The following is a 288358-nucleotide window of genomic DNA, read 5'->3' as shown; positions in this document are numbered from 1 at the left end:
CATGTTAAATTTCCTCCCCATCTAAATAATAGCCTGCCCGTTTGTTTCTTCCAACAATGTGCGTGGCCATGCATTTTCAACATCGGATTTCATTTGTCACTGTTTTGCCATTCCCCTAAACTATCTAAGTCTCTCTGCAAGCTGTCTCTTTCCTCAATACTACACGCTCCTCCACCTATCTTTGTATCTTCGACATATTTAGCCACAAATCCATTAAAACCATAATCCAAATCATTGACATTCATTGTAAAAAGCAGCGGTCTCCACTGCTAACCGGCATAATAGTCATAATAGTACCCCGTTATTACCATTCTCTTCTCAGCCGATCAGCCAATGCTCCACCCATGTTAGTACCTCCCCTATAATTCCATGGCCTATTAACCAGCTGAGCAGCTTTATGTGCGGCAGTTGTCAAAGGCCTTCTGAAGATCCAGGTACACCTCACCCATTTCATCTCCTTTGTCCACCCTGATTGTAATTTTCTCAAACATTTGCAGTAGGTTAGTCAGGCAGGATTTTCCTTTCAGGAAAACATGTTGGCTTTGGCCTGTCTTGTCATGTGCCTCCAGGTACTCCGTAATCTCATCCTTAACAATCGTTTCCAGCAGCTTCTGAAACACTGATATCAGGTTAACAGGTCTATAGTTTCCTTTCTGCTGCCACCCACCCTTCTTAAATAGCGGGGTAATATTTGCAATTTTCCAGTCATCCGGTACAATGCCAGAATCTATCGATTGTTGAAAGACCATTGTTGATGTCGCCGCCAATCCTCCAGCTACTTCCTTCAGAACCTAACGGTGGATTCCATCGTGTCCAGGAGAGTTATTCACCCTCAGACCATTAAGCTTCCTGCGGAACTACTCTGTCGTAATTCGCACTGCACATACTTAATTCCTCAATGTCTGGTACACTGCAGATGTCTTCCAGTGTAAAAGCTGATGCAAAATACATTCAGTTCCCCGGTCATCTCTGCGTCCGTCATTACAATATCTCCAGGGCCACTTTCTATTGTTCCTTTGTCTACCCTGAACCCTCTATTTCCCTTTGTATACTTAAAAAACATTTCGCATCTTCTTTGATATTTGTCGCCAGTGTCCTTTCATAATTTATCTTTTCCTTCCTCATGACTTTATTATTTTTGTTCTGCAAGCTTTTAAATGTTTCCCAGTCCTCTGGCTTTCCACTAGAAAGATTCCAGATTTCGATGCCAGGTATGTCCTCTCTTTTGTTTTTACTTCGGCTCTGACCTCACTTGTCAGCCACTATAGTGCCCTTATTCCATTTAAAATAATAAGAACAAATTCTGCTGGATATACCGATAAATGGTTGAAACGTTTTTTTTTACCGTTATCTGTAATTCAGGCGCAAAAAACAGCTACACCAACATTTCCATTTAAAGTCTTTTACGATTCGTCTGAATTAATTGTTGACATATAATAATTTCCCTTAATATACTGATGAAAAAAACAGACTGTCAGGCATTAGTGAATCCTTAGACTTTATTAAACTGTGGGACCTAAAATGAAACAGTGACAGACAGAACAAGATGGGGACTTAGAGACTGTGACGGTCGGGTATATTGCATAATCCAGAAACCCAGTCTTCCCAGCGTGAAAAGATCCCTGCCACCCAAACATAAAAGCACTTGGTGTCGAACATAACAGGATCATCATTTCTTTGCCCGCTCATATTAATCCAATATGTTTACAGCAACTGCATTCCCTGCAATTGTAATGGCATTTGTCACACTTCAACCAGTAAAGACGAACGTCCTTGTTGCACCACAAAATAGTCTCAAAACCTATGCTTCTATTACACCCAAACTCTTTAAAATTGAAGATGTAGCTGATCAATAAGTCGCACAACTATAATCATGAACAGATCTAATTCAAAAGCTAAAAATGGTCAACAAAGGTTTTGGTGTAGCACCCCAGAATACCCTCAGAGACACGTGGGAATATTTAATGCTCCTTTATATTTATCAATATTTTACTGATTTCGTGCTTTCAGGTCAGTTTATTATACATTCATGTGTATGGAAATCCTACCACTGGCACGTTTTCATGAGTTTGAACATATAATTTCAAATCATCTGCAGGTTTATTAATCCTCTTTGTAACGCACATAACTTGTGCAGTAGCCACTAAATCTTCACATTCGTGCCTACTGTTCAAACATTGTTTGATAATTGCATCCAATATACAGCATAATTGAAATGTCTGCCTCTCATCCACAAAGCTCCAACTTCTGAACATATTGATTCATACGTCCCAGTGCCTATCTCAGAGAAAATATAATTAATCATAATATTAAATTAAAAAGGGCTACGAATACTACTTTATGGTTCCCTAAAGTCTGTCTCATGGAAATCTGAATTTAACTTAACCACCCGCACCAACACAGGTCGTCCAAATATAAAACTTTGAACAAATTATGCAATCCCCCCCCCCCCCCAAACCTCATTTTCATAATTCAATCGAAAGTCCTTCCTTGCAGTAACATCAATGCCTTTTCAAGATCAAAAGATACTGCTATTACAACATTTTTATTTAACTGTGCTTTCCTAATATCATCTTCCAGACCTAAAACTAAATCCAATGTCAGGCTACCTTTCCGAAACCTGCTCTGATAAAACGATATCTCACATATTTTATCCGAATAAAAATCAAGGAGGAGAAGATGGCGGCGCGACGCGGCCTCTTGGAGAATGGAGATCTGTTCCGTGTTAAGTAGGGATCCGTGCACAATCTCGATTTGATGGAGGCAGACGTGAAAGCGTGGAGGAACACCTGGAGAATCTTCTGAAATTCCCACTTCGCTGCCGCTGCTACTGTGCGGTCCGGAATCTCCGGAGGAGAAGGCCTCCGAGACCTCGGCTTTGCTTGTTTCGGCGGCCGGGACGAGGTCGAAGGCGCTCGTCAGAGGATTGCTCTCGGGAGGCTGTGTCGGAGGGGCTGGTCAGAGGATCGAAGATTTCGGACGGTCTCAGAGTCTGCTGTCGTCGGGTGCTTCCGAGGCATTAATTGTCAGTGCCTGGAGGTTTACGGCAGAGAGGGATTCTCCCTTTTGCTGCCTGATGATTGGACTAGTGGAGTATATCGGGACTTTGAGACATTTTAACCGCGTCCATGGTCTGCGTTTATCGAATTACGGTGTTGCTTTGCACTGCTGTAACTATCTGCTATAAGGATGTGGTTTATGTTAGTGTGGCTCTTGGTTTCTCCGTTTTCTATTTTGTGACAGCGCTCCGAAGGAACATTGTATCATTTCTTAATGCACGCAGATTATTAACTGTAATGTTAATTGTTAACTGCTTAAATAAAATGGCTTCTCTGTCACATTATAATGAAATTACTTCTTTGTGGGTAACGGATTTGGTAATGCTCTGTTTAGTTGTAATATTTGGGTTATAATTATTGATAACGGAGGAACTAACCACTGGAAGCAATGTTGTTCCCTCTGTATGTGTGGGAGCCTGGAATCAGTGCGCGGGTTTTTCGGGAGGAGAACCGAAGGGGAAGGACGTGCTGGACCCTTTGGTCCCAGGTTGGTCCCAGGCAGCGGGTCGAGGAGGTCGGAGAAGATCGAATGGTGAACAGAAGGCTTCGATAACTGAGCTCCAACGGTTTTGTAGAAACTCATTGAACTCTAAAAACGTTTTAGCCCCTTTTCTTTCTTTTTATATTGTATCTTTGTGAATTACCTAGTTCCAGTAAGATTTATAAAGTGAACTCTGTAAACGTGCATTGTGTGCTGTCTGATATTGTGTGTGCGGGTTTGTACCAGTGTGCATTACACAGCATCTACACACACGGGAGACGCGGTTTGGCGGGAGGAGGGATTTTCCCCTGGACAAATACAATCCGATAGCCCTAAGCGTTGCACTAACCATTTCAATTTTTTAACATTTTTACAGATGGAACGAAAGATAATTTAACTGGGAATGTTGCAGTAGCCCATTTTTGTGCCTGAAGTATAGACAATGACAGAGAAATTACTTTGCAACCATTTATCAGTATATACAGTTGAATTGGTTGCCATCATTTTAAAATGAAGGTTGGTGGAGAAATTTCTTCACACATAACATTATAATTGTTTAGATTACTTTTATGTTTTGATGACCCTTAAAAACGTTATTACAGCAGTCGGTCAGTTTTACTGTTGGAAACTCACCAATAATTAATTCATATTCAAGTACTTGTTTATATATTTCCTTCTTATAGGTCCCTGAAGGAGGTATTGAAGGGAATGAGTGGGTTGACTGTAAGTTACAAAAATTGAACTGTGGATAAAGACCGTTCACTTAACAAATCAGAAGTTCAGAGTTATGTTTGTTGAGAATTAGGAGCTGATGGAAAGAATGATGGGAAAATGAGTACACCTTTACAGAATACATAAACGTGTTGGGTGTATGGGCAGAAAGGGGTAAAACAAGAACGGATGGAATTATATTGACATGAACTGGAATGGGAACATGAAAGTGCTGGGTTTATGGGAGAAACAAGGAGAGAAGGAATTATATCCCCATGACTTACTATGGTTAATTATTCCTCATGCCATATTGAACGTCATGCTTCTGAATCGTGTAGGTTTCTTTCATTGCTATTTCAGGGTGAAGCATATCAGGAAAGAAATCATGCAGGCTTCACTGAAAATTTCGGGGCTTAAATGATTACATTTAACCGCTTTCTTAAGTCATGGCGTGACTTTAATGTAATTTGCAGTACTGTGTTTCATTACGTAAATTCGATAGGATTTGTTGGGGGTAATATACTTTTCATTAGAATACAGAAACAGCGAGGATTTTATTTCCATTCTCTGCACCATTGTCCGGTCCAGTTGATAACGGGAATGCGCCTTTAAGAAGGAATGTCTTAATTTTGCCAATCATTAAACGAGATGGCGGAGACTGGTGTGATTCACACTGGGTTAGTAAATGAGCATCTGACTCGACCCCCGTCTTCTTGTGGGAATGTCTGACAGTGAATTTGGTGAGCGGAATGGGAACAGATGGACAGATCCACAGACGGATGTGCGGAGTAGTTCTTTGTCTGGCATCTGGCGGGAAGAATGAGGTTCTGATTCTTGGACGGTGCTTTGCCCCTCCCGACACGCAGACTATCTTAACATCCCGGTCTGCCGGTCAATGGGACAATCCGCCCGGGAATAACAACTGGGAGATCAGGCGGTGACTCTGAGGATCCGGAGCTCGGACAGGAGACTCTGCCACCGCCTTTGGCGACTACTCAGGATGCGGCGCCATTAATCAACTGAAGCATCGAAGTGACGGGATATTTCACCGCGCTGATCGCCTGCTCCCTGAATTTCGACTGAGTCACCGCGTAAATAAATGTGTTCGTGCAGCAGCTGCAATTCATCAGGAAATACCCGACGTACTGAAAGATCAATTCAGAATCATTGAATTCGAATCCTTTTCCTGATACCTGATAATATATGAAATTTACAACCGCCGTCATCCACAGGAAGATGAAGCTGCCGGAGATGGTGAAGAGTAAAACCACAGACCTCCTCCTGCTCTCCATCTCCGGGTCACTGCGGTTCTCCCCCTTGCTCTGACCCTTCAGCCCCTTACGGACCCGACTGGTCACTAAAATGTGCCGGACTGTCAGAGCGTTGAGCAGCAGGATCCCAGCGAAAGGGAGGAACGGAGTTAGTACCGTATCGAGCCAGTCATATCCAACCCACCAGGGGTTAGTGAAATACTGGTTCTTGGGAATACAGAACCATGGTACATTGTCGATGATCATCTGGGGTTCCCATATGAAGAATCGGGGAACGTTTCTCAGACACGACATTACACCGGTTGTTGTCAGAACCACAGCCGCAGTTTTCCCGGTGCAATATTTTGTTTTCAGTTTCTGGCAGCAAATGGCGATAAATCGGTCAAAGGTGAAAGTGACGGTGAACCAAACGGAACAGTGCGTGGCCGTGAACATCAGAACACCGATAACCGTGCACATAGGCGTGATGTCCAGAAAACTCCGAGGGAAGTAATACACTCTGATTCGATTCAAAATGACCCAGGTGACAATGGTCAGTAGATCCGCCGCTGCCATGGCCACCAGGTAGCGAGTGGTGCAGGTAGAGAGGCCGCACTTTCCCCGGGACAGGATCACAATCGCCACTAAATTCACTGGAGAGAGGGAACAGACACTAGGCATTACTGAAAACATTCTCCGGGAATTAACATGTTAGCTAAAACTCGGGAGTGTTGGAGTCTGTAAACGGCAGCTAATCTAACACCAGAAATGGGTCGCACTGTCTCTGACCTGTCTTCTTCAGTGTAGAGGTAATACGATGTGTGGGGAATCGTTGACGATGAAAGCGAGCAGCATGAACAACAACGATCGGTGCTGCTCCCGATTCCAGTCGCTGATGGGGCCGGTTACACTGAATTAACTGTGACTGACCAGGTCTCTGGAAAATCAGCATTTGATGGAAACGCGAACGGACACAGAGAGGAGCAACACACACAAAACTGCAGGAACTCAGCAGGTCAAGCAGCATCCATGGAATTGAATAATCTTTCATTTCATGTCGAGATCCTCCTTCAGGACGAAGCTCTGCCCCGATTTATGACGGGTTTCAGAGGGAAAGAAGGAACAACTTAGTGACCTGTGGCTGAGTTGTCCCGTTAATGGAATAATTCTGCAGCGCAGTTCAATTCGATAACACACGGCAGCAGATCCGTGAACACTGTTTCAGGTGATCAGACACAATTAGTGCCCAACAGACACAGGGATCCGACTGTGACAGATTCTAGAGGGAGACATGAAGCGCAGGTCTAGGGTTTCCCTCTGATTAATAACTTAGGAGAAGTGTGCTTCAGAATGCAAACATCTCCCAGTCATAACTTCCAGGAGAGATCCCTGGCCCCAGAACTGGGACTTCGCTGGACAAGGTGTCATTCAAGGCAGGAACAGCGTTCTATTCGATCCCGTGAGTTAGTGGAGAAAAATAGGCTTAGTTCCAATTGTTGTTAAATGTGAAAATTCGGAATGTGAAATTGACAAGATCGATACCTCTGATGGATATTTGTGCAATGGCGATCAGTTTGTAAGCTTGTAACATTATCTTAAACAGGTTCACACCGGTTAAAACACAGAAATAACGAAAATGAAATGCTCTGCTCACTCACCAGGAACTCCAGTGACGGCAATGGACATGTACAATATTTTGTCCACAGCGATATACCTATCGAACATTGCAGACATTTTCTCTGACCAATGATTTGTCTCGTTGTGCGACAGGCGATCTCTCGGAATTAAATGTTATAGCAGCAGATGCCATGGGGTTTTAACGTCATTTAGCAAATCCAGAGGGAAAGATTTCAACAGATTTCAAAAATAAAGTATTTAAAATTATTTATAAACCAATTACGTCAGACAGGTGAGATGACAGATTGTGATTAAATTAATAAATAATATTTCGATCATTTTTGGTAGTTAGTTTATTGCAACAAAGGCGACTGGACCGTTGCAGGTGTCTGATCAATTAAATGTGGTTCCACTGTAAATATCTACTTCAAAGGAACCAGTTGGCTGGTACAGAATATTGAAGTAAATTATGTCATTGTATTTTGTGAAATTGTACTGAATCACCATTCTCCTCAAGAGTTTAAACTTTTGATGTAGTCTGCGCTTGTGGGACTCTACTGAGAGGGCGTCGAAGAAAATGTCTGTTTGCGTTGATGAATAAACACAATTTCATATCCACCAAATCCTCCAATTGCTTGAGTGACGTAGTCACACAGATCATTTGGGGGCTCATCCAGGACACATCCTTAACCCGAACATATACCATGAAATTGAGCAGTCTAGTGGTAGGGGCGGGGGGGGGCTATGTTTTAATCATGTCACTCCGTATGTGTCAAAGATCTGTGGAGGCGTATAAGAAAGTACAGTTTTGAGTGTGTGTGTGTGTGTGTGTGTGTGTGTGTGTGTGTGTGTGTGTGTGTGTGCGCGCGCGCGCGTGTATCTTTCTGTCTGTCTATGAGTGTTGGTGTACGTCAGTGTGTTTCTGCGTCTGTGTCTCTGCTTGTCCCTGCCTGACGATACATGTGCCCGTACACCTCCAATTCAGTTTATCCCCCTTGGTTCAGTCCCTTCCCATCTGTCTCCGCAATGCAGATGTTCTCGAATTCTCATTTCAAACGCTTCACAAAACGGCTGCTCAACCATAATAAAGCTAGAACAAATTTCACATTTGTTATTAATGTCTGTAGAAATAAAACAACCTTGAGACTCGTCACAGCTCCATTTCAGCAGCCACTCCCACATGCACATTAGATTATCGCGGAGCAAGAATCAGTTGAAACAGTTCACGAAATAGCTGTCTCCATTTAAAAAACACACCACCGGGAACAGAGGTAAAAGTTCATATTGAACTGATTATTATTGCATGAAAAATGGAACAACCCTGAGTTTTGACACACCTCCAAATGCACCGGCTCCCCCAAGCCAATGCTCACCCCAGAATCCGCCAGCATCCCCAACTCTGTGCAAATCTGTGTGAAGCCACACATCTGTGCTCACTGGCAAAACTTCATTCAATCAGCGTTCACCCCAAAAGCAACCGACACCCGCAAAATCCAGTGCAATTACACATTTTGTGACAGACCCCTAAATCTGTGCACATCCCGAAAGCAACATTCGCCGCCAAATCCGTATGCACTCCCAGATTCACCGACATGTCCTGAAATATACGCACATCCACAAATCCGTGCGGATCCCAAATCCGTGAGCACACTAACACATTACACACTCACAGAGCAGGATTCACTTCAACTACTTTGCAAAATAGCTGATTCAATAACAAAGCAATAATAGCAATAACAAAGTTTAAATTCAAACACATGCCCACTTGCATATTCTTCGTATAATCATTGACATCCCCCTAAATCTTCGCACCTCACCAAACCCATCTTTATCCCCTCATCAGTGGGTGTCCCAAATCCACCGACCCCCATATTCGCTAACTAAACCCTATGTCTGCTCACAATCACAAATCCACGTGCACCCCCATATTCACCAATACATCCCTCTCAGAGCAATCCTAAATCTGTGTGCACCCCCAAATCCGTGCCCACGCCGAACCCGCAAATCCACCGACATGCGCAGAACTGTGCGCACCCCAAACTTGCTGACTCCGCCACATATAAGTTACATCTGTGTGTTCTCCCAAAACTGTGCGCACCCGCAAAGCCGCATGGAAACCACAAACTGTGTTCGCTCCCAATCTGTGTGAATCCTCAAATCCGCCGACACACCCAATTCTGTGCGGTGCCTCAGATTTGCACTCCCAAAACCCTGTGAACCCTTGCACGTTCAAAGCTGCGTGCACCCCGAAATTCACTGACACTCCGAAATCGGTGTGCACACCAGTATTCGCCAACATACCCTGAAACGTCTGTACATCAGCAAATCAATGTACAGCCCCACTTCCATGTGTACCCCCAAACCCGCTGGCATCGCCACAGACACATTGCAGTTTCAGAGAGCAAAACTCATTTCAGTACTGAACTAATTGCCACTTTCTTAAAAAGTTTAAAGTTCATAATGTGTACATTATTAAAGTATCTTTGTGTGTCTGCATCTCTGAGTGTCTATATGAGTTCCCGTGTGTGTCTTTGTGTCAGGGAGTAGCTAACAGACAAAGCTGGCGCACTGTCGTGTCGGCTTGGCTACTGAGAACACTTGGCTGGGACAACAGAGGGATCTGTGTACACTGGTTCGGGGAACTATAACGCATTGAATTGTTTGTAAGGGATACAGCAATATAATGGACTTAAATCTGAGGAGGTTGAACAGGGAATGAAAGAGCGTTTGATGGTTCTGGGCGAAAAATGAGGGGGAAATCAGTTTGAAAGCTGTCGAATATTGAATGCACACGGAACGGGACACAGTGGAGACCTGGGGAGGCAGGAGTAATTCGGCGGCTGGTCTGTCTTTACGGATGTAGGGGTAAGAAGTGAATTGGTGGGTGCACAGGGATTTTGAGGTGTCCGTTGCTTTCGGAGTGCACTATGATTTAAGGGTTGAATGCACGTTCACCAGTGAGCACAGATTTGTGGGCTCACACTGATTTACACAGAGTTGGGTGTGTTGGCGGATTCGGGGGTGCACACTGACTTGTTGGAGCCGTTGGATTTCGAGGAGTGTCGAATCTCAAGGTTGTCCCGTTTATACAGACTTCAATAATAAATGCAATATGAACTTTGACCTCTGTTCTTGCTTTTGTTAAATGGAGACAGCCGATTTGTGAACTATTTGTAATTATTCTTGCTCTGTCCATGTGGGGGTGTCTGCTGATCCGGACAGGTGACGAGTCTCAAGGCTGCTTCATTTGTACATAAAATAATAATAACTGAAATTTGAATTTTGCCCTCTATTCTTGATTATTGGGCCGAATGGCCTACTTCTGCTGCTAAATCTTTTGGTTTTATGGTCTTATAACAGATTCCTGAGGCACAGCACTGGTCACCGGCGTCCATGCAGACTATGATCCGCCCACAACCACTCTTTGCCTACTGTGGGCAAGCCAGTTCTGGATCCACAAAGCAATGCCCCTTGGATCCCATGCCTCCTTAATTTCTCAGTAAGCCTTGCAAGGGATACCTTATCAAATGCTTAGGGAGATGAAATTAGGCGCATAATCCAATGGGGATAAACCGAATTGGAGACGGAGAAGTGTGGAATCATCCAAGGTCAGTTAGAGACAATCTGTCTACACACTCGCGCACACACACACACACACACACACACACACACACACACACACACACACACACTCAAAACTGCACATCCTTATCCGCCATTGCAGCTCTCAGCCGAATTCCTTGACACATACGGAGTGACATAATTAAACCCACACTAGACTGGTGAGTTTGATGGCAATATGTCAGCGTTAGGGGTGGGTCCTGGACGAGCCCCCAAATGTTCTGTGTATGACTGAGTCACTGAAGTCGTTGGAGCGTTTCATGGATAGGAAAGTGTTTACTCATCACCACTGACAGTCATTATTTTGGAAACCCCCTCGGTAGAGACCCCTAAACATAAACTTCATCAAGAGTTTATGCTCTTGGGGAGATTGGGAAGTTTCAGTGTTTCAATACAGTTTCACAAGCTGCTATGCCATAATTTACTTCCATATACTGTGTCTGACAAATGGTGCATATGTACACTGGAAACACCTTTAGCTGTTAAGACACATCGGAAGTTTCAGCCACCATTATTGGGATAAAATCTCCCACAAGTGGTCTAAATATAAATTCATCAGTTTATTCAGAATCTGTCACAGCGAAAATTGCACCTGCTTGATGTTAATGGTTTGTAAGTAAATTAAAAATCTTTACATTTAAATCTGTTGAAATCTGTCTCCGTGGAGTCGCTAACTGATATTGAAAACCTCAGGCATGTGTAATCTCAACATCTCATTCCGAGAAATCGTCTGTGGCACAGGAGTACAAACCACTGAATAGAGGAAATGTCTGCAATGTTGGATTAGTACTTGAGTGTGGGAAAAATATTGTTCGTGTTCATTGCGGTCACAGGAGTTCCTGGTGAGTGAACAGAGCAATTCATGTTTGCTAATTCTGTGAAGGCCCTGAAGCAGTGATCCAATCACAGACCCAGTACAATGCACACAGTGATATATACTGGGTCACAAATCCCGAGGTACAAACAAAGTCAGCGTCAAAGTTCAGGTAGAGATCAAAACATCCAGAGAAATCCAAACACCAGAATCGGGAAACAGGCAGAGTCGATATTCAGACGGACAGGGTACAGATACGAATGCTGGAAACGCTCAGGAAAATTCACTGGCACGATCTGGCAACAAACCGGTGAAAGCACCGGACTGAAATACACTGAGCAGTAAACAGAGTAGCAGGTGATAGGTGGAGCACAATGAGACACAGCTGGCAGCAATACAGGTAATAATGAGAAACAGATCAGAGAGAGGAGGTAATACAGGGGCCGGAGTCGAGCAGGAGCGGGGACAAGAGCACATGGCAATGGAAACCACAGACTGACAGCTGGAGGAAACACACAAAAATACAGAGTTCAACTGGAGGTGTTGACAGTACCCCCGCCCCCGCCACACACACACTACGGACGCCCCCGGGCGTCACGGCCGGTGGAGCTGGGTGCTGGCGATGAAAGTCTTTGGGATGCAGACCATCAGGCCCTGGGGATTTATCAGCCGTCAGTCCCATCGGTCTACCCAACACCATATGAATGTGAATTTCCTTTAGTTTCTCCGTTACCCTCGGCCCTCTGGACACTATTACAGCTGGGAGATTGTCTGTGTCTTCTCTAGTGAAGACAGATCCAAAGTACCTGTTCGAGTCGTCTGCCATTTCCTTGTTCCCCAGCATAAATTCACCCGTTTCTGCCTTCATAGGCCCAGCTTCGGTCTTAACTATGTTTTCCCTCTTCACACACCTAAAGAAGTGTTTACTATCCTCCTTTATATTCTTCGTACCTCATCCTTTCTCCCCGTATTGCCTTTTTAGTAATGTTTTGTTGCTCTTTAAAAGTTTCCCAATCCTCTGGCTTCCCGCTCATCTTTGCTATGGTATTCTTCTTCTCTTTTATTTTAATACTGTCCCTGACCTCTCTTGTCATCCACGGTCGCCCCCTACTCCCATTAGAATATTTCTTCCTCTTTGGAATGATCCTGATCCTGCACCTTCTGAATTATTCCCAGAAATTCCTGCCGTCGTTGTCATCCTGCGAGGGTATCATTCCAGTCAACTTTGGCCAACTCCTCCCTCATGGCACAATAGTGCCCTTTGTTCAAGTGTAATACTGACACGTCCGATTTCCCTTCTCCCTCTCAAATTGTAGGTTAAAACTTGGCATATTATGGTCACTACCTCCAAATGGCTGCTTTAATTTGAGTTCTCTTATCACATCCGGTTCATTACACAGCACTAAATCCAGAATCGCCTTCTCCCTGGTCGGCTCCAGTACAAGCTGCTCTAAGAATCCATCTCGGAGGCATTCCACAGACGCCCTTTCTTGAGGTCCAGTACCAACCTAATTTTCCCAGTCTACCTGCATGTTGAAATTCCCTGATTTCAACCGTCGTAATACCTTTGTGACGTGCTAATTTTAGCTCTTGATTCAACTTGCACCCTATATCCAGGCTACTAATTGGGGGCCTGTAGATAACTCCCATTAGGGCCTTTTTGCCCTTACAACCTCAGTTCTATCCATACTGACTCTACATCTACTGATTCTACGTCTCCCCTCTTATAGGACTGAATTTTATTCCTCAGCAGCAGGGCCACCTCACCCCCTCTGCCCACCTGTCTGTCCTTTCGATAGGATGTATATGGTTGAATGTTCATTTCCCAGCCCTGGTCCTCTTGCAGCCATGTCTCTGTTATTCCTACAACATCATACTTACCAACTTCCAACTGAGTTTCAAACTCATCTTCTTTATTACTTCAACTTCGTGCATTCAAATATAATACTTTTAATCCATTACTCCTCTCGCTTCTCAAATCGGTCCGTCATGCACTTGGCCATACTCTCCGATCCCTTCCTGAGCTTTCGGCCCCGTCAATTCTGTTGTCTTTCTTAACATTTCTTATTCTCTGTTTCTCTTTACTTCCATCCTTATATTTCCATTTATTTCCTTTAAAATGTGACAACCTTGAGATTCGTTAACCGCCTCCCACCCACCCCCACTCATCCACCGACAGACTGAAATCCGGCTGCATCTGGAAATCTGTGAACGACCCCAAAACCTCATGCGCCCCAAATCTTTGAGCAATCCCAAATCCGTGTGCATCCTGAAATCTGTGCGCAGCCTGAAACCGGCTGACAATCCCACATGCACATTAGAATGTCATTGAGCAAAAATAATTTCAAACATTCCAGCAAATAGCAGCCTCCACCTTATGAAAGTCAGTAAGAGAAAGGTAGAAAAATTAAAGTTCATTTATTAATAAAGTTTTCATTAAAGAAACAATCTTTGAGAATTGTAACGACCCCACATCCACCGACAGCCCCAAATGCGTGTACATCACTTCTGCCTGTGCACACTCACACCCCCTGAATCTGCGCGCATCTCCAAACCTCTGTACATCTGCACACCTCCATGTTCACAATTCGTTACCGCAAAGGAAAACTCTTTACAATCAGTTTCAAAAATACCTTTAAAAATAGCCGGAACAAAGTTCATTTTAAAGTTCATTTATAGATTTATTAGTAAAATATCTGTAAATGAAACAACCTCGTCAATCCTCCAAATGCACACTGCAGGCACATATTAGGAGCCACACACGTAAATCTGCACACACTCTCAGATAAGAGTGTACCCCAATTTCCATGTGTACCCCCAAACCGCTGACAACACCTCATTAGATTATCTCAAATAATCCAGCAGTTCTCAAAATAGCCGTCTGGTCATTAAAACACGCGAAATTCGTGTGCAATTCCAAATTCGCTGATACATCCAGAAGGTGTGTGTAATCCCAAATCCTTTTGCATCGTATTCGGACAGACCAACAAATCTGCGCACACCCCATAATAAGGAACATACCGCTAAATCTGCGCGCATCCCTAAAACAGTGCACACCCCATCTCGCTGACATCCCCGCATACACATGAGATTATCCCTGATCAGGAATCATTTCAAACAGATCGGAAAATGCCGGCATCGACATTAAAAATCAGTATGCAGCCCAAAATTCGTCTACCAGTTTTATACGCCGAGGCACACAAATCTGCGCATCCCAAATCCGTGTGCACCCCATGTTTGACAACTCACCCATTAATCTGCACACATCACCATATTCGTGTCCACCCCCATATTTGACAACCCACCTTGCGCATCCCCGCATGTGCACTCCCAAATATGGGCCAATCGTCAAATAAGAGCGCACCCTAAAAGCCGTGTGCACACCAAACCCACTGACACCCCCAAATGCACAACAGATTATCCCAGAGTAAGAAACATATCAAACAGTTCACAAACTGAACCATTAAAAACACGAGCTGAGGTCGTTCACTTTTTTTAAATTAACATATCTATAAAAGAAACAAATTTGAGATCGTCACACGTCCACTAAAATTCATCTGTACTCCTAAATCTGTGAGCAACACCTTATTAACCAACCCACTGCAAATCCACTTGTACCCCCAGATCTGTGAGCATCTCCTTATTGACCAACCCACCGCAAATTCATTTGTATGTCCAAATCCGTGTACAACCCTTTATTAAAGTCCCTCCACCACAAAAACTATTTATACCCACAGATCCGTGCTCAACTCCTTATTGACCAACCCACCGCAAATTCATTTGTATGTCCAAATCGGTGTACAACCCTTTATTAAAGTCCCTCCACCACAAAAACTATTTATACCCCCAGATCCGTGCTCAACTCCTTATTGACCAACCCACCGCAAATTCATTTGTATGTCCAAATCCGTGTGGTATCCTCCGCAAATCAATTTGTACCCTCAAATTCTTGTCTATATCGTTAGTTTTTGACTCTCTGTCTGTAGGTTCTCGCTGATTTTATTGCATTTCTCTGTCCGACTGGGAATGTCTGCAAGACCATGAATCTGAGAGTAGTATATGGTGGCGTGTACACCCTTTAATAATATAGTTAATTTCATATTTCATTGAAACACAAACACAGACACAATCAGTCATGCATAGGGAGTCGTTCTCTCTCTCTCTCTCTCTCTCTCTCTCTCTCTCTCTCTCTCTCTCTCTCTCTCTCTCTCACACACACACACACACACACACACACACACACACACACACACACACACACACACACACACACACCCACACACACACACACACAGACGGAGGCTCACTATCACATATGAACACCGACTTTGGAATCGGAGACCGGGGCACAGACAATCACTGAGGCGCGCAAACACGGACTCTTACACATAGGCAGAGGCGCATACACATGCACACAGACACAGACATAAACAGCCAAATTGAGATGCACGCAGAGATACGCACACACACACATATACACATCAGAGAGACGCATGCACTGTGATTAACACACAAAGAGTAACGCACACTGAAACCCACTCACAAACAGTCACAGAAAACAGAGAGAAATGGAGACACAGAAACCAAAAAGACAGACAGACAGGATCAGATACGCAGCAAGAACAGATACAGATATACGCAACACACGCACACAGACGCCGACACAAACGCACGAACAAACACAGACACGCATGCGCACAGAGACACACAGCGACATGAGCTACACACCGCTGACGCTCGTTCACAGACAAGTACTCATAGACTTTCAGACACCGACACTGACATATAGTCACACAGTCTCAGACACCAACAGTCATATTCAAACACTCCAAGGCAGACACATACAACGTCACACACATATTCACAGACACAACGGGCAGAAGCATATACACCGACAGGCACAGTAACACACAAACATACCCACACCGACACACACCACACACAGACACTCACACATGCACACATACAAACTCACAGGCACATACAGGTTGATACCCACACTGACAGACAAAGACTGACAAAGGCTCGTACACGGCCAACACAAGAAACACAAAAACAGATACAGCCACACACAGGCAGACACACATACAGACAGATATAACAAACACACACGCATGCACACTGTAGTAAACACACACATTATCACACGTATAAAAAGCAGACGCACATACACATACATCCACAACTAAAGATATACGCACACATAGATTCAAAGGCATGAAAACACAGGCATTCACCAACGGATGTACACACATTGACAACTAAACTTTTTTTTCCGAATCTCCCCATCTCCGTCGTGTTCTATAGCACTTACGGGGTGTTATTATTAATAAGTAATCATCCCCAGTTTAGGCTGTTGAGTATGCACGCTATTGAGTCGGATTCGGGGAGGGTCCTGGTGAGTTTGAAGCCATTGAGCAGGGCTCGGGGAGGGGGTGCCCTGGTGAGGTTGCAGAGGGTTATGATTAATACATACTCACCCTCCAGCTTAGACAGCCGAGTTTATAAGCTCTGGAGTCGGGTTCGGGGTGGGTCCCGGTGAGGCTGACGGTAAAAGTATTCATTCATCACCACAAACAGATATTTTCTTGGGGACCCTCTCTGTAGAGGCCTCCAGACACAAACTACATGAAGCGTTTATAATTAGAAGGACATTGGTAACAGTAGGTGACTCAATACAATTTCACAAGCTACAAAGACAAAATTGACTTCAATATTTCCGGTCTTACAATTGACTCCTTTGACGTATATAGTTACAGTGGGATCACAGATAATTGATCCGACAGATCCGACTGGTCAGACACCTATTTTGGGGCAACTAATTAACACAAATGTTGAACTACTTCTGAGAAGAGAGAAACTCAATGTCCACGGTTACTGTTGTGAGGTCTGACACACGGACAGGCAGGGAATGTAGGGAGACCGATCGTGTAGATGTAGTTAGTATCCTTTTGATAAGGCGTCATGGTTGGCCCAGACACTGTGGGCCGAAGGGACGGTTCCTGTGCTTTACCTTTCGCTGCTCCATGAAGACGTAACCCATATGGAAGGCAACAACGTTCGCCTTCTCTGTGCAAGCGTATTTTTGACCCAGGACAAAGTTTGGTCAACCTCTGCTACGCAGGGGATGGTTAGGAATGAGGGATGAGGTTACATTCAAAGCAACACGCACAAAATACCGGAGGAACTCAGCAGACCAGGGAACTTTTAAGGAAGGGTATTGCCGACGTTTCGAGTCGAAATCTTTAATCAAGACTTGAGAAGAGAATACAGAGCAAGAAGGCGGGGGAGGGGTTGAGTGGGTGGAGAATGCAGAAGGTGTACAATGTGGTAGGAGAGAGGTGAAATCGGGAGTGGGGCGGGGGTTAAAAACCGGGAAGTTAATTCTCAAAAGGGATAAATGGTTGGAGAAAGAATATTACTGATAGAAGAGAGAGTAAGATGATCACAGCAGAAAGGGAAGGTGGAGGAGAACCAGAGGGAGTTGTTGGCAGGAAAGGAAACAAGGCTAGAGAGGGACACAGGAATGGGGGAATGGTGAAGGGGCCGGGGGCGCATTAACGGAGGTTCGAGTGATCAATGTTCACGGCATCAGGTACGTCCCGCCCAGTAGGAACATAAGGTGTTACCCCTCCAGCCTGAGTGTGCCTCAGCGGGCAGCAGAGGAGGCCGTGGACTGACGTGTCGGAAAAAGGAATGGGAAGTAGAAATGAAATGCATGTTTTGATTTGATTCCCAGCATCTTCAGACTTGTTACAATTTGTTGGTGATTAAGGTCGGATTCAGCTGACGTGCGATCGGAACTGATGGAGCATCAAAGTGAGCGTTCGTTTTACTCTCAGTCGGTCTGCTTCACCAGTTCCTCAATGGCTGGACGAAAGTCACAGCGACACAAACAAGAGGTGATAATCTGGGCCGGATAGTATTTGAAAGAGTCTGTACTTTACTGAATGAATTTCACTCCCAATTTACAGCCCTTATTACCATCGCATTATAAACTGTTTGCCGTTTCACAATCAATTCACTAAATTAATCGCTATCTGTCACCGTGGGGATTGCGCGTGACTGACGTAATCAGTTTGGAAATAATTACAAAATCTTTATTTCTAAACATGTTGAAGTCTGTCCCAGTGGGATCGCTAAATGGTATTAAAACCCTAGGCTTACGCTGCCTTAACATTTCATTCCGAGAGATCGGCTGCAGCACAGGAGGACAGATCACTGAACAGAGAAAATGCCTGCAATGTTGGCCAGGTACGAGAGTGTGGAGAAAATATTGTACATGTTCATCGCCGTCATTGGAGTTCCTGGTGAGTGAGCAGAGTAATTCACGTTTGGCATTTCTGTGTGTGTGCTTGACAAGCTCCCAACTTGGTGATCATGTGCAGACCTCCGTCAGAGATATCAATCTGTCAATTCGATATGCTGATGTTTCATATTCAATGGCAATCGGAACCAAACGCCTGTCTCTCCTCTGCCACGGGGGATCGACCCTGGTTCGTGCTTTTAAGGACACCTTTTCCAGAGTACCTTCAATTCATTTCTCCGGGAAGGTGTGACTGGAAGGGTTTTAATTGGAATTAGTCCAGATTTATACCCGTGCTGAAGGAAGGCACTTAGCCCCGAAGGTGTGACTGGGAGGGTTTACATTGTGAATTTCGCTGTTTCTGAGGTATTCATCAGTCCTGTGTTTTCCGTCACCCTCTGGATTCTGTCACAGTCGGATCCCACTGCCTGTTGGTCAATAATTGGGTCTGATCACCCGAACCGGTGTCCTCGGACATGTTGAATTGCGTTACCGACTTGCCCTGTGCTGTAGAATTAATCCAGTAAAGGCGACATCCAACTTTTGTTTAGTAAATTGGCCCGGCTTTCCCTCTGATATCCGTGGGGAAATGGGACATCGTTTCATACAAAAGAAGGATGTGATCCCGCAACCTTCAGAGTTTATTCAATTCTGTAACTGCTCTCTGAGCTGATGAAGCTCTCCAGTGCTTTGTGTGCCTTGATCCCTCCTCAGCCGCACCAGATGCCGAGTTCCTCGTGGCCTGCTCAGTCACGGCCCCTATCAGAGATGGAATCAGGATTAGCATCGATCGTTGTCGGTTCATGCAGCCCATTCTAAGTACCGACGATTACCCACACATCACCTTATCCCTCATCCCGTCACTGAAGAGGGCAGGTCAGAGACAGTGTGAACCGTGTCTTATGTTAGATCAGTTGCCGTTCACAGATCTACCAAACCTGATCTTTAACCGAAACCCGATCCCGCGTTAATTCCCGGAGAATATGTTAATATGTTCAGTAATATCTCTCTCTCTCTCTCTGTCTGTCTCTCTCTCTCTCTCTCTCTCTCTCTCTCTCTCTCTCTCTCCTCCTCCCTCCCTCTCTCTCCTCTCTCTCTCTGTCTGTCTCTCTCTCTCTCTCTCTCTCTCTCTCTCTCTCTCTCTCTCTCTCTCTCTCTCTCTCTCTCTCTCTCTCTCTCTCTCTCTTTCTCTCTCCCTCACTCTCTCTCTCTCTCTCTCTCTCTCTCTCTCTCTCTCTCTCTCTCTCTCTCTCTCTCTCTCTCTCTCTCTCTCTCTCTCTCTCTCTCTCTCTCTCTCTCTCTCTCTCTCTCTCTATCTATCTATCTCTCTCTCTCTTCCAGTGAACCTCGTGGCGATTGTGATCCTGTCTCGGGGAAAGTGCGGCCTCTCTACCTGCACCACTCGCTACCTAGTGGCCATGGCAGCGGCGGATCTATTGACTATTGTTTTCGAGGTCATTCTGCATCAAATGAAAGAATATTACCCCCTGTCGAGTTTTATGAGCATAACTCCGGTGTGCTGTCGTCACAGTGTACATCGTCACATACTGGTCTGTCTGGTTCACCGTCACTTTCACCTTTGACCGGTTTGTCGCCATTTGCTGCCAGAAACTGAAAACAAAATATTGCAGCGGGAAAATTGCGGCTGTGGTTCTGACTACAACTGGCGTACTGTCCTGTCTGATTAACGTTCCTCGTTACTTCCTCTGGGAACCTGAAGTGATCATCGACGATGTACCGTGGTTCTGTAAACTCATGGACAAAGTTACCACTGAGCCCGGGTGGGTAGCACGTGCTTGGCTGGATACTGTTTTAAATCCATTCCTCGCTTTCGCTGGGATCCTGCTGTTCAACGCTCTGACAGTCAGGCACATTTTAGTGGCAAGTCGGGTCCGTAAGGGGCTGAAGGGTCAGAGTAAGGGGGAGAACCGCAGTGACCCGGAGATGGAGAGCAGGAGGAGGTCTGTGGTTTTACTCTTCACCCTCTCCAGCATCTTCATCCTCCTGTGGATAACAAACGCGGTAAATTTCATATATTATCAGGTCTCAGGAAAGGGTTTCAATTTCAATGATTCTGAGTGGATATTCCTCCTCGTCGGGTTTTTGCTGAGCAATTTCAGCTGTTGCACAAACACTTTCATTTACGCGGTGACTCAGTCGAAATTCAGGGAGCAGGTGATCAGCGCGGTGAAATACCCGATCACCTGGGTGGTTCAATTCATTAATAAAGTCGCGCCCTGAGCGCAACTCAGATGCAGCTTCAACGTATCCAGTCCGGGCTCTAGATCTTCTCCTTCACTCATCTGGTCTCCAAGCTATTATTCCCGGGAGTTTGTCCTATTGACCGGGACTTTGGGAGCAACGATGATGTGGACCACGGAAGGATGGAGGGAGATAGGGAAATCCTTGCGAGGAAGTGACGTGTGAAATTGGGTGAGTGACCTGGATGATTGGGAGCTGGGCAAGGGGAGATTGAGAACGAGAAAGATTGTGTGTGTGTGTGCCTGTGTGTTGTGTATGAGAGAGTGTGCAGAAAAGATTTACGGGGATATTGTCAGCACAAGGTACCCTGTGTTATAGGGAGAGTTTGGGCCGGCATCGAATTTAGGAGAATGAGAGGATAACAAACCGAAATGAGTAACTAATGAAAGAGTCGGATATGCGGCTTCCAAAATGCTGGAGGAACTCAACAGTTCAGTCTTCATCTATGGAAAATGGTAAAACGTCGCCATTTCGACAAAACACATTTTCAGTCCCCAGACTCTAATCTGACATCGAACTCTCCATATCACTGTCACGAAAGCCCAATCTGACCACCCACCCGGTATCCGTCACTATCAATCATAACGTGAACTTTAGGGCCCAAACCCAATTCTGACTTTCAACACCCCAACGGAACCGAACCACATTCTGACTTCTCACTGCACACAACCCGATCCCATTACCCTAATCCGATCTCTAACTCACCCACATGCCCGTCTCTTAACCCAATCTGATCTCGAATCCATCCAATGCCTGTCCCTTAACTCAAACTGATCTCTATCTCACCCACATGCTTACTTCTAAGCCCGAATTGATTTCTTTTTTTTTTCTTGATTTAATTTCATTTTTCATTTTTTATTGATTTTCCATAAAGAATATACAAATCAGAGAAGTTTAGCATGCAGATAATATAAAAGTCATATCAACAGCAATAAAAAACTGAAAATATATAATGTCAAAATCAGATTGGTAAAATGTTACGCTGTTATATATAGAATATAATAAAAGAAAACTACAACTCCTCATAACAATCATAAAAAAAGATTGGAAATTTTATTAGATAAAGGGAAAAAACACTAACTAAAATAAAGAATAAAAAAGTCAGAAAAATAAAAGAAAGAATGGACAGTCCATTTGAGGATAAAGTCAGAAATAAAGAGAAAGCGAGAAAAAAAAAACATCCTTCCAGTCATCTCCGGACCTTCACGGATAAGGATTTTCCCTAAAGAGAATAAAGAAAATTAAATAAATATAAATTAAATCCTGTGAAAAATATTGAATAAAGGGTCGCCAGACTTGTTCAAAATTAAAAAGATGTATCAAATGTCCGGCTTCTAATTTTCTCCAAGCTTAGACATGACATAATGGAGGGGAGCCAATAAAAAATAATAGGTGGTTTAGAGTTTTTCCAGTAAAGCAAGATAGCTCTCCTAGCCAGTAAAGTTGAAAAGGCTATCACATGTTGAGCGGAAGCACACACTGTGCTTGCATCGTCTGGAATAATCCAAAAATTGCTGTAAGTGAATTGGGTTGAACATCCACTTCTAAAACTTTAGATAATATTCCACACACATCCCTCTAAAAACTGTTGAAGCTAACACATGACCAAAACATTTGAGTCAGAGTAGCCACTTCTGCGTTACATCTGTCACAAATAGGGCTTAAATTAGGAAATATATGCGTCAATTTATCTTTGGACATTTAGGCCCTGTGTACGATCTTAAGCTGAATTAAGATCACAGATATTAACAAATAAATGAATTCTTGACTAGATAATAAATTTTACTCCATTGATTATTTGAAAGTGAATATTGAAGTTCTATTTCCCAGATGTCTAAGTTTATTCATTTTACAGCTTTTATTATTCCAAACATAAAACAAAATCAGAGAATCTATTTTATCAAAAAATGTTTTTGGAACAAAAGAGGGAACTGCGTGAAATATATATAATTTCGGTAAAATAACCATTTGTATAGCATTTATTCGACCTATCAATGACATTAACATAGGGGACCATTTAGAAAGCGCCTGCTGAGTATATTCAAATAAAGGGCAGAAATTATACCTATTCAGGTCTTTAAATTTTTTAGTAATTTTGATACCAAGGTAAGTGAAATAGTTGTTGGCAATATTAAAAGGTAGTTGATCATAATAATCAGAATAATCATTAATAGGAAATAAATCAATTTTATGTAAATTAAGTTTATATCCAGAAAAAATACCAAATTCCGTAAATATAGATAACATAATAGGAATAGATATCCTAGGATTTGAAATGTAAACTAATAAATCATCTGCGTATATGGAAACCTTATGTAATTTATCCCCTCTCTTAATACCCCGCACAGAATAGGAATCCCTAAGAGCAATAGCTAGTGTTTCTAAAGCCAAATTAAATAATAAAGGACTAAGTGGACAACCTTGACGGGTACCTCTAGATAATCTAAAATAAGGAGACTTTTGATTATTAGTTATAACCGCAGCTACAGGGTCCTGATAAATCAATTTAATCCAGGAAATAAATCCCGGACCAAAATTAAACCCCTTCAAAACCTGAAATAGATAAGGCCACTCCACACTATCAAAGGCTTTATCTGCATCCAGAGATACAATGCATTCAGATTCTTTGGCTGAGGGGGAATAAATGATATTTAACAATCTTCGAATATTATATTGTGAGAATTTATTTTTGATAAATCCAGATTGATTATTTGAGATAACATGAGGCAAGATATTCTCAAGCCTATTTGCTATAATCTTAGAGTGGATTTTAAAATCTATATTCAATAAAGAAATACGTCTATAGAATACACAATCCAGTGGGTTGTTTCCTTTTCTTGGAATTAATGAAATTAGTACCTCATAAAAACTTTTAGGAAGGTTCCCAGAGGATGTAGAATCGGTAAACGTTTGATGAAGATGTGGTATAAGCATTTCATGAAAGGTCTTGTAAAATTCTACTGTATAAATATCAGGTCCCGGGGCTTTACCTAATTGGCTATCTCCTCTTATTTAATAAGTGCACCTAACATATCAACATCTTGAATCGAAATTTGAGGTATGTTTAACCTTTGAAAAAATCTATTCATATTAATAGTGCTATCAGAGAATTCAGATTTATAAAGATTAGAATAGAAGTCCATAAATATCTTATTAATTTCATAAGGTTATTAAGTTTCTGTTCTATCTGGTCGACGAATTTTTAAAATCTGACTTCAGACCATCCTAGCCTTTAACTGGCCCACCAAAAGCTTAGCAGATTTTCCCCATGTATATAAAATAAACTTTTTGATTTTAAAATTTGCTGTTCAATGGGAAAGTTCAGAAGCAAATGATACTGTGATTAAAGTTCAACCCTTTCTTTATATAGGTCTTCAGTAGGATTGACTCTATAGGCTTTAGCTAACTGTTTAATTGTATTAATAAGCACTGACAATTCCGCTTTAGTTTTCTTTCCCAAAGCTGCTGAATGTGAGATTATCTGCCCCCTAAGAAAAGATTTCAACTTGTCCCATATAACCAGATTTGACATTCCCTCAGCTGTGTTAAATGTTCCTTAATAAAATTAACAAAAACTAGATCCTGTAACAATACGGGATTCAGTGTCCACTGTGACATATTCAAAAATCTATCCGAAAGCTTAAGAGTTAACATTGCGCCTGATCTGAAAGTGCAACGATGTCATACGCATTCAACTATGTAGTTTAACAGAAGTGTATCTAAAAAAAAGTAGTCAATTCGAGATTACTTATGATGAACGTGTTAGAAAAAAAAGAAATATTTACCATTGGGGTATTTATATCTCCAAATATCGACTGGACCATATTCTAACAAAAAAAGACGTATTACAATCTGCCGATTTATTAGGAAGCGACGGATTGGTTGATGACCTGTGAATCGCCGGATTTAAACAACAATTAAAATCACCACCTATGGTCAACTTCTATTCGTTCAGATTTGGTAACTCAGATAAAAGTTTCTTAAAAAAAATCAGAATTATCTACATTAGGTGTGTATACAAACACCAGAGCTACCTTTTGCTCGCATAATGAACCAGTAACAATTAAATATCTTCCAATCGAATCAGTAGTAGTATTAATGTGTACAAAAGAGATTTTGGGACGAAGAAATATAGAAACGCCTCTGATCTCACAATTAGACAGCAAGTGGAACAGAGGCCTCTCCAAAATCGGAAAAACCTGTCCTCATCCTGCTTTCGTATATGATTTTCTTGCGCAAAAATAATATCTGCATTTGTATAATTTCTTTAAAATCTTTTTTTGCTTAATGGGGTGATTGACACCAGTTCCAATCCGTTACGCAAGTGCAGATTAAACCAAAAGATGCGGGTACAACCAGAAGGGATGACGCATTTACGAGAAAGAAATCCATCGAAAGAACTGCCCAATCAAGAAAAAAAACTGCTCTAATAGACCCCTCCCTCCTCCCACCTCCCAAAAGATAAGAATTAAGCGACCAATAGTCTGGTCTCAATTTAACCCTAAATTAATCACACTGTTCTCCATCTTGCAGTTCCACATATTAAAATAATGCAAAGATCCCACGGAAAATAGCCATACTAAAAGGCACAAGCTGAATTAAGCTACTATAATGTTATGTCTAACAGTAATAAAAACATAATCAACAACGGCCATCTTAGAATCAGCTGAAGTATCTTAAACACATGTTCAAAAAAAGAGAGTAAATCCGAGCAAATAATATTACAAACAATATTCGTTCTCTCGAAAAAGAAAAGTAAATGAGTATATATATATACAACCGACCTAAAACTGTTAGTATTGAAAGAAATAAAATAAATAAAAAGATTAATAACCGACAGGCCAACACGTACCATTGGAGTACAATACTATAAAGGTTCCCGACAAAACAGTTATATATGTACTAATTATTAATAAGGTAAAGAAAAATAAATAAATCATCCACGTCCCATGCGAAAGACTGAAAAGGTACAGGATATGTTTAACTCAGAAGATTTATAAACAACTCGTACAACAAATACTTCAAAATTACCTATTGAGTAATCCGGTTAACTTTAGTATTTTATTCAGTAGGCTTAACTTTAAGATTTTTAATGTACTCGATTAGATTCTCTGTGACTGAGATTTTTCAGGAAAAATTATCAGCTTTGCTGGAAAGCGAAGGGTAGGGTATAAATATAACTTATACATTTTACTCATAACCTCGGTATTTCCTTCTTTCAGCAAAGATTTCAAGGATTGTCTTCGAATATACAAATCTGTGCTGAGTTAAAAATTAACTCCTGCTTCTGTCTGGTTTCTCGAAGAATAGCTTCTTCAGTCGTATAATAATGCATAGAAAGTACAATTGGTCGAGGACGTAATTCGGATGAACGCTGAGAAAATGGAATTCTGTGGGCTCTGTTAATTAAGGGGCTAGCTTCGAGGGTCTTATTGAAAAGTGAGTACAACATATCTGAGAAGAATTTTAACAGATCGCCAGCTTCGGTATTTTCAGGCAGTCCCAGAATACGCAGATTCCTCCGACGCCCTCTACTATCTAAATCAACCATTCTTTTCTTCGTTTTAAATAGTTCCGAGGTGATTTCATTGATTTTCTTTTCCATCGAAGATATATTCATTCCTTGATCTTTGATAGTTTGCTTGAATAGATCATACTCATTCCCAATTCCGGTTGTAGTCTGCTGAAGTGTTTGAAGCTGAGAGTCCAAATTTTTCAGGGAGTCTTGAACCGTAGAAATAGCTTTTTCAAGCTTCCCGTTTGAACCGGCCAGCTTATCAAATTTAATATAAAGCAATCCGAATTCCGATTTCATGTCTTGTATTGAAGAGAATATTCCTGCTAATGTAACATAATCCTCCGTTTTCTTGGCTTATTCCATTTGGTCAGTTTCAGGAAAAGTCTTGCCGCTTCTCAGTTCAATTCCATATCGACTTTTTTTCGGCCATTGTAATTAAGTCGTAAATCCTTCAGTAGACGTAATAAATCATCAAAGCTAAAAGGAATCTGTCAGTGGGATATGAAATATATTTAAACAGAGAGCCGCTAGGAATGTGACTTACACCATCTGCTACAAAATGGCGACTGGAGGTCTGCGAAGACACAAGCAGACACATCACGGGACACTGAAAGAGCGTTGTGCACCCACGTGAAGATGGGGGTTTGGAGGATCGATACAGGGGAACCGGTCAGAGGCTCACAGTGTGAGAAGGTATGGCCGGAGGGAGCTTGTTTGAGTGTCCATCCTTGCCTGGGTGACAAGGCTACTACTGAAGAACGGTCGTGCTAGGGTGGGGTCACAGTCGGTGACCGTAACAGGACAGGAAGATAACCGAAGGTTCGACGGCAACGGCATCACCTCTCGCGCTCTCTCTCTTCCCAACGGTTCACCAGCAACTACCTCGACCTCAACTAAAGTGAACTGAACTGAGCTCTGCGCCATCGTAAGAGTATAAATTTACCCGGAGACTTTGAAAGAGCTTGGTTTTGTTTCCTATTTCCACGTTTCTTTATATATTATTGCTAAGCAGTTTCATATATTTGCATTTTACAGTACTGTATTACTTAGTTTACTAATAAACGCTATTAGTTACAGTAATACCAGACTTCAACGTGTATTCCATTTCTGCTGGTTTGTTAACCCGGTCACGGGGTACCCGGTACACGGCGCTCTTCCGGGATTTTGAATGTATAATTGGGGTTGCTGAATTGCTTGGGGTAAATTCTTATGTCTGATTTGTCTGTGTGGAAAACAGAAGGAAAACAGAAGCAATGGATGTTGAGGGTTTTCTGTCAAGACCATGCCCTGCGGGATTAAAGAAATCTAAAAAGGGTGAGTTGTGGGAAGTGGTGGATACCTTGAAACTCACGGAGATCAATAAAGAGTTAGCAAAGGTAGAAATACAATGGAAGAAAGCTGAATATTATGTCATGATGAGGGCATTTGAGGTCGAGGTGTTAGAGCACTTTCCTGTGGGGAAAGGGGAGGTCCAGGTGCGGTTGGAACAGATGATGCTTGAAAGACTAAAGTTAGAGGCGGAAGAAGCAGAGAGACAGAGAGAGGAAGCAGAAAGACAGCGGAAGTTCGAGAAGGAGAAATGGCAACGTGACGATAGCGTGGCAGACCGTGCGGAGAAGTTTAATGTTAGTCAGGAGATTAGGTTGGTACCTCCATTTGAGGAGACGAACATTGATCGGTACTTCCTACATTTTGAAAAAGTGGCTGTGAATCAAAAGTGACCGTGTGATAAGTGGGCTGTGTTCTTACAAAGTGTACTTAAAGGAAAGGCTCAACGAGCGTCTGTGGCGTTGTCTGCGGGGGCTGCAGATGGTTATGAGGAAGCAAAACAGGCTCTACTTAGGGCTTACAAGTTGGTGCCCGATGCGTTTGGACAAAAGTTCAGAGACTGAAGGAAGCAGTACGGATGTGTACGGAGTTTGCGGATGAGAAGCGTGTGCACTTTGATTGTTGGTGCGCTGCAGAAAGTGCGGATGAGGATTTTGACCACCTGAGTGAGTTGATCCTAATCGACGAATTTAAATTTGTGTTGTAATATCCCTTCATACCTGAATGAGCAGAAGATTAAGACCCTATCAGAATCTGCCACGTTAGCAGATGAATACGCCTTAACCTACAAGGTAAAGTTATCTCCAAGTAAGAGCTACCAGAGGGGTAGTAGGGATGGGAGAGAACGCCCACCGGCTAAGTGAGAGAATAAGCCGGGGACTAGTGGAAAGGGTGAAGAGGAGGAAACACAGACTGGAGGGAAGTTCCCCAGTTTTACGTGTCATAATTGTGGGAATGCTGGTCACATAGCATCTAAGCGCCTAGCTCCAAAGAAAGAGACAGGAAGGGGAATGACGCCAACCCCAGAAGCCTGTATTAAGCCGGCTGAAACGCTGCGAGAGTAACAGGAGCCGAGCAGAGTTCAGGAGGGATGTGAGAAATTTCTTTCGACCGGGTTGGTATCTGTGAAGGAGGGGTCAACCCCACTGCCAGGGAGAATCTGAAGAGACACTGGGGCTTTTCAGTCCTTAATCCTAAGCAATGTGATGGAATTCAGTGCTGAGACAGAGACTGGTGACGTGGTCGTAGAAGGGGTTGGAAAAGGGATAGAGGTGGTACCGTTGCATGAAATATGTTTGAAACGTGACAGTGTCCAGACCAGTCACGATCGGAGTGCGGTCTGCACTCCGGATACGTGAAGTGGATGCCTTACTCGGGAATGGTCTTGATATCCAAACCAGTCACGATCGGGGTGCGGTCTGCACTCCGGATACGTGATGTGGATGTCTTACTCGGGAATGGTCTTGGTAATCAGACCAGTCACGATCGGAGTGTGGTCTGCACTCCGGATATGTAATGTGGATGTCTTACTCGGGAATGGTCTTGATATCCAGACCAGTCACGATCGGGGTTCAGTCTCGATACGTGATGTGGATGTCTTACTCGGGAATGGTCTTGATATCCAGACCAGTCACGATCGGGGTGTGGTCTGCACTCCGGATACGTGATGTGGATGCCTTAGTCGGGAATAACCTGGCGGCGTGGGGGTGGGATGCGTTCCCAACAGTTCAGCTCACGGGTAAGCCTGGAAGTGCTGAGGACCCGCCCACAGATTCTGAAGTTTATCCCGCCTGTGCAGTAACCAGAAGCATGGCGGGAAAAGCTGCTGAAACAAACACTCACGTAGCTGAGGCGGACGTTGATTTAGCTGAGACGTTTTCACATTCCCTGTATCACAAGGGTTTAGAGGACTGTGAAGAAGGGGTGGATTTACCATTATCGAGGAAAGAATTTGTGAGAGAATAGAGGAAAGATGAGGAACTTGTGGCTTTGAAGGAGACAACTCTCTCTGAGAAGGGAACTAATAAGCAACCAGTGGGATTTCTACATTAAAGATGGAGTATTAATGAGAAAGTGGAGACCGGCTACAGTGCCTGCAAATGAGGACTGGGCGATTGTACACCAGGTGGTAGTTCCGAAGGTTTATCGGGACGAAATTTTTGAACCTGGCCCACAAGATACCCCTCGGTGTGGAGTAAGGAAAACTGTAGATAGGGTTATGAGAGAATTCTAATAGCTAAATATGAGGAAGAACATTTTTGATTATTGTAGAAGGTGTTGTAGGAGACCAGAATCAGGCCATTCCTAAGGCATTCCTTCGGCCGATTCACGCCCTCGGGGAACATTTCTCCCGAGTCATTGTAGATTGAGTGAGTCCCTTGCCTAATACCGCGGCTGGGCGTCAGTATTATGTGTGCTGCCTCTAGATTCCCAGAGGCTGTGCTTCTGGGGAGTATAAAAGCTCACGCGGTGGTAAAGGCACTTGTCAAGTTTTTCACTATGGTATAGTTGCCAAAGGAATTGCAGTCCGATCAGGGGAGTACCTTCACGTCCCACACATTCCAACGTATGATGTCTGAGCTGGGAGTTAAACACATTTTGTCCTCGGCATACCACTCTGAGTCCCAAGGGGCCTTGGAGCGGTCCTGCTCGATTCGGAAAACCATGATCAAAACCTACTGCCAGGAGAATATCAGAGACTGGGATGATGGATTGCCTCTCTTGCTGTTCGCAGTGAGGGACACGGTTCAGGGTTCGCTGCGGTTCAGCCCATTCGGTCTGGCTTTCGGTCATAGGCCCAAGTGAACTCTGACCTTTGTTAAAGAGAAATAGTCTAACCGGACAGTGCATGTCAATGTGATTGACTCTGTTTTAAAATTCCGTGAGAGGCTTAGTAAGATATGTGACCTTGCAAAGAAAATTTTCCAAGACTCCCAAGTCAGAATGCTGTATAAACGAGCACGATAACAGCTGTTTCAGATTGGTGATAAGGTCCTGGTTTTATCTCCCTTGATGACCAACCCTCTGCAGGCGAGATTCCAAGGTCTGTACAAGGTAATTAAGAAGATGGACTATTTGAACTATGTCATTGAAACCCCTGATCGGCGCAAGCCAACTGAGTTAGTCCATATCAATATGTTAAAAGCTTATCATGGCCCTGAGGCAGCACCAGGCAGTGCTGTCAAGAAAAAAAATATGAGGCAGTGGAAACTGCTAATGAGGGGCAAGAGCATTTTGAAAAAAATAAATATAGTGGCCACCAGACTGGAGAATTCCGTTGTTTTGACCAGCATTGCTGAAAAGGTCTGTCAGAGAGTACAGCTGACAAAACTAATTAACCGGCATGCAGACTTATGTCCAGATGTTGCTCGGAGATGTCCGGTCTCAGTACATGATGTTATTGTTAATGCAGCCCAGCCTATTAAGCAACACCCCTGTAGGATGAATTTAGAAAAGAGCAAATTGGTGGAAAGTGAAATTGAACACATGTTTGCTACAGCTATTATTAGGCGATCTACCTCGGACTGGGCATCTGCGTGTGTGGTTGTGTATGATGGTAGTGTAAGATTCTGTACAGATTACAGGAAAGTAAACGCCATCACAAAGACTGATGCTTGTCCTATCCCAAGGGTAAATGATTGCATTGATAGAGTGGGGAAGGCTAGATACATCACCAAGATTGACTTGCTAAAAGGGTGCTGGTGTGTTCCTTTAACTGACAAAGCTAGAGAAATTTTAGCATTTGTCACACCATCAGGGTTATATGAGTACAATGTCTTGCCTTTTGGAATGAAAAACACTCCAGGGACATTTCAAGGGATGATTGACTGAGCGATTAGAGGTTTAAAGAACATAGGATCTTATATTGACGACTTAGTGGTCTGGAGTGATACGTGGGACGAGCACATTGTGGCTATGGAGGAACTGTTAAAACGGCTGTCTGAAGCCAATCTCAGAGTTCGGCCACTCTACGGTCACATATCTGGGGTATGTGGTAGGTCAGGAGCAGCGGGCTCTGATGCAGGCTAAGGTACAGGGCATTTTTGAAGTTCCCGTCCCGACTAATAAGAGAGCTCTGAGAAGGTATCTGGGAATGGTGGGGTACTGTCGAAAGTTTTGTAAAAGCTTTGCCGATATCGCCCTCCATTTTACCAAGCTCTTGCAAAAGAATGAAAAATTTGTGTGGAGTGGCCCTTGCCAAGAAGCCTTCGAGAGGCTGAAAAATATATATTGTGTTACCATTGTGTTAAAAGCGTCTGATATTTCGAAACCCTTCTCACTAGCAACGGATGCTAGTGACGAGGCTGCAGGGCAGTATTGTTGTAGAAAGACGAGGACGAAATTGAACACCCAGTGGCTTATTTCTCTAGAAAGTTTAATGTGTGCCAGAGAAAGTAACTGAGTTTTTTTTGAAGAGGTAACAAAAGAAATCGATGAGAGTAGGGCGGTAGATGTGGTCTACATGGAATGTAGCAACGTATTTGATAAGATCCCCCAGCAGAGACTCATCCAGAGAGTCATGAGGCATGGGATCAGTGGAACCTTGGTTGTTTGGGAAAAAAATTGGCTTACATGAAGAAAGCAGAGGGTAGTAGTGGAAGGAAAGTATTCTGCCTGGAGGTCGGTAACTAGTGGAGTGCGACAAGGATCTGTCCTGGGACCCCTGCTCTTCGTGATTTTTATAAATGACCTAGATGAAGAGGCGGAAGGATTGGTGTGTAACTTTGCGGGTGTCACGAAGATTGCAGGAGTGGTGGATGGAGCTGTTGTTTGTCGAAGGTTATAAGAGGATATAGAAAGGATTCAGACTTTGGCAGAGAAGTAGCCGATGGAGTACGATCCGGATAAGTGTGAGGTGATGCATTTTAGAAGGACAAACCAGAAGACTGAGCACAGGGTTAATGGTCGGTTACTTAAGAGTGTGGATGAACAGAGGGACCTTGGGTTACAAATCCATATAAGAATTTGAAACATATAAGATTATTATTGAAACATATAAGATTATTAAGAGATTGGACAAGATAGAGGCAGGAAATATGTTCCAGATGCTGGGAGAGTCCAGTACCAGAGGGCATGGTTTGAGAATAAAGGGTAGGTCATTTCAGACAGAGTTAAGGAAAAACTTCTTCTCCCAGAGAGTTGTGGGGGTCTGGAATGCACTGCCTCGGAAGATAGTGGAGGCCAGTTCTCTGGATGTTTTCAAGAAGGATCTAGATAGGTATCTTATGGATAGGGGAATCAAGGGATATGGGGACAAGGAAGGAACAGGGTCTTGATAGTAATTGATCAGCCATGATCTCAAAATGGCGGTGCAGGCTCCAAGAGCCGAATGGTCTACTTCTGCACCTATTGTCTATCGTCTATTGTCATACATCCCTGATGGTCGCTGCACAGGTTGATAGGATAGCTAAGAAGGCCTATGGGATACAAGGCTTCATTAATAGCGGGATTGAGGTAAAAACTAGAGAGGTCATGTTGCAAATCTACAAATCTCTAATGAGACCACATTTAGATTATTGTGTTCATTTCTGGTCATCTCATTATAGGAAGGATGTGGAAGCTCTGAAGAGGTTGCAGAGGAGATTTACCAGGATGTTGCCTGGATTGGAAAACATGTCTTCTGAGGTAAGGTTAGCAGAGCTGGTACTTTTCTCTTTGGAATGTAGAAGGATGAGGGGACTTGATAGAGGTCTACAAGATTATGAGACGCATAGATAGGGTGGATAGCCAGTACCTGTTTCCCAGAGAACGAATAGCAAACACCAGAAGGCATATGTACGGAGGGAAGTTTAGGGGAGACTTCAGGGGTAAGTCTTTTACACAGAGGTTTGTGAGTGCCTGGAATGATTTGCCAGCGATGGTGGTGGAGGTTAAAACATTAGGGGTATTTAAGACCCTCTTGGGCAGGCACATGGATGAAAGGAAAATAGAAGGTTACGGGGCAGTGTGGGTTTAGTATATTTAAAGGAATATATGAGTCGGCACAGCATCGAGGGCTGAAGGGCCTGGACCGTGCCGTTATATTCCACTGTTCTAGTGACAGTACCCTGCATACGATTAAAGTAAGTGTATCTAGGAATCTGAATTAACTAAAAGGTTAGTAAAGCAAAACAAAAAGTAATATGCACAAGTTGGAGCTCAAAGTTTCACCACATTCATTGGTTCTCAATCGATCTTGGCCCCTGGCTTCATCGAATCCCGGTCCCTCACTGGGTTGAATCCTGCGACCTGCTCTTTCCAGTGTCTTCTCCCTCCATCTCCCCCCGAACAAGTCCCCAGTCCCAACCTCAGTGTCCCCTGCCCGGGAGGAAAACCTCCCCAAAGTTCCGCCATCCTAATTGGACAGCACACATTCCTCATCATCCGTTAAATTCAACAATAACGCAAACAGGCGGAAAGCAGAACAGACTGCTCTTACCGAACTGCTAAATGAAATACCTACAGCAGAAATATATAAACCAGTCCATTCCACTGGTTTCGTTAGGTCTGTTCTTTATTATGGCTGTACGGCTTATGGATTAGCTACATTTTGAAATTCAAAATACTTGGAAGTGATACAAGCACAGGCTTTAAGATTGCATGGTGGTGCAGTAAGGTCGTCTCCTGTTTCGGATTAACTGTCTGAAATCGGACAACTACCCTTTGAATTGCGGATATTCCAGTTATGCTAACATGCTGGATTAATCTGAGGGGACAGAAAAAAATCTTCCTGTTAAAGTTGTGTTACAGGACTGTTTGGAACATCATACGAAAGTGCTTTTAGGTTTAGGTTTAGGTGGCTGGGATCTATCAGGCTGGGAAGATGGGAATGTTGGATTATCCAAAATGGCGCACTGTCACATTCTCGAATCCCCACTTTGTTCTGCCTGTGACTAGTTGATTTTAGGTCTCACAATTTAATGAAGTCCAAGGACTTCGTTATGCTTCAGGACCTATTGGTTCATTAATATCTTAAAGAAAATTATTATGAAATGTTAACAATTTGCTGCAGAGGAATCAAAAGGCAATTTATCTGGGAATGATGGTGTGGCTGTTTTTTGAGCCCAAATTAAAAGTAACAACAAAGAAAGAACTTACCAACCATTTATCGGTATAAACAGCAGAATGTGTGGCCATCATTTTTAGGCTTAGACTGAGTGGGGAACATTAGTCCATGTAAAGTTGTAATTTGTTCAGAGGCCTTTTTCGGTTTTGATGAATTTTAAAAAGTTTGGTCAGTCTGGAACTAGCTGGACAGTAGCAGTTGGTCAGCTTTACTGTTGGAAGCTCATCAAACATACGCGAAGTATTGCTTTGTACGTTTTCTTCTGCTGGGCCCCTGCACGTGGAGGTACTGAGGGAATGAGCGGCTTGACTGTTTAGTTAAAAAATATATTAAAAGTTCAACGGTGGATAAAGACCTTCCACTTTGCAAATCAGAACCTGTTTTAGTGTTTGCAGGGTTAAGAATTAGCGGCTTATGTTAAATCTCGTGGGATACTGGGCATAAGGTGAGAGAGCTTTTAAATACCTAACAGTGTTGGGTTCATGGGAGAAGTGGTTAAAAACAAGATGGGAGGAATTATATGGATACGACCTGAATTGGCCACTATAATGAATTATTCCTTACGTCGTGCTGGAAAACTTCATAGTCCAATACAGTTAGTGGCGGGAACGCGCATTGAGTTAGAGTGTCAACCGCCATGTATCCAAAGCCCGCTCTATTTATTCACGGTAGACAATCATTCAAAAGGAAGGAGGAAACTGGTTTTTTTGACACTGGGTTTTCCAACCAGCATCAGACCAGAACTGCCGCTGTCTGGTGGGAAAGTCCGTTTGTGAGACTGGTGGGCAGGAATGGGCATAGATGGACATATTCACAGACCAATGGGTGGCTGGTATTCCAGAGACGTTCGTTGACTGACATCTGGAGAGTCCAGGACGGTGGTTTGCCCCTCCCCAGAAGCACACTATCCTAATGTCCCAGACCTGTCGGTCGATGGGACAATCAGCCCCGGAATAACAACTGCGAGATCAGGCGGTGAATGTGAGTAGCTGGGGTCCCGATTGGAGATACTGCGACCGCCTGCGGCTTGTGATCAGGACGCGACTTTAATCATAAACTGAAACACCGAGGTGATCGGATATTTCACCACCCTAATGATCTGCTCCCTGAATTTTGACTGAGTCACTGCGTAAATAAATGTGTTTGTGTAGCAGCTGAAATTGCTCAGCAAAAACCCGACGTAGATAAAGATCCATTCCGAATCATTGAATTCGAATCCTTCCCCTGAGACCTGATAATAAATGAAATTTACAAACTGTGTCATCCACAGGAGGATGAAGCTGCCTGAGATGGTGAAGAGTAAAACCACAGACCTCCTCCTGCTCTCCATCTCCGCGTCACTGCAGTTCTCCCCCTTGCTCTGACCCTTCAGCCCCTTACGGACCCGACTGGCCACTAAAATGTGCCTGACGGTCAGAGCGTTAAGCAGCAGGATCCCTGCGAAAGGGAGGAACGGAGTTAAAACCGTATCGAACCAGTCATATGCTACCCAGCCGGGGTCAGTGAAGACATTGTCCCTGGGATCACAGAGCCACGGTACAATGTCGATGATCACTCTTGGTTCCCACATGAAGTACCGGGGAATGTTTTTCAGACAGGACAGTACACCGGTTGCTGTTAGAACCACAGCTGCAGTTTTCCCGGTGCAATATTTTGTTTTCAGCTTCTGGCAGCATATAGCAACAAACCGGTCAAAGGTGAAAGTGACGGTGAACCAGACAGAACAGTGTGTGGCTGCGTAGCTCAGTACATCGATAACACTGCACACAGGGGTGATGCTCAGAAAACTCCACCGGAAGTAATACCCTTTGATTCGAATGAAAATGACCTCGGTGACAACGGTCAGTAGATCCGCCGCTGCCATGGCCACCAGGTAGCGAGTGGTGCAGGTAGAGAGGCCGCACTTTCCCCGGGACAGGATCACAATCGCCAATAAATTCACTGGAGAAAGACAGACGGGGAGGGGGGGGGGGGCGGAAGAGAAGAGAGAGAGAGAGAGAGAGAGAGAGAGAGAGAGAGAGAGAGAGAGAGAGAGAGAGAGAACAGACACTGGGTATTACTCACCCCATTCCTCAAGGGATCGGGTTTGAGCTAAAGGTCTGCAGCGCTGCAGTCTATGAACGGCTGCTAATCAAATGGGTCACACTTTCTCTGACCTGCCTTGTTCAGTGTGGAGATAAGACAATGTGTGGACAATCGCCGGCGATAAAAACGATCAGCATGAACAACAAAAATCGGTGCTGATCCCGATTCCAGTCACTAACGTGGCCGGTTTCACTGATTTAACCGTGACAGACCAGGCCCCTGGAAACTCAACATCTGATGAGGCAGGGAAGGGATACACACACACAAAATACTGGAGGGACTCAGCAGCTCCGGCAGCATCCATGGAATTGAACAAACTTCGGTTTTGGACCGAGACATTTCTACAGGACGAAGCGGTGCAATTTACGACGCGTCTCCAAGGGAAAGCAGGAACAACTCAGTAACCTGAGGCTGAGCGGCTCCGTTAATGGATTAATTCCACAGCGCAGTTCAATTCGATAACTCTCGTTAGCAGATCCGCGGACACTGGTTCAGGTGATCAGACCCGATTATTAACCGACAGCCGGTGAGATCCGACTGTGACAGACTCCACGGGCAGACGTGAAACACAGGACCAGGGTTTCTCTCTGATCAATAACTCAGAAAGAGTGACCTTTGCAATGTAAACCCATCCCAGTCACAGCTTGCGAGGGAGCTGCCTGTCACAGATTCACATGGTTAACACACAGAAATACCAAACATGAATTGCTCTGCTCACTCACCAGGAACTCCAATGACGGCAATGAACAAGTACAATATTTTATCCACATTAATGTACCTATCGAACAATGCAGGCATTTTCTCTGTCCAGTGACCTGTCCTCACTGTGCTACAGGCGATCTCTCGGAATGAAATGTTAAGGCAGCAAATGCCTGCGGTTTAAATACATTTAGCGGCTCCACAGGGACACATTTCAACAGATTTAAATAACTGTTTTAAAATTATTTACAAAACAATTATGTCAGGCAGGTGCAATGTCCGTGGTGACAGATTGCGGTTAAATAATTAACTAGTGTAATGTTTGGACTGTTTGTGTGAATTAGTTTGTCCCAACAAAGGTGACTGAACCTTCAGTGGTTTCTTATCAATTCAATATTCTCCCACTCTAAATATGTACTTCAATGGAGCCATTTGAGAAACATAATACTGAAGTAACTTATGTCATTGTAGCTTGTCAAATTGTATTGTATCACCTACTGTTACCATTCTCCTCGAGAGTATAAACACCTGGATTAGTTTGTGTTCGGGGGACTCGAACGACGGGGTCGCCAAGAAAAGATCTGCTTGTGATGGTGAATAAACACTTTCATATCCAGAAAACCCGACAACATCTTCACTGACTTAGTCACAGTCAGAACATTTCGGTGCTCGTCCAGGACCACCCTTAACCCGAATACATGATCATAAAGTCTAGTAGGGGGTTGAGTATGTTTTAATCATATCACCAAGTATGTGTTAAAGAACACGGCGGAGTACTGGAGAGGCGGATAAGGAAGTGCAGTTCTGTGTAGCGTATTTCTGTGTCTCTGTGTGGATCGACCCATTGTTTCTGCCTGACTATACACGTATCCACAGACATCGAGTTCAATTTATCCCTTCGGTTCAGTCCCGTATCTTCTCTTTCCCAGAGTGTTGCACTGAACGTGGCCATGTTTAGGGTGGTTCAAGAGCCTCCGGAATTCCAAATAAAGTTTACGGGGCTGATTCCTACTTTAGTTTCTACAAGCGGTCCAGCTGCACCATCCAACCATGTGGTGATCGCACATCAACTTGGGCTCCCCATAGGTAACTCTGGATACAAGTCGTGGCTTTTCATCCGCACCATGGGCAATGCATTGTCGGTAACACAATTGTCCTTCCAGGGGCAATGGGCCATTGTTACATCCTCACAAATCCCAACCCATCTGGGCTGTGGGCAATCAACGGCAAAATAAACTTTGTGTCTAGAATTGCGTCATTTCTTTGGGGATCCAGTAATCATAACAGTTCCAATCATAAGAGTTCCAACCACGTGTTTGACTACCCAGCCATTAGGCGGCGCTGTTGAGCCCGGTGGCAGCTCATCCTGATCAGCACCCCGTCTCCCTTCATTCTGCCACTGCACACCTTGTTCTGTGATAGGGTCGATTCAGAACCCTGTTTCCCCTTACCTTCCTCCCTTACTTCCTTTTCACTCATTCGCATCATCCTTCTGATAGCCCATGCTTCAGCATGTGTGGGATTTGAATGAATCAATCATTTCACACACCCTTCTGCTCTCCTCGGTACTGTGCGATACCAAATTCCTCGGCCAGTTCCTACTCTGTCACGGAGTCAAATTCTGCGTATCCAAAGTAGGACCCAAAACACTCGAGAAAACCGGCCACAACCTCGTCACAAATATAGAAGGTTCCTCCCTTTCCACTGTCTGCAGTTATGCAAAACCTCACTGTCACCTCTATTAGTCCAGCAGCTTCTAATGGTGCCTTCTGAACATCACCCCGTGTCCCCTGGGCGGGTGCCTGTTCCTCCGGCAGGGCTGAAGGGAAAGCTGAAGTTAGACAGAGACGGGTTAGCTTCCCTTCCTCTGTTTCAGCTGAACCGTGAGTTATCCTGTCTGCTGAATGCACTGGGAAAGAATCATCTCTCATTCACCACTCCAGCACTCAATTGGGCCATGTCAAAGGGACAGAATACCGTGTCGCACACATCCCACACCCCCGGTTCTGGTGTGTCCTGCAGTCCCTCCATTACTACAGGCGCCATTGGGGCACTGAGTGTTGAAGGTTCCACCCACTCTGGGAAAAACCTGCTGGGAGGCGGGCCAATTCCCCAATAATCCTGGCTTTTATACTGTCAGTCCCGGAGTGCAGGGACAAAGGATGGCAAACGTGGCTGTTCCTCATGGAGATCGACTGTAGTGGGTTCCCGGCACGGTCAGCATGGAAGTTGCAAGTAGTTGGCAGGATGGGAGAGGAAGCAGAAAGAGCCCCTTACTGGGTATGGAGCTGGAGAAAGGGGTTGAGCTCGAGGTCAGGAAGAGATGGGCAGTGACTTGGCCCTCACTTCTGATCCACCAACTGGATAGTGTAGTTGTTAAGGGTTGAAACACTCTGTGAAGGTTGGGCACTACCCGAACATATCTGCCCCTGGCCAAAGGCTACGATTACCTCATCAGATGACTGAAGAGAGCAACCCGGTGTGTGAAATAAGCATCTCTTCATACGCTAAATCACCCCAATCTGCATCACCATCATCGTCCGTCCTCGCACATATCACTCCTCTCCGAGCTGAGAGTTCACTTTGCAGATTTTCCATCTGTTTTAAACACTTGCGATCAGCGCAGCCTTTCTTCTCAGCTGCCGATTTCTTCATGACATTCGTAACAGCCGTAAATCCCGACCCTGACTTTTCCTTTCTCTAATTCCGTATCCGCCTGTTTATACTCCTCTTCAGTTTTCTCATTTTCTCTTGTTAAGGCTTTCACACTGAGCCTGAAACTGACTCATGTGGATCAAATTCCCCTGAACCTGCTCCGTCAGAATTTCTAACTCTTCCCTACACTTACACAATTCCTCTGCCAGTTTCAGTATTTTCTCTCTTCACTTCCGTTACATCATCCAACAAACATTCCATCATAACAATTTTAATCCCTTGTAATTTCTTTAATTTATTTTTACTAACTGTTTTCCACAATTGTTCCTCCAGAGTCCCGGAACCTTGGCTTTCAAACTTTTCTAACCACGCCTCATATTCTGACCATTTCCTTAATAATTAACGATGAAAGTAACCTCTGAAATCCTCTAAATCCCTGGGTTATTCCTGTCCTTCCCCTTTCACAGTTTAATATCCTAACCTACTGTGTCGTTTAACTCGTCACCAGGGTCCCAGACCACTTTTCTTTCTTTTTGAGTGCACCCGGGGCGCGAAAATATGTTCACCGTTCATCAACTGAGATCAGTTTGGAAACTCACCAGGCAACTCGTAATTAATCACAGCTCGCATTTTATTTTTCCTGCACAAACAACAAAGTAACTGTGTTGACCCCAGGCTAACAACTTAAAACATGAATTCCACTGCTCCCTCTGTACTAATACACACCCTGACCACTTCTCAAATTCACAACACTGAAATAGGGGATTCCACTGTATCCAAATGATCCATCATTTCTTCTCCAGTCCCTTCCTTGGGGGTTCTTACTTGTGATAGTTAGTCTCCGGAGTTATCACACCTTTGCATTTGAAACTCTTTACTTGTTTTGAAACAAGTCTTATTTGAAACATCTGAAACAACTCTTATCAGTTCAGAGGACGCATCTCATTCTTGATTGGCTGAAGTCCATCAGGGTGATGACTAACAGATTTCCATTGGATGTAGTCCAAGGGCTACACAACATCATGCCAAAGGTAATTTCTTTTGTTCTCCTCCACTATGGTTTCAAACAGACAAACTGTGTCGCTCAGACGCTCAGCAGAAATATCGAGATTCCTTCTGCAGAACTGCCACTGTACGTAATACACACCTTATCTCAGAGTGACTTCAGGTTCAGAGATAACGAAATTGCTTCTGCAAACCTGACAGTGTACATAATACACAGATTATGTGAGAGTGATTTCAGGCTTACAATGGGAATACCAGTAACTTCTTGTGTAAAGTTGATCTGATCAGGTTATCCCATAGCAATCAGTTCACAGAATGGGGGTCACAGAGCAGCTTCACAAAATGGCAGCCTCTATTCCTTCGACCTCATGACAAAAACACAGACAATTGATCACTCTACTTCCACTGTCATTGACCCATTCGCGTTCGATGTTTTCTTGCATATGTTAATTCATTCAGACAGTGGTGTATTTTGGTGCAGAGCAGTCACGATGGGATGCTCCTCCAGTCAGATGTGGGAACTCTGGACATCTGACAGTTTTCCGATGACTATTTGCAGTAAGTGCACCCAATCACAGCGCCGGACTGACTGGTTCAGAGAGTTGGATGTACTCAGGATCATTCGGGAGCCTGAAGATACTATCAATGAAACATCTGAAGAGGTGGCCACACCCAGAGTACAAGCCTCGGACAGGAGAAGCGTGACCACCAGCAGAGGTAAGGGTCATTAGGAAGGCAGTGCAGGGCTGTCCTGTGGGCGGTCTCCTCAGCAGAACACCTTGTTGGATACTGCGGGGTGGGTGGGGAGTTGATCCATTGGTGCATGGAAGCAACAGAAAGGCCGGCAGCACTGTCCACTCTGAAGCTTAATAGGGACGTGTACATTTTGGCCTTGTGGCAGTTATAAGAGATGATATTCTGGGGAGAGAAAGGAGATTCTGTAGGTGTGGACAGGATTTAAATTAGAACTGATTTCTGCGTCACAGATCCAAACCATTAAACTCCAGTCCCATTAAACGGGAACATTAGCCGAGGAATACCTCCCACGCCCAGTGAACAAAGTGCAGAACTGGGTTTGATAAACAGCAGCAGTAATTGCCGAGTTCGGCACCAACATTCACTTTTGAACTTTATTCAGCAACTGTGATGGTGAAATATCCAGCCTGTAGCCTGTCGCCTGTTTAAACAGTTTCCCCAGTGTGAACTCGGTAGTGCGTCACAAGGTGGGATGACTGAGAGAATCTCTTCCCACATTGGGAGCAGGAGAATGGCCTCTCTCCAGTGTGGACTCGTCAGTGTGTCTGTAAGTCGGATGACTGACTGAATCTCTTTCCACAATTAGAACAGGCGTATGGTCTCTCCCCAGTGTGAATACGCTGATGTATCATCAGTTGAGATGACTGAATAAATCCCCTTCCACAGTCTGAGCAGGTGAACGGTCTCTTCCCAGTGTGGTCTCGTTGATGCACCTTCAGTTGATATGACCGAATAAACCCTTTCTCACAGTCTGAGCAGATGAACAGCCTCTCCCCAGTGTGAATTCGCTGATGTGTCTTCAGGTCAACTGACCGAGTAAATGCCTTCCCACAGTCTGAGCAGGTGAACGGCCTCTCTCCAGTGTGGACTCGCTGGTGCACCTGCAGCTTACATGCTTGCTGACTGGTAAGTCAGACTTGTGGAGGATGGTGCGAAGTTGCTCCTAATGGATGACTGCACCCTCAGGGTGGCGGAGCAGCAACTTATAAGTGGTATTGCCGTGGTACCTTCAGACAAGATGAACGAGTGCACCAGTCTTGTCTGTTTGAATCCAGAGCCCAAGAAAAGCTCCCTTTCGTGTCTCAGTGGTCTTTGACCCCCTGAAGATCTGTTTCTGAGTGACAGCTAAGATCCACCTGCAATTCCTCGGCCAACTTTCCCAACTGGTCTCGATCCCACTGGAACCTTAGACAACCCTCACTTTCTCCACACACCGGTTTTGATGACATCCACAACCTCACTAATTGTCTGATCTGCATTCTCCAAATAATTAACACACATCATTGCCCAGTTGTAAGCGGGTGAATTTACTATCCCTTTCATCTCCAGGGGTGACGAGACTGCCTGGATCCGGGGGGGGGGGGCGGTTCAGGGAAACACGGGCTTTCAGTGTCTGAGCCGGTGAGGAAGCCGTGAGTGGCCAGTCCACAAGACAAGACAGCAGATCCCCTCGGCAATCAAACCGACCCTCATCAGGCCATCAGACCTTTCCCCCGTGTCCAATCCCCCTCTCAGTGCGAACTCAATCGCCACTGCCACTCCTTCAATGGGGCGACTGAGTCGTGCAGACGGTGTGAAACCACCTCCGTTGCCTCAGGAGTATTTCCATTCCACCCATCCCCAGGCAAAGGAGCTGGTTTTAAATTTGTTTTTACATTGGTTTATTTCTGATTTTAAAAGTTGTCATTTCTGTGTACTGATGTCTGTTTGTCATCCTGACCAGTTCTGCCTGAAGTTGTTTGGCCAGATTGTTTTTGGTGAAATTTGACAATGGCGTCTCCCCGGGTTTGGACCTTCATGTCCGTATCTCAACAGGAACCGTCCCTGCTCCCACTCCAGGCTCAGCTGAGAGTGACCGTAGTGGCACTGGAGACGGCCCAGTCCCTGACCTCCCAGACGGCACCGTTACGACTGGTACCAAGACCTCCCAGACCAGCCCCAGTCTAGCATCTGCTTGCTCTGAGATCTCTCTACCCACCCGTACAAGTACAACACTGACACCCCCCCCTCAGCGCCGACACCTACCGTCAGTGTGTCCATCACCAGGGACAACCCCCTGTCAAGTATCTCTCTGCTGAGACTCACAGAACACAATCCCAACACTGAGCGTTTCTTCATCAAGCAGCTTTATTCTTTATTACCTGCAGGGGGTAAGTTCACCTCCATTCTCACCAGGGATGGGAGGGGACCTCAAACACAACGTTTATAAAATATTCCTTCTGTACATAAGAACGAGACGAGGTTACTGTTCCCAGCGAGCTCCGTGTTCCCGATACATTTGTTGTTGCTGCCATCTCCGGTTGAGTCGTCTCTGTTACTTCCTCATTCCTGCACAGCGTTCAGTGTTTGCAGTCACGAGTTCCTTTAGTAAGCACAAGTCCTGTTGTTTCCTCCGGCTACTTTAGTCACCTACGTATATTGCATATACTAGCTCAGCACTCCGGGGTTTGTAGAACTTTATTTTGTCTCATGAGATACTTACATTAAAATTCAAAGTTCAGTACATATTTCCCCATTCCCTCCTCTTTGTTGTCCCATGACAACAGACATCCAATATTATCCGGACTTAAGGAGTGAATGATGTCTTTATGGCGAAAATACTTCAGATCTCAGGGCTTTCCTTTCCCTTATATCCCACCCATTACCTATGAGTACCCAGAACCCTGATGTCCCCTCGTTTCGGTCACATGGAAGCGTAAAAGAATCATAATCTGATTATTATTACTCTAATGGTTATTCCATAATGTAACACGGTATTCTCTCATCCAGATTCCCAAAATGGCTTCCTGAGGGGTTATCATTGTGGAACTGTACAATGTAAACCAGTATCCCACCATCCTCCCAGAGTCCCAAATGGACACCAGCTTCCTGAGGGTTTATCATTGTGGAAATGTACAATGTAAACCAATATCCCACCATCCTCCCAGAGTCCCAAATGGCCACCGGCTTCCTGAGGGGTGATCATTGTGGAACTGTACAATGTAAACCAGTATCCCACCACCCTCCCAGAGTCCCAAATGGCCACCGGCTTCCTGAGGGGTTATCATTGTGGAACTGCTCTCCCACTTCTCTCATTCTAGCTGCTGCCTCTCAAATATAATCCATCAGGTGAGTTATATTTTCAGATTTGTCTGGTGTGTCGGTGCAACATTCTTGTCCAATTAAAGCACACGTAACCCACTTTTTATCTAATAAAACGTCTAGGGCGGCTGGACAACGATGCTGGAGAGGCAGTGACGGGAGACAAAGAAATGGTAGACAGACTGAATAAATATGTTGTGTCTGTCTTCACAGAGGAAGACACCAGCATAATGGTGGAACTTCCGGGTGTCAGGAGTCAGAAGTGTGCAAAGTTACCAGAACCAGAGTGAAGGTTCTTGAGGAACTGGAAGGCCAAGTTAGATAAGTCACGTGACCCAGATGGTGTACACCCCGGCTTTCTGAAAGAGGTGGCTAAAAAGATTGTGGCCCCATTAGTAATGAACATTCAGGAATCACAATGTTCCGGAATGGTTCCTCAAGAATGGAATATTGCCAATGTCACACCACTTTTCAAGAAGGGAGAGAGGCAGAAGAAAGGAAACTATAGGCCAGTTAGTCTGTCCGCAGTGATTGGGAAGATGCTGGAGTTGATTATTAATGATGAGGTCTGAGAGGCCACAGTCAGTATGGTTTCCTGAAGGGAAAATCTGGCCTGACACACCTGTTGAAATTATTTTGTAAGCTCTGGTACTGTGAGTAGTTTTGGACTCCTTATCTTAGAAAAGATGTGCTGAAACTGGAGAGTATCCAAAAGAGTTTCAGATAAATGATTCCCAAATTAAACATGTTGTCATATGAATAGTATTTGATGGCTCTGGGCCTGTATTGAGTGGAATTCAAAAGAATGAGAGGAGACCTTATTGAAATATATCAAATAGTCAAAGGATTAATAAAATGGATATGGAGAGGATGTTTCCTATTTTGGGAGAGTCTAAGACCAAAGGACACAGCCTCAGAACAGAGCGTTGTCTTTAGAATGGAGATGAGGAGGAATTTCTTTAGCCAGAGAGTAATGATCTATGGGCTTAATGGACAGTGAATCATTCGCAGCTGTAGAAGCCAAATCTTCATGTACATTTAAGGCAGAGGTTGATAGTTTCTTGATTGGTCAGGGCATGATGGGCTACCAGGAGAATGCAGGAGATTGGGGCCAAGAGGGAAATTGGATCAGCTAAAATGAAATGGCGGAGCAGACTCGATGGGCCAAATGGCCTAATTCTGCTCCTATATCGTATGGTCTTATAACAACCTCTCATTTAACGTCAGCAAAAGCCAGGAGCTGATTATTGACTTCAGGAGGAGGAAACAGGAGAACCGTGAGCCTGTGCTCATCAGAGAACAAAGGCGGAGAGGGTCAGCAATCTTAAATTCCTTGAATGTCATCACTTTCCAGGATCTGTCTTGAGCCCAGCATGGAAGTGCAATTACGAAGAAAGCACAGCAACATCTCCATTTCCTTACAAGCCTGCAAAGATTCAGCATGACCTCTAAAACCTTGACTAACTTCTACAGGTGTATGTGGAGAATATGTTCAGTGGTTACATCATGGCCTTGTATGGAAACACCAAAGCCCGTGAAAGGAAAATCCTACAGAAAGTAGTGGATACGGCCCAGTACATCACGGGTAAAACCTTCCCCCCACTCTGGTGAGCTGTCATAGGAAAGCTACATCTATCATCAAGGAACCCACCATGTGAAACATGATCTCTTCTCACTGATGCCATCAGGAATAAAGAGCAGGAATCTCAGGACCCACACCACCAGGTTCAGGAACTGTTATCACCCTTCAAACGTCAAGTTCTTCAAACAGAGGAGATAATCTTACTCAAATTCAATTGCCCCATCACTGAGCTGTTCCTATAACCCATGGACACATTCACTGATTCTTCATCACCTGTTCATGGTAATTATTTATTACTTTTATTTTCTTTTGTATTTGCACAGTTTGTTGTCTTTTGCACATTGTATTTTGTCTACAATATTGTGTTCGGGCTTTCATTGATTCAATCATGATTCTTTGATTTACTGAGTTTGGCCGAAAAAAAAACAATCTCAGGATTGAACATGGTGACAAGCGTAAACTTCGATAATAAACTTACTTTGTAAATTTTGAATTCTACATTTAAATTACTCTCTCAAACACACATGTGCTTTGTAATTTCTAAAGGTTCAGCATCGACTGACTAAATGATTTGGCTCTGATCAGAATGATGGTCCCATCACAGTGACCCCTCTTCTGAGGTACCCCAGCTACAGGAAAGATTCCTGAATCAAACTGGGTTCTCTGTTTCAAGCGTGCACGCACACACACAGACACACAGCTGTAATGAAGAGCTTTGAGGGGGTTGGTCCTGACTAGAATCAACTCCTGTCTGTCCATGGACCTGGACCCACTGCAATTTGCCGATCGCTGCAATATGTCTACAGCAAATGCAATCTCACTGACTCTCCACTCAGCCTTCGATCACCTGGACAATAGCAATACACAAGTCAGGCTGCTGATTACAGCTCAGCGTTCAACACAATCAGACCCTCAATTGTAATCAACAAGCTCCAAAACCTGGGCCTCTGTACCTCCTTCTGCAACTGGATCCACACCAGGAGACCCCAGTCTGTGTGGATCAGAAATAACATCTCCTCCTTGCTGACAATCAACACGGGCACACCTAAACGATACGGGCTCAGCCCACTGCTCCACTCTCTCTACACCACGTCTGTGTGTCTCGGCACATGTATAAACTTGCTGACAACAGAAATATTGTTGGTGTAATTTCAGACGGTGACGAGGAGGAGTACAGGAGTGAGATAGATCAGCAAGTTGAGTCGTGTTGCAGCAACAACCTTGCACTCAGCATCATGAAGACAAAGGAATTGATTGTGGATTCAGGAAGGGGAAGTCTAGGGAACACACACCAGTCCTCATCGTGGGATCAGAAGTGAAAAGGGTGAGCAGTTTCCATTTCCTGGTTGTCAACATCTCTGAGGAACTATCCTGGGCCCAACATATTGATGTAGTTACAATGAAGGCACAACATGGGCTATATTTCATTCGGAGATTGAGGGGAATCGGTCTGTCACTAAAGACACTTGCAAATTTCTACAGATGTACTGTGGAGAGCATTCTAACTGGTTGCATCACTGCCTGGTGTGCAGAGGCCACTGCACAGGATCGGAAAATACTGCCGAACGTTGTAAACTCAGCCAGCTCCTTCATGGGCACTGGACTCCACTGCATCCAGGACACATTCAAAAGATGAGGCCACAAAAAGGTGGCATCCATCATTACGGACCCCCATCACCCAGGACATGCCTTCGGCTCATTGCTACCTTCAAGGAGAATGTTCAGGACCCTGAAGAGACACTCAATGTTTCAGGAACAGCTTTTTCCCTCCACCGTCAGATTGCTAAATGGACAATGAACTCTAGAATACTTCCTCGGTATTTCCCCTCACGTTTGACACTACATTTCAAATTTAATTTTATAAATACTTGTTTTAATTTTGTTTTTATTACTATGTATTGCAATGTACTGCAGACACAAAGGAACAAATTTCACCACATATGCAGATGATATTAAACCTGATTCTGATACACAAACACACACAGCTGGGCTCAGACATACAACACTCCCACATTCCTCCCTTTGTGACACCCTGCTTGCTCCGTGGCCCCCGGTATGAAGCTCAAACTGTTGCAACACCTGCCCTTTAAATTCATGGCTGAGGCTGTGTTGTGTCTGTTCGCTGTTTGAGTTCGATATGAAATGAAGAGCATTGAATGGGAAGGAATGTTTGAATGGAAGAATAAAGATCTCCTCTGAAGGTATATGGGGTCCTGGTGAGAGCGTACATGGAACACTGTGCACAGGTCTGGACTCCCTCCCGGAGTCAGCCTGTGGGATGAAGGGAATGAAGAGATTTCCCAGATTGATTTAGGAGGTGAGGTAGTGTCCTCGAAGAGATTATACTGACCGGGCCTGTCTCAAAATTAGAGAAACAAAAGGCCGTCTGACTGAGACAGTCACAGCCTCACAGGGTATTGACAGGGTAGAGGCAGGAATGATGCTTCCTTTGGCTGTGGTGAGGAACCGGGATCACTGAATCCGAGCTCACCTCAGCAGGACTGAGATGAGGAGAAATTTCCTCACACAGAGGGCAGCGAACCTTTGGTATTTTCTCCACAAGGTTTCTAAATTCGAAGGACAAATTTTAAGACTCTGCGATGCTGGGAACGTTGCGCAGAAGTGGCGCTGAGGTAAAAGATCAGGCATGTTCTGAGTGAAAGGCAGAACAGACGCAATGGGCCGAATGGCCTGCTCCTGTTCCCTTTTTCTAAAGTCCGAGCTTACCTTTGCGCCTGGTTCTCCCTTGAACTTCAGCCTGTCCTTTTGCACAGGGGAGCGCTCACACACCGGAGTTCCATCGGCAGCCGCTGCGGGCCAGCTCCCGTATCCCAGCAGCAGGAGAGAGGACCGGGAGGAAACTCCGGACAACAGGCCCCGATCCAGGGCGGGGAAAGACCGGGCACCCTCTGTGTGGCTGAAACATCTCACGGAATCTCCGCCCGAATCTTCACCTCCGCCATCGGAAGGATTCAAAACTCCGGCCGCTGTTGCAGCCTTTACCCGGGGAGCTGCTCCCAATCTCGGGTCTCTCACCGGGTCCACTCGTTCCCGGTTCCAAACTTCGGTCCGCCCAGCGTCCCGCCCACTGACACTCCTCAGCCAATGGATGCAAGAGTCTTCCAGTGGTGTTCTCTGATTGGCGGTGAAGGTGTCCGAGGGCGGGCTGCTGCCGAGAGCTGGAGATGTCAGTCAGAGTTCGTTCTCGGAGACAAAGCAAGTTCCCCGAGGCTCAAAGTTCAAGGTAAATTTTATTATCAGAGTACAGAGAAGTCGCCACATACAACACCTACAAACATACAGAGCAAAGCTACAGAACGGTAACTATATCTGGATCACTGAAAGATCAACCAGAGTGCAGAAGACAACAAACTTCGCCATTGCAAATAAACAACGAGAATATGAAATAACCGTAGCGGCTGCTTATAGATGTCCGGTGCTCTCAGCGCTCCCCTGTTCAATCTGACAGGACAAGAAACAGTGAGGCGCAAAGGTAAACTTGTGTTTCAGAAAATAAGAAATAGAGAAGGTGAGGCCATTCGGCCCCTTGCGCCTCTTCTGCCCTTCACTCAGAACATGCTTGACTTTTGAACTTAGCACCACTTCCCTGCAACTTCCCATCACCGCTGAGCCCCAGGATATGTCTATTCAATTTAGAAACCGTGTGGAGATAATTGCAATGATTCACTGCACTCTGGGTGAGGAAATTTCTCCTCATCTCAGTCCTGCTGAGTTGTCGACGGATTATGAGTCTGTGAGCGTTGTTTCCGCACCTTATGGGAAACATCATTCCAGCCCTTCCGCTGTAAATATCCTGTGAGATTGTATTTCTCTAATTCTGAGACAGGAATGCGATCTGTCTCAGTCAAACCACCTCTTATTTCACGCATTTTGAGACAGTACCAGTACGACGATTTGTTGTGGGAGCATCTCTATGGACAGCAGGTTAGTGCAGTTATCCTGTGTTGTTCCACAGCCTGATGGCTGAGGGGTAGTAACTGTTCCTGACCCTGGTGGGGCGAGTTCACAGGCAGGGTCTGGAAGGAGGAACCCACTCCATATATAACCCTGAGGAGTGGCACAAGTCCCTGGGCAGGGTTTGGAGAGTTTGGCAAGTCTGTGTGAGCCTATTAGTGAACACAGGACCTGCACAACACGGACACTTTACACCTGAACTCGGTGGGTGGTGGTGGGGGGGGGAAGTGGTCAGTGTCTGCTGATGTCCATGCGGGTAGGATTGCTAGAGTTGTCTAAGAGGTTTTAAACTAATTTGGCAGCAGATCTGAACTGGAGTGATAGGGCTGAGGCGAATGTTGTTAGTTTTCAAACAGCGGCAGTATGTAGTTAGACTGCCACCATTGAGAGGCTGACGATAGGGCAAAATTTCAGTGGGCGGGATGAGTTGCAATGCAAAAGGGTGACAAAATGAAAAAGGTGATGAATACGGAACTGAAGTTTTTATATTTGAGTGTGTGCAATACATTGAGTAAGGAAGATGAACTTGTGTCACAGTAACAGATTGGCATTGTGGGCATCACTGAATGGTGGCTGAAGGAAGATTATAGCTGGGAGCTTCAAGTGCAAGGATACAGATTGTACTGAATGGACAGGCAGGTAGGTAGAGGGGTGGGGAGTGTCTTTATGTCAAAATGAAATCAAATCTTCTACCTGGTGAAATGGGATTGCAAGGTTTAGAATACTGACGTAGAAGTGGTGAGGACTGATGCGCATGAAGATTTTCTATTTTGTATTTGTAATTACTTTTTTTCCAGGTTTTGGTGATCTATTTTCACATTGACACAAAAGAGTTTTTATTTCTGTTGATCAGTGTGAATAAAACAAATCTGAATCCAATCTGTCTCAATGTTGTAAAACAATAAAAGATGAAAACTTCCAAGGCGGCCGCATACTTTTTATAAGCACTGCAAGTGCAATTACGAAGAAAGCACGGCAGTGCCTCTCCTTCCTTTGAAGTCTGCAAAGCTGCAGCATGACATCGAAAACTTTGACAATTATCTACAGATGTGCGGTGGAGAGTAGCTGCATCGTGGCCTGGTATGGAAACAGCAAAGCCCTTTAAAGGAAAATCCTACACAAAGTAGTGGATATGTCCCGTTACGTCACGGGTAAAACCCTCCCCTCCACTGAGTACATCTCCATGGAGTGATGTCACAGGAAAGCAGCATCCATTATGAAGGTGCCCCACCAACAAGGACATGCTCTCTTCTCACTGCTGCCATCTGGAAGAGGGTGCGGGATCCTCAGGCCCACACCAACAGGTCAGAGACAGTGACTACCCCTGAAACATTAGGCTCTCGAACCAGAGGGCATAACTTCACCGAAATTCAGTAACCCCTTCACTGAACCGTTCCCACAACCTCTGGACTCACTTTCTAGGACTCTTCATCTCATGTACTTAATCTTTATTTCTCATTTATTTATTATTATTATTTCCTTTACTTTCACAGTTTATTGTCTTTTACATTTAGTTTCTTGTCCGTCCTGTTGGGGTCGGTCTGACAGTGATTCTATTATGGCTCCTGGATTGCCTGAATTTTCCCCCAAAAAATGAAACGAGGATTGAGCAGGATGACATGCTTAAACTTTGATAATAAATTTACTTTGTAGATTTTAAATTGTTCAGTTAAATTTGTAAACATCTCTCTCAAACTCAAGAGTGGGATATGCGCTCTAAATGTTCACCATCTGCTGGGTAAATTGTTTTGTTCTGATCTGAATGGTCATCCCATCACTGTGACCCCAGTTACTAGAAACATTCCTAAATCGAACTGGGAAGCCTCGGATTCTCTGATTCAAACATTTGGACAAACGGAAACACACAGACACACACACGTGACAATCATACGTCAGCACAAAAAGAACAGGGTGAACTGCCTCCATGACTATCACCCAGTGGTGCTCACATCTACTCTGATGAAGTGCTTTGAGTGGTTGGTCATGTCTAGAATCAACTCCTGTCTGTGCATGGACCTGGACACATTGCAATTTGCCGATCCCCACAATATATCTACAGCAGATGCCATCTCACTGACTCTCCACTCGGCCTCAGATCACCAGGATAAAAGAAATACACAAGACGAGGGATCACACACCAGTCCTCATCGTGGGATCAGAAGTGAAAAAGCTGAGCAGTTTCCATTTCCTGCCTGTCAACATCTCTTGAGGAACTATCCTGAGACCAACATATTGATGCAGCTACAATAAAGGCACAACATCGGCTATATTTCATTCGGAGATTGAGGGGAATCGGTCTGTCACTAAAGACACTTGCAAATTTCTACAGATGTACTGTGGAGAGCATTCCAACTGGTTGCATCACTGCCTGGTGTGGAGAGGCCACTGCACAGGATCGGAAAATGCTGCAGAAAGTTGTAAACTCAGCCAGCTCCTTCATGGGCACTGGACTCCACAGCATCCAGGACACATTCAAAAGATGAGGCCACAAAAAGGTGGCATCCATCATTAAGGACCCCCATCACCCAGGACATGACCTCTTCTCATTTCTACCATCAAGGAGGATGTACAGGACCCTGAATTCACACTCACCAGTTCAGGAACAGCTTCTTCCCCAGCATCAGATTACTGAATGGACAATGAACTCAAGAATATTTCCTCCGGATTTTCCCTCCGGTTTTGCACTACGTTTTGAATTTACTTTTATAAATACTTATTGTGATTTATAGTTTTTATTACTATGTATTGCAATTTACTGTTGTCACAAAACAACAAATTTCACCACATATGCCGGTGATGTTAAACCTGATTCTGATACACAAACACACACAGCTGGGCTCAGACATACAACACTCTCACATTCCTCCCTTTGTGACCCCCTGCTTGCTCCGTGGCCCCCGGTATGAAGCTCAAACTGTTGCAACACCTGCCCTTTAAATTCATGGCTGAGGCTGCGTTGTGTCTGTTCACTGTTTGAGTTCGATATTAAATGAAGAGCATTGAATGGGAAGGAAGGTTTGAATAGAAAAATAAAGATCTCCTCTGAAGGCATATGGGGTCCTGGTGAGAGCGTACATGGAACACTGTGCACAGGTCTGGTCTCCCTCCCGGAGTCAGCCTGTGGGATGAAGGGATGAAGGGATTTCCCAGATTGATTTAGGAGGTGAGGTAGTGTCCTCGGAGAGATTATACTGACCGGGCCTGTCTCAAAATTAGAGAAATAAAGGGCCGTCTGCCTGAGACAGACACAGTCTCACAGGGTATTGACAGGATAGAGGCAGGAATGACGTCTCCTTTGGCTGTGGTGAGGAACCGGGGTCACAGAATCCGAGTTCACCTCAGCAGGACTGAAATGAGGAGGAATTTCCTCACCCAGTGGGCAGCGAATCTTTGGAATTTTCTCCACAAGGTTTCTAAATTCGAAGGACAAATTTTGGGGCTCTGCGATGCTGGGAACGATGCGCGAAAGTGGCGCTGAGGTCAAAGATCAGACATGTTCTGTGTGAAAGGCAGAACAGACGCAAGCGGCCGAATTTACCTTTGCGCCTGGTTCTCCCTTGACCTTCAGCCTGTCCTTTTGCACAGGGGAGCGCTCACACACCGGAGCTCCACCGGCAGCCGCTGCGGGCCAGCTCCCGTATTCCAGCAGCAGGAGACAGGACTGGGAGGAAACTCCGGACAATAGGCCCCGATCCACGGCTAGGAAAGACTGCCCCCCCCCCCCCCGTGTGTTTGAAACATCTCACGGAATCTCCGCCCGAATCTTCACCTCCGCCATCGGAAGGATTCAAAACTCCGGCCGCTGTTGCAGCCTTTACCCGGGGAGCTGCTCCCAATCTCGGGTCTCTCACCGGGTCCACTCGTTCCCGATTCCAAACTTGGGTCCGATCCGAGCGCTCAGCATCCCGCCCACTAGCACCCCTCAGCCAATGGAGGCAAGGTACTCCCAGCGGCGGTCGCTGATTGGCTTTGAGTGTGTCTGAGGACGGGCTGCTGCCGGGAGCTGGAGCTGTCAGTCATTGTTTGTTCTCAGTATCCAAGCAAGTTACTCGAGGCTCAAAGGACAAAGTAAATTTTATTATCAGAGTGCATATAAGTCGCCACATACAACTCCTACAAACACACAGAGCAAAGCTACAGAATGGTAACTATATCTGGATCACTGAAAGATCAGCCAGAGTGCAGAAGATAACAAACTTCGCCAATGCAAATAAACAACGAGAACATGAAATAACCGCAGCGGCTGCCGATAGATGTCCGGTGCTCTCAGCGCTCCCTGTTCAATCCGACAGGACAAGAAACAGTGAGGCGCAAAGGTAAACTTGTGTTTCAGAAAATAGGAAATAGAGGTGTGGCCATTCGGCCCCTTGCGCCTCTTCAGTCCTTCACTCAGAACATGCTTGACTTTTGACCTCAGCACCTCTTTCCTGCAATTTCCCATCACCGCTGAGCCCCAGGATATGTCTATTCAATTTCGAAACCTTGTGGAGATAATTGCCATGATTCACTGCACACTGGGTGAGGAATTTTCTCCTCATCTCAGTCCTGCTGAGTTGACCTCGGATTTTGAGTCCGTGACCGCTGGTTCCACACCTAATGGGAAACATCATTCCAGCCCTTCCGCTGTAAATATCCTGTGAGATTGTATTTCTCTAATTCTGAGACAGGAATGTGATATGTCTCAGTCTAACCACTTCTGATTTCATTCATTTTGAGACAGTCCCAGTACGATGATTTGTTGTGGGACCATCTCTATGGACAAGTGACTGAGTTATCCTGTGTTGTTCCACAGCCTGTTGTTTGGGGGGTAGTAACGGTTCCTGACCCTGGAGGGGCGAGTCCTGAGGCTCTTGTACCTTCTACCTGATTGCAGCAGTGAGAAAAGAGCCTGCCTGTGTGGTGAGCCTGATCACAGCCGCCCGTATCACCGTCCCCTCTGGCCTGCCCTATCCGGGACCAAAGGGATTGTGGAGAGTAAATGTGGTACTCTGTTGAGTATCGCAAGGGATTCTCCTTTTTTCTGTCGTAATCGGTAAATTCACCAAAATCCGCATGCAGTCGGGCTGTCATTCAAATGGGCTCCCTTACCTCAGCGACCCAGAGTGTCGTGGCTTGTATTACGTCAACCCCTCTGGTGGCTCCCGGTCACCTTCGGGCATCTGCCTGGGAAAGGGGAACCCACTCCCTATCCCTGCCCGAGAGGTTCCATATATAACCCTGAGGAGTGGCACAAGTCCCCGGGCAGGGTCTGGAAAGGGGAACCCACTCCCTTTTTCAATGAATTCAGGGAAAGCCCCTGGTCCGGATGGTTATACTGCTGAATCTTTTTCATCCTTTTCTTCTAGTCTCGCTCCTTGGCTTTGTAAAATTTTAAAGATGTGTTAACTGTTGGTAAATAACCACAATCTTTTTATGATGCCTCCATTTCTCCAATTCTTGAAAAAGATAAAGACCCCACTGAATGGGCATCCTATAGGCCAATATCCTTACTGAATACGGATTCTAAGATTTTTACCAAAATTTTGCCCACTAAATTAGAAAATGTATTACCTCATATTATCTCTGAACATCAGACCGGATTTATTAAAAACAGTTATTCATTAACATTAACATTATAAAATTAATTAATATAATTTAATATTATTCATCTAAAATAACAGAATGCTGAAAAATCGTTTGATAGAGTTGAATGGCTATATTTAATAATACGTTGCAGAATTTTAATTTTAGCTTGAAATTTATATCACGGATTAAATCAATGTATTATAAACCTTTGGCTTTGGTTCTTACCAATAATCAAAGATCTCCTTTTTTTCAGTTGTCCCGTGGTACGAGGCAAGGCTGCCCTTTAAGTCCTCTATTATTTGACATAGCTTTGGAACCTTTAGCCGTTGTCATTCGTGAATCACCTAATATTTTTGGTAAGGGACTTATAAGTTATCTTTATATGCTGATAATTTGTTACTATACATATCTGACCCTGAGAGATCTATTCCTGCTATTTCATCCTTGCTTGCTCAGTTTAGTAGCTTTTCTGGCTACAAACTGAATTTGAATAAGAGTGAATTATTTCCATTAAATATGCAAGTTCCAATTTATAAACACTTACCATTTAAAGTTGTCACAGATCATTTTACTTATTTGGGTATTCAAATTACCAAGAAACATAAGGGTGTATTTAAAGTTAATTTTTTAACTTTAATTGAACAAATCAAGCAACTTGTTATGAGGTAGTCCCCATTATCTCTGTCATTGGTTGGTCGAATTAATACTATCAAGATGATAGTATTACCCAAATATTTATATTTATTCCAAGCATTACCAACTTTTATTCCTAATTTTTTTTTTGATATTATTGACTCCAAAATATCCTCGTATGTGTGGCAGAATAAAAATTCCGGATTAAGTAAAAAATATTTACAGAACCCCAAGAAGGAATGTGGTTTTGCTTTGCCAAACCTGAGATTATACTATTGGGCAGTTAATATTCAATATTTAATATTTTGGCCACAAGATTCGGTCATAGGACCTTGCCCACAATGGGTAAGTTTGGAGTGTAAATCAGTACAAGACTTCTCATTGTTTTCTATTTTAGGATTGTCGCTTCCTTTTGCTTTATCTAAACCGAATAAACAAATAACTAATCCTATAGTTAAACATACATTAAGAATATGGTTTCATTTCGTAAATTCTTTGGCTTGAATAATCAAGCCCTATTATATCTAACTTCTTTTTCCAGCCCTCTTTTATGGACCAAGCCTTTGTGTTTTGGAAAACAAAAGGTATAACATGTTTTCGTGATCTATTTTTAGATAACAGTTTTATGTCCTTAGACAGCTATCAAACTAAAACATTACAGAAAAAACTCTAGCTCTGAATCCTTGACATAAGGGTTAAGTAGCCAGCATTTATCATATGATCATCAAAATACAGCCAGGAGTATCAGAAATATTTAAGAAGGAATGGGAAAAAAGAACTTCACTGTCTTATACCCACAGAGCAGTGGGAGAAATTAATCAATTCTTCTTCTATTTGTTCTAAACGTGCCTAATACAATTTAAGGTTGTTCATAGGGCTCACATGTCCAAGGATAAACTCGCTCGATTTTATTCTCATGTTAATCCAACCTGTGACAGATGTCATTCTGAAGTTGCTTCATTGACCCACATGTTCTGGGCTTGACCCTGTTTGCAAAATTATTGGGAAGATATTTTTGGTATTATTTCAACATTTCTGAATATCAAATTGCAACCGCATCCTATTACTGCAATTTTCGGTTTACCAATGGTGGATAATAGTCGTTTCCCACCCCCCCCCAGCCCGGCGGATGATTGCATTTGTTACATTAATGGCTAGAAGATCTATCCTATTGAATTGGAAAGAAATTAATCCTCTAACTATATTTCAGTGGTTTTCTCAAACTATTTCTTGTTCGAGTTTCCAAAAAATTACAAGTTAACTTTGACCAGTTAAATATGAAGAAACTTGGAGACCATTTATTCAACATTTTGACTAAACTGACTTTTCCTAAACCTTACTTTTAATATCCTTAATTATTTGGATGGAGGTGCGGAGTTATTGATACTACTGTGTATAGTTGATATAATGCAATGGCCCATGTCGGTTAGGATTTTTTCTTTTTTTTTGTGGGGGGAGGGTTTCTTATTTTCTCCATTTTTTGTAACCACTATGAGTTTGGGAGGTTATTATCATCTATTTGTATTTATACCTTAACCTATTAATTATGTACTCTCAAGCTCTTTGTATTCATGTTTCATTTATGTTTGTTTAAAATCAATAAGAAGATTTAAAAAGGGCGATTCTGAGGAAAGAGTGGAATAGGCGCAACGGGCCGAATGGCCAGTCATGCTCCTGTTACTTATTTTCCGAAGCACGAGTTTACCTTTCTGCCTGGTTCTCCCTTGGTTTTCAGCCGTTCGGATTGCACAGGGGAGCGGTGAGAGCTCCGGAGATCCATCGGCAGCCGCTGCGGAGCAGCTCCCGTCTCCCAGCAGGAAGGGACGGGTCTGGGAGACAACTCCAGACAACAGGCCCCGAACCTCGGCGGGGAAAGGCCGGGCGCCTCCGTGTAGCTGAAACATCTCACGGAATCTCCGACAGACTCTTCAGCTCTGCCTTCGAAAGGATTCACGACCCGCCGGTGGTGCAGCCGAAACCCGAGGCGCAACTCCCGGTCTCCGGCCTCACTCGATCCCGGTTCCAAACCCGGGGCTCAGCGTCACCATTCAGTATGATCATGGCTGATCATCCAACTCAGAACCCTGTACCTGCTTTCTCTCCATACCCCCGATCCTTTCTAACTTCCATATCTAACTTCCTCTTAAATATAGCCAATGAACCGGCCTCAACTGTTTCCTGTGGCAGAGAATTCCACAGATTCACCACTGTCTGTATGAAGAAGTTTTTCTTCATCTCTGTCCCAAAAGGCTTCCCCTTTATCCTTAAACTGTGACCCCTCGTTCTGGACCTCCCCAACATTGGAAACAATCTTCCTGCATCTGGCCTGTCCAATCCCTTTAGAATATTAGATGTTTCAATAAGATCCCCCTTCAATCTGCTCAATTCCACTGAGTATAAGCCTGGTTGATCCAGTCTTTCTTCATATGAAAGTCCTGTCATCCCAGGAATCAATCTGGTGTCTATGTACTCCCTCTATGGCAAGAATGTGTTAGCATTAGGATCGATACAGACATACTGATCAAAGACCTTGTTTCTCTACTTTATCATAGAGGCATTCAGCATGGATTCACCATTTGGCCCAACTGGTCCATGCTGACCAAGATGTCCATCTAATTCCATTTGCCTGTGTTTTTTTGGCAAATTGCAAAATAAATTTTATTATCAGAGTCCAGATAAGTCACCACATACAACCCCGAGAAGCATTTTCCTGTGGACATACTTAGAAAAAGTATAGAATAGTAACTATAACAGAAGCAGGCAGTGAAAGATCAGCCAGAGTGCTGAAGGTAACAAACTGTGCAAAAACAGAGAAACAGCGATAAAATAACGAGAGCATGAAATAACCGCAGCGGCTGCTGATGGATCTCCGGAGCTCTCACCGCTCCCCTGTGCAATCAGACAGGATGAAGGCCAAGGGAGAACAAGGCACAAATGTCAACTCGTGATATAGAAAATAAGAAAGAGGAGCAGGCGCTGCCATTCGGCCCATTGCGCTGTACTGCCCCTCACTCAGAACATGGCTGATCTTTGACCTCAGCGCCACTTTCCTGCAAAGTTCCGAACATCGCCGAGCCCCTAAATATGTCCGTTTAATTTAGGAAACGTGGAGAAAACTCCAAATATTCACTGCACTGTGTTGGGTAAATTTCTCCTCAACTCAGTCCTGCTGAGGTGACCTCGGATTTGGAGACTGTGATCCCTGGTTCCACTGCCCAGCCAGGGGAATCATGATTCCTGCCCCTACCCTGTAAATACCCTGTGAGACTGTGTCTGTCTCAGTCAGGAAGCTTCTCCATGTGAACCTTGTGTTAATGAAATTGGTGACAGTTCTTTCAGACGAGCAGCTTTGACCACAAGAACACCAGACAGTGGTCAGCACGGAATGTCCTGCAGTTACTGCAGGAGAAGGACTGGATGGACACAGTGGAGTGGTTCCCTGAGCAGACAGTCCAGACCATCTGGCAGAATGCCTCATCACCAGGTCTCACCAACAGGCAGCAAGACCTCACCTGTCTGATGGCGAGGGGGTCCCTCCCAGTCTGATCCTTGCTGCATGCCGGAGATAACTCCCACAGCGCGTTGCCCCGATATTACTGCAGTGGAGACGAGAGGGCCCCTTCCAGTCTGATCCTTGCTGCATGCCCGGAGATCACTCCCACAGCGCGTTGCCCCAATATTACTGCAGTGGAGACGAGAGGGCCCCTCCCAGTCTGATCCTTGCTGTCTGCCCGGAGATCACTCCCACAGCGCGCTGCCCCGATATTACTGCAGTGGAAACGAGAGGGCCCCTCCCAGTCTGATCCTTGCTGCATGCCCGGAGATCATTCCCACAGCGCGCTGCACCGAGATTACTACAGTGGAGACGAGAGGGCCCCTCCCAGTCTGATCCTTGCTGCATGCCCGGAGATCACTCCCACAGCGCGCTGCCCCGAGATTACTGCAATGGAGACGAGACGGTCACTCACCTCTTTGCGGACTGTGGGCTGGCCAAGATCTGTGGAGAAAGATGCAAGGGCCTGTGCCACAGCAGCTGCGTGACAGAAGGCTCACTGATCCTCGGGCTGTTCCCAGGATGCGCAGAGAAACGGACAGCGAGTGCTGCTGAAAGATCATCAACTCGGGGAAAGACGTTCGAAACTTGTTGGCCTGCATCACACCGAGATGTCCGGAGAGCAGGGGTTCCCAACCTGGGGTCCACGATTAATGGTATCGGTCTTTGGCACAAAATGTTGGGAACCCCTGTGATGCACCATCAATAACACTCGGAGACATGAGTCAAGGCAGGCTGTTATTGGCTGGAAGAGAGCACCGTCAGCAGCAAGCGACCAGCACACAACATCCTGGAGACTGAGGGTGGAGCAGTGCCTCCAAACGCCTTTATACAGGGGTCTGTGGGAGGAGCCACAGGAACAGTCAGCGCGCAGGGGGGGGGGTGTCCAGACAGGTATATGTAGTTCACCACACCCTGTCATACAGGAATGCTGCCGACTGGCACAGTCCAGACTACAGGGACACCTTTGGAACTATTGGGTCCCTCTACTGCTCGACTGGGAGAGGCCGGGTTGGCTGAGGAAGCCTCTCAATTATTGTTCCCCACCCCAGGGGGCACATTAGCGACAACAGACAACAGAATACCCCACAGAGAACGAATGTAAATTCATTGGGTAAAGGTATTGGCACGTTTTCTCACGGAGGGCTGTTGAAATCAGGACCTCACCGAAAAATTAACATTTTCCACCCTGTGACGTAGAATGTCCAGTCCTATGCTTTTCCTGCAGCCACGGGTCGGTCATCACCACTGCATCTCTCTCCTCACAGCACAATATTCTCCGCATCCCCAGTTTAATGGCATGTTTTCACTGTTTACTTATTCACCGTTTTACACTCCACTCTGACTCTCTTAGACCTGGAGAAAGATAAAAAAACGAGCTGCTGGAGGAACTCAGCGGGTCGGGCAGCATCTGTGGAGGGAAATGGACAATCGACATTTCGGGTTCAGACAGTTCAGATGAAGGAGCTCGATCCGGAAAGGTCCTTCCGATCGGAGCGATGGGGCCTTTGGACAGTCAGGTAACGTTTTTTGTTGCTCTACGTGTTTACGAGATGGGGTTGCTGGGCATATGGCCAACTCACCCACGCTAGTCGCCGGGCTTAGACAGCCCATTGGGCGTTTTCTTATCTTTTCTCTGTTTAATTTGTTTTTGATCCCACACTAAATTGGAAATAGCCAGAATTCCCACTGAACACATCCAACAACATAATGTTCATTCCCTGAGACTGCAGCGCGCGTAGTGGACAGTCGCGGTACTGCAGGGGATCGGCAGCTCCCCGAAAGTGAAAGCATTCTGAATCAGGAAGTGCTGGAGTTAACATGGCTTCGAAAGGACAGACCGAGAGTTGGACCGAGGAGGCAATTTGTCCCGTCTGCCTGGTTTTCTTCATCGATTCGGTTATACTGGAGTGTGGACACAACTTTTGTCGCTCTTGTATCACACAGTATTGGGAAAGGGAGCAGAGAAACTCCTGCCCGGAATGTAGAGAGGTGATTGCTGACCGCACCCTCAGGGTGAATCGGGCCTTAGCAAATCTGGCTGAAAAAGCTCGAAATCTTGACCTGAATCGGAAAGGGAAGGAAAGTAAACGTCACTGCGAGGAACATGAGGAAGAACTGAAGCTGTTTTGTGAAACGGACAAGACACTAATCTGTGTGGTCTGTGCAGTGGCGGAGGAACACAGAGAGCACCGCTTCCTGCCGATTAAAGAAGCTGTTAAAATCTACAAGGTAAAAACTAACGTTAGTTCAATACTTAAAATATTTCCTTTGTCCTACATATCATCACACGAGCCTCTATAACTACCACATCACTCTCTGCAACTTCCGCCGTCTCCAACGGGATTCCAGCATCTCTACGTCCCACAGCCCACCTCCTCACCCCGCAGCTCTCCGCTCTCCATACGGATCGCGCTCTACGTACTGTATCGCCCTGATCCACTCGCTGCTCCCCACTTATCTCCCTCCTGGCACTGATACCTGAATATAGGACAAGTGGGACCTGACTCCTAACCTCCTCCCTCCTCACCATTCAGGGCCGCAAACAGCCCAGTTCCTCCTGTTTCTTCCATGGTCGATTGTCGGCTCGTATTAGATTCCTTCTTCTCCAGCCCTTTACCTCTTCTACCTGCCCCCTCTTAGCTTCTCACTTCATCACCCTCCACAACATTTCCCTTCACGTTGTCTCACCCGTCACCTGTCAGCTGGTTCTCATCCCCAACCTTTTTATTCTGGCTTCTGTCCATTCCTTCCCAGTCCCGATGAAGGGTCTCATCCCGAAACACCGACTGTTTATTTCCCCTGAATAGATGCTGCCTGACTCACTGAGTTCCTCAGGCATTTTGTGCGGTAATCGGGTTTGATCACCTGTTTCTTTTGATGCATCTTTGTTTCTATTTCCTTCACTCTCTGACTTCCAGGATCAGCTAAAATCTTCCTTAGACTCTCTCACAAAAAAGAAATCAGACTTCCAGGAAAAGGAGCAGCAACAGAAACAGAAGATTTCCGGAGTTCGGGTGAGACTTCCTGAGCGGTATTTCTGATATTACTGTCGAGTTCTGCTCCATTTAATGCAGAATAACCGAGTATCGCAGCTCCAGTGACCTGGGTTCGATCCTGACCTCTGGTGCTGTCTATGTGGAGTTTGCATGCTCTCCCTGTGACCACGAGAGACTCCAACACATCCCAAGGACATGCTGGATGAATGGTTATTACAATTAACCCTGTGAAGTTGGGGAGGGTATGCGGGATTCAGATGGGGGTTTATGGGTCAATGAGGGAGAATATGTTTCAGGAAAACGTGAGGGAATGGTGTTGACGGGAATGCACTCAGAAGTAGCATGGACTCCAATAGACCAAACTGAACGACAAAAGGAAACAGAGCACAGCAATGCAGTATATTAATCTTCACCTTTCATTCAACAGGAACAGTCACACAGCATTCAGTCCCACGTCACATCCCAGTTTGCTGAACTGCGCCAGATTATCACTGAGAAAGAGCAGAGCTTACTCAGGGATCTCAGGGAAGAAGAGAAGCGGATTCTCAACCCAATGGAGAAAAATCTTCGGGAGATTCAAGAGAATATAAGTTTTATTCAGGAGGAAATCTCAAAGATAAAGGAACAGATGGATCAAAAAGACAGTGTGATATTTCTCAAGGTGAGGGATTCTATTTCACTTTGTTTCTGTCAAAGGGCACTAAATGAACAGTGGTATATTTGAAATAAACACAGCACAGCGGCCAATTCTAACAAAACAATTGCCGCTGCTGGAGACCTCACACAAGTTGTTATACCTGCATGACGCACCCACCAATCACTCCAATAATGACATTTCAAAATGTCCAAGATACGCTTTCAGTCGTTCATTAGTAAAATACAATCTTGAAGCGATGAAGCTTCAGGGTAATTCATTGTGAAGTAAGCTGCAACACAGCAGTCAAATACAGAATGACATCCGCCCGTCCTCCCCTCAAAACTGTGCAGAACAAAGTATGAATACGTAACTTATTCCCTTCACTTTTACCACGGCCCCACTCACCAGACTGGTTATCGTCATAAACACGTAACGCAGAATACAATGCAGACAGAAAACAGATGCATTGCTCATACACACAGTATTTACAAATGGCAGTAAACTGTTTCTCACCAGAGAGTTGATGCATCTATTCAGGGTTGTTGTTGTCCCAAAACTGGACTTCCACAACTTCTGTACATCCCAGGACAGAATGCAAATTCCTCTGAAATTATTTACTCTGATCGTAACACAGAGCTGCTGACTGTGTCCTTAATTCTGTATTAAATATCCTCTAAAACTCTCATTAACTCCCGGTTCCAGTCACAGACTGTGAGTGTGTCTGGTGCGGTGGGTGTGAGGGTCTCTCTGTCAATCCGTGAGTAAAAAGAATTTGACACACATCAGACTTATCTTCTATATCCAGATTAGGGAAACTATTACTATTACTGTCTTTTTACTTTTACAGATAACAATCAAATGAACGTTCAATTGTTCAAAACATAACCAGGCCATTTGGCCCATTTCCTCCTCTCAATTTCCCTGCTTCACAATCCTCCTGCCACCTACTCAGCACAACCAGCAATCGTGCCCTGAAATCTCTGGTCCCTCACGTGATTATCCACATTCAATCTTTGCTGTTCCATTTCCACCATTCCTGTGGCACTGAATTCCACATCCTCCTCAATAAATTCCTTGTGGAATTTGTTAAAATCCATCTGGAGTTACATCACCTCACAAGTCTCCCCATAAATTGAGGTACTTCCTCCACCCGCACACAATCACATACATCACTGATCTTAAATTCCTCCAACCTATCACACTCACGTCATATCCGGATGAAAATGCATAGCCTGTCCTGTCTTCCCTATAAGTTTCATGCTCTCAGTACTGGTCTGACATTCAGAAACTTTCCTTGTAAGTTACCCCATGGTTCTGTATTGTCCGTGTGTGTGAGTGATCGCGGGAGTGGGAATTTTCATCACCTGGTAATGATTTGGATCAAATTCTGGATGTCAAAGTCTAATCCGATTTGTGTTTTATTTATTTCAGGAGGAAGCTCGTCGGAACAGGAGGTAGGACATACTCTTTACTGAACCCCAGAATGGATTTGTAAAATAGTTCAGAATAGTAATTTATAACCAGCAGTTTAATATTTACAGGATTAATGACGATGTCCATGAATTGGCAGTGACAGATGAGACACTACCGGTTGAAAAACTCGATCACCCCTATTTGTTGAACACAGTGCTGAGAGAAACGCTTGATGCTATTTATCGAGGTAAAACTTACAAAGATTCATTTCCCCTTGTTTATGAAGCTCAATTTAGTTTCAATTTGAGGCAAAGATTGTCTGTAATACTGGGCTGAAGGGGAACTGAAGTTTATTCCACATCAACCCCACCGACTGGGAGGCATCACTGTCACATGGTCAGCTGGAGATGTCAGACCCCTGGACACACCAGCACAGGGTCACAATACAACCAATACACTGGACTGGCAGATGAACCACTGTGTCCTGATCCCAGGCACATTGCACTAACACACCAGGACATGAGTTTGGATCTACCAGAGGAACTGGGAATTTAATACTGACGATAATATTGTAGGGAATAAAAATGAGTATCAGTGTGGTGACAGGGATTGTCAGGAAAATACACAAGTCCTTCATGTGCCCTGTAAGTGCAGACTCTGACTGACACAGGTCTTCCCCCTTCCGGATCAGCATCTCTCACTGTTGTTAGAGGCAGAAGAGGGGAGTGGTCGTGATCGGGGACTGAATCGCCAGGGGAACAGACGGGAGAATCTACTGATGTGAACGGGACACCCGAATGCCTCCTGGTTGCCAGGGTCAGGAACGTCTTGGATCGTGTCCACAGCATTTTAGAGAGGGAGGGAAAAGAGCCAGATATCTTTGTAAATTTGTGACAATGACATTGGAAGTAAAAGCAAAGAGGTCCTGAAAATAGAATTTGGAGAGCTTGGTAGAAAGTTCAGAAGCAGTACCCCCAGGGTTGTAATTTCTGGATTGCTGCATCTGCCACGTGCTGGTGAGGGTAGAAACAGGATAATTTGACAGATAAATATGGCTGAGAAAATGGTGCTGGGGACAGGGCTTCAGGTTCTTGCATCATCGGGATCTGTTCTGGTGGAGGAATGACCTGCTCAAAAGGGATGGGTCGCACCTCCACCCGAGGGAGAACAATATTCTCACAGAGAGGTTTGATAGAGCTGTCGGGGAGGGTTTAAACTAATTTGGTGGGGTGAGGGGTTGGAAGTGGAGTGAAGCGATAGAACTGATGGTAAAATGCAAAGATTGCATGCAGTCAGACTGTCAGATAGGGCGGACGGATGAGAGGAGAAAATTGCAGCCAGCAACGTGAGTATCAGTGTATTAGCGATGCAGAATTAAAAAGGGTAGCAGATACAGTACACAAAGTGTTATGTCTCAATGCATGGAGTATGAGAAATAAGGTGGATGATCTTGTTGCACTATTACCGATTGTCAGTTGTGATATTGTGGCCATCACAGAATCGTGGCTGAAGGATGGTTGTAGTTGGGAGCTGAATGTCCAAGATTACACAATGTATCGGAGGAAGGAAGGAAGGCTGATGGGGTGGTGTGGCTCTGCTGGTAAATCAGTAGCAAGATGTGACGTAGGATTGGAAGATGTTGAATCCTTGTGGGTTGAGGTAAGGAACGGCAAAAGTAAAAATGACACTGACAGCAGTCATATACAGGCTCCCAACAGTCAGTGGGTTGTGTCCCACAAATTACAACTGGAAATAGAAAAGGCTGATGAAAAGGACAATGTTCTGATAATCACGGGAGAGTTCAACATGCAGGTCAATTGGGAAAATCAGGTTGGTAAAGGATCTCAAGAGAGTGACTTTGTTGAATGCAATGTGTTGGCTTTCTAGAGCAGTTTGTCATTGAGCCTACTCGGGGAACAGCTCTACTGGATTGGGTGTTATGTATCGAACCAGAGGTGAGTAGTTAAAAGAAACCTTAAGAAGCAGAGCTCACAACATGACCGAGTTCAACTTGAAATCTGAGAAGGAGGCAGTAACGCCTGACATTGTAGTATTTCAGAGAAATGAAAGAAATTACAGTGGTCTGAGAGAGGAGTTGGCCAAAGCAAATTGGAAAGAAATGCTGGCAGGGATGAGAGCAGAGCAGAAATGGTGTCAGATTCTGGGGAAATGAGGATAGATGTATTCCAAAAATAAATAAATACTCAAAATGCAAAATAGTAAACCGTGGCTGACAAGTTAATGTAAAGGCAAAAGAGAGGGCATACAACTAAACAAAAATTAGTCGGAAGAGAGAGGATTGGGAAGCTTTTAAATATCTACAGAGAGGAACTAAAAGGATGATTGGGTGGGAAAAAATAAAAAAGAAATTGATTTGAATTGAATTGACTTTATTACTTACATCATTCATATACATGAGGATTAAAAATCTTTACGTTATTTCTCCATCTAAATATGCAATGATCTCCAATCATCCTTCAGGCCCTTTTTACACACCTATCTTTGTAAATCAAGCTAGCAAACAATAGCAAATTGTTTTTCAAGTATTGTAAAAAAATAAAACAGAGATAAGACTGGATATAGGACCGCCAGAAAATGAGGCCGGATATATAATAACAGAGGATAAAGAGATGGCAGAATAACCAAATATTTTGCACCAGTATTCACCGTGGAAGACAACAGCACTGTGCCCAGTGTTGAAGAGTGCGAGGGAAGAGAAGTGAGTGCAGTTACTGTTACAAGGGAGAAGCTGCTCAAAAAGCTGAAAGCTCTGAAGTTACATGTCACCCAGACCAGATAAACTGCACCTTAGTGTTCTGAAAGAGGTCGCAGTAGAACTTAAGGAGGCATTTCAAATGATCTTCCAAAAATCACTGGACACTGGCATGGTGCCAGAGGACTGGAAAATGGCAAATGTCACTTGACTCTTTAAGTAAGGAGGAAGGCAGCAGAAAGGAAATTATTGATCAGTTTGCCTCACCACTGTGGTTGGGAAGAAATTGGAGTCAATTGTTAAGTGTGAGGCTATGGAATACTTGGTGACACTGGACAAGATAGGACAAGTCAGCATGACTTCGTTAAGGGAATATCCTGCCTGACAAACCTGTTGGGATTCTTTGAGGAGATTACAAGCAGGATCGATAAAGGGGATGCAGTGGATGTTGTATATTTGGAATCTCGGAAGGCCTTTGACAAAGTGCCACACATGAAGGTGGTAACCAGGTTAAGAGGCCATGGTATTACGGAAAATTTACAGGCATGGTTAGAACATTGGCTGATTGGTAGGAAACAGCGAATGAAAGTAAAGGGATCCTTTTCTGGTTGGCTGCCAGTGAGTCGTGTTCCACAGGGGTCAGTGTTAGGACACCTTTATTTTATGCTGTATATCAAGATTTAGCTGATGGAATAGACAATAAGATGTAGGAGCAGAAATAGGCCATTCGGCCCATTGAGTCTGCTCCAACATTCAGTCATGCGCAGACCCAATTCTTCCAGACATCCACACTCCCCTGCTTTCACCCCATACCATTTGATGCCCTGGCTAAATGAGAACCGGTACATCTCTGTCTTAAATATGCCTTGGCCTCCATAGCCACATGTCGCAACAAATTCCACAGATCTTCCACACACATTTCTCCGCATCTCAGTTCTAAAAGGACGTCCTTCAATCATGAAGTCATACCCTCTTGTATTAGAATACAAGGCTTTGTTTCCAGGTTTTGAGATGATACGAAGATTGGTGGAGTGTTGAGGAAACAGTTAGGCTGGACAAGGACTTGGATGAGGAGAATGGGAAAGAAAGTGGCAAATGATATACAATGTTGGAAAATACATGGTCCTGCACTTTGGTCGTAGAAATAATGTGCAGATTGTTTTTTTTTTTTCAAATGGGGAGAAAATCAAAAAATCTGAGACGAAATTGGACTTAGCAGTCATTCTGCAGAACTCCCTAAATGTTAACTTGCAGGTAGAGTCAGTGGTGAGAAAGGCAAATCCAATGTTAGCATTCAGTCCAAGGGGTTTAGATAGCATTCAATTCATGAGCAGGGATGTGATGCTGAGGATTTATAAGGCACTTGTGAGGCCTCACCTTGAGTATTGTGAACAGTTTTGGGCTCCTCATCTAAGAAAAGATGTGCTGGCATTGCAGAAGGTTCATTTCAGAAGGATGACTCCAGGAATGAAAGGGTTATCATACGAGGAAAGTTTGATAGCTCTGTGTCTGTACTCGCTGGAATTTAGAAAGATGAGGGGGAATCTCATTGAAACCTTTCGAATGTTGAAAGTCCTAGACAGAGTAGATGTGGAAAGGATATTTCCCATGGTGGTGGAGTTCAGGACAAGAGGGCACAGCCTCAAGACAGAGGGGGATCTATTTAAAACATGCGGAGTAATTTGTGCCAGCAGCTGGTGAATTTGTGGAACTTGTTTTGTGTGTATTAAGGCAGAGCATGATAGGTTTTAGATTGGACACAGCATAAAAGGTTATGGGGAGAAGACCAGGTAGTGGGGCTGAGGAGGGAAAATAAGGATCAGCCATGATTGAATGGCGGAGCAGACTCGATGGGCAAATGGCCTAATTCTGCTCCTATGTCTCATGGTGATCAGACCACTACATTGAAGCATTGTGAGAATGAGCTCGGACACACCAACAAGCATTGACATGGGTCACGATTTCATCTCGGGAGAAGCAAACACAGCATAACCGGCCTGGCAAAGCTCCCTCACACACATACACAGGAAGGACTGGCAGATTGTAGTCAGAGCCTCAGCAATGTACGTTGTTATTTCCCTCAGTAACCTGGAAACCAGTCTCTTCAGAGACAGTCATTTATTCATTTAAACAACTCAATCACGTGTGACACATTGTCAACACACACCAGACATGTGATGACACACTGAAACATACAAATTCTTCAATGTGCACACTCCTTCAATGTGTATACACTCCACACGGATATTTACCACAATCAACACACACACACACACACACACACACACACATACTATCAGAGTGTGACACACGGCCACAGAAATAGGCACAAATTCCCATTTAGGATTGAAATCTGCCGTTCTTACCCAGTCTGTCTGTTCTGTGGCACTGAGCTGCCCTCTGACGTGACGTCACATCAACACTTCACAGACAGACTCCGGGGTGAGATTCCTCAGGAGGATGATCTGGGAGGGTTTGATGGATGTTGAACTCATGGCCCACTTCATCAATCTGCAAAACTAAGATGTCTTCTTGAGCATGGCACATTTGTGTGTGTTTGCACCCCCCCCCCCCATCCCTCTAACCATTTCCCATCTGTGTACCTGCCCAAATTTATTTTAAAATATTTTTATTTTTACCTGTTTCTACAGCTTTGGAGGGCAACTTCTGTTTACCAACCTCCCTCTCTGTGAGAATGTTACCCGATAGACCACTCAGAAAAATTTCCCGTCTCACTTTCAATCCGAGGCCTCTGGTTCTGTCCTCCCATTTCTTGGAAATGGAAATGTTATTTAAGCTCCTCATGAATTATTTCCCTCCATAAGGGGTCATACCTGAACATCCTACACTACAGCTGAATAGCCCAAGCTTACCCACTCTTTGCTTTTAACTCAAGCCCCCAGTCCTGGTAACATCCTCCTGAAGCCTCCTGTCCAGTGTAATGACATCCTCCCCATATTCGGGAACCGGAAATGCAGACAATACTCCAAGTGTGGTCTATCATCGACATCAAAGGCCTTGCTGAATTTCATGTGGACTGTGTGGAATAGGCTGATGAATACAGGACTGAAGGTGTTTTTTAGATTGGGACAAGAAGGGCGGCGTGGGAACTAAATTCTGAAGGATGACAGTGTAAAAAAAAACTTTGCGTCCAAGAACGGCGAGACTGCGCAGGACAGCGCGGAGAGTTTAAAAAGATGACCACCCTATACAGCGGGCAGCGGAGTGGGTGGCAGCAGAGTGTAGGGATTTGGCTCAACGGGCTTAGGCGGTAACGGGAAGAGGCGAGAGCGAGGCACCGGCTCTTTTTCTCCCCTTGGCAAATCGGCCCGACGGACGGGGAACAGCAGGGCACATTAGCGAACGGTTTAAAAAGTTCATCTGCTTAGCGAAGTAAGTGGGTGAGTAGACCTATCTTTCTTTGTTTCATTCCTGAAGAATTAGGTAGCATGTCTGCAGGGTTAGTGCTTTATTCAGGGTGTCAGATGTGGGAATCCTGGGAGACCTCCAGCCTCCCTGATAGCCACATCTGCACCAGGTGAACCGAAATTCAGCTCCTCGGAGACCGTGTTAGGGATCTGGAGCTGCAGCTTGATGACCTACTGCTTATTAGAGAAAATGAAGAGGTGATAGACAGGAGCTACAGGGAGGTAGTCATCCCTAGGCTACAGGGGTCAGAAAACTGGGTGACTGTCAGGAGAGGAAGGGAAATGCCCGGATAGTGGAGAGCACCCCTGTGGCTGACCCCTCAGCAACAAGTATATCGTTTCGGATGCTGTTGAGGTGGATGACCTGACAGGGGACGGCCACAGTGACCGGGTCTCTGGCACTGAGCCTGGCGCTGTTGTGCAGGAGGGAAGGAGGGAGAAGAGGAATGCAGTAGTCATAGGGGATTCCATAGTCAGGGGTACAGACAGGAGATTCTGTGAGCCTGGTAGAGATACCCGCATGGTGTGCTGCCTCCCAGGTGCCAGGGTACGGGATGTCTCGGATCGGGTCCAGAATATTCTGAAGGGAGAGGGCGAGCAGCCAGCTGTCTTGGTATATGTTGGTACCAATGACATAGAGAGGAAAAGGGAGGAGGTCCTGAAGAGAGATTTCCGGGAGTTCGGAATGAAGCTGAGAAGCAGGACCTCCAGGGTAGTAATCTCAGGATTACCTGTGCCACGTGCTAGCGAGGGCAAGAATAGTAGGATCAGGCTGATAAATGCGTGGCTGAGAGACTGGTGCAGGAGGCAGGGCTTCAGATTCTTGGATCATTGGGATCTCTTCTGGGGGAAGTATTAACTGTTCAAAAAGGATGGGTTACACCTGAACCCGAAGGGGATCAATATCATAGCAGAAATGTTTAATAGAGCTGTTAGGGAGGGTTTAAACTAATTTGGCAGGGGGATGGGAAAGAGGTGAGATAGGATCGGAAGGTGCAGAATCTTTATGGGTTGAGCTAAGAAATCGCAGGGGTAAAAGGACCCTGATGGCAGTTATCTACCGGCCTCCTAACAGCTGTAGTGAGGTGGACTACAAATTACAACAGGAAACAGAAAAGGCCTGCCAGAAGGGCAGTGTTATGATAATTGTGGGGATTTTAACATGGGAGTGGATTGGGAAAATCAGGTCAGCACTGGATCTCAAGACAGAGAATTTGTAGAATGTCTAACAGATGGCTTTTCAGAACAGCTTGTTGTTGAGCCCACTACGGGATCAGAGATACTGGATTGGATATTGTGTAATGAACGAGAGGTGATTAGAGAGATTGAGGTGAAGGAACTGTTAGGTGGCAGTGATCGTAACATGATTGAGTTCACTGTGAAATTTGAGAAAGAGAAGCCGAAATCCGATGTGTCGGTATTGCAGTGGAGTAAAGGAAAATACAGTTGCATGAGAGAGGAACCGGCCAAATTTGACTGGGAAGGGACACTAGCGGAAGGACAGCAGAGCAGCAGTGGCTGGAGTTTATGCGAGAAGTGAGGAAGGTGCAAGACAGATATATTCCAAAAAAGAAGAAATTTTCGAATGGAAAAAGATGCAACCGTGGCTGACAAGAGAAGTGAAAGCCAAAGTAAAAGCAAAGGAGAGGGCATTCAAGGAAACAAAAATTACTGGGAAGACAGAGTATTGGAAAGTTTTTAAAAGCTTACAAAAGGAAACTAAGAAGGCCATTAAGAGGGAAAAGATGAACTATGAAAGAAAGCTAGCAAATAATATCAAAGAAGATACCAAAAGCTTTTTCAAGTATATAAAGAGTAAAAAACCGGTGAGAGTGGATACAGGACTGATAGAAAATGATGCTGGAGAAATTGTAATGGGGGATAAGGAGATGGCTGAGGAACTGAACGAGTATTTTCATCTGTCCTCACTGAGGAAGATATCAGCAGTATACCGGACACTCAAGGGTGTCAGGGAAGAGAAGTGTGCGCAGTCACAATTACGACAGAGAAAGTACTCAGGAAGCTGAATAGTCTCAGGGTAGATAAATCTCCAGGACCAGATGGAATTCACCCTTGTGTTTTGAAGGAAGTAGCTGTGGAGATCGCGGAGGCATTAGCAATGATCTTTCAAAAGTCAATAGATTCTGACATGGTTCCGGAGGAGTGGAAGATTGTAAATGCCACTCTGGTATTTAAGAAAGGGGCAAGGAAGCAAAAAGTAAATTATAGACCTGTTAGCTTGACATCGGTGGGAGTCAATTGTCAAGAATGAGGTTACGGAGTACCTGGAGGCATATGACAAGATAGGCCAAACTCAGCATGGTTGCCTTAAAGGAAAATCCTGCCATTGAAATCTTTTGAGGAGATTACAAGTAGGCTGGACAAGGGAGATGCAGTGGATGTTGTGTATTTGGATTTTCAGAAGGCCTTTAACAAGGTGCCACGCATGAGGTTGCTAAACAAGATAAGAGCCCATGGAATTACGGGAAAGTTACATCTGTCGATAGAGCGTTGGCTGATTGGCAGGAAACAGAGAGTGGGAATAAAGGATCCCATTCTGGTTGTCTGCCAGTTAAAAGTGGTGTTCCAGAGGGGTCCGTGTTGGGGCCACTTCTTTTTACGTTGTATATCAACGATTTGGATTAAGGAAAAGATGGCTTTGTGGCTAAGTTTGCTGATGATACAAAGGTAGGTGGAAACTCCCCCACCTGAGGAAACAGAGAGTCTGCAGAGAGACTTGGATAGATTTGGAGAATGGTCAAAGAAGTGGCAAATGAAATACAATGTTGAAAAGTGTATGGTCATGCATGTTGGCAGAAGAAATAAACGGGCAGATTATTATTTAAGTGGAGAGAGAATTCAAAGTTCTGAGATGCAACGGGACTTGAGGGTGCTCGTGCAGGATACCCTTAAGGTTAACCTCCAGGTTGAGTCGGTGGTGAAGAAGGTGAATACAATGTTGACGTTCATTTCTAGAGGAATAAAATATAAGAGCAGAGATGTGATGTTGAGGCTCTATAAGGCAGTGGTAAGACCTCACTTGGAGTACTGTGTGCAGTTTTGGGCTTCTTATTTAAGAAAGGATGTTCTGACATTGGAGAGGGTTCAGAGCAGATTCACTAGAATGATTCCGGGAATGAGAGGGTTAACATGTGAGGAACATTTGATCACTCTTGGACTGAACTCCGTGCAATTTAGAAGAATGAGGAGGAACCTCACGGAAACATGTCGAATTTTAAAAGGCATGGACAGAGTGGATGTGGCAAAGTTGTTTCCCATGGTGGGGGAGTCTAGTACGAGAGAGCATGATTTAAGGATTGAAGGACGCCCACACAGAACGGAGATGCAAAGAAATTTTTTTAGCCAGAGGGTGGTGAATCTGTGAATTTGTTGCGGCAGTGGAGGCCAGGTCATTGGGTGTATTTAAGGCAGAGATTGATCAGTATCTGAGTAGCCAGGGCATCAAAGGTCATGGTGAGAAGGTGGGGGAGTGGCACTAAATGGGAGAATGGATCAGCTTATGATAAAATGGCGGAGCAGATTCGAAGGGCCGAATGACCGGCTTCTGCTGCGTTGTCTTCTGGTCTTATTTGAATGCACCAGTATACGTCTTAAGGATCTTGTAGCACAGGTAGAGTTTGGCAGGTATGAACTTAGGCAGGTACGACTTTGATCGAAGGAATAAAGGCATAGACAATTCTGTAAACAGGGCGAAATTCAAAAATCAGAGGTGCAAACGGACATGGGTGTCCTTGTGCAGGATTCCCTGAAGGTTAACTTGCTGTTTGTGTCAGTGGTAAGATTGGCAAACTCAATGTTTGCTTTCATTTCGAGAGGATTAGAGTACAAGAGCAAGGATGTAATTCTGAGGTTTTATAAGGCATTGGTCAGACCACACTGGGAGTATTGTGAGCAGTTTTGGGTCCCTTCTATCGGAAATCATGTGCTGGCATTGCAGGGGGTGCAGATGATTCACAAGAATAATTCCAGGAATGAATGAGTTAACATTTGAGGAGTGTTTGATGGTTCTGGGCCTGTACTCACCGGAGTTCAGAAGAATGGCTGATTTATCATCCCTCTCAACCCTATTCTCCAGTCTCCTCCCCTTAAGTTTTGAGACTCCGACCAATCAAGAAGTTTACTTATTAACTCCTGCATTAAAAATCAAACAGGAGAAAATCTGCAGATGCTGGTAATTCAGGCTACACAGGTCCTGATGAAGGGTCTCGCCAGATCTCTCTGACACCTGTCGGGAGAGAGTTGATGTTGGGAGGATGTGGGTGGGTCGAGAACGGTAAGCACAGCCTCTGACTATAGGGATGTCCATTTAGGACAGAGATGAGAAGGAATTCCTTTATCCACAGGATAGTGAATCTGCCACAGGCAGCTGTGGAGGCCAAATAATTGAGTATACTTAAAGCAGAGTAACACAAACAAATTGTTGGGGGAACAGCAGGCCGGGAAGTTTCTATGGAAAAGAGTAAACAGTCGACGGTTCAGACTGAAACACTTCATCAGGACCTGTGTTGCTTAAGGGTTCCTGCAAATTCATCCCCTGTCCTAATGAGGGGCTGCGGGGGACGGGGCTCTGGGAAAGCGGACAAAGTCATCCTCATCTGCCATCTTTGCCCCCTCCAACTTCTCATTACGTCTACACACACAGTTCACCCACAGGTTTTCAACCCCTCCCCCTCCTGTTTCAGTCTGCCATTCATCTCTCCCCTGCTGGTTGCCAATATCACCTCCTTTACTGTCTCAAACCATCACACTGCCCCACTTCACACTCACAAATGAAAGTGAACATTGTATGACGGGCCTGTTCCTGTGCTGTACTGCTCTATGTTCTCTGTTCCCTGTTTCGAAGAATGAGAGGAGATCTCATGGAAACACAAAATTCTTTCAGGGGTCAACAGGCAGGAGTGAGGGAGGATGTTTCCCCTGTCCAGCGGAAAACCCTTGTGGAGACATCTGCTTTTGTCTAATCAAAGGTTCGTGTCGGCCACCCGACCGCGCCTGAGATCTCCACCACCCCCGGTCCACGGGGCCGCACTGACCGAGTCTCCCCCCGATCCCCGGGGCCGCGCTGTCCGAGTCTCCCCCCGATCCCCGGGGCCGCGCTGTCCGAGTCTCCCCCCGATCCCCGGGGCCGCGCTGTCCGAGTCTCCCCCCGATCCCCGGGGCCGCGCTGTCCGAGTCTCCCCCCCGATCCCCGGGACTCTCTAATTCTCTGCTTCTCCCCCCAGTCTCTGTCACCCTGGATGTGGAAACGGCGAATCCGTATCTCGAGGTGTCTGAGGATCGGAAGAGTGTGAGATGGACCGAGACCTGGAGGGATCTCCCTAACACCGGGAAGAGATTCACAAACTGGGAATGTGTGCTGGGATCGGAGGGATTCACATCGGGGAGACATTACTGGGAGGTGGAGGTGACGGGGATTCGGGTCTGGGGTCTGGGAGTCGCCGCAGAGTCTGTGGAGAGGAAGGAACCGGTCAGACCGAGTCCGAAGACCGGATTCTGGGTCATCAGGCGGGTTGGTGACGCGTTACATCGGGATTGTGACGTGTCCGGTCTCATCTCCCCCGAGTCCCGTCTCGCTGCCGGTCCCATCCCCGGGAGGGTGGGAGTTTATCTCAGTTACGAGTCCGGGACAGTTTCATTTTACAACGCGGAGACCAAGTCCCATCTCCACACCTTCACTGGGAATAAATTCACGGGGAAACTTTATCCTTTCTTCCGGACTGGGGATGGAAACCAGTGGCTGAGAATCTGCTCCGGTTCCGCTCCGGGTCTGTAAACGGGTCGGGTCCCGGGACCGGCGTCAGGAGTAAAGTCCCTGTAAATATAAATGTGCGGAGAGTGCAGCTAAATACGTGGCTAAGGGGATGGTGCAGGAGGGAGGGCTTCATGTTTCTGGACAATTGGGCTTTGTTCCCGGGAAGGTGGGGCCTGTTCCGACGGGACGGTTTGCCCCTAAACTGGGCGGGGGGGGGGGAAATAACATTCTTGCGGGTAGATTTGCCAGTGCTGCTCCGGGGAATTTAATCTGGATTTGCAGAGGGAGGGGAACCAGAGTGTTAGAACAGATAGTGAGGTGCAGGAGGATAAGGAACACGAGAGGACTGCATGTATAAACGGAAATGAAAAAAAAAAGCAGATGATATACATATTCTCAGGTACATCTATTTCAATGCACGGAGTATTGTCGGTAAAACAGATGAGTTTAGGGCTTGGGTTGACACGTGGGATAACGTCATTACTGCTATTAGTGAGGGGCAGAACTGGCAGCTCAATGTTCTGGTAAAATTGGAGAACGGCCAATTTTGTGGAAATGAAAAAGGATCTAGGAAGAGTGGATTGGGATAATTTTTTTTTCTGGCAAGGATGTGTTCAGTAAGTTCACAGGCATAAGAAATTAAAGAGAGATTGGGTTGGAAATGTTATAGCAACTTCTTTTAATTCAAAATCGAGAGGAGTTGCAATTTTGGTTAATAAATCTTTACCAATTAAAATACAAAATGTAATAATTGATTCTGTGGGGAGATATGTGATTATACATTGACAATTTTTTTCAGAATTATGGACTTTTATGAACATTTATGCACCAAATGAAAATGATGCAAAATTCATACAAGAAGATTTTTTGAACTTGGCTGACGCAAATGATAAAATATTAACAGGCGGAGATTTTAATTTTTGTTTAGATCCAGTTTTGGATAGGTCAACTAAAGTTGTTACAAAATTAAAAGTAATAAAACTAACTTTATCATTAATGAAAGATTTAAACCTGATTGATATATGGAGAAAAATTAATCCAAGAGAAAGAGATTATTCATTTTATTCAAATAGACATAAAGCTTAGATGGAGATTTAGTACAATTTTATTAAAACGTCAAGATTGTTGTGATTTTATGAAAAAACAGATTCTTTTTTTTTTGGATACAAATTTACATTCAGTTGAGGATAATATTGTATTATAGGAAGCGATGAAAGCATATTTAAGGGGTCAGATTATAAGCTATACATCTAAAATTAAGAAAGAAAATTGGGAAAAGATATCATAAAGTTAGAAAAAGAATCTCAAAGATATATGACAGAAGAAAAACAAAGACAACTTGTTAATAAAAAACAATATAATACACTCCAGACATATCGTACAGAAAAAGTAATTATGAGAACTAAACAGAAATATTACGAATTAGGTGAAAGATCACATAAAATTCTTGCTTGGCAGTTGAAAACAGAACAGGCTTTTAAAACAATAAATGCAATTAGAACAAGTGTAAATAAGATTGCTGATGAACCTTTAGAAATTAATGAAACTTTAATTTTTTTTATATACTGAACTATATCAATCAGAATCACAAAATAAGATTACTGAGATAGATAAATTTTTATCACAAATAACCCTTCCAAAATTTAATTTGGAAGAACAGAAAGGATTAGATATGCCCTTTACATTAAAAGAGGTTGAAGAAGCTTTAGGATCACTTCAGAGTAACAAATCCCCAGAAGAAGATGGTTTTCCTCCAGAATTTTATCAAGAAATTTAAAGATATATTAATTCCTCCCTTTATGGAATTAATATACCAAGTGGAAAGAATGCATAAACTCCCACAATCTTTTTTAACAGCGATCATAACTGTATTGCCAAAAAAAGAGATCCTCTAAAACCAACATCATATAGGCCTATTTCTTTGTTGAATACAGATTATAAGATAATAGCAAAAATTTTATCTAATAGAATATCTAAATATTTACCAAAATTAATGCATATGGATCAAACAGATTTTATTACAATCAATGGATAATCTAACCTGGTTACTTAGTATAATTCATCTGGCACAAAAAAGAGAGGAAATGAGTGTGGCATTTGCTTTGGATGCAGAAAAAGCATTTGATAGATTGGAATGGGATTTTTTGTTTAAGGTATTGGAAAAATATGAGCTCGGAAAACCTTTTATACAATGGATTAAAACCTTAAATACTAATCCTCAAGCTAAAGTAGTTACTAATGCTCAGATTTCAACACCATTTTGCTTAACGAGGTCAACTAGGCAACGCTGCCCGTTATCACCTGATTTATTTGTATTGGCAAAAGAACCATTAGCTGAATTAATTAGAACAGATTCAGATATTGGCGGTTTTAGAGTTAATCAAGAAAAATATAAGATTAATTTATTTGCTGATGATGTTTTGATTTATTTAACAAACCCATTACAATCTTTGCAAAGATTATCTTTTAAATTGGAAGAATACGGGAAAGTATCAGGGTATAAAATAAATTGGGATAAAAGTGAAATTTTACCCCTTACCAAAGGAAATTATAATCAATGTCGATTAGTAACTCAATTTCGATGGTCAATAAATGGGATAAAATATTTAGGTATCAGAGTTGACAATGATGTAAAAAAATTATATGAACAAAATTATTTTCCATTATTAAAAAAAATAAAAGAGGATCTTGATAAATGGATGATGTTACCAATAACATTAATAGGTAGAGTTAATGCTGTAAAAATGAATATATTCCATAAATTGCAACATTTATTCCAAACTTTACCAATACAATTACCGCAGAAGTTTTTTCAAGAACTAAATAAATATGTAAGGAAATTTCTTTGGAAAGGAAAAATGTCAAAAATATGATTGGAAAAATTGAGATGTAAATTTGATTTAGGAGGGTTACAACTTCCAAATTTTAAGAATTATGATAAAGCAAATCAACTTAGATTTATTGCATCTTTTTTTGATGAAAAAAACCCCGGCATGGATTAGAATAAAATTAGATAAGATAGGAGAAAACATACCAGAAGATTTTACATATAAATGGGAATCCAAATTGATACGGGAAAAAAAAGAATCTCCTATATTAAGACACTTGATTGATTTATGGAATAAGGTAAATATGGACGATAAGATAAAGAAATCTTTATTCGCAAAAACAAACTTTAATTCAAAATAGGCTTATTCCTTTTACAATAGATAATAAACTTTTACATAATTGGTTCCAAAAGGCGATTAAATATAAACGTAATTGTTTTGAAGGAGGTATATTGATGTCGTTTGATCAATGAAAAAATAAATATAAAATATCAAACAACACTCTTTTCTCTTATTTTCAATTAAAGGACAATTTACGAGAAAAGCTGGGTCAAACAATGTTGATGCCAAAACTTAGTGAAATAGAAATATTAATTCAAAAAGGAAAAATTTAAAAAATTACATCTTGTATGTACAATTTGATTCAAAAACAGACTGAATCTAGAATTCATAAATCAAGACAAAAATGGGAAACTGATTTGAATGTTAAAATTGTTGGAAAAAGTTGGTCAAGATTATGTTCTGATAGTATGATAAATACAATAAATGTTCAAATTAGATTAATAAATTATTTTCACATCAATTATATATAACACCACAGAAAATAAATAGATTAAATTCAAATATGTCTGACCAATGCTTTCGATGTAATCAAGAAATTGGTACTTTTTTACATTCTACTTGGTCTTGTTTTAAAATTCAACCATTTTCGATATATCTGACTTTTATTGGAACAAAGTACTGGAGTTCAACTCCCAAATAGTCCAATATTATTTTTATTAGGAGATATTGAAGGGACAATACCGAAAATTAAATTGAATAAGTATCAGAAAAAAATTATAAATATTCCATTGGCAGTAGCTAAAAAAGTTATCGCAATTACTTGGAAATCTGAGTTATATTTAACTATGGATCATTGGAATAATGAAATATATAGTTGTATTCAACTTGAAAAAATTACATATAATCTAAGAAATGAATATGATATATTTTTCAAAATTTGGCTCCCATACCTACAAAAAATAGGATTAAATATATGGGTAATTTGAAGATAAAATTATAATGTAATTGGGGAAAGTAAGAATAAATATTAAAATTATTTTGAACTCCATGGAGCATAAGGGTTAAGGTGGGGAGGGGGAGGACTAATATTATTTTTCTTTTTCTTACTAATTTTTCATTACATTTATTCTTTGTAATTTTCTAAAAAATTAATAAATAAATAAAAAGAGCATCCCAGTAATCCAACAGCCCACTCACCTTTGCTACCCTTTATGTCATTTCCTTACGTTTAACACAATTATTACGTGCCTTTTCCAGCTCAAACTGTGAATTGATTTAAAGTCAGTCCCATAATTTAATAGCTTTTATTTGAAAACTATCTACCCTCGCAAAGATTGTACTGAAGACTGCATTTGATTTTTCTTCAGCCTTGTACGCTTCACATTGAAATAGTATGTGTTTCGACGGTTTCATAATGACAAAATGTACACGACACAGAATGAAGTTTTCCAATTAGTTACAAGGCATAATTAAGCATAGTGTGGATATTTCTGTCATGTGAATATCATTCCTTCACTTGTTTTAAGCCCTTCTTCTGTAAACCCAACAGGTTTATGTATTCTGTAAAGGCGTCTGTCTTTACGTCCATTATCCTACGTCTTGCCATAAGCCCCTAATTCTTAACACTACCAACCTTTTAGCTTCTAATTTGCTAAGTGGCAAGTCTATATCCACAGCTTAATATTTAACAGCTTATGGTTCTAAACAGTCAACATCATCATTTCCCTCAACAGTCTGATGTGCAGGGCCCATAATGTGCAGACATATAAATCAAACTTTATATATGAAATACCGTTTGACAAGTTTCCAACAGTCAATCTGACCGACTGCCAGAATGACCTGTTTAAGACTCATCAAAACCGAAATATATTCTGAGCAAATTATAAGGACCAATTTCCTCCCCCCCACTGTCAGCCTAAACTGTTGGGAAAGAATTCTGCTTCCTATGCTGATAAATGGCTATAAGTCATTTCTTTATCATTACCTGCAATTCAGTCACACAAAAACAGCCACACCAACATCCCCAGTTAACTTATCTTTTGATTCATCTGTAAAAGTAGTTACTGTATATACTGATGAACCAACAGACTCTCGGGCAGAACTGAAACCGATCGTGTAACCTAAAATCAACTGAAGTCAGTGGAAAAAACAAGGTGGGGTTACAGAGAAAGCTCCAATGGGACATATTGTATCATCAAATACACCCAGATTCGCAGCGTGGTAAGAACCCAGCCACCCGAAACAAAAACACACTCTTCTTGTGATGTACCCAACCGTCCTCCAGCACCTTTAACAGGATGATCATTTCCTTGCCCCCGCAAATTAATCCAGTATGTTGACATCAACTTGAACCTCTGCTACTTTGAGGGCAATTGTCCCATTGCAATCAGCAAAGCCAAAACAGGAGACAACATTACTGCACTAGAAAACAATCTGAAAGTCTGTAATTGTATCACATACAAACATTTTTTTTTAATTTTAGGATGAAGCTGATCCATTAGCCACACAGACATAATCAAGAACAGATCAAATTAAACAAATATAATTGGTCAACAAAGATTTTCATGTTGCACCCAAGAATACCCACATAGATGCCTGAGGAGATTTAAAGCTCCTTTACATTTATCAATTACTTTACTGATCGGTGCTTCCACGTCAGCTTATTATCCATCCACATACTGAGAAATCTTACCACTGACACTTCCTCAAGACATTAATCATATAATTTAAAGTCAAGTGCAAGTCTGTTAATGCTGTTTGTAAACCACGTAATGTGTTTTAATGACTGAAAGCTTAAAATCCTCATCAATCTGCCCACTGTTTGACCTATTAATTGTAAATTGCAATCAATACCTCTAATCTATAAAGCTACATCATCTGTATATTGTGATTTACCCAGGGAATCCCATTTTCCCATCTCAGAGAAGATATCGTTAATCATAATATTAAATAATGAAGGGCTACAAATACTGCTTTGTGGGATCTCATTCTCTGTCTCATAGAAACACAAACATAACATGCCGACCCGTCCTTGCACAGTCCGTCCAAATAAAAAAAACTCTGAAAAACTATACAATTACCCCTCACTCCCAATTTCCATAATTGAATCAAAACTCCTTCCTTCCATATCATTTACCCTTTCAGTATCAAGAAATACTGCTATTACAACATCTTTATTTAATTCTGTTTTCCGAATATCATCTTCCAAACTTAAAACTGAATCTAATGTCATTTCACCCTTCCAAAATCCACTCCAATAAAACACTTTATCACTACTCTTTCCAAGATATAACTCAAGTGCTTGATTACCATACATTTCATCAGTTTACATAAATGAGACATTCACGATATGGGCCCCTAAACTAGAAGGATCAAATGGGGATCTGCCAGGTTTTAGAATAGGCACTACTATTTCCATTTTCCATGAGGAAAGTAGATGCACAATTCAAACATTTCAAATATCACTCTTTCCTGGGGACACCTGACCTGCATTATTAATAGACTTCACAAATTCATACAAAGAAATCTCTCCAACAGTGATACTATCATTACTGCAGCTGACTTCCAGCACATCAGAGTATTCACTGAAAAACATTTCCCTCCATTGTTTAACCTCTTCACTTAAATTATCCTGATTATATATCTCAGCAAATGACCCAGCCAGTAACACAACCTTCCCAGTTTCAGTACCAATCATTTTGCCCTCATTAATCAACACTGGAATATTATGACCCCACAAATCCACCCATTTTCTAAATCATATCCCAAACATCTCCAAGTTTGATATCCCTTCCAATATTATCTCCATATAACCTCCAGTAAATCACCTACTTCCTCACCACGGCCTTTGCCCTTTTATTGTTGATAATGTAACTCGGAGACTGATGCACCATCACATAAAAACTCACATTTCTCCCAATTTGCTTCCTGTCCCGTTATAAATCCAAATCCAAACTCATGAAGACAGGAAGGCTGACTGACGTTCACATAAACTAATCACCCTCCGAGTTCCCATTTGAGCGACGGGCACTACAGCCAATGACAGCAGGGGTCAGTGTTACGTCTGAGCTACGATAGGCTGGAGGAAATCGGCCCATGACCAGCCCCTCCTCTTCCGCTCCATCGCCATGGCGGAGATCAGCGAGTCGCTTCTGTCAGTGTCGCCGGCCTCGGCGCCCACAAGGACGGGTGTGATTCCCCTTCGCGCCTCGGTGGCTCTGTTTCGGTGACGTCGGTGGTGGCTGACGAAACATGCCTTGACAGGGAGCGAGCGAGGAACAACGACTACAACTCCCAGAAGGCCCCACTGATGACGTTGTGGTGTTGTTAAGGGGTAAGGTATAAAAGCAAAATGGAGGAAAAAGTAATGCATTACGTTTTCTGTACTGTGTCGTGCCTTCAATAAACAATTAAACTAAAAGAGAGATTCCAGCGAGAAATAGATAGAACATAGAACAATACCGCACAGTACAGGCCCTTCGGCCCACAATGTTGTGCCGACCCTTAAACTCTGCCTCCCTATCTTCAATTCCTCCATATATCTGTCTAGTAGTCTCTTAAACTTCACCGGTGTATCTGCCTCCACCACTGACTCGGGCAGTGCATTCCACGCACCAACCACTCTCTGAGTATACAATCATCCTCTAATATCCCCCTCGAACTTCCCTCCCCTTACCTTAAAGTCATGTCCTCTTGTATTGAGCAGTGGTGCCCTGGGGAAGAGGCGCTGGCTGTCCACTCTATCTATTCCCCTTAATATCAACTATACTGCTATCATTTCTCCTCTCATCCTCCTTCTCTCCAGAGAGTAAAGCCCTAGGTCCCTTAATCTCTGATCATAATCCATACTCTCTAAACCAGGCAGCATTCTGGTAAGTCTCCTCTGTACCCTTTCCAATGCTTCCACATCCTTCTTATAGTGAGGTGACCAGAAATGGATAGAGTACTCCAAGTGTGGCCCAACCAGAGTTTTATAGAGCTGCATCATTACATCGCCACTCTTAAACTCTATCCCTCGAGTTATGAAAGCTTAACTACTCTGTCTACCTGTGAGGCAACTTTCAGGGATCTGTGGACGTAGCCCCAGATCCCTCTGGTCCTCCACACTTCCAAGTATCCTATCATTTACTTTGTGCTCTGCCTTGGAGTTTGTCTTTCCAAAGTGTACCACCTCACACTTGTCAAGGTTGAACTCTATCTGCCAATTCTCAGCCCACTCCTGCATCCTATCAATGTCTCTCTGCAATCTTTGACAATCCTCTGCACTATCCACAACACCACCAACATTTGTGTCTTCTGCAAAATTGCCAACCCATCCTTCTACCCCCACATCCAGGTCGTTAATAAAAATCACGAAAAGTAGGGGTCCCAGAATTGATCCTTGTGGGACTCCACTAGTCGCAACCCTCCAATTCAAATGTACTCCCTCCACTACAACTCCCTGCTTTCTGCAGGCAACCCAATTCTGTATCCACCTGGTCAAACATCCCTGGATCCAATGCCTTCAATCCAATGCTTTCTGAATAAGCCTACCGTGTAGAACCTTATCAAATCCATGTAGATCACATCCGCTGCACTACCCTCAGCTATATGCCTGGTCACCTCCTAGAAAAACTCCATCAGGCTTGTTAGACACAATCTGCCCTTCAGAAAGCCATGCTGACTGTCACTGATCAGACCATGATTCTCTAAATGCCAATAGATCCTATCTTTGTGAATCTTTTCCAACAGCCTTCCCACCACAGATGTAAGGCTCAATGGTCTATAATTATCCGGACTATCCCTACTACCCTTTTTGAGCAAGGAGACAACATTCACCTCCCTCCAATCCTCCGGTACTATTCCCATGGACAATGAGGACATAATGATCCTAGCCTGGGGCTCAGCAATCTATTTCCTCGCCTCGGATGCTGAACTGGGAAGTGGCAGATGGCGTTCAACACCGATGTTCATTTCTGCAAGTCAAATTTGAACACAGAATATTATATTAATGGTAAGACTCTTGGCAGTGTGGAGGGTCGGAGATATCTTGGGGTCCATGTCCATACGACACTCAAAGCTGCTGTGGAGGTTGGCAGTGTTGTTAGGAAGACGTCTGGTGTGATGGCCTTCATCAACCGTGGGATTGAGTTCAAGAGCTGTGAGGTGATGTTGAAGCTATATTTCTCCTAACCTGTACATAAGTAATTGTAACAAGATGATGAGAGGCTTTGACCATGTGGATAACCAGAGGCATTTTCCCAGGCTTGAAGTGACTAACACGAGGGGACGTAGTTTTAAGCTGCTTGGAAGTCGGTACCGAGGGAACGTCAGGGGTAAGTTTCTTACTCAGAGAGTGGTGGGTGTGTGGAATGCACTGCCGGCAGCGATGGTGGATACAAGAGGATATTTTAAGAGACTCTTAGATAGGTTCATGGAGCTTAGAAACATAGAGGGATATACGTTCCGGAAATCCGAGGCAGTCTGTAGAGTAGGTTACATGGTCGGTACAACATTGTGGGCTGAAGAGCCTGTAATGTGCTGTAGATTTCTGTGTTCTGTGCCAAAGACAGGCAGAGGGATTAGTTTGAATGGACAAGAGGACAGCATGGAAAGGTTGGGCCGAAGGGCCTGTGTTAGTGCGGTAAGGGAGGGGTTCTGTCCCAACCATCGACTCTATTCCCCTGAACAGATGCTGCCTGACTTGACAACGTTCTGTAAAAGTTGCGTTCAGTTCCGCTTAACATTCTGTACAAAGGATGTTTTATTCTGGGAGACTGCAGAGGAGATTCATCATGATGGAGGGGGCTTGTGTTCTTAAGTCCATAAGGTATAGGAACAGAATTAGACCATTCAGCCCATTGAGTCAGCCATCTTTCCATCATGGCTGATCCCAGATCGCACTCAATTCCGGATATCTGACCTCCCGCCATATCTTCTGATGCCCTGACCGATCAGGAAACGATCAACTTCCGCCTTGAATATACCCACACACTCGGCCTCCACCGCAGTCTGTGGCAGAGCATTCCACAGATCCAATACACCTTGGCTAATAAAAAAATAAGCTGCTTACCTCTGTTTGAAAAGGTGGCCCCTCAATTTTGTGGCTGTGCCCCACCACAGGAAATACCTTCTCCACATCCACCTTATCCAGGCCTTTCAACATTCGGTAGGTTTCAATGAGATGCCCCACATTTTTCTGAGTTGCTGTGAGCACAGGGTCAAAGCTGCCAAGTGCTCCTCATATTTTAACCCCTTCATTCCCGAAATCATCTTTCTGAACCTCCTCTGGACTCTCTCCAATGACAACACATCCTGTCTGAGATGTGGGGCCCAACACTGTTGACAATACTCCAAGTGTGGCCTGACTCATGTCTTATAAATCCTCAGCATTATCTCTTTGCTGTTATATTCATGGGGCGAGATTGGACTGTGTTGATCTGCAGGGGGATCTTGGAATCCGAGTTCATAACTCCGAGATAGTGGTTCCATTGTCAGGCAGTTATGTTGCAGTTGTATAAATCTTTAGTTTAATGACATCTGGAGAATTGTATTCGAAGACAGGAATAAGGCGGAGGTGTTGGATGGTGAGTGGAAGAGAATTAACAGGATGCTGCCTGGATAAAGTGAGACCGGACAATCTCGGGGAATTTTCTCCGGAGTGGCAGAGGCTAAGGGAGGTCTGACAGACGTTTACAGGAATGTGAGAGACACAGACAGAGTGGAGAGCCGGGATTTTTTCTCTAAGGAGGAAATGTCCAAGGCCAGTGGGCATGAACTTCAGGAAAAAGGGGGTACACATCCTCATTGGACCCTTTTGCACTACTTAAGTATTTTTTAGTTTAGTGTAATTTTGTATCTTTTCTCTGCATAGCTGCTGTTGAAAAAAAAACACAATTGAAAAAGACAAAGATTTCAAAAACCTGACTCAGGATGTTTAAAGGAGATTTGCGTTTCAAGTTTTGTTTTTCATTCCCATAGTGGTGGGTGTCTGGAGTGAATATCGGGTGGTGGTGGAGGCAGATGTGATAGAGACTATTAGATACCACGTGAATGTGAGGGGAATGGAGGGACGTGTTCCTTGTGCAGGCAGAAGGGTTTGGTTTAGTAAGGCATGAAGTGACCAGTTCAATTGGTTCAGAACAACCCAGTGAGCAGAAGGGCCTGTTCAAGGACAAGTACAGCAAGCAGAGCAGGTAAACTGGATAAAGTGATCTCACTCAGAGAACAGACTGTGACGTCAGTGGATATATGCCGGCATCACAGTTCTCTCACCAAAGATACTTCACTGCTGGATAAAATGAAATTTGTGATGTTTATAACCAATGTGGTGAATTGTACTGATCAGACATCTCATCCTGCTGAGGAAATTAAAATTACTGTGAAAGGTTTCTTGGTGTAACTGGTGTTTTGTGGGAAGCTTTAAATGACGTTTTGTTGGGTGGGTTATCTGTATCCCAGTCTACTTGTCAACTTACAGAATATGATTAAAATATTGCAATGAAATGCGAGAACTCTGATTTATAATGGTCAAGACTTAAAGAAGTTCATTTCTGATTTTCTGTTTCTTCGGATGTTATATCTGTTCAGGAAACCTGCACATTTTAAGTTTTTATTCCTGTGCAGGATTATATTGTCGTTCGGCTTGACAGGCTAGTTGGTAGAGGGGTGGTGTTGCCAGTTTTATAAGGAAAGGGGGAGGGTTGATGAACCGACACAAGGTATTGGATTCGGCCCAGTACATTCCGGGTGGATCCCTCCCAAACATCGAACACATCGACATGAAACGCTGTCGGAGTAGAGCAGCGTCCATCATCAGAGATGCTCACCACCCAGGCCAGGCTCTGCAACCAGATAGAAAGAACAACAGCCTCAGGACTCGCACCAGGTTCAGGAACAGTTACTAAACCTCAGCCACCAGGCTTTTGAACAATACAAGAGAAAAACACTCGCTTGCCCATCCATTGAGATGCTTCCGCACCAATTATTGCATTGGGCCTGTCTCAGAATTAGAGAAATAAGAGGTGGTCTGACTGGGAAAGACTCATTCTCATAGGGTATTTACAGGGTAGGGGCAGGAACGATCTCTCCCCTGGCTGGACTTATCTGTACTCTGATAATAAATTTTGAGTCTCGGGAAACTCTTTGCTTCTGATAACAAACTGTGACTGACATCTGCAGCTCCCCTGATTACTGCAGATTTTCTCTTGTTTGCGACAGTCACTGTCCAGTCTACTACTGACTCGAGTCCTGCAGTACGGGCCCTTCTGCTCACTGTGTTGTTCTGAACCAACTGAACGTCATTCAATGCCTTACTATACCAAACCCTCCAGCCTGCACAAGGTCCACATCCCTCCATTCTCCTCACACTCACGTATCTAGTAGCATCTATCGCGTCTGGTGCCTCCATCACCTCCCCAGGCATTCATTCCAGGCACCCACCACTATGAGTATGAAAAATAACTTGCATCGCACATCTCCTTTAAACATTCCGAATCAGGTTAAATATTATCGTATTACTCGGTGGTTTGTAGTCGATTATTAAGTAGGTGGTTTCGGGGTTCCTGGAGGCACATGATAGAATAGGCCGTCGTCAGCGTGGTTTAGTCAGTGGAAATGTTGGAATTCTTAGAAGAAATAACAATCAGGGTAGACGAAAGAGCAACAGAGGATGTTGTCTGCGTGGATTTTCAAAAGGCCTTTGACAAGGTACCACACATGACGCTACAAAACAAATGAAGAGCCCATGGTATTACAAAGAAGCTGCTGGTATGTAGAAAACATTGGCTGTTTGGCGGGTTGCGAAGCGTAGGAATAAAGGGAACCTTTTCTGGTTGGCTGCCGGTAACTAGTGGTGTTCCACAGCGGGCTGTGCTGGGGCCTCTTCTTTTTACATTATATGTCAATGGCTTGGATGGCAGAAGTGAGTGATTTGTGGCCACGTTTGCGGATGATACAAAGATAGGTGAAGGCGCAGATAGATTTGGGGAAGTAGAAAGGCTACAGAAGGTCTTAGGCAGATTAGGAGAAAGGGCAGAATGTAACAGATGGAATATATTGTCAAGAAGTGTATGGTCATGTACTTCGGTAGAATAAAAAAAAAGTAGACTATTTATTAGTTGATAGTTTTTTTATATAAATGAGGCGCAAAGGGTTTTGGGAGACTTTGTGCAGGATTGCATGAAGGCTAATTTGCAGGTTGAGTAGGTGATGAGGAAGGCAACTGCGGTGTTGGCATTCGAGAAGACGAGAATATAAAAGCGAGGAGGGAATGTTGAGACTTTATAAACAACTGGTGAGGCCTCACTTGGAGTATTGTGAGCAGTTTTGTGCCCCTTATCTTAGAAAGGATAGGCTGACGTTGGAGAGGGCTCACAGGATGTTCACATGAATGGTTCCTGGATCGATCCCCTTGTCGTATTAAGAGCCAATGTGGATCTTCATTTGGTTTTATCACGTGTAGAATCATCTGCTCTTATGTTGGTCAGTGACAAAGCTCAATTTATGACCCAATCTATTAACTGCCTAGGAATTATGGACCTGTATTCCCAGTTTCCTCCATTCTCCCGTACTCCTCAATTGCCTACCATACACTGTGCATGTCCCAAAGTTCAACACCTCACACTAATCTGCATTAAATTCCATCTGTTATTTTTAGAAATTCTTTCCAGCTGCTTAATTCAGGCTGAAAGTTTTGATCACCTACTTCGCTGCCCACTCACGCTCTGAATTTAGGTGTCATCTGTAAAACCAGTTTACCAGAACTCTATTGAAATTCGATATCCCGACCCATAAAACGTCTTCCAATAAGTTACCCACGACTGATGTCAGGCTCTCCTGTCTCTAATTTCCAGGCTTATTCTTCGAACTTTCCTTGATCAAGGGAAGCTAATCTCCAGCACCTCACCCGTGGCTGAGGACATTTGAAATCCCTCTGCCAAGGTTCCTGCAATTTCCGCATTAGCCACCGACACGAGCCGGGGAGGACACTCTATCTGGACCTGGGCAGTCATCCAGCATAATTTGTCGCAAGTCGGCAAACACCCCTTTCCCCATAATCCATGACCTCAGTGCTGTTCTGCCCCATTTCCTTTGTCCATGTGCCTGTTTCTGAAGCACATACAGATACAAAAAGCCTTTAAAATATCTTCCCCGTTTCTTGGAAGACTATTCCGATCGCCAATGGACACCATGTTTGTCCCTTGCAATCCTTGTGCTCTGCGTACATCTCCAGAGACCCTTGGAATTCTCCTTCAGCTAGTCTGCTTGAGAAAACCCATGCCATCTTTGATTTCTGCTGAATTCTTTGTGAAATATTTCATGTTTTCTTATACCTCACGAGTGACTCATTTCATCCGAGCTGTCTATGTCTCTCCCGTCGTCTGAATCAGACTCTCAGTATGTCTCTAAAATCAAGATCGCTGAAGCCTTGGCCTTCATTCCAACAGGAGCAGATAAACTCTGCACTGCTGAATGTTTTCAACTTAGGAAGCCTTGTAACCCAATCTACACCGGCCTGAACTCTGCTGATGACATCGAAATTGTAGTCTTTCCAAACTACAGTCAGATTCGGAGGACCAGTTTTAACAATCTGCACAATTATCTTGAAACTGATAGAATTATGATCACTAGATACAGAGATTTCCCGGGCACACATTTCTGTCACTTGTAAACTACGACCTCCAGCATCTCATGCACTCACTGAGGAACACTACTTCCTCGATCCGAGGTGTTTCTCACCCTGGCATGTAAGATTCAACATACCTTTCCGGAGTCTCATTCTCGCCAGCAGAACCCACAGTCTGTCCCTCTAACTGGTGAATCCCCGATTAATACTGCTGAAAGGATGTGTAACCATTTGTAATGATTTGGAAACATATGCCCTAATTAGGGACAAAAAGTAGAATTAGAATCACAGAGAAGTACAACAAAGAATCAGGCCATTTGCAACGTGCAGACCACGCTGAACCATTAAATAGTCCTCTCTACCCCTACCATTTTTGTCCCTGTCCACACTTCGCTTAAACCTTGTAATCGAGCTCACAATGACCCGCTGCTGGCAACTATTTCAACTATTGAGCGAAGAGGCTCCCTGCCATGTTCAGCTTAAGCTTTTCACCTTTCAGAAAAATCTTGCCAATTTATATCTCCATAATTCTGTACACCTCTATCAAATTTACACTCGATCTTGCATTTTGCAAGGATAAAATTTTAAGTTATTCTGTCTTTAACTCAGATAATCCAGACCTGGCAGCATCCTTGTAAATTTCCCCTGTACCCCGTCAACCTTATTTACAGCTTTCCTGTAGCTCGGTGACGATAACTGAACACAGATCTTGTAGCAAGGCCTCATCACTATCTCTCACGTTACATCCCATCTCCTATAATCGATACATTGATTTAGGAAGGCCAATGTTCCGAACAATCTGTATCCTTTTGAAGCCACTTTGAATGAATTGTGGACCTGTATTGCCAGATCCGTTTGATCTTCTACACTCCTCAGTGCCCTTCCGTTCACTTGGTCAGACCGACCCTGTTTGGTTCAATGGAAGAGCAACACCTCTCTCTTGTCTGCACTGAATTCGATCTGTTATTTTTCAGCCCATTCTTCCAGCTGGATCAGATCATGCTGGAAAAAAAAACATGAAAACCCCCTTCATTGTCAACTACACCCCAAGTCTTGGTGGCATTCAGAAATTTTCTGATGTAATTTATCATATTATCATCCAGATCGTTGATATAGATGGCAAACGGCAACGGACCCAGCACCGATCGCTGCGGCACTCCACTGGTCACAGGCCTTTATTCAGAGAGGAGACCATCTAATACCACACTCTGGCTTCTCTCACAAAGCAAATGTGGCTGAGTCGGCGGATCAGTGGGCGTGATGTATCTCAGGTTGTTTCATTTATAGATACCTTAACAATGAATACTCTTCGAAGTCACAGGCCAGACTCTGGCTTCTCACACAAAGCAAATTTGGCTGAGTCGGCGGATCTGAGGGTATAACGAATCTCGAAACGTAAAATGTTAGTTTAAGTTGAAGGCATTCTTGCTGTGGGATAATCTAATGTGTATGTGGGGTGTTAGTGGGTTTAGGAGTGCGCGCAGGTTTGGGGAAGTCTACAGACTTAGGGGTGTGGCAGCGAATGTGGGGGATTAGGGGTTCCAGGTCGATTTGAGGTGTGACGAATCTCAGCGTTGTTTCATTCACAGATACTTTACTGATAAATAAATTTTGAACTTTGAACTTTGAACTTGCTACTTTTGTCAGGTGGAGCCAACTATTTTGTGAACTGTTTGATACTGTTCTTGCTCTGGATAATCTAATTTTCAAGTGGGGGTGTCAGCGGGGTTGGGCTGCACACGGATTTCAGGGAGCAGATAGATTTGTTTTTGCACACAGATATAAGGATGTTGGTGGATTTGACGGTGCGCACTGATTTGTGGGATGCATTGGGATTTGGAGCTGCATTTGTGATTTAGTGATGGGCACGGATCTAGGGATGTTTTGGCTAATATGGGGATATACACTGATATGGGGATGTGTGTAAATTTATGGGTGTATTATCGAATAAGCCCGAATCAAATATGTTTGTCCAGACAGATATGGTGTGTGGGTAGATTTGGGAGTGTGCCTGTAGATTTGGGTGTGTGGGCAGATCTGGGGGTGTGTCAGTAGATTTGAGTGTGTGGGTAGATTTGGGGTGTGTCTGTAGATTTGGGTGTGTGGGTAGATTTGGGGGTGTGCCTGTAGATTTGGGTGTGTGGGTAGATCTGGGGGTGTGTCAGTAGATTTGAGTGTGTGGGTAGATTTGGGGTGTGTCTGTAGATTAGGGTGTGTGTGTAGATTTGGGGGTGTGCCTGTAGATTTGGTTGAGTGGGTAGATTTGGGGTGTGTCTGTAGATTTGGGGTACACACGGATTGGAGTGTGATAAATCTCATGGTACTTTTCTAATAAATACAGTTTGAACTTTGAACTTTGCTTTTGCTATTCTGGAAGGTGGAGGCAGCTAATTTGTGAACTGTTTGAAATGGGTTTTGCTCTGTGAAAATCTCATGTGTATTTAGGGGTGTCACACCTCGCTATCAGGTGAGGTGCACCTGACGAGGGTCACCAGTTGAAAATGAAACCGACATCAGTCCGCACCACCACGTTAGTGCAAGGGGTTTTATTTAATGCAAGATGGAAAAAGTACAAAAGCTGCCAAGAGGTTGTATTGAAGAAAAGTATTTCCAAAGAACGGAATGAAAACATTCTTATGTGGGAAAAATTACAAATATACAGTGGCTTGCACCATAACAAAAACATTGTTTTTAACTTTTCTATATAACTTTCTCTCGGCTGCAAAGGTGGTCACAGCCGAAGGGTGGTAGTGGGGACGAGTTCCCCCGACTAAACAAATGCTCTTCATGGCGCGCGTTTCAAACAGCTTCTGACAACCAGATCCGACTCCTGGCCTTCGCGTGGCGGAGCTGTTCTCACTGACAGGAGAAGAGGCAAAGGAGGGCCACTGGCGCCTTGAAACCAGTTGCTCCGGGCAGATGGGGCTCGTTAACCACCGATGGTTGCTCATCTGGGAGAGGGATAACTCCGATTTCAAACCTCCGCTTCCACTAGCGGTGTTACCTGTTCAAGGTGTGGGTCAACTGACCCCATTAACCCAGGTATTATTTCAGGACACCCCAGACGGTCCCTCGTGTCTTTGGAGCCATTCTGCTCTCTACAAACCGCTGTAACAGTGTGAGTGACAATAAATGAAACCATTAGAAATGTCCGTGACTAGAACAGGCATGGGCAAAGTACGGCCATATGCGGCCCGTTAAGCTTTTTAATCCGGCCCGCAGAACTTGATGAAATTATTTTAATAAACCTTGTTAACGTTTTTTTTCCCGCAATTCTGGCGTTTTCCCAATAGATTACGCACTCTATATACATTGACCTTTGTTGAGGTGCAGCGTATTACTCCACATTTGCGCTTTACTCTTTGTTCGGCTCGACCTATTTGTGTGAACAGGCGTTCAGCGTCATGAACATCAACAAAGCCAGGCACAGATCCAAGTTAACTGACCAACACCTCAGATCCATCCTGAGAATCGCCACAACAAAACTAAATCCGGACTTTGATGCGCTGGCTAGAAAGGGAGATCAACAACACTGTTCCTACTGAAATTAAAAATAAATTTCGTCGTTGTGTTATGTAAAAGATGCATTTGAAAATATTTTTTTTCAATAAGCCTTACATGTTACATGTCATTTCTGTTAAGTGATGGACATGAGTAGTGTGCAGGTGCACGTACGTTCTCAAAATAAAAAATGTGCTCCAGATCAAATAACACGCTCCGCAGACTGGCGCGCTGTCACTGTCCTGTCTTTGTGCTGGTCGTTGTTGAGTTTTGGCACAGGGGACAATTGAATAAGAAGGAGCAGGACAAGTAGACCTGCATCTCCTACCGTTTTTGTAATAAAGACAGTCAGGAGGAGAGTGATGATGATATCTTGAAGGATAACAGAATTTTCAGTGCTTTAAAATAATAACTTACTATTAAAATAGCTGTATTTTATTCATTTAATTTTCAGTGTTTTAAAAGTCATTTCAATAAATAGCTAAATACCATGGGACTTCAAGACAGATATTTTATTGTAATGCATTTGTTCATTTTCAATTGAAATTAAAGCACATGTTTTCTACATATCCCATGATATTTTATTTTCTCTTATGAGGTGTATTACCAAAACGCACCGTCCATCTGCTCCTGGTCAAATTTTAGAACCCTTTGTGGCCCACAAGTCAAATAGCTTGCCCACCCCTGGACTAGAATCATAGTTTTATCATTTATAGACCGGTAGAGCGGATTAACTGAAGGCCTGTGTCTCTTTTGTCTCTGCTGCGGTGTTCATACCGGGTCATGTCGCCTTCGGACCAGCCTCGGCGTTCTCAGCCGATTTAGCCTGAAGTATCGGAGGACAGTGTTGAAGTCACTTCCTGATGACTCTGACAATTTGGGGTTTGAAAAGGCCGATCGATTGCTCAGAGATTGGTTCTACTGGCCGCTAATGAAGATGTAGGTCGAAGAATACAGCAAGTCGTGCACTCGATGCATACGGCGGAAGAGACTTGCAAATTTGCAGTGCCAGCGGATCTGAGGGTATGACGAACCTCGAGGATGTTACATTTATAGATACTTAATAATGAATACACTTCGAAGTTTGAACTTTGTTCTTGCTATCTTTTAGGGTGGGGTAGCTATTTGTGAACTATTTGAAATCATTCTTGCTCTGGGATGATCTAATGTGCATGTGGAGAGTTTGGGTCAGCGGGTTTGGGGTGCGCACGGATTCGGCAGTGCACATAGATTTGGAGGTGCACACTGATATGTGGGTGCACACGGATTTGGCGTGACTGCGGAATTGGTACTTTGACAAAACACAAGATTGTTCCATTTTTGAATATTTTAATGATAAATGCACCTTGAACTTTCTTCTTGCTGTTAGTTTAAGGTGGAGGCCGCTATTAACTGAAGAGTTTGACGTGATTATTGCTCTGAGATAATATTCCATGTATGAGAGGTGTAACTGGGCTGAGGAGTGCGATCAGATTTGGGGATAAGCGCAGATTCAGGGGTGTGTCAGCAAACATGGGGAATTAGGGGGTGTAGGTCGGTTCGGGGTGTGACGAATATCAAGGTTGTTTCATTCAAAGTTACTTTACTGATAAAAACAGTTTGATTTCTAAACTTTGTTCTTGCTGTTTTTGTAAGGTGGAGGCAGGTATTTTGTAAACAGTTTGAAATTGTTCTTGCTCTGGGGTAATCTAATGTGCAGGTGGGGTGTCAGCGTGTTTGGGCTGCACACTGATTTAGGGGTACAGACCGATTTTGTGCACACAGGTTTCGGGGTGGCCTTAAACAGGGCCTGCACACTGTTTTGGTGTCGTCAGTGGATTTCACTCTGCACAGTGATGTGTGGTGTGCATTGGGATTTAGGGGTGCATATGGATTTTGGGATGCACACTGATCCAGATGAATTTAAAGTAATAATGCTTTCCCCACCAGTGGTGTTACCTGCGGGGCACCTGACACCACTAACCCAGGGCGCTTCAAACAGTCCTTCTGGTCTTTTGGAGTCTTTCTGCTGTCTACAAACCCCTATAACGGTGTGAGTGAAAACAAATACAACTGTTTGGAATGACTGTGTCTAAAATCCTTATTTTTATGAGTTTATAGACCAGCAGTGCAAGTTAAATGAAATGATTGTTTTGATTAGCCAAACTAGCCATTGTTTCACTGTGCGGTGTGTAAACGGTGAACTCCCAAGAGTTGCGGAACGGGAAGGAAAAGGGCGTGAAACTCTGGGGAAAACAGACCACGGACAGAACGAGGGGAAGATACTAACCGGGCAAAGGGTCAGGGTTAGCGGAGAATTCGCATTACCGACCTGTTCAGTCACAGTCTGTTTTGTTGCTGTACTGTGTCTGTGACTGAACAGGTCGTTTGCTTCGATGCCATAGTGTCCGTGACTGACTCGAATGTGGGAGATGCGGCAGGAGAATGGGCCGAAATGCCTCTTCCTGTGCTATAGTTTCTACTAATAATCGGATAGAATGGGTGTCTTGATGGGCTGAAGCGTCTCTGCCAGTGTTACAGTGTCTGTGGACAATGGGATAAAACGAATAGGGAGGAGCTGAAAGAGTGTTTCTGCGCTGTCGTGTCTGTGATTCACTGTAATGGGACAGAATCTGCAGGATGATGGGCCGAGTGGCCTTTCCTCTCCTCTCTCTCTCTCTCTCTCTCTCTCTCTCTCACACACACACACACACACATGTTTGTGCCTGACTCTAATGTGACATGAACAACAGGATAATGGGCCTAACGGTCTATGTGGTGTTGTGTCTGTAATTGACTCTCACAGGCAGGATGATGTACGAAGAGTCTGTTTCTGAGTACAGAGTCCGCAGCTGTTAAAAATATTCCTTATCACATACACACTCTGATAAGGGACACTGTGCAGCTTCTCATGTAACAAACACTTCTTTGTTCATACTTTATTCTCACAGCACGACTTGTCAGGCTGCCAATAACTCAGTTAGGCTTTAACTCTTTTAGTTGTGCATATAATTTCCCAACGTTAGAGTCAGTCACAAACACGACAGCACATAGATTACCCTTCGGCCCGTCACACTGTTGTTCCTCTCACGCGAGAGACAGTCAAAGAAAACGCAGTGCAGAAACAAACGCTTTGACCCATCAGCGTGTCGTTCCTGCCCCGTGAGAGTGAGCAAGGTTGTTACATTTATGGATACTTTATCAAAAAATACACTTCGAAGTTTGAACTTTGTTCTTGATACTTTTTTATGGTGGGGTAGGTATTTGGGAAATGTTTGAAATGATTCTTGCTCTGGTATAATCTAACGTGCATTTGGAAGGTGTCGGTGGGTTTGGGGTGCGCACGGATTTGGGAATGTACACAGATTTGGGGGATGCGCATAGTTAAGTGGGTGCACACCGATTTGGGCTCGTGATGAAAAAGAACGCTTTTCATTTTTCATTCCTTAATAACAAATGCACTTTGAACTTTGTTCTTGATGTTAGTTTCACGCGGAGGCAGCTAATTACTGAACAGTTTGGAATGATTCTTGCTGTGGGATAATCTAATGTGTATATGGGGTGTCAGTGGGTTTAGGAGTGCGCACAGGTTTGGAGAAGTCTACAGGGGTGTGGCAGCGAATGTGGGGGATTGGGGGTGCAGGTCGATTTGAGGTGTGATGAATCTCAGCTTTGTTTCATTCACTGATATTTCACTGATAAATAAATTTTGAACGTTGAACTTTGTTCTTGCTACTTTTGTAAGGTGGAGCCAGCTATTTTGTGAACTGTTTGATACTGTTCTTGCTCTGGATAATCTGATTTTTACGTGGGAGTGTCAGCGGGGTTGGGCTGCACACGGATTTGAGGGTGCAGATAGATTTGTGTTTGCATACAGCTATAGGGATGTCGGTGGATTTGACTGACGGTGCACACTGATTTGTGGGATGTATTGGGATTCGGAGCTGCATTTGTGATTTAGTGATCTGCACAGATCTAGGGATGTGTTGGCTAATATGGGGATATACACTGATATGGGGATGCGTGTAAATTTATGGGTGTATTATCGAATAGGCGCGTACACTCGAATTTGATTGTCCGGACAGATATGGTGTGTGGGTAGATTTGGGGTTCACGCGGATTGAAGTGTGATAAATCTCATGGTACTTTTCTAATAAATACAGTTCGAAACTTTGCTTTTGATATTCTGTAAGGTGGAGGCAGCTAATTTGTGAACTGTCTGAAATGGGTTTTGCTCTGGGAAAATCTAATGTGTATTTAGGGGTGTCACACCTCGCTATCAGGTGTGGAGAAGTGTACACGATGACGGTCACCAGTTGAAAATCAAACCGATGGCAGTTAGTGCAAGGGGTTTTATTTAATGCAACATGGAAAAGTAAAAAAAGCTGCCAAATGGTTGTATTTACAAAGAAACGAATGAAAATATATTATTATGTAGAGAAAAATACAAAAATGTGGCTTTCATCACAACAAAAACTTTGTTTTTAACTTTCCGATATAAATTTCTCTAGGCTGCAAACGTGGTCACAGCCGAAGGGTGGTAGTGGGGACGAGTTCCCACTGCTAAACAAATGCTCTTCATGGCGCGCGTTTCAAACAGCTTCTGACAACCAGATCCAACTCCTGGCCTTCACGGGGCGGAGCTGTTCTCACCGACAGGAGAAGAGGCAAAGGAGGGCCACTGGCCCCTTGAAACCCGTTGCCCCGGGCAGATGGGGCTCGTTAACCACCGATGGTTGCTCATCTGGAAGAGGGAAAACTCCGATTTCGAACCTTCGCTTGAACTAGCGGTGTTACCTGTGCAAGGTGTGGGTCACCTGACCCCACTAACCCAGGTATTATTTCAGGACACCCCAGATGGTCCCTCGTGTCTTTGGAGCCATTCTGCTGTCTACAAACCGCTGTAACAGTGTTAGTGAAAATAAATGAAACCTTTTGAAATGACTGTGTCTGGAATCATATTTTTATCATTTATAGAGCAGTAGAGAGGATTAACTGAAGGTCTGTATCTCTCATGTCCCTGCTGCGGTGTTTATACCGGGTCATGTCGCCTTCGGACCAGCCTCGGCCTTCTCAGCCGATTCAGCCTGAGAAGTATCAGAAGACAGTCTTGAAGTCACTTCCTGATGACTCTGGCCATTTGGTGGCTGAAAAGACCAATCGATTGCTGAAAGATTGTCTCTACTGGCCGCTAATGAAGTTGGAAGTCGAAGAATACAGCAAGTCGTGCATTCGATGCATCCGGCGGACGAGACTGTCTACGCGGGAGGCTGCTTTGTCACATTTGTAGAGTGCAGGATCTCTGCACCTGGTGCGAATGGATTTCCTGTCAATAGAACCGATGCAGCGACACAGCGAATGTCTTATTCATCATGGACCACTGCACCAGATATGCGCAGGCTTTCCCTACCAAGGATCCACGGTGCCCAATGTTTTATCGGAGCGGTATTCATTTATTACGGACTCCTCAGTCTGATACATAGTGATCTGGTTGTGATTTCGAGAGTAGGCTTATCAGCATACTTGGAGAAGCCGAGTTCTACTCCTTATCACCAGCAGGATGATCCCCAGCATGAGAGGTTTAATTGGATTTGACAGACATGCAAAGGAACCTTGGAAATCAGCAAAAAGAGCACGTGGAGTCAACATATTTGGCATCTGGTCCACTGCTACAACTGTACAAGTAAAGAAGCTACCGGGGACTCGCCATATTATCAGTTGTTGGGCGTGAGGCGAGGCTGCCCGTCGACCTGTGTTTTGGCACTGGCCAGGAAGACCTACTACCGAAGGCTTATCTGAAGTACGTGTCTAATGTGAGAAGGGAGCTGAAACAAGTTTGATTACTTAGCTGAGGTCGTAGCTGCCAAGCAGAATCAAGGACAGAAGCGGACGTATCATCCAAAGGTTTGGTTCTCCCAGCTCAGGCCGAGAGACCGAGTCCTCAGGAGGAATTTGGGGCTACCTGGGAGGCATAAGTTGGCTGACCACTGGGCGGCTGCGCCCGATGTAGTGGATAGTCTTCCAGGTGAAACAAGAGGATGGGAACGGGCCTACCAAGATTCTCCATCGGAACCACCTTATCAGGGACAAGAGCTGCGTATTGACTCAGCGCCCGACATGGAGCCGAGACCTTTTAAGAGGACTTTGCAGAGAATCGGAGGAGCAACAACAGGAAAGATTAGACCGTACTCCGCCCCGGAATGGGATATGGACTCGGCGGATAAGGAAATGGCGGTGTGCTATAAGCTGTCTTTTGTTATCTCCGCACTAATTGAGGGAGAGATTCCCAATCGTTCTGAGCCAGGTGAAATCGGGGGAACTATCTGTGGAGAGGCTGGGTTTCCTGAAGGGGGTGATGCGGGGCTCATTCACGTGGTAGAGGGATCCGAGTTGTGGGGGGGGGGGGGCTCGACTGATAGACGGGGGTGTCCTCTCCAGATAGGCCAGCGGTATCCCACGGAGTGCCCAAACCTGAAGGAGTAGATGACGGGGTAAGGAGTTCTCAAAGTATCAGGGATCCCAGATGGGCTGGCCTATGTAGCTCTGGGGAACGGGGAGCTACGTCTTTCCCTCTTGTGAGATAAGTCAGTACCCTGTAGAAAATGGACTGGAGTTTCTGACATCATGAAATTCTGTTGAACAGATTGTGAATAATGCCGGATAAAAAATTACTTCAAAGTCACGGGGACATGATCATTGTGGAGGGTGGAGGGTGTAATGCCCTGGTTCAGATGGTTCATATTTATTTCTCTGGGATGCTGGTCTGATCTGTCTGCGCTGCTTGTTTGGGTGACTGTGGAAGATACGAGATAGGAGAGCTGTATCCCAACCGGTTAGGATGGTTAGGTGTAGGGGGGATTTCTCCGGTGAGGAATACTGAGGTTGGGCTTGGGACTTGGTTGACGAAGAAGAGTGAAGACGCCGGAGAGAGGAGGCTGTAGGAGTCGACCCGGAGTGGGGCCGTGATTCGACGAAGCCCAGAGGGATCGAAGGAGGATCCCGAAGGGGAAACTGTGAGCTCCAGTTTGTGCGCATGAGACCGCTTCAATAAACCAGACATATTTTTTGTTCTTTTCGTTACTAACCCTTCAATCAAATTAAGAATTATAAAGCCAAATCTTATTATTTCTATGAGGTGTACTGTCCGTTGTTTTGTGGCACTTATCGTGGCATGCAAAAGTTTGGGCACACGGTGAAGACCTCTGTTACTGTGAATAGCTAAGCGAGTAAATGAGGACCTGATTTCTAAAACGTATAAAGTGAAATATGACACATTTCTTTAATATTTTAAGCAAGATTATTTTTTTATTTCCATTCTTTACATTTTCAAAATAACAAAACAGGAAAAGATCCCGAAACAAAAATTTGGGCAGTCTGCATGTTCAGTACTTAGCAACACCCCCTTTGGCAAGTGTGATGTTTGCTTCCAGAATTTGCTGGCATTTCATTGAATTCTAACTTCCCTCTGCCAGTGAAATGTTTCCTGTGCCACTGGCTGCAACCCAAGCCCAGGCATGATCAATCCACCCCCGTGCTTGACAGTTCTTTTCATGAAATTCTGCGCCCTTTTATTTCTCCAAACACAACTTCGCTCATTGCGGCCAAAAAGTTCTACTTTAATTTCATCAGTCCAGAGGACTTAGTTTCAAAATGCATCAGGGTTGTTTCGATGTTCCTTTACAAGCGTCTGACGCTGAAGTTTGTGGTGAGGACACAGGAAAAGTTTTCTTCTGATGACTCTTCCATGAAGGTCATATTTGTGCAGGTGTCACTGCACAGTAGAACAGTGAACCACCACTCCAGAGTCTGCTAAGTCTTCCTGAAGATCTTTTGCAGTCAAATGGGGGTTCTGATTTTCCTTACTAACAATCCTATGAGCAGCTCTTTCGGAAAGTTTTCTTGGTCTTCCTGACCTCAACTTGACCTCCACCGTTCCCGTCAACTGCCATTTCTTAATTATATTAGCAACCTAGGACACGGCCACGTGAAAACGCATTGCTATCTTCTTATAGCCTTCTCTTGCTTTGTGGGCATCATTTATTTTATTTTTTAGAGTGATGGGCAGCTGCGTAGAGGAGCCCAAGGCTGCTGATTGTTGGGACAAGGTTTGAGGAGTAATGTTATTTATAAATCTTTGAAATTTGCATCACCCGGCCTGTCCTAAAGATGACTGTGAACATGCCATAGCTATAACAAGCTAATTAAGGTCTGAGAACTTGGTGAAAGTTATCTGAGAGTTCAAGTCTCTTGGGGTGGCTAAACTTTCCTTTTCTTCACTCTAAAACTGTACAAAACAAAAATAAAACACTAATAGCAATTTGTGTGAAGCGGTTCATTTCGGTAGGTCAAATATGATGGCAGAATATAATATTAATGGTAAGACTCTTGACCGTATGGATGATCAGAGGGATCTTGGGTTCCGAGTCCAAGTGACACTCAAAGCAGCTGCCCAGGTTGACTGTGGTTAATAAAGCATGTAGTGTATTGGGCCCCATCAATCGGGGAATTGAATTTACGAGCCCAGACGTAACGTAGCAGCTATATATGTCCCTGGTCAGACCCCACTGGGAGTACTGTGCTCAGTTCTGGTCGCCTCACTACAGGAAGGATGTGGAAGCCATAGAAAGGGTGCGGAGGAGATTTACAAGAATGTTTCCTGGATTGGGGAGCATGTCTTACGAGAATATATTGAGTGAAATCGGCCTTTTCCCTTTGGTAAAGGAGGATGAGAGGTGACCTGATGGAGGTGTATAAAATGATGAGAGGCAGTGATCGTGTGGATATTCAGAAGCTGTTTCCCAGGGCTGAAATGGTTGCCACAAGAGGACACAGTTTTAAGGTGCTGGAGAGTAGGTACAGAGGAGAAGTCAGGGGTAAGTTCTTTATTCAGAGAGTGGTGAGTAAGTGGAATGGGCTGCCGGCAACGGTGGTGGAGACGTAGTAAAATAGAGGGCTGTAGGTAAACCTAGTAATTTCTAAGGTAGCAATATGTTCGGCACAAATTTGTGGGCCGAAGGGCCTATATTGTGCTGTAGGTTTTCTATGTTTCTAATCTAGCTTCAGATGCAGAGTTCTCCCTGGCACACACTCCCGTCACCCCTAAACTATGACCCCTAACTTCTCACTCTCTCCCTGAAGAATACTACTTCCGCAATTGGAGATGTCTCTGACCCTGGCTCGTGAGATTCAACAGACTTTTCCGAAGTCTCATTCTCATCAACAGAACCCACAGTCTGTGGCCCTAACCAGTGAATCCCCGGTCAGTCCTGTTAAAAGGATTCGTAACGATCTGGTAAAGTATGGCCTAATTTTGGACAATAAATAGAACTATAGATTCATAGAAAAGTAAAGCAAAGGAACTGTCATGTTCCCCTTCAGCTCTCGGCCTTTCACCATTAACCCATGGCTTCGGGTCACAGTCCCACCCAACCTCAGCGGAGGAATCTTGCTTGCATTTACCCTGTCTATACACCCCACAATTCTGTGCACCTCTATCAAGTTTGCTCTCACTCTTCCACGTTGCAAGCATGAAAGTCCTGTGCTCTTCAGTCTTCGCGTATAACTCAGGTAATGCAGACCTGGGAACATTCTTGTAATTTCTCCCTGCACCCGTTCAATCTTATTTACAAATTTCCTGTAGGTAGGTGACCATAACTGCATACAATACTCCTACCAAGGCCTCACCAATATCTTAAACATTACATCCTATGTCCTGCACTCGATAGTTTCATTTATCAGGCCAATTTCCTGAATACCTGCGAAGCTTTTCAATGAATTATAGGCCTGTATTCCCAGATCCGTTTGCTCTTCCACATTGTTCAGTGTCCTTCCTCTCACGTTGTGAGACCTATCCTGCTTGGATCTGTGAAAGCGCAACACCTCTCTGTTGTCTGCATTAAATTCCATCTGCTATTCTTCATCCCATTTTTCCAGCTGCTTCAGATCCTGCTGAAAGCAATGAAATCTCATTTCACCGTTTACTACACCCCCAATCTCGGTGATTCGGTTTATCACGTGATCGTTGACATAGATGACAAACAACAACGGACCCAGCACCGATCGCGGCACATCACCGGTCACAGGTCTTCCGTCAGGGAGGCAACAATCTACAACCGCCATCTGGCTTCCTACACAAAGCCGATTTGGGAGTGTCAGGTCTTCCGTCAGGGAGGCGACAATCTACAACCACCATCTGGCTTCCGACACAAAGCCGATTTGGGAGTGTCAGGTCTTCCGTCAGGGAGGCGACAATCTACAACCACCATCTGGCTTCCGACACAAAGCCGATTTGGGAGTGTCAGGTCTTCCGTCAGGGAGGCGACAATCTACAACCACCATCTGGCTTCCGACACAAAGCCGATTTGGGAGTGTCAGGTCTTCCGTCAGGGAGGCGACAATCTACAACCACCATCTGGCTTCCGACACAAAGCCGATTTGTGAGTGTCAGTGGATTTATGATTGTCACTAAGCTCAAATTTGTTTCATTTACAGATACTTTGACAACACATAAAGCTTCCAATAAAACTTAGAAAACTTTGAAGTTTGAGCTTTGTTCTTGATATTTTTAAGGTGGGGCAGCTACTTGTGAACTGTTTGAAACGAGTCTTGTTTGGGATAATCTAATGTTGAGGGTGTCAAGCGGGCTTTGGGTGCGACAGATTTTGGAGTGCACCCAGAGCTGCGGGTACACACTGATATGTGGCTGCACACAGATTTGGTGTGGAGGTAGCACTCTGACGAAACCCAAGATATTTTAATAATAAATGCACTTTGAACTTTGTTCTTGCTATTTGTTTAAGGTGGAGGCAGCTACTTACTGAACAGTTTGAAATGACTCTCGCTCTGGGATAATCCTCTGTGGGTTCAGGACTGCGCACGGGTTTAGGGATGAGCGCAGATTTAGGGGCGTGTCGGCTAATGTGGGGTTTCAGGGGTCGCAGGTCAATTGGAGGCATGATGAATCTCAACGTTGTTTTATTCACAGGTACTTTACTAACGAATACAGTTTAAATTCTTAACTTTCATCGTGCTACTTTTGTAAGGTGGAGGTAGCTATTTTATGAACTGTTTGAAACTGTTATTTCTTGGGGTGAATCTAATGTGCGCGTGTTGGTGTCACCGGGTTTAGACTGAACACGGTTTTGGGGATGTCAGTGGATTTGACAGTGTACCAATTTTTATGGAGTGCATTGGGATTTGGGGGTGCAGATTTAGGAATGCGTCGGTCAGTATTGGGGAGGACAATGATATGGGGCTTGCTTAAATTTAAGGGCGTGTTGTCCATACGCGGGTACACGCATTACTGTGATTGAAACGTAGAAAACATACAGCACAATACAGGTCCTTCGGCCCACAACCTTGTCCCGAACATGTCCCTACCTTAGAAATTACTGGGCTTAACTATAGCCCTCTATTTTACTAAGCTCCATGTACCTATCCAAAAGCCTCTTAAAAGAATTTATCCTGTCCGCCTCCACCACCGTTGCCGGCAGCCCATTCCACGCACTCAGCACTCTCTGAGTAAAAAACTGACCGAAAGTTCGAAAGAGTGACACCCGCAAATACACATTACATTGTCCCAGAGCAAAGATCATTTCAAGCAGTTCACCAAGTAGTTGCCTCCTCCTTGCAAAATAGCAAAATTAAAGTTCAAAGTTCAAACTGTATTTATTAGTAAATTCCCTTGAGATTTATCACACCTCAATCCGTGTGTACCCTAAATCTCCGGACACACCCGCAAATCTAGCCACACACCCAAATCTGTCCGCACAATCAAATTTGAGTACATTATTCGACAACACACCTATAAATTTACGCACATCCCCATATCAGTGTATATCCCCATATTGGCCAACACATCCCCAGATCTGTGCCCTTCACAAAATCAATGTGCAGCTCCAAATCAGTTTGCACCGTCAAATTCAGTGACATTCCTAAATCTATGTGCAAACAAAAATCTATGCTCACCCACAAATCCCTGTGCAGCCAAATCCCGCTGACACGCCGACGTGAAAACCAGATGATCCCAGAGCAAGAACAAAGGTCAAAGTTCAAACTCTATATATTATTAAAGTATCTATGAATGAAACAACGCTGATATTCATCACACCTCAAATCGACCTGCACTCCCTAATCCCCCACATTCGCTGCCATGCCCCTAAGTATGTAGACGTCCCCAAACCTGTGCGCAATCCTAAACCCACTGACACCCCACATACACTTAAGATTATCCCATAGCAAGAATCATTCCAAACTGATAGGATATAGCTGCCTCTACCTTAAACTAATATCAAGAACGAAGTTCAAAGTACATTTATTATTAAAGTATCAAAAATGAGAAACCTTCTGTTTCATCACAACCCTAACTCTGTGAGCACCCCAATATTCGTGTCCACATACATAACTATGTGCATTCCCCAAATCTGTGTGCACTAAATCGCCGTAGGCACCCCACCCTAAACCCACTGACACCCTGTAAATGCACAATAGATTATACCAGAGCAAGAGTCATTTAAAACAGTTCCCATATAGCTACCCCACTTTAATAATCAAGAACGAAGTTCAAACTTCGAAGTGTATTTATTGTTAAAGTACTTATAAATGTAACAACCTTGAGATTCGTCACCACCCCAAATCTACCGACTCTCCCAAATGGGCTCGGTGCGAGAAGCCGGAGTGTGGCAGTAGGTAGATGCCTCTCTGACTGTGACCAGTGATGTGCTGCAGGGATCGTTGCCGGATCCTTTGTTGTTTGTCACCTTTGTCAGCGATCTGGATGATAAAGCGATAAAGTGGATCAGCACTTTTGCGAAGGCCCCCATGATTGACAGGATCTGAACCAGCTGAAATCAGGGTCAGAAAAATAGCAGACGGAATTCAATGCAAACAAAAGAGAGGAGTTGCACTTCGATGGAACCAAGCAGAGAGGTCTTACAAAGTGAAGGAAGGACACTGGGTGGTGTTGTAGATCAAACGGATCTGGGAATTCAGGTCTATAATTTATTGAAAGTAGTGTCACAGGTATTTGGTGTAGTATAGAGAGCTGTGGGAATATTGGCCTTCTTAAATAGATGTATCGAGTACAGAGGATGGGATGTAATGTAGTAGACACCGGTGAAGCCTTGTTTGGAGTACTGTCTGCAGTTATGGACAGTTACCTACAGGAAAGCTGTACACAAGGTTGAAGGGGGCACGGAAATTTACCAGGGTGTTGCCAGGTCTGGATATAGGTATGTGCTAACACTAAGCACTTAGAGATTCAATCCTTGTATGGTGGGAGAGAAAATTTGACAGAGGTGTACAAAATTATGGGTTTATAGAAAGGATAAATGCAAGCAAGAGCTTTGCACTGAGGTTGGGTGGGACGACAGTCAGAAGTTATGGGTTAATGGTGAAAGGTGAAAAGCTTAAGGCGGACATGACAGGAAGAATCTTCACTCAGAGGCTGCGATAGTGGAATAAGCTGCCGGCGCAATTGATGCATGTGAACTCGATTTCAACGCTGCAGCGAAGTTTGGATCAGTACATATATGGAAGGGGTATGGAGGGCAATGGACAGGTGCATGTCGATTGGAAATTTCAATGGTTCAGCATAGATTACATGGGCCGAAAGGCCTGTGTCCACGCTATACATTTCTATGATTCTCTAGATCTATGTGTTGTCCCGATTTAGCCCCTACATTTCCAAATCATTATAAATCCGTTCAGCAGGACTGACAGGGATTTACTGATCAGGTGTACAGACTGTGAATCCTTTCAGCTGGACTGATAGGGATTTACTGATCAGGTGTACAGACTGTGAATCCTTTCAGCTGGACTGATAGGGATTTACTGATCAGGTGTACAGACTGTGAATCCTTTCAGCTGGACTGATAGGGATTTACTGATCAGGTGTACAGACTGTGAATCCTTTCAGCTGGACTGATAGGGATTTACTGATCAGGTGTACAGACTGTGAATCCTTTCAGCTGGACTGATAGGGATTTACTGATCAGGTGTACAGACTGTGAATCCTTTCAGCAGGACTGACAGGGATTTACTGATCAGGTGTACAGACTGTGAATCCTTTCAGCAGGACTGACAGGGATTTACTGATCAGGTGTACAGACTGTGAATTCTTTCAGCAGGACTGACAGGGATTTACTGATCAGGTGTACAGACTGTGAATCCTTTCAGCAGAACTGACGGGGATTTACTGATCAGGTGTACAGACTGTGAATCCTTTCAGCAGGACTGACAGGGATTTACTGATCAGGTGTACAGACTGTGAATCCTTTCAGCAGGACTGACAGGGATTTACTGATCAGGTGAACAGACTGTGAATTCTTTCAGCAGGACTGACAGGAATTTACTGATCAGGTGTACAGACTGTGAATCCTTTCAGCAGGACTGACAGGAATTGACTGATCAAGTGTACAGTAAGAGTTCCGTGGATGAAAATAAGAATCTGAAAAAGTATGCTGAATCTCACGTGCCAGGGTCGGAGGCATCTCTAATCGAGAAAGTCAAATCCTTTAGGGAGCGGATGGGAAGCCGGATGTCATAGGTTACAGGTGACAGAAGAGTGTGCCCAGGGAAACTTTGCATCAAATGATCATAGTTCTATTAGTTTCATTTTAATTGTGGAGATTTTCATAACTGCTCCTCGTATTGTGATTCTAGATTAGAAAAAGACCAACTTTGATGTCATCAGGACAGTTCAGGCCACTGTAGATTGGGATTGAATGCTTCAGAAGCTGTAAAACTTCAGACGAAATATGTGTTCTTGTTGAAATAAAGGCCTGTATTTTAGAGGCATAATGAGGGTCTGGTTAAGAAGACGAAAGGGGCGCAGACAGTTAGGAACAAATGTGCCACTTGACAAGTATACGGTAACATGAAGTATTTCATAGAAAATTCATCAGGAATCAAAGAAGCCATGGGTTTCCCCAGTAGACAAGGTGAAGGAGAATCCTAAGGGTCTCTGGTGATATGCGAAGAACTAAAGGCTTTCAAGGAACAAAGATGGTGCACTTGACGACCAGAATAGTCATCCCAGAGAGACGCCGATGATTTTATTCTGCATTTGCATTTGCTTCAGGGACAGGCAGGTGGGCAAGGGAAATGTGTCAAAATGGTATTTGAGGTCAGCCGCCCCAGGAAGGACGTGATTAACCTAGAAAAGCGCAAGAGGCAATCGTGGCTTTTGTAGACGGGACCAGAGGAGAAAGGGGTTTCCCTCCCACAAACATCAACGATGCTCTCAACTACATCTCTTCCGTTTCAGGCACGTCTGCACTTATCCCATCCTCCCACCACTCTATCCGGGAGCGAGTTCCACTTGTCCTCACTTACCACCCCTCCAGCCTCCGCGTCCAGCTTATAAATCTCCGAAACCTCCGCTAGCTCCAAGTGGATCTTACCACCAAGCACCCTACACTCCGCCTCCCCGCCAATTTCGCCGTTCCGTAGGGATAGATCTCTACGCGACTCCTTGTTCTTTCCTCCCTCCCCAGTGATCACCCTTCCGGCACTTATCCTTACAAGCGGAACAAGTGCTACACATGCCCCTACACCTCCTCCCTCACTACCATTCAGGGCCCCAAACTGTCCTTCTAGGTGAGGCGACACATCCCTTGTCAGAGTGTTGGGGCCGTATACTCTGGTCGGTGCTCCCGCTGTGGACTCTTGTATATCTGTGAGACCCTGTGAGACTCGCCGAGCATCCGCCGGAAGAAGCGGGATCTCCAAGTGGTCAAGCATTTTAATTCCACTTCTCATTCCCATATGTCCATCCATAGCCTCCTCCATGTCACGGTGAAGCAATACTTCAGTTGGAGGAAAAAACCCTTATCTTGCGTTTGGGTAGCCTCCTACCTGATGCAATGAGATCGATTTCTCAAACTTCCAGCGATGCCCACTTCTCCACTTCCCATCCCCTTTTCCCACACTCATGTTAACTCCTTGCCCTCCCATCGCCTCCCTCTGGTGCTCTTCCCCCTTTTGTTTATTCCATGTCCTTCTGATCCTTTCACCCATCAACTTTCCAGCTCTCTGCTTCAGCCCTCCTCCTCCAAGCTTCACTATCGCCTGCTGTTTTTCTCTCTCCCCTCCCCAACTTTCAAATCTACTCCTCAGCTTTTGCTCTCCAGTCCAGCTGAAGGGTCTCGTCCCGAAAGGTCGACTGTATTTTTTTCCATAGATGGTACTTGGCCTGCTGAGTTCCTCCAGCATTTTGTGCGCGTTGGTTGGTCAGTGACTGAGCACTGATCCCAAAACTGAGGGTGATTCAACACTGATCCTGCCCTCCACCGTAAGAGTCCCCACTGGTCCTACTGTACGGTCCCGTCCAGGGTGACAAATGACACAAATTGTTCACAGTATAACTGCACACAATTCACAAAGACACGCTTTGTTTATGATCTACAACTCCAGTCGCCACCGCGCTCAGGCGGGGCAGCGAGGCCATTTGGGAGTTGTTGTCTAATATCTCGCCTTCACGCTCGCTCGCTGCAAAAGTACTTTTCCTGAGCCACCGGAACGGGCTCGCCGAGACGTCGAAGGAGAATCACGCCAATCCCTGTGTACGCCGAGGCCAGCGACCACGCAGAGCTGAAACTCGCTGAGCACCGCGATGGCAATCGTGCAGTAGGAGTGGGGAGGTGCTTGAGGATCGGGCAGATTTCCATCCTCCACGTCGTGGCTCTGTACCCACCTCAGTCCCTTGATGCTAGCAGCTGATATGCCTGTCGGTTAAATGAGACCTCACATGATGAATAGTTAACATGAACGTCATTTAAAGCGATCGTTGATAAAGTACTCCTGGTCAGAGAGCAGACTGTGACGTCAGTCGATATATGTCGTCATCACAGTTTCCTTACTAAAAATACTTTACGACTGGATAGAGTAAAGTTTGTGACGTCTATAACGAATGCAGTAAACAGTACCGACCAAACATCTCATCCTGAGAAAATTAAAATTATTATGCAAGCCGCAGAAAGGGATTTTGGTATAACTGGTGTTAAGTTGGAAACTGTAAACGAAGCTTTAATGGGTGGGGTATTTGTATCCCAACCTAATTCTGAAGTTACATAATGGGATTCAAAATATTGCAGTGGAATGCGAGAGGCATGATTTTGAATGGTGAAGCCTAAGATGTTAATGATCTGAGGCTAGATAAATCACCCAGGCCTGATGGAATGCACCCTCGGGTTCTGAGGGATGTAGCTGGAGAGATTGCAGAGGTATTGACGCTGATCTTTCAAGAATCGATATTTCAAGAATCATGGTACCGGATGACTGGAAAATTTCAAATGTTACTCCGCTATTTAAGAAGGTCGGAGGCAGCAGAAAGGCAAACTATAGACTTGTTAGCCTGACATCAGTGGTTGGGAAGTTGTTCAAATCGATTGTTGGGAATGAGATTATGGAGTACCCGGAGGTACATGTCAGGATAGGCCAAAGCCAGCATGGTTTCCCGAAAGGAAAATCCTACCTGATAGAGTTACTGCAATTCTTTGAGGAAATTACAAGCAGGGTAGACAAAGGAGACGCAGTAGGTGTGGTGTAATTGGATTTTCAGAAGGCCTTTGGGAAGGTGCCGCACATGAAGCTTCTTACCAAGATAAGAGCCCATGGACTTACAGGACACTTACTGGAGTCGGAGGAGTATTGTGTGCTCGGGAGAAAACAGAGAATGGGTTTAAAGTGATTTTATTTTGGCTGGCTGCCGGTTACCAGTTGTGTTCCACAGGGGTCAGTATTGGGACCGCTGCTTTTTACGCAGTATGTCAATGATTTGGACTACGGCATTAATGGATTTGTGGCGAAGTTTGCCGATGATACCAAAATAGGTGGAGGAGCGGGTATCGTTGAGGAAACATAGTCTGTAGAGAGTCTTAGATAATTCAGGCGAATGAAGAAAGAATTGGCAAATGAAATTCAATTTTAGAAAGTGTATGGTCATGCACTTTGGTGGAAGAAATAAGTGGACAGACTAATATTTAGAAGGGGAGAGAATTCAAAATGCAGAGATGCAAAGAAACTCGCGAGACCTTGTGCAAAAGACACTAAAGGTTAACTTCCTGGTTGAGTCGGTTGTGTAAATGAAGAATGCAATGATGGCATTCATTTCTAAAAGTAATAAATGTAAGATCAGGGGTGTGATGTTGCGGCTCTATAAGACACGTGTGAGACCACACTTAGAGTATTGTGTGCAATTTTGGGCTCCTTATTTTAGAAAGGTTATACTGACATCGGAGAAGGTTCAGTGAAGATTCAAGTGACTGAATTCAGGAATGAAAGGGTTACTGTATGAGGAACGTCTGGCAGCTCTTGGCTGTATTCCCTGGATTCACGAGAATGAGGGGGATCTCATAGAAATGCTTCGAATGTTAAAAAAGGCCTTAATAGATCAAATATGGCAAATTATTTCCAGTGGTAAGGGATTCTAGGACAAGAGGGTAGGATTTCAGGATTGAAGGACTTCATTTTAATTTGAGATACGGAGAAATTACTTCAGTGAGAGGGTGCCAAATCTGTGGAATTTGTTGCCACGAGCGACAGTGGAGACCAAGTCTCTGGGTGTATGTAAGGCAGAGATAGATACTTTCTTGATTAGCCAGGGCATCAAAGGGTATGGGTTGAAAGCAACGAGAGGGGATGACCAGAAGAATTAGATCAGTCCACGAATGTCTAGCGGAGCAGATTAATAGGTCGAATGGCCTACTTCTGCCGCTATATCTTATGATCTAATGTTTATTTGTGATTTGGTGCTATATGGGTACAGCAATCCTGCTTGGTACAACCAAAACTAACGTTCAGAATAATTAACCGCTCTAGATTTACGTTCAGTTTCGAACATACTGGCTGGAGTGCTTGTGAGATGTTATGCGTGATGAAACATTGGGAAGTGATCGTTTTCATATCTTTATAAGCTTGAGTTTGGATTTATATCGGAGCAGGAAGAAACTTGCAGGAGATAGATTTTTGGTAATGCAAATTGGGAGAAATTTAAGATTTTATGTGATGTCTTCGAGTTACATTAATAAGAATAAAAGGGCACAGGCCGTGGTGAGGAAGGAGTGTCCCCGAAACACAGTGTCGGTAGCCCTTTATTATTCAATATTATGATTAATTATATTTTCTCTGTTACAGGTACTCTTCTGGGTAGATCACTATATTCAGATACTGCAACGTTATGGATTAGAGTTAGCAATTACAATTTTACAGAGGATGTAACTTACAATAAACAAGGACGAACCTTGGGCAAATCGACGACGATTTGAGCTTTGAGTCTCGAAAACACGTTACGTGTTTTACAAACAGGATTATTAGACCTGCACTTGATTTGAAATTATATGATTAAACTTTTGAGGAAGTGTCTGCGGTAAGATTTCCAGACGGTTGGATGGATAATAAGCTGACATGCAGCAACATCTCAGTAAAATAATTAATAAATATAAAGGAACATTAAATGTCCGCAGGCATCTATGTGGGTATTCTTAAGCTGGAACATGAAAATCATTGTTGAACATTTATACTTGTTTAATTATCTGTTCTTGATTACGGCTGTGTAACTTATGAATCAGCTTCATTTTCAAATGTATGGACGTGATGCAAGCACAGGATTTAATATCGAATTGTGGTGCAGAAAGGTCGCTTCCTGTTTCGGATTTACAGGTTGCCATGGGACAATTGCCCTCACAATGACAGAGTTTGAACTTGATGTCAAAATACTGATTAATCTGAGGGGCCAAAGAAACAATCGTTGTGTGAAAGGTGTGCCAGAGAGCTGTTGGGGACATCACAAGAAGAATGGTTTAAGCTTTGGGTGGCTGGGGTCTTATCAGGCTGGAAATATGGGTGTATTTGATGATACAACATGGATCAAAAGATAACTTATCTGGAAGTGCTGGTGTGGCTGTTTACTTTTTCTGTGTGCCCTCGTTGCAGGTAATGATAAAGAGATGATTTACCAGCTACTAATCAGTATATGAAGCAGAATTGTTTTAGGGTTACAGTGAGTGGCGGAAATTTGTCTTTGCAAATTACTAATTTGTTCAGAATCCTTTTCAGTTTTGAGAAGCCTTAAAATAGGTAATTCTAGCAGTAGGTCAGATTTACTGCTAGAAAATCATCAAAGAGTATGGCATATACAAAGTTTCGTCTATATGTCTGCACCGTATGGGCCCTGCACATCGCAATGTCGAGGGAAATGATAAGTTTAACTGTTTAGCAAAAAAAATCCTGTTAAATGTTTTGCTGTAGTGTTACATACCCCAAACGGGTTAAAAGAAGCAGCAGAAGAAATGGAACACACCTGGAGTTTGGTTTTGCTACAAACTAAATACTTTATGAGTATCTACGTAATATAGTAATATAAATCAAACAGGCTAGTAGAGTGTATGCATATATGTGTGTAAATATAAGACCTCAAACTTCTTCAGGCTCAGGATGTAAATGATACAGTCTTACGATGGTATAGGAATGAAGTCGGTTCAGTTCGTGATACTGAGTTGAGTAGATTTAGGAGAGAAAGAAAGATGATTTGTTTTCCAAGTAAGCCGACGCCGTCGATTCTTCCCATGTTGTCCTCCGAAGTCCTGTTAAAGTCACCGACTCTGACCACCATAAAGGGTACCGTCTTCACGCGGCAAAGCTATCAACCCAGGCAAGGGTTAAACACACCGATAGCTTTCCTCTGGTCACCACTTTTCCGCATTGAGAGCGAAACCCTCTCTTCGTGGACACTCAAAGCTCATCCAGTGTCTATTTCTTTAGTATTTCTGTCTGTGAATTCCGTTTGTCTGTGTGTCTGTTTGAAAAGCCAGCTGAACTTGTATATATCATGCTGAACGCCAGTTGTCCATTATATAGCTCCGCCCTTCTGTAACCATGGCGACTCATGAGCTGTTCGGTGCTCTTTCTGTCTCTCTGAATCAGTGTACACACACTCTCTCTCCTTTTAAAGACAGAGTCCATATTGAATAAACCTTAGGGACTCGTCACAGTAGCTATAGAATTTCCACTCAGCAAATTAGAAGCTAAGGGGTTAGTAAGGTTGAGAATTAGGGGTTATGGCAAGACTTGTAGGATGATGGATATCAGGACAGCACCTTTGCAGAATGCATAAACCAGTTAGGTTTATAGAAGAAGGGGTTAAAATAAGAACGGGAAGAATTGTATTGACACGACTTAGATATGCCCACAAACTATTCTTAATTATACCTTGTATCAGATTAGAAATCATCATTCTGTGTCGTGCACGTGTTGTCATTATGAAACAATTACACACATACTACTTCAGTGTGAAGCATATAAGGCTGAAAAATCAATTGCAGTCTTAATATAATCCTTGGAGGTCGATTGTTCTAATATAAAAACTTTTTAAACTTATGGGAGTGACTTTAAATTAATTCACAGTATGGAGCGGGGAAAGCCATGTAATAAGGACAATGTCACAATTGTATCGGCAACATCAATATGAAAGCTGATTGGAAAAATGAGGTTGCTGTCGGATAACAAGAGACGGAATTTTTTCAATGCCTAAGAGACGGCTTTTAAGAGCAGCTTGTGTTTGGGTCGACTTGGGGAAAGGCCATCTGAAATTGAGTGTTGTGTAATTACCCTGATCTTATTCGGGAGATTGAAGTAAAGCAGCCATTAGGAGGCTTGAAGTACAGGAGAACCTGGGGGATGTAGCTCTTGAAAACAGGTTCACCCTCTTGGAAGCTGCCGCGACAGAAGACACTGCCAGTCTGAGAGGCGGACAGGTCTGCCAGTTAACAGATGGCGCTGAGGCAATGCCGAGGAGACAGAACTCAGACAGAGCCGTGTTCACAGGGGACTCCATAGTGAGAGGCACAGAAAGAGGTTTCTGCGACAACAGTTGGGATTTCAGGATGGTGTGTTGCCTCCCTGGTGCCAGGATCCAGGACGTCACGGAGCGATTGCAGGGAATCCTCCAGGGTGAAGGTGAACAGCCGGAAGTGGTAGTGCATATCGGCACAAATGACGACAAGAAGAAGAGGAAAGAAATTCTGCAGCGTGACTTCAGAGAACTCGGAAGAAGGCTGAAAAGCAGGACATCCAGGGTGGTTATCTCCGGTTTGCTTCCAGTTCCTCGTGCTGGTGAGTGCAGGAACCGGGAGATTGGGGATCTGAATGTCTGTTTAAGAGCTGGTGCGGGAAGCAGGGATTTAGATTCTTAGACCAGGGGGATCTGTTTTGGGGCAAGGATGAATTGTACAAAAGGGACGGGATGCACCTTACAAGGCGGGGTCCAGGCAGGCAGGTTTGCCACCGCTACACGGGTGTGTTTAAACTAAGTAATGGGGTGGAGGAGATGAGCTGGAAATATAAGGATGGAGTTAAAGGGAAAGAGAAAATATGAAAAGTTAAGAAAGACAACAGAATTAACGGGGAAGAAAGCTCAGGAAAAGTTCGGAGAGTATGGCCAAGTGCAGTAGGAATCGATGTGAAAGGGGGGGGGGAGTAATGGATTGAAAGTATCATATATGAATGCACGAAGTATAAGGAATAAAGTGGATGAGCTTGAAGCTCAGTTGGAAACTGGGAAGTTTGATGTTGAAGGAATAACAGAGACATGGCTGCAAGCGGACCAGGGCTGGGAAATGAATATTCTGGATTTATTGTTGTGTAATGAACCAGATTTGATCAGGAAATTCGAGGTAAAGGAGCTGACCATAATATCATAAGTTTTAATCTACGATTTGAGAGGCAGAAGGGAAAACCGGAAGTGTCAGTATTACAGTCGAACGAAGTGGGCTATTCAGCCATGAGGGAGAAGCTGGCCAAAGTTGACTGGAAAGATACCCTAGCAGGGATGACAGTGGAACATCAATAGAAACATAGAAGATAGGTGCAGGAGTAGGCCATTCGGCCCTTCGAGCCTGCACCGCCATTCAGTATGATCATGGCTGATCATCCAACTCAGAACCCTGCACCTACTTTCTCTCCATACCCCCACATCCTTTTAACCACAAGGGCCATATCTAACTTCCTCTTAAATATAGCCAATGAACTGGCCTCAACTGTTTCCTGTAGCAGAAAATTCCAGTTTCACCACTCTCTGTGTGAAGATATTTTTCCCCATCTCGGTCCTAAAAGGCTTCCCCTATATCCTTAAACTGTGACCCCACGTTCTGGACTTCCCCAACATCAGAAACAAACTTCCTGCATCTAGCCTGTCCAATCCCTTTAGAATTTTATACGTTTCAATAAGAAACGTATAAATTCCTGTGAGTATAAGCCTAGTTGATACAGTCTTTCATCATATGAAAGTCCTGCCATCCCAGCAATCAACCTGGTGAACCTTCTCTGTACTCACTCTATGGCAAGAATGTTTTCCCTCAGATTAGGGGACTAAAACTGCACACGATACTCTAGGTGCGGTTTCACCAAGGCCTTGTACAACTGCAGTAGAAGATCCCTGCTCCTGTACTCTAATCCTTTTGCTATTAATGCCAATATACCAATGGCAGGTATTTCTGGGAATAATGCAGAAGATGCAGGATCGGTTCATTCCAAAGAGGAAGAAAGATTCTAAGGGGAGTAAGGGGTAACCGTGGCTGACAAGGAAAGTCAAGGACAATATAAATATAAAAGAGAAGTATAACATAACAAAGATGAGCTGGAAGCCGGAGGATTGGGAAACTTTTAAAGAGCAACTAAAAAGGCAATACGGTGAAAAAAGATGAAGCACGAAGGTGAACTAGCCAAGAATATCAAGGAGGATAGTAAAAGCTTCTTCAGATATGTGAAGAGGCAAAAAATAGTTTAGATCAAAGTTGGGCCCTTGAAGACAGAAACGGGAGAATTTATTATGGGGAACATAGAAATGGCAGACGATTTGAACAGATACTTTGGATCTGTCTTAACTAGGGAAGACACAAACAATCTCCCAGATGTAATAGTGACCAGAGGACCTAGGGTAACGGAGGAACTGAAGGAAATTCACGTTAGTCAGAAAATGGTATTGGGTAAACTGATGGGACCGAAGACTGATAAATCCCCAGGGCCTGATGTTCTGCATCCCAGGGTACCAAGGAGGTTGCGCTAGAAATGGTGGACGCATTGGTAATCATTTTCCAATGTTCTATAGATTCAGGATCAGTTCCGGTGGATTGGGGGGTAGCTAATGTTATCCCACTTTTTAAGAAAGGAGGGAGAGAGAAAACAGGGAACTATAGACCAGTCAGCCTGACATAAGTGGCGTGGAAGATGCTGGAGTCAAGTATATAAGATGATATAGCGGTACATTTGGATAGCAGTAACAGGATCGGTACAGGTTGGGTGAGTGGGCAGATGCAGATTAATGTGGATAAATGTGAGATTATCCACTTTGGTGGCAAGAACAAGAAGGCAGATTATAATCTGAGCGGTGTCAAGTTAGGAAAAGGGGAAGCACAACGAGATCTAGGTGTCCTTGTTCATCAGTCACTGAAAGTAAGCATGCAGGTACAGTAGGCAGTGAAGAAAGCTAATGGCATGTGAGCCTTCATAACAAGGGGAGTTGAGTATAGGAGCAAAGAGGTTCTTCTGCAGTGGGACCGGGCCCTGGCGAGAGCACACCTGGAGCATTGTGTGCAGTTTTGGTCTGCAAATTTGTGGAAGGACATTCTTGCTATTTAGGGAGTGCAGTGACGGTTCACGAGGTTAATTCCTGGGATTTTTAGACTGTCGTATGTTGAAAGATGGGAATGACTGGGCTTGTATACACTGGAATTTAGAAAGATGAGAGAGGATCTGATTGAAACATGTTAGATTATTAAGGGATTGGACATGCTAATGGCTGGAAACATGTTCCTGACGTTGGCGGAGTGCAGAACCAGAGGCCGCAGTTTAAAAATAAAGGGTAGGCCATTTAGATCAGAAGACCATAAGACAAAGGAGCAGAAGTCGACCATTCGGCCCATCGAGTCTGTTCCGCCATTTTATCATGAACTGATCAATTCTCCCATTTAGTCCCACTCCTCCACCTTCTCCCCACAATCTCGACCTTAAATACACCCAGTGACTTGACCTCCACTGCCGCCCATGGCAGCAAATTCCACAGATTCACCACCCTCTGGCTAAAAAATAAAGTCTTCGCATCTCTATTCTGAATGGGTGCCCTTCAATCCTCGTCATGCCCTCTCGTACTAGACTCCCCCAACGTGAGAAATAACTTTGCCACATCCACTCCGTTCATGTCTTTCAACATTCGACGTGTTACTATGAGGTTCCCCCCTCATTCTTCTAAACTCCACGGAGTACAGTCCAAAGCGGTCAAGTGTTCCTCACATGTCGATGCACCATCAATAACTCACTCTGAGACGGAAAGACTAGATGTCGGCTTTTATTGACTGGAATAAAGAACCAGCAGTGAGTGACCATCATACTAGATCCTGGAGACTGAGGCCGAGCATCAGGCCTCAATCGCCTTTATACAGGGCCTGTGGGAGGAGCCACAGGAGCTGTCAGCAGGGGGCGCGTCCAGACAGGCACACGTAGTTCACCACACAAGTTAAACCTCTCATTCCGGCAATCATTCTAGTAAATCTTCTCTGAACTCTCTCCAACGTCAGCACATCCTTTCTTACACAAGGATCCCAAAACTGCACACAGTATTCCAACTGAGATCTTACCAGTGGCTTATAGATCTCAACATCACATCCCTGCTCCTATGCTCTATTCCTCTAGAAATGAATACCAACATTGCATTCGCCTTCTTCACCACTGACTCAACCTGGAGGTTAACCTTAAGGGTATCCTGCATGAGCACTCCCAAGTCCCATTGCATCTCAGAACTTTGAATTCTCTCTCCATTTAAATAATAGTCTGCCCGTTTATTTCTTCTACCAACGTGCATGACCGTACACTTTCCAACAGTGTATTTCACTTGCCAGTTCTTTGCCCATTCCCCTAATCTATCCAAGTCTACTTGCGGACTCTGTTTCCTCAGCACTACGGGCCCCTCCACCTATCTTTGTATCATCAGCAAACTTAGCCACAAAGCCACCTATTCCATAATCCAAATCGTTGATATACAACATAAAAAGAAGCGGTCCCAACACGAACCCCTGTGGAACAACACAGGTAGCTGCAGCCAACCAGAACGGGATCCCTTTATTCCCATTCTCTGTTTCCTGCCATTCAACCAACGCTCTATCCACATATGTAACTTTCTCGTAATCCCATGGGCTTTTATCTGGTTTAGCAGCCTCATGTGCGGCACCTTGTCAAAGGCCTTCTGGAAATCCAAATATACAACATCCACTGCATCTCCCTTGTCTAGCCTACTTGTAATTTCCTCAGAACATTGCAATGGGTTTGTCAGGCAGGATTTTCTTTTCAGGAAACCATGCTGACTTCTGCCTATCTTGTCATATGCCTCCAGGTACTCTGTAACCTCATCCTTGACAATCGACTCCAACAACTTACCAACCGCCGATGTCAAGCTAACAGGTCTATAATTTACTATTTGCTTCCTTGCCCCCTTCTTAAATACCAGAGAGGCATTTGCAATCTTCCACTCCTCCGGAACCATGTCAGAATCTATTGACTTTTGAAAGATCATTGCTAATGCCTCCACGATCTCCACAGCTACTTCCTTCAAAACACAAGGGTGAATTCCATCTGGTCCTGGAGATTTATCTACCCTTAGACTCTTTAGAATGTTGACGAAAAACTTTTTTCCCCCAGAGGGTTGTGGATCTGTAGAATAATCTGCCTCAGAAGGCAGTGGAGGCGAATTCTCTGGATGCTTTCAAGAAACAGTTAAACACAGCTCTTAAAGATAGCGGAGTCAAGGGATATGGGGAAAAGGCAGGAACGGAGTACTGATTGTGGATGATCAGCCATGATCACAATGAATGGCGGTGCTGGATCGAATGGCCGAATGACCTACTCCTGCTCCAATTGTCTATTGTCTGTTGGAATCTCCGCCAGTCTCTTCAGCTCTGCCTTCGAAAGGATACAAGTCCAGCCGGTGTTGCAGCTCAAGCCCGAGGTGCAGATCCCAATCTCAGGCCTCACTCGGTCCCGGTCCCAAACTCTGGTCCGGCCGGGCGCGCAGCGTCCCGCCCAAGGATATCCTTCAGCCAATGAGAGCATTCTTCTCCCAGCAGTGGCCGCTGATTGGTTGTGTGCGTGAGAGGACGGGCTGCTGCTGAGAGCTGGAGATGTCAGTCACAGTTTGTTCTCAGGATCAAAGGAAGATCCCCGAAACTCAAATTTCAAAGTAAGTTTTATTATCAGAGTACAGATAAGTCACCACTTACAACCCCGAGAAGCATTTTCCTGCGGACACACTCAGAAAAAGCATAGCATAGTAACCATAACAGAAGCAGGCAGTGAAAGATCAGCCAGAGTGCTGAAGGTAACAAACTGTGCAAATGCAGATACAGAAACAGCGATTAATAACGGGAGCATGAAATAACCGCAGCGGCTGCTGATGGATCTCTGGAGCTCTCACCGCTCCCCTGTGTAATCCGACAAGCTGAAGGTCAAGGAAGAACAAGGCGCAAAGGTCAACTCGTGATTTTGAATATAAGAAACAGGAGCAGGCGTTGTCATTCGGCCCGTTGCGCTATTCTGCCCCTCACATGGAACATGGCTGATCTTTGACCTCAGGGCCACTTTCCTGAAACGTTCCCAACATTGCCGAGCCCCTAAATATGTCCGTTTAATTTAGGAAACGTGGAACAAACTTCAAATATTCACCGCACTGTGTTGGGGAAATTTTCTCAGCAGGACTGAGATGACGTCGGATATTGAGTCTATGATCCCTGTTTCCACTGCCCAGCCAGGAGAAACATCATTCCTGCCCCTACCCTGTAAATACCCTGTGAGACTGTGTCTGTCTCAGTCAGGAAGTTTCTCCATATAAACCTTGTGTTAATGAAATTGGTGACATTTCTTTCAGACCAGCAGCTTTGACCACAAGAACACCAGACAGTGGTCAGCACGGAATGTCCTGCAGTTACTGCAGGAGTAGGACTGGATGGACACAGTGGAATGGTTCCCTGAGCAGACAGTCCAGACCACCTGGCAGAATGCCTCATCACCAGATCTCACCAACAGGCACCAAGACCTCACCTGTCTGGCGGCGCTTCGGACCCCTCCCAGTCTGATCCTTGCTGCATGCCCGGAGATCAATCCCACAGCGCACTGCCCCGATATTACTGCAGTGGAGACGAGAGGGTTCCTCCCAGTCTGATCCTTGCTGCATGCCCGGAGATCACCCCCACAGCGCGCTGCCCCGAGATTACTGCAGTGGAGACGAAAGGGCCCCTCCCAGTCTGATCCTTGCTGCATGCCCGGAGATCACTCCCACAGCGCGCTGCCCCGAGATTACTGCAGTGGAGACGAGAGGGCCCCTCCCAGTCTGATCCTTGCTGCATGCCCGGAGATCACTCCCACAGCGCGCTGCCCCGAGATTACTGCAGTGGAGACGAGACGGTCACTCACCTCTTTGCGGACTGTGGGCTGGCGAAGATCTGTGGAGAAGGATGCAAGGGACTGTGCCACAGCAGCTGCGTGACAGAAGGCTCACTGATCCTCGGGCTGTTCCCAGGACGCGCAGGAAAACGGACAGCGAGTGCTGCTGGAAGATCATCAGATCGTGAAAGACGCCCGAAACTTGTTGGCCTGCCATCACATCGAGATGTCCGGAGAGCAGCGTTTCCCAACCTGGGGTCTACGGTTACTGGTATTGGTCTTTGGCATTTGGCAAGTTTGGGAACCGCTGTCGTACAGGAATGCTGCCGACTAACACATTCCAGACTACAGGGACAACATTGGAACTACAGGGATCCTCTGCACTGGACAGGGAGTGGCCGGGTTGGCTGGGAAAGCCTCTCAATTGTTGTTCACCACCCCAGGGGGAACATGAGCTTTAACAGACAGCAGAATACCCCATAGACAACTAATGTAAATTCATTTGGTAAAGGTATTGGCACGTTTTATCATTCTGGATATTCATATAAAGCTTATTTTGATAAAAAAAAGTATCAATATCTGATGTGTGTCCAGAGTGAAGGAGACCAGGACGGACATGGGTCAAGTCACTAAGTTTTCTTCATGAAGGGCTGTTGACATCAGGACCTTACCGAAAAAAAAAATGTTCCACCCTGTGACGTAGAATGTCCAGTCCTGTGCAATTTTCCTGCAACCACAGGTCGGTCATCATTACTACGTCTCGCTGCTCACAGCACAATATTCTCTCCACATCCCCAGTTTAATGGCTTGTTTTCGCTGCTTACTTATCCACCGTTTTACATTCTACTCTGACTCTGTTAGACATGGAGAAAGATAAAAAAACGAGCTGCTGGAGGAACTCAACGGATCGGGCAACATCTGTGGAGATAAGTGGGGAATCGACATTTCGGGTTGTGACAGTCCAGATGAAGGATCTCGACCCGGACATTCTCCATACACATAGACATAGACAGTTGACTGAACCAGGCTTCTCTCCGTCTTTATTTCTGTTCTGCTTCGTCTTCAGCCCAACACTCCTACACAGGCCGCCAACAGCAGCTCGCCAGAGTCCCCTGTCCAGGCCGAGGATGATCACATGACTTCAATCGTCTTCCAGGGGAAGGTCCTTCCGATCGCAGCGATGGGGCCATTGGAAATTCAGCTGACGTTTTTGTCGCACTGGGTTATTACGAGGTGGTGTTGCTAGCCATATGGCCAAACACACTCCGCTCGTAGCAGGGCTTAGACAGACCATGGCGCGTTTTAGATCCAGAGAACCATAGAACACTACAACACAGTTCAGGACCTTCAACCCTCCATGTTGTGCCGACCCATATAATCCTTAAAAATACTAAACTCAATCTACCCCATAACCCTCAATTTTTTTTTATCCATGTGCCTATCCAAGAGGATCGTAAATACCCCTTACGTTTTAGCCTCCATCGCCATCCCTGGCAAGTCATTCAAGGCACTCACAAACCTCTGTATAAAAAACTTACCCCTGATGTCTCCCGCTTAAGTTTGTAGTTATGCTCTCTGGTGTTTGCAATTGGTGCCCTGGCAATTCCTGGCAAGTCCCCTGTCATTCTTCTACGCTCCAAAGTGAAAAGTCCCGGCTCTGTTTAACTTGCTTCAAATGAATTGTTCTCCAATCCAGGCAACATCCTTGTAAATCTCCTCTGCACCCTCTCCATAGCTTCCACCTCCTTCCGATAATGAGGTGACCAGAATTGAACACAATACTCTAAGTGCGGTCTGACCACAGATTTGTAGAGTCGCAACATGATCTCTCTACTTTTGAACTCAATTCCCCTGTTAATGAAGCCGAGCATCCCATAGGCCCTCTTATCTACCCTTATCTGTTGCCTGGTTATTGAGTTTTTGATCCCACACTTAGCATGGAAATGGCCAGAATTTCCACTGAACACATCCAGCAAAACCATGTTCTTTCCCCGAGTCTGCAGCGCGTGTAGTGGACAATCGCGGTACTGCAGGGCATCAGCAGCTCCCGGAACGCGAAAGCATTCTGAATCAGGAAGTGTTGCGAGTTAATATGGCTTCGAAAGGTCAGGTCGAGAGTTTGAGCGAGGAGGTAACTTGTCCCGTCTGCCTGGATCTCTTCACCGATCCGGTTACACTGGAGTGCGGACACAACTTCTGTCGCTCTTGTATCACACGGTGTTGGGAAAGGGAGGAGAGAAACTCCTGCCCGGAATGTAGAGAGGTGATTGCTGACCGCACCCTCAGGGTGAATCGGGCCTTAGCAAATCTGGCTGAAAAAGCTCGAAATATAAACTTGTATCCGAAAGGGAAGGAAAGTAAACGTCACTGCAAGGAACATAAGGAAGAACTGAAGCTGTTTTGTGAAACGGACAGAACACTGACCTGTGTGATCTGTGCAGTGGCGGAGGAACACAAGGAACACCGTTTCCTGCCGATTAAAGAAGCCGTTAAAAGCTACATGGTAAAAGCTAAACTTTAATTTAATACTTGACGCATTTCCTTTGTCCTACACACCGTCACACGAGTCTCCATAACTAACACATCATTCTCTGCAACTTCCGCCATCTCCAACGGTATTCTAGCATCTCTCCTTCACAAAGCTCACCTCCTCACCCCGCCACTCTCCGCTCTCTATTCGGATCGCGCTCTACGTTCTGTATCGCCCTGATCCACTCGCTCCTCCCCACTGATTTCCCTCCTGGCACTGGTGACTGTAAGCGGGACAAGTGCTACACCTGATTACCAAACTCCTCCCTCGTCACAACTCAAGGCCGCAAACATCCCCAGTTCCTCCCATTTCTTCCATGTTCAATTGTCCCCTTGTATCCAATTGTCCTGTTTCTCCAGCCCTTTACCTCTTCTACCTGTGCCCTCTCAGCTTCTCACTTCATCACCCTCCCCCACGTTCCCCCTCACGTTGTCTCACCCGTCACCTGTCCGCTGGTTCTCATCCCCAACCTGTTTATTCTGGCTTCTGTCCCACTCCTTCCCAGTCCTAATGGAGGGTCTCATCCCGGAACACCGACTGTTCATTTCCCCTGAACAGATGCTGCCTGACTCACTGAGTTCCTCCGGTATTTTGTGTGATAATCGGGTATGATATCCTGTTTCTTTTGATGCATCTTTTTTTCTATTTCCTTCACTCGCTGACTTCCAGGATCAGCTAAAATCTTCCTTAGACTCTCTCAGAAAAAAGAAATCAGACTTCCAGGAAAAGGAGCAGCAACAGAAAGAGAAGATTTCCGGAATTCTGGTGAGGCTTCCTGAGCGGAATTTCTGATATTACTGTCGAGTTTTGGTCCCTTTAATGCAGAATAGCCGAGTATCGCAGCTCCAGTGACCTGGGTTCGATCCTGTCCTCTGCTGCCGTCTGTGTGGAATTTGCATACTCTCCCTGTGACCACGAGAGACTCCGACACGTCCCAAAGACATGCCGAATGAATAGTTAATTATAATCAATCCTGTGAAGGTGGGGGAGGGTGTATGTGAATCAGGTGGGAGCAAATCAGTCAAGAATAGGTTTCAAGAAAACATGAGTCAATGTGGTTGATGGGAATGCTTCCGAGCTAGCATGAAAATTAATGGAATAATAGTCTCCTTAATGTTATCAGGAAATACACACAGCAATACAGTAAATTAATCTTCATCATTTATTCGACAGGAACAGTCACAGAGCCTTCAGTCCCACATCACATCTCAGTTTGCTGAACTGCGCCAGATTATCACTGAGAAAGAGCAAAGCTTACTCAGGGATCTCAGGGAAGAAGAGAAGAGGATTCTTAATCCAATGGAGAAAAATCTTCGAGAGATTCAAGCGAATATAAGGATTATTCAGGAGGAAATCACTAAGTTAAAGGAACAGATGGATCTAAAAGACAGTGTGATGTTTCTCAAGGTGAGGGATTATATTTCAATTTGTTCCTGTCAAAGGGCACTAAATGAACAGTGGTATATTTGAAATAAACACAGCACAGCGGCCAATTCTAACAAATCAATTGCCGCTGCTGGTGACCTCACACAGATTGTTAGACTTGTATGACGAGCCTCCAATCACATGGATAATGACCTTCCAAAATGTCGACGATATGTATTCGATCCTTTATCTGCAACAGACAATCATGAAGCAATGAAACTTCAGCGTAATTAATCAGCAACAAAGCTGTTAACAAATGATATGATATCCGTCCGTCCTCAGAAGAAAACTGCCCAGAGCAAAGCACGAATGCGTAACTTATTCCCTTCACTATTACCACACTCCCACACACTTGACTCATTACCATAACAATCACGCAACACAGACAGGACTATCAAAGACAAAAAACAGATATGTTGCGCCTGCACACAACATTTACAAATGGCAGTAAATTGTTTCTCACCAGACAATTGATGCAACTATTCAGGGCTGTTGTTCTCCCAGAACTGGACTTCCACAACTTTTGTACATCCCAGGACAGAATGTAATCTTTTCTGAAATGGTTTACTCTGATTATAACACAAAGCTGCTGATTGTGTCCTTAATTATCACATTAACTCCCATTAACACCCAGATCCAGTCACAGGCTGTGAGTGTGCCTGGTGCGGTGGGTGTGACGGTCTCTCTTTCAATCCGTGAGAACAAAGAATGCGACCAACACATCAGACTTATCCATATCCGGTTTCAATCAGATTACGGAAACTTTCAATGTTTCTTTAATTTCTCAGAAAAATTTCACATTAGAAACGTAGAAGTATAAACATTGAAAACCAACAGCACAATACAGGCCCTTCAGTCCACAATGCTGTGCCAAACATGTCCTTACTTTAGGAATTACCTCGGGTTACACATAGCCCTCTATCTTTCTGAGCTCCATGTATCTCTGCAGGAGTCTCTTAAAAGACCCTATTGTATCCACATCCACTGCCGTTGCCGGCAGCTATTCCACGCACTCAGCACTATCTGCGTAAAATATTACCCCAACATCTTTCCTGCTTCTAAGCACCTTAAAACTGTGTCCTCTCGTGTTCAACATTTCTGTCCTGGGAAAAAGCCTCTGACTCTGATCAATGCCTCTCCTCATCCTATGCAGCTCTATCAGATCACCTCTCACCCTCCGTCACTCCAAGAAGAAAAGACCGAGTTCACTCAAACTACTCTCGTCAGGCAGGCTCCGCAATCCAGGCAACATCCTTGTAAATCTTCTCTACACCCCTTCTCTGGTGTCCGCATCCTTCCTGTAGTGAGGCGACAAGAACTGAGCACAGTACTCCAAGTGAGGCCTGGTCAGTGTCCAATGTAGCTGTAACATTACCTCTCAGCTCCCAAACTCCATTCCATGGCTTATGAAGTCCAATGCACCGTCTGCCTTCTTAACCACCGAGTCAAATTGTGTAGCTGCTTTGAGCATCCTATGGACTCGAACCTCAAGATCCCTCTGATCCTCCACACTGCCAAGAGGCATACAATAAATACCATAGTCTGCCATCATATTTCACCTACCAAAGTGAACCACTTTACACATATTTGGGTTAAACTCCATCTGCAACTTCTCAGCCCAGTTTTGCATCCTAAATGTCCTGCGTAAATTCGGACAGCCCTCCACACTATCCACAAAACCTTCAACATTTGTGTCATCAGCAAATTTAATGACTCATCCCTCCATTTCCTCATCGAAGTCATTTATAAAAATCACAAACAGACGGGGTCCCAGAATAGATCCCTGAGGCACACCACTGGTCACCGACCTCCATGCAGAATATGACCCGTCTACAACCACACTTTGTCTTCTGTAGACAAGACAATTCAAGATGAACAAATCAGAGTCCCCTGGATCCCTTGCTGAAATCCATATGCACTACTTCTGCTGTTCTACCTTCATCAATATGCTTTGCAACATCCTCAAAAAATACAATCAGGGTCATAAGACACGACCTGCCTTTGACAAAACCATGCTGATTATTTCAAATCATATTATGCTTCTCCATGTTGTAAAGTTCATAAGTCCTGCCTGTCAGGATCTTCTCCATCAGCTTAGCAACTACTGAAGGAACAATCCTTGGTCTATAATATACTGGGCTATCTCTACTCCCTTTCTTGAATCAGGGAATGATATCTGCATCCCCCCAATCATCTGGAACCGTTCCCCTCCCTGTTTATGATGCACAGATCATCGCCAGTGGCTCAGCAATCTTCTCCCTCATCTCTCACAGTGGCCTGGGGTGCAAATTGTCCGGTCTCCATCAGGAACAGGCCATCCGGTTCATCATTTTCTATCAATTTCCCTGCTTCAGAATTATCCTCCCACCTGCTCACCACACCCAGCAACAGAGCCCCGAATTCGATGGTCCCTCAAGTATTTATCCAGCTTTCCGATTGCATTCAATCTCTCTTGTTCCGCTTCAACCACTCCTGTGGCAGCGAGTTCCACATCCTCTTCACTAAAGTTCTTGTAGGATTTATTAAGAACCAACTGGAATTTTATCTGCCACAATTCTTCCCATAAATAGAGGAACATTCTCCACCGGTCACAATTAAATCCATCACTGATCCTAAATTCTTCCATCTTATCACCCTGATGTCGTATCCAGATGAAAATGCACAGCCTGTCCTGTCTTCCCTGTAAGTTCCATCCTCTCAGTAATGGTCTGACATTCAGAAACTTTCCCTGTAATTTACCCCGTAGTTCTGTATTGTCCGTGTGTGTGAGTGGCTGCGGGATTGGGAATGTTCAACACTCTGTAATGATTTGGATGAAGTTCAGGATGTGGACAGTAAATCCAAGTCTAATCGGATTTGTGTTTTATTTATTTCAGGAGGAAGCTCGTCGGAACAGAAGGTAGGACAGGCTCTTTACTGAAACCCTGAATGGATTTGTAAAGTAGTTCAGAATAGCAATTTATAACCAGCAGTTTAATATTTACAGGATTAATGACGATGTCCAGGAATTGTCAGTGACAGATGAGGCCCTACCGGTTGAAAAATTCGATCACCCCTATTTGTTGAACACAGTGCTGAGACAAATACGTGATGCCATTAATCGAGGTAAAACTTAAAATGATTCATTTAATTTTCTTTGTTCAATTAAGTTTTGAAGCAAGTATTGGCTGTGATAATGGACTGAAGGGGAATTGAAGTTTATTCCACATCAACCCCACTGGCTGGGAGGCATCACTGTCGCATGGTCAGCTGGAGATGTCAGACCCCTGGACACACCAGCACAGGGTCACAATACAACCAATACACAGGACTGGCAGATGAACCACTGTGTCCTGATCCCAGGCACACTGCACCAACACGCCAAGACATGAATTTCAATCCTACTACAGGAGTTGGCAAATTAATACTGACTTGATGATATTGTAGGGAATAAAAGCGGGTATTAGAGTGGTTACCGGGATTGTCAGAAAAATACACAAGTCCTTCGTGCGCTGTGAGTGCAGCCTCTGACTGACACAGGTCTTCACCACACCCCCTCCTGAACCCGCAACTCTCACTGATGTTAGATGGAGAAGTGGGGAGCTGTAGTGACAGGGGACTCAATCGTCAGGGGAGCAGACAGGAAATCTGTGAAAGTGAACGGGACCCCCGAATGGTATGTTGCTTCCCAGGTGCCAAGGTCAGGGACGTCTGGGATAATGTCCGCAGAATTTCAGAGAGGAAGAGAAAACAGCCAGATATCTTGGAACATATTGGTACCAATGACACAGGAAGTAAAACCAAATTGGTCCTGAAGATAGAATTTAGAGAGCTCAGTAGAAAGCTGAGAAGCAGTACCTCCAAGGTTGTAATATCTGGAATGTTGCCTGTGCCACGTGCCGGCGTGGGGAGGAACAGGATGTTTTGGCAGATAAATGTGTGGCTGAGAAGCTTTTGCAGGGGTCAGAGCTTCAGCTTCTTGGATCATTGGGATCTCTTCTGGGGGAAGTATGACCTGTTCAATAGCGACGGGTTGCACCTGAACCCGAGGGGGAACAATATTCTTTCAGAGAGGTTCGTTACAGCTTTTGGTGAGGGGTTCAACTAATTTGGCAGTGGGGCGGGAACGAGAGTACAGGGACGCTGGATAGGATTGATGGTAAAAAAAGAGAGGGATAGCGTGCAGTTAGACTGCCAGATAGGGCGGACAGATGCGAGTACAGAATTGCAGCCAGCAGGGTGAGTATTAGTGCATTAGGGACGCAGAATCAAAATGGGCAGCAAATACAGTACTCAAAGTGTTAGATCTCAATGCATGGAGTATAAAAAATAAGGTTGCAGATTGTCTGGTGTGATGTTGTAGCCATCGCTGAATCGTGACTGAAGGAAGGTTGCAGTTGGGAGCTGAATGACCAAGGTTACACAATGTATCGGTGGTATAGGAAAGTAGGCAGAGGGGTGACATGGCTCTGCTGGTAAATCAGTAGAAAGTTGTGGCATAAGATACGAACATGGTGAATCCTTGTGGGTTGAGTTATGTATCTACAAATGTAAAAGGACCCTGATGACAGTTATATACAGTCACCCCAACAGTAGCTGGGATGTGGACCACAGGTTACAACTGGAAATAGAAAAGTCATGTCAAAAGGACAAATGTTATGTTAGTCATGGGAGATTTGAACATGCAGGTGAATTGCGAAAATCAGGTTGGTAATGGATCTCAAGAGAGTGAATTTGTTCAATGCCTAAGAGGTGGCTTTTTAGAGCAGTTTGTCCTTGAACCTACTAGGAAATCAGCTCTACTGGATTGGGTGTTATGTATTGAACCGGAGGTGATTAGCAAACTAAGGCAAAATATCCATTACGAGGCTGTGCTCACAACATGACAGAGTTCAGTTTGAAATTTGATAAGGAGAAAGTAAAGTCAGACGTTGTAGTATTTCACTAGAGTAAAGGAAATTAAAGTGGTCTGAGAGAGGAGTTTGCCAAAGTAAATTGGAAGGAGGTGCTGGCAGTGATGAAAGCAGAGCAGAAATGGTGTCAGTTACTGGGAAAATGAGGAAGGTGAACGATAGGTGTACTCCAAAAATAAATAAATACTCAAATGGCAAAACAGTGGCTGACAAGGGAAGACAAGCTAATGTAAAAGCAAAAGAGAGGGTGTACAACAAAGCAAATATTAGTAGGAAGACAGAGGATTGGGAAGCTTTCAAATATCTAAAGAGAGGAACTAAAATAATTATTGGGAGGTAAAAAATGAGACATGAAATTGAATTGAATTGACTTCATTATTTTTATCCTTCATATACACGGAGTAACAATCTTTAGGTGACATCCCTGTATAAATGAGCAATGTACAATTTATAGTAATTTATGATAAATAATATGTATAACATGCTAGTCAATATAACATAGAACCACAGTTGTCTCCGCACGAGTTAAGCAGTCTGATGGCCTGGTTGTAGAAGCTGTCCCCAGATCCTATTGCTCCTGGCTTTTATGCTGCGGTACCTTATCCCGGATGGTAGCAACTGGTACAGTTTGTGGCTGGGCTGACGTGGGTCTCCAGTCATACTTCAGCCCTTTTTACACACCTGTCTTAGAAAAACAAGCCAGCAAAGAAAATCAAATTGCGTTTCGTATTTTAAAAAATAGAGATGTAAGTGGATATAAGATCACTAGAGCATGAGGTTGGACAAAGAGATGTTCGGTGAACAAAAATGAGTACTTTGCATCAGTCTCCACCGTGGAAGACACCAGCACTATGCCCGGTGTTGAAGGGTTCGAGGGAAGAGAAGTGAGTGCAGTTACTGTTACAAGGGAGAAGATGCTCAAAAAGCTGAAAGCCCTAAAGGTACTTTAGTCACCAGGACCAGATGAACTGCACCCGAGTGCTCTGAAAGAGGTAGAGGTAGACATTGTGGAGACATTTGGAATGATCTTTCAAAAGGTATTGGTGACAGAGGACTGGAAATTGCAAATGTCACTCTAATCTTTTAGTAAGGAGGAAGGCAGCAGAAAGGAATGTATAGACCTGTTAGCCTCCCCTCTGTGGTTGGGGAGAAGTTAGTGTCAATTGTTAAGTATGAGGTTATGGAATACTTGCTGACACTGGATAAGATAGGACAAGTCAGCCTGGATCCCCTAGGGAATATCTTGCCTGACAAACCTGTTGAAATTCTTTGAGGGGATTACAAGTAGGATGGATAAAGAGGATGCAGTGGATGCTGTATATTCGGAATCGCAGAAGGGCGTTGACAGGGATGGGAAAACATGAAGCTGCTTACCAAGTTAAGAGCTCATGGTATTATAGAAAGTTATCTCTCTCTCTGTGGGAATGTAACCCCATAGTTCCCTCATTAAAATAATCTGTCTCACTTTCAGTCTGAGCTCTCTGGTTCTGTACTCCCATTTCCCTGAAAAAGACTCAACCTATCTGAGCCCCTTATTAACGTATTTACTTCGATAAGGGGTCATCACTCAATTTCCTACACTCCACCTAAATAGCCCGAGCTTATCCATTCTCTGCTTTGTACCCAAGCTCGCAGTCCTGATAACATCCTCCTTAAGCCTCCTGTCCAGGGTAATGATATCCTCCCCATATTCGGGGAACCGCAAATGCAAACAATATCCCTAGTGTGGTCTATCATAAACATCAAAGACCTTACTTCAGTTCATGTGGACGTGTGGAATAGGCTGAGTTGTGGTGGAAAGCAGATCCTGACTTGAAGCTCAACATTCCAGGATACACCTTGTATTCAAAGCACAGGCAGGTAGACAGAGAGGCTGGGGAGGATCTGTTGGTAAAATATGAAATGAAATCTTTATAGAGAGGTGAGATAGGATTGGAAGATGTAGAACCATTGTGGGTAAAGTTAAGAAACTGCAGAGGTAAAAAGACCCTGATGAGAGTTATGTAAAGGCCTCTGAATAGTAGCCATGAATAGTAATGGGATACAAATTACACCTGGAGATAGGAAAAAGGACAAGGAGGTAGATTGGGAAAATCATGAAGGTGCTGCATTTCAAGAGAGAGAATTTGTACAATGCCTCCATGATGGCTTTTTAGAACTGCTTGTGATTGAGAATTCACCCCGGAGTTTGAGAGGGAGATAACGTCAGATATACATCAGAGTGGAGTAAAGTTAGTTATGGAGGTACGAGGGAAGAGCTGACCAAAGTAGATTGGAAGGGGACACGAGTAGGGATGATTGCAGACCATCAAAGACTGGAGTTCCAGGGGCAACCCAGATAAATAAAACCCAAAGATGAAGAAGTATCATACAGAGGATGAGGTAACCGTGTTTGAAAAGGGAAGTCAAAAACAGCATAACAGCGAGAGGGCATTCAATTGAACAAAAATTAGCAGGATGTTGGAGTATCGAGAAGATGTTGATAATCAACAGAAGGGAATTACAAAGCCATAAGGAGTGAAAATGAGATATGAGGGAAAGCTCATCTACAATACTCAAGAGGACACAAAAAAGTAAAGAGTAAAAGAGAGGTGAGAGTGGAAATTGAACCCCTAGAAAATGGCACTGGAGAGAAGAATTGTTAGATAAAGACATGGCAGATGTAGTTATTTTGTATTATGTGTCACTGTGAATGATACTAGCTGTATGTCAGAAATGTGAAAGAGTCAGGGGACAGAAAGGAGTGTTGTTGCTATTACTGAGGAGAAAGTGCGTGGGACGATTACAGATTCCGGTTCTTGATCCGGTCCGCGGATTCCGGACTCCGGGTCATGTAGCCGTCCCTCGTTTCGCACTTGAGCCCAATTAGTCACCTGAGAATCATCTTGTCTAAAGGAGACGCTCCTGATGCCTATCGGCTGACGGTGTATATAAAGGGCTCTGAGCATATTTAGGGTGTTGTCCTGCTTACGCTGAGTTCGTCCTTTTTATCTTGTTCCTCCGGTTCGCCCTGTTTATCTGGTTATTCTGTTCATCCTGTTTCGTCCTGCTCTTCCTGAACTGGAGCACCCACCGTCAAGACTAGTTATGCGAGTAAACCTGGCAGCCACCCTGGACCGAGTTCCCTTCCTATTCCTTGCCTCGGTCGGGTATGCCTGGCCGGACTGCCATTGCCCGCTGCGGGATTCTGCACCGTTCTATCCTTCGCTGCCGATGGGTTGTGCCCCGCAACCTGCCCAGGTGACCCGTGACTGGGAGTGTTCCTGCTGGGAGTTCCAGGCCCTGCCCTAGAGTTATGTCGCCCGCCCAGAGAATTTCAAGACCCCGCCTGAACTTCAAGACTCTCTCGGAACTCTAGTATCACCTTGAACGTCACGTCCCTCACGCTCACAACGGTCTCCACGTCTTGTCTTTCGTTTACTTGTTCCCACCCTGCCCCTGGTACTTCAGTGCCTGCGTCCTGAAAATTGGGTCCAGTCCTCACCCCCCCCCCCCCCACAGTCCCGTGATGACAGGTGCAGAACTCCCTAAAGGTTAACTTGCAGTTCGTGTCAGTGGTAAGATTGGCAAACTCAATGTTTGCTTTCATTTCGAGAGGATCAGAGTACAAGAGCAAGGATGTAATGCAGAGGTTTTATAAGGCATTGGTCAGTCCACACTTGGATTATTGTGAGCAGTTTTAGGTCCCTTCTATCGGGAAACAGGTACTGGCATTGGAGGGGGTCCAGAACATTCGCAAGAATGATTCTGGGAATGAAAGAGTTAACATAGGAGTGTTTGATGGCTCTGGGCCTGTACTCACTGGAGTTTAGAAGAATGGCTGATTTATTATCCCCCTCAACCCTATTCTCCCGCCTGCTCGCCATAACCTTTCAGACTCTGACTAATCAAGAAGTTTACTTACCAACTTCTGCTTTAAAAATCAAACAGGAGAAAATCTGCAGATGCTGGTAATCCAAGCTACACAGGTCCTGATGAAGGGTCTCGCCAGATCTCTCTGACACCTGTCTGGAGAGAGTTGATGTTGGGAGGATGTGGGTGGGTCGAGAACGGTAAGCACAGCCTCCGACTATAGGGATGTCCATTTAGGACAGAGATGCGGAGGAATTCCTTTATCCACAGGATAGCGAATCTGCCACAGGCAGCTGTGGAGGCCAAATAATTGAGTATATTTAAAGCTGAGTAACACACACAAATTGTTGGGGGAACAGCAGGCCGGGAAGTTTCTATGGAAAAGAGTAAACAGTCGACGGTTCAGACTGAAACACTTCATCCAGACCTGTGTTGCTTAAGGGTTCCTGCAAATTCAACCCCTGTCCTAAAGAGGGGCTGCGGGGGATGGGGTTTTGGAAAAGGGGACAAAGGGATCCTCATGTCCCATTTTTGTCCCCTTCAACTTCTCATTATGTCGACACACACATGTTCACCCATGGGCTTTCCACCCATCCCTCCCCCTCCTGGTTCAATCTGCCATTCATCTCTCCCCTACTGGTTCCCATTATCACCTCCTTTACTGTCTCGAACCATCACACTGCCTCGCCTCACACTCACAAATGAATGTGAACATTGAATAAAGGGCCTGTTCCTGTGCTGTACTTTTCTATGTTCTCTTTTCCCAGTTTCGAAGAATGAGAGGGGATCTCAGGGAAACACAAAATTCTTTCAGGTGTCAACAGGCAGGAGTGAGGGAGGATGATTTCCCTGTCCAGCGGAAAATCCACAGGGAGACATTAGTAGTCCATCCGCTTTCGTCGGGTCCATTCGTGGGAAAGGTTCGTGTCGGCCACCCGACCGCGCCTGAGGCCCAGAGGCCTTTCACTCGATCCCGGGGTTGCGCAGCCCGAGTCTCCCCCGATCCCCGGGGACGCTCTAATTCTCTGATTTTCCCCACAGTCTCTGTCACCCTGGATGTGGAAACGGCGCATCCGTGTCTCGAGGTGTCTGAGGATCGGAAGAGTATGAGATGTACCGAGACCTGGAGGAATCTCCCTGACACCGGGAAGAGATTCACATTCTGGGAATGCGTGCTGGGATCGGAGGGATTCACATCGGGGAGACATTACTGGGAGGTGAACGTGACGGGGAATCGGTTCTGGGGTCTGGGAGTCGCCGCAGAGTCTGTGGAGAGGAAGGGAGGGTTCAGTCCGGAGACCGGATTATGGGTCATCGGGCGGTATTATGACGTGTTATATCGGGGTTGCGACGTGTTCGGTGATCTCAACTGTCCCGAGTCCCGTCTCCCTGCCGGTCCCATCCCCGGGAGGGTGGGATTTTATCTCAGTTACGAGTCCGGGACAGTTTCATTTTTCAACGCGGAGACCAAGTCCCATCTCCACACCTTCACTGGGAATAAATTCACGGAGAAACTTTATCCTCTCTTCGCGACCTGGGATATGAACCAGTGGCTGAGAATCTGCTCCGGTTCCGCTCCGGATGTGTAAATGGGTCCCGGGACCGGCGTCAGGAGTAAAGTCCCTGTAAATATAAATGAGCGAAGAGTGCAGCTAAATACGTGGCTAAGGAGATGGTGCAGGAGGGAGGGTATCAAGTTTCTGGACAATTGGACTTTGTTCCCGAGAAGGTGGGACCGATGGGTCGGGTTGCCCCTGAACTGGTAGGGGCTAACATCCTTGCGGGTAGCTTTACTAGTGCTGTTCCGGGGTGGGAAGGGAAGTGAGGAAGGGGGCTGGGAGAGTTTAAACTAGATTTGCACGGGGAGGGGAATCAGAGTGTTAGAGCAGATTGTGAGGTAGAGGTGGATAAAGGTCATGCGAGGACTGCATGTATAGACCGAAAACAAAGGTTTATACGTGGTAGAAACGTGCATCAATTTCAATGCACGGACTATTGTATGATGAGTTTAGGGCGTGGATTGACACGTGGAATTACCACATTATTGCTATTAGTGAGACTTGGTTGCATGAGGGGCAGGACTGGCAGCTTAATGTTCCGGGGTTCCGTTGTTTCAGACGTGATTGACGGGGAGGGATGAAAGAGGAGGAGAGGCATTACTGGTCAGGAAAAATATCACAGCTGTGTTTAGACAGGACAGCCCGGAGGGCTTGTCTACAGATGTCATATGGGTGGAGCTGAGGAACGGGAGATGTGTGACCACACTAATAGGGGTGTATTACAGACCGCCCAATAGTCAGAGAGATTTGGAGGAGCAAATCTGTAGAGAGATAATAGACCGATGTAAGAAACAGAAAGCGGGACAAGTAGGGGATTTTAACTTTCCACATATTGACTGGGACTCCCAAACTGTAAAGGGGCTAGATGGCTTGGAGTTTGTCAAATGTTTTCAGGAAAGTTTTCTAAATCAATATATAGAGGTACCTACGAGAGAGGATGCAATACTTGATCTCCTATTAGGAAACCAGACAGTCAGGTGACAGAAGAATGTGTGGGAGAACATTTTGGGTCCAGTGACCATAATGTCATTAGTTTGAAGTTAATTATGGATAAGGATAGGCCTGGTCCTCAAGCTGAGGTTCTATATTGGAGAAGGGCCAATTTTGTGGAAATGAAAAAGGATTCAGGAAGAGTTGATTGGGATAAGTTTTTTTTCTGGCAAGGATGTGTTCAGTAAGTGGAAGGCCTTCAAAGGAGAAATTTTGAGAGTGCAGAGTTTACATGTTCCTGCCAGGATTAAAGACGAATTTAACAGGCATAGGGAACCTTGGTTTTCAAGGGATATTGGCAATCTAGTTCAGAAAAAAAGAAGAGGTGTATAGCAGGTATAGGCAACAAAGAACAAATTAGGCACTTGAAGAGTATAGGAAACGTAAGAAAACACTAAAGAAGGAAATCAAGAAGGCAAAAAGAAGACATGAGGTAGCTTTGACAGATAATGTGAAGGTCAACCCGAAGGGTTTCTACAAGTATACTAAGAGTAAAAGGATAGTAAGGGACAAAATTGGTCCGCTAGAAGATCGGAGTGGCCGTCTATGTGTGGAGCCTCACGAGATGGGGGAGATCTTAAACAGTTTACTCAGGAAACTGGAATAGTGTATATGGAAGGAAGGGAAATAAGCAGTAGTGTCATGGAACTTTTAGAGATTAAACAGGAGAAGGTGCTTGCTGCCTTCCAGCGAATAAAGGTAGATAAATCCCTTGGGCCTTGATATTTCCTCGGACCTTGAGAGAGACGAGTGTAGAAATTGCAATTGCCCTGGCGGAAATATTTAAAATGTCCTCAGCCACGGGTGCAGTGCCAGAGGATTGGAGGGTAACTCATGTTATTCCGTTGTTTAAAAAAGGCTCCAATAGTAAACCAGGTAATTACAAGCCGGTGAGCCTGGCATTAGTGGTAGGTAAATTATTGGAAGGTGTTCTGAGAGATGGGATATACAAGTATTTGGACAGCCAAGGGCTGATTAAGGATAGACAGTGTTTAACGAATCTTGTAGAGTTTTTCGAGGAGGTGACCAAGAAAGTAGATGAATGAAAGGCTATGGATGTTGTTCACATGAATTTTAGTTAGGCCTTTGACAAGGTCCCACATGGGAGGTTATTTCAGAAGTTTATACACTAGGTATCTATGGAGAGGTTGTAAACGGGATTCGAAATTGGCTGTGTGGGAGAAGACAGAGAGTGGTAGTGGAAGATTGCTTCTCAGACTGGAGGCCTGGGACTCGTGTTGTTCCTCAGGGATCTGTGCTGGGACCATTGCTATTTGTTGTCTGTATCAATGATATAGATGTGGTCAGTTGGATCAGCAATTTTGCTGATGGCACCAAGATTGGAGGCGTTGTGGACAGCGAGGAAGGCTTTCAAAGCTTGCAGAGGGATCTGAACCAACTGGAAAAACGGGCCAGAAAATGGCAGATGGAATTTAATACAGAAAAGCGTGATGTGTTGCAGTTTGGAAGATCAAACCAAAGTAGGACATACACAGTAAATGGTAGGGCACTGGGGAGTGCGGAGGAACAAAGGGATCTGGGAGTACTGGTACATAATTCCATGAAAGTAGACAGGGTTGTAAAGAAGGCTTTTGCCATTCTGGCATTCATAAATCAAAATAATGACTATAGGAGTTGGGATGTTATGGTGAGGTTGAAGAAGGCATTGGTGAGGTCAAATTTGGAGTCTTATTTATGGTTCTGGTCACCTAACTATAGGAATGATAGCAGTAAGATTGAAAGAGTGCAGAGAAGATTTACTAGGATGGTGCCAGGTCTTCAGGAGTTGAGTTAAAGGGAAAGATTGAAAAGGTTACGACTTCATTCCTTGGAGCGTAGAAGAATGGGGGGGGGGGCGGATTTGATAGAGGTATATACAATTATGAGGGCAATAGACAGTAACTGCATGTAAGTTCTTTCCACTTAGGAAGATTAAATATGAGAGGACATGGCTTTCGGGTGAAAGGGGAAAGGGTTTGGGGAACATTAGGAGGAACTTCTTCTCTCAAGGGAGTGGTGGGAGTGTGGAATGAGCTGCCACCTGACGTGGAAAATGCGGGCTCACTCTTGTTTTAAAAATAAATTGGACAGACACATGGATGGGAGAGGTGTTGAGGGTTACGGACTGGGTGCAGGTCAATGGGACGAGCGGAATAAAGTTTCCGCACAGACTAGAAGCGCCGAATGGGCTGTTTTCTGTGCTGTAGTGTTCTATGGTTTTATGGAGTGAAATAAACACGAGATGAGAATTATCGATCGACTAATTTTAACTCGTTCACCGCATCCGTCAACCGAACAGAAACACCGGTGATTCAGCAGCAGCTGCGGGCGGTGGATCCTGAGCTCCCCCGGTCCGAAAGTCTACCCGTAATGAGACAGGTTAAATGGGACAAGTGCTGACCGGAAAAGACATTGAAGATTGTTCATTAAGTTCATCTGCCATTTCTTTGTCCCCCACTACTTCTTCACCAGCATCATTTTCCAGTGGTCCAGTATCAACTCTCATCTCCCTTTCACTCTTCATGTAACTGAAAACTAAACTTTTAGTATCCTGATTTATATTATTGGCCAGTTTGCCCTCATATTTCGACTTGACCATTCTTATGGCTTTTTTCGTTGCCTTTTGTTGGATTTTAAGAGCATCCCAATAATCCAACATCCCACTCACCTTTGCTACCTCATTTTGCTACTTTCTTCGGTTTAACACAATCCTTAACTTCCCTTGTCATCCACGGATTCCTAGACCTGCCATTTGAGAACTTTTTCTGTGGGACATGTCTATCCTGCACCTTGTAAACTTTCCCAGATACTTCGGCCACCTCAGTTCAGCCATAATCCCCGCAGAATTCCCCTTCAATTCACTCGGGCAAGTTCCTCTCTCATGCCATTGTAATTCCCTTTATTCCATTCCGAGACTGATACATGTGACGTAGGCTTCTCCCTCTCAAATTGCAGTATGAATTCAATTATATTATGATCACTACTTCCAACAAGTTCCTTAACTTTAAGCTCCCGAATAAGGTCACAACACCCAATCTAAGATAGCCTTTACCCGAGTAGGCCCACACACAAGATGTTCTAAAAAGCCGGTTCATAGGCATTCAACAAATGCCCTCTTGTGATCTGACAACATCCTTTTCCAGCTCAAACTGCGAGTTAATTTGAAGTCAGTCTCATAAATTAATAAAGTTTTTTCTAAAAACTATCTACCCTCCCGAAGATTGTACTGAAGACTGCATTTGATTTTTCTTCAGCATTGTACGCTTCACATTGAAATAGTATGTGTTACGACAGTTTCATAATGATAAAACGTACACGACTCAAAATGAAGTTTTCTAATTAGATACAAGGCATAATTAAGCATAGTGTGGGCATTTCTAAGTCGTGTCAATATCATTCCTTCCCTTGTTTTAAGCCCTTCTTCTATAAACCAAACACGTTTATGTATTCTGTAAAGGTGATTGTCCTTATGTCCATTATCCTACAAGTCTTGGCGTAAGCCCCTAATTCGTAACACTACCAACCCTTTCGGTTCTGATTTGCTAAGTGGAAGGTCTATATCCACAGCTTAGCATTTAACAACTTTTGTTGTTAAATAGTCAACCCCATCATTTCCCTCAACAGTGTGATGTGCAGAGCCCATAATGTGTAGACATATAAATCTAACTTTACATATGAGTTTCCAAATGTCACTCTAACCTACTGCCAGAATGACCTGTTTAAGACTCATCAAAGCCGAAATATATTCTGAACAAATTGTAAGGACCAATGTCCTCCACCCACTCTAAGCCTAAACCGTTGGCAAAGAGTTCAACTTCCTTTGCTGGTAAATGCCTGCAAGTCATTTCTTTATCATTTATCTGCCATTCAGGCACACAAAAACAGCCACACCAACATCCCCAGTTAAGTTATCTTCTGATTCATCTGTAAAACATTGTTACTGTCTGATAATAACTTTAATTTATATGCTGATGAACCAACAGGCTGAAAGCTTAAAATCCTCATCAATTTGCCCACCGTTTGACCTATTAATTGTAAATTTCAATTTCTACCTCTAATCTATAAAGCTACATCATCTGTATATTGTGATTTAACCAGAGTATCCATCTCAGCGAAAATATCAGTAATCATAATATTAAATAATGAAGGGCTACAAATACTGCCCTGTGGGATCCCAGTCTCTGTCCGTAGAAACACAAACAGAACACGCCGACACATACTTGCACAGTCCGTCCAAATAAAAAGAACTCTGAAAAATCATACTATCTCCCCTCACTCCTAATTGCCATAATTTAATCAAAAGTCCTTCTTTCTGTAATATATCACTTCCCTTTTCAGTATCAGTATTATTATTACAAAATCTTTTTCTAATTCCTATGGCCGTATTTCTTTATCATTTCCCTGAATTACAGTCACACAAAAACAGCCACACCAGCATCGCCAGTTAAATTATCTTTTGATTCATCTGTAAAAATGGTTACTGTATGATAATAACTTTCATTAATATACCGATGAACCAACAGACTCTCAGACAGAACCGAATCCGATCGTGTAACCTAAAATCAACTGAAACCATTGGAAAAACAATGTCGGGTTGCAGAGAAAGCTACAATGGGACATATTGTATCATCAAATACACCCATATAACCAGTGTGATAAGAACCCAGCCACCCAAAACAAAACACACTCTTCTTGTGATGTCCCCAACCGTCCTCTAGCACACCTTTAACAGGATGATCATTTCCTTGCCCACGCAAATTAATCCAGTATGTTGACATCAACTTGAACCTCTGTGACTTTGAGGGCAATTGTCCCATTGGAATCAGTAAAGCCAAAACAGGAGACGACATTACTGCACCAGAACGCAATCTTAAAGCCTGTAATTGTATCACATACCAATATTTTAAATTTGAAGATGAAGCTGAACCATAAGCCACAAAGACATAATCAAGAACAGATCAAATTAAACAAATATAATTGGTAAACAAAGATTTTCATGTTGCACCCAAGAATACCCACATAGATGTCTGAGGAGATTTAAAGCTCCTTTACATTTATCAATTATTTTACTGATAGGTGTTTCCACGTCAGCTTATTATCCATCCACATACTGAGAAATCTTACCACTGACACTTCTCAAGAAGTGTCATATAACTTAAAATCAATAAATCATATAATTTAAAATCAAGTGAAAGTCTATTAATCCTATTTGTAAAGCACATACCCTTCCAAAATCCTCTCTAATCTCTAATCAAACGCTATACAACCTGTTTTCCAAAATATAACTCAAGCGCTTGATTACCATACATTCCATCAGTTTATATAAATGAGACATTCACGATATAGGCCCATAGCAAAACCTCCCAGGTTTTCGAATATGCACAATTGCTGCCATTTCCCATGAGGAACGGACATAGCCTAACCTCCACGCCCGTTTCCAAAATTTCATATTTTCACAGAAGAGAATTATATACAAATTATATACAAATACAGTGACACAACCTTCCCTGTTTCAGTAACAATCATTTTGCCCTCATTAATCATCACTGGAATAGTATGATCCCCACAAATCCCCCCCTCCCCCATTTTCTAAATCATACGCCAAACCTCTCCAAGTTTAATATCCCTTCCAATATTATCTGTATATAACCTCCAGTAAATCACCACCTTTCTCAGCACGGCCTGCGCCCTTTTATTCTTAATAATGTCACTCGGAGAACGATGCATCATCACATAAAAACTTACATTTCTCGCAATTTGCTTCCTGTCCTGATATAAATCCAAACTCAAGCTCAAAAAGACTGGAAGGCTGACTGACGTTCACAACAACTAATCACCGTGTGAGTTCCCATTTGACCAGCAGGTACTGCAGGCAATGACAGCAGGGGTCAGTGTTGTATCTGAGCTGCTATAGGCTGGTGGATATCTGCCCATGATCAGCCCCTCCTCTTCCGCTCCATCGCCATGGCGGAGATCAGCGAGTCGCTTCTGTCGGTGTCGCCGGCCTCGGCGCCCACAAGGACGGGTGTGATTCCCCTTCGCGCTTCGGTGGGTCTGTTTCGGTGACGTCTGTCGTGGCGGAGAAAAAAACGTTTTTGCAGGGAGCGATAGAGAAGGCGAGGACATGACTACAAATCCCAGAATGCACAAAGCTGGGGCTATTGTTTAGGGATAAGATATAAAAGCAAAACGGAGGAAAATGTAATGCATTCCGTATTCTGTATTGCGTCATTCCGTCAATAAAAAAATAAATAAATAAGATAATAGATAGGTAGGAGAACTGCGCTGAGAAGTGGCAGATGGAGTTAAACCCAGTTACATGTGAAGTGGTACATTTCAGCAGGTCAAATTTAAACACAATATAATATTAATGGTAAGACTCTTGGTAGTGTGGAGCGTCAGAGAGATCTTGGGGTCCATACGACACTTAAAGCTGCTGCGCAGGTTGGCGGTGTTTTTAAGAAGGAGTCTGGTGTGATGGCCTTCATCAACAGTGGAATTGAATTCAAAATCTGTGAGGTATATTTCTCTTAACCAGTACATAAGTAATTGTACCCCAACACGACAGGGCTGTGGACTTAGTTGGACCCCACTTGGGAGTCCTGTGTTCAGTTCTGGTGGCCTCACTACAGGAAAGATGTGGATACTATAGAGAGTGTAGAGTAGATTTACAAGGATGTTCCTCTTGGATTGGAGAGCATGCCTTATGAGAATAGATTGAGTGAACTTGGCCTTTCCCTTTTGGAGCGACGGAGGATGAGAGGTGACCTGATATAGGTGTATAAGATGATGAGAAGCTTTGACCATGTGGATAGCCAGAGGCATTTTCCCAGGCTTGAAGTGACTAACACAAGGGAACGTAGTTTTAAGCTGCTTGGAAGTCGGTTCCAAGGGATTGTCAGGGGCAAGTTTCTTACACAGGGAGTGGTGGGTGCATGGAATGGGCTGCCGGCAGCGAAGGTGGAGGTGGATACAATAGGATATTTTAAGAGATTCTTAGATAGGTTAATGGAGCTTAGAAACATAGAGGGATATACGATCAGGAAATCCTAGGCAGTCTTTAGAGTAGGTTACATAGTCGGTACAACATTGTGGGCTGAAGAGCCTGTAATTTGCTGTAGATTTCTGTGTTCTGTGTCAAAGACAGGCAGAGGGATTAGTTTAAATTGACAGGAGGACAGCATGGGAAGGTTGGGCCAAAGGCCCTGTGTTTGTGCCGTAAGGGAGGGGTTCTGTCCCAACCATCGACTCTATTCCCCTCAACAGATGCTGCCTGACTTGACAACGTTCTTGAAAAGTTACATTCAGTTCCGCTTAGCATTCTGTAGAAAGGATGTTTTGTGCTGGAAGAGTGCAGAGGAGATTCATCATGATTGAGGGGGCTTGTGTTCATAAGTCCATAAGGCATAGGAACATAATTAGGCCGTTCAGCCCACTGAGCCAGCCAGGATGGAAAGGTGCCTCCACCACAGTCTGTGGCAGAGCATTCCACAGATCCAATACACCTCGGCTAATTAAAATAATAAGCTGCTTACCTCTGTTTGAAATTGTGGCCCCACAACTTTGTGGCTGTGCCCCACCACAGGAAATACCTTCCCACATCCACCTTATCCAGGCCTTTCAACATTCGTTAGGTTTCAATGAGAAGACTGCAGAGAAGACCCATCATGATTCAGTGCGCATGTGCCCATAAGACCATAAGTCATAGGAGCAGAATTGGGCGATCAGCCCATCGAGTCTGCTGCCTTCCTGTCATGGCATATCCCGGGTCAATTCCATACACCTGACCTCTCACTATATCCTCTGATGCGATGACTGACCAGGAAACTTTCAATTTCCTCCTTCAAAATACTGACAGACTTGGCCTTTACTGCAGTCTGTGGCAGAGCATTCCACAGATTCAATACACCCTGCCTAATAAAAAAAATCCACCTTATCTCTGTTTGAAAAGGTGGCTCCTCATTTTTGTGTATGTGCTCTCTCGATCTCGATAGTCCCACCATCGGTAAAATCCTCTCACATCCACCTTTCAACATTCAGCAGGTTTCAATGAAATACCCTCTGCATTCTTCAGAATTCCAGGGTGTACATGTTCAAAGATGCCAAATTGTCCTCATATGTTGACACCATCAATCCCAAAACCATACTTCTGAACCTCCTTTGGACTCTCTCCAATGACAACACATCGATTCTGAGATATGGGACCCCAAAACTGTTGAAAATACTTAAATTGTGGCCTGACTGGCATCTTATAAAGGCTCAGCGTTAACCCCTTGCTGTTATATACATGGAGCGAGATTGGACAGTATTGATCCACAGAGAGATCTTGGAATCCGAGTTCACAACTCCAGATACTGGTTCCAGTGTCAGGCAGTTAGGTTGCGTCTAGAAAATTGCATTCGAATACAGGAATAATGCGGAGGTTTTGGATGGTGAGAGGAAGAGGCTTAACAGTATGCTGCCTGGATAAAGTGAGACTGGACAATCTGGGGTAATTTTCTCCGAAGCCGCAGAGGCTGAGGGAGGTCTGACAGAAGTTTACAGGAATGTGAGAGACACAGACAGAGTGGACAGCCGGGATTTTTTTCTCTAAGGAGGAAATGTCCAATGCCAGAGGGAATAAAGAGGAGAAAGGGAGAACAAATCCTAACATCCTCATTGCTCCTCTTTGCACTATTTAAATATTTTGTAATTTAGAGTAATTTTGTATCTTTTCTCTGCACAGCTGCTGTTGGAAAAAAAAACTGTTAGAAAAGACAATGATGTTAAAAACCTGACTCCGAATGTTTAAAGATTTGCGTTTCAAGTTTTGTTTTTCATTCCCATAGTGGTGGGTGTCTGGAGTGAATGTCAGGGATGGTGGAGAAGGCAGATGTGATAGAGGCTATTATATACCACGTGAATGTGAGGAGAATGGAGGGATGTGTTCTTTGTGTCGGCAGAAGGGCTTGTTTAGTAAGGCATGAAGTGACCAGTTCAATTGGTTCAGAACAACACAGTGAGCAGAAGGGACAGTTCAAGGACAAGTAACAGCAAGCAGAGCAGGTAAACTGGATAAAGTGATCCCACTCAAGGAACAGACTGTGACGTCCGTGGATATATGCCGGCATCACGGTTTCCTCACCAAAGGTACTTCACTGCTGGATAAAATAAAGTTTGTGATGTTTATAACCAATGTTTATAAAAAATTGTACTGCTCAGACATCTCATCCTACTGAGGAAATTAAAATTATTGTGAAAGCTGCAGAAAGGTATCTTGGTGTAACTGGTGTGTAGTGGGCAAATGTAGTTTTGTTCCGTAGGGTATCTGTATCGCAGTGTACTTGTGAACATACACAATAGGAATGAAAATATTGGAATGAAATGCGAGATTTCAGAGTTATAATGGTCAAAACTTTAAGAAGTTTGTTCCTGATTTGTCAGATTCTTTCGATGTTATATCTGTTCAAGAAACCTGTACATTTTAAGTTTTTATTCCTATGCAGGATTATATTGTCGTTCGGCTTGACAGGTTAGTTGGTAGAGGGGTGGTGTTGCCAGTTTTATAAGGAAAGGGGCAGGGTATAGAGTTATGAATGGGAATAAATTGTTTGAGGAAATTGTAGTAGAAATTCTTGATTCAACAGGTATGTGTGTAATTTTCTTTTGCGAATATATTAACTTTCTGAATCGCATTTGGAGGTTTGGCCATCTACTCTCCTCATGGAAATTGGTTGTAGTAGCGTCCATTCTAAAACTTGGAGCTCCCCGTCTGATCCTCCTTGTTATAGGCCAATATCATTAACGTCTCATTTATGCAAACTTGTGGAATGTATGGTAATCGAGGGTTTGAAATATATTTTTGATAAAAGAGGTGATTTCATGTTTTATCAGAGGGGGATTCAGAAGGGTAAAGTAACATTGGAATCAGCTTTGGGTTTGGAAGGTCATATTAGGAAAGCACAGTTAAATAAATATGTTGTAATAGCAATATTTTTAATATTGAAAAGGGAAATTATATTTATTGAACGACGGATTTTTGATTATTTTTGGAAATGCAATTGAGGGGGCTATTGTACATTTTTTTCTGATTGTCTTTATTTGGACGTCTTGTAAAGGTATGGGAGGGCAAGTATGGCACAGAATTCATTTTTCTGTTTGGAAGGTGATATTAAGAAAGCACAGTGATATGTAGATTTTGAAACAACAGTATTTTTACTATTCAAAAAGGCAGATGGTATTTATGGAAGAAAATACTTTTTTATGAAATAATGGAAATCTAGATGAAGGGCTTGATTATCTAATCTTTTTTGAGTTTACTTTATTGGCCGTCTTGTGTCAGATACAGGTGGGCAAGTTATAGTCTGGTTGTTATGACATCGAGATTGGGATCCCACAAGGCAGTATTTATTATGTCATATTATAATTAATCCTATTTTTCTCTCAGATAGGTTTTGGAGCGTGTAAATCAGTATATGCAGATGATGGAGGTTCATGGATTAGAGGTAGAAAATTTAATTTTAATGTATATAGGATGCCATTATCAATTAATAAGGTTGAACAGTCTGCAAATAGATGGGATTTAAGCATTCAGTATCTAAAAACAAGTTATGCTTTACAAACAGTATTAGTAGACTTACATTTGATTTGAAAGTATATGATCAAACTCTTGAGGACGTGTCAGTCCTCTTGAGGAGATCCAGGCGTGTGGACGGAAGTTGACATGGAAGCACCAAATCAGTAAAATAACTGATACATATAAAGGCGCATTAAATATTCTCAGGCGTCAATGTGGATATTCTTGGGCTGCTACATGAAAATCATTTATGACCATTAACATTTCTTTAATTAGATCTGTTCTTGATTATGGTTGTGGTTTATCAATCACCTTCATATTCAATTTTATTTTGTTTGGGTGTGATACAAGCAGGCTTTAAGATTGTGTTGTGGTGCAGTCAGGTCATATAACCATATAACAATCACAGCACGAAAACAGGCCATCTCGGCCCTCCTAGTCCATGACGAATTCTTAATCTCACCTAGTCCCACCTACCCGCACTCAGCCCAAAACCCTCCACTCCTTTCCTGTCCACATACCTATCCATTTTTACCTTAAATGACACAACTGAACTGGCCTCTACTAATTCTACAGGAAGCTCATTCCACACAGCTATCACTCTCTGAGTAAAGAAATACCCCCTCGTGTTTCCCTTAAACTCTGCCCCCTTACTCTCAAATCAAGTCCTCTCGTTTGAATCTCCCCTACTCTCAATGGAAACAGCCTATTCACGTCAACTCTATCTATCCCTCTCAAAATTTTAAATACCTCGAACAAATCCCCCCTCAACCCTCTACGCTCCAATGAATAGAGACCTAACTTGGTCAACCTTTCTCTGTAACTTAACTGCCGAAACCAAGGCAACATCCTAGTAAATCGTCTCTGCACTCTCTCTAATTTACTGATATCTTTCCTATAATTCGGTGACCAGAACTGTACACAATATTCCAAATTTGGCCTTAACAATGCCTTGAACAATTTTAACATTACATCCCAACTTCTGTACTGAATGCTTTGATTTATAAAGGCCAGCGTTCCAAATGCCTTCTTCACCACCATATCGACACGAGACTCCACCTTCGGGGAACTATGCACTGTTATTCTGTTCCTCTGCATTCCTCAATGCCCTACCATTTACCCTATATGTTCTATTTGGATTATTCCTGCCAAAATGTAGAACCTCACACTTCTCAGCATTAAACTCCATCTGCCAACGTTCAGCCCATTCTTCTAACCGGCACAAATCTCCCTGGCAAGCTTTGAAAACCCATCTCATTATCCACAACTCCTCCGACCTTAGTATCATCGGCATACTTACTAATCCAATTTACCACCCCATCATCCAGATCATTGATGTATATTACAAATAACATTGCACTCAAAACAGATCCCTGAGGGACCCCGCTAGTCACCGGCCTCCATCCCGATTAACAATTATCTATCAGTACTCTCTGGCATCTCCCATCTAGCCACTGTTGAATCCATTTTATTACTCCAGAATTAATACCTAACGACTAAAACTTCTTAAATAACCTTCCATGTGGAACATTGTCAAAGGCCTTGCTGAAGTCCATATAGACTACATCCACTGCCTTACCCTCGTCAACATTCCTTGTAACGTCTTTAAAAAAATTCAATAAGGTTTGTTAAACATGACCTTCCACTGACAAATCCATGCTGGCTACTCCCAATCAGATCCTGTCTATCCAGATAATTATAAATACTATCTCTAAGTATACTTTCCATTAATTTACCCACCACTAATGTCAAACTGACAGGTCTATAATTGCTAGGCTTACTGGTAGAACCCTTTTTAAACAATGGAACCACATGAGCAATACGCCAATCCTCCGGCACAATCCCAGTTTCTAATGACATCTGAAAGATCTCTGTCAGGGCTCCTGCTATCTCTGCACAAACTTCCCTCAAGGTCCTGGAGAATATCCTGTCAGGACCCGGAGATTTATCCACTTTTAATTTTCTTAAAAGCGCCAGTACTTCCACCTCTTTAATTGTCATAGGTTCCATAACTTCCTCACTTGTTTCCCACACCTTACACAATTCAATGTCCTTCTCCTTAGTGAATACCGAAGAAAAGAAATCGTTCAAAATCTCTCCCATCTCCTACGGCTCCACACATAGCTGACCACCCTGATTCTCGAAGGGATCAATTTTATCCATCACTATCCTCTTGCTTTTTATGTAACTGTAGAAACCTTTCGGATTTACTTTCAGCTTATTTGCCAAACCAAACTCGTATCTGCTTTTCGCTTTTCTAATCTCTTTCTTAAGATTCATTTTACATTCTTTATTTTCCTCGAGCAATTCCGTTCCTCCATGCTGCCTATATCTATTGCAGACATCCCTCTTTTTCCGAACCAAGTTTCTAATATCACTTGAAAACCATGGTTCTTTCAAACCTTTAACCTTTCCTTTCAACCTAACAAGAACATAAAGATTATGTACTCTCATAATTTCACCCTTAAATGACCTCCACTTCTCTATTACATCCTTCCCATAAAAATACTTGACCCAATCCACTCTCTATAAAACCCTTTGCATCTCCTCAAAGTTAGCCTTTCTCCAATCAACAATCTCAACTCTAGGTCCAGTCCTGACCTTCTCCATAATTATACTGAAGCTAATGTTTTTGTGATCACTGGACCCGAAGTGCTCCCCAACACATACATCTGTCAGCTGACCTATCGCATTCCCTAACAGGAGATCCAACACTGCCCCATCTCTAGTCAGTACTTCTATGTATTGTTGCAAAAAACTATCTTGTTCACATTTCACAAACTCTCAACCATCCAGCCCTATTACAGAATGAGCTTCCTAGTCTACGTGTGGAAAATTAAAATCTCCCACAGTTACCACCTTGTGTTTAATACAAATTTTTGCTATCTCCTTACACATTTGCTCTTCCAACTCACACTCCCCATTAGGTTGCCTATAATACACTCCTATCAGTGTTACTACACCTTTCCCATTCCTCAATTCGACCCAAATGGCCTCCCTAGAGGAGCTCTCTAATCTATCCTTCCAAAGCACCGCAATAAGATTTTCTCGGACAAGCAATGCAACACCTCCTCCTCTGGCCCCTCCTACTCTATTACACCTGAAGCAACTAAATCCAGGAATATTTGTTTGCCAATCACAACCTTCCTGCAGCTATGTTTCACTAATAGCTACAACATCATAATTCCAGGTATCAATCCACGCTTTAAGCTCATCCACCTTTCTTACAATGTTCCCAGCATTGAAATAGATACATTTAAGATACTCTCCACCTCCTCCTCTCTTTTTATCCCTAACAGTGCATTCAAATTTATTATCCTTTTCTTTCTTCTCCCCTACATTTTCGGGGTGAGCGCATCCCTTCTCCATCACTTGCCTTTCCTCCCTCACACACTGTCTACTTACTTGCCCTGCTGGTGAACTAACCTCCTCTCCCATAGTTTCCTCAAATTGATTCCCCCCCCCCCATCTTACTGGTTTGAAGTCTGCCCTGTAGCCATAGCAAACCTCCCAGCTAGAATATTGGTCCCCCCAGAATTCAAGTGTAACCCGTCCTTCTTGAACAGGTCACGCCTGCCCCAGAAGAGGTCCCAATGATCCATAATTTTAAATCCCTGCCCCCTGCTCCAAACCCTCAGCCACGCATTAATCCTCCACCTAATTCACCTTCCCACTCTCACTGTCGCGTGGCACAGGCAGTAATCCCGGGATTACTACCTTTGCGGTCCTTCTTCTTAACTGCCTTCCAAACTCACTGTACTCTTGTTTCAGGACCTCTTCCCCTTTCCTACCTATGTCATTGGTACTACATGTACCACGAGCTCTGGCTCCTCACCCTGCCACTTCAGGATATCTTGGACGCGATCAGAAACGTCCCGAACCCTGGCACCAGGGGGGGAAACTACCATCCGGGACTCCCGATCACCTCCACAGAACAGGCTGTCTGAACCACTGACTATCGATTCCCCTATTACTATGGTCCTCTTTCTTCTCTCCCTACCCTTCTGAGCTAAAGGGCCGTCCTCTGTGCTGGAGGCCCGGCCACTGTCAATTCCTCCAGGTAGGCTGTCCCCCCCAACAGTACTCAAACATGAGTACTTATTGTCAAGGGGTACAGCCACTGGGGTACTCTCTAGTACCTGCCTCTTCCCCTTCCTGACCGTGACCCACCTATCTGCCTCCCGTGGCCCCGGAGTGACCACCTGCCTGTAACTCCTCTCTATCACCTCCTCACTCTCCCTGACCAGGCGCAGGTCATCGAGCTGCAGCTCCAGTTCCCTAACTCCGTCGCTCAGGAGCTGCAGTTCGGCGCATCTGGCGCTGATGTGGACGTCCGGGAGGCTCGGAAACTCCAGGACCTCCCACATCCGACACCGAGAACAACAAGCTGCCCTCACACTCATACTTACCGAATAACTGAAAATAACAACGAGAACTAAAAGATAAGCCTGCTGTGCCCTCTCCCGCCTAAGCCCTCTGAGCCCAAGTCCGACACACTGCTCCCGGCTCAATCCGCTGCCCGTAAACAAAGAAAATTATGCCCTCTCGTGTTAGCCTCTTCAGCCCTGGAGAAAAGCCTCTGACTATCCACACGGTCTCTGATCCTCCGCACTGGCTGCTCGCACATTCTAACTGTGCCCTCTCGTGTTAGCCTTTTCAGCCCTGGGGAAAAGCCTCTGGATATCCACACGCTCCTCTGATCCTCCGCATTGGCTGCTCGCACATTTTTTCCTGTGCCGTGTTATCTTGTTACTAGTCGTGACAGGTTAGTTGGTAGAGGGGTGGTGTTGACAGTTTTACAAGAAAGTGACAGGGTTGTGAATGTGAAAGAAAGGTGTGAAGCGCTTGTAATAGAAATATTTCATTCAATAGGCAGGGATGTGGAAGTGTTTAATTATCAGTTTGTTGTGCCGATACTAAACCCGGGTATCTCATCGTCTGATTGTTCTAGTTGAAGGCCTAAGTAGTTAATGTCCCTTTTATGTAAACTTATGGAAAGCATCTTAATGGAGAGGTTCAATTATATTTCCTGGGAAGAAATTAATATTTCGTGTTAGCAGACTGGGTTTTGGAAGGGTAGAATTACCGGATTAACTTGTACATTTGTATAAATGATATTACAAAGCACTCTTAAATAAGGGTGTTATAATTGCAGTGTTTTTATATTGAAAAAAGCATATGGTATTTCTGGAAAGAAGGATTTTGGACTGAATTATGAAAAGGATGTTTCCATTAGAATGATGGGAGAGTTTAGGATAAGAGGTCATAGCCTCAGGAGAGAGGGGCGCCGTTTCAAAACAGAGATGCGGGGAATCTTTCAGACAAAGGGTGGTGAATTTGTGGAATTTCTTGCCACATGCAGCTGCAGAGCCCACGGCGTTGGGTGTTCTTAAGGCAGACATTGATTGTTTCTTGATGGGGCATGGCATCAAAGGTTCAGGGGAGAAGGCCGGTAGCTGGGGTTGAGGAGGTCGGAAAGAAACGATCAGCCATGTGTGAATGGTGGAGCAGACTCGATGGGCCGGATGGCCTGACTCTGCTTCCAAGTCTTATGGCTTTATGGAAATGAGGATTGAGCAGGAGACTGCAAGGCTTTCTCTGAGTTTTACATTTGGACGGTCGGTGCTGGTACGGGTGGGAACCCACAACGCCGTAATTGTAACCCTTTATTATCTAATGTTATGATTAATGACATTCTCTCTGAAACAGACACTGAGGTGTGTAAATCACTATATGCAGATGATGGAGCTCTATGGCTTAGAGGCATAAATTGCAAGCATACTGTATATTGGATCCAATTAGCAGCTAATAATTTTGAACAGTCGGCAAATACATGAGAATTTAAGTTTTCAGTCGCACATGAACAAGTTCTGTGTTTTAAAAATGGGATTAATAAGCATGCAGTTGATTTGAAATGATATGGTCAGACTCTTCAAGACGTGACAGCGGGAAGATTTCCAGGCATGTGGATGGATAATCAGCTGGCATGGAAGCGCCATAAATGAAAATAATAACATTAAATATTCTCAGTTGTCTATATGGGTATTCTGGGCAGCTTCATGAATATCATTGTGGGCCATGTTCATTTGTTTAATTGGATCTGTTCTTGATTATGGCTGTGTGACTTGTAGATCAGCGTCATCTTCAATATTAAAGTGTTCGGAAGTGTTCTGGCGCAATAAGGTGGTCCCCTGTTTCAGCTTTACTGGTTGAAATGAGCCAAGTGTAATTGCGGAGTTTGCAGTTGATATTAACAAACTGGATTCATTAGACTGGACAAATAGATTAAATTCCTGTTGAATTTGTGTTCGAGGACGGTTGGCAATATCACACGAAGAGCGCTTTCAAGTTTAGGTGGCTGGGATCTTATGGCGCTGGGAAGATGGGATTGTGGGATTACGCAATGTTCCCCAATGTCACGTTCTCTGAAACCCCATCTTGTTCTGCATCTGACTAGCTGATTTTAGGTCACATAGTTTAATAACTCTAAGAATTCTGTAATCCGAGAGTCTGTTGGTTCATTAGTGTATTTTGAAAAACTCTTAAGATATATTAACTGTTGCAGAAGAATAAAAAAATAACAACTGAGATGTTCCTCTGGCTGTTTCTCTGCCTTAATTACAGGTAACGATAACGAAACAACTTCCTAACCATTATATCAGTACAAAGAGAAGAATTTGTTGCCATCATTTTAGGCTTCCACTGGGTGGAAGAAATTTGTCTGTGTAAAGTTTTAATTTATTCAGATGTCTTTTCGGATTTGATGAGTTTTAAAACAGTTTATTCTCGCGGACGGTCAGATTTACTGTTAGAAACACATTGGCCCACTTCTTATGACTTCTATGGGTCTTCTTATGGGTCTCAACCTGCACGGGGAGGTTGAGTCACAAAAGCTGATAGAATTCCAGCGGTGGATAAAGACCTTCCACCCGGAAAATCAGAAGCTATGGGCTTGGTGGGATAGAGAATTATTGAGATTAGAATTGTCCTGACGAAGGGTCTCGGCCTAAAACGTCGACAGTGCTTCTCCCTATAGTTGTTACCTGGTCTGCTGCGTTCCACCAGAATTTTGTGAGTGTTACTTATAGCAAGACTGTTTGGATAATGAGCATAAAGGAAACACCACTGAAGAATGCATAATTGTTAGCATCATGGGGGAACGGAGTAAAACAAAAAGGGAAAGAATTGTATTCAACAAAGAAACACAGATGGTTTTATTTTCTAATTCTCTGCACCACACTCCAGTCCAGTTAGTGGTGGAAATCCAAATTCAATTTGATCTGTCAAACGTCTTTTAAACAAACCCCGCCCCATTTCGAATTACATTAACAAATCATTCAAGGGGAAGGCGGAGAGTAGAGTGATTGACAGTGGATTAGACAACCAGCATTCTACAAGTTTGCCGTCGTTTTGTGGGTTGTCAGGTTGATAGGCCGCAAAAGGAACGGATGGACAATTGCACAGACCAATGGCTGGACAGCCTTTCGGTGCAGGTCTTTGACTGACATCTGGCAGGTCCAATGCGGTACTGAGTCTCCAGGACGGAGCTTTGTCCCTCACAAATCATACACGATCCTAACGTTCCAGAGCAGCCGGTCGATGCGATAACCTGCCGGGAATAACACCTGGGTGATCAGGGGGTGAATGTGAGGAGATGGAACCCTCACTACAACCGCCTCCGACTTGTACTCAGGTCGCGGCTTTATGAATGAACTGAAGCACCGAGGTGACCGGATATTTCACCGCGCTGATCACCTGCTCCCTGAATTTCGACTGAGTCACTGCGTAAATAAATGTGTTCGTGCAGCAGTTGCAGTTCATCAGTAAAACCGCGACGTAGTGAAAGATCAGTTCAAAATCATTGAATACGAATCCTTTCCCTGAGACCTGATAATATATGAAATTTACAACCGCCGTCATCCACAGGAGGATGAAGCTGCCGGAGATGGTGAAGAGTAAAACCATAGACCTCCTCCTGCTCTCCATCTCCACGTCACTGCGGTTCTCCCCCTTGCTCTGACCCTTCAGCCCCTTACGGACCCGACTGGCCACTAAAATGTGCCTGACTGTCAGAGCGTTGAGCAGCAGGATCCCAGCGAAAGGGAGGAACGGAGTTAAAACCGTATCGAACCAGTCATATACCACCCACCCGGGGTCAGTGAGATAATTGGCCCTGAGTTCACAGTACCACGGTACATTGTCGATGATCATCCAGGGTTCCCGTGTGAAGTATCGGGGAACGTTTTTAAGACAGAACAGTACACCGGTTGTTGTCAGAACCACAGTCGCAGTTTTCCCGGTGCAATATTTTGTTTTCAGCTTCCGGCAGCAAATGGCGACAAACCGGTCAAAGGTGAAAGTGACGGTGAACCAGACAGAACAGTGTGTGGCTGTGTAGCTCAGTACATCGATAACACTGCACACAGGGGTGATGCTCAGAAAACTCCACCGGAAGTAATTCCATCTTATTCGAGTCAATATGACCCCGGTGACAATGGTCAGTAGATCGGCCGCTGCCATGGCCACCAGGTAGCGAGTGGTGCAGGTCGAGAGGCCGCACTTTCCCCGGGATAGGATCACAATCGCCACTACATTCACTGGAGAGAGAAAGGGGGACAAACAGACACTTGACACAGTCTCCAAGAATTAACACCGGATCGAGTTGCTGCTAAAGATGTCTGTGAACGGCTGCTAATCCAGCACCAGACACGGGTCACACTATCTCTGAACTGCTTTCTTCAGTGTGAAGATAAAGCAATGTGTGGGGAATCGTCGGCGATATAAACGAGCTGAATGAACAACAGCGATCGCTGCTGATCCCGATTCCAGTCTCTGATGGGGCCGGTTTCACTGACTTAACCGTGACTGACCAGGACTCTGGAAAATCAGCATCTGATGTTCCCAAGATGAGATACAGAGGGGAGAAGCAGCTTGAAAACACTGGAAGCAGTATTAGCAAATGGAGACTGAGTGGCTCAGTTAACGGATTAATTCCACACCGCAGTTCAATTCGATAACACACGCGAGCAGATCCCTTGACACCGGATGGGTTGAAGACCAAATTATTGAGCAAAAGGCAGCGGGTTACGATTGTGACAGACTCCACAGGGAGACGCGAAGCACAGCACCAGAGGCTCTCTTTGATCAATAACTCAGAAACAGTGAACCTGACAATGAACCCGTCCCCCCCCCCCCAGTCACACCTTCTCGGAGAGCTACCTGTCCTCAGCACTGCGACAAATCTGGACAAGATATCATTAAAGGCAAGAACAGTGTTTGAGTCGATCCCGTGGGCTAGAGGAGAGACAGAGGTTTAGTTCCCTTTGTCATTGAATATGAAAAATCGGAAACTGGAATTGATAGGATCGATATTTCTGACGGATATTTGTACAATGATCATCAAGTTGGAAGATGGTAAAATGATCAGGAATAAGTTCACACCGGTAACAATCAGAAATTCCAAACATGAATCCCTCTGCTCACTCACCGGGAACTCCAACAACGGCAATGAACACGTACAATATTTTATCCACTCTTAAGTAAATATCGAAGAATGCAGACATTTTCTCTGTCCAGTGATCCGGCCCCCGTGTGTTACACGCGATCTCTCGGAATGAAATGCTGAGGCAGCAGATGCCTCGGGTTTTTAATACAATTCAGTGACTCCACGGGGACAGACTTCAACAGATTTAAAAATAAAGATATTAAATTATTTACAAATCGATTACATCAGACAGGTGAAATTCCCGCGGTGACGGATGGCGATTAAACTATTCAAATAATATGAAGACCATTGGGAGCTAATTTGTACCATCGCAGGTGACTGAACCGTCCGAGTTATCTTATCAATTAAATGTGCTTCCAGTGTAAATATGCACTTCAAGGTATCCATTTATCAGACACAAAATATTTAAGTGAATTATGCCATTGCAGCTTGTGAAATTGCATTGAATCGCGAACACTACGCCGGCTGATGTTGTCGTGGGATCAACGCCGGACTTCGGAGTGAAGATTCCCGAGTTCGAATCCATCTGGCGTCAAAAAAAAAAAACCTCTGTCTGTCTGTGTGTGGGTAGACCGACTGTCTCTGCCTGACCCTGCCGGACTATGCACGTGACCATCTCCAATTCACTTTATGCCCTTGGTTTAGTCCCTTCTCATCTGTCTCCCCAAACTGCACAGTTCCAACACTTCTCAAAATGGAGCCTGGACAATGAATAAAGACAAGAACAGAGGGCATAAATCAAATTACATTTATTAGGTCTGAACGTACAAATGAAATAACTTCGAGACTTGTCGCAGCTCCAAATCACGAGGCACCCCCACATGCGCATTAGATTGTGCCAGAGCAAGAATCATTTCAAGCAGTTCACAAAAGGTTGCCACCATTTAAACCACTAGGAAGAACAAATTATGGATTATTAAAGTATGGATAAACGGAAAATCCTTGAAATCCGACACATCTCCTGATGCCCCGGCTCATCCAGTTTAGTGTTCACCCCCAAATCCGCCAACACGCCCAGCTGTGTGCAAATCAGTCTGCACCCAGAAATCTGTGCTCTCCAGAAAACCCTCATTGAACCTTCAAATCAGTGACCACCCCAAAGCATCGGACACCACGAAATCCGTGTGTACTCACACATTCGCTGACATACCCCTAAAGCTGTGCACATCCGCAAAGCTGGATGCTCCGCCATACCCGTCCGCAATACTAGATTCATTGGCAAACCCCGAAATATGCCGACATCCCCATTTATCTGACCAAACAATGACATGTATCATCTTGTCCTGGTGACGTCTGACCTACCAATCCCCTGCAATATTGTCACAGTATGTCCACAGAAAATCTTTTTCGCAATCTTCACCACTTTCCTCACCCTTGTGGCTTCTGCCCTTTTATACTTAATAAGGTTACAGGGGCACTGATACTTCTTCACTTTCCTAAACGCCTTGTCCCACTCCCGAATCGCCTCTGCACACTCCACAGTCTACAGTGATACAGCCTTTCTCCTATTAATTCTGTTTGTAATGGGAATCACTTCCATCGCAGTATGCTGAATAACGTGACATAACCTATCAATGTAAAAATACACATCTTCGTCAATATTCTGCAGCAGTTCCAGAACTACTGTGAATATTAAATCTCGTACCCGTTCAGACACACAAGTTGAAAAACTGTTCTTTAATCAAACCATTACCATCATTCCACAAACAAACCCTCAGTGAACTGCGTTATAATCTCAGCAGCAGACAACTCTTCGTGAGCGAGAACAAAATATACTTTCTCACAACTCAAAAGTTTTCCACAAGCGTTGTAAACCATAATCAGTCTTATACAACTACCTGCTGAATCAAATATTTCTACAGCAAATCCCACATACGGTTCATTCAGATTCACAACTCTACACCCTCCCTCCTTCCTTATAAAACTATCAGCACTTGTTTTGGATGAAACCCTCCAGTTTCAGCATTGAGAGTGGCCCTTCCAGGCTGCACTGGTGCCCAACAGAATTGTCCCATCTGCCTGCGTATGAGCCATTTCCTCTGAGCATGAGTTAGCTTGAATAGTCGCATGGGCACAGGCGCTCCCTACTGCTGGAGTCTTTGACTAAACCTTTCCTATTCTGTACTTACTCACAATGCCTTTTAAATTTGTCTAAGTGCAGGACCACAAAGGAGGTAGTGTTTGGTCTCTTATCGGGCTGTAAGGTGGTTTATTTACTCATAGCCTGGGAGGATATACTGCGGATTATTCAGTGAGGCAGGAAATGACATTACTAGTGACTTGACCAATATATTTGTGCTCTCTGGAACACGAGTAAGATCTCAGAAAAGCGCTGATCGATCTTATTCTGTTATTTAAGAAGGCGGTGGATAATCCTGGAAAACGTAGAGTCACGTTAGGGTTAGACAAGCTTCGAGAGGATTCTTAGGGATTGGATGTAGAGTTATCAAACTCTTCACACATCAACATAACCATCGTCTCCTCCAGAGTGTGATAGTCTGTTTCCCGACGGCCCTTTCGGCCGGCACCAGGACCATCCCTGCCGTCCATGTACATGTCCAAGTGTCTCAATGGAACCTCATTTCACCACTTCCACTGGTGTCTCATTCCACACTCACACTGTCCACTCAGTAAAGAAGTTCCTTTACTTTTTACTCTTAAACCCTTTTCCTTTTACCCCGAACTGATGACTTCTTTTTCAGGCCTCACCCAACCTGAGGGGGAAAAGTCTCAGCTTAGGTGCGAAAAAAACCCTTTGAATCTTTCTCTCCAACTCAGGTCCTCACCTTCTGGAAACATCATTATAAATGTTCGCTCTGATCGTTCAAGTTTCTTGATACTTCTTATATGTAGATCGGAACCCTGGATAGACACACAGAGCTTAGAAAAATGGAGGGTTATGGGAAAGCCTAGATAGGTCTATGGCAGGGACAGATTCAGCACAGCTATGTTGGACGAAGGACCTGCATTGTGTTATAGGTTTTCTATGATACGAACTACACACAATCCTCCAGGATTGTGCTCACTTACGTCCTTCATAAATTCAACATAACATTCCAATTCGTGTACTGAGTAGTTTAATTCATGAACGCCAATATGGCAAAGGGTCTCTTCATGACCCTGCCCAGAACTATGGACCTGTATTCCCGGATCCCTCTGCCCTTCGCAGACCACAATCCCCGACCAGTCACTGCCTGAGTCCGACCCTGTTGTTCCCGGCAAATTGCAACACCTCTCATCTGTCTTCATTACATTCCAGCTGCAAAACCGTCAGCCCATTTATCCAGCTGCTAAACTCATCTCCAGGTTCCGATAATCTGCCTCACTGCCACTCATGCTTTGTATCGAGGTGTCAGCTGCAAATCCAGTTTACCATATTCCCATTCAAATCCGCAGTTACGTGGAGCTGAGGAGGACGATGGCGCCTAACGGCGACTCCTTGTTTGGGACTTCGGAAAGAGCTCTTGTTCTATTTTAATATCTCTATTTTCCCTCTCATGTTGCTTTTGAAGACCCCGACCTGGAATTACAAACTGACTTTGGTACTTTGCGAGAATGGGACCCGTTCTCGGAGTCTGACGACTGGCCGTTATTCGATATACCAAGGACGAGGGCTAAAACACCAGCGCGCCTTCAGTATCCCGGGATTTCGTGGCTCTGGAGGCGGGTGGAGTCGAGGTCGGTGCCGTTGCAGGAAATCGGTGTGTCGTGGGAGACGGAAGATCGAAAGCAGCGAGCTGGCTGCTGGCCGAGTGCCCGGAGACCCGAGTTCCTCGGGCACAGAGCTCGGAACAAACAACACAACAGACATTTAACATCTTAAATCAGCGAGCTGTTTGTTGTGTCCCCTTCTCGCTGTGAAAGCGGCACACCCATTTTTCCTGTATTAGAGAGGGAGAAAAAGAGAGAGGGGGGGTGAGGGGGGGAGAGATGGGGCAGAGAGAGAGGGGGAGAGAGAGAGAGAGCGAAGAAGAGGGAGAGAGAAAGAGATGGGGGGAGAGGCTGTGGGATGTTGAATTACCGGGTGAACGTGTACTCTTTGGGGTTCTGCAAGTCTGTGTCCCTATTGACGCTTTGCTGCACGTTTCAGTGCTCGGTGGAGGGCACCGATGCTTTCTTTAACTGGTGGGTGTGGGGAGGGAGATGGTTGCTTTACCACTGTTTCTGCGTGGGTGGGGTCAACTGGAGAGAATTTGGGGTGCTAGCATTTAACTGTAATTCATTCATTGGGAATCTCCTCTGTTTTCGTGGATGGTTGCGGAAAGAGGGTTTTCCGTTTCTGTTTCCATTTCTCTTACATTAACTACACATTTGAAACATTTGATACCTTTGAAATACTTCTATACCCTGTCCCCTAGACTGTCTGACAATAAGTTAACTGTTGGTGTCAGGCTCATCCGCCTCTACTTTCCCGGGGCATCGTCAGAGCCTTTCACCATTCGATAGGTTTCAATCGGGTCACCCCTCATTCTTCTGAATCCCAGTGATTGCAGACCGGAAGCCATCGAACCTGGAATCATGTTCGTGAACCTCGTTGAACGCTCTCCAGTTTCAGCACATTCTTCTGAAGATAAGCGGTTTAAAACTGTTCAGAATACTCCGTTTGAGGCCACACCAGCACTTTATAAAGCCGTTACATTACATCCTTGTTCCTGCATTGTAGCTACCTTAAAATAAATGCTAATGTCGCATTTTCTTTCATCATCACACACTTGAACCCTGAAATAACCTTGAGGGAATGCTGTTCAACGAGTCCCAGTTCTCTGCTTGTCCGTGTTTTGCATTTTCTCTCCACTTAGAAAGTACTCAACACTTTCATTTCCTCTACAAGTGTGAATGACCATACACTTCCAGGCACTGCGTTCCACCTGCCACTTCTTTGTCCATTTTCCTCATCTGTCAGTCTTTCTGCAGCCTCGCTCCGTCCTTAAAACTATCTGTCGCTCCACCCATCTCCGTATTGTCTGCAACCGTTGTAAGAATGCCATCAATTACATCATCGAAATCATTGACATATAACGTGAAAGAATTATCACAACACAGTCGTCTATCGAACAACACTTCTCACTGGCAGCCAGCCGGAAAAGTCCCCTCTCTTCCCATTCTTCATCGTCTGCTAGTCAGCTACTGCTGGAATTATTTTTGTTGTATTTTATTCCCTCTCTGATGCTGGCTTCGACTTCTCTTGTCAGCCACGGTTGTCAATCTGTGCTATTCTTTGCCAGAGACGTCATTCGGTATATTTAAGGCAGAGGTTGATAAATTCTTGTTTAGACAGGGCAGGAAGGGCGACGCTGAGAGGGCAGGAGATGAGGGTTGAAAGGGAAAATGGAACAGCCACGATGGAAACGCAGATTTCTTGCGTCAGATTTTCCGATTCTGCTCCAGATTCTGATGTGAAGGCTGAACAGTGAGATGCTGTGGTCCATCTAGAGACCAATGTCATGGGTAGGAAGAGGGTCAATAATCCTTAAAGTGAGTTCAGGGAGATGTGTGCAAAGTTAAATGACAGGTATTGCAGGGTTGTGTCCTTAGCATTGCTACCCATGCCACAGTACCATTGAAATCAGAAGTATGAAGATTATACAGTTTAAAGTGTGACGATGGAGCTGGAGCAGGCGGAGGAGTTTCAGACTTTTGGATCATTGGCTGTCTTTTAAAGTGCATCACCATACACGTCCCGGTACTGAACTCCATCTGCCAATCCTTTCCTCTTTTTTTCCTCAGGTGGCTGAGTCCTTTTCCAACCTCTCTTCTTCCTCAAAGCTACCTGCCCCTTAGCCGACCTTCATACCGTCTGCAAACCCTGAGACAAAGCTACCTGCCCCTTCACCGACCTTCATATCGTCCGCAAACCCTGCGACAAATCTACCTGCCCCTTCTCCTATCTTCATATCGTCCGCTATCCCTGCGACATAGCCATCATCCAATTCACTGGCATAGAATGTAGCAGTGATCGGTCCCAACACAGACGTCTGTGGAACAACACCAATCACGGCAGTCAAACAAGAAAAGCCTCCCTTACTTCAAACACTTTGCATTCTGCTAGTCAGACAATGCTAGAATCTTCTCTGTTTGTTAGGCAGCCTCATGTCCGGCAACTTGACCGCCTAGGGATCTGAACCAAGTAGCTGAGAGATTGCGGAGGCGATAATAATGATCTTTCCAGAATCGATAGGTTCTGGCGAAGTACCAGATGACTGGAAAATTGCAAATGTTACTCTGCTGTATAAGAAGGGTGGAAGGTGGGATATATGAAACTATAGACCTGTTAGCCTGACATCAGTGTTTAGAAACTTGTTGGGAACGGTCGTTAGGGATAAGATCATGGAGTACCTGGAGGCACATGACTAGATAGGCCAAAGGTAGCGTGGGTTCCTGAAAGGGAAATCCAGCCTAATAAAGAACTACTACAATTTTTGCGGTAAGTACAAGCTCACAGTCAAACGAGATGAGGCAGATATGGTGTAATTGGAAATTCCTAGCAAGATAGGATTCCATGGAAATGCAGGGAAGTTAATAGCGCAGGTGGAGCATTGGCTGATCGGCAGAAAACTGAGAGTGGAAATATGGGGTCCCATTCTGTCTGGCTGTCAGTGGAAACTCACAGGTGGCGCTTTTGGGAATGTTGCTTTTTGCGATGAACTGTACTGTACATGAACACCTGGAAGTATGATATTGTAGCCAGTAGAGAGACTTGGGTGCGGAGGGACACAACTGGCCGGTCCATATTTCGAGTTTCCATTGCTTTAGACGCGACAGATCGCGGGGGATTAAAGCAAGAGGGGTGGTGCTGCTATTCATGGAAAAATTGTACAGCTGTGCTCAGTCAGGCCAGACTGGAAAAATCGTCCCATGATGCGTTTTCCTTGGAACCGATGAATACAAAAAAAGCTATGATCTCGTTCATGGGGCTGTATTACAGAGAACTCAACACCCCGACGGATTTAGAAGAACAAATTTGCAGAGAGATCGTAGATCGCAAGAAACATATGGTTGGTGTTATAGTGGGACATTAGTTCCCTTGCAGTTCAGGTGCAAATCTTCCCTTCTGTGCAGATCCCAAAATGTTCCCTTACACACATCTGTCAGCTGCTGTCTATCACAGAGACTGGGAACAAAGTAAAACCTTTCTGGTTGACTTCCAATAACTCGTGGTTTTCCAGAAGTGACTGGGCTGGGACCATTTCATTTTAACCTCTCTCTTAGTGACATGGATGACGCATTTGATGGGTTTGTGGCCAGAATCTTCAGACTGCGAGGTCTCTGTGCGTGAATGGGAGTAGATGGACATATCCAGAGACCCATTATTCGGTGGCATTCCAAAATAGTTCTTTGACTGACATTTGGTAGGCCATTGAGGAACCGAGTTCTATTCAATTTTGTTATGAACATGGAAATAACTGCAAATGGAGAGAGTGCGATACCTGATCTGCGATTAGAGAATGAGAGAGAGCAGTGGCAAAAGTTTGTGTAGAGAACACATTACATCTCGTGACCACAAGGTGATTTGTTTCACGGTAGATACGCACCAGTTTAGGTCTGGTGTGCGGGGTGAGATTCTAACTTGGAGAAAGGTCAGTTTTAATGGAATCAGAAGTAATCTGTCAAGTGTGGATTAGGACAGGCTGTTTTCTGGCAAATGTGAACTTGGGAAGTGGGAAGCTTCAAAAAGTTGGGAGTAAAATTCTTATATATGTCTGACTGAATAAAAGGTAAATTTGAAAGATGTAGACATCTTCGGTCCTTTTGGATGATGAGGCCCTGGTGAAGATATAAAAGGAGGTTCACTGCAGGTATAAGCAGGCCGGAACAAATGAGGTGCTCATGGGATATAAAAATGGAAGAGAACATGAGACACTGACGCAACAGCAATTGGCATTTTTACGACAGTTAATTGAAGCTTCCAGACTGCACACGGTGATTTCTATTTAAATAATTATATGAATTCTCAAACAAATTGTCTGCACCAGTGACTATCTGGTTTGCCATATTTAAGGGGTGAATATCACTTTTTAGACATCACTTTCATTTTGACACGAACTCGTCTTTCTGTTTTTCAGTGTCAAAAAGCCAAATTAAACCACTGTGGATTAATGTTGTAAAACGATAAAACATGAAAACTTCCAAAGTGGGTATGAATACTTTTTAAAGTGTTGTAAAATACAAAACATCCTGCGTACAATTAAGAAACATTAGGAACCATGTTGTCCTTGATCCTGGTGCTGTGTGTTCACACTCCTTCATGTCAGCTGCCCAATGGAGGGTGTGAGAAGACAGAATGACGTGGTGGAAAGGGTTTTTGTTTATGTTAACTGCTTTCCTGGGGCAGCTAGAAATGCAGCTGGAGTCAATGGAGGGGAGTAAAATTTCTATGACAGACAGTGCTGAGATCATAAAGTCCAGCTCTGACATGACTTTCACAAAGTGCCACACCTCACTCATCTGGAGTGAAAACCTTTTGCCATTCCTCAGCCAACTCAACAAGCTGATCAAGAATCACTTGTATCAGAATCAGAATCGGTTTTTTTAAACACCTGTATGTGTTGTGAAATTTGGAAACTGTTACCATCAGGTAGGAGGTACAGAAGCCTGAAGGCAAACACTCATCGATTCAGGAACGGCTTCTTACCCTCTGCAATCCGATTCCTAAAAGGGGATTGAAACCTTGGACACTATAATTGTTATTATTTTATTTTGTTTTTCCTTCCATACTATGTATCGTAGTGAACTGCTGCTGCTAAGATAACAAATTCCACGACACATGCCAGTGGTAATAAACCTGATTCGGATTTGTTAATTTACCAGCAGCAGTTTCATACAATACATGAAAACATAGAAAAAAAAAACAAAACAAGTAAAACAATAACAGTAAGCATATATGCATACTTAAATGTCGAAATATGCTGCAAATACAAAAATTATATATATTATAAAAGTGAGGTGGTCATTGATACAATGTCCATTTAGGAATCGGATGGCAGAGAGGAAGAAGCTGTTCCCGAATCGCTGATTATGCGCCTTCAGACTTCTGTATTTCTTTCTTGCCTTTAACAACGAGAAGAGGGCAGGTCCTGGGTGATGGAAGTCCTGCATTGCTGACGTCGATTTTCTGATGCATCACTACCTGACGATGTCTTGGATGCTACCGAGGCTCGAGTCCAAGACGGAGCAGACTAATTTTACAACTTCTGGAAGCTGATTTTGGTCCTGCGCAGTAACTGCCCCCATCCCCACCAAAGAGTGAATCGGCCTGTTAGGATACACTTCACAGTACGTTGAGGGAGGTTTTTGAGCGACTTCCATTACTAGTTCTCAAACAGAACACTGCTAGACCATTCAGATGGTTCACTGCTGCTCAGCGATAAAATAGAAAAAAAAATCTTGTGTACAATTAAAAACATTAAAGAATAATAGAAATACTGGAGTCATGATGCTCATTATAGGTCTGCTGGATAGAGATGTTTATGCACATTCTGTCAATAATTCACAGAGATTGAAGGATAAGGCTGCAGGGTGACAAGACGTTGCAGGAGCTCTTGGAAAGAAAAACAAATCCCGACCGGGAGAAAACGGCACCTTTTCTTTCTGCACTGTTCTCCAGCAGTTTGAGGACTGAGTCCAGTCGGAACATAACTCACAAGTGCTCCTGAAAGTCAGGTTTTAAACCCTACCTACCAACAACCAAGCATTGCCATCCTGGTCGCTTTCATGAAGGCTTATGAAGAAGCATGTGACTTCCCTCCCAGAGATGATCGGTGTTTGTGCACTCAACTCTTGAAGGCTTGGACCCCATCACCTGACAAGAATAACATTTTCTTAAGAATACTCTTAAGAGGGAAGCAAGTCTAATTCCAGGTCAGGAAAATGCCAAGAGTTTCTGTAGCTACGTTAGGAGTAACAGTGTGGCTTGGGAGAGAGTGGCACCATAGAGAACAGTAGGGTCTCCTTTTCGTGAGGCACAGGGAATGGGTGGGATCATGAATCTATCAATGATTTCTACTTTGTGCTTACGGGTCCAATATCATGGTTGCTCAATGGATAATGCAAACTCGTGAAGTTGCTTTGGAGGATATTCATATTAGAAGCGAGCAGTCATCAGTAGACTAAACTGCATTAAGGGCCTGCATTAAGGGAATCATCAGGGCCTGACCCACTGCTTTGTGGAAGTGGAGAGAAAATTGTTGAGGTCCACTGAAGATTGCTGCAATGACTGAAGAGTGGTTAATGTTGTTTTACTGTTTAAAGAGCTGTCAAGGACAAGCCTGTGAACTGCAGGTCAGTCAGCCTGACTTCAGTAGTTCGGACGCTACTGGAGAGGATTCTGGGGGACAGGAATCACCTGTATTTGGATGGACTGTGTCTGATTGGCAGGAGTCAGCGTGGATTGTTTGCAGGAAGTTGTGTTTGATGGATCTGCAGAGGTTTTTGAAGAGGTAAGTAAAACTGTTTCTCAGAATGCAGTTTGGGAATTAGTGATCTGCTCCAGCGGGCTGAGCTGTGAGTCTTGTTGTTCACTATTTTAACAATGTATTTGCATACAAATGCAGAAGGCTTCATCAGTAAGTTCGGACATGATGTTGATAGTGAAGAATGTTCGCATAGATTGCAGGGAGATCCTGATCAGTTAGGGAAAAGGGCCAGAGTGACAAATGGCTCAAAACACAGCTACAGACGTGAGAGAAATTCGTGAATCCTGTAGGATTTTCTCTATTTCTGCATAAATATGATCTAAATATGATCAGATCTTCAGCAATATCCTAAATCTAGATAAAGAGTATGCAATTAAATTAATAACACCAAAACTTCTTCATTTATTTATTTAGGTAAATGATCCATGAGTCTGTGGGTCTTTGAAAGTGGTGACAGTGTACACAAGGTGGTGAGGAGATCCTTTCTCATGAATCCTTCATCCGTCAGGGCAGTGAATACAAGAGTTAGGATGTACCCTCACTACTATACAATATTTTGTTGAGACTGTAGTTGGATTGTTGCCCAGCAACAGAAAAGATGTGATTCAGCTGGAGAGGGTTCAGGAAAGATTCACAAGGAGCGACTGGGACTGAGTTACAAGGAGAGGCGGGGAAGCCTCGGTCTGTGCTCCCGGAATGTAGAAAGCTGAGTGTTGAGCGTATAGAACTGTATAAACTCTGAGGGACATGGCTGATAAAGTGACTGGCTGCAGTCATCCACAACAAATACCATCTAATACTAGATAGGGCAGATTTGTGGTGAGGCAAGAATGATTTAACTGACGTGGGGAGAAACGTTTTTTTGCACATTCCTCTTCTCATCTTGTACATACCCCCTCGTCTCATGTGAACTATCTACTCCTGGAGTGAGAAACGTCTAGTGCTGTCCATCTTGCACTCAGTTACAGAAACTTACAGGGCAAAAACGCGGCCATATTGACCACGGTGTGTATCCTAGAATTCCATTTAAACTGTGTCCGGTCCAGATCCCTCTCTATCCATTCACCTGCCCGAATGTCTGATAAACATTGTGATTGTGTCTCCTCAGCAGCGTTTTCTTGCAGCTCGTATATATACCCACAACTCTGTGGAAGAGGTTGCCAAATTGTCCCTTTTGATCTTTCCCCTTTCAAAACGTTCTGCCCTTTCCCAGCTTAGTAACTTCCATCCTATAAATGCGTCACCAGAACTGCCCACAATACATTGTGGTCACACCAATGATCTGTACTGTCACAACATGAAGTCCCATCTCCTGTACTCCAATCTCTAACTGATGAATGCCTTCTTCACCACCCTACCTACATTTCCAGAGTACTATGTACTTGTAATCCTTGGTCTGTCTGCTCTCCAACACTCTTGGGGATCCGACTAGCTGCCACAGATACCCCTGTCGGTGCCCCCTGTTAAATAGTTTGCTGTTACTGAGGCTCACTCAGAGCACTGAACAGTGCGGTATAGGAACAGGTCCTTCTTCCCACCATGTCTGTGCTGAACACAATGCCACATTAAACAGAATCACTTCTCTCCCTTCAATGTCACTATCATATCTGCTTCCATCACTCCCCATTGGCAGCCCATAACAGGCCCCACCACTCTGTAAATAACACTGGTCTACCACTTGCCGTGTTCACCATCTTTAAATGATCACCCTGTCAATGTAAAGACAGCCTTCTTGAATTTGATATTTCCACCCTGGGAAAATGACTCTGACTGTTTCCCTTATCTATAACTGCATAGTTTTATAAACTTCGGTCAGGTCCACCCTCAGCCTCCTTCACTCCAGCGAAAGCAGCCCCAGAGTGTCCGATCATTATCTGTAACACAAGACCCCAGTCTAGGCATCATTTCTGTGAATTTTGTCTTCACCTTTCCAGCTTAATCACTTCTTCCTTATTTTGCTGACCAGAATTACACAGGTTACTGCAGCTGTGATTTAATGAATATTTTGTACAACTGTAATGTGATTTTGCAACTCCTCTGTTGCTAAAGGGAGGCATGTTGTTCACCTACTTCACAACCATGACAATTTGTGTTGTGACTTTTAGGGAACCATGTACCTGTACCCCAAGATCTCTCTGTTCATTAACACTCTGCATGACACTGCCTAAGTCCTGTTCTGCATTACCTTCCCAAAATCCATCAGGGTGCACTTGTCTGACATTGTAACAACACTTCTCCGTCTCTCTGCACCAATCACACTGATATAAATGACCATTAACCATTCAATGCACCTGTGTGCTGTTTGTGTGTAGCTTGGACAAGACAACACCTGGACCCCTACAGGGCACCAGATTGCAGGTGGAGGGGGATTGAATTGGAATCCGTTACTCTATATCTCCCGGTCAGACCGTGGTCAGTTTCGCAAATCATGTGCACTGGGGCACAGACCACTGACCCGAGTTCTTTGTGCTGTGCCAGTCTTTCACACTGTCCCCAGGTGCAGCCAATCTTCGTGCGTGATACATCCTTTCTCAGAGATGAAGACTTTTGAGCTTCTGTAGTTCATGGTTTTTGAGTGATTGAATTTCTGGAGTTAGGATGTCCAACTCTACTCCATTTGCATCCGGGCTTCGGACAGGGCTGGAACAATGAATATGTTCGAACACTGAGGTCCATCTCCCGGTCAGCCTGCAACCATCTCCCTACAATAGCTGTAAGGTCAAACACGTTTCTCACAATACAACGCATTCATTCACCCTATCTATACCATTCATAATTTACTATACCGCTGCTAAAGTGCTCTGTGTTAATATCCCGTGAAACATCAAACTAGCCACTTTCCGCCTGTCCCCTACTGCCACTTTTCAGGCTGCGGCAGTACATGCTGAGGGACACACGGAGGCTTGGTGTACCCGACTGTGTCCCCGTAAAATGATGTGAGTAGAGATGTGCACAGTACATCAGCCTCATCAATCTCATCAGAAAGTACATATCTTTATTGTAATCCATTTGCCACTCTGTGGCACTCTTCCCCAAAAGGTCAGAGTCTCCCTGTAATATATAATCTCCTTCATGAACTCGTATTTACTCGCTAATCTCCCGGACACTATTGAATGTCGCTCTGGTGGTAATGCAAAGATCCTCTTTCCTCGTTCTACCTATGTTGTCAGTGCCCAAATGCACCTCCCACTGCAAGTTCCTCTACAGGGCAGATAAGGCGACCCGAACCCGGGTAGAGGCAGGCAACACAGTCAGTCTGTGACTCTGTTACAAGGTCTTCCGCCGTATCCAGTGTACATCAGTAAGCAGGGGCTACAGCATGCTCAGGTGTAACCTGCAGGCTGGTGGTGGGATGGAGCGCCTTACGTCTATTATATTAGGTCCACCTACACAAACATAATTCCGGACATTGTTCGTGGAGGAGTGGAAAAAGAACCTAAAATATGAAAAGAGGTGCAGCTTGTGTTCAATGATGCAGATAATGCAGCACGCTGGGGAACATAAAATATCGAGTCTCCATCACTTACAGCTTTACACAGCTGCTTCTTTTTCTGATCTAGCATACTGCCAAGAACAGAATAAATGAATATAATTGTTAAATTATCCCGCCTGGAGGTAAACATACGTATAACGTAGTTAAACACTGAACAATATTCTGAATAGTGCTGCAAATAAACGTTCGAGTTGATGCTGTTCCAAACAGGCTGTGCACAACAAAGAGAATTATTGCGCATCACAAATCAGATTAATTACAGTCAGAAATAGATGTTGTTAACCCGTTGTAGTTCAGCTGATGCAGAAATATGGGATACACCACACGGTGGTATAAAATGAAAATAGGACACATTATTATTGAAGGTTTTATAATAATTTTATCTGTTGCTCTGATAGGGGTAAACATTCCAACAAAGCTTTCTCTGCAGGTGGGGAAGGATGTGAAACACAGACTTGATGAATCTGCCCAAAATCTCCACTAGTCACAGTCAGACTCTTCTCTCTGACCTCCTGGAGAACCACTGCCTGGATTGGAGCTGCAAGACAGTGGACATGAAAAGACACATTGAGTGCTAAGCTGCAACGGCAGAAAGGTTATGGGCTCTTGTATTCAATATGCAAAATGGTCTGTACTTTCAGAGCACGTCACTGATCTCTCTGATGTTGTCATTGCCTCACTCATCTGGACTGAAAACCATTTGCCATTCCTCAGCCTACTCAACAAGCTGATCAAGAATCACTTGTATCAGAATCAGAATCGGTTTTTTTTAAACACCTGTATGTGTTGTGAAATTTGGAAACTGTTACCATCAGGTACGAGGTACAGAAGACTGAAGGCACACACTGATCGATTCGGGAACGGCTTCTTACCCTCTGCAATCCGATTCCTGAATGGGTATTGAAACCTTGGACACTATAATTGTTATTATTTTATTTTGTTTTTTCCTTCCATACTATGTATCGTAGTGAACTGCTGCTGCTAAGCTAACAAATTCCACGACACATGCCAGTGGTAATAAACCTGATTCTGATTTGTTAACTTACCAGCAGCAGTTTCATCCAATACGTGAAAACATAGAAAGGGAAAAAAACAAAACAAGTAAAACAATAACAGTAAGTATATATGCATATTTAAATGATGAAATATGCTGCAAATCCAAAAATAATATATATTATAAAAGTGAGGTAGTGTTCATGGATATAATGTCCATTTAGCAATCGGACCGCAGAGCGGAAGAAGTTGTTCGTGAATCACTGAGTGTGCGCCTTCAGACTTCTGTATTTCTTTATGGCTTTAGCAATGAGAAGAGGGCATGTCCTGGGTGATGGAAGTCCTGCATTATTGACGTCGATTTTCTGATACATCACTACCTGACGATGTCTTGGATGCGACCGAGGCTCGGACCCAAGATGGATCTGACTAATTTTACAACTTCTGTAAGGTTCTTTTGGTCCTGCGCAGTAACTGCCCCTATTCCCTCCAAAGGGTGAATCAGACTGTTAGAATATCCTTCATTGTACATTGAGAGAGGCTTTTGAGAAACTTCCATCACTAGTTCTCAAAGAGAACTCTGCTAGACTAATCAGATGGTTCACTGCTGCTCAGCGATAAAATACAAAATAAAATCCTGTGTACAATTAAGAAACATTAAAAAATAATAGAAATACTGGAGTCCTGATGCTCATTATAGGTCTGCTGGATAGAGACGTTTGTACACATTCTGTCCACAATAATTCACAGAGATTGAAGAATAAGGTTGCAGGGTGACAAAACGTGGCAGGAGCACTTGGAAGGAAAAACAAATCCCGTCCGCAAACCCTGCAACATCCTTCATATCGTCGGCAAACCCTGCGACAAAGCCATCATCCAATTCATTGATGTAGAATGTAACAGCGATCGGTCCCAACACAGACGTCTGTGAAACTACACCAGTCACGGCAGCCAAACGCGAAAAGGCTCCCTTACTTCAGACACTTTGCATTCTGCTAGTCAGACAATGGTAGAATCTTCCACGTTTGTTAAGCAGCCTCATGTCCGGCACCTTGTCCCCCTCGGGATCTGAACCAAGTAGCTGAGAGATTGCGGAGGCGTTAATAATGATCTTTCCATAATCGATAGGTTCTGGCGAAGTACCAGGTAACTGGAAAATTGAAAATGTTACTCTACTATTTAAGAAGGGTGGACAGCGGCATAAATGAAACTATAGACACGTTAGCCTGACATCAGTGTTTAGAAACTTGTTGGGAACGATTGTTAGGGATAAGATCATGGAGTACCTGGAGGCACATGACGAGATAGGCCAAAGGTAGCATGGGTTCCTGAAAGGAAAATCCAGCCTGATAAAGACCTACTACAATTTTCGAGGGAATGACAAGCTCATAGACAAAAGAGATGCGGTAGATATGGTGTATTTGGAAATTCCTAGCAAAATTGGAGTCCATGGCAATGCAGTCAGGCCAGACTGGAAAAATCTTCTAATGATGCGTTTTGCGAGGAACCGATGAATAAAAAAAAGCTATGACCTCGTTCATGGGGCTGTATTACAGAGAACTCAACACCCCGACGGATTTAGCGGAACAAATTTGCAGAGAGATCGTAGATCGCAAGAAACATGAGATTGGTGTTATAGTGGGATATTAGTTCCCTTGCAGTTCAGGAGCAAATCGTCCCTTCTGTGAAGGTCCCAAAATGTTCCCTTACACACATCTGTCAGCTGCTGTCTGTCACAGAGACTGGGAACAAAGTAAAACCTTTCTGTTTGACTTCCAGTAACTCGTGGCTTTCCAGAAGTGACTGTGCTGGGACCATTTCTTTTTAACCTCTCTCTCAGTGACTTGGATGACGCATTTGACGGGTTTGTGGCCAGAATCGTCAGACTGTGAGGTCAATGTGCGTGAATGGGAATTGATGGACATATCCAGAGACCCATTATTCGGTGGCATTCCGAAATAGTTCTTTGACTGACATTTGACCGGCCATTGAGGAACCGAGTTGGATTCAATTTTGTTATGAACAGGGAAATAACTGCAACTGGAGAGAGTGCGATACTTGATCGGCGATTAGAGAATGAGAGAGGGCAGTGGAAAAAATTTGTGTAGAGAACACTTTGCATCTAGTGACCACAAGGTCATTTGTTTCACGGTAAATACGCATAAACTTAGGTCTGGTGTCAAGTGTGGATTAGGACAGGCTGTTTTCTGGCAAAAATGAGAATTTGGGAAGTCGGAAGCTTCAAAAAGTGTAACTTTGGGAGTAAAATCCTGATATATGTCTGACTGAATAAAAGGTAAAGTTGAAAGATAGAGGATTCTTCGGTCCTTTTTGATGTTGAGGCCCTGGTGAAGATGGTGAAGAACCTGGTGAGGTTCACTACAGGTATAAGAAGGCCGGAACAAATGAGGTGCTCATGGAGTATAAAATAGAAGAGAAGGTAAGACACTGACGCCACAGCAATTGACATTTTTACGACAGTTAATTGAAGCATCCAGACTGCACACGGTGATTTCCATTTAACTAATTATATGAATTCTAAAACAAATTGATTGCACCAGTGACTATTTGGTTTGTCATATTAAAGGGGTGAATATCACTTTGTAGACATCACTTTCATTTTGACACGAAATCGGCTTTCTGTTATTCAGTGTTAAAAAGCCAAATAAAACCATTGTGGATTAATGTTGTAAAACGATAAAACATGAAATCTTCGAAAGTAGGTATGAATACTTTTGAAAGTGCTGTAAAATACAAAACATCATGCGTACAATTATGAAACATTAGGACCCATGTTGTCCTTGATCCTGGTGCTGTGTGTTCTCACTCCTTAATGTCTGCTGCCCAATGGAAGGTGTGAGACGACAGAATGACGGAGTGGAAAGGGTCTTTGTTTATGTTAGCTGCTTTCCAGGGGCAGCTAGAAATGCAGCTGGAGTCAATGGAGGGGAGTAAAATTTCTATGACAGACAGTGCTGAGATCACAAAGTCCATCTCTGACATGACTTTCACAAATTGCCACACCTCACTCATCTGGACTGAAAACCTTTTGCCAGTCCTCAGCCAACTCAACAAGCTGATCAAGAATCACTTGTATCAGAATCAGAATCGGGGTTTTATTTATCACCTGTATGTGTTGTGAAATTTGGAAACTGCGACCGTCAGGTAGGAGGTACAGAAGCCTGAAGGCAAACACTCATCGATTCAGGAACGGCTTCCGACCCTCTGCAATACGATTCCTGAATGGGCATTGAAATCTTGGACACTATAATTTTTATTATTTTATTTTGTTTTCTCCTTCCATACTATGTATCGTAGTGAACTGCTGCTGCTAAGCTAACAAATTCCACGACACATGCCAGTGGTAATAAACCTGATTCGGATTTGTTAACTTACCAGCAGCAGTTTCATCCAATACATGAAAACATAGAAAGGGAAAAAACAAAACAAGTAAAACAATAACAATAAGTATATATGCATACGTAAAAGTCGAAATATGCTGCAAATACAAAAATTATATATATTATAATAGTGAGGTGGTGTTCATTGATACAATGTCCATTTAGGAATCGGATGGCAGAGAGGAAGAAGCTGTTCCTGAATCGCTGATTATGCGCCTTCAGACTTCTGTATTTCTTTCTTGCCTTTAACAATGAGAAGAGGGCATGTTCTGGGTGATGGAAGTCCTGCATTATTGACGTCGATTTTCTGATGCATCACTACCTGACGATGTCTTGGATGCTACGGAGGCTCGGGCCCAAGATGGAGCTGACTAACTTTACAAATTCTGAAATCTGATTTGGGTCCTGCACAGTAACTGCCCCCATCCCCACCAAAGTGTGAATCGGCCTGTTAGGATACACTTCACAGTACATTGAGAGATGTTTTTGAGCGACTTCCATTACTAGTTCTCAAAGAGAACTCTGCAAGACTAATCAGATGGTTCACTGCTGCTCAGCGATAAAATACAAAATAAAATCCTGTGTACAATTAAGAAACATTAAAGAATAATAGAAATACTGGAGTCCTGATGCTCATTATAGGTCTGCTGGATAGAGACGTTTGTACACATTCTGTCTTCAATAATTCACAGAGATTGAAGGATAAGGTTGCAGGGTGACAAAACATGGCAGGAGCACTTGGAACGAAAAACAAATCCCGACCGGGAGAAAACAGCACCTGTTCTTTCAGCACTGTTCTCTAGCAGTTTAAGGACTGTGTCCAGCTGGAACATAACACACAAGTGCTCCTAAAAGTCAAGTATTAACCCCTACCTACCAACAACCAAGCATTGCCATCCTGGTCGCTTTCATGAAGGCTTATGAAGAAGCATGTGACTTCCCTCCCAGAGATGATCGGTGTTTGTGCACTCGACTCTTGACGTCTTGGACCCCATCACCCGACAAGAATAAAATTTTCTTAAGAATACTCTTAAGAGGGAAGCCAGGCTAATACCAGGTCAGGAAAATGCCAAGAGTTTCTCTAGCTATGTTAGGAGTAACAGTGTGGCTTGGGAGAGAGAGGCACCATAGAGAACAGTAGGGTCCCCTTTTCGTGAGCCGCAGGGAATGGGTGGGATCATGAATCAATCAATGATTTCTTCTTTGTGCTTACGGGTCCAATACCATGGTTGCTCAATGGATAATGCAAACTTGGGAAGTTGCTTTGGAGGACATTCATATTACCAGCGAGCAGTTATCAGTAGACTAAACTGCATTAAGTGGAAGAATCATCAGGACCTGACCCACTGCTTTGTGGACGGACAGAGAAAATTGTTGAGGTCCACTGAAGGTTGCTGCAATGACTGAAGAGTGGATAATGTTGTTTTACTTTTTAAAGAGCTGTCAGGGACAAGCCTGGGAACTGCAGGTCAGTCAGCCTGACTTCAGTAGTTCGGACCCTACTGGAGAGGATTCTGGGGGCAGGAATCACCTGTCTTTGGATGGACTGTGTCTGATCGGCAGGAGTCAGCGTGGATTGTTTGCAGGAAGTTGTGGTTGATGGATCTGCAGAGGTTTTTGAAGAGGTAAGTTGTTGGATTGTTGCCCAGCAGCAGAAAGGATGTTGTTCAGCTGGAGAGGGTGCAGTAAAGATTCACAAGGAGCGACTGGGACTGAGTTACAAGGAGAGACTGGAAAATCTCTGTCTGTGCTCCCGGAATGGAGAAAGCTGAGTGTGGAGCGTATAGAAGTGTATAAACTCTGAGGGGCATGGCAGATAAAGTGAATGGCTGCAGTCATTCACAACAAATATCATCTAATATTAGATAGACCAGATTTGTGGTGAGGCGAGAATGATTTAAAGGACGTGGGGAGAAACGTTTTTTGCACATTCCTCTTCTCATCTTCGTGATGAGATCTTCTCATCTTAGTTCTCATGTGAACTATCTACTCCTGGTGTGAGGAATCTCTAGTGTTGTCCATTTTGCAGTCAGTTACAGAAATGTACAGGACAAAAACGCGGCCATATTGACCACGGAGTGTATTATAGAATTCCATTTAAACTCTGTCTGATCCAGATCCCTCTCCATCCATTCACCTGCCCGAATGTCTGATAAACATTGTGATTGTGTCTCCTCTGCAGCGTTTTCTTGCAGCTCGTAATATATACACACAGCTCTGTGGAAGATGGTGCCAAAGTGTCTCTTTTGATCTTTCCCTTTTCTAAACGTTCTGCCCTTTCCCAGCTTAGTAACTTTCATCCTATAAATGCGTCACCAGAACTGCCCACAGTACATTGTGGTCTCACCAATGACCTGTACTGTCGCAACATGAAGTCCCATCTCCTGTACTCCAACATCTAACTGATGAATGCCTTCTTCAACACCCTACCTACACTTCCAGAGCACAGTGCACTCGTAATCCTTGGTCTGTCTGCTCTCCAACACTCTTGATGATCCGACTAGCTGCCACAGATACCACTGTCGGTGCCCCCTGTTAAATAGTTTTCTGTTACAGAGGCTCACTCAGAGCTCTGAACAGTGCGGTATAGGAACAGATCCTTCTTCCCACCATGTCTGTGCTGAACACAATGCCACATTAAACAGAATCACTTCTCTCCCTATCTCACTATCATATCTGCTTCCATCACTCCCCATTGGCAGCCCATAACAGGCCCCACCACTCTGTAAATAACACTGATCTACCACTTGCCATGTTCACCAAAAGATTTAGGAGCAGAAATAGGCCATTCTGCCCAATAATCAAGAACAGAGGTCAAAATTCAAATTGCAATTATTATTATTTTATGTGCAAATGAAACAGCCTTGATACTCGTCACCTGTCCGGATCAGCAGACACCCCAACGCACAGAGCAGGAATAATTTCAAATAGTTCACAAATCGACTGTCTCCATTTCACAAAAGCAAAAGCAGAAGTCAAACTTCATATTGCATTTATTATTGAAGTCTTTATAAACGGAAGAACCTTGAGATTCGATACCGCTCGAAATCCAAAGGCTCCCACAAGTCAGTGTGCACCCCCGAATCCGCCCACTCACCCAACTCTGTGCAAATCAGTGTGAACTCACAAATCTGTGCTCACTGGCAAACGCGCATACAATCCTTAAATCAGTGTGCACCCCGAAAACAATTCCTGTGCACCCACCCTTCACATCCATAGCCCTAAATCTTAGCACATCCGTCAAGCAAGATCAGCCGCCGAATCACTCCTACCTCTCCAGATCTCCACTGTCTCCCGTTCCGTGTGCATTCAATATTCGATAGGTTTCAAGCTGATTTCTCCCTCATTATTTTGCCCAGAACCATCAAACGCTCCTCAAAGGTTCACTCTTTCATTCCCTGTTCAATCTCCTCAGAGTTAAGCCCATGATATCGCTGTATCCGTTACAAACAATGCAATGCTGTATAGTTCCCCGAAGCAGTGTACACACATCCCTCTGTTGTCCCAGCCAAGTGTTCTCAGTCGCCAATCCGTCACGACAAAGCGCCAGCGTTGTCTGCTAGGTACACTCTGACACAAAGACACACACGGGACCTTATATAAAATTCAAAGATGCAGACACACAATGATACATTAATCATGAAAACATTATGAACTTTGAACTTTTTTTATTATGGAGGCAGCTATTTCGAGAACTGTTTGAAATGAGTTTTGCTCTCGGAAGCTCTGATGAGTCTGTGGCGATTTCAGTGGGTTTGGGGGTACACAATTGACACATTGACTTGCTGATTTCTGGGCATGTTGGCGAAGACGGGTGTGTACACTGATTTCGGAGTGTCAGTGAATTTCGGGGTGCACACAACTTTGGGCGTGTGAAGGTGCACAGGGATTTGGGAGAGCAAATCTATCTGAGGCACCGCACAGAATTGGGTGTGTCGGCGGATTTGAGGATGCACACAGATTGGGGTGACATTGGATTTGGGGATGTGATGAATTTCAATAATGTTTCATTTAATAATAAATAAACTTTGAACTTTGAACTGTTTTCTTGCTATTTGATTTAAGGTGGAGACAGCTATTTTGTGATTTGTTTCAAATGACAACTCCGGGAGCTGCCATCAGGTTTATGGTGCGCACCGACATGGGTATGTAGGTGGATTTGGGAGTGACGGCAGGTTTGGTCGGCGCACGGATCTGGGTATGTAGGTGGATTTGGGAGTGTCGGCAGGTTTGATGTGCGCACGGATCCGGGTATGTAGGGGGATTTGGGAGTGTCGGCAGGTTTGGGGTGCGCACGGATCTGGGTATGTAGATGGATTTGGGAGTGTCGGCAGGTTTGGGGTGCGCATGGATCTGGGGATTCACACTGATTTGTGAGCGAACACTGAGTTGTGGTTCATGCGGCTTTGTGGGTGTGCACAGATTTGGGAGAACACACAGATTTACAGATTAGAGCAGATTTGGGAATCCCTGTGGATTCCGAGTTTGTCAAATTTGATTCATTGATACAAACTTTCATAATAAATGCAACCTGAATCTTAACCTCTGTTCTTGCTATTTTTCAGGATGGAGGCAGATATTTTGAGAACTGCTTGAAATGATCCTTGCTCTGAGATAATGTAACTTGTATGTGGGGGCGTCAGCAGGTTTGTGCTCCGCACAGATCTGGAATTGTCGGTGGATTTGGGGATGTCTGTGGATTCGGAGTGGGCTCGGATTTGGGGGTGCACATAGATTTGAGGATTACTCTGACTTAGGGATGCTTTGGTGAATCTGGGGGTGCACAGGGATTTGTGGATGTGAGCGGTCAAGGGGTTTGTCAACGACTCGGTGGATTTGGGAAACCCAATGATAAAGATAAGTTTGGTGAGGTGTGAAGAGCTAAGGGGATGTCAATGTTTATACGAGCATGTGTGCGTGTGTTTGCAATTTAAACTTGCTCTTGCTACTTTTAAGGTGGACGCATCTAATTTGTAGAGTGGTTGAAGTGAATCCTGATCTGTGATAGTGTAATGTGTAGGTGTGAGCACGGATTTGGGGTGCGCATGGATTTGCGGATGTGCGCATATTTCGGGACTTATCGGCGAATCTCGGGGTGCATTCAGATTTGGTGGTAAATGTTGCTTTGAGGATAAGCACAGATTGAGGGGTAAGTCAGTGAATGTGTTAGTGCACTGGAATTTTCGGGTGTCTGTTGCTTTTTGGGTGCACACTGATTTGAAGGTTCAAGGCAGTTTTGCCAGTGAGCACAGATTTTTGAATCTGTTGTTGGGGTGTTTGCGAATTCGGGGGTGAGCGCTGGCTTGGGGGAGCTGGTGGATATGGAGGTGTGTCAGATCTCAAGGTTGTTCCATTTTTAATGAAATATTAATACATTCAATATGCATTTTGGCTTCTGTTCTTGTTTTTTAAATTGAGGTAAGTATTTTGTGAAATGGTTTTTGCTCGGTGAAAATATAATGTGCATGCGGGGGTGACTGCTGAAATTGAGCTGTGACGAGTCTCAAGTTTGTTTTATTTCTACCTATGTTAGTAATAAATGCAATTTGAAATTTGGCCTCTGTTCTTACTTTGTTACGATTCAGCAGCCATTTGTGAAGCGTTTGAGATGAGAGTTCGAGAACATCTGCATTGCGGAGACAGACGGGAAGGGGTTGAACCTCGGAGGTTAAACTGAATTGGAGGTGCACGGACACGTATATAGTCGGGCAGGGACAAGTACAGACACAGACACAGAAATACACTGACGCACACTAACACTCATAGACAGACACAGACAGACAGTCAGACAGACAGACACACACACACACACACACACACACTTTCTTACCGTGTTCTGTGACACCTACAGAGTGACATGATTTAAACATACCCCTCCCCCATCCTCTGGACTACTCAATTTCATGGCATGTGTTCGGGTTAGGGATTGGTCCTGGATGAGCCCCCAAATGATCTGTGTGTGACTAAGTCACTGAAGCAATTGGAGGATTTAATGGATATGAAATTGTGTTTATTCATCAACACAAACAGATATTTTTTTCGAGGCCTCTCAGTGGAGTCCCACAAGCACAAACTACATCATGAGTTTACACTCTTGAGGAGAATGGTAACAGTAGGTGACTGAGTACAATTTCACAGGCACAATGACATAATTTACTTCAATATTCTCTGTCAGCCAACTGGTTCCTTTGCACTACATATTTCCAGTGGAAGCACATTTAATTGATAAGACACCTCGGACGGTTCAGTCACATTTGTTGTAACAAATTAACTGCCACAAATGATCTAAATATTATTCATTAATTTATTCACAATCTGTCATCGCAGGGGTTGCACCTGTCTGACGTAATTCGTTTGTAAATAATTTAAAAACCTTTATTTGTCAATATGTTAAAATCTGTCCCACTGGAATTGCTAAATGGCTTTAAAAACCCCAGGCATGTTGTGCCTCACCGCCTCATTCCGAGAGATTGTCTGTCGCACAAAGAGACAAATCACCGGCCAGAGAAAACGTCTGCAATGGTCGATAGTTATATCAATGCGGTGAAAATATTCTACATGTTCATTGCCGTCATTGGAGTTCCTGGTGAGTGAGCAGAACATTTCATGTTCGGTATTTCTGTGTGTTAACCTGTGTGAAACTGTTTAAGATAATGTTACAAGCTTACAAACTGATCATCCTTACACAAATATCCTGCCGAGATATCGATCCTGTCAACTTCACATCCTGAATTTTCATATTCAATAACAAGTAGAACTAAGTCTGTGTTTCCCCTCTAACTCACGGCATCGAACAGAACGCTGTTCCTGCCTTGAATGACACCTTGTCCAGAGATGTCCCAGTGCCGGGGCCAGGGATCTCTCCGGGAAGAGGGACATGTTTGCATTCTGAAATACACATTTCCTAAGTTATTGATCAGAGGGAAACCCTAGTCCTGTGCTTCACGTCTCCCTGTGGAGTCTGTCACAGTCGGAACTCACTGTTGGTCAGTCATTGGGTTTGATCACCTGAACCTGTGTTCACGGAGGGTCTGTGAAGGAGGGTCTCGACCCGAAACGAAAGATTATTCAATTCCATGGAAGCTGCCTGACCTGCTGAGTTCCTCCAGTTTTGTGTGTGTTGCTCCTCTCTGTATCCCTTCTCGGCCTCATCAGATGCGGATTTTCCAGAGTCCTGGTCAGTCACAGTTAATTCAGTGAAACTGGCCGCATCAGCGACTGGAATGGGGAGCAGCACCGATCGTTGTTGTTCATGCAGACCGTTTATATCGCCAACGATTTCCCACACTTCGTCTTATCCTCACACTGAAGAGGACAGGTCAGAAGAGGACAGTTCAGAGACAGTGTGACCCATTTCTGGTGTTAGATTATCAGCCGTTTACAGACTCCAGCACTCCGGAGATTTAGGGAAAGCCCGATCCCATGTTAATTCACGGAGAATGTTTTCAGTAATGCCCAGTGTCTGCTCTCTCTCTCTCCAGTGAATGTAGTGGCGATTGTGATGCTGTCTCGGGGAAAGTGCGGCCTCTCTACCTGCACCACTCGCTACCTGGTGGCCATGGCAGCGGCCGATCTACTGATCATTGTCACCAGCGTCATTTTGATTCGAATCAGAGTGCTTTACTTCCCGTGGAGTTTTCTGGGCATTACCCCTGTGTGCAGTGTTCTCGATGTACTGAGCTACACGGCCACACACTGTTCTGTCTGGTTCACCGTCGCTTTCACCTTTGACCGGTTTGTCGCCATTTGCTGCCAGAAACTGAAATCAAAATATTGCACCGGGAAAACTGCGGCTGTGGTTCTAACAGCAATCGGCGTACTGACCTGTCTGAGAAGCGTTCCCCGATACTATGTACGGGAACCCAGAGTGATCATCGACTATGTACCGTGGCTCTGTGTTACCAAGGACAATTATTTCACTGACCCCTGGTGGGTGGGATATGACTGGCTCGATACGGTCTTAACTCCGTTCCTCCCTTTCGCTGGGATCCTGCTGCTCAACGCTCTGACAGTCAGACACATTTTAGTGGCCAGTCGGGTCCGTAGGGGACTGAAGGGTCAGAGCAAGGGGGAGAACCGCAGTGACACGGAGATGGAGAGCAGGAGGAGGTCTGTGGTTTTACTCTTCACCATCTCCGGCAGCTTCATCCTCCTGTGGATGACAATGGTTGTAAATGTCATATATTATCAGGTCTCAGGAAAAAGATTCGATTTCAGTGATTCTGAATTGATCTTTCACTACGTCGGGTTTTTCCTTATGGACTTCAGTTGCTGCACAAACACATTTATTTACGCGGTGACTCAGTCGAAATTCAGGGAGCAGGTGATCAGCGCGGTGAAATATCCCGTCACTTTGATGATTCAGTTGATTAAAGGCGCCGCAACCTGAGTACTCGCCAGAGGCGGCGGCAGAGTCTCCAGTCCGGGCTCCAGATCCTCATGTTCACCGCCTGATCTCCCAACTGTTATTCCCGAGCGTATTGTCCCATCGACCGGCAGTCCGGGACGTTAAGATAGTGTGTGTCAGGAGGGGCAATGCACCGTCCAATAGAGTCAGAACCTCATTCTTCCCTCCAGATGCCAGGCAAAGAACTACTCCGGAAAGCCGCCCGCACATCCGTCTGCGGATATGTCCCTCTATTCCCATTCCGTTCACCAACGTCACTGACGCACATTCCCACAAGACGGCGCGGGTCGATTCAGATACTCATTTTCTAACCCAATGTAGACACCGGTCTCCACTATCTCGTTTATTGAAAGGCAAAATTAGGACACTGAAACCGAAAGACGCATTCCCTCTGTATATACCTAATGAAACACAATACTGCGAATTAAATTAAAGTCACCCCATGACTTATGAAAACGATTAAATGAAATCAATTAAGCCAACCAAAATTTCAATGAAGTCTGTATGATTTTTTTCCTGATATGTTTCACCCTGAAATAGCATCTGTTAAACCATTTCATAATGTAAAAACCTACACGATCCCGTAGCATGTTTTGGTGTGAGTGTGAGTGCGTGTGAGCGTGTGTGTGCGTGTGTGTGTGTGTGTGTGTGTGTGTGTGTGTGTGTGTGTGTGTGTGTGTGTGTGTGTGTGTGTGTGTGTGTGTGTGTGTGTGTGTGTGTGTGTGTGTGTGTGTGTGCGTGTGTGTGCGGCCGCTCCAGGTCGACGTGTTGTTTGCCTTTACACAACATAGCGTCTCCTCCAGGTGGTTCCGCCTGCCCGATACGTCTGGGGGTGGAAGCGGATGACAGGCTGACCGATGCACTTGAGGCTTGACAGAAGGCCCATACCTGTGAGACGAACTGGGGACCTCGATCGGAGACGATGTCCGCGGGGATTCCATGGAGGCGGAAGACGGACGAGAGGATCTGCGGGTTCTTGAGAGGAAGGGAGTTCAGGGAGAACAACGAAGCGCACCGCCTTGGAGAATCGGTCTGCCTCGGTGAGTCCGGGGGTGTTCTCATGTGAAGGGAGTAGACCGGGGACGAAGTATCTGGCGATGTGTGACCAGGGACGACCAGGGAGAGGACGGAGAGGATGAGAGGCTTTTCCCCGGATTCAGATGGAACATGCCGAGACATAGGAACGGGGATCCGCCTCCATGGACGGCCGCTTTTTCAGCGGGGACCTCTCAGTCCCGGGGTGGCAGGTGCCCCATTGGAGAACCTGGGACCCGACGGAAACGGGCACATACAGGCGATCGATGGGCCGATTGCCGGTGGCGGTGTCATCCCGTTGGGCTCCGTTTAATTTGGAATCCATCTCCCAAGTGAGGGTGGCAACCACGCAGGGTGGTGGGAGGACAGCCTCTGGGCTGGAAGTGTCCTCCTTGGTCGTATTGACGGGACGGCGCGTCCGGCTTCCCGTTCTTGCGGGAAAACTTTAACGGTCCGTAAAATAATGACCAATGAGCCTGGCGGAGAGTTCAAACGTTTGGCGGTCTGAATATACGCCTGGTTTTTATGATCAGTCCATACCACAAACGGTTGTTCTGCCCTCTCCAGCCATTGCCTCCATTCTTCCAATGCTGCTCTGACCGTCAGGAGTTCCGATTCCGCACATCGTAATTCCGCTTGGAGGGAGACATTCGGCGAGGACAGAAGGCGCAGGGTGAAGCGTTTCATCCGAACTTGATCGTTGGGATAGGATTGCTCCTATCCCGGAGTCTGAGGCGTCCACCTCGACAATGAATTGACGGGCTGGGTCCGGATGGACCAGAATGAGAGTGGTGGTGAAACGCCTCTTTAGGTCGGTGAATGCCGAGTCGGCTTCGGAGTCCCAACAGAAGGGGGTAGTAGGCGAGGTTACTCCGGGTAAGGGGGGCCGCCACTCGACTGCAGTCTCTGATAAGTCGGCGGTAGAAATTGTCAAACCCCAGGAATCGTTGAAGTTGTTTGCGGGTCGTGGGTCTAGGCCATTATTCCACTGCCCGGATATTCTCGGGGTCTGCTCTCGCCTGCCCGCTCTCGATGATATAATCCAGGAAGCTGACCGAAGGAACGTGGATCTCACATTTCTCCGCCTTCACAAATAATTGGTTTTCCCACAGTCTCTGGAGGACTTGACGGACACGGATCAAGGTCAGGGGCGGCTTACAGTGGGTCTCCCGAGCCAGCAGTTTTCCGTCCAGTGCCCGGGCCTCCAACGTGGTAGTTAGCTCCAGTGAGGTAATCCAGTGAGGGAAGCTATGTCTTCGTCTAGCAGATTGCCTGCGGCGCCGGAATCCACCAAAGCGGACAGGGACAGAGACTACCGTTGGTAATTCACGGTAGCCGGGATCAGCATCCGAGTCTGGGGGCTGAAGGGAGTCTCGTCCGGCTCACCAGGACAACCCTTTTCACTGATGCCCCCCCCCTTTCGGCCGCTTGAGGGCAGGTATCCCGGAAATGTCCTGGCTGGCCACAGTAGTAGCAATCCCCATCTCACCACCTCCGAGTCCGTCCGGCCGGGGAGAGACGGTTCCGTTCCAGCTGCATCGTTTTCTCCCCCAGGGGAGTGTGGACGGTCGTGGCAGGAGCCACACTGGGAGCGGCTGGGTAAGGAGGGCTGGTTGTGACTGGTAAGGTGGACAGTGAGCTTCCCCGAGCAGCGGGGCGTCTGGTTTTCTCTCTCCCAGACGCTCCTGAAGCCGATAATCCAATCGAATGGCTGGCGAGATCAGAGAGTCCAGACAGTCCGCGTCGTCCCCCGCGGCCAACGCATCCTTTATCTGGTCCGAGAGGGCCTGTCGAAACGCCTCCCTCAGGGTCTCGTTATTCCACCCGGAGTCTGCGGCTAAGGTCGGGAACTCAGTGGAATATCTGGCCGCACTTCGCGAAGCCTGACGAAGAGTAAGCAACCGTTTCGCGGGTTCCTTTCCGCGAGTGGATTGTTCGAAGACTCTCGTCATTTCAGGGACAAAGGAGGAGAAGGAGGATCAAACCTCCGGTCGCTTATCCCATCTCGCGGTTGCCCAGGCCAAACCATCCCCTCGTAGCAGCCCCATGATGTACGCAATCTTTGGTTTATCGGAAGTGTAGATACGCGGCTGCAGCTCACAGATGAGGGAGCATTGTGACAGGAAGGCTCGGCACCTACCTAGGTCCCGGCGTAGGGTTCAGGCTCGGGTATATACGGCTCTCGAGGGGATGGTGTCGCTGAATCCGGGGGCGAAGCCATCCCGAGCGGTGCGGTTTATGTAGCCGGCGTACTTGGAGGGGAAAGAGAAAAAGAAATGGAGACCCCGTCCACTTGTTCACACCTTCTGCACATTTGTGGTCAGTGTCCCAAGGTTTTCCGTGATCTCCCGAAGTAGTTGGTCGTGGGCGCCCTTTAGGTAACCCTGGCTGGCCAGTGCCTGTTGTACGGGAACGTGTCCGCTGGGTTCATCGTGGCCAGTTTGTTCTGTTGCAAGGACGTGGCAGCGGAACGAACCCAAGTGCTGAACATGGGCGCAGAGGCCGAGTCGGAAGCCGTTACCTTCGTAGCCAGCGTGAAATTGGTGCCAAGGGATTCTTTACCCGCAGTCATTGTCTTAGCACAGAATTCAGGAGCGATTCTGGACTGAGAACTGATCGCCCTAAGAACCATGGAACGAGGTTACTCAAACACGAGTCGACCAACGAGGCGGCAGCTCCTTGTTGTGATAACGAGGTTTTTACACCGTATTTGCTGATGGACAGCAGGTGTTTGCAGTTAGTGGAACTTGGAAATGAAATGGGAACTAAACGAAGTGATTGAGGCCCAATTCCTGAGGGAAATAGCCAGGTAGGCGATTGCCTGAATGGACAGTGTCAGCTTCACCTTTCACCTTATGACTTTTGCCGACCAGTTTCTCTTTTAATCACTAAGCGATTCGCAGTAACAGACATTTTGACCGGGGGTGCACAAACTCTTGCTTGCCACTTTAAGTAATTGGATTTCAGTGGTAATATGGTAAACTGGATTTACAGACGGCACCTAGATTCAGAGCGCGAGTGGACAGCGAAGTAGATTATCGAAAGTTGAAGATGCCTGTCACAGCTGGATCAAACGGCTAAAGATTTTACAGCTGCAATGAAATGTGGAGCAATGTGAGTTTTCGCACTTTGCCAGGAACAACCAGAGTAGGGTGAATGGTAGGAGATTGTGCTCTGAAGAGAGCAGAGGAATCGGCGAAGGCAGGAAAAATATCAATAAGCTTGAAAAATGCAGTCAAAAGTTTGCAATGGTGATCCCTGGTCTATCCTGGTGGGCATCCATTTCGGCCTGCAAGTGCCGGTGGCGATATTGAAAGTGAAGGGAATCATTCAAAACGTCCGCTCATTAGATGGAGCCCGACCTGGTATGTCTCCTGAAATATTGCATTCAGTTCCCGTTAGCATTTTATACAAAGGATAGTTAGTGCTGGAGGACTCCGCAGGACATCAAGCGGGATTGTGGCGGATCCCAGTGTGGGATTTGAAAGCAGCTACTCAGGGTGGGTGGTAAAGGCGGTGTCGGGACTGCCTGTCTTTAGTAGTCGAGGCACTGGGTTCCAGTGTCAGTTAGATACTGTATTTTGCAGTTTTATAAATCTCTAGTTTAATCGCATGTGAAGCGCTGCGATTCTATTATAGGTAAATATGGCGGTTTTGGACGGTGTATAGAGAGGTTTGCCAGGATTCTGACTGGATAAGGAGAGTTTGAAAAACTTAGGGATTTTTTTTTATCTGGAGCGGCAGAGCCTGAGTGGTATCTGGGAGAAGTTTATTGGAATATGAGAAGCACAGAGAGAGTGGACAACATGTATCTTCGTCACTGAGGAGGAAAAGTGTAATTCCAGAGCGCATGTACTTAAGGTAAAATCTAGAACCCTAACTGATGAGTCATTTTTGCACTAATTAGGTATTTTGTAATTCAGTGTAATTTTGTGTCTTTTCTTAATACCACCGATAGCAGCAACTCGCTGCACTCCGCCAGGGTGATGGAGTGGAAGAGGAGTGACTGAGTATGGCATAGATTTCCACCCGGCCAATCTTAGTTCAGACCCACCGCTGTCCACTGCTGTCACTGGCTGAGCTGCCTGTCGTTCAAATAGTTCATCTGAACGTCAGTCACGAGAGAGGTGGAGAGGCGAAAATAGTTACTATGTTGCCTTGAGAAAATAGAGGCAGTTGCAGTTCAACGCGCTAAGTACAGTTGTGTGTCATATCCAGAGGCCTTACAAAAAGTTAAAGCAGTTTCCGACTGGTAAACTTGATAAGTCGTTCCCAGTCAGAGAACAGAGTGTGACGTCAGTGGGTACTGCAGGCGCTGGATAAATGGGCTGAATATTTTGCAGCTAGCATATAATGTGGCTCATTGTGAGGTGTTGCACTTTGCCAGGAATAACCTGCTTGGAGTTACACAGTGACTGGTAGGGGATTGTGGTCTGCGGAGAACAGACAGATCTGGGAATATTCCCGTACGTCAAGGTGGAGTCATGAAGAGAGCTTTTGGCACGTTGGCCTTCATAAATAAAAGTACTGTTAACACGAATTGGAATGTTATGTTGGGGTTGTAAAGGACATTAGTGAGGACAATACTATAGTATTGTGTGCAGTTTGGGCCACCTATCTATCTATCTGGCACCTATCTAGTTTTGCCACCTCAGCTTGGGCGAGACCAGAAGAAGAGGTCATAAGTTAAGTGTAAAAGGTGAATTGTTTAAGGGGAAGATGAGATGGAGATTCTTAATTCAGAAAGCAGTGTGAGTGTGGATTTGCCAGAGAAAGTGCTGAAAGCCGGAGACATTTGGATAGCTACATGGACGGCAGGCGTATGAAAGGTTATGATTCTGGTGCAGCTCGATAGGACTCGGCCAGAAAACTGGTCATCACAGATTGGAAGAGCCGGTGGGTCTGTTTATCGATGTGGTGTTCCGTAACTCTATAACCTATCCCTAAGAATCGTTTTCAAAAACGTTACTACCACTGCGTGAGTTTATATTTTCCAGGATGATCCACCCCTACTTAAAACACTTATGGTCACTTTTCTGGGATCTTAGTTTTGACTGGAGAGAAAACAAATATATTGGTCCAGTCCTCTACCTCTCTCAATAATCTGCAGTATATCCAAACAGGTTCTGAGGAAATTATCCACCTTATTTCCCGTTAATTGACCAAACGCTACACCCTGTGTAATTATACAAAGTTAAAATACATTGTAGCTAAGTACGAAATAAGAAAGATTTAATCAAAGACTCTTACAACGGGAAAAATAGCCTTCAGCTCCTGTACCAATGTGACTATTCAAGCTAATTCATCCCCAGAGGAGATGGAACAGACGCAGCAGACGGGACTATTTTGTTGGGCACCAAGTCGGCCAGGAACGGCCAGTGGTAATGATGAAAGTAAAGAGTCTAATTCGAAACGTTGGCTCTATGCCTCTCCATAGATGGTGCCTGACCTGGTACATTTTTTCAAATATTGCATTCAGTTCTGTTTAGCACTCCATACGAAGGATATATTCTGCAGGTGACTCCAGAGGACATTCAACAGAATAAGGAGAATCCCTTTGCGTAATCCCCTGAAATGGCTGCGCAGGGTGATGGGATGGTAACGGCGATGTCCGGCCTTCTTGTCTTTAGTAGCCGAGGCACTGAGTAGGTATTTTACAGTTTCATAAATCTCTAGTTTCATTGCATCTGAGGAGTTGCAATTCTATCATCGGAAGAATGTGAAGGTTTTAGACGGTGAATAGAAAAGGTTTACCGGGTTACAGCCTGGAGAAGGAGAGATTGGACAGTTTAGGCTTATCTTCTCTGGGGTTGCGGAGGCTGAGGGAGGTCTGGCAGACGTTTATCGGAATGTGAGAGGCACAGACAGAGCGGACAACCTGTATTTTGCCCAAGGAGGAAATGTCTAATTCCCGAAGGCATATATCTAAGTTGAAAAGGGGAACACTAACTGATGAATCCATTCTTGTACTATGTATGTATTTTTAAAATTAGTGTAATTTTTTATCTTTTCTCTACACTGATGTTGTGTAAGAAAAGAAAGAACTATCAAAACACTTTTGCTCCGCCACCACAAACATCGCTGGAACGGACCCACCGAGGCGTCGAAGGGGACCCGCGCCCGTCTCTGTGAAAGCCGAGGACGGAGACCCGACAGCAGCTACTCTCTGAACTCCGCAAAGGCGATGGAGCAGAAGAAGTGAGTGTGAGCATGCGGCCGATTTTCACCCGGCCTATCGTAGCTCAGACCGACCGCTGTCCCGTGCTGTCACTGGCTGAGGTGCCTCTCGGTCAATTGAGAAGATCAGTTAATGTGAACGTCAGTCATGGGGATCGGTGGAAATGTGAACATGTTCATTAATGAAAACAAAGGCAGCTACAGTTCAACAGGTTAAAGTACGTGTCTTATTCAGAGGCCTTCAAAAGGTTTAACACGTCTATGACTAGTAAACCTAAACTCACCAGTTTTTAATTCACATTCAAGTACTCGTTTATATATTTTCTGCTTCTAGGTTCCTGAACACAGAGGTATTGAGGAGAATGATTGGGTTGCCTTTAAGTTACAGAAGTTCAACTGTGGATAAAGACACTTCATATAACAAATCAGAAGTTCAGAGTTATGTATGTTGAGAATTTGGAGCGGATGAAAAGACTGATGGAAAAGTGAGTGCACCTTTACAGAATACATAAACGTGCTGGGTGTATGGGTAGAAAGCGGTAGAACAAGAGCGGACGGAACTAAACTGACATGAACTGGAATGGGAACATGAAAGTGCTGGGTTTATGGGAGAAGCAAGAAGCGAAGAAAGTGTATCGCCATGACTTACTAAGCTTAATTATTCCTTTTGTCACGTTCCAAACCATGCTTCTGGATTGTGCAGACTTTTTTCATTATGGAAAGGTTGAACACACGCCATTTCAGGGTGAAGCATATCAGGAAAGAAATCATACAGGTTTTACTGCAATTTTGGGAGCTTTAGTTGATTTCAATTAACCGCTTTAAGTCATAGGTGTGACTTTAATTTAATTGACAGTATTGTGTTTTATTACGTATAATCAATAGGATTTGTTTTGGATAATTTAGCGTTCATTAGAAGACAGAAGCAGTTCTCTATTAATTTCCCAATTCTCTACACCCCAGTCCAGTCCAGTTGATAACGGGAATGCGCCTTTAAGTTGTAGTGTCTTAATTTTGCCAATCATTAAACGAGAAGTTGTGATTCACATTGGGTTAGTAAATGAGCATCTGACGTGATTCACGCCATCTTGTGGGAATGTCTGACAGTGCAGATGGTGAGCGGAATGGGAATAGATGGACATATCCGCAGACGAATGTGCGGACGGCATTCCGGAGTAGTTCTTTGCCTGGCATCTGGAGGGAAGAATGAGGTACTGACTCTCTTGGACGGTGCTTTGCCCCTCCCCACACACACACTATCTTAACGTCCCGGGCTGCCGGTCGGTGGGACAATCCGCCTGGGATTATCACCTGGGAGATCAGGCGGATAATCTGAGGAGCTGCTCAGGATGCGGCGCCTTTAATCAACTGAAGCATCTTCGTGACCGGATATTTCACCGCGCTGATCGTCTGTTCCCTGAATTTCGACTGAGTCACCGCGTAAATAAATGTGTTCGTGCAGCAGCTCAGATCCATCAGGAAAAACCCGAAGTAGTGAAAGATCAATTCAGAGTCAGTGAAATCGATTCCCGTCCCTGATATCTGATAATGTATGAAATTTACAACCATTGTCATCCACAGGAGGATGAAGCTGCCGGAAACAGTGAAGAGTAAAATCACAGACCTCCTCCTGCTCTCCATCTCCGGGTCACAGCGGTTCTCCCTCTTGCTCTGACCCTGCAGCCCCTTACGGACCCGACTTGCCACTAAAATGTGCCTGACTGTCAGAGCGTTGAGCAGCAGGATCGCAGCGAAAGGGAGGAACGGAGTTAAAACCGTATCGAACCAGTCATATCCTACCCACCAGGGGTCAGTGAAATAATTGTCCTTGGTAATGCAGAGCCACGGTACGTTGTCGATGATCACTCCGGGTTCCCATGTGAAGTATCGGGGAATGTTTCTCAGACAGGACAGTACACCGGTTGTTGTTAGAACCACAGCCGCAGTTTTCCCGGTGCAATATTTTGTTTTCAGTCGCTGGCAGCAAATGGCCACAAACCGGTCAAAGGTGAAAGTGACGGTGAACCAGACAGAACAGTGTGTGGCTGTGTAGCTCAGTACATCGATAACACTGCACACAGGGGTGATGCTCAGAAAACTCCACCGGAAGTAAATCACTCTGAGTCGTTTCAAAATGACGCTGGTGACAATGGTCAGTAGATCCGCCGCTGCCATCGCCACCAGGTAGCGAGTGATGCAGGTAGAGAGGCCGCATTTTCCGCGAGACAGGATCACAATCGCCACTACATTCACTGGAGACAGGAAGCAGACACTGGGCATTACTGAAAACATTCTCCTGATATTAAAATTGGATCGGGCTTTAGCGAAAATTCGGGAGTGCTAGGGTCTGTAAACGGCTGCTAATCTTACATCAGAAACGGGTCGCACTGTCCCTGGACTGTCTTCTTCAGTGTGGAGATAAGACGATGTGTGGGGAATCGTTGGCGATACAAAAGATCTGCATGAACAACAACGATTGGTGCTGATCCCCATTCCAGTCACTGCTGGGGCCAGTTTCACTGAATTAACTGTGACTGACCAGGACTCTGGACAGTCAGCATCTGATGAGGCTGAGAAGGGATACAGAGAGGAGCAACACACACAAAACTGGAGGAACCCAGCATCAGGCAACATCCGTGGAATTGAATAATCTTTCGTTTTAGGTCTAGTCCTTCCTTCGGGACGAAGCATTGCCCCGATTTATGACTGGTTTCAGAGGGAGAATAGGAACCACTTAGTGACCTGTGGCTGAGTTGCTCCATTAATAGATTAATTCTGCAGCGCAGTTTAATTCGATAACATACTGCAGCAGATCCGTGAACACTGGTTCAGGTGATTAGACCCAATAACTGACCAAAGAAAAGTGGGATCCGACTGTGACAGACTCCACAGGGTGACGTGAAGCACAGGGCTAGGGTTTTTCTCTGATCAATAACTTAGGAGAAGTGTGCTTCAGAATGCAAACATCTCCCAGTCACATTTCCCGGAGAGATCCCTGGCCCCAGCACTGGGACATCTCTGGACGAGGTGTCATTCAAGGCAAGGACAGCGTTCTCTTCGATCCCGTGAGTTAGAGGAGAAACATGGACTTAGTTCCACTTGTTATTAAGTATGAAAATTCAGAATGTGAAATTGACAGGATCGATATCTCTGATGGATATTTGTGCAGTGATGATCAGGTTGTAAGCTTATAACATTATCTTAATCAGGTTCACACAGGTTAACACACAGAATTACCGAACATGAAATGCTCTGCTCACTTACCAGGAAATCCAATGGTGGCAATGAACATGTATAATATGTTCTCCACACTGATATACCTATAGAACATTGCAGACATTTTTTTCTGGCCAGTGATTTGTCTCTTTGTGCGACAGGCGATCTCTCGGAATGAACTGTGAAGGTAACACATGCCTGCGGTTTTTAAAGCCATTTAGCAATTCCACAGGGACAGATTTCAACAGATTTAAAAATAAAGGTTTTAAAATTATTTACAAACCAATTACGTCAGACATAAATCCCCGCGATGACAGATTGTGATTAAATGAATGAATAATATTTAGATCATTTGCGGGGTTAGTTTGTTTCAACAAAGGTGACTGAGCCGGTCCAGCTGTCTAATCAATTAAATGTGCTTCCACTGTAAATAAGTACATATGTAAATATGCAAAGGTACCAGTTGTCGGACACAGAATATTGAAGTAAATTATGTCACTGTGCCTGTGAAATTGTACTGAATCACCTATAGTTCTATTCTCCTCAAGAGTGTAAACTCTTGATGTAGTTTGGGCTTGTGGGACTCTGCTGTGAGGGCCTCGAAGAAAATGTCTGTTTGTATCACGCAGATCATTTGGGGACACATCCGTGACCCATCCCGAACCCGAACACATGCCATGAAATTGAGCCATGTTATTATTAATGTATGTAGAAATAAAAGAACCTTGAGACTCGTCACAGCTCCATTTGAGCAGACATCCCCACATGCACATTTGATTACCCCGGAGCAAGAATAATTTCAGACAGATCACAAAATAGCTGTCTCCATAGAAAAAAAAAACAAGAAAAGATGTGAAAGTTCATCTTGAATTAATTATTGTAGCATTAAATACGGAACCTCCAAATCCACTGGTTCCCCCAAGCCAGTCCTCACCGCCAACACCCCCAACTCTGCGCAAATCAGTGTGCATCCACAAATCTGTGCTCACTGGCAAAACCTCATTCAACCCTCAAATCAGCGTGCACCCCAAAAGCAACCGACACCCGATAATTCCAGTGTACTCACACATTCTCTGACATACCCCTAAATCTGTGCGCATCCTCAAAGCAACATTCGCCGCCAAATCCGTATGCACCCCAAGATTCATCGACAGGTCCCGAAATATGCGCACATCCGCAAATCCGCGCGCACCCCAAATCCGTGCACACCCCAAATCCTTGCGCACACCTACACATTACACTATCACAGAGCAGGATACTCTTCAACTACTTTACAAAATAACAAGAACAAAGTTTAAATTGCAAACACACACCCACATGCATATTCCTCGTATAATCATTGACATCGCCTTAAATCTGCGCACCTCACCAAACTTATCTTTATCCCCTTATCAGTGGGTTTCCCAAATCCACCGAGTCCCATATTCGCTGACAAACCCCGATGTCTGCTCACAGCCACAAATCCCTGCGCACCCTCATATTCACAAAAACATCCCGAAGTCAGCACATTCCTCAAATCTGTGTACAGCCACAGATCCGTGCCTACGCCGAACCCGCAGACACCCCCGAATACATCGATATACCTGTGCGCACAACATACCTGCTGAATCCCCAACATGCAAGTAACATTATCTCCAAGCAATTATTAACATTATTTCAAGCAGTTCTCGAAATATCTGCCTCCACCCTAAAAAATAGCAAGAACAGAGTTCAAGGTCAAATTGCATTTATTATTAAAGTTTGTATCTATGAAACAAACCTCCGAATTCGACAACATCCGAATCCACCCGGATTCCCAAATCTGCGCTAATCTGCAAACCTGTGTGTTCTCACAAAACTGTGCACACGCGCAAAGCCGCATGCAAACCACAATTCAGTGTTCATTCCCAAATCAGTGTGTATCCCCAAATCCATGCCGGACCTGCAGTCACTCCGAAATCCACCCACATACCCAGATACGTGCGCACCCCAAACCTGCCGACTCTCCCAATTTCACCCATACCCAGATCCGTGCGCACCCCAAGGCTGCCGACAACTCCACATGCTCATCAGCTCATCCCAGAGCAAGAATCATTTCAAACAAATCACAGAAAAACTGCCGCCACCTTAAGAGTGCATTTGTTATTAAAGTGCCTATAAGTGAAACAATCTTGAGATTCACATCACATCCCTAAATCCAAGGTTGCCGCAATCTGCATGCATCCTCACATCCGCCGACACTCCCAATTCTGGGCGGTGCCTCAAATAGATTTGCACACCCTGTGTACCCTCACATGCCAAAACTGTGGGCACCCCGAAATTCACTGACACTCCGAAATCTGTGTGCACACCCGTATTCGTCAACATGCCCTGAAACGTCCGGACATCCGCAAATCAATGTACAACCCCATTTCCATGTGTACCCCGAAACCCGCTGACATCGCCCCAGGCACATTAGAGTTTCCTAGAGTAAAACTCATTTCAAGCAGTTCGCGAAATAACTGCCTCCATATTAAAAAGTTCAAAGTTCTTAATGATCATTATTAATGTATGTGCATTAATAATCTTTACTGTGTCTGCATCTATGAGTGTTTATATGAGTTCCCGTGTGTGTCTTTGTGTCACAGAGTAGCTAGCAGACAGCTATGGCGCTTTTTCATGTCGGCTTGGCTACTGAGAACACTTGGCGAGGACAACAGAGGGATGTGTGTGCACTGGTTCGGGGAACTATACAGCATTGCATTGTTTGTAAAGAGATACAGCAATATCATGGGCTTAACTCTAAGGAGGTTGAACAGGGAATGAAAGAGTGAACCTTTGAGGAGCGTTTGATCGTTCTGTGCGCATAATGAGGGAGAAATCAGTTTGAAAGCTATCGAATATTGAATGCACACGGAACGGAACACAATGGAGACCCGGGGAGGCAGGAGTGATTCGGCGGCTGATGTTGCTTTACGGATGTGCTAAGATTTAGAGGTATGGAAGAGAATGGGTGGGTCACGGGTATTTTGAGGTGTCCGTTGCTTTCGGGATGCACTCTGATAAGGGCTGAATGCGCGTTTACCGGTGAGCACAGATTTGTGGGCTCACACTGATTTGCACAAATTTGAGTGTGTTGGCGGATTCGGGTGTGCACACTGCCTTGTGGGAGCCCTTGGATTTTGTGCAGTATGGAATCTCAAAGTTTTTCCGTTTATACAGCCTGCAATATTAAATGCAATATGAACTTTGACTTCTTTTCTTGTTTTAGATAAAAGGAGACAGCCGATTTGTGAACTATTTGAAATTAATGTTGCTCTGTGCATGTGGGAGTGTCCGCTAATCTGGACATGTGACGGGCCTCAAGGTTGATTCATTTGTACAGAAAATAATAATAAAAGAAAATTGAATTTTGCCCTCTCGTCTTGATTATTGGGCCGAATGGCCTACTTCTGCTCCTAAATATTTTGGTCTTATGCGCTTATAACAGATTCCTGAGGCACAGCACTGGTCACCGGCGTCCACGCAGAATATGATCCGCCTACAACCAGTCTTTGCCTACTGTGGGCAAGCCAGTTCTGGATCCACAAAGCAATGTACCCTTGGATCCTATGCATCCTTACTTTCTCAATAAGCCTTGCATGGGGCACCTTATCAAATGCCTAGTGAGATTATATTAGAGTCATTGGGGGTCAGGCAGAGACAATGAGCATTCACACACACACGCACGCACACACACACACACACACACACACACACACACACACACACACACACACACACACACACACACACACACACACACACACACACACACACACACACACACAGACTATCTTACCGCCTCTTCGGCTTTCATCTGTGTTCTTTGACACATACAGGGTGTCCTGATTAAAGCATCCTCCTCAACACTAGGCTGGTGAGTTTGATGGCGATATGTCAAGTAACGGATGGGTCCTGGATGAGCCCCCAACTATTCTGAGTATGATTGAGTCGCTGAAGTCGTTGAGCGTTTCATGGATAGCAAAGTCTTTATTCATCACCACTGACGGAGATTATTTTGGAGACCCCTCGGTGGAGACCCCTAAACATAACCGTCATTAAGGTTTCATGCTCTTGAGGACATTGGTAAGAGTCGGAGATTCGGTGATTCAATAGTTTCACAAGCTACTATGCCTTAAATTACTTCCATATTCTGTGTCTGACAAATGGTGCATATGTACAGTGAGAGCACCTTTAGCTGATAAGACACCTCGGAATATTCAGTCACCATTGTTGGGACAAACTAACTCCCACAAGTGGTCTAAATATAAATTTATCAGTTTAAAATCACGAAAACGATAGGTCCCAGAACCGAACGTGGTGGGACTCCACTAGTCACAACCCTCCGATCCGAGTGTACTCCCTCCACCACGACCCTCTGCTTTCTGCAGGCAAGCCAATTCTGAATCCACCCGGTCAAATTTCCCTGGATCCCATGTATCCTGACTTTCTGAATCAGCCTACCATGTGGAACCTTGTCCAATGCATTACCAAATTCCATGTAGATCACATCCTCTGCACTACCCTCACCTATAAGCCTGGTCACCTCCTCAAAGAACCCCATCAGGCTTGTTCGGAACGATCTGCCCTTCGCAAAGCCATGCTGACTGTCCCTGATCAGACCATGATTCTCTAAATGCCAATAGATCCTAACTCTAAAAATATTTTCCAACAACACAGACTGGTCTATAATTGCCCGGACTAGCCCTACTACTTCTTTTAAACAAGGGGACAACATCCGCCTCCTCCAAACCTCCGGTACTATTCCCGTGGACAACAAGGACATAAAGATCCTAGCCAGAGACTCAGCAATCTCTTCCCTCACCTTGTGGAGCAGCCTGGGGAATGTTCCGTCATGTCCCGGGGACTTATCCGTCCTAATGTATTTTAACAACTCCAACACCTCCTCTCCCTTAATATCAGCATGCTACAGAACATCAACCTCACTCATATCGTCCTCATCGTCATCACGTTCCCTCTCATTGGTGAATACGGAATAGAAGTTTTCATTGAGGACCTCGCTCACTTCCACAACCTCTGGGCACATCTTCCCACCTTTATCTCTATTCGGTCCTACTTTCACTCCTGTCATCCTTTTGCTCTTCACATATTGAAGAATGGTTTTTCTTTACCCTTCTCGCCAAGGCCTTCTCATGCCCCATTCTTGCTCTCCTCAGCTTCTTCTTAAGCTCTTTTCTTGCTACCCTAAACAACCCATCTGATCCTTGTTTCCTAAACCTCATACATGCTGGTTTCTTCCACCTGACTAGATTTTCCACCTTACTTATCACCCATGGTCCCTTCACCCTATCATTCTTTATCTTCCTCACCTGGACAAATTTATCCCGAACATCCCTAAGAAGGGTTTCCCCCGGTTCCATGCACACTTTCGCACTGTCACACTTGATAAGCTCCATTCTTTCACGTTCTATCCTTTTGCTCTTTACATACTTGTAGAATGCCTTGGCGTTTTCTTTAATCCTGCCCGCCAAGGACTTCTTATGGCCCCTTCTGGCTGCACTAATTTCCTTCCTAAGCTCCTTGCTGTTTGCCTTATAATCTTCTAGATCTCTAACATTATCTAGATCTCTGAACCTATTGTAAGCTTTTATTTTCTTCTTGACTAGATGCTTTACAGCTCTTGAACACCACGGTTCCAGTACCCTACCATAACTTCCTTGTCTCATTGGAACGTACCTATGCAGAACTCCACACAAATATCCCCTGAAGATTTGTCACATTACTTCCGTACTTTTGTCTGAGAACATCTGTTCCCAATTTAAACTTCCAAATTTCTGCCTGATAGTCGCTTAATTCCCCTTACTCCAATTAAACATTTTTCTATCTTCTCTGCTCCTATCTCTCTCCAATGCTATTGTAAAGGAGATAGATTTATTATCACTATCTCCAAAATGCTCTCCCACTGAGAAATCTGTCTCCTGACCAGATTCATTTCCCAAATCGACCCATTTCAAATCGTTTGAAATGATTATTGCTCAGCGATAATCTAACGTGCTTTTGGGACGCCAGTCTGTTTGGATGCGCACAGATATGGGTACGTGAGCACTATAGGAATGTCGGCAGCTTCAGGGGTGCGCACGGACTTGGGGGTGCAGACAGATTTGGAGAATGCATTGACGGAGGGGATTTTAGCGAATGTGGGCGTGCACAGTGATTTGCGGACGGACGCAGGTATCGGCGTTTGTCAGCGGATATGAGATGTCGGTAGAGTTGTGAGCAAACACTGACTCGAGGGTGAACATGGATTTGTGAAGGTGCGCAGATCTGGGAACGTCAGTGGATTTGGTGCTACCCACTGAATTTGGGAGTTGGTGGATTTAGAGGTGCTCATGGATTTGGGATGTAGATATATTTCATGTTTTTCCAGTGCATGTTTGGCGAATATCAAAGATGTTTCATCTGTAGATACTTTTATAATAAATAGTTTAACCTTTGAACTTTGCTCTTGCTGTATTTTTAAGGTGCTGGTTGCTATATCTGAAATGATTCTTCCTCTGCGATATGCTAATTTGCATCTGGAGGTGGCTGTGGATTTGGGGTGAGCACAGATCTGGATTGTGCACATATTTAGGAATGTGGGTCGATTTGGGAGTGTCAGCAGGTTTGGGAGTGCACATGAATTGGGGGGGTTTATATTTGAGGGGGAGCCCATGTTTGGGAGGGTTTGTGGATTTGGGGGGCACATATATTTGCGGGTAGAAACATACAAAAAGCTACAGCGCAGTACAGGCTCTTCGGCCCACGATGTTGTGACAAAAAAGACTTCTCTGTGCCTACTTTCAGCCACCATAAAACTGTGCCCTCTCGTGTAATTCTTTTTAGCCCTGGGAAAAGGCCTCTGACAATCCACACAATCAATGTCGCTCATCATCTTATACACCTCTATCAGGTTACTCGCATCCTCCGCGGCTCCAAGGAGATAAGGCCAAGTTCACTCAACCCAGTCTAATAGGGCATGCTCCATAATACAGGCAACATCCATGTAAATCTCCTCTGCACCCTTTCTGTACTTTCCACATTCGTCCTGTAGTGAAGTGATGAGAACTGAGTCCAGTACTCCAGGTGGTATCTGACCAGCGTCCTAGATAGCTGTAACATTACCTTTCAGCTCTTAAGCTCAATATCACGGCAGATGAAAACCGTATCTTTTCTTATCCACACAGTCAACTTGCGCAGCAGCTTTGAGTGCTCTATGGACTCGGACATCAAGATCCACCACACTGCAATTAACAGTATAGTCTCACCATTAATAATATATTCTGCCGTCATATTTGACCTTCCAAAATGAACAACCTCACATTTATCTGTATTGAACTCCATCTGCCACCTCTCAGCCCAGGTTTGCATCCAATTGATGTCCCGGTGTAACCTTTGACAGCCAGCCACACTATCCACAACATCCACATCTTTTGTGTCATCAGCTAATTTATTAACCCATCCCTCCACTTCCTCATTTCTTGTAATTTATAAAAATCACGAAGTGAAGGGGGTTCCAGAAAAGATCCCTGAAGCAAACTACTGGTCAACGACCTCTCTGCAGAATCTGACCGGTCCGGTTCAGTGCAAGGCAATTCTGGATCCACAAAGTAAGGTCGCTTTGGATTCGTGTGTTCTTAGGTCCCTTTGGGTCTTAGATTTACGTAAACATACCGATTTGTGGAAGCGTGAACATCTCAGGATGTGCCGGCAAACGGGTTCGATGGCTCAAAGGTTTGCAGATGGATTTGGGGGAGCGTTGCTAAATTTGGAGCTGCACACAGATTTGGAGTCAGTTAACTTGGGTGTTCCCCGCAAGTGCACAGGTATTTTGCTGTACACACCGATTTGCGATTGTACACAGTTTTGTGTTTATTGGTAGATTCCTGGTTGCACTTGGGTTTGGGCGTCCCTCACTTTGAACTGAGCCTTGCACTTTAAGGGAATGCGCATGGATTTGGGGATGTTCGCTGATTAAGGAAGAGTTAACGAATATGGGGTTGCACAAGAAGTTGAGTATGTTTGAGATTTTGGTGTGCCGACAGATTCAGGATGTCATTGAACTTTGAACGTTTTTCTTCCTATTTGATTCAAGGAAGAAACATTAATTTTTTAAGCTGTTTGAAATTATTCTTCCTCTGGGATACTGATTGGCATGGTTTGGCGTCATCGGTTTTAGGTTCCGCTCGGAATTGGGGTTCGCTATGATTTGGAATCATGCAGTTATTCGCGGGTGCACACGGATTTAGCAGTCCGTACGGATTTGGGGATGGGCTCTGATTTAGGGGGATGTTAAGAGTATGCCAATGAAAAAGAATTCAGCGGTACATGCAGATTTGGTGAAGTTTAGGAGTATTTGGGGTACAGACCAGTTTGGTGATGTCAGCCGATTGGGCGGTGTCTGTGGATTTAGAGATGCACACCGATTCTAAGAAGCGTACTGATTTAATGGTGTGTTGGCGAATATTGAGTGTACACGGATCTCGGGATTGCGCAGATTTGCGGGTTTTGGCAAATTGAAGGCTGCACACACATTTGGTTTTGCCAACGGACTTGGAGATGCATACGGATTTGGGGTGTGTCAGATTTGGTGTCGGCATTTTGGGGTATCTGTTAATTTAGAGGTGCCACAAATTTGGGGATCTCCAGATTCAGGAGTTTATCTGATAATATGATGTGCACACGGAATTTGGGGTGCGTGAAGGTTTGGGATAATCCAATGTGCGTGTGGGGGTGCCTGCGGATTTGGAGCCGTGACGAATCTCAAGGTTCTTTCATTGGTCCGATCATTACTTGCAGAATCTAATTTGAATGTGGGGGTTGAGCGTTTTGGGGGTACGTACAGATTTGGGGATGTACAAGATTTGAAAGTGCTTGAAAACACACACACACACACACACACACACACACACACACACACACACACACACACACACACACACACACACGCTGTGACTAATTCACTGAAGAATTTGGAGGGCTTCATGTATTTGAAAGAGTTCATTCATGTCGCCACACACAGACATCTTACAAAGGGCCCTCTTGGTCTGCAAAAACACCATCTACATCAAGAGTTTATACCGTTGAGGAGAATGGCAACAATAGGCGATTCAAAACAATTTCACAGACTTTATTTCAATATTCTGTAATGGATTAATGATTCCTCTGAAGTAGATATTTACAGTGGAAGCAAATGTTATTGATCAGACACATCAAAGGTTCTGTTACGGTTATTGGGAAAAACCAACTCACACAACTGGTCTAAAAATTAGTTCACTAAATTAAGCACAATCTATCACCGCGGGGATGCCACCTGTCTGATGTAATAGGTTTCTATATAAGCTAAGCAGTTTTATTTTAAAACATGTTGAAATCTGTCCCTGTGGAGTCGCTAGATGGTATTTATAAACCAGAGGCATGTGGTCCTTCAACATTTCATTCCAATAGACCGCCTGTGGCACAGGGGGACACATTGACGCACAGAGAAAATGTCTGCAATGTGGAAAAGGTACCGGAGTGTGCAGACAATATTGTACGTGTTGATTGCCGTCACTGGAGTTCCCGGTGAGTGAGCAGAGCGATTCATGTTTGGTATTTCCGTGTGTTAACCGGTGGGAAACTGTTTATGATCAACCGACAAGCTTCCAAGTCGATGATCTTTGCACCGATATCCGTCAGTGAAGAAGGCAGGACAAAGACAGAGTGACCCGCATCTGATGTTAGATTAGCAGCCGTTCACAGGGTCTTGCACTCCTGATTTTTAGCTGAAGCGAGTTCCTGTATTTAGTGAATGTGGTCAGTAATGCAAGTGTCTGTCCTCTCCCCACCCCACCCCTCTCTCTCTCTCTCTCTCTCTCTCTCTCTCTCTCTCTCTCTCTCTCTCTCTCTCTCTCTCTCTCTCTCTCTCTCTCTCTCTCTCTCGCTCTCTCTCTCTCTCTCTCTCTCTCTCTCTCTCGCTCTCTCTCTCTCTCTCTCTAGTGAATGTTGTGGCGATTGTGATACTATCCCGGGGGAAGTGCGGCCTCTCTACCTGCACCACTCGCTACCTGGTGGCCATGGCAGCGGCGGATCTACTGACCATTGTCACCGAGGTCATTTTGTCTCGAATTAATTGGTATTACTTTCCGTGGAATTTTCTGGACATCACCCCGGTGTGCAGTGTCCGCGAATCACTAACGTACATAGCCACAGACTGTTCTGTCTGGTTCACCGTCGCTTTCACCTTTGACCGGTTTGTTGCTGTTTGCTGCCAGAAGCTGAAAACAAAATATTGCACCGAAAAAACTGCGACTGTGGTTCTAATAGCAGCCAGCATACTGTTCTGTCTGAAAAACGTACCCCGATACTTCACGTTTGAACACAGCGTGATCATCGACAATGTACCGTGGTTTTGTAGAACCATGGACAGTTATTTCACTGACCCTGGATGGATAGGGTATGACTGGCTCGATACGGTTTTAACTCAGTTCCTCCCTTTCGCTGGGATCCTGCTGCTCAACGCTCTGACAGTCAGGCACATTTTAGTGGCCAGTCGGGTCCGTAAGGGGCTGAAGGGTCAGAACAAGGGGGAGAACCGCTGTGACCCGGAGATGGAGAGCAGGAGGAGGTCTGTGGTTTTACTCTTCACCCTCTCCGGCAGCTTCATCCTCCTGTGGATGACATACGTTGTAAATGTGATATATTATCAGGTCGCAGGAAAAGGATCTGATTTCAATTATTCTGAATGGATCTTTCACTACGTCGGAGTTTTGCTGAGGAATTTCAGCTGCTGCACGAACACATTTATTTACGTGGTGACTCAGTCGAAATTCAGGGAGCAGGTGATCAGCGCGGTGAAATATCCGGTCACATCGGTACTTAAGTTCATCAATAAATCCGCGTCCTGAGCACAAGCCAATGCGGTTCTCGAGCCTGGCTCTGGTTCCTGTCATTCACTGCCTGAAGGCCAAGGTGTTATTCCCGGGCGGATTTTCCCTGTGACCGGCAGCTCCGGGGCATTATGGTAGTTTGTGTTGTGGAGGGAGGGGGCGTGGACGTAAGGGAGTAAAACATTGTCATGGCGACACAGAAACTCGGTAGCCCGTCATAGAGCATAGAATAGTACAGCAGAGAACAGGCCCTTCCGGCCACAATTTTGTACCGACCCTCAAACCCTGCATCGCATATAACCCCCAACCTTAAATTCCTCCATATACCTGTCTAGTAGTCTCTTAAACTTCACTAGTGTATCTGGCTCCACCATTGACTCAGGCGCTCCATTCAACGCACCAACCAATCTCTGAGTGAAAAAACTTCCTCTAATGCCCCCTTGAATTTCCCTCCCCTTAACATAAAACCATGTCCTTTTGTGCTGAGCAGTGGTGCCCTGGGGGAGGGGCGCTGGCTGTCCACTCTCTCCATTCCTCTTGATATCTTGTACACCTCTATCATGTCTCCTCTCATCCTCCTTCTCTTCAAAGAGGAAAGCCCCAGCTCCCTTAATCTCTGATCATAATCCATACTCTCTAAACCAGGCAGCATTCTGGTAAATCTCCTCTGTACCCTTTCCAATGATTCCACTCCTTCCTATACTATGGCGACCGGAACTGGACACAGTGCTCCAAGTGTGGCCTAACTAGGATTTTATACAGCTGCATCATTACATCGCGTCTCTTAAACTCTATCCCTCGACTTATGAAAGCTGACTCCCCATAAACTTTCTTAACTACCCTATCTACCTGTGAGGCAACTTTCAGAGATTTGTGGAAATGTACCCCCAGATCTCTCTGCTTCTCCACACTGCCAAGTATCCTGCCATTTACTTTGTACTCTGCCTTGGAGTTTGTCCTTCCAAAGTGTACCACCTCACACTCACACCTCACTCCATCTGCCATCTCTCAGCCAATTCTGCATGCTATCAATGTCTCTCTGCAATCGTCAACAATCCTCTACACTATCTACAACACCACCAACCTTTGTGTCGTCTGCAAACTTGCCAACCCATCCTTCTACCTCCACATCCAGGTCGTTAATAAAAATCACAGAAAGTAGAGGTCCCAGATTAGATGCTTGTGGGACACCAACAGTCACAACCCTCCAATCTGAATGTACTCCCTCCACCACGACACTCTTCCATCTAAAGGCAAGCCAATTCTGACTCCACCTGACCAAACATCACTGGATCCCATGCCTTCTGACTTTCTGAATAAGCCTACCATGTGGAACCTTGTCAAATGCCTTACTAAAATCTATGTAGATCACATCCACTGCACTATCGTCATCTACATGCCTGGCCACCTTCTCAAAACTCCTATCATGCTTGTTAGGCACAATCTGCCCTTCACAAAGTCATGCTGACTGTCCCTGATCAGACCATGAGTCTAGAAATGCCCATAGACCCTATCTCTAAGAATCTTTTCCAACAGCATTCCCACCACATACGCAAGGCTCCCTGGGCTATAATCACCTGGTATATCCCTACTAACTTTTTTGAACAAGGGGACAACATTCGCCTCGCTCCAATCCACCAGTATCATTCCCGTGGACAACGAGGACATAAAGATCACAGCCAGAGTCTCAGCTATCTCTTCCCTCGCCTCGTGGAGCAGCCTGGGGAATATTCCTTCAGGCCCCGGGGACTTACCCGTCCTAATGTATTTTAACGAATCCAACACCTCTTCTCACTTAATATCAACATGCTTCAGAACATGAAACTCATTCACATTAGCCTTATGGTCATAAAGTGGTGAACACCGAAGGGAAGTATTCATTGAGGACCTCGCTTACCTCCACAGCCTCCAGGCACATCTTAATCGGTCCTACCTTCACTCCTATCATCCTTTGGTTCTTCACATAATTGAAGAGTGCCTTGGGGTTTTCCTTTACCCTACTTGCCAAGGCCTTCTCATGACCCCTTCTTGCTCTTCTCAGCCCCTTCTTAAGCTCCTTTCTTGGTACCCTATATTCCTCAATAGACCCATCTGATCCTTGCTTCCTAAACTTCGTGTCTGCTTCTTTTTCCACCTGACTACATTTTCCACTTCACCTATCACCCATGGTTCCTCCACCCTACGATTCTTTATCTTCCTCTTCGGGACAAATTTATCCCTAACATCCTGCAAGATATCGTTAAACACCGACCACATGTCCATAGTACATTTCCCTGTAAAACATCATCGCAATTCACACCCGCAAGATCTATCCTTATAGCCTCATAATTTGCCCTTCCCCAATTAAAAATTTTCCTGTCCTCTCTGATTCTATCCAGTTCCATGTGAGCTGACCCGGTTCGTTATCTAATACTAGATCTAGTATGGCATTCCCCCTATCCCAATAGAGAGAATTGATTGGTCATATGCCAATCAAAGTACTGCTCCAGAATGCCGCCCACCATTTGGTCTGTGGATATGTCTGTCTATTCCCTTTCATGCTCAGTACCTTACAATCTGACGTTCCCAAAGGACTGTAGGGCTAGTGTGAGACTGGGTGGCTAATCCACTCTCAGTTACTCTAATCTCCAATCTCCCCATGAATACAGGGCGCGGTATGAATAAATACTGTTTTTATTTATTCGTGAAAAGCCAGGTCGCCTCATCTTAATTACAGCCTCCGCTACTACCAATGACTGTCGACAATTGGTGTAAGCCGATTATAACTGGGAGATTGGTACCAAGGAAGCATACGGCATCGAAAGAACAGGATGGAAGACAGAGGTGGTGGGGTAGCTCTGTTTGTAAAACTCAAACAAATTCAAACCATTAGAAAGAGGTGATGTAGGGGCGGAAGGTGTTGAACCATTCTGGATAGAGCTGAGGAGCTACAAAGTGAAAGATGCTGTATAGACCATGGAACAGCAGTAAGGATGTGGCCTACACATTAAACGGGAGGTAGCTCATGCTTACCGAAAAGGAAATGGTAGAAGAGTCATGAGGGATTTAAATATGCATGCAGATTGCAAAAATCAGGTTAAAGCTTGATTCCTGGTAGAGGGATTTCTGGAGTGCCTTCGAGATAGCTTTTAAAGGCAGCTCACGTTTGAATCTACTGGAAGATCCGCTCTATTGAATTGGGTGTGGGGCAATGACGCAAAAGTGATTGGAAACCTGAAAGTAGAAGAACCTTTAGGGGCAAGCGAGCATAATGTTTTTGAATTCACCCTGAAGTTTGAGAAGGAGAAGCGGAAATCAGATGTGGTGGTATTACAGCAGAGTGACGGTAATCACAGAGGCGTTTACAATCGGACAGAATTTACTGGAAAGATCACCGGCAGGATCCACGGCAGGGCAGCGATGGCTGGAATTTCTGGAAGCAATTCGGAAGGCACGGGGTAAATACATCACAAAATGAAGAGTTTTGCAGGAATGTCAATGCCAGCATAAAAGCCTAACAGAATTGAGAAAAAAATTGTGGCTAGTTAAACAACTAGGAAGCTTATTAAAGCCAAAAGAAAACAACTAAAAGTCATTAAGAAGGTAAAGATGGAATATGAATTTAAGCTAGACAGTGATATATAAGAGGACACCAAACATTTCTTCAGATACATAACGTGTAAAAGGGAGGAGAGAGTGAATTTCAGGCCGAAGGTAAAAGATGTTGGATACTTAATACTGGGGAAACGAAATGGCGGACTGAATCGGTATTTTAGGAATATGGGCAAAAAGTTGGCAGATGGTGTGCAGTGCAAACACGAGGAAATCTGCAGATGCTGGAAGTTCAATCAACACACACAAAATGCTGGTGGAACACAGCAGACCAGGTAGCATCTATAAGGAGAAGCACTGTCGACGTTATTTGGCCGAGACCCTTCGTCAGGACTAACAAAAGGTAGTAAGGTATTTGAAAGTAGTGGTGGGAGGGGGAAATGTAAAGTGCTAGGAGGAGACCGGAGAGGGTGGATTGAAGCTAAGAGCTGGAAAGGTGACTGGCGAAAGTGATAAAGAGCTGGAGAAGTGAAATGATCATGGGACAGGAGGACTCGGGAGAAAGAAAGGTGGGGGGGGGGAGCACCAGAGGGAGATGGAGAACAGGCAGAGTGATGGGCAGAGAGAGAGAAAATGCAAACAACTAAATATGTCAGGAATGGGGTAAGAAGGGGAGGAGGGGCATTAACAGAAGTTAGAGAAGTCAATGTTCATGCCATCAGGTTGGAGGCTACCCAGCCGGTATATAAGGTGTTGTTCCTCCAACCTGAGTTTGGATTCATTTTGACAGTAGAGGAGGCCATGGATAGACATATCGGAATGGGAATGGGACGTGGAATTAAAATGTGTGGCCACTGGGAGATCCTGCTTTCTCTGGCGGACCGAGCGTAGGTGTTCAGCGAAACAGTCTCCCAGTCTGCATCGGGTCTAACCAATATATAAAAGGCCACACCGGGAGCACCGGACGCAGTATACAACACCAGCCGACTCACAGGTAAAGTGTCACCTCACCTGAAAGGACTGTCTGGGACCCTGAAAGGTGGTGAGGGGGGATTTATAAGGGCAGGTGTAGCACTTGTTCCGCTTACAAGGATAAGTACCAAGGGGGAGATCGGTGGGAAGGGATGGGGGTGGGGGTTGGGGTGATGAGTGGACAAGGGAGTCGCGTAGGGGGAGATCCCTGCGAAAAGCAGAAAGGGGGGGGGCGGTGGACTTGATAGTGGGATCCCAGTGGAGGTAGCGGAAGTTGCGGAGAATTATACGTGGAACCTGCAGGCTGGTGGGGTGGTTGGTGAAGACAAGAGGAACCCTATCACGAGTGGGGTGGCGGGAGGATGGGGTGAGGGGCAGAAATGCGGGAAATGGGAGAGATGCGTTTGAGAGCAGAGATGATGGTGGAATAAGGGAGGCCCCTTTGTTTAAAAAGGGAAGACATCTCCTTCGTCCTGGAATGAAAAGCCTCATCCTGAGAGCAGATGTGGTGGAGACGGAGGAATTGTGAGAAGGGGATAGCATTTTTGCAAGAGACAGAATGGGAAGAGGAATAGTCCAGGTAGCTGTGAGAGTCTGTAGGCTTATAGTAGGACGAACCAAAGGAGAAATTATTGAGAGTAAGAACTAATTCTGCACGACGGAGGGGAGTGGTGGTAGAGGGGAAATGGTTAGGTCTGGAATCCAAAAAGAAGTGAAGAGCGTTGAGACCGTCCGGGTGGAGGATGAAGGTATATAGAACCTGGAAGTCCATGGTTAAAATAAGGCGGTGGGGGCGAGGGAACTTAAAATAATTGAAAAAAATTCAAAGCCTGAGTAGTGGAACGAACGTAGGTGGGAAGAGATTGAACGAGGGAGAATAAGACAGTGTCAAAGTATGCAGAAATGAGTTCGGTGGGGCAGGAGCAAGCTGAGACAATAGGTCTACATGGACAGGCAGGTTTGTGGATCTTGGGTAGGAGGTAGAAACGGGAAGTGCGGGGTGTGGGAACTGTGAGGTTGGTGGCAGTGGATGGGAAATCCCCAGAGCTGATAAGATTGGGGATGGTATAGGAGACAATGGCCTCCTGGTGCTCCTTAGTGGGGTCATGATCAAGGGGTAAATAAGAGGAGATATCAGAGAGTTGTCGCTGTACCTCGGCCAGACAACAGCAGCTTCCCCTTATCAGGGGGTTTTATAGTGAGGTTGAGATTGGTGCGGAGGGAGCGGAGAGCAGAGCGTTCGGAAGGAGTTAGGTTGGAATTGGAACAGGGTGTGGTGAAGTCGAAACGGTTGATAACCCGTCGGCAAGCAGCAATAAAGAGATCCAAAGCAGGCAGAAGACCAGAGCGGGGTGTCCATGAAGAGGAGGAGGGTTGAAGACGGGAGAAGGGGTTATCGGTGAGGGTAGGAGAGTCCTTGCCAAAGAAATAAGCTGGGTGACGGAGCCGGCGGAAGAGGAGTTCAGCGTCATGGCGTACGCGGAACTCGCTGAGGTGTGGGCGAAGGCGGACAAAGCTCAGACCCTCACTGAGGACAGAGCGCTGTGCCTCAGAGAGTTGAAGGTCGGAGGAAATGGTAAAGACCCGGCAGGGATTAGAGACGGGATCAGAGGGGAAAGGGAGGCTGATAATGTCAGTGGAGAGGGAAGGGTTGGGATGAGAGGAAAATGGAGCCTCTGAGGGCCCAGGAGCTGACGAATGGATCTGTGAGAGAGGGGATTGCAGAGTAGTGGTGGGGAAGGGGAGACGGGAGACACAACCGCAGCACGTGAACCCGGCCTGGAGTTCAAGGCTGGAGTCGCAGTCGGTGGTTTCGAAATCGCTTTGAAGCTGTCCATGGTCGTTGGAACCCGCTTTGATGGCGCTGGAGTCCGGGTTATCAAAATGCCCTGGGTCGCTGGAATAGCCGAGATCGACAGCCGGGGCCGGGGACGCGTTACGAAGAGCATGCTCTGAGGTGTGCAGATGGAAGATCTTGCGATCCTTGCAGGACGTGATAAAGTCAAAGAAACGGCGTTTGCACGCATGGATCCGACGGAGGATGAAATAACGGACAGGTCCATTGCAAATGGAGAAAAAGGTGTCCCAGAGGCGTGGAAGGGATTGTGATAGGTACACCAGGTACCTTCTCATGGCTGAGGGTATCGCCCTCACAGCTGGATGGGAGGCAGAGTCAATTAAATGTGAGTACCTGGGATCCTCGGAACGTCCAAATTGAGAAGCTCGAAAACGGATCCTGAAGCCAACTGGAGTCAGTTGGCGGCGGAGGCACGCTCCAAGGAAGGATATATGGCTGCAATAGTGGGTCTGGGTCAAAATGTGATCGAAAAGTTGAAGTACCGCAGGAATTACAGATGGAGAGCAGCGAGAGAGGGTTTGACTGAACTCCCGTTGAAGAGAAGATTTAAACCTCTTTAGTGTAGGCATCACTGCCAGAGACTTCGCAGTAGTGAATTTAAACAGCAAACACGAGGAAAACTACAAATGCTGGAAATTCAAAGAACAACACACACAAAATGCTGGTGGAACACAGCGGGACAGGTAGCATCTGTAGGGAGAAGCACTGTCGACGTTTCGGGCCGAGACCCTTCGTCAGGACTAACCGAAAGGAAAGATAGTAAGAGATAATATTTGTGAATATTATTTCAACTAATCAGTTAGTAGAGAAGAAAAACAGAAACAGCAAAAAGGGCCAATTATTATCAAACAGCCAAATATGCACATGTTGGAGCTCTAATTTCCTAAAGATCATATTCATCGATCCTCTGGAGACTCCGACGCCTTGTCCCCATCGAATCAGGGTCCCCTCCAGATCGAAACCTACAGCCACTTCTCGCCACATCCTCCTCTCTTCCTCTCCCACCTCTGTCAGGCAGAAGACCAATCCGCTCTCCTGATTGGATGGCCCACTCTCCTTAGCACCCTTTACCTCTGATAATAATCCAATCTCTCAGCACGGAAACCTTTACCAGGGCGTTACAATTCTTTTATCGATACGTTATTAATAAATGCAATTTCAAATTTAAACCATGGCCCTTGCTATGTCTTTAGGGTGGAGACACCTATTTGTGAACTGATTGTAATTATTCTTCACTGGCATAATCTACTGTGTATGTGGGGAATGTTGGCGGTTTTGGAGTGCACTCGGCTTTGAGGTGCACCCAGATTGGGTGCGTGCATGGATAGCGTGGGTGCAAACTGATGTAGGGGTGTCGGTGGACTGGAGTGTGTGACGAACCTGAATGTTGTTCCATTTATAGATACTTTTATAATAAATGTACCTAGGACTTTGATTGTTTTTGTAGGTTGAAGCAGCTATTTTGTGCACTGTTTGAAACGATTCTTGCTTTGATCTGATCTTACGGGCATGTGAGTTTGTCAGAGGGTTTGGTGTGCACATAGATTTTGGGCGCGCTCTTATTTGTTTATGGGTACATGTTTGGGGGTACACCGAATTTATTGATGTACGCAATTTAGGAGCGATTTATGGCTGAATTGTCAAATATGGTGGTGTGCGCCTATTTATGGTGGAGTTCTCTCATGTACTTGAAGGAGCTATTTCGAGTTACACACAGATATGGGTGAGTCGGCGTATCAAGATTGGTACACAACTTTTGGGCTGCGTTGGGATTACTAGTGACGAAGTTGCCATTTTCTCAACTGCTTGACGCAATTCTTGCTCTGAGATCATCTATTGCACATGTCAGCGCGTGTCAATGGGTTTCAAGTGCGCACCAAATTGGTAATACTGCAGAGTTATTGACATGACAGCGAATATGGGTGTGCACACGGTTTTGTAGGTACACACAGATTTAGGGATGTGCACGGATTTAGGAGTGTGTTCTCGAAAATGCGGGTGTTCGCTGATTTGTGGATTGCGCAGATTTTGTGGTTTGTGGGTCAATATGGAGTTGTCAGCGGGTTTGGGCTGCACGTGGATTTTGGGGTGCTCTCTCAACTGGGTATTGTTACGTACCCCGTAACGGGTTAAAAGGACCAGCAGAAATGGAACACACCTGGAGTCTGAGTCTTCCGTTAACAAACAGAACTTATTAGTAACTCTGCAATAAAATAATATGAAACACGATACATCAAACAGCTTACCAGAGTTTATACACATATGTGTGTGTAAACATAAAACCCTAAACTTCTTCAAGCTCAGGTGGTAAACGATACGATGTTGTAGGAATGAAGTCAGTTCAGTTCGTGATATTGAGTTGAGTAGAATTGTGGAGAGAGAGAGAGGTGATTAGTTTTCCGAGTAAGCCGATGCCGTCGATTCTTCCCACGTTTTAATCCGAAGTCCTTTTAAAGACACCGACTGTGACCCCACAAAAGGGTACCGTCTTCACGCTGTAAAGCTATCAACCCAGGCAAGGGTTAAACACAGAAAGCTTTCAACTGGTCATCCCTTTTCCACACTGCGACCGAAACCCACCCTTCGTGGGCATACAAAGCTCATACAGTGTCTATTTCTATCTGTGCCTTCCGTGTGTCTGTCTGAAAAGCCAGCTGACCTTGTACTTATCCCAAATATGCTGTCTATCATATAGCTCAGCTCCGCCGTGACTTTGGCAACTCACGGGCTGTTCGGTGGTCTCCCTCTGAATCTGTACACACACGCTCTCCCGCTCTCTTTTTAAAGGCACAGTCCATATTGAATAAACCTGAAGTATCTATTAGCGATTCATCATTGGGATTTGTCATAACTCCAAGTCAACTCTCGGATCGTCAGGTGTTTCGAGCCTTTACATTAGACACCCTCCCCGAGACGGCTCCGCCAAGGCGATCAAGCTTGGCGTGTGTATTACCCCTGGACCAGACAATGAAAGGCAACACCCTCCCCTGAGACGACTCGGCCAAGGCGATCAAGCTTGGCGTGTGTATTACCCCTGGACCAGACAATGAAAGGCGACACCCTCCCCGAGACGGCTCCGTCAAGGCGATCAAGCTTGGCGTGTGTATTACCCCTGGACCAGACAATGAAAGGCATAAAATTGTGCAGGTCATACTACTTCTAAGGGTTTATTTCAGGGCGGCCTAGCTCCTTGGGCCTCATTCAGGCCATGCGGAGAATCTGTGGGCCTACTTCATGATTCCCTTTGGTAGTTGGGGCTATTTTTCCAGAATTTTCATATGATGAAGGTTCTGGACTATTTTATAAATTAACCTGACCGTGGTTAAGAAGGAATCCCCAGGGGCACTTCCACGTGCATCTATTTCGACCAGCACGTACCCAAATCCACACGCGGCCCCGACCCCGTGTGCAGCAGCAGATCTGTCTCCAAACTTACTGAAGCACATTCTAAAGAACAGGATATGTAAGTATTCGAACTTTAGCAGTAATGTGGTAAACGCTGCTCCAGTCTATGCCGAGGTCACGTGCCAGTCCCGGGGTAGTTTACCCCGCACACATAGAAAACTGGAAAAAGTACCCTTTCAAATTCATCACATTACAAAATCTACCGACACCCCGTGTAAGTGTGCACCTACAAATCCATGTGCACTCTAAACCCGCTCAAACCGCCATATGCACAGTATTGTATCCCACAGCAAGTATCAGTTCACACCACCCCTCTACCAGATAAACTATCACGCCACGTAACAGTATAATCATTCGCAGAATAACTTACAAGTACGAAGTACCAGGCTTTCTGAATGCACATAACATCGGGAAGATTTCACAAATCCGGGATAAGTTTCTGAGGATGGACGCGGTTCCCTTTCGACGTCTGTGTAAGTGCTTCCAGCAGATGTTTGAGGTGGATATGGGGATGTGCAAACCAATATTCGTGCTGAGCCCAAACCCGCTGATACCCCAAATGCACATTAATTATTCTCAGAGCAAGAATTATTTCAATCAGCTCACTGACGAAGGAAGCAACTTTCAGATTCGTCAGACCATTCGTCCACCGACACCCGCAAGGGACCGTGGGAAATCTCGGGCAGCGCTGTGTGTTGGCGAATACGGAAGTGCACAGGGATTTCTGAGTGCTGGTTAATGTGTGGGTGCACAATGCTTTGGGAGGGGTGAACGCCTATTTGGAGTTTGCACGGGCATTTGGGAGTTCATATTGATTTGGGGCTGCGCACAGATTTGGATGTGTCGGCGGATTTGGGGATGCAGACCGATAAGGCGTGTCCGTGGATAAATCTCAAGGTTGTTTCATTTATTGATACTTTAATAACAATTGCACTTACAACTTTGAACTTGGTTCTTGCTGTTTGGTTTGAAGTGGAGGTAGCTACTTTCTGAATTGTTTGAAATGATTCTTGCTCTGTGTAATCTAAAGTGCGTATGGGGGAGTCAACAGGTTTGGGGTGCGCACTGATACGGGATCTGGGGGTGTCGGCTGGTTTGGGGCTGCGTGTAGACTGACTTGGGTGTGAAGACTGAGGATGTACACATATTTGGGAATATCAGTGGATTCTGAGGTCTGTCGAATTTCAAGGCCGGTTCATTTATACAGAATTTGATACCAAATGTAATTTAAACCTTGATGTCGGTTCTTTCTTCTTTTGAGGTGGAGACAGATATTTTGTGAACGGAGCGAAATGTTTCTTGCTCTGCAATAATCTAACATGCATGTGGAGGGGTCGGCAAGATGGGGGTTACGCGCGGATTTGTGAGTGTAGGCAAATTTGAGATTTGCGCTGATTTGCGAGTGTTTTGGTGAATTTGGGGATGTACAGGGATTGGAGGATGTACTCAGAAATAGGGGTTTGTCAACGAATCTGGAGGTATCTCTGGATTTCGGGGAACCCACTGACGCGGTGGTGAATATGGGTTTGTGGAGGTGCACAGATTGGGAAATGTCAGCGGATTTGGAGTTACTCTGGATTTGGCGGGTATTTCGCCGTCTCGGGATGTGGAGCTATGGGAATCTACAAGATGTTTCATTTATAGACATTTTAATAATAAATGTAGTTTGAAATTTGTTGCTTCTTCTTGTTATATTATTAACGGGGAACTGCTGAAAGTGATTCCTCCTCTGGGATAATCTGATATGCATGTGGTAGTGTCAGCTGGTTTAGGGTGCGCACGGAATTGGGGTGACACTGGATTGGGATTGTGCATTGATTCTCGGGTGCACACGGAATGCCGATGCCTACATATTTGGGATATGCCCTAATTTACGGCGACGACAACGATTGTGTGGGTAAGTACGCACGTGGACGTGTGTTTGGATATTGAACTGTTCTTGCTTTGTTTTTCCTAATGTCAAGGCATCTATTTTTGAAATGTTTGAGATGATTCCCGCTCCGGGATAGTCTACTGTGTAGAGGTATGAAGGGATTGGGCTGCGCACGGATTTGGAGATATACGCAGCTTTCGGAGTTTGCGGTGAATCTGCGGCTGCAGACGGATTGTGTGGCACATGTGGCTTAACGGACGTGCTAACATTTGCTGTCAGCGAATGTGTGAGTGCACTGGGATTTTGTGGTGTCAGTTGTTGTAGGGTACACACTGACTTGAGGGTTCAATGCGGGCTTGCTGATGAGCACACCTTTGTTGGTTCACTCTGATTTGCAGATATGTGCAGAGTTGGGTGGCTGATTCAAAGGTTCATTGCGAGTTTACGGGTGAGCTGGGGTGTTTTGGGGGATATGGAGTTGCACCGGGATTTGGGGATGTGCACAGAAATGGGTGGTTGTCTGGGATTATTCGGGTGCATCCAGATTTGCGGGCGTTGGAGAATGAATTGGCGTTTATGACTTCGGTGTGCACAGGGAATTCGGGTTGCACACTTATTAGTGAGTGCATGAGGATTTCGGTGTGTGTAGAGTTTGGGAAAGACGGCGGATTCGACAGTGCACATGGATTTTGTGGAATATAGTTTTTGGAGCATGCAAGTCTATGGTTTTGAATGCGGCAGTGCGTATGTATTTCAGTCTTCTCGGGATCTGCTGGTGCGACAATTCTCAAAGTTGTATTATTATGCGATATTTTAATAATAAATGCACGTTGAACGTTGAAATTTGTTGTTGCCATTTTCTCAGCTGGAGTCAATCGTTTTGTAAACTATTTGAACTGATTCTTGCTCTGTGATAACCCAATGTGCCTGCAAGGCGTCTGCTGATTTGAAACAATGGCGAATCTCTAGGTTGTTTAATATGTACCGACATTAATAATAAATGCAATTCTAAGTTTGACGTCTGCTCTTGTTTTGTTTTAATGGTTCAGGCAACAATTTTGTGAAGTGTTTGATATGAGAGATCGAGAGGACGTGCAATTTTGCAGAGACAAATAGAAAGGGACAGAACAAAAGGGGATAAACTGAATTCGAGGTATACCTACACGTGTATATTCAGACAGCGTCAGGCAGAAACAATGGGTCTACCCAGAAACACACTGACACACACTAAGTCGCAGAGGCAGAGAAAAAGACAAACACACACACACACACACACACACACACACACACACACACACACACACACACACACACACACACACACACACACACACACACACACACACACACACACACACACACACACACCTACACTTTCTTATCCGTCTTCGCAACTCTTAGCCGTGCTCTGTGACACATCACATATGGGGTGACACCTTTAAAATATACTCAACCCTCCCACCACCCCTACGAGACTACTGAGTTTGATGTTACAGTTATGGGAAGGTCCTGTACGAGCCGCCAAATGTTCTTACTGAGAACAGTCACGGAAGAATTTGGAAGATTTAATTGATATACAAGTGTTCGTTCATTATCACAAACTGACATTTTCTTGCGATGCTCTCGGTAAAGTCCCCCAAAAATCAAATTGTATCAAGAGTTCATACTTTTAAGGAGAATGGTAACAGCCGGTGATTCAATACAATTTCACAAGCAACAATTGCAAGATTTAGTTGAGTATCCTGTGTCTGACCAATGGCTCCTCTGAAGCATCGTATTTACAGTGGAAGCACATTTAATTGATAATGCAACTGAGGAGGTTCAATCATCTTTGTTCGGGCAAACCAGCTGAGAGAAATGGTTGAAATATTAATTGAGTAACGTATTCACATTCTGTCACCGTGGGAATTGCACTCGTGTGATGTAATCGGTTTGTACATAATTTAAAAGCCTTTGTTTTTAAATCTGTTGTAATCTCTCCCTGTGGAGTAGCGAAGTGTTATGAAAAACCCCAGGCATGTGCCGCCTCGACATTCCATTCCGAGAGATCGCCTGTATCACAGGCGGACAGGTCACTGGACAGAGAAAATGTCCGCAATGTGGGATAGATACAGAAGTGTGGAGACAATATTGTACGTGTTCATTGCCGTCATCGGAATTCCTGGTGAGCGAGCAGAGCAATTCATGTTTGTGATTTCTGTGTGTTAACCTGTGAACCTATTTACGACGATTTTACAAGCTTCCGACTTGATGAATATCGTAGAAGTAACTGTCAGAGCTATAGATCCTGTAAATAAAACATTGAATTTTTTCATCTTTAATGACAAGCAGAACTGAACTTCTGTCTCCTATCTGACTGACTGGATAGGTCAGAACGTCGTTCTTGCATTTAATGACACCGTGTCCAGATTTGTCCCAGTGCTGGGCACACAGGGATCTCAGGGGAGAGATGACTGGAAGGGCTTTATTGTCCAGATTTGTCCCGGTGCAGAGCACAGGGAGCTCTCCGGTAATAGGTGATTGGAGTGGTTTTATTGAAGTTTTGTCCGGGTTTGTCCCAGTGCTGGGCACAGTGAGCTCTCCGGGGAGAGGGGATTGGAATGGTTTTATTGAAGTTTTGTCCGTATTTGTCCCAGTGCTGAGCACAGGGAGCTCTCCGGGAATAGGTGATTGAAATGGTTTTATTGAAGCTTCGTCCAGATTTATCCCGGTGCTGAGCACAGGGAGCTCTCCGGTAATAGGTGATTGGAGTGGTTTTATTGAAGTTTTGTCCGGGTTTGTCCCAGTGCTGGGCACAGGGAGCTCTCCGGGGAGAGGGGATTGGAATGGTTTTATTGAAGTTTTGTCCGTATTTGTCCCAGTGCTGAGCACAGGGAGCTCTCCGGGAATAGGTGATTGGAATGGTTTTATTGAAGTTTTGTCCAGATTTGTCCCGGTTCTGGGCACAGACAGTTCTCCGGGGAGAATTGTTGGAAGTGCTTTATTGAGATTTGTCCCAGTGCTGGGCACAGACAGCTCTCCGGGGAGAAGTGTTGGAATGGTTTTATTGAAGTTTTGTCCAGATTTGTCCCGGTGCTGGGCACAGACAGCTCTCCGGGGAGAAGTGTTGGAAGGGCTTTATTGAAGTTTTGTCCAGATTTGTCCCGGTTCTGGGCACAGACAGCTCTCCGGGGAGAAGTGTTGGAAGCGATTTATTGAGACTTGTTCCAGATTTGTCCCAGTGCTGGGGATGGGCAGTTCTCCCGAAAGGTGTCACTGGCTGGGTTTCAATCCGGCCTTACCCAGAGTTGTCCCAGTGTTGGAGGTAGGTGAGACAAGGAGGGTTTCAATTACACCTGGTCCTGAGTTGTCCCAGTTCCTGGAACAGGCAACTGTCCAAGAAGGTGTGACCGGGGGTGGTGGTTACATTTTGAAGTTCACTTTCTGCGTTATCGATCCCCTGGTCCTGGTTTTCACATATCCCTGTGAAATCGCAGAGTCCCACTGCCTCTTCGTCAGTAAATGGGTCTGATCAACTGAAGCGGTGTGCACGGATCTGCTGACTAGTGTTATCGAATTGAGCTGCGCTGTAATCCGTTAACGGAGCCACGCAATCTCGGATTGATAAACTGTTTTTGTTTTCTGAGTCCCGTTGGAAATTGGGGCACAGCTTCTCCTGAGTGAGGGTCTCAGCCTGATCAGATGAATTCCTCCGGTATTCTGTGTGTGTTGCCACCCCCCTCTGTATCCCTTCCCGGCTGAATCATTCTAGAGGCCTGCTCAGTCACGGAAAAATCAGTGAAACCGGCCTCTGGAATCGGGATCAGCAAAAATCGTTGTTGTTCATGCAGCTCGTTTTTATCGCCGACGACTGACCGCTCACCGTTGTATTTCCACACTGAAGGAGGCAGGGCAGAAACAGTGTGATATAGAGCTGAAACCCCATTCCCTGTTAAGTCTCGGAGAATGTTATCAGTAATGTTCTCTCTCTCTCTCTCTCTCTCTCTCTCTCTCTCTCTCTCTCTCTCTCTCTCTCTCTCTCTCTCTCTCTCTCTCTCTCTCTCTCTCTCTCTCTCTCTCTCTCCCTCCCTCCCTCCCTCCCTCCTTCGCTTGCTTGCTCTCACTTTTTAGTGAATTTAGTTGCGTTGGTGATCCTGTCCCGGGGAAAGTGCGGCCTCTCTACCTGCACCACTCGCTACCTGGTTGCCATGGCAGCAGCGGATCTACTGACCATTATCATCGAAGTCATTTTGTACCAAATCAAACGGTATTACTTCCGGTGGACTTTTCTGAGCATCACCCCCGTGTGCAGTGTTATCGAAGTACTGACGTACGCGGCCACACACTGTTCTGTCTGGTTCACCGTCACTTTCACCTTTGACCGGTTTGTCGCCATTTGCTGCCAGAAGCTGAAAACAAAATATTGCACCGGGAAAACCGCTGCGGTGGTTCTAACAACAACTGGTGTATTGTCCTGTCTGAGAAACGTTCCCCGATACTTCACATGGAAACCCTGGGTGATCATCGACAACGTACCGTGGTTCTGTGTGATCAAAGGCAGTTACTTCACTGACCCCGGGTGGGTAGGATATGAATGGCTCGATATGGTTTTAACTCCGTTCCTCCCTTTCGCTGGGATCCTGCTGCTCAACGTTCTGACAGCCAGACACATTTTAGTGGCCAGTCGGGTCCGTAAGGGGCTGAAGGGTCAGAACAAGGGGGAGAACCGCAGTGACCCGGAGATGGAGAGCAGGAGGAGGTCTGTGGTTTTACTCTTCACCCTCTCCGGCAGCTTCATCCTCCTGTGGATGACACAGTTTATAAATGTCATATATTACCAAGTCTCAGGGAAAGGATTTGCTTTCAATGAATCTGAGGGGATCTTTATTTCTGTTGGGTTTTTGCTGAGGAATTTCAGCTGCTGCACGAACACATTTATTTACGCGGCGACTCAGTCGAAATTCAGGGAGCAGCTGATCAGCGCGGTGAACTATCCGGTCACCGCGGTTCTTCAGTTCATTAGTAAAGCCGCGACCTGAGCAAAAGCCAGAAGCGGTTGTAGCCACCCTAGACCGTTCTGCAGCCCCACATATTCACCGCCCGATCTTCCAAGCATTATTCTCGGGCGAGTGTTCCATCGACTGGCAGGTCCTGACATCAGAATTATTTGTGGCGGGAGAGGCCCAGCACCGTCCTTGAGAATCATTACCTCATTGGCTACCACAGATTACAGCAAAGAACTACTCCGGAATACCGCACATCAATTGCTCCATCTGTTCCCATTCCAGCCCACTATCCTCAGGGCCTGACTTTCGCATGAGATGTACGGACTGAAGTCTGATGCTCTTTGGCCAATCCAATGTCAATCACATCAGTCTCCGCCTTTCGCTTGAATGACTGGCTAACATGAAGAAATCGGGTTGGGTTTCGATAAACAGCGGTTGACGCGGGATTTAAAGGCCGATTCCCGCTAGGAACTGAACTGGATGTGGTGAAGAGAATTTGGAACTAAAATCCTCATAGCTTCTTTTTGTTTTCAAATGAAAGTTAAATTACGCCAAAACGTCCTATAAATTGGATATAATGAAACAAAACTGTAAATTAAATTAATGGCACTTCTGTATCTTAAAGAAAAAGTGTGTAAATGAATGCTTTCAGCCCCAAAGATAGCAATGAAGCCTGAATTTGATTCGTTTGTCTGCACGACCAATAATGATGCTTCCCAACACAACAGAATGAATAATTAAGCAGAGTATTTTAAGTGATGTCAATATAATTACTTCCCTTCTTGTTTTTACCCCTTCTCCGATAAACCCAACACTTACAAGTGTTCTGTAAAGGTGCCTCCCCTTATGCCCATATCCCACCAGTCTTGCCAGAAGAGCTGAATTGTTAACCTTCTGAACACCTTTGCTTCTGATTTGCTAAGTGGCCCGTCTTCATCTACATTTGAAGTTTCAACACTTTTCTACCGAAACCGACAGCCTGCTCATTGTTCTGAACACATCTGTGTGCAGGGGCCAAATAGATGAAGACGTATAAGCCAATACATTGAATATGAATAATGTCAGGTGAGTTTCCAACAGTAAATCTGACCAACTGAGAGACTAACCTGTTTGAAGGTTCATCAAAACCGAAAAGGAATATGAGGAAATTTCGACTTTACATGGATCAATTTCCTGCACACATAGTAAGTCGAAAATGATGGCAACCAACTCTACCGAGTTTTTTTCTGATAAATGGTTGGTAAATTGTTTCTTTAATGTTACCGTTTATTAAGAAACAAAAACATCCACACTAACATCCCAGTTAAATTGTCTTCTGAGACTTCTGCAGCAATGGTTAACATATCATTATAAATTTCCGCAATATACTGTTGAACCACCAGAATTAACAGAAAACGGCATAACAGGCATAAGAGAACATAATCAGGCATAACCGAATTCTTAGACTTTCTTAAAATGCGAAGTTCCTGGAGAGGATTCTTATCGAACACCACACACATAAACAGACCGCCTTCCTCTTCCAACCTGTGATCTGCTTTCTGGCCTTTTCTCATCGACCTGCACCAGGGCCATAGATTGGCATATCCCTCCCAACCATGTACATATCAAGCGTCTTCTAAATGTTGCAATTGAGCCTGCGTTCCCCATTTCCTCTGGCAAATCATTTCACTCTAACCGCCCTCTGATGGAAGAACTTCCCTCTCATGTCCCCCTTAAACATTTCACCTTTCATCCTTAATATATTACCACTTATTTGAGTCTCATCCAAATCGAGGGGGAGCCCTCCAAACCTACTAAATATTTCCCTGTTTCTCACGTCCTAGCAAACTCGTTATAAGTTTTATCTGTAACCCTTTCAAGATTATTGTTAGCTTTCCTGTAGATTAGTGCCGAGAACTGTAGACAATACTCCCAGTATATCCAGAATAACGCCCTTTACAATTTCAACATTACAAGATATTTCACGCGCTCAATAATCTGACTAAAAGATAGACGGGAGTGGATATCGGAACACTACAAAATAAAGCTGGATATTTTTTGGGGGAGACAAGGAAATGGTAGACGAACTGAATAAGAATTTTGCAAAATTCTTCAAAGTGAATGGCACGACCAGTATGCCAGAAGTTCGAGAGTTTCAGCGGGAAGGAGTGTGTGAAGTGGACATTACTAGGGACAGGGTTCTTGGGAAAATAAAAGGTTTGAAGATAGCAACGTCACTTGTCTAGATTGGAAACACCCTGGGGCTCTGAAAGAGTTTGGTGGAGGTATTGTCGAGGCATTAGTAATGACAATTCACTTATTAATTTATACTGCATAGTTCCAGAGGAACGGAAAGTTTCAAATGACACGTGACTGTTGAAGAAGGAAGAGAGCCAGAGGAAAGTCTAACTCAGCGGTAGAAACAATGTTGGAGTCAATCATAAAGGCGCTGGTTTCAGAGAACTCGAAGGTACATGGTAACATAGACCATCGTGAGCATGGTGTCCTCAAGAGAAAATCTTGCCTGGCAGCTCTGTTGGAATTCGTTTAAGAGATAATAAGCTGGACAGAGAAAGGAGAATTTTTCGATGTTGTGTATGTTGGATTTTCAGAAGACCTTAGACAAGGTTTCACACATGAGGCTGCTTTACAAGTTACCAGCCATGGTATTACAGGAAATATTCCAGCAAGGATAAAGCAGTGTATGACTGGCAAGAAGCAAAGGGATCCTCTTCTGGTTGACTGCCGATGACCAGAGGTGTTTCAAAGAGGTCTGTGCTGGGATCTCCTCTGTCTACGTTATGTGTTAATGACATAGATGATAGGATTGATAGCTTTGTAGGCAGGTTTGTAAGATAGGGGGAGGGGCAAGTAGTTTGAGGAACTAGAAAGGCTACAGAAGGATTTAGGTAGATAAGGAGAATGGGTGAAGAAGTGGCAGAAGAACTGCAGCGCCGCGAATTGTATGGGCGTATTCATTGCTGGAATAAATAAAAGAGTAGATTGTTTCATAAGTGGATAGAAAAATCAAACAAGAATCTGCGGTGGAACGGGACTTGGCACTCTTCGGGGAAATTTCTTCAAAGGTAAATTTTACAGGTTGTATCAGTGATAAGCCACTTGGGTGAACTTGAATATAAAAGCAAGAATGGTATTCTGCGGTTTTATAAACCACTGCCGAGGCCTCACTTGGTGTATTGTCAGCGGATCCGGGCCCCCAATCTAAGAAAGAATGTGTTGACATTGGGAGGGGTCCAAAGGCGGGTCACAAAAATGATTCTGGAATTGGAAGACTTATTATATGGCGTTTGATCGATTCTCGATTAGTCAGGGCATGAAGAGTTACGGGAGCAGGCTGGAAATGGAGGCTGAGAGAAGGGTCTCGGCCCGAAACGTCGACAGTGCTTCTCCTTATAGATGCTGCCTGGCCTGCTGTGTCCCACCAGCATTTTGTGTGTGTTGTTTGAATTTCCAGCATCTGCAGATTTCCTCGTGGAGGCTGAGAGAGATCGGTCGTGATGAAATCGTGAAGAGGACTCGATGGGTCTATGCCATATATCTGCATCACCGCACACTTGTCTGAATTAAATTCCACTTTTCAGTCATTTATTTTGTGCAAGTGTCTTTGCTGTCCACACCGCTCTGAATCCAGGTGTTATCTGCAAATCCAGATTACCGTACTACTGCTTACCGTACCTACATATCATGTCCCTAAGAAGATCTTCCTATAATTGAACCAAGACTGGTAACCTCCTTATCTACTCCTAATTTCCCGTCGTATCCTTTGAGCCTTTCTTGAATAACGAAATCTAACTTGCATCACTGCATCCCTGGCTAAATAAATTCTAAGTGCCTTTGTCAAGGTGTCTGCAATTTCTGCACTCTCCAACTGCAATAATTACAGGACCTGAGCATTCACCCTCTTTAATTTACCTAAAGTCATCAAACATCTATTCCTGTGTAATCTGTATATTTTCAATGACCTTACTACTGTTTTGTCCCAAATCCTTTGTCCATGTGTCTGTCTTACAAACAAATACAGATGCAAAACATTTTACTACCTTTTCCATCTTTTTTACTTCGATCCGTAGATGAGTATTCTGATCGTCAAAAGCACCGCATTTGTCCATTGCAATCCTTTTTACTCTTCACATATCTCTGGACACACGAAGGATGCTCCTCACCTTATCTACTTGAGAAAGCTTATGCCTTCTTTTAGCCATCCCAAATTTTCTTTGAAGTATTGCATATATTGCTTACACTTCCGAAGTGACTCATTAGATCCTAATTGCTGATTTCTGATATGCTCCGCTTTCCTCTGCTTAATCAGCTCCTCAATAGCCCTCTAAAATCAGGATTCGTGAAGCTGTTACCTTGTATTCTAATAGGAACATAAAACTCAATAAGTCACTTTTGGATGTTTCCCACTTAACAAAGCATCCTAATGCAATACACTCGATCCTGAACTCTTTTAATTGTCTTTTTTTCCCAATCTCAATCCAAGGACCAGGATATCATTCTCCAAAGTTACCTATAAAATTACAAAATTGTGATCATTTGAGATAAAGATTTCCCTGTCAGGCTTTCCTGTCACCTGTGACTGCAACCTCTGGTTTCTCATTCTCCCCCTGAAGAATACCAAGTCATCGATCCAAATGTCTCTGACCCTGGCACAAAAGATTTAATATCCCTTTCCGTGTCTCATTCTTATCCACCGGTTTCATAGTCTGTCCCTCTAACCAGTAGATCCCCCGTCAACACTACTGAATCTTTAATAACCATTATGGCCACGTTAGGGACAGGAAACAGAATTATAGAGTGACAGAAATGTACAGCACAGAAGCTGGCTCTTCGGCCCATCTAAGCATGCCGAACCATTAAATGCGCCCTCACCGTCGATCTGCACCGGGACCACAGCCCTTCATGCCCCAGCCACCCAAGTACCGATTCAAATTTCACTCAAACGTTGAAACCGAGCATGCGTTCACCACTTATGCTGGCAGCTCATTCCATCTTCTAGCAACCTGCTGAGCGTGCTTCCCGTCATGTTCCCTTTACAATTTTCATCCTTCGCTATGAATCCATTACTTCTGGTTGTAGTCCCACGCAACCTCAATCGAAAAAGCGCGCTTCCATTGCACATATCCTATCTCATAATTTAATAATTCACAGCTCATAATCTTGAGCATGTCCTTTAAATTTTCTCCTGATCGCCTACTTTCCAAGCAATGAATTCGAGAGATATTCAGACTTTCCGTATAACTCGGGTTCTTTTCTGTAATCTGTGTCCTGTCCGTGAAGTCGATGCCACTTTGTTTCACTTCTGCAGACTCAGTGTCCGTCTGCTGAGTAAATAAAACCGCCAAAAATAAGTAACAATAAGTCCTCCCTCATCTGTTTTTGCACCACACCGGGATAAACATTCCTATATTTCGGATCACCAGTTTGGTCACTTGCAATCCTCGATCCCCGCCTCATTACCACCCTCACGTCATTCGCGTACTGGAAGGATTTGGAGTCGAAGACGAAAGCTCCTTCACTCCAGTGTGGAATGTGACAGGATCCCTTTCCGGATCAATGTGAAACACGTCTACTCGCGGACCTTTAGCCAGAATAATTCCCGTCGACCAGTATCTTACCTCTTACGGGCAAGCCAGTTCTGAATCCAAATGGGCAATTCACTGTGAAGTTTTGGAAGCAAGGTGGTAATTTAAAGGGCAGGATCTCCAGGGTTATGATATCGGGATTGCTACTGGTACCACAGGCCAGTGAGGCCAGATGTAGGCACTTTATATGGTTTAACATTTGGCTCGGGAGTTAGTGCTTGAAGCGAGGCGGGGGGGGGGGGGTTGTTGGGGGGAGAGGGCATACGATATATTGATCTTTAGGTTCTCGTCCCGCGAATGTAAGACCTACACAGGAGAAAGGGTTTGCGCTTAACAGACAATAAACAATAGGTGCAGAAGTAGACCTTTCGGCCCCTCGAGTCTGCACCGCCATTCTGAGATCATGGCTGATCATTCACTATCAATACCCAGTCCCTGCCTTGTCCCCATATCCCTTGATTCCCCTATCCATCAGATATCTATCTAGCTCCTTCTTGAAAGCATCCAGAGAAATGGCCTCCACCGTCTTCCGAGGCAGTGCATTCCACTTAATCTGAAGGGGCTCTAATATCCTAGACAGATGCTTGCTAGAACTGCACGTAAGGGTTGAAACTAGAGTTCGGGGGACGGGAACCAGAGTACCAGTGGAGAGGTTCTGAAGACAGATGTTGATAAGACCTCAGGCGAAGTCAGGATTCAAAAGGTTTGACATGGTGGGACTAGACTTTTGAGCTGGAAGAAGTATTGCATGAAAGGCAGATGAGCTCAGGGCATGGAACAACACCTGGAATTGTGATATTGTAGCCATTATTCAGACTTGTTTGCAGGAGGGATAGGACCGGCATCTCCATATTATGGGGTTACGTTGTTTCACATTTAACAAATCGGGTGGGATTGAAGGAGGAGGAATGGTGTGACTCGTGAAGGAAACTATCACATACAAATTAGGTCTTAATTCCCTTGTAGTTCAGCTGAAAAACGTCTCATGTGTTCAGGTCCCAAAGTGTTCCCTTGCACACATCTGTCACCTGCCATCTGTCACAAAAAGTGGGAAGAAAGGGAATCTTTTCTGGTTGTCTGATAATCTCTCGTGGATTTCCACTGAGGTCTGTCTCGGGACCGGGCCCTGTACCTCTACTTCAGTGAGTTGGATCACAGAATTTTTGGCTTGGTGGCCAGGTTTGGGAAGGTCAGAGTGTGAAATGGGATCAGATGGACATCTGCAACGAGTAACTTGTGCGTGGCATTCCGAAGCAGTTCTTTGACTGCCATCTGCCGGGCTAATGCGGAACTGAAATAGATTCAATGTTGTTGCGAATGTAGAAATAACTGCAGCTGCTGAAAGAACGATACTTGACCTGCTGCTATGAGATGAAACAGGATAGGTAGCAGGTGTTTTCTGTAGAACAACACTTTGCATCGAGTGACACAATGCAGTTAGTTTCAAAGTCAATATGAAAAAAAGGTGGGGCGTGTTGACCATCAAAGTTCAATGTTGATGGTATCAGAAACGATCTGTTCTATAGCAAAGGTGCGGTTTGCAAGTGAGAATCCTTTAAAAGTGATATTCTGATAGTTCAAACCTTGTAGGTATCTCTCATAATGAAAGGTAAACTAAACTAAACGGGTGTAGGGATCCCTGGTTTTCAAGAGATATTGCGGCCTTGGTTAAGAAAAATAAAAGGAGGTCCGTAGCAGATAGGAACAAGCGATGCGCATGTGTGTTATAAGAAATGCAGGAGAATATTGAAGAAAAGTCCAGCGGACAAAAGACGTCCTCTGAAAGACCAGGGTGGTAATTCGTTCTTGGAGCCAAAAGTGATTGAGGATATTTAAAATATTGTCTGCGTCTTTATATATTCGGGAGTCCGACACAGAGTCTATAAAAGTGATATTAAATTCATGGACTCTACACAGATTAATGAGGAGGAGGGGCTTGTCCTGTGCTAAATTAGGGTGGATAAAATCCCCTTGTCTGACAAGGATCCATCGGACCCAATAGAGTCAAGTTGCTAGGAAACTAGCAGAGATATTTCAATCATCCTAAGCGACAGGTGAGGCGCCAGGGGATTACAGGATAGCCTATGTTGTTCCGCTTCGAGGAATACAGTTCGATATTCAGTCACAGGTAGAAACGGGAAAGAAAGCTTTTGACACATTGGGCATCATAAATCAAAGTGTAGATTACAGGAGACGGGATGCTACGTTGAAGTTGTATAAGACATCGTTGAGGCTTAATCCGGGGTATTGTGTGCACATTTGGTCATCTATGTAAGGATACATAAAAATAAGGTTACAGAAGTGCCGTATAGATTTACAAGGATGTTGTCGGGTCTAGGGGACCGGATTTATAATGACAGATTGAAGAGTTCAGGACGTTATTCCTGGGAACGTAGACAATTGAGAGGAGATTTGATAGAAGTACACTGAATGAGAAGTATAGACATGGCCAATGCAAGCAGGCCTTTTCCACTCAGGTTGGGTGAGACTACAAACGGAAGTCATGGGTTAAGGGTGACTGATGAAAAGTATAAGGGGAACCATTTTCACTCAGATGGTATATGGATGGTGGGGATCTGGACGGCTATGTTCTCAGTGCAACTCAATGCGTGTGGTTAGGTTAAATGGTTCAGCATAGACTTGATGGGTCAAAGGGCCTGTTTCCTTGCTGTTCTTTTCTAAGAGTCTATGACCTGTTTAATACGCACACGAGTGATCGAATTGCGACCTGAAATATGCATTCTGTTCTCCCATTGTTATTGGTCATCTTTGAGCCGATCATTAATTCATCCATCTCTAAATGTACTCAAATACTTCCTCTTCTGTCCTGTGAAGAAGCACGTTGCCAACAATCATACCTCCATTTCTAGATCAGAATCAAAATCAGAATCAGTTTTATTACCACTGACTTATATGATATAAATTTGCTGATATGCGACAGGATTAGTGTGCAAATACATAACATTACCATAAATTACACAGGAAAATATTGCAAAAAAATGAATAATAATGTGTTCTTCATGGGTGCATGGACCATTGTGATATCCCCCAAGATCCTGCGAGTCTTTTCACACAAAAGAGCAAACTGCGTTTTCAAATTCACCTTGTCAAGACCCCTGAGCATTTTAACTGTAATGGCTGGATAGCCGGAACTTACTATGAGATACCTCAGTCGCTCCTGACATCAACATGTGGCATCAACACGATCAAGCACCAATATTGGAACTGATAGTGAGGAGGTGGAGGAAGGCATTATCTCTCTGCAGCTCCGTCCCTTCATCTTCTCATTCTCCGTACGAACCTAAGCTCATCCGGTTGCAGCTTCCGTTCCCCAATACCGTCTGTATGAACCAGGTCTCTGGAACTGAGTCTGGCTCTGTGGTTCGGAAACAAATGACCGAGACATTGAGAGCACTGGAGATGGAGTGCTGAGAACAGATTCTGTGGATGTGACGAAGATTCCCGGGTGGTATGTTGCTTCCCAGATGCCAGGGTCAGTGATGTCTCAGATTGGGATCACAGTGTTTGAAAACGGGAGGTCGAGCAGCCAGAAATCGTGGTACATTTTGGCGCCAATGCTAGGGGAAGATAGCGACGGAGATCCTGAATGGAGAATATAGGGAGCAATGCAGCAACCTGAAAGGCAGGACCACAGGGCGAGTAATCGCTGGGTGGCGGTCTATGTCACGCTCCACTGAGGGAAGAATAGGATGACTTGGCAGATGAATATGTGGCTGACGAATTGGTGCAAGGGGCAGGGTTTCACGGTTCTGGGTCATTGGGATTTCTTCTGGGAATGGCTATGACACGCACAAAAAAGATGGGTTACCCCTGAACTGGAGGGAGTCCAATATCTTGGCGTGCAATTTTCCTGGAGCTGTTGTCGAGAGTTCAAGCTAACTTGTCAGGGGAACGGGAAGCAGCGAGTTCGGACAAAAGATCAGTCAGCTGGTAGACAAGTAGATTCAGCGATTAGTGAGATTGTGACGGGGCTAGGCAGTCGAATGATTAGAATTGCAGTCATAGCTTCATAGAAGTGAACAGCACAGAATCAAACCCTTCGGCCCATCTATACCATGCTGAAATTTTTATTTGCCTATTTATCAACTTTCTCCAATCCAGGAAGTCAAAATAGACCCGTTCTTTAAATTCTGCTTCCTTTGACACAGATGATTAACGTAACACAAGCAGACACAACGGAGGCTATTTTAGAATTATTTGATCTATGCACGGTGTGGATACTAACGGCCACAGACGTGCAAATGACTGACGCTAGTTGGAAACTATCCTTCCCAATTAAGCGGCCTAGGAAAGCCCAGCTATTTTCTCTATTAGATTCTGTTCTTTGAGAGTTGTCCCGAATAAGCAGTTACCTTTCTTAACCAATGGCACAGTTACGCGTAATACGCTATTTATATATTTTATTCCTTAGAATACAATATTGTCAGTGTCACCGGATTATCTTTGGAGCCTTTCTTAAATAACAGAAGAACATTAGCTATCCTCCAATCCTTCGGCACCTCACCCGTACCAGGAACTTCTACAGATGTGCAGTGGAGAGTATATTGAGAGGTTGCAACAGAGCCTAGTATGGAAACGCTGCCTTTGAAAGGAAAATCATTGAAAAATTGGCGTAGTTGGCCTAGTATATCACGCTTAAAGCCGTCCCAACTATCGAGCACATGTATATGAAGCGCTATCGCAGGAAGGCAACATCGAGCAATAGAGATCCCTAACCTCAGGGTTCAGACCAGGTTCAGGGAAAGTTACTATCCTCAACCATCAGGCTCTTGAATAAAAGGGCATACCGACAATGAACTGCACTTCCTCATCATTGAAATGTTGACCCCAATTGACCCATTCGATCCATCATCTGGTCCGCCATTCCTCAGTCCACAGGATACATGGGTAGATTTTTCCTCTCAGAATCAACCTTCTGGCCTCTCGCCGTATCCCTTCAGTAGTAAATATACTGCAGATTAAAACTTGGCCTTTACAGCTTCTTCTGGGAAAGAGTTCCATTGATTCACCATTCTTTTGCTAAAGAAATTCCTCTGCACCTCCATTGTAAAGGAAAGTCCATCTATTGTGAGTCTGTCTCCTCTAGTCTTAGACTATCTCAATATAGAAAACGTCCTCTCCACATCCACCATGAGAGACTTTCACCATTCGACCGATTGCAAACAGGTCACCCCTCATTCTTCTGAATTCTCGTGAATGCAGGCCAGAGCCATCAAAGGCTTTTCCTATGACGAGCCAATTAATCTGGGAATCATTTGCGCGAGACCTCTTTGAAAACTCTCCGGTTTCAGTACATTATTTCTGACATAAGATATCCAAACCTGATCACAATTCTCCAAGTGATGTCACATCGCTGATTCATAACGCGGTGTGACATCACTTCACGTCAACAATATCGCATCCTTGCATAATTCCATCGTATTTCATTTATTGTCCCTGTCAACCCCATTCTAACGTATTCTCTCTGTGATCTTTGACAACCTTACTCGAGAAGGGATGGGAAGAATTGCTTTTCACTGCACGGCTACATTTCCCATACCATACCCTCTCAGTGACAGTCTACACATGTTCACTTATGTGTCAGACTGCGGAGGAGTGAAGTTATCGACATTCGCTTTGGAAGGGGCCATTCGCTTTCTGGAAAAAAGAGAGTACTGTACTCAGTTGTTGTACTTACTGTACTCACTGTAACGGACACCGTTACAATGGAAATTGGACATGTCCGAGCTCACTTTAACTGACACCAGTTTCCATGTTTCAAGTATGCTTGTCCATTTGACATAGAAATATTTTCCAGTTAAAACCGGCAAAAAGAAATGAATACTGGCATCTCAAACACCACGTACGTGATGTGGACGTGTATCCACTGACGTCACCGTCTTTTCTCTGACTGGCAGCACTCTAATTCTTTGCAAGTTCACTCTCCATTACTGACGTTCATATTAACTAATCACAGTGCAGGTTCTTTTTTGACAGACAGGCGCCTCAACCAGCGACAGCTAGTAAAGGCAGTAGTCTGAACTATGATAGGCGCCTCCTCATTTGCTGTTAGCATCCATCGCGGAGTTCAGAGAGTTGCTGCCTTTGGTGGTGTTGGCCAGGCCGTCCCCAACAGCGGGCGTGGTTCTTTTTCGATGTCTTGGTGAGTCGTTCCGGCGGATGTTTAGTCGGTTGAGGAAGAGTTTTAAACCTGTGGTCGAGTGAGGAGTCGAAGGATTTGCACTACAACTTCCATATGGCCCCGCGGCCCCGAATGTTCGGCACCTGCCACCGACTGAGCGCGGTGACAGGAGTTGTAGTTCATAGTGAAGGTGAGTCCATCTTGTACGGTGAGCAACGGGAGTTGTAGTTCCGATGCGAATCGCGTGTTTCTGAGTTATGCACAACAGCTTCAGTTACGAACAATTTGTGTCACACTTTCAACCAACCTACAACGTTCAAAGTGCAATTATCATTAAAGTTTCTATAAAAGAAACATCCTTGAGATTTGTCACTCTCCCTCCCCGCGCACAGTGAACCGACACCTCGAAGTCCGTACGCACCCGTATTCGCCGATGCGCTGATAAATCTGAGCACATCCACAAATCCACACGGGCTCAAAATCCTTGTGGAACGCAAATCAGTGTGCCTCCGCAAATCCGCTACACGTCCAAACCCAGAGATATCCCGACATTCACCTCGGATTATCCCCAATCACGCTGTGACACCCACATGCACGTCAGATGGTCCCTGAGCAAGAATCTTTTCAAACATTTCAGAAAATATTTGCCTCGACATTAAAAATCCGCACGGAGCCGAAAATTCTTCTGCAAATCTTGATATTCCGAGACACGCAAATCTGTGTTAAACCCAAATCGGTGTGGACCCCACGTTCGACAACGCCCCCGAGACTGTGCACATCACCAACCCCTGCGCCCACCGCCATATCTGACAACCCACCGCTGAAGCTCTGCGTATCCCCAAATCAATGTCCGTCCCCAGGTGTCCGCACATCACCAACCCCTGCGCCCACCACCATATCTGACAAGTCACCGCTGAAGATCTGCGTCTCCCCAAATCAATGTCCGTCCCCAGGTGTCCGCACATCACCAACCCCTGCGCCCACCACCATATCTGACAAGTCACCGCTGAAGATCTGCGTATCCCCAAATCACTATCCGTCCCCCGGTGTCCGCATATCACCAACCCCTGCGCCCACCACCGTATCTGACAACCCACCGCTGAAGCTCTGCGTATCCCCAAATGAATGTCCGTCCCCAGGTGTCCGCACATCACCAACCCTGGCGCCCACCACTATATCTGACAACCCACCGCTGAAGCTCTGCGTCTCCCCAAATCAATGTCCGTCCCCCGGTGTCCGCACATCACCAACCCTGGCGCCCACCACCGTATCTGACAAGTCACCGCTGAAGATCTGCGTATCCCCAAATCAATGTCCGTCCCCAGGTGTCCGCACATCACCAACCCCTGCGCCCACCACCATATCTGACAACCCACCGCTGAAGCTCTGCTTATCCACAAATCAATGTCCATCCCCAGGTGTCCGCACATCACCAACCCTGGCGCCCACCAGCATATCTGACAACCCACCGCTGAAGCTCTGCTTATCTCCAAATCATTGACTGTCCCCAGGTGTCCGCACATCGACAAATAAGGGAGCACCCCAACCCGTTGACAACCCCACAGGCACATCAGATTCTCACAGAGTAAGAATAATTTCAAACAGTTCACAAACTGAACCATAAAAATTTACGAGCTGAGATCAAAGTTTAAAAGTATTATTAATGTGTCTATAAATGAAAGCAATTTGACATTGGTCACACTCCACATCTGCAGAGACCCCACATCCGTGAGGACCCGGAATTCCGTGCGCACCTTCAAATCCGTATGCACCCCCTTATCCATCCACATCCCGAAACTGCTGATACACCCACATGCAAATTAGACTATCCCAAACAAGAACTATTCCAACAAGATCTCTGTCTCCACCTTAAACATAGTAAGAACAAAGTTCATAAGTGCATCTACTATTAAAGCATCTATAAATGAAACAGCTTTGAGATTCGTCACAACTCCAAAAACGCAGACACCTCAAATCTGTCAGAACACCGATATCCGTGTGGAACCCACTGCAAATCCATCTGTACCCTAAATCCGCGTGGATAGTATTAGTTTGACGGTCCTTATATGTAGGTTCTCGCTGATCTTATTGTATTTCTCTACTCCACTGCGAATATCTGCAAGAACACGAATCTCAATGTAGTATAAGTTGACATGTAGATACTTTACTTATAAAGTTAATCTCATATTTGAGCAGAAGCAAAACACATACGGGCACTGGCACTGGCACAGGCATGCGCACAGAGATATGGTATCAGTAACACCACCATTACCACAGACTCTCCCACAGGCAGAGACAGACAGAGACGCACACAGCGGTTCACCCACACACAAATAAACATTGACGCAAATACTGTAGTATACACAGACACACAAACATATACGTACATCAAGCAGACAAACACGCATAGTACAACAAATTAACAAACATACGTCAGTGTCTATGTGTGGATGTCTGTGTGTGGTTGTGTGTCGATGTGTGTCCGTTTATGTGTTTATGTGCACATACAGGCAAATAGAAGCACATACTCACGCTTGTAAACAACTTGTGAACACACACATTGTCACGCGTATAACTCCGTGTACATTTAAGGTGAGCTGTATAACTAATCTGTCTAACTTAGGCTACGAACTTTTCAATCACCCTCCTGTGGGTACTTTCTGGAGGTTCCAGAAATGCTCCACGACCGCTGGACTAAGTGTAAATATGAGACAGTTGAGTGTGCAGGCCAGGGAGTAGGGTTAGGGATGGGACGTGGTGGGGTTGGTGGTGATGGTGTTTATTCATCACCACAAACAAACACTTCCTTGGAGATCCTCTTGGTAGTGTCCCCCAAAACACAAACTACATAACGAATTTATGCGCTTGAGGAGAATGGGAGCAGTCGATGATTCGATGCAATTTCACAAACTAGAATGCCATAATTTATTTCAATATTTTGTGTCTGACAAATGGTTCATTTCAACTACATAATTACAGTGGAATCACAGGTAATTGATACAACAGCTCAGACGGTTCAGACACCCTTTTGGGGGCAACTAATTAACACAAATGGTTAAAGGTATCTGTGAATAGAGACCCAGATGCCCACGGTTACTGTTGTGAGGGCTGACTTATGGAAAGACAGGGAATGTGGGGAGACGGATCATGTAGAGGTAGTTACGATCCTTTAAACATGGCGTCATGGCGTCACAGACACCGTGGGCCGAAGGGTCAGTGCCTGCGCTTTACGTTTCTCTGTTCCATGTGGAAGTAACTCAAATGGAAAGCAACAGCGTATCTTGTCTCAGAGCAAACACTTATTTTAATGGCGATGAACGTAGACATGTTTTTGACCCAGGACAAAGTTTGGTATACCCCCGGTACCCTGATGGGGGGGCGGTTAGTGATAATCAGGAAAGAGGAGTCAAGGTCAATTCAAAACAACACGTACAAGATGGGAAACAATGTTCCCTTTGCTGGAAGAATGCTACTCCCATTTTACAGCCCTTAATACGTTCTCATTATTCATTGTTTGCCTTTTCACAATTAATTAACTAAATTGATCGCTGTCTATCACCGTGGGGATTGCACGTGTCTGACGTAATCTGTTTGTAAATAGTTTGAAAATCTTTATTTCTGAATCGGTTGAAACCTGTCCCTGTGGATTCGCTAAATGGTAGTAAAAAACCCAGGCTTCTGCTGCTTTAACATTTCATTCCGACAAATCGCCGGTAGCACGGGGGACGAATCACTGGGCAGAGAAAATGTCTTCAATATTGGATAGTTACAGGAGTGTGGAGAAAATATTGTACGTGGTCATTGCCGTTTTTGGAGTTCCTGGTGAGTGATTGGCATTGTTGTGTATTAACCAATGCAGACCTATTTCCGATCAGTTTACCAGCTTCCAACTTGACGGTTATTGTACATATATCCGTCAGAAATATCAATCCTGCCAATTCGACAACTGATTTTTCATATTTAATGACCAATGAAACAAAACTTCTGTCTCTCCTCCGCCAGCAGAGATCGACTCGGACGTTTTTCGTCCCTTTAATAACACCTTTTCCAGAGTAGTCCCAGTGAAGCTCCAGGTCTCCGGGAAGGTATGATTGGAAGGGTTTTACTGGGAATTCGTCCAGAGTTATGCCCCATGCTGGGGAAAGGCATTTTCCCCGCACCAAAGATGCGACTGGGCGACCGGGAGGGTTTTACATTGTGAGGTTGACTGTCTCTCAGATATTGATCAGACTGAAGACCTGGTCCTGTGTTTTATGTCCACTGCTGAGTCTGTCATAGTCGGATCCCACTGTCTGCTGGTCAATAATTGGGTCTTATCACCTGAATCAGTGTCCTCGGACATACTGAAGTGTGTTATGGAGTTGTTCTGTGTTGTAGAATTCATCCATTAACGGAGCCATTCAGCCTCTGTTTACTACGTTGACCCGGCATTCCCTCTGAGAACCGTCGATCAGAGAAACCGGCCCCTCAGCGATGGAGTCAAGATTAGCATCGATCGCTGTCGTTCATGCAGCTGGTTTTTTAGCACCGAAGATTAGTCACAGATCGCCTTATTTGCACAGTGAATAAAATATTTCAGAGAGAGTGAGAGACGTGTCAGATGTCAGATTAGCAGCTGTTTACACATTGTTTAGCCGAATCCTGGATGGTGTTCAGTAATGCCCAGTGTCCGTTCTCCTCCTCTGCTCTCTCTCCCTCTCTCTCTATCTCTGTCTGTCCCTCTCACCCTCTCTCTCTCTCTGCCCCCTCTCTCTCTCTCCAGTGAATGTAGTGCCGATTGTGATCCTGTCCCGGGGAAGGTGCGGCCTCTCTACCTGCACCACTCGCTACCTGGTGGCCATGGCAGCGGCGGATCTACTGACCGTTGTCTTCGAGATCATTTTGTTTCGAATGAAACTGCGTTACTATATGTCAAGTTTTCTGAATATCACCCCTGTGTGCAGCGTTACCGAGGTACTGAGGATGACAGCCACAGACTGTTCTGTCTGGTTCACTGTCACTTTCACTTTTGATCGGTTTGTCGCCATTTGCTGCCAGCAGCTGAAAACAAAATATTGCATCGAGAAAACTGCGGATGTGGTTCTAACAACAACTGGTGTACTGTTCTGTCTGAAAAACATTCCGCGGTACTTCCTCTGGGAACCCAAATTGTTCATAGATAATGTACCGTGGTTCTGTGAACTTAAGGGCCATATTGCCACTGACCCCGGGTGGGTAGGACGGGCTTGGGTGGAGACTGTTTTAACTCCGTTCCTCCCTTTCGTTGCGATACTGCTGCTCAACGCTCTGACAGTCAGGCACATTTTACTCGCCAGTCGGGTCCGTAAGGGGCTGAAGGGTCAGAGCAAGGGGGAGAACCGCAGTGACCCGGAGATTGTGAGCAGGAGGAGGTCTGTGGTTTTACTCTTCACCATCTCCGGCAGCTTCATCCTCCTGTGGATGACACTGGTTGTAAATTTCATATATTATCAGGTCAAAGCTCTTGGTTTTAATTTCAGTGATTCCGAATGGATATTTCATGAGTTCGGCGTTCTGATGAGGAATTTCAGCTTGTGCACGAACACATTTATTTACGCGGTGACTCAGTCGAAATTCAGGGAGCAGGTGATCAGCGCGGTGAAATACCCGATCACCTCGGTGGTTCAATTCATTAATAAAGTCGCGCCCTGTGCGCAACCCGGATGCAGTTTCAATGTACCCGGTCCAGGTTCCAGATCCTCTCATCAAACGTCTACTCTCCAACCTGTTGTTGCCGGTTCGGTTGTCCTGTTGAAAGGGGCATTGGAAGCAGCAGTGCTGTGGACCGCGAGAAAATGGAGGGAGATTGGAAAGTGCTTGCAAGAGAGAGAAGTCTGGGATTGGCCGAGTGGAGTGCTTGCGTGGGGGCTGTGTAAAGAGTGACTGGGAGATCGTGAAAGATTGTGGTGTGTGTGTGTGTGTGTGTGTGTGTGTGTGTGTGTGTGTGCGTGCGTGCTTGAGAGAGGGTGCAGAACATCCTACATCCGACAAAGCCGTCCCTAAACTATAATCTGAGCTCTAACAAATTGCGACACCCCTCATCTCTACCCAGACATCTCGCCCACCAGAGCCATGTCCCCAAACGCCAATATGACCCCTACCTCCCCACATCCCCAACCTTCAGTATAATGTGACCTCCAACCCAGACATATCCCGATCCCAAAACGCGAATCAGACCTGAAACACTCCACATGTTTGTCTATAAATCATTGTCTGAAATCTAAATTCGCATGTATAAATCATAGTCTGAAATCTAAATTCGCATGTTCCAGTCCGTCAACTCTCCTTAAGAGACTTAGGTAGTTCAGAGAAATGGGCAAAGAAGTGGCAAACGAAGGAATGTTCATGGTCATACACTATGGTGGAAGAAATAAACAGGCAGACTATTATTTAGATGGGGTAGAATTCAAAATGCAGAGATGCAAAGTGACTTCGGAGTCCTTGTGCAGGAAACCCTAAAGGTTAACCTCCAGTTGAGTCGGTGGTGAAGAAACAAATTATTGTTGGCATACATTTCTATCGGTATAGAAACATACAAAACACACAGCAGAATACAGGCCCTTCGAATTACCCATAGCCTTCGATTTTTCTAAGCCCCATGTAGACATCCAGAAGTGTCTTAAAAGTCCTCTATATCCTCATATTCGCCTCCACCACCGCCGGCGGCAGCCCATTCCACACCTCTCTCTGCGAAAAAAAAATACCTCTGTCATCACCTCTGTAACTACTTTCAAGCACCTTAAGACTATACCCTCTTGTGCTAGCCATTTCAGCCATGGCAAAAGCCTTTGACTATCCACAGGATCTTATACACCGCTATCAAGTCTCCTCTCATCTTCCGTCGCTCCAAGGAGAAAAGGCCGCGTTTACTCAACCTGTTTTCATAAGCCATGCTCTCCAATCCAGGCAACATCCTTGTAAATCTCCTCTGCACAATTTCTATGGTTTCCACGTTCTTCCTGTAGTGAGGCAACCAGAACTGAGCACAACAGTCCAAGAGGGGTCCGACCAGGGTCCTATAGAGCTGCAACATTACCGCTCGGCTCCTAAATTCAATTCCACTATTGATGAAGGCCAATACACCGTAATTGGAAAGTGTCTACGCAGAACCCCACCAAATATTCACTGAACATTTGCCGCATTTCTTTAGTACGTTTCCCCGAGAAGATCTGTTTTGAATTTATGCTTCCAAGTTCCTACCTGATAGCCTCATAGTTCCCCTTACTCCAATTAAACGTTTCCCTAACTTGTCTATTCCTATCTCTCCCCAATGTTATGGTAAATGAGATAGAATTGCGATCACGATATCCAAAATACTCTACCACTGAGAGACCTGACACTTGACCAGGTTCATTTCCCAAAACCAGATCAACTACATCCTTTCCTTTAGTAGACTGACCTGTGTACATGTTGTGTCAAGAAACCTTCCTGAACACATCTAACAAACCCCACCTCATCTACACCACTCACTCTAGGGAGATGCTAATCAATATTTGGGAAATTAAAATCTCTCAACAAAACAACCCTGTTTTTTTATTTCTTTCATGAATCTGTCTTCCCATCTGCTCCTCGATGTTCCTGTTGCTTTTCGGTAATCTATAAAAAGAAAACACCCAGTTGAGTTACTGACACCTTCATTTTCGCCTCCCTCCCTGTCCTTTCTGAAATATCTAAAACCTGGCACTTGAAGTAGCAATTCCTACTCGTGCACCATCCAATTCTTAGTAATGTTCACAACATTATAGCTCCAAGTGCTGATCCACGTTCTAAGCTCATCCAATTCATTTATGAAACTCGTAGCATTAAAATAGACGCATCTCAATCACCGGAACGAGTGCGTCGCTCTCTACCACATAATCGTGTCTCTAAAGTTACTCCATTTTTGAGCCAGTCTCCCTTTCCTCCATCACTTCAGTTTGGGTCCCACCACCGAGCAATTCTAATTTAATCTCTCCCCAATAGCCTGAGCAAACTTTCCCGCCAGGAAAGTTCCCCTCGGATTCAAGTGCAAAGTATACTTTTTGTACAGGTCACACTGTCCCAGAAGAGGTCCCAATGATCCAGAAAGCTGAATCCCTGCCCCCTGTTCCAATCCCTCAGCCACGCATTTATGTTCCATCTCATTCTATTCCTGAACTTAAAGTCAGTGATCCCGAGATTACTACCTTTGAGTTTCTACTTCTTAACTTTTTCCTAATTCCGTGTAGTCTTTTTTTAGGACCTCCTCTCTTTTCCTACCTTTGCCGTTGATACCAATATGTGCCACCACCTCCGGCTATTCTGCTTCGCACCTCAAGATTTCGTGGCCGCGATCAGAAACATCCCGGACATGGCACCTGGGAGGCAAACTGCCATTCGCGGTTCTGTCCGGTGTCCACAGAATCGCCTATTTGACCCCTATCGCTGCTGTCACCCTCTTCCATTCGCTACCCGTCTGAGCCACTGGACCGGACTCTGGTGCCAGAGTTGCTTCCCCCAGGTAGGCCATCACACCCCAACAGTACTCAAGCAGGAATACTTATGGTTAAGGGTACAACAACCGGTGTTTCTCTATTACCGGCTTCTTGTCCTATCCTCTCCTAACGGTTACCCTTTTCTCTGTCTCATGTGGTCCCGGGGTGATTACCTTCCTATAGCTCCTCTCTATCACATGCTCACTCTCCGTGACCAGACAAAAGTAATCGGGCTGCAGCTCCAGTTCCCCAACGCTGTCTCTAAGGAGTTGCAGCTCGATACACCTGGTGCAGGTGTTTTTTTACTGAAGTGTAAGAACAGGGATGCAATGTTCATGCTCTACAAGCACTTCGAACACCACATTTAGAGTATTGTGTGCAGTTTTGGGCTCCTTATTTTAAAAACGTAATAATGACATTGGAGAGGGTTCAGAGAATATTCACAAGAAGGATTACAGGAATGAACGGGTCACCGTATGAGGAATGTCTGGCAGCTCTAAGACTGATTTCGCTGGAGTTCACTAGAATAAGGAGGGATCCCATAGAAAGATTCCAAATTGTAAAAAGCGGGAACAGATTACATATGACTAGGTTATTTCCCATGATAAGGGAACCTAGGAAAAGAGGGCATGCGGAGAAATTACTTTAGTCAGAGGGTGGTAAATCTGTGGAATTTTTGCCAGGAGCTACAAGTCATTAGGTACATTTAAAGCAGAGATAGATAGGTTTTTGATTAGCCATTAAAAGTTAAATTAAAGGTTTATGGAGAGAATTAAAGGTTATGGGGAAAAACAGGGGAGTGAGGATAACTGGAAGAACTGAATCAGAAATTGGATTTTGAGGTGCCGAGGCCGAGGACAAGATTGCTTGGAGTCTCCGGCTGTCTTATGAAACAGTTCGTTCATCTGATCAGAGACGTGAGGGGGGATGAGCGCACGTTGAAGCCGCGGGAGGACTCTGTCAGCAGGGTAAATCCTCAGTTGTAGCCACCGGTGGGGATGGGAGAGGAGCCGGCTCCATCCCGCAACTGATACAGGAAGTGGTGGCCGAGCTGAGGGCTGTGGGGTCGGAGGAAGGACAATGCTCTTGTCCTTTCCCGGACGGTTGTGGTCGCCTCAAACGTTCAAGCTGCTGAGTTTGTATGGGTGTCCTGGCACATGTAGAAATGGATGTGTCCCGTTTAACTGTGATCTTCAATGAAATACAGATGAACTGTTACTTTAACTGGTCCAGATCCTCAGGCCAGGATATGTTTGGCTTCTAGTCAGGGCTGATGGGACTTGGAAACATCGACCGCTTTCATTCCCTTATCAGTATATCAGAATGTCACTTTGTCTGGATGAAGATATAAATTTGAAAACGAGTGTTGCAGAGAATGATTTGCCCCAGGACAACAATGTTAACCAAGGCTAAAAAGACTTAGTGTTGCCCTCATAGAAACGTAGAAAGATAGAAAACCAACAGCACATTATAGGCCCTTCGGCCCATAATGCAATGCCGAACATGTAACTACTTTAGAAATTAGGTCCAGTTACCCACAGCCCTCTATTTTTATAGCTCCGTAGACCAAACCATGACTCTATTAAAGTATCCTATTGTATCCGTCTCCACCCCCATCGCCGGCAGCTAATTCCACGCACTCACCACAAAAAAAAACTTACCCCTGACATCTCCTCTGTACCTTCTTCCAAGTACCTTAAATCTATGGCCTCTCCTATTAGCCATTTCAGCCCTGGAAAAAAGTCTTTGACTATCCACACGATCAATGTCTCTCGTCACATTATGCACATCTACCAGGTTACCTCTCATCCTCCGTCACTCCAAGGAGAAAAGGCCAAGTTCACTCAACCTATTCTCTAAACCATGCTCATCATCCAAGACAACATCCTTGTGGATATCCTCTGCTCCCTTTCTATAGCTTCCACATCATTCCTGTGGTGAGGTGAGCAAAGCGCTCCAAGTGGAGTCTGCCCAGGGTCCTGTATAGCTGTACCGTTACCTGTCGGCTCTTGAACTCAATGCATTCTTAACCACACAGGGAAGGTGACACTTACCAAGGAAATAAGCAAGGCAACTCCGGGGCTCATTAACATGGCAGCAGCATTGGGAAAAGTTAGCAACTAACATTACATATACTCTCGAACAAACCCAACAAGCAATATCTAAATTGTTGGCGAAAACGGCGACGGTTCGTTACGTGGCATTGCAAATCCGAATGGCTTGGACTTTGTTTTCATGGGGACAGGGACCACGTGTGTTCTGATTGGCCAAGACCGTTGCACGTATGCACATGATGAATCAAGAGAATATACTTCTGACTCTGAACAGATCCACTCTGTGTTTTTGGTTCTTTGTTGACAGACCTGGAGAAATGCACACGACATACAGATGACAATGAACAACAGAGCTAGATCCGGGTCTCAGTTGCTTCGGGGTTGCACACTGATTTGAGAGTTGAATGAGGGTTTGCTGGTCAGCAGAGATTTATGGGTGCACACAGATTTGCGGATACTGCATATGCAGAGTTGGGTATGTTGGCGGATTCGGGGGTGAACACTGACTTTGATGAGCTGATGGATTTGGAGATGTGTCGAATCACAAGGTTGTTTCTGTTAAAGATAAACGCGATATGAACTTTGATCTCTGTACTTGCTGATTTTTTAATGTAAGCAGTCCTTTTGTGAACTATTTGAAATGTTTCTTGCGCTGGGATAATCTAATGTGCATGTAGGAAAATCAGTGGGTTTGGGTGCACAGTGGATTCGGGGGTGCAGACGGATTTTAGAATATGCACTGATTTAGGAGTGCTTTGGAGAATATGGTGCATGAACAGGGATTTGGGAATGTGGTCAGGAATGGGTGCTTGCCAGCTAATATTGGGATGCATGCGGATTGAGGGCACACGTTAACTTAGCTGCACACGGATTTGGGGTGCACACGTATTTGTGTGTGTGCAGAGATTTGGGAATGTCGGCGGATTCCAGGGTGCATACGGATTTTGGGGGTTCGGTGGTTTTGGAGCACACATTGCATGCATTTCGGGGTTCTGAGGATTTGGAAGAGTGACAACTATCTGATTCGTTTTATTTAGAGATAATTTAATAATAAATGCATTTTGAACGGTGAAGCTTGTTCTTGCCATTTTCTAAGGTGGAGGCAGCCGTTTTGTGAACTATTTGAAATAATTTTGCTGAGATGATCCAATGTGAAGTTGTGTCTGCTGATTTGTTGCTCTGACGAATCTCAATGTTGTTTCATTTGTACGCAGATTAATCGGGAATGCAATTTGAACTTTGACCTCTTCTCTTGATTTTTGTGGTTCAGGCAGCCATTTTGTGAAGTGTTTGAAATGTGAGTTCGAGAGCATGTGCAGTATGCGGGGACAGATGGGAAGGGACTGAATCGAGGGGGTAAATTGAACTCGAGGCCTATGGATACGTATGTAGTCAGGCAGCGTCAGGGAGAGATAATGGGTCGATTCACACAGAGACACAGAACTGCACTTTCTTATCCGCCTCTCCAGAGCTCCGCCGTGTTCTTTAGCACATACGTGGAGATATGATTGAAACATACTCAACCTCCTACTAGACTTTATGTTCATGTATTAGGGTTAAGGGTGGGTCCTGGACGAAATCCGAAATGTTCTGACTGTGACTAAGTCATTCAAGATGCGGAGGGTTCTGTGAGGGTTCTGAAAGTGTTAATTCACCATCATAAGCAGATCTTTTCTTGGCGTCCCCCTCGTTAGAGTCCCATAAACACAAACTAATCCAAGTGTTTATACTCTGGAGGAGAATGGTAACAGTAGGTGATTCAATATAATTTTACAAACTACAATTACCTAATTTACTTCAATATTCTTTGTCTCCCAAATGGCTCCTTTAAACTACCTATTTAGATTTAATTGATAAGACACCACTGAAGGTACAGTCACCGTTTGGGAAAAACTAATTTACACGAACAATCCAAACATTGCGCTAGTTAATTAATTTAATCGCAATCTGTCACCACTGGGATTGCACCTGCCTGAGGTAATTGGTTTGTAAATAATTTTAAAAGAGTTATTTTTAAATCTGTTGAACTGTGTCTCTGTGGAGTCGGTTAATGGTATTTAAACCCCAGGCATGTGCTGCCTTAACATTTCATTGCGAGAGATCACCTGCAGCACAAGGGAACAGATCACTGGACAGGGAAAATGTCTGCAATGTTGGATAGGTACGAGGGTGTGGAGAAAGTATTGTACGTGTTGATTGCCGTCATTGGAGTTCCTGGTGAGTGAGCAGAGCAATTCCTGTTTGGTATTTCTCTGTGTTAACCACGTTAATCTGTTTATAAGCATTTGACGAGCTTCTGGCTTCTAACTTGCTGATGATTGTACAAATATCCTTCAGAGATATTCATCCTGTCAGTTCAACACTCTGATTTTTCATATTTAATGACAAGCGGAACTAAACTCTTCTCTCACACCTAACTCACGGGACCGACTCGAACGTTGTTCTTGCCTTCAATGGCACCTTGTCCGGAGTTGTCCCAATGTGGGGACAGGCAGCTCTCCCGCAAGCTGTGACTGGGAGGGGTTTACATTGTAAAGTTCACTGTTTCTGAGTTATCGATCAGAGAGAACCCCTGGTCCTGTGTTTCATGTCTCCCTGTGGAGTCTGTCACAGTCGGATCCCACTGCCTGTCGGTCAATAATTGGGTCTGATCACCTGAACCAGTGTCTGCGGATCTGCTGACGAGAGTTAACGAATTGAACTGCGCTGAGGAATTATTCCATTAACGGAGTCACTAATCCTCAGGTTCCTAAATTGCTTTGCCTCTGAGACGCGTCGTAAATTGTGGCACCGCTTTGTCCTGTGAAAAAGTCTCGGCCCCAAACCAAAGTTTGTTCAATTCCACGAATGCTGCCTGACCTGCTGAGTCCCTCCAGTATTTTGTATTTATTGCTCCCTTCTGTATCCCTTCACGACCCTCAGCGAATGGAATCGGGATCAGCACCAATCGTTGTTGCTCATGCAGATCTCTTTTACCGCCCACGATTGCCCATACATCGCCTAATCTCCAACTAAAGAAGGCAGGTCAGAGACAATGTGACCCGTGTCTGATGATAGATTAGCAGCCGTTCAGGGATTCCACCGCTCCTAATCTTTAGCTACAACCCGATCCCTTGAGGAATGGGTTCTCTAATGCCCTCTGTCTGTTATGTCTCTCACTCCCACTCTCTCTCCCCTCCCCCACACACAGTGAATCTCGTGGCGATTGTGATCCTGTCCCGGGGAAAGTGCGGCCTTTCTACCTGCACCACTCGCTACCTGGTGGCCATGGCAGCGGCCGATCTACTGTCTATTGTCACCGAGGTCATTTTGTATCGAATCTATGTGTATTACTTTCCGCGGAATTTTCTAGACATCACCCCTGTGTGCAGTGTTATCGATGTGCTGAGGTTCACAGCCACACACTGTTCTGTCTGGTTCACCGTCGCTTTCACCTTTGACAGGTTTGTAGCCATTTGTTGCCAGAAGCTGAAAACAAAATATTGCACCGGGAAAACTGCGGCTGTGGTTCTAACAACAACCGGTATACTGTTCTGTCTGAAAAACCTTCCTCAGTACTTCATGTGGCAACCCAGAGAGATCATCGACAATGTACCGTGGTTCTGTGATCTCGTGGACAATGCCTTCACTGACCCCGGGTGGGTAGCATATGACTGGCTCGATATGCTTTTAACTCCGTTCCTCCCTTTCGCTGGGATCCTGCTGCTCAACGCTCTGACAGTCCGGCACATTTTAGTGGCCAGTCGGGTCCGTAAGGTGCTGAAGTGTCAGAGCAAGGGGGAGAACCGCAGTGACCCGGAGATGGAGAGCAGGAGAAAATCTGTGGTTTTACTCTTCACCCTCTGCGGCAACTTCATCCTCCTGTGGCTGACACTGGTTGTAAATTTCATATATTATCAGGTTTTAGGGAAAGGACTCAATTTTAATGATTCTGAATGGATCTTTCTCTCCGTCGGGGTTTTGCTGAGTGATTTCAGCTGCTGCACGAACACATTTATTTACGCTGTGACTCAGTCAAAATTCAGGGAGCAGATAATTAGGGCGGTGAAATATTCTGTCCCCTCAGGGCTTCATTTTATTAATAAAGCCGCGATCTGGCACAAGCCGGAGGCGGCCGCAATATCTCCAATCCGGACGCCAGTTCCTCACTTCACTGCCTGATCTCCCAGTTGTTGTTTTAGAGCCGACTGTCCCATGGACCGGCAGGTCTGGGACACTAGGATAGTGTGTTTCTGGGGAGGGGAAAAGCAGCGCCCTGAATTCGGCTGTTGTCAGTAAACGAACCACTCTGGATTCCCAGCCACCCATTGGTCTGTGGACATGTCCATCTATGCCTAGTCCCGCCCGCCAACCTCACAGTCCGACTTTCCCACAAGACAGAGGGAGTTCTCAACTGATGCTGGTTGGATAATCCAATGTCAAGCACACCATTTTCCACCCTCCCCCTGAATGATTGGCTAACGTGAATATAGGGCTTTGGAAACATGGATGTTGATACTCCAAATTAGCGTGCGTCCCCGCCACTAACTGGACTGGAATAGGTTGCAGAGAAATGGGAAATAAAACCCTCACTGCTCTTTTATTTTCTAATGAATTCCAAAGTACCCCCGAAAATCCTATAGATTGTAGCAAATGGAACCCAATACAGTGAACCAAATTAAACTCATTCCCACAACTGAAATGAAAGGTACTGAAATCCGCATGTGATTTCTATCTACCTGAACAGCTACACCCTGAAATAGTCTGTGTTCAAATGCTTCATAATGACAAAATCTACACGACCTAGTATGAAGTTTTCCAACACGGCGTCAGAAATAATTCATTATAGTCTGGACAATTTGTTTGTATCAATATAATTCCTTCCCGTCTTGTTTTTACCCTCTTCTCCCATGAACCGAACACTGTTAGGTATTCTGTAGTGGTGTCTCCGCTTGTGCCCAGTATCCCACTAGATTTACCATTAGCCGCTAATTCTTAACCCTGCAAAGACTGAAGCAGGTTCTGCTTTGCAAAGTGGGAGGTCTTGTTCCACAGTTGAACTTTTAACTGTTTTTGTATCTAAACAGTCAACCCGCTCATTCCCCTCAGTACCTCCATGTGCAGGGTCCCATGCACGGGTAAATGAATACTTTGCATATGAAATAATGTTTGAAGAGTTTCCAACAGTAACTCTGACTGACTGCTAGTGTCAGCAATTTCCAGGCTGACCGACCCGTTTTAAAATTCATCAGAACCGAAAAAGCATCTGAACAAATTAAAAATTTCCTCCACTCAGTGTAAGCCTAACATAATGGCCACATATTCTGCTGGATATACTGATAAATGGTTGCTAAGTTGTTTCTTTAATTCGGACACAAATAACAGCCACATGATCATTCCCAGTCAAAGTGCCTTTTGATTCCTCTGCAACAATGGTGAACACATCAAAATAATTTTCTTTAATATATTGATGAACCAACAGATCCTCAGGCAGAACAGAGTCCTTGGATTTTTATGAAAATGTGAGACCTAAAATGAACTAGTCACAGGCAGAACAAAGTGGGGTTTCGGAGAACGTGCCAGTGCGCCATCTTGCATAATCCATCAATCCCATCTTCCCAACATGTGATTTTGGTTCTTTGTTAAAACAGCTGAAGAAACGCACAGGGCATACAGATGACAATGAACACCAGAGCCAGATCTGGTCCCACCAGTCAGAGAGCTAACTATCTACTAGCAACCTCTAGCTTCTCCCACAAAGCTAATGTCTAATCCTATTTGGAAAGCAAAGCAAAGTTGAACAAACGCCCTTACGGGACCATGTCAGACGTCACGCTAAATGCCATGTAGAGAATATGAACTGCAACGTCTTCTTTAAGTTTCCACACAAAGCACAAACAGAGTGTTACCATATATAAACCCAAGCTGACGATCCCAATCAGTCCATATCGATCCAAATACTGATACATCCGGTCCCTTACAATATCTTCCAATTACTTTACCACCACTGATAACAGACATTCCAGCTTATAACTTCCTGGTTTACTTTTAGAGCCTTTCTTAAACAGAAAACACAATTCTCCAACCCTCTGGTCACTAAGGATAATTGTAGAGTGCATTAGGATTTTTGTTTATTTGACAAGGTGAGGAGAGAGATTGATGAGGGCAGGGCTGTGGATGTTGTCTACACGGATTTTAGTAAGGGGCTTGACAAAGTCCCTCATGGGACTTATATCTAGAAGATTCAAATGCATGGGATCCACGGCAATTTGGCTGTTTGGATTCAGAACTGGCTTGCTTACTGAAGACAGAGGGTAGTGAAGGACTTATTTGGGCTGGAGGTCTCTAACAAGCGGAGTTTCGCAGGGATCTGTGCTGGGACTTCTGCTGGTTGTAATGCACACAAATGCCTAGATGAACATGTACAAGGGTGGAGTTGTGTACGGCGCCGAGGACTGGCAAGCAAAACAGCATCAGTTGCAGATGCGGGCTAAGAAATGGCAGCTGGAGTTCGACCCAGATAAATGTGAGGAGTTGCGCCTCAGTCGGGCCAATGCAAGGAGACAGCTAAGCACACGATCATTAACAGAGCAGCTGAGCAGACAGAGCTTGGGATCGAAGATCATCACACTTTGGAAGTGGATACGCACGTCGATAAGGATAAATTGTGTTGCTTTCTCTGGCGGGGGCTGAGGGGAAACCAGAGAGAGGTTTACAAGATCACGAGAGACATAGAGGGTGTGGATAGAGTGTATCCGTATCCCGGGATTGCAATGTCTAATATCACAGGCCATGTATTGAACGTGAGAGGAATAGAGGGTGTGGATAGAGTGTATCCGTATCCCGGGGGTTGAATGTCTAATACCACAGGCCATGTATTGAACGTGAGAGAAGGTATGTTGAAGTTTAATATGAGGGATGTTTTTACTCAGAGAGCCATGAATGCATGGTATGATGTTAGAAACAAATATATAAGAGGTTTTAAGGGACGTTTGGACATACATAGATGAATGGAAGATGGGGGTATATGGATGTGGTGTAGGTCAGAGGGAATAGTGTTTGGGTGCTTTTGATTTGCTCTGTAGCTGGTTGAGGACAACACTGCGGGCCGAATGGCCTGCTCACGCGCTGTAGTGTTCAATGCTCTAATTTAAAAATTTCTGCCACTGTTGGCCTCTCACTGGGCCTTAGGAAACAGTTTGTCAGGCCCTGGGTATTCGTACACCCTCATTTGCCTCAACGCAGCAAAGACCCTCCCCCACCCCCATAATCTGTAGGTGGTTCATGAAGATGATGCCGTTTTGTCGGACTTCTATACACCCTGTGTTCATCTCCTAATTAAATAAAAATGCAAAAAAAAGCTATCTACGGTCTCCCCTGTCTCTCTCTCGTCTCCAGAAGTTGTCACCGATCTGATCTTGCACTTCTCTCCTTTTCAACCTCGTTGCTGTTAACGTATCCGTGGAGTCGCTCAGGATTCACCTTTCCTCGGGCTATTGAGACCGAATGAAATCACAGGAGAGACACTGAACCTTGTGGAGATAGAAGATATTAATCAACAAAAAGAATCAGACACCCTTTGGAGTTAGGACCAGCTCGAACCAATATTACACGACATTTTTATATGCTGAAGATCAGCAGGACTGTTTTCCATTTACAATGTTTTCATAATGCTCCCTTTAAATTACATGTACGTTTCAAACACCGCAATATCCCCTGCAACACTCACGACACCGAGAATAAATTTGAATCGCCTCTGACTCTGGGCTGCATTCATGAATGTGCAGCATCTCAGGACCATGGAGTGTTTCTTTGCTTGCGATCAGCCAGTCAGTCCAGGAACACCATTGTTCTGGTCTGCACTTTAAACTCATCAACAATTGATACTCAGGTCTGAAGACTGGTTCCTGTTGAAATTAACATTTGCTATCTTGTATACCATCACTCCGGAATTGCCCTAACAGGGATACACCACGCCTTCGTTTAGATACCTGGATACTTTAAAGCGGCCTCTTGCATGCCTTCTACTGCAAACATCCCTCATTTGTTACAACCCGCCTACAGCTATGACGCTCCTCCGTTCTTCATAACCAGGGCCTCTACAAAGCCAATATTCCCTAATACTGTTATTTTTTTTTCTGACAGACACATGCAAGCTTTTCACTCTCAAAACTTCACAAATTTGCAGAAAAACCACGTGTCCCAGTCTTTCACTTTCCAGATCTTTGCTCACAGCGTTAAAATTGACCTTTCTTCAATTTAGTATCTGAACATGTGGACCAGAATTGGAAAGGTGAAGCAGTGGGTATAGGGTCGAGATCGCAGCGTACCAGCGTGGCGCAGATCTGAGAGCAAGGAATGACCGGGGATTTGGATAACTTAAGCAATGGGCCTAATAGAAAACGCCAGCAATTAGAGTTGGAGGTGAGGGACGGGCCAGTATTTACTTTTACTCTTCCCTGTGCAGAACGAAGGCTGTGCCCTGCAACTAGCGGGCTCCTACAGCAGCACCTGGCTTTATGTCTGTGGACTCACTTCCCTGAACTTCAGTTCTGAATGTTCTGTGCTCACTGTTATTGTTTGAGCAATTTTTTATTTTTCTGTACAGCGGGTGTTGGACAGTTTATTTTGGAATGGCTTCCACAGCGTTTCATTGATTTGTGACTGCCCGTTTCAAGATTGTAAATACTATACACAGCTTGATAGAAAAAGTGTTTTGCCCACTGGTGGACTGCCCTAGAGGTAGAGGTCTCAGGGAATCCAGGGATAGCTGACTAAACTGATACACAATTGGATTGATGGTAGAAAACAGATGACAACGGTGGAAGGTTATTCCTCTGACTGTAGACCTCTCACCAGCAGCGTGCCGTGGAGACTGCAATTGAGTAATTCATAAAGTTTGGAATATATCCATCCTGCACCTTACACATTTTCCCCAGAAACGCATTCCATTGTTGCTCTGCTGTCATCACTTCCAACATCTCCTTCCAATTTACATTGGCCAAATTCTCTCTCATACCACTGTAATTTATGTTACTCCACTGAAATACTGCAACATCGGACTTCACTTTCTCCCTGTCAAATTTCAAGCTGAAGTCAATCATATTGTGCTCAGTGCCTTCTAATAGTTATTTTACCTTAAGCTCCTTATTCACTCCCGCTTCATTACATAACACCCAGTTAAGTATTGCTTATCCCCAAGTAGGCTCAACACCAATCTTCAGTAAAAAGCCGTCTCATAGGCATTCAATAAACTCACTCTCTTGACATCCATTTCCAATCTGAATTTCCCAATCGACCTGCATGTTGAAATCTCCTATGACTATCATTACATTTCCCTTTTGACACACCTTTTCTATTTCCTGTTGTAATCTGCAGTCCACATCCCAGATTCTGTTGTGAAGCCTGTATATAACTGCCATCATATTTCTTTTACACTTATTGTTTCTGAACTTAACCAACAAGCATTTGACATCTTCCGATCCTATGTCACATCCTGCTACAGATCTGCTGAAATTCTATACCAGCATATCCATGCCGTCCTCTCTGCCTTCCTTCCTATTCCTCCATTACGAGTAACCGTGGACATTCAGCTTCCAACTACAACCATTGTTCAGCACGTTTCAGTGATGACCACAACATCATACATGACAATCCGCAACAGTGCAGCATGATCATCCTTATTTCTTAAACTCTGCACATTGCAATATAGCACATTGCGTAAATTATTTGCGACCCTTATTGATTTTGCATCCATAATGCCCTGATACTCACCCTGCTCGCTGCAATTATGCAATTATGCCTTCGTGACAGTCTGACTGCACACTAACTTTGCTTTTTTAGTATCTATCCTATCATGAGTTTCCCACCCGCCCCCTGCCGGATTATTTTAAACCATCCCCAATGGCTCTTACAAACTTGCCCATGAGAATATTGGCTCCCCTCGGGTTCAGGAGAAACCCATCACTTCTGAACAGAAGAGATCCCAAAGATCCAAGATTATGAATCCCTGCCCCTGCACCAGCTTCTCAGCCATGCATTAATCTGCCAAATCACCCTGTTCCTACCCTCACTGGTACGTGGCAGATGCAACAATCCAGAAGGGATGAGAATATACAAGACAGGTTTAGTAAGTTTGCAGATGACACTGGAATAGGTGCTATAGTCGACAGTGAAACAGGCTATCAAAAATTACAGGGCAATCTCGACCAGTTGAGTACATGGGCTGAGGACTGGCAACTGGAATTTACTTCTGATCAGTCCAGGATGTTGCATTTTGGACGTCAAGTTCAGGTTGGACTTTCGTAGTGGAAGGGATTGTCTTGCGGAGTATTGCAGGGCAGTAAAACCTTGGAGAACACATCCATGGCTTACTGAAACTTGAGTCACAACCTGAGAGGGTGCTGAAGAAAGCTTTTGGCACCCTCACCCTCATAAATCAGGGCACTGAGAGTAACGGGTTGGCTGTAATGGTGCAGTTGCTTAGGGCACTGTTGAAACCACACCTGGGGAATCATAAACACAGGTGATTCTGCACCCATTCGAAATCCAGAGCAACACACATGAAATGTTAGACCACATAAGGTCAGGCAACATGAATGGAGGGGAATAAATAGTTGACTCTTTGTGTCAAGACCCTTCATCAGGACATGTATTGAAGGGGGCAGAAGACAGAATGCAAATAATTAGAGTCTAAATGTTGATGGACTGTCATTCATTGTCTTTCTCCCTGTCATCTGTTTCCCTGCTCCTCATCAGATGCATTTACCCCGACTACTGTCCAGAGCCAGAAATCTGCCCTCTGCTAACCCGTCCGTGGTTAGCTGAACATCCAACTTATGGTTCCCCATTCTGCTTTCAGACCCTGGAGGACAGGGGCGTATTCTAACACAGCGGTGTGACACGTAGTCCTTTAGAAGCAGTGAAAATGAACCACAAAATTGAAATGAGCTGGGAGTAAAGTAGTTAATTACTGGTGTGGTTCTTCCCGAAGTAGAGTTTCGATTTTAACTCTGGGCTCAGCAAATGTGAAGATTAAATATCCGGCACGCAAATTATTTAAATCCTCTTGCCAGTGTGAAATCTGTAGTGCACCACAAGGTTGGATAACTGAGTCAATCTTCTCACATTCAGTCAGAAGAACGGCCTCTCTCCAGCATAAAAACGCTTGTGTATCTGTAGTGTGGTTGAGTGCGTGAATCCTGAGCAGGAGAATGGTTTCTCCCCCATGTGTTCTTTCTTGTGCATCTGTAGGTTTGAAGACCGAGTGAATCCCTTCTCGCACCCTGAGCAGGTGAATGGTTTCTTCCCAGTGTGAACAGACTGGTGTGCCAGGAAAGCAGTTGACTGAGGGAATCCCTTCCCTCAACCTGAGCAGGTGAACGGCCTCTTGCCAGTGTGAATTTGCTGCTGTAACTTCACTTGAGACGACCGATTGAATCCCTTCCCACACTATGAGCAGCAAATGTTCTCTCCCCAGTGTGCATTCGATGGTGTGTCAGCAGGTCCAACGACCGAGTGAATCTTTTCCCACAGTCTGAGCAGGTGAATGGCCTCTCCCCGGTGTGAATTCGCTGGTGTATCAATAGATCAGACGACCGAGTGAATCCCTTCCCACAAACAGAGCAGGTGAATGGCCTCTCACCAGTGCGAATTCGCTGGTGTATCAATAGGTCAGACGACCGAGTGAATCCCTTCCCACAAACAGAGCAGGTGAATGGCATCGTCCCAGGGTAAATTCGCTGATGTACCTTCAGTTTAGATGACTGATGAGTCCGTCCGTGTTACAGTGACGTTCAACCCAAGTCGGTGGATGAAGTCATTTTCCTCCCATTCATGGCTTCGGAAACTGGACAGTCTTCCTGTCTGTGAAGGATTGGGACACCTTTATGTGTCTCGGTTTGATTCTCTGGGTTTGTGTTATTCACTACTCCTTCACAGCTACGCAGGTGAGTTGCTGCCCACTCAGGGAAACGCTCTGCACCGATTGCCTGACTTGCCGGACAGATGGAATGTTAGTTTAAAGTGATTTGCGGTTTTTTGGTTGTGCAGAAATTTCCTGTTCAGATCGATGGTCAGTCCACACACCTATTTAAAAAATAGAGGGGACATTAGCAACATTTCAACTTCTGGTCCTTTCTCACAGCACTGTAAAAAGCCTGTGAGATTACATGGGTAATGATGGATTCTTCCCAATTACTCTGATGACCTGTTCCCCACAGGTGACTGATGGTGGTGAACTCATCGATGCACTTCTGTGATGTGAAAGCTGCAGGTCACCTGTTACCCAGGAAAGGGTATTTGCTGTCGTTCTGTACCCAGAGAGAGAAACATGTTCTCACGACTAGAAAGGTCCGGAAAAAGAGGCGGCCCAGTAAAAGTACTTAACTCAGTACTACTTTTGTTCCAAGTTCCTAATACCGTATTTGGATTTAAATATGTGGAGCTCAGCAGCGTTTTCGAGATCCATCCTCTTTCGTTCCCTTCCCTCTGTTCTTCAAAACACGCCGTACTGACCGATGGGGAAATCGCTGATATCAGCCATGCCTGCCCCATTACCCAGTAAACCCCACGAACCAGAAACCTGTCTCTCTGCTTCGGTCGCAGTGATGCGCATGCGTCCCAAAATGCACCAGCGCTTTCGCTCATCATGATAACCCGCGGCCTGTTTACGGATCGTGCGGCTGAGAGAGAAGGAAAGGACCGGGACTGTCCTGGGGTGCGGAGCCACAATGTGTCCGGAGATCATAGTAAGTGTATCTCAGTCACATTTCGGTCGTGCGTACCGATAAAATTTCTGCCCAGAGTCCCGCTCCAACCTGCTGCCAATTCTTTGGCCGCAATGCGCATGCGCTGCTTTCCGGAATTGTCTGTCAGCTTTGCGCATGCGCACTTTATCGTCTGGTCACGCACAGGAAAATCTGGATCGAACATGAGAAAGCCTGCAGATGCTGGAAATCCAAAGCAATTCACACGAAACGCTGCAGGAACTCACAGCACAGTCAGCATCTAATTACAGAAGCAAAAACTCAGAGTGGGGAATAGAGGGGAACGGGCCTCTGTTTACCAGAAGAAAAAAACGATATTCATGCAACCAGGTTGGAGGGTACCCAGATGGAATATGAGATGTTCCTCCTTCACTCTGTCATCTTGACACCAGTGGAGGCCTTCGATCAACACGTCGGAACGAGAATGGGAAGCGGATTTGAAACGTTCGGCCACCAGGAAGTGCCGCTTGTGGTGGATAGTAATCATAAGACACATAGCAGCAGAATTTCGTAGTTTAGAATTTAATCCTCACTAACGCCCTATGCAACTTCAACATAAAATCTGAATTCCTGGTATTAATAATGTGACTAAATGAGAAGCGAGAGTGTATATTGAACCTCTGGAATTTAATGCTGGAGAGGTAGCAATTGTGCAGAAGGAAATGGCAGACGAACTGAACAGGTGTTTGGGACCAAGCTTCACTGTGGGAGACACCAGCATTATGCCAGAAGATCGACTGTATCAGGAGGCAGAAGCGTGATAAGTTGCCATTACTAAGGGAAAGGTTCTTGGGATCTGAAAGTCCTAAAGGTGAATAAGTCGCCTGAACCTTAATGTGAACACCCCAGAGGGCTGAAAGAAGTGGCTGACGAGATTGTGGACGCATTAGAAATTATATTTCAGGAACACTGGATTCTGGAATGGCTCCGGGAGAATTACAACTGTCACTTCAGTCTTCAAGGAAAGGAGAGTGGTGGAAAAAAGGAAATTAAAGGCCAGTTAGTCTGACCTCAGTGGTTGGGGTGATGTTCCGGTTGATTGCTCAGGATGTGGTTTCACGGTACCTGGAGGCACATGATAATATAGGCCTCAGGCTGCATGGCTTACTGAAGGAACGCCCTTGCCTGATAAATCTATTGGAATTCTTTGACGAAATAATAAGCATGATCGTCAGAAGAGAATCGCTGGATGCTGTGCACGGATTTTGAAAAGGCAGTTGACATGAGTGCGCTTAACAAGTTAACAGCAGACGGTATTACAGCAAAGCCAGTAGCATGGATAATGTATTGATCGTTTGGCAGGAGGCAAAGAATGGAAATAAAGGTATGGTTATTTTTTGTTGGTTGGCTGCCCATAACTAGTGGTGTACAACAAGGGCGTATGTTGGGACAGCTTATTTACTACATCATATATCAATGACATGAGGAATGGAATAGTTGGCTTTGTTTCCAAGGTTGTGGATGATGTAAATGTACGGGGAGGGGCAGGTCGTTTTTGAGATCCATCCACTCTCCTTCCCTTCCTTCTGTTCTTCCAAACACGCCATACTAACTGATCTGGAAATCGCTTACATCAGCCATGCCTTCCCCTTTACCCAGTAAACCCCACGAACCAGAAACCTGTCACTCTGCTTCGGTCGCAGTGATGCGCATGCGTCCCAAAATGCACTAGCGTTTTCGCTCATCAAGGTTACCCGCGGCCTGTTACCCACAAGTGGAGGCCTTCGATCAACACGTCGGAACGAGAATGGGAAGCGGATTTGAAACGTTCGGCCACCAGGAAGTGCCGCTTGTGGTGGATAGTAATCATAAGACACATAGCAGCAGAATTCCGTCGTTTAGAATTTAATCCTCCCTAACGCCCTGTGCAACTTCAACATAAAATCTCAATTCCTGGTATTAAGAATGTGACTAAATGAGAAGCGAGAGTGTATATTGAACCTCTGGAATTTAATGCTGGAGAGGTAGCAATTGTGCAGAAGGAAATGGCAGACGAACTGAACAGGTGTTTGGGACCAAGCTTCACTGTGGGAGACACCAGCATTATGCCAGAAGGTCGACTGTCTCAGGAGGCAGAAGCGTGATAAGTTGCCATTACGAAGGGATCTTGGGATCTGAATGTCCTAAAGGTGAATAAGTCGCCTGGACCTTAATGTGAACACCCCAGAGTGCTGATAGAAGTGGCTGACGAGATTGTGGAGGCATTCGAAATAATATTTCAGAAACACTAGATTCTGGATGTTGGGAGAATTATAACTGTCACTTCAGTCTTCAAGGAAACGATAGTGGTGGGATAAAGGAAATTAAAGGCCAGTTAGTCTGAACTCAGTGGTTGGAGTGATGTTCCGGTTGATTGCTCAGGATGTGGTTTCACGGTACCTGGAGGCACATGATAATATAGGCCTCAGGCGGCATGGCTTACTGAAGGAACGCCCTTGCCTGATAAATCTATTGGAACTCTTTGAAGAAATTATAAGCATGATCGACAAAAGAGAATCGCTGGATGTTGTGCACGGATTTTGAAAAGGCAATTGACATGAGGCCGCTTAGGAAGTTAAGAGCAGAAGGTATTACAGCGTGGATAATGCATTGGTCGTTTGGCAGTAGGCAAAGAATGGAAATACAGGTTTGGTTGTTTTTTGTTGGTTGGCTGCCGATAACTAGTGGTGTACAACAAGGGCGTGTGTTGGGACAGCTTCTTTATTACATCATATGTCAATGACACGAGGGATGGAATAGTTGGCGCTGTGTCCAAGATTGTGGATGATGTAACTGTATGGGGAGGGGCAGGTAGTTTTGAGAACGTAGAGTGGTTAAATGACGTTTTAGACTGATTAGGAGAATGGAGATATAAGAGAAAGATGGAATATATTGTCGGGAAATGTACGGCCATGAAATTTGGAATATAAGTTTCGACTATTTTGCGGATGGAGAGGAAATTCAATGTTTGAGGCGCAAAGGGACGAGAGCTCCCGTGCAGGGTTCACTAAATTCTAATTTGCTGGTCGAGTCTGTGGTGAGGAAGGCAAATGTGAAGTCAGCATTCATTTCGCTGGAACTGCTATACAAACGTAAGGATATAATGTTAAGGCTTTCTAGAGAACTGCTTAGGCCGCACATGGAGTATTGTCAGCAGTTGTAGGATCCCCGACTGAGAAAGGATGTGCTGGCATTTGACAGGTTTCAAACGAGGTTCAAGTAAATGAATCGAGGATTGCAGGTCTTGACATACTAAGCGCCACTGTGTCTCTTCACATGGTCTTATGAAGGCCAATGTGCCAAAATGCCACATTATGATTCTCTCCAGGAATTATGGAACTTCCCAGATCTCTCTGTCCTCCGGCACACCTCAATTCCATGTCATTCACTCAAGTGCTACCTTGCCCGGTTTTCGCAAAATGTAGCATCTCACACGTGGCTGAATTGAATTCCATCCGCCATTTTGCAGCCCATTTTCCATCTGTTTTCCTGATGCTGCAAGAATTGATCACATACTTCGCCATCCACTGCCGCTCTGAATCAAGTTGTCATTTGCAAAGGCAGTTTACCACATTGCCATTGAAATACGTGTACTTACATCCAGGATGGTGTCCCTTAGAATGTCTTCCAATGAGTTACCCACGACTGATGTCAGATTCACCTGCCCCTAATTTCCCGGGTTATTCTCAGAGCCCTTCTTGACTAATGGGAGTTAACCCCCAACTTTCCGCCAGTGGCTGAGGCGTTTTGAATATCTCTGCCAGTGTCCATGCAATTACTACACTAGCCACCCACAAGAGGCGAGGGGAAACCCAATCTGGGCCTAGACATTCTTCATCCCTAATTTGCGTCAGGTTGGCAAAAACCTCTTCCTTTGTAATCTGTATATTGTCCATGACCTCAGGGCTGTTTTTGGCCCATTTCCTTCATTCATGTGTCGATCACCCAAGCAAAAACAGATGGAATCGTTTAAGATCTTCCCCATCTCTTTCGGCTCTATTATTGCATGATCATTCTGATGGTCAAGGGCACCATTTTTGTCCCTTGCAATCATTTTGCTCGTTATACATCTGCAAAGGTCCTTGGGATTTTCCTTTACCATAACCGCTCGATACAACTCATGCCCTCGTTTAGCCCGACCCAATCATCTCTTAAATATTGCATGCATTTCATATACTTCACAAGACAGTCATTTAATCCCAGGTGTCGATGCCTGATATGCCTCTCTCTTGTTCTTAAAAAGGCCCTCAACATCCTTCTAAATCAAGATTCCCAAAAGTCTTGCGATTTATTCCGACAGGAACCTACACGCCCTGAACTCTCAATACTTCACATCTGAAAGTACCGCACTTAGAAGGGATCCTAACCAAGTCCACACCAGCCTGAACTCTTTCGATGACATCGAAATTAGTCTTCTTCCAATCTAGAATTTCAATCCGTGGACCATTTGTGTATATCATCATAATTATGTTAAAGGTATGCAGAAATGAGTTCAGTGGACCTTGACACTGTCTTATACACCCTTTTTCAATTTATTCCCACCTATGTTCTTGACACTTCTCATGCTTTGAATTTTTTTAATGATTTTAAATTCTCTGGCCCCCCAATGTCTTACTTTCACCATGGACGTCCAGTCCCTATATACATCCACCCCCACCGAGATGGTCCCAAAGCTCTACGCTTTTTTCTTTTTTTTTGGATTCCAGACCTAACCAATTTCCCTCTACCACCACTCTCCTCCGTCTAGCGGAATTAGTTCTTACTCTCAATAATTTCTCCTTTGGCTCCTCCCACTTCCTCCAAACCAAAAGTGTAGCCATGGGCACCCGCATGGGTCCCAGTTATGCCTGCCTTTTAGTTGGCCTCGTGGAACAGTCCATGTTCCAAGTCTGTACGGGTATCGGACTCTTTTCCTTCGCTACATCGACGACTGCATTGGCGCTGCCTCTTGCACGCATGCTGAGCTCGTCGACTTCATTAACTTTGCCTTCAACTTTCATCCTGCCCTCAAATTTACCTGGTCCATTTCCGACACCTCCCTCCCCTTTCTTGTTCTTTCTGTCTCCATCTCTGAAGATAGCCTATCTGCTAATATCTGCAATAAGCCTACAGACTCTCACAGCTCCCTGGACTATTCCTCTTTCTACCTTGTCTCTTGCAAAAAAGGCTATCCCCTTCGCACAATTCCTCCGTCTATGCCGCATCTGCTCTCAGGATGAGGCTTTTCATTCCAGGACGAAGGAGATGTCTTCTTTTTTTTAAACAAAGGGGCTTCCCTTCTTCCACCATTAACTCTGCTCTCTAACGTATCTCCCCCATTTCCCGCACATCAGCCCTCACTCCATTCACTCGCCAACCCACTCGGGATAGGGTTCCCCTGGTCCTAACCTACCACCCCACCAGCCTCCAGGTCCAACGTATAATTCTCCGTGACTTCCGCCACCTCCAACGGGGTCCCACTACCAAACACATTTTTCCTTCCCCCCCCTCTTTCTGCTTTTCGCAGGGATCGCTCCCTACGCGACTCCATTGTCCACTCGTCCCCCCCCCCATCCCTTCCCACCGATCTCCCTCCTGGCACTTATCATTGCAATCGGAACAAGTGCTACACCTGCCCTTACACTTTCTCCCTCACCACCATTCAGGGCCCCAGACAGTCCTTCCAGGTGAGGCGACACTTCACCTATGAGTCGGCTGGTGTTGTATACGGCGTCCGGTGCTCCCGACGTGGCCATTTATATATTGGTGAGACCCGACGCAGACTGGGAGACCGTTTCGCTGAACACTTACGCTCGGTCCACTAGACAAAGCAGGATCGCCCAGTGGCCGAACATGTTAATTCCAAGTCCCATTGCCATCCTGATGTCTATCCATAGCCTCCTCTATTATCAAAATGAATCCAAACTCAGGTTGGAGTAACAAAACCTTATATACCGGCTGGGAAGCCTCCAACCTGATGGCATGAACATTGACTTCTCTAACTTCCGTTAATGCCCTCTTCCCTTCTTACCCCATCCCTGATATACTTATCCGTTTGCCTGTTCTCCATCTCCCTCTAGTGCTCCCCCTCCTTTCCTTCTCCCGAGGCCTCCCTCCCATGATCCTTTCCCTTCTCCAGCTCTGTATCACTTTCGCCAATCACCTTTCCAACTCTTAGCTTTATCCCACCCCCTCCGGTCTTCTCCTATCATTTCACATTTCCCCCTCCCCCCACCACGTTCAAATTTCTTACCATCCTTTCGGTTGGTCCTGACGAAGGGTCTCGGCCTGAAACGTCGACAATGCTTTACCCTATAGATGCTGCCTGGGCTGCTGTGTTCCACCAGCATATTGTGTGTGTTGTTGTTTGATTTTCCAACATCTGCAGATTTCCTCAAGTTTAATCAGCGGCCTGATGGAAGCCGCTGTCCCGGAGCCTTACGGTGCTGGCTTTTTTTTGCCGCGGTACCATTTCCCAGATGGTAGCAGCTGAAACAGATTGTGGTTGGCGACGACTGGGTTCCCCAATGAAACATCGAGCCTTTTTACCCACCTGTCTTTGTAAATATCCTGTAAAGTGATCATTGGTTGCAAGTTCTTCACAATACACTGCTGTCACCTGCGAACTTCGCCCACTGACCCTGGCAGACGAGTTTCAACACATCTTTCCGGGGTTTCATTCTGGAGCGCACGATCGACGTTCTGTCCCACTGACCAGTGAATGCCCTGTACTGTTAAAAGGAGCTGCAAACATTTGGTAAATTATGGCCGGACGAGGACACAGAAAGATGCGATAGAGTAACCGGACAGTATCTCAAAACTCAGGCCGTCATGCTCCCCTTGAACGTTTCACCTTTTACCGTTATGGGAGCTGCAGTTAATAAGTGAAAATTTAAAAGCACCCTCTGTCACAAACATCTTTCTTGCAGGAATCTGTGATCTCTCTCCATTTTCTTTCCTGGAACTCGCTCGGACTGTTCGGTGCTGTCTGTAGTATAATCCCGTTAACATTGTCAAACGTTCCTGTTTTCTCAATTACACCGATAGCGCCTCACTGTTGAGTTTTCCAGTCTGTCCTGACTGAGAACGGCTGTGACATTTTCCATGACTAGTAACACCACCTCTCCTCCTTTAATCCCGCCAGCTCTGTCGCGTCTACAACAACGAAATACATTGAGGTGCCAGCCCTGGCCTCCTGAAAATGTCTGACTGATGGCTGCAATGTCACAATTCCAAGTGTTGATCGATGACCTGCGCTCTTCTGTCTTTCCTGCGACACGTCTTGCATTGAAATATACGCAGCTTAGGACTCTAGGTGCGCGCTCAGTCTTTTGATTCCTGCGTTTGTCTGAGGTTTTACCGACATCTGTGTCCACAACCTGTCCAGTGACTGTTCTGGCCCTCGGGATCGCATTCCCCTGAAACTCCAGCTGAGACCGCACCATGGAGCAATGGCCGACCCTCCCGCCAGGACTTCTTTATCATTTCAGTGATTCACCTCCCCCCACAGCGTCACTTGTACAAATCCCATCCCAGCTCTCTGGATCAGGCTTTTCATTCCAGAACTAATGAGAGTTTCTCCCCCTTCAAAGAAATGGGCTTTTCTTCCTCCACATCAACGCTGCCCTCACCCGGATCACTGCCAGTTCGCGCACTCCATCCTCTCGCTATCCGAACGGAGAGAGGGTTTCGCTAGTCCTCACCTACCGCACATTGGCCTACGGGTCCAGCACATAAATTCTGTAATTTCCGCCATCCTCAAGGGGATTTCAGTATCGAGCACGTTCCACCCCCCGTCCTCCACATTCTGCTTCCCCTGGGGATCGCTCCCTATGCGAGTTCCTTGTCCATTCGTCCTTCTCCACTGGACTCCCTCTTAATACTTGCACATGCAAGTGGAACATGTGCCAAACTTGCCCCTGCACCTCCACCCCTCAGGTCCCCAAACAGTCCTTTCCGCTGAGGCGACATGTTACCTGTGAGTCTCTTTGGGTCACGTTCCCGGTGTTGCCTCTTGTGTACCGGTGAGATCTGTGGTAGACAGGGAACTATTTTGCTGAACTCTCACAGTTCGTTTGCCAGAAAAATAAAGCGGGTACTCCCGTTGGCCACCAATTTCATTTATAGTTCCATGTCCATTCTGACTCCGGGTGGAGGAGCAACGCCTTCAATTCCGCCTGGGTAGCTCCAATCTGATGGCATGAACTTCGATTTCTCCAACTTCCGGTAATTGGCTTCAGCCCCTTCACCATTCCTCCATTCCCATTTCTCGTTCTTACCTCAGCGCCTTTCCTGCCCAACTCCTCCCTCTGGTGCTCCACCGCAGCCATTTTCTTCTATGCTCTTCTCTCCTCTCCTGTCGGAATCCCCCATGTCCAGCCCTTCATCTCTTTCACCAAACAACTTGCCAGCTCTTTACTACACCCCTCCCCCTCATCCTGTTTCACCAATCACAAACCACCTTGTAATTCTTCCTATACACCGCCAGTTTTTTGCTCCGACTTCTTACCCCTGTTTCTAGTCCCGATGGACGGTTATGGCATGAAATGTCCACTGCTCAATCGTGTCCACTGATGCTGTCTTGTCTGCTGAGTTCATTCAGCATTTTGTATGTGTTGCTGTCTATTTCCAGCATCTACAGGTTTTCCCGGCTTTCCCCGAGGATATCAATCCCCCTCCATTTCAAGCGAAAACCATCTCTCCTGTACATGTCTCATGTTCCGTGTAAGAGAACCCAATGATCCAGACATCTTAGGCTTTCCCTCCAACAGTAACTCGTTAACCAGATGTTAAACTGCATAATCATCTTATTTTCCTATCGCCCATTGTTCTGCGTCCTGAACCTTGGGATGTAATTACATATCTGCATGTTGAGTCTATCACCCCCTCTGCCTCTCTGTGTTATAAGCGACCTTGTTCGCTGCAAGCAGCATCTTACTATCTTTGCCGAGTTTCGCGAGGAGCTAATGAGGAAGACAGAGTTGTTGATGTTGCCCACATGGAGTTTAGTAAGGTTGTTTTCAAAGTACCGCAGTGGAGTCTCTTCCCAGATCATGGTGCAAAAGATCCACAGTGAACTGGCCATTTGGATTCAGAAGTAGCGTTCCCGTTGAAGGCAGTGAGTAGTGTTGGATGGGACTTATTTTGACTGAAGGTCCGCGACTGGAGCTGTTTCACAGGGATCTGAACGTGGAGCAGAGAGAACCCGTCCCATTCCGCACTGACGTGACGGAGGGCTCGAGTTTGAAAACAAATCCTTCTCGCACGTGGAGAAAGCGAAGGTGGCGATGAAGCTGTGGCCTGTAAGTGTATATAAATGACGTACATGGAAATGTAGGTGGGTGGGTTAGGAGGCTTTTAGGTGGCGTGTAGAGTGGCGGTGTTGTGACAAAGGGCACAGAGGTATTTAGATCGGAGAAATTACAGATGGAGCTTATCCCAACCTGATTTGAAATCTTGCATTTAGTCAGATCAAATATGCAGAGAAGAGGTACTGTTAATGACCAGCCTCTGAACCGTGTTGATGACAAGAGGGATCTTGGGGTCCAAGCCCATAGCTCCCTGAATGTGGCCTCATAGGTCAATACTGCCCTCCAGCGCGTCTGCCGTATTTCACGCACCTCTGCCCTCACCCCATCTCCCCACCAGGGATAGAGTCCTCCTGGATCTCAGCTATACCCTACCAGCCTACAGATCCAACGTAACTTCCGCCACCTCCTATGAGATCCCACCACTAGCCACATCTTCCTCTCCCCCCCCCACCCCCCCTACTGTCGGCTTTCCGCAGGGATCGCTCCCGACGCGATTCCCTTGTCCATTCAATCCACCATCCCTCCCAACCGACCTCCCTCCAGGCACTTATCCCTGCAAACGGAAGAAGTGCTACAGCTGCCCCCACACGTCTTCCCTCACCACCATCCCAGGCCCCAGACAGTCCTTTCAGGTGAGGCACCACTTCAACTGCCAGTCAACCGGGTCGATATACTTTATCAGGTGCTCCCGATGTGACCATTTATACATTAGGCAGACCCGCCGCAGGCTGGGAGACCGTTTCGCAGAACAACGGCGCTCGGTCCTCAGGCAGTGGCGGGATCTCCCTGTGGCCACACACTTCAATTCCACAGACCACTCCCTCTCCGATATGTCTGTCCATGGCCTCCTCTACCGTCAAGATGAGGCCACACGCAGGTCGATGGAGCAATACCTTATCTCCCACCTAGGTAGCCTCCTACCTGCCGGCATTAAAATTCAACTCACAGACGTCCGTTGATACCCCTGACCCTACCCCCCTTACCCCATCCATATCTATAATTTTAGTCTGGTTCTCTTTCTGTCTCTTTTCCCCCCTCACTATAATCTCCCCCCACCCTACCGTTCTTTCTCTTTTATTTCCCATATTCTCCACCTTTCTCCATCCCATTTCCCTTCAGCCTATCACTTCCCAGCCCTTTACTTCATCCCTCCCCCCACTTCTTATCCCCCACTCCACCTTCCCAGGTTACTTCACTCCTGATGAAAGGTTTCGGACAGAAACGTCGTCAGTACCTACTCTCATAGATGCTGTCTGGCCTGCTGAGTTCTGCCAGCATTTTGTGTTTTTTATAACACTGCTGAGACCGTATCTGGCTAATTGCATTCAGTCTGGTCGCCCATTACAGTACGGATGTTTTTGCTTTGGAGAGTTCAGCAGAATGCTGCTTGGATTAGAGGGTGTGTCACAAGGAGTGGTGGGATAAGTTGTGTTTTTCAATGGAGTGGTGGAGGCTGAGACGATCTGCGGGAGGTCTATAATCCTATAAGGTGGACATATAGAGGGTGTTGACCCTTGGCCAAGTGGTTAAGGCATTCGTCGAGTGATCTGAAGGTCGCTAGTTCGAGCATTGGATGAGGCTGCGTGTGTGTCCTTGAGCAAGGCACTTAACCACACATTGATCTGGGACGACACCGATGCCAAGCTGTATAGGTCCTAAAGCCCTTCCTTTTGACCACGTGAAGAAGGGAGACTTGCAGCTTTGGCATTTTTCCTATAAAAAAAAACCTTGCCCAGTCTTGCGCCTTGGAAGGTTTCCATGATCTATCGAGACTAACGGAAGCCTACATACGGCCAGTACCGTTTCTGAGAGTGTTGAAGTGTTTCATATCAGAGGGGATGCATTGAAAGTGAAACATAATCATTTCAAAGTTGATGTGCGGGGCAATAACTTTCTTTTGCACGGAGAATGGTGGAATGCCGGGAACACACAAACTGTGCTGTGCCGAGAGGCAATAAGAATAGAAGTATTCAGGATGATCTTTGAAATGTATGTGCAGGAAACGGACGGTTATAGACGTTATGCTGGAAGAAGGAATTGGTTTAGTGGGGCATTTCATTACCAGAGTAATTCCTGTGGTGTACTGTTCACTGTTCCGTGTTCCGAAAGCGCCTGCTTTAGGTACCGTGACCGGGCAACTAGCTCCAGTTATGCACCATTCCCTGGAAAAAGACTTTGTCCCCCCCCCCCCCCGTGAACACTTTAAATCTTCAGATTCCTACGTTAAGCGCAATTCTTATTTACATCGGTGGAACATTACAACCTTCTCGTGCTGACGACAAACGTGAATTTAGATAATCAAATGTCAATGCAAAAACAGACTAGACCTGAAACATCTGGCTGAGCTGATGAGGATTCGGACGTGTCTTTCATATGGATGAGAAAGTAATCCGGACAGCGTTTACAGGCAATGGATTTGTAATAAACGCAGATGGGATAAAGGTTTACACACTGCTTAATATTGTTGTGTTACCTTTAAGGCATTTGTTTAGTTTATCATATTTTCGCTTTAGTAATTCGATTGTTATCATTTTCTAGTTAAAGGTAAGATTGTTTAAAGTAAATTCGTTGTCTATGATACATGGCGGCATGCGATGACGTCACACCCGGTTTCGCCGCGTCTTGTGGGAAAATACCGGTTTGGAGAAACGGGAAGGAGAGGGCTCACATGTGTGCAGGGTCAGCGCGAGAAAAGTTTTCTTTCTACGCACTAGAAACATTACTGAAGCAACGCCGTAAGTTCATAAGATAATCGATATTTTGTATTTAAAATATTAACGCTGATTCTGTTAAAATGAATGACGATTGATAAAGTTTATGTTTTTTGTTATTTGAAGAGTTGCGGATAGTTTGTGTTGAAGTGTATTTAAAACCAGTCGATGATGTAGGTAGATTCTGACTGTATGTTGCACTTTAATATAATATAGTTGTTGTAGTTTTACTTTTGCAAGTATTTATGATGTAAATGTGATGTCAAGAAGGTAACGAATACTGTACAAATCTTGTATTGTTTTATCAACAGTTTTCACCATACGTTAATGTGGAAGAGTGAACAGTAAACGATTAATCTTACTCGGACAGCCTCATTGACTGGTTTATGCTTCGAGTTTCGTTCAGAGTTCTCTTACACCTGCGCGAGAACACTACAGTGAAAAGGCGGCATTACCAGGTGTTTCAAGTGCTGCAGTGACAACAGGATCCAGCATCAAGTCGTTGCCATCCATCGACAGGGGCAGTAGGGCATCAACAAGTAAGGCCGCCCAAGCAAGAGCTAAAGCAGAAGCCGCCAAGGTCCGAGCGTTGGACGCAGAACAAGAAACAAAATTGAAAAAGGAAGCGGCTGCCAGAGAAGCAGAAAACCAAAAGGAAGAGGCTGCCAGAGAAGCCAAAAAACAGTTGGGAAAGGTAAGGATAGAGTCAGAGTTAGAAGTGCTGACTACACCGAAAAGCAGAAGCTGCCAGGGTGGATGCAGAGATAATAGAAAGTGCTGAAGAAATGCACGTTCTGGTTGACGTAAAATCTACTTCAGAAAGGTCCAGATTGGAACGCACAAGCGACTATGTCCGATCTCAAATAGACTGAAGATTCGCTCTTCCTCTCCATACTTAGATGCTCACATCCCACCTCTCGAGGAGTCTCAGGAAGGCCCAAATGCATCACATTCACCTGAGGAAGACAATGTACCCTTGCAACTCCGCGACGAATTCAAGTATGAAAGGGCTCAGGACAAATACTTCTCGACACCAAACTTACCAGATTTGGCGAGAAATGAGGCAAAGGCCGAATTCAGAACAGCGAATTCCATAACAGATGTACATCCTCGGTCAGATACCCGCCGACATATTCCCCCAGCCAGCGTGCCACTAGCAGTTGAACCCATGGCACAGCATTTAGCAGGTCGAGATCTCGTCACAGGGCTATACCAATTTGACGATAAGCCTGGATATTACCGTGCATGGTACTCCTCATTCGCCAACGCTATCGACGAAGTCCAGCTCAGAGTAACCCAAGAGTTGGATCTTATGACGAAATGGCTGGGAAAAGAATCACGCGAACAGGTGAGACGCATACGTTCAGTGTACATCAACAACCCCAAGCTAGCCTTAAGCAAAGCGTGGGAGAGACTTCGGGAGGACTATGGGGCCCCCGAAATTATTGAAGCGGCGCTATACCGACGTCTGGAAAACATTCCTAAGGTGTCAGCCAAGGACCACACTAAGTTAAGAGAGATCTAAGATTTACTCATGGAGATTCAAGGCGCCAAAGAAGATGGCTATTTAACTGGTCTATTATACCCAGATACTCCATCCGGGATTAGACAAATCGTGGACAAACTTCCATTTGGGCTGCAGGACAGGTGGCTGTCTGTTGCCTCAGAGTACAAGGAAGAGAACAATGGTCGATTTCCTCTGAGTATTTTACTAGGTTTGTGTGCAAGGACGTGAAGAAGCGAAACGCCCCTAGCTCATGAGTCCAGGTAGCAGTACAATTTACACCAAGCCAGTTAAATCCACTTCGAATAATTTCAACATTAATAAACCTGTCTCAGTGCGTAAAACTGAAGTCTTTACAACTAATAATGACCCTAGCAAGAATTGTCCATTGCACAACAAACCCCACCCCCTCAAAAATGCAGAACGTTTAGGAAAAAAACCCTTTAAGAGAGAATGGCCCTTCTCAAGGAGAAAAAAATGTTTTAAATGTTGTTCCTCTACCTCTCACTGCGAGAGAGTGTACGATCTCCTTGAAGTGTCCGGAATGTAATAGCACTAATCACCATGCATCCCGGCCCTTTACTGCAAACCGACAAAGCTCCTTCAGCCTCACAACAGGACGGCGGGGAGGGAGAGGCTCACTCGAAAACAACTGTTGTCAGCTCCAGCTGTACAGAGGTTTGCGGTCAAGCTCAGTCAAGCCGTTCTTGCCTCACTAAGGGAGCCAAAGACAAGGCCATCAAAGCCTACGTAATTCTGGACGATCAGAGCAATCGCTCACTAGTCAGATCAGAGTTCTTTGACTTGTTCAACATTGAGAGTAATCAGTTCCCATACTACCTTAGAACTTGCTCAGGCAGCGTGGAAACATATGGAAGGAAGGCAGAAGGCTTCCAGCTCGAGTCCCTGGATGTTAAAGTTGTTATCTGTCTCCCTCCGCTCTTAGAGTGCGATGAAATTTTGAATAACCGCACTGAGATCCCGACGCCAAGTGCGGTGCTACACCAGCCACATCTCCACTACATTGCCAAGCACATCCCAGAACTGGATCCAAAAGCAGAAATACTCCTGCTATTAGGAGCAGATGTTCTCCAGGTGCACAAGGTTAGGCAGCAGATCAATGGACCACACGACGCCCACTTTGCGCAGCGCCTGGATCTGGGCTGGGTGGTGATAGGAGAGGTGTGCCTTGGCAATGTACACAAACCGACAGTTTGCACACTCAAGACCAATGTGCCAGAGTTTCATGTGTATCAGGGAAGCACGACAAGGCTTTAACAAATGTAAAGTAACTGACGAGACGCTGGTTCAGTCAGTCTTCGCTCAAACTGAGCATGATAATAAACTTGCTCCATCAGCTCAAGACGCCATTTTCTTAAACATAATGGACACCAAAGTCTTCAGAGATGAAGCAAATAATTGGGTCGCCCCACTACCTTTCAGAGAACCATGCCAGTGCTTGCCAAACAACAAAGAGCAGGCAGTCAAGCGGTTCACGTCCTTGCCAAAAATCCTGAAAAAGGAAACCTGAGATGCAGCAACAATACGTAGCATTTATGAAGAAGATCTTCGCTAATGGACATGCTGAAGTAGCACAACCGCGGAGGGAAGGCGAGGAGTGCTGGTACCTCCCAACGTTTGGGGTTTACCACCCACAAAAGCCCAATCAGATCAGGGTGGTCTTTGGGTCCAGTGCTCAGTGCGCTGGTATCTCCCTTAATGACGTGCTCCTTACAGGCCCCGACCTCAACAATACCCTTCTCGGGGTCCTGCTGCGCATCCGGAAGGAAAAGGTCGCAATCTTAGCGGACATCCAGCAGATGTCCCATTGCTTCTTAGTACAGGAGGACCATCGCAATTTCCTCCTTTCTATGGTACAAGGACAATGACATTAACAAGGAAGTTATCGAGTACCGGATGAAAGTCCACGTTTTTGGCAATAGTCCATCACCTGGCTATCTATGGGCTGCGAAGAGCCATCGGAGAGGGCGCACAGGAGCACGGCGATGACACCGTTGAGTTTGTAGAAAGGCACTTCTCTGTCGATGACGGCTTGATATCACCACAGACAGAAGAAGAAGCAATCGATCTGCTCCGACGTACTCAAGCCTCACTCGCAGAGTCAAACCTCCGCTTGCATAAGTTCGCATCAAACCGTCAGGCAGTAATGGAGGCCTTTCCACACGATGACTGTGCTCCAGTAATCAAAGACCTAGATATAGATGGAGAAACCGTACTCACACAAAGGAGCTTGGGTCTCCTTTGGGAGATTACGACTGACACATTCACGTTCTCCGTGCCGACCGTGATCAAGCCATTCACCCGCCGTGGAGTTCTCTCCACTGTCAACAGTGTTTTCGATCCCTTGGGTCGACTGGCGCCAGTTACGATCCAGGGCAGAGTCCTTCTCAGAGAACTTACCTCTGAGCTCTCCGACTGGGATACACCCCTACCAGAAGACAAGCTAAGCAAGTGGGAGGCTTGGGGAGATTCAATCAATATCTAAAACAGCTTCATATCCGACGTAGGTACACTGCGACCTCACTCACTGAGGCGGCGCACACAGAATTGTGTGTTTTCTCGGATGCGTCTACCAAGGCCATCGGTGCCGTGGCTTACTTGAAAGTAGTCGGGAAGGATGGTCAAGTTGAAGTAGGATTTGTAACCGGTAAGGCGAAGCTCATTCCTCAGTCCGAGCCGACAATTCCAAGGCTTGAACTGTGCGCAGCTGTGCTGGCTGTGGGAATGGCGGATCATATCCAGGACGAGCTGGACCTAGAGCTGGACGATATCAAGTTCTACACAGATAGCAAAGTCGTGCTTAGTTATATTCATACCGAATCAAAACGCTACTACGTGTACGTTCATAATAGAGTTCAAAGTACCCGGCTGTCCTCAAAGCCTGAACAATGGCATTATGTACGTATCGAGGATAACCCTGCAGACCATGCCTCGAGATCCTTACCTGCATCCCGCCTGGCTCAGACATCCTGGTTCACCGTACCCCACCCCCCCCACCAACATAAAAAAACTCAAATGAGCGAGACATTTGAGCTGATTGAACCCAAAGGAAATTCGGAAATTCGGCCGCAAATACAAACAGGAGTCACCTACCTCGAAGAATCGATACGTACTAACGAACGCTTTCAGCGGATCTCCACTTTGAATTCTTCAGTGAGAGGACTTGCGTTCCTCATTCACGTGGCCAGATCACACAAACATTCATCCCGAGACGGTAAATGAAGGGGATGGCACAATCGTAACTTACCTCGCACTGCGGAAGAATTGACCCTGGCAAAGAACGTCATCTTTAAAGCAACTCAAAGAGCAGCTTTTGCAAGGGAGTTTTCGGCTCTCCAAGCAAATAAACAAATACCAAAGGACAGCCCTTTGAGGAAATTCAAACCGATCCTGAACAACGATATCATTTGCATTGGAGGCCGGTTAATACACTCCCAACTTCCAGCTGCAGAAAAGAGTCCAGTAATCCTGCCCAAAGACAGCCATGTATCCTTACTGCTCACTCGCCATCACCATGAACAGGTAAGGCATCAGGGTCGTCACGACGGAAGGAGCAATCAGGGCAGCGGGACTGTGGATCTTGGGAGGTAAAACACTAATCAATTCAGTACTCCACAAATGTGTAACCTGCAGGAAACTGCTAGGCAAGTTGAAAACTTCTGACCAAGGTGATGTGAAAACTTTCCAAAGGCCAGTTACAGAAGTCATTCTACTTCTAGCTAAGGACTGATTTAGAGACTGAAGTTTTGTATTATGTTCATAATGGCCTTACGAAGCTCAGGCGAGGAGTACCTTATAGGCATTTGTTTAGTTTATTATATTTTCGCATTAGTAATTCGTTCGTAATCGTTTTCTAGTTAAAGTTCAGGTTGTTTAAAGTAAATTCGTTGTCTATGATATATCGCGGCATGCGATGACGTCACCCCCGGTTTCACCGCGTCTTGTGGGAAAATACCCATTTGAAGAAACGGGAAAGAGGGGGTTGTGTGTGCAGGGTCAGCGCGAGAGAAGTTTTCTTTCTAAGCACTAGAAACATCAGAGAAGCAACACCATAAATTCATAAGATAATCGATATGTTGAAGTAAAAATGTTAACGCTGATTCTGTTAAAAGTAATGACAGTTTATTACTTAGATTTGAGGATAGTTTGTGTTGATATATTTAAAAGCAGTCGATGGCGTAGGTAGATTCTGACAGTATGTTAGACTTTATTGTAATATAGTTGTTGTAGTTTTACTTTTGCAAGTATTTATGATGTAAATGTGATACCAAGGAGGAAACAAATTCTGCATATATCTTGTATTGTTTTATCAACAGTTTTCACCATACATTGATGTGGAAGAGTGAATAGTAAACGGTTAATCTTACTGGGACCGCCTCATTGACCGGTTTATACTCGGTGTTTAGTTCAGTGTTCTTACACCTGAATGAGAACACCACAATGGTTACACCTTTACAGAATACATAAACGTGTAGGGTGTAAGGGGTAAAATGAGAATGGACTGAATTATATTGACATGAACTAGAATGGGAACATAAAAATAATGGGTTTATGGAGAACCTAGGAGGGAAGGAATTATATCGCCATGACATATTATGTTTAATTATTCCCTTTGTCATGTTGCAAAACATGTCTCCGGATCGTATAAGTTTTTTTTTTATTGTGCAACAATTGAACACGGGGCATTTTAGCGTGAAGCATATCAGGAAAGAAATCATGCAGTCTTGATTGCAATTTTGGTGGTCTTAACTGATTTCATTTATCCTCTTTCTTCAATTAAAGTGTGACTAATTAAATTCGCAATGCTGTGTTTCATTACGTATAATCGATAGGATTTGTTGGGGTAATTTAGCTTTCCTTAGAAGACAGAAGCAGTGAAGATTTTACTTCCCACTTCTCTTCCCCACAGCCCAGTCCAGTTGATAACGGGAATGCGCCTTTAAGTTGGAGTGTCAACCGCCGTTTATCCAAAGCCTGACATACTTAATTAAGCCAATCAGTAAACGAGCTGGCGGAGACTAATGTGACTCACATTGGGTTAGTAAATGAGCATCTGACTCGACCCACGCCGTCTTGTGGGAATGTCTGACAGTGAAGTTGGTGAGCGGAATGGGAATAGATGGACATATCCGCAGACGGATGTGCGGGCGGCATTCCGGAGTAGTTCTTTGTCTGGCATCTGGCGGGAAGAATGAGGTTCTGAATCTTTTGGACGGGGCTTTGCCCCTCCCCACACACACACTATCCTAACGTCCCGGACTGCCGGTCGCTGGGACAATCCGCTCTGGAATAACTCCTGGGAGATCAGGCGGTGAATCTGAGGAGCTGGAACCCGGACTGGAGACTCGGCCGCCGCCTTTGGCGACTGCTCAGGATGCGGCGCCGTTAATCAACTGAAGCATCGAAGTAACGGGATATTTCACCGCGCTGATCACCTGCTCCCTGAATTTCGACTGAGTCGCCGCGTAAATAAACGTGTTCGTGCAGCAACTGAAATTCATCAGGAAAACACCGACATAATGGAAGATCCATTCAGAATCATTAACATCGAATCCTTTTCCCGAGACCTGATAGTGAATGAAATTTACAACCATTGTCATCCACAGGAGGATGAAGTTGCCGGAGAGGGTGAAGAGTAAAACCACAGACCTCCTCCTGCTCTCCATCTCCGGGTCACTGCGGTTCTCCCCCTTGCTCTGACCCTTCAGCCTCTTACGGAACCGACTGGCCACTAAAATGTGCCTGACGGTCAGAGCGTTGAGCAGCAGGATCCCAGCGAAAGGGAGGAACGGAGTTAAAACCGTATCGAGCCAGTCATAGCCCACCCACCAGGGGTCAGTGAAATAATTGTCCTTGGTAATACAGGACCACGGTACATTGTCGATGATCACTTTGGGTTCCCATGTGAAATATCGGGGAACGTTTCTCAGACTCGATAGTACGCCGGTTGTTGTTAGAACCACAGCCGCAGTTTTCCTGGTGCAATATTTTGTTTTCAGTTTCTGGCAGCAAATGGCGACAAACCGGTCAAAGGTGAAAGAGACGGTGAACCAGACAGAACAGTGTGTGGCTGTGTAGCTCAGTACATCGGTAACACTGCACACAGGAGTGATGTCCAACAAACTCCGCGGGAAGTAATACACTCTGATTCGAATCAAAATGACGCTGGTGACAATGATCAGTAGATCGGCCGCTGCCATGGCCACCAGGTAGCGAGTGGTGCAGGTAGAGAGGCCGCACTTTCCCCGGGAGAGGATCACAATCGTCACTACATTCACTGGAGAGAAGGAACAGACACTGGGCATTACTGAAAACATTCTCCGGGTATTAACATGGGATTGGGCTTTGGCTAAAACTCGGGAGTGCTAGAGTCTGTAAACGGCTGCTAATCTTACACCAGAAATGGGTCGCCCTGTCTCTGACTTTTCTTCTTCAGTGTGGAGATAAGATGATGTGTGGGGAATCGTTGGCGATTAAAACAATCTGCAAGAACAACAGCGATTGGTGCTGATCCACATTTCAGTCGCTGATGGGGCCGGTTTCACTGAATTAACTGTGACTGACCAGGACTCTGGAAAATCAGCATCTGATGAGGCCGAGAAGGGATACAGAGAGGAGCAACACACACAAAACTGGAGGAACTCAGCAGGTCAGGCAGAATCCATGGAATTGAATAATCTTTCGTTTCGGTCGAGACCCCCCTTCAGACGAAGCGCTGCCCCAATTTATGACGTGTTTCAGAGGGAAAGAAGGTACCACTTAGTGACCTGTGGCTGAGTTGCTCCGTTAATGGATTAATTCTGTAGCACATCTCAATTCGATAACTATCGTCAGCAGATCCGTGGACACTGGTTCAGGTGATCAGACCCAATTATTGTCCGACAGGCAGTGAGATCCGACTGGGACAGACTCCACAGGGAGACATGAAACACAGGACCAGGGTTTCACTCTGATCGATAACTCAGAAACAGTGAACTTTACAATGTAAACCCCTCCCAGTCACAGCTTGCGGGAGATCTGCCTGTCCCCACACTGGGACAACTCCGGACAAGGTGTCATTGAAGGCAAGAACAACGTTCGAGTCGATCCCGTGAGTTAGATGAAAGACAGTAGTTCAGCTCCGCTTGACATTAAATATGAAAAAATCAGAGTGTTGAACTGACAGTATCAATATCTCCGACGGATATTTGTACAATGATCATCAAGATAGAAGCTTATCAAATGATCACAAATAGATTTACATGGTTAACACATAGAAATAACAAACATGAATTGCTCTGCTCACTCACCAGGAACTCCAATGACGGCAATGAACACGTACAATATTTTCTCCACACTACAGTACCTATCCAACAATGCAGGCATTTTCTCTGTCCAGTGACCTGTCCCCACTGTGCTACAGGCGATCTCTCGGCATGAAACGTTGAGGCAGCACATGCCTGGGGTTTTAATACCATTTAGCGACTCCACAGAGACACATTTCAACAGATTTAAAAATAACTGTTTTAAAATTATTTACAAAACAATTGTCAGGCAGGTGCAATCCCCGTGGTGACAGATTGCGATTAAATAATTAACTAGTGCAATGTTTGGACTGTTTGTGTGAATTAATTTGTCCCAACAAAGGTGACTGAACCTTTAGTGGTTTCTTATCAATTCAATGTGATCCCACTGTAAATATGTACTTCAATGGAGCCAATTGAGAGACACAGTATATTGAAGTAAATTATGTCATTGTAGCTTGTAAAATTGCATTGTATCACCTACTGTTACCATTCTCCTCGAGAGTACACATACTTGGATTAGTTTGTGTTTGGGGGACTCTAATGAGAGGGTCGCCAGGTAAAGATCTGCTTGTGATGGTGAATAAACACTTCCATATCCACAAAATCCCCCCGCATCTTCAGAGACTTAGTGACAGTCAGAACATTTCGGTGCTCGTCCGGGACCCACCCTTAACCATAATACATGATCATAAATTCTAGTAGGGGGATGAGTATGTTTCAATCATATCACCACGTATGTGTTAAAGAATACGGCGGAGCGCTGGAGAGGCGGATAAGAAAGTGCAGTTCTGTGTAGCGTGTTTCTGTGTCTCTGTGTCGATCGACTCGTTGTCTCTGCCTGACCCTGCCTGACTATATACATATCCACAGTCGTCGAGTTCAATTTATCCCCTCGGTTCAGTCCCGTATCTTCTCTTTCCCAGAGTGTTGCATTGAACGTGGCCATGTTTAGGGTGGTTCAAGAGTCTCCGGCATTCCAAATAAAGTTTATGGAGCGGATTCCTACTTTAGTTTCTACAAGCGGTCCAGCTGCACCATCCAACCATGTGGTGAACACACGTTCAATTTGGACTCCCCCTAGGTAACTCTGGATACAAGTCGTGGCTTTTCGTCAGCACTATGGGCAATGCATTGTACGTAACACAGTTGTCCTTCCAGGGGCAATGGGCCAGTGTTACATCCTGACAAATCCCAACCCACCTGGGTTGTGGGCGATCAACGGCAAATAAACTTTGTGTCCAGAATTGCATCGTTTCTTTGGGAATCCAGTACTCATAACAGTGTTTCAACCACGTGTTTGCTAACCCAGCCATTAGGCGGCGCTTTTGAGCTCGGTGGCAGCTCATCCTGATCAGCACCCCGTCTCCCTTCATTCTGCCACTGCAAACCTTGTTCTGTGATAGGGTCGTTTGGAAACCCTATTTCGCCTTACCCTCCTCTGTACCTTTCTCCCTCAATCCCTTTTCCCTCGTTCACATCATCCTTCTGAGAGCCCATGCTTCAGCATGTGTGGGATTTGAACGGATCAATCATTTCACACGCCCTTCTGCTCTCCGTACTGTGCGATACCAAGTTCCTCGGCCAGTTCCTACTCTGTCACGGAGTCAAATTCTGCGTATGCAAAGTGGGACCAAAAACACTCGAGAAAACCGGCCACAACCTCGTCACAGATATAAAACTTCCTCCATTTCCACTGTCTACAGTCATGCAAAACCTCCACTGTCACCTCTATTAGTCCTGCAGCTTCTAATGGAACCTTCTGTACATCACCCAGTGTCTCCTGAGCGGGTGTCTGTTCCGCCGGGCAGGGCTGAAGGGAAAGCTGAAGTTAGACAGAAAAGGGTTAGCTTAACTTCCTCTGTTTCATATGAACCGTGAGTTGTCCTGTCTGCTGAATGCACCGGGAAAGTTTCCGAGAATCATCTCTCATTCACTGTTCCAGCACTCAATTGGGCCAAGTCAAAAGGGACGGAATACCGTGTCACACACGCCCCACGCCCTCGGCTCTGATGTGTCCTGCAGTCCCTCCATTGCAACAGGCGCCATTGGGGCACTGAGTATTGAAGGTTCCAACCACTTTCGGAAAAATCTGCTGGAAGTCAGGCCACTTCCCCAATAATCCTGGCTTTTATACTATTAGTCCCGGAGTGCAGGGGCAAAGGATGGCAGACGTGGCTGTTTCTCATGGAGCTCGACTGTAGTGGGTTCCCGGCACGGCCAGCATGGAGGTAGCTGTCTGTGCTGGGCCTTGATGAAAAGAGCAAGAAGCAAGCAGCTGTCAGGATGGGGGAGGAAGCAGAAAGAGCCCCTTACTGGGTATGGAGCTGGAGAGAGGGGTTGAGTTCGAGGTCAGGAACAGTTGGGCAGTGACTTGGCCCTCACTTCTGATCCACCAGCTGGACAATGTAGTGGTTAAGGGTTGAAACTCTCTATAAAGGTTGGGCACTACCTGACCATATCTGCCCCTGGACAAAGGCAACGATTACATAATCAGGTGACTGAAGAGAGCAACCCGGTGTGTGATACATGCGTCTCTTCATACGCTAAATCACCCCAATCTGCATCACCATCATCGTCAGTCCTCGCACATATCACTCCTCTCCGAGCTGAGAGTTCACTTTGCAGACTTTCCATCTGTTTTAAACACTTGCGATCAGCGCAGCCTTTCTTCTCAGCTGCCGATTTCTTCATGACATTCGTAACAGCCGTAAATCCCGACCCTGACTTTTCCTTTCTCTAATTCTGTATCCGCCTGTTTATACTCCTCTTCAGGTTTCTCATTTTCTCTTGTTAACGCTTTCACACTGAGCCTGAAACTGTCTCATGTGGATCAAATTCCCCTGAACCTGCTCCGTCAGAATTTCTAACTCTTCCCTGCACTTACACAATTCCTCTGCCAGTTTCAGTATTTTCTCTCTTCACTTCCGTTACATCATCCAACAAACATTCCATCATAACAATTTTAATCCCTTGTAATTTCTTTATTTTTACTAACTGTTTTCCACAATTGTTCCTCCAGAGTCCCGGAACCTTGGCTGTCAAACTTTTCTAACCACGCCTCATATTCTGACCATTTCCTTAATAATTAATGATGAAAGTAACCTCTGAAATCCTCTAAATCCCTGGGTTATTCCTGTCCTTCCCCTTTCACAGTTTAATATCCTAACCTACTGTGTCGTTTAACTCGTCACCAGGGTCCCAGACCACTTTTCTTTCTTTTTGAGTGCACCCGGGGCGCGAAAATATGTTCACCGTTCATCAACTGAGATCAGTTTGGAAACTCACCAGGCAACTCGTAATCAATCTCAGCTCGCATTTTATTTTTCCTGCACAAACAACAAAGTAACTATGTTGACCCCAGGCTAACAACTTAAAACATGAATTCCACTGCTCCCTCTGTACTAATACACACCCTGACCACTTCTCAAATTCACAACACTGAAATAGGGGATTCCACTGTATCCAAATGATCCATCATTTCTTCTCCAGTCTCTTCCTTGGGGGTTCTTCCTTGTGATAGTTAGTCGCAGGAGTTATCACACCTTTGCATTTGAAACTCTTTACTTGTTTTGAAACAAGCATGATTTGAAACATTTGAAACAACTCTTATCAGTTCAGAGGACGCATCTTATTCTTGTTGGCTGAGGTCCATCAGGCTGATGACTAACAGATTTCCATTGGATGTAGTCCAAGGGCTAATCAACATCATGCCAAAGGTAATTTATTTTGTTCTCCTCCACTATGGATCCAAACAGACAAACTGTGTCGCTCAGACTCTCAGCAGAAATATCGAGATTCCTTCTGCAGAACTGCCACTGTACGTAATCCACACCTTATCTCAGAGAGACTTCAGGTTCAGAGATAACGAGATTGCTTCTGCAGACCTGACAGTGTACATAATACACAGATTATGTGAGAGTGATTTCAGGCTTACAATGGGAATACCAGTAACTTCTTGTGTAAAGTTGATCTGATCAGGTTATCCCACAACAATCAGTTCACTAAATGGGGGTTACAGAGCAGCTTCACAAAATGGCAGCCTCTATTCCTTCGACCTCATTGCCAAAACACAGACAAGTGATCACTCTACTTCCACTGTCATCGACCCATTCACGTTCGATGTTTTCTTGCGTATGTTAATCCATTCAGACAGTGGTGTATTTTGGTGCAGAGCAGTCAGGATGGGATGCTCCTCCAGTCAGATGTGGGAACTCTGGACATCTGACAGTTTTCCGATGACTATTTGCAGGAAGTGCACCCAATCACATCGCCTGACTGACTGGTTCAGGGAGTTGGATGTACTCAGGATCATTCGGGAGCCTGAAGATACTATCAATGAAACATCTGAAGAGGTGGCCACACCCAGAGTACAAGCTTCGGACAGGAGAAGCGTGACCACCAGCAGAGGTAAGGGTCATTAGGAAGACAGTGCAGGGCTGTCCTGTGGGCGGTCTCCTCAGCAGAACACCTTGTTGGATACTGCGGGGTGGGTGGGGAGTTGATCCATTGGTGCATGGAAGCAACAGAAAGGCCGGCAGCACTGTCCACTCTGAAGCTTAATAGGGACGTGTACATTTTGGCCTTGTGGCAGTTATAAGAGATGATATTCTGGGGAGAGAAAGGAGATTCTGTAGGTGTGGACAGGATTTAAATTAGAACTGATTTCTGCGTCACAGATCCAAACCATTAAACTCCAGTCCCATTAAACGGGAACATTAGCCGAGGAATACCTCCCACGCCCAGTGAACAAAGTGCAGAACTGGGTTTGATAAACAGCAGCAGTAATTGCCGAGTTCGGCACCAACATTCACTTTTGAACTTTATTCAGCAACTGTGATGGTGAAATATCCAGCCTGTAGCCTGTCGCCTGTTTAAACAGTTTCCCCAGTGTGAACTCGGTAGTGCGTCACAAGGTGGGATGACTGACAGAATCTCTTCCCACATTGGGAGCAGGAGAATGGCCTCTCTCCAGTGTGGACTCGTCGCTGTGTCTGTAAGTCGGATGACTGACTGAATCTCTTTCCACAATTAGAACAGGCGTATGGTCTCTCCCCAGTGTGAATACGCTGATGTATCATCAGTTGAGATGACTGAATAAATCCCCTTCCACAGTCTGAGCAGGTGAACGGTCTCTTCCCAGTGTGGACTCGTTGATGCACCTTCAGTTGATATGACCGAATAAACCCTTTCTCACAGTCTGAGCAGATGAACAGCCTCTCCCCAGTGTGAATTCGCTGATGTGTCTTCAGTTTAACTGTCCGAGTAAATGCCTTCCCTCAGTCTGAGCAGGTGAACGGCCTCTCCCCAGTGTGGACTCGCTGGTGCACCTGCAGCTTACATGCTTGCTGACTGGTAAGTCAGACTTGTGGAGGACGGTGCGAAGTTGCTCCTAATGGATGACTGCACCCTCAGGGTGGCGGAGCAGCAACTTATAAGTGGTATTGTGGTACCTTCAGACAAGATGAACGAGTGCACCAGTCTTGTCTGTTTGAATCCAGAGCCCAAGAAAAGCTCCCTTTCGTGTCTCAGTGGTCTTTGACCCCCTGAAGAACTGTTTCTGAGTGACAGCTAAGATCCACCTGCAATTCCTCGGCCCACTTTCCCAACTCGTCTCGATCCCACTGTAACCTTAGACAACCCTCACTTTCTCCACACACCGGTTTTGGTGACATCCACAACCTCACTAATTGTTTGATCTACATTCTCCAAATAATTAACACACATCATTGCCCAGTTGTAAGCGGGTGAATTTACTATCCCTTTCATCTCCAGGGGTGACGAGACTGCCTGGATCCGAGGGGGGGGGGGTTTCAGGGAAACACGGGCTTTCAGTGTCTGAGCCGGTGAGGAAGCCGTGAGTGGCCAGTCCACAAGACAAGACAGCAGATCCCCTCGGCAATCAAACCGACCCTCATCAGGCCTGTCCCTCCGTGTCCAATCCCCCTCTCAGTGCGAACTCAATCGCCACTGCCACTCCTTCAATGGGGCGACTGAGTCGTGCAGACGGTGTGAAACCACCTCATTTGCGTCGGGACCATTTCCATTCCACCCATCCCCAGGCAAAGGAGCTGGTTTTAAACTTGTTTTTACATTGGTTTATTTCTGATTTTAAAAGTTGTCATTTCTGTGTACTGATGTCTGTTTGTCATCCTGACCAGTTCTGCCTGAAGTTGTTTGGCCAGATTGTTTTTGGTGAAATTTGACAATGGCGTCTCCCCGGGTTTGGACCTTCATGTCCGTATCTCAACAGGAACCTTCCCTGCTCCCACTCCAGGCTCAGCTGAGAGTGACCGTAGTGGCACTGGAGACGGCCCAGTCCCTGACCTCCCAGACGGCACCGTTACAACTGGTACCAAGACCTCCCAGACCAGCCCCAGTCTAGCATCTGCTTGCTCTGAGATCTCTCTACCCACCCGTACAAGTACAACACTGACACCCCCCCCCCCCCTCAGCGCCGACACCTACCGTCAGTGTGTCCATCACCAGGGGCACACATCATGTTCTTTGGCGGCAAAAAAACCAGCCCGAGACCCCGGTCTCCAGTTGGCAGCAGCTCATTTGAGGGACCCGCCATTTGGGCTCCTCCTCATTCGGGGGCAGACCTTGTGGGTGGGTGAAGCTCATTTCACACTCCTGTGACCCTCTGAGTGAAGAGGTATCCCCTCATGTGCCCCATAAACTCCCCACCTTTCACCCCTAACCCCCTGTCAAGTATCTCTCTGCTGAGACTCACAGAACACAATCCCAACACTGAGTGTTTCTTCATCAAGCAGCTTTATTCTTTATTACCTGCAGGGGGTAAGTTCACCTCCATTCTCACCAGGGATGGGAGGGGAACTCAAACACAACGTTTATAAAATATTCCTTCTGTACATAAGAACGAGACGAGGTTACTGTTCCCAGCGAGCTCCGTGTTCCCGATACATTTGTTGTTGCTGCCATCTCCGGTTGAGTCGTCTCTGTTACTTCCTCATTCCTGCACAGCGTTCAGTGTTTGCAGTCACGAGTTCCTTTAGTAAGCACAAGTCCTGTTGCTTCCTCCGGCTACTTTAGTCACCTACGTATATTGCATATACTAGCTCAGCACTCCGGGGTTTGTAGAACTTTATTTTGTCTCATGAGATACTTACATTAAAATTCAAAGTTCAGTACATATTTCCCCATTCCCTCCTCTTTGTTGTCCCATGACAACAGACATCCAATATTATCCGGACTTAAGGAGTGAATGATGTCTTTATGGCGAAAATACTTCAGATCTCAGGGCTTTCCTTTCCCTTATATCCCACCCATTACCTATGAGTACCCAGAACCCTGATGTCCCCTCGTTTCGGTCACATGGAAGCGTAAAAGAATAATAATCTGATTATTATTACTCTAATGGTTATTCCATAATGTAACACGGTATTCTCTCATCCAGATTCCCAAAATGGCTTCCTGAGGGGTTATCATTGTGGAACTGTACAATGTAAACCAGAATCCCACCAACCTCCCAGAGTCCCAAATGGCCACTGACTTACTGAGGGGTTATCATTGTGGAACTGTACAATGTAAACCAGAATCCCACCATCGTCCCAGAGTCCCAAATGGCCACTGACTTACTGAGGGGTTATCATTGTGGAAATGTACAATGTAAACCAGTATCCCACCATCCTCCCAGAGTCCCAAATGACCACCGGCTTCCTGACGGGTTATCATTGTGGAACTGCTCTCCCACTTCTCTCATTCTATCTGCTGCCTCTCAAATATAATCCATCAGGTGAGTTACATTTTCAGTTTTGTCTGGTGTGTCGGTGCAACATTCTTGTCCAATTAAAGCACACGTAACCCACTTTTTATCTAATATAAAGTCTCGGGTGGCTGGAAAACGATGCTGGAGAGGCAGTGACGGGAGACAAAGAAATGGTAGACAGACTGAATAAGTATGTTGTGTCTGTCTTCACAGAGGAAGACACCAGCATAATGGTGGAACTTCCGGGTGTCAGGAGTCAGAAGTGTGCAAAGTTACCAGAACCAGAGTGAAGGTTCTTGAGGAACTGGAAGGCCAAGTTAGATAAGTCACGTGACCCAGATGGTGTACACCCCAGCTTTCTGAAAGAGGTGGCTAAAAAGATTGTGGCCCCATTAGTAATGAACATTCAGGAATCACAATGTTCCGGAATGGTTCCTCAAGAATGTAATATTGCCAATGTCACACCACTCTTCAAGAAGGGAGAGAGGCAGAAGAAAGGAAACTATAGGCCAGTTAGTCTGTCCGCAGTGATTGGGAAGATGTTGGAGTCGATTATTAATGATGAGGTCTGAGAGTACAGTGTCACAAGATAAAATAGGCCACAGTCAGCATGGTTTCCTGAAGGGAAAACCTTGCCTGACCAACCTGTAGAAATTATTTTAAGAAATAACAAGCAGGACAGACAAAGGAGAATCGATTGATGATGTTCACCTGGATTTTCAGACGG

The 288358-nt window shown here is 45.0% G+C and overlaps 1 protein-coding gene across 1 annotated transcript; it reads left to right on the top strand.

Moving 5' to 3' along the window:
* Positions 1-127336: 127336 nt before the first annotated feature.
* Positions 127337-141907, top strand: LOC132385948 (E3 ubiquitin-protein ligase TRIM39-like). The gene is made up of 5 exons (XM_059958180.1): positions 127337-127477; positions 127886-128119; positions 131014-131036; positions 131124-131242; positions 137923-141907. Exons 2-5 carry the CDS (start codon positions 128012-128014, stop codon positions 138468-138470), a joined length of 798 nt encoding a protein of 265 aa, XP_059814163.1. The 5' UTR covers positions 127337-127477; positions 127886-128011; the 3' UTR covers positions 138471-141907.
* Positions 141908-288358: the final 146451 nt, after the last annotated feature.

Source organism: Hypanus sabinus (assembly GCF_030144855.1).
Source record: "Hypanus sabinus isolate sHypSab1 chromosome X2 unlocalized genomic scaffold, sHypSab1.hap1 SUPER_X2_unloc_7, whole genome shotgun sequence".
Taxonomy (NCBI): Eukaryota; Metazoa; Chordata; class Chondrichthyes; order Myliobatiformes; family Dasyatidae; genus Hypanus; species Hypanus sabinus.
The sequence above is the reverse complement of the archived record's forward strand: the minus strand, read 5'-3'. Positions and strand labels throughout refer to the sequence as shown.

Bases quoted from the DNA above. Each gene is read 5' to 3' on its own strand.
- LOC132385948 (XM_059958180.1), top strand. From the start codon at position 128,012: ATGGAGAAAAATCTTCGAGAGATTCAAGCGAATATAAGGATTATTCAG. The intron at 131,037-131,123 runs GTAGGACAGGCT...TAATATTTACAG, and splicing joins GAAGCTCGTCGGAACAGAAG to GATTAATGACGATGTCCAGG. The intron at 131,243-137,922 runs GTAAAACTTAAA...TTTTCCCCACAG, and splicing joins ACGTGATGCCATTAATCGAG to TCTCTGTCACCCTGGATGTG.